The following is a 288,358-nucleotide window of genomic DNA, read 5'->3' as shown; positions in this document are numbered from 1 at the left end:
CTAGGGGTGAATTACATTAACCTATAAGAATATGAAAATGGCATAAAGAGTGAAGAAATGAAAGGTAGGCTTATAAATATATCAACAAAAAGGAGGTTTAATGTAATTTAGTGAAAAGGGGCTAACATTGGTAGCATAGCCAAGATTGGTAAAATCATATTAGAGAACTGAAACTATAGTTTGAAAGAAAATGTAGTACAAATCAGGGAAAGATTTCGATGAAGTGATGAGCATGAGATTCAATTATGAAATCAAAGGATATAATTGTGTATTTGGATAGTTGAGGATTGCATGATTATAAATTTAGCCTAATCAGAACAAGTAATGGATAATTTACCATTATGGAAGTAATAAGTGACTACACAATTAACACTGGCATACCTCAAGAAAACTATTCAACCAAAATAGGATTAAAGTTTTAATGGTTACATGAGATTTCTAGGAAGAACTTTGTTTCAACCAAATGAAGAAAACATGTAATAAACATCACAAAAGATGGTCATACTTGTATGAAATAGTAAAGGGGTAATAGAGAAGAATTATAATACAACCTTCATTCTTACCGTAGCAGTTTACCAACAGAAAAATACTGCCTAGAAAGCATGGAAAAGAAGCCTTGAAATAAAGATGGGACATCTGATACCCTTGTCGTGAAAACCAAGTTCAAGATATAACCTCTCTCAGATTTATTTTCTAGTGATTATGAGAAGAGAGGTTTATCAAGGCTCAACACCTTCCAAACTTGATGAATGGTTGTATTCTCCATAGTGTTGAAGGCCACTTGTATCAACAAGAGGAAAACTTGATAAATTTAGTCCATATTTAACCTATTACGTATGGTGTAAGAGCTTAATTAGGTAACTATTGGTTAAATAGCTAAAGGAACACCCTTCATGTAGGTTGAATTCTTGAGTCCACCATGAGAGTTGAAGAGAAACCAAAGAGAAAAAACCATCGACAGAATGAAACCATTTGTGATTTCAAGGTAGGAGGACTAGTTACGCAACTCCCACTTTCATCCAAGACATTAGATCTTGGGTAAGAGATTGCACGATGCTCATGAGGCCAGTTGTTTCCAGATATGCATCGTTGAGATTCAAGAATGGGATATAATCAATGTTGATAAGACTAAGGTACATGAGAGGAAAAATACAAAACCATGTGTGGATAAAAGAAATCATAATATATCAGGTAATTGCACTTCTCTGTAATCTTTTGTTATAAAAGACCCTGTATAATAGCACTGAATTAAATATAATTTGGATGACGAAGTGTGGGGCTCCTTGGGTGAGGATAAACATACATGGGATCAAATGATAACCTAGCCACAATCATATTTCTGAAAAAGGAATTAAAGGTTGGCAGGTTCAAAATGTGTAATAGTTTTGAAATAATGTCAAACAATATGAATATTAGCCTAGGTAATCTAAACAAGAATTCTATGTTATAATGATAAAGTATTCATTGCAATAAATTAATTAGGTGTGTATATGAAATAATTTTTTTATGGTTAGTAACCATTACATGCTGCTAATCGGTAGGTTACAAAAGCACACCAAGCTTATTTGTGTAAGATTTTTGAAGAAAGTTGAAAGTAGAAGAGTTTCATGGGCTATGTCGAGGAAAGATTATTGAGATGAAAATTAATTTGTGAACTGATTAGAGTTGTGCATCGCAATGAGTGATATCCATAACAAAAAACAACAAGTTCCTTAAGGACAATAGGATTTTTCTTTCATAATAGGAAGTCATTTATTCCATCATAGTGAGTGTATGATGTAAAATTTGGAAGTGGGTGCCTCATATAATTGGGTGCTTGCTCAAGGAGTTGTTTCTTCTTATGGTGCTTGCTCAAGGAGTGAGTGCTTGTTATAAGTTGTTTAGTTGTTTTAAAAAAAGGAGTTGTTGTTGACTTGATGCTTCCTATAATTTGATTAGGTGTCTTCAAAAAGGGAGTTGATGTTTCTTAATAGTGAGTTCTAACAAAACACATAAGGGAATTGGTGCTTCTTTTTTATTGGTGCTAGAAAAGCAATGCAAGTAGTTAGTGCTTCTTGTGATTGGGTATTAACTAAATTTGATGCAACTTGATGCAACTAGAGTAGCTACACTATATGTACATGATCATATAACCAAATTTCTTTTGTTTTTATTGTGGAATGATTTTGTGTACAATGCATGTCCATTTACATTGTTTCTTAGATGACATGTTGTTGGTTGTTTACATAAATGGTTTCCAAGTGAAGTAAAATTATAAATTGACAATAAGTGAAAATTTAATATTAATGATGATGCAAGTTTCAAACATATCCATGGTTAAGAATATTATTACAGGAGTTTTTAAATGTATATCTATTGAGCTAATATAAATATTATTTTTTTATTTAATAATAATAATAATAATAAGTTAATGACTAAATTTTTGAGCTAGTAAGACTAATATTTACTCTAAATCACATTTAAATATCATAAAGTTACATTAAATTTGAATATGTAAATTAATCATTGTATTATGGTCAACATTGTTTCTTCCAAGAACTACAAAACAAAATATTTATAGTAATATTCACAACTCAAGCGTTGAATTATGGTGATTTCATTAGTTTATCTCAAATTAATTATTTGAAGGAAAAGTTATATCACATGTCATATTGGGCATGCATTATTCATAACCCATGGTATTGGCTCATGATATTATAACAAAAACATTTTATAAGTTAAGAATATTCATGGTAATAATGTGAGATATATCATGGGATGAGTATTTTGATGATTATCATCGATACATGCCTATCTACACAATTATTTAATTTATATGGAGACACTAGTTTTTCATGAGTTGGCGATTTTAATATGTTTGGTATACGACATTATAAAAAAAAACATTGAAGTGAGTGGTCAATGATCATATGTCACTTCACTCAAAAATGTTAATATACAATTAATGATCTTTTTCCATTTTAATGTTTGAATATCACATGTATAAAATAATAATATTATTTTTATATTATAATTTACATCAACATTGATGGTTTAGTGGCTCATGGGTTTGCCACTAGATCTTCTATACAGAAAAATATGGTAGAGATGTTATATATGGGGGTAGATATCACATAAAAATGTCTAGATGTAAAGGTAAACATAAATGTAAACTTAATGTAAACAACCTAGTGTGGGGGTAAATCTCACATAAAACCCTAAACATATAAAGGTAATTCTTAAAATTTAACATTTATAATATAATGTTGGCATGTACCTATTTTAAAATCAATCTAATTATTACTATATATAAACATAATATAAATTTAAAGTATAAAGAGGTTTACGAACACCCAAAAAATATGTATGGTAAACAAATAAAAATATAATTAAAGTGGATGTATGGTAAATAAATAAAAATATAAATAAACTAGAAGTAAGTAAAAAAAATATAAATATAAATAAACTAGAGGTACTATAAATAAATAAAATCTCCTTTTATATTTAGTCAAGAAACCTCTTTCTATTTAGGAAGGCTCAAAAAAAAGATTTATTTAGGTGAAGTTGATGGGCCAAATACCATATTTATAAAAGAGGTATAATAAATTAATAAAAATATAAATAAATGAGATAATAAATAGAACATTTGTTTATATTTACTTCATAAGTCACCTTATATTTAACTACACTCAAAAAAGCGGTTTCACTTAGGTGAAACTTATGGCTTAAATTCCATGGGCCAAATTATTATTAATACCATGCAAAGAAAACATTGTTAACTCTAATATTAGTATTAATAAAAATAAATATGGAACATGGTGTTGACCCATGGTATTGAGAAACAACCATATTGACCCATGGTATTCAAGTGGAATGTAACTTTTTTAAAGGGGGCAATGAAATCATAATAGAACCATCTTTACTCTGGATCTACTTAGGGCCAAGAAGGATCAAATATCATGATTTGGAAACTAGCATAGAGTAAAAAAATATGTGATCACTTTTGGAGCTTGGTAGATCAAGAGTAAAGATGGATCTTGTAACTTAATGTCAAGTAAACATTTTAACTCAGTTTAAAAAAAATAAAAAATAAAAATCAATTATCAATTTTATTAATTTTTATAAAATACTAGTATTAGTTTTTAAGCTCCATGATTATGATAACTCATGGTATTGACCCATGGAAATACCATGGTATTCATGTGAGCATACATCATTTAACTACGAATCAACCAAGTGGTGAGAGTGATAAATAGACTTGATCCTTCTACGAGCTTGCTAGATGTGGAGTTAACATGTATATAGGTTGGTGTTTATGATAATGAAGATATTAAGTAGACTTAGGAAATTATATTGTAAAAATGGTTAAAGCTAATTTTAATCACTTCATAAAATTTAGTAAAAATATCAATATCTCCATTAATATTGGTTTTTCTCAGTTAACACAGAAGAAAGGAATCAAAACAATGAAATCCTCTCACTCTTTCCTTGGCACACTCCATAGTGGAGAACCTGGCTCCCTAGATTTCCCATGAGAGTCACTAGATATGAAAACCATTTTTCAAATGTTTCTAAATATGATATGTTCATGAAAAAGTTACAAGGTAATGATGTTGGATTAGTTGTTTGAAAAATATGGTTTGTACCACCTTTCATTTTCTGTGGGAGTTAAAGAATGCAAGATGTATGATGGTAGTGAATTATGCTAATAACCAATTTAGATTGGGAGAGATATACTTAAATTTTATTATTTAATAGAAAATTCCAATTAGAAATTATAATAAATCTACATTTATATATTTATATATTTATTGGAAGGCTTCCCACTACGGACACTTATTTCCATTAGATCCCCTTCATGCCTTTGGGATATCTACAACTTTCTTATATTATATAGTTGGGGCTTTCTAAGTGTTAGCGTGTTGGCTTAAAGTGATGTATTTATTCTTATCTCCCATTTGGAATCTATGGAATAAGAAAGAAATTTGATTTCCATTTATTGTAGGCCAAGAAATTAGATACCTCTCTAGCATATCCTTATTTAAAATGGAATTAAATGTTAGGTTCAAAAAGTGATCTTGCATACAATAATGTCATAAATTTGTATCTCATACACCATAATTCATTATGGCTATTTCTTGAGCATATATGTCAACAATCTGTAGGCATTGAGCAATGTCATGTATTACATTCCCATAATAGTGCAATTGGATGGATTTGCATCGAACTCAAATTCTGTCTTATTTTCCATGGTAATTGGAGCACCTTGAATCCATAAGTTATCATGGAAAATAAAGGAGAATTTGAATTAAAATCCATGCAATTGCTCTATTGTGGGTCTATCATATATCACACTCTTGATGCCTATAGATTGTTGAAAACTTCGTGGCAAAAATAGTGAGAAGGAATTACAATGTGTATTAGATATAAATTTATGGCATCCCAAATTATGCAAGATCACTTTCTGAAATGAACATTTGATTAAGTTATTTGCGAGCATAGATTGATTTTAAATAGAGATTTAGCATGATCCCAGAGATCCAATAGTATTTAAATGTTTTGTATACTTATTTACTTCTTTTTTTTTATATTTTTTAAAATTTTTACTCGGAAATACATGTGAAAAAATTCAACTTGGATAGACACCCTTACACATAGTATTGGACTTTTATGAAACCACATTATTTAGAGGTTTTCTATAGTTATTTAATTTTTTATTTTTTATTTCAAAAATTTTATTTAAACATACATATGGAAAATTACAAATTGGACACACCCTTGCACATCATATTGGCTATAAAATGGACTTTTATGAAACCACATTATTTAGAGGTTTTCTATAGTTATTTAATTTTTTATTTTTTATTTCAAAAATTTTATTTAAACATACATATGGAAAATTACAAATTAGACACACACCCTTGCACATCATACTGGCTATAAAATGAACATCTAGACTAAAAAGAATTAGCCTAAAACCCAACAACTGCAATAAGTGCAAATTGAATTTATTTCTTATTTGACATATGATTGTATATATTTACTGTAAAGGAATTAACTTAGATTATATACTTAGGTTATAATTATATTCCCTTATTCCGAAGGTTATACTCTGAGATTCAATAGTGCCTATCATTGTGGAAGGACTTGAATGGATACGATTTTGATTTGTCCACACCTTATTATGTTATAATTGTTTTTTGGTTCTCTTAAACATAATTTAGAGGTTTCTCACTGCCATTTTATAAAGGTGTTGTGAGCTAGGTAAAGTAGGTTGCATTGGAGTCCTTTCTATGCGCTGAGTTGCTTCCAAATGAACACATCTTTTATTAAGATGGATATTGGGTTTGATTCTTTTGTTGCCTTATATAGTATTATGTTTAATGCAACTAATGTAATGTTAATTTTGTAATTGGTTTACTCTTCAGTAAGTAGATAATAAAGGGATATTTAATGTGTAAGATAGAAAGTTATTAAATTAATTATTAATTTATTTTGTGGTGTAGATTATTGATATAAGTTGATAGACATCATTGTTAACTACGGTTTATCTATTATTTATTTCTCATGTATTTATCCTAATATTTATTTCTCATGTATTTATCCTAATTGAAATTCTTTCCATTACTGTACTTACCTCTCTCAATTACCTTTCATTTCTTGGTTGTAGGCAAAATGGTTGTCCTAGTTTATACCCCAAAAACTAATACCTAAAACATATGCAACTAAGAACTAGAACTTTAAAACAAAAAATAAAATCTAAAACTGAAACTTAAAGCTAAAAGGAAAAGAGAAAACTAAAACCTAAACCTGAAACAAACTTACAACTAATACTAAAAGATATGAGAATAGTAAGAAAATATAAAACTAAAACTAGAAAAGGTATATGAATGAATAGTAAAATATAATTAAAATATTAGTTTATTACAGAATTGCTTTAATATTAAAAAAAAAAAGATCAATTTATATGTCAAAATTATAAAATATAAATTGTTTACATTTAGTAAATTAATGATGCACGAGCATTCATCTCAACATTATCATTGTATTTTAGTAGATATAGAGGGTCTTGTGTTTCAAGGAAGTTGGTTTCCTAAGTATTGAATAAATGTAATTATTTAATGTTTTGAGTGATTTTAATGAGAATATGAATTAATTGAATATTGTGAGGCATAATTGTAAATGTTCTAGAATGTAGGAGAACATGAGAAATTTAGGATAGTTGAATGATGAGAGGATTGAGAATTGATTGTAAATCTTAGATTAGGAGTGAGTTCCTCATTTTCTGGATTAAAGAAAATCCTTAGGAATGAGGAAGAGATTAGGAATTTTGTTGAGGAGTTTATGGATCTAAACGAGAAATTAGTTTTAGAATCTCTTTGTATAAATGTAAGCCTAAAAGGCATAGACAGGTGTTACAGAGGTTAGATAGGGAGAGTTAGATATCTAGTTGTGTTTGTAAGCCTACGTGCAGATGATGATGAGAGGCCATTCATTAGAAGATGAGGCCAAGGAGAGACAGAGAGCCTCATCATGTAATTTTTTGTTGATATTTATATGTACAGAGATTTAATTTCCATTTGTATAAGTGTGTTGTGGAATGGTGGATGAATGAATGAATTAGCATATTCTATGTAACAGATGTGTGCATGTGAAGTTCAATGATTACACAGAGAAAGACATGAAGAGGAGGATCATAATGGATAGTTGAATCCATTAGAAAGATCAAAGCCAAAGCTTAGGAGGGAGTGCATAGTGAAACAACAGAAGGACCAAAACCCTGAAGAAAACCCAGAAGTCTTTGAAACGCTGAAGGAATAGCGTAAAACTTAAGTAAACAAAGTAGGAGAGGAGTAAAGTGTCAATACACAGCAACGATTAGATCTCATAGATCAACGACCAAGATTAATCGCAAGAGTGGAAAAATCAGGATCGCATCGCAATCTTTGAAAGGGAGGAAGCGATTCCGACATGCAATGTATAGCCGGCCTCGAAACCTTATCGAATGTGACCCTAGAACCCATCAGGTCTAAAATACATGTCGGATGAGAGTTTTAAAGTGGAAGAGTCAAGTGAAAGGATCAAGTGATGTGCCGATAGCGATATTGCGATATTGTTGATAAGCGATAAAGCCGATCAGAGATCGGAGATCGAAGGAGGAGTAGTGCAGTGGAAGGTTTAATATGGAGGGATAGACCCAACGATATATGAATGCGGGTGTATAGTTTTTTGAGATCCTCTTATGTGGTTTGAAGCGGAATTTCAATTTATTTTCTTTGTATTCCATTAAAGTGTTGTGCCGAGTCGATTAATGCAAAGGTGTTATTTAAATGCTTTCGATAGTCACATATCAGAGTCGAAGGGGTAATAAGAGTATATATGTGGTATGACCACGGTAACTTGTTATGAGCGATTGCGTTAAAGGTGATTCTCGGGAAATGTGCAAATGAACGAGGGAAAAGGCAAAAAGGTAATGTTACGCATGTTTATGTGATTTCCATTATATAAAGATTATAATAGAAATAGCGTCGGTATGAGGGTTTCATGTGTAAGTCCAACATTAATAAGGTTTAATGTGTAGAATAAATATTTACAAAGGTTTATGAGGGGTGATCGAGTCTCGATGAAAAGTTAATGAGCGTTTAGACTTTGGGTTAGTCTATTAATATGTTTCCGCATGAGTTCTAATGAAGAGGGCCTTAACCATCACCATTAATAAAGATTCGACCTGGTAGGTCATATCAATTCCTAGCGAAAATGGTTTATGCATAGGTCTATATGCATACTGTGGGTAAAGCATGGGTAACCCTGCATCATTTGGTCTTAGATCTGAACAAAGAAATTATGTGCGAAAGTTTATTTGGAAGAATTTAGAACAAAGATATGTGGAAAAATGTGTATGCAAGCAAGGTAGATGAGATTCTAATCTGACAGCGAAGAAACCCGAGTAAAACTGGGAGATTGTTAAGTTCTTAGAGGCAGGTGAGTAAGAATTAAGGAGAGATTATAGGAACATAAAGAATCCACAATGATGTTTTGAAGAATGGAGATTCACTCGAATGTGAAGAGTGAATGGAGACTGCTTATGAAATCATATAGGTATTGTTTTATTTAACTCTTATTTGAGTTTTTCTAGATAAAGAAATAGATTGAAGATTGATAGTTGCAGCCAATGAAGTATCTCGGAAAAAGAAGATCAAGCCTTAAGAAGCAGTAATTAAGGAAATTCTTAAGGATTTTTGACTGGAAAAAAAATCAACAAAGAAGAAATTGTTGCTGATAGCTAAGCTTTACCAAGATAAAGCTGGAAGATTGGAAGAAAGAATCAGACTCTAAATCTAATTGACAGTAGTTGAATATTGAGAATTTGTGTAGTGGAAGAATAAAGATCTACTTGAACAGATTTGCAGAAATGGTGAGATCCTAAAGGTGGGTGAAGGTATGCAAATTTGTCTAATGATTAGCAGATATTGAATGAGTGAATTTTTAGAGCAGAATTACAGTAGTTAAATTGTAAGAGGGACTTTGTAAGTTCTTAAAGTAACAGAGTTTGAAGATACAACTGAAGGTTAGTGAAAAGAACAGTCCATTCAAAAGTGCAGGTGAATGGGAGGACAAGATCAGACAGAGATCTTAAAGGTGAGGAGATATGTTCTTATTTTAATTTGAATTGAAAATTGGGGAGTTTTGGTTTTTTGATGCACAGGTAGCAACAAAGGAAGGTGAGAAGATTGCAGCAACCTAGAGCGAGGAGTGCTCAATTGGTTCCAAAGGAAAGAACCAGAGAAATGCCAATAGACTGAACTTAGCGGAGAGAAGCTTATTAAGCCATATGTAGAAAGTAGGAGACTTGTTACTGCAGAGGTATTGTTGCAAATCACAAAGGTAATTCCAGAGAGGATGTGGTAGAATTTTTAAGGGAGTAAAGGAAGCTTGTAAGATTTTCTAAGTGAAAGCAGAAATGTGGCAAAACCTTGAGGAATTCCAACAGATATTGGATAAAAGAGGACAGTTGTGTTCTTGGAAAGTACAGATGAGTTGAAGCCTAGAAGGAGCAAAGAAAATTTCTTGCCAAAAGACCAAGTATAGGGGAGAGCTTGGTGAGCTACTTGCTGTTGTAGAGGCTTTAGTGCAACTCATAGTGAAGTGAGTGAGGAACTCATAGAGATGGAGAGGATGATGACTAGTGACAGTCATAACAGAGGTTCTGAAAGAGATCACAGCAGAGGAAAAAAGGAGAAGGATGCCAAGGAAAATGGCATGAGAATGAGTGATGCTAAATATGATAGAGAAATGGCTGAGATATCAGTTCAGCTTGAAGTGTTAATGGAGATGTTGCAAGGAAATGAAGCAGACCAGAAATATGGTTATGTCATGAGAAAGAAAGTTAAGTGGCAAAGGCTATAAGAGAGGAGGAATCAACATGTGAATATGCAGATAACAAAGGAGCTAAGAGAACTTGAACAGATTATAGATGTTAAATTGAAGATAGAGAAACTCAAAAGAGTTGAGCTACAACAAAAGGAAGATGCTGAAGAAGATGTCGAACTTTCAATATGTGAACCAGAACTTGGAGCATTAATTTTTGAAAGTGATGAAGAGACAAAGGAGTTGGATCATATGAATGATTCAAAGTAGCCATAAGACTTTATGACTGAAGCATCAAGTAAGACCAGAAGGTCTTGTATTTTTAAAATTAATGATTTTTGTATGATTGCAGGTTTGGAATAAGATAGGCTATCTTTTAAACCTGTCAAAAATGTAGAAGAAAACCTTCCAGAAGGTGAAAGTTTTGAAGCAGAGTATGAAAAGGAGACTAGAAAAGAATCAGTTTGCTACAGTGCACAAGTGTTGGAAGACATCATTGAAATAGATGATGAGAAGGAGAGACTAGCTGACAGTCTCAAGAGTTCTTTGAGTTTGAATCAGCATACTGATATGCTAACAGAAGAAGAGAGATTAGAGAAGAATACTTCATTTTTTTCAAAGGAAGAAGAGGTGGATAGACAAATGAAAGAAGAAGAGGAAGGACATCTACTGAAGGATGTTAAGAAAGATTTAGCAGAGGAAGAAGGACCATGTGATGTTGGGTCAATAGAAAATGAAGAAATGGTAGATTATGTAAAATTTCCAAAGTTCACTCCAAGTAAAATCATTGAGTTATATAGGGAATTATACTTTCAAAGGAGTAAATTGGAAGAGCAAAGGATATATGTTCAGGATAGATTGTTGATGAAGGATGACAAAGAAGTTGTCATAAATGAAAGCCAAGAAGAAGTTGACAGGTACAGGAAAGAGAAGCAGGAAATTATGCTAAAAGACAATATGGCAATAGCTAAAAAAGGTGAAAGATAACAGTAAAGAAGAAGGTAAGGATGAAAAAGAGACGATCGGAATAAGTTAATAACAAGCAAGAATGAGAGTTCAGCAATCAAGAGTTGAAGACAATCAGTAGACAGAGGATATACTGGACAGAGAAATTGAAATGATAATAAGGTTAATGATGAAAGCATCTCAGAAGAAGACAACAGTAAGGAAAGAGAGGAGTAACAACAAGAGGAAGACAATAGCAGACTATGAAAGCAAGGAAAGTGGATCATTGTAGCACAAGGTATTGAGAAATGGAGAACAACAGCAGACAACAACAACAATACAACAATTGACAAGCAAAGACAGGCTACAAAATAAAGTCTAGGATCCACGAGGAATCAATTATCCAGACTTATGACCAAGAGGTCATAAATTTTCTTACATGGGGAGTCTAATGCAGGAGCATTCAGCTCAACATTATCATTGTATTTTAGTAGACATAAGGGGTCTTTTGTTTCAGGGAATTTGGTTTCCTAAGTATTGAATTAATGTAATTATTTAATTTTTTGAGTGATTTTAATGAGAATAGGAATTAATTAAATATTCTAAGGCATAATTGTAAATGTTCTCGAATGTAGGAGAACATGAGAGATTTAGGATAGTTGAGTGATGAGAGGATTGAGAATTGATTGTAAATCTTAGATTAGGAGTCAGTTCATGATTTTGTGGATTAAAGAGAATCCTTAGGAATGAGGAAGAGATTTAGGAATTTTGTTGAGGAGTTTATGGATCTAAACTAGAAATTGGTTTTAGAATCCCTTTGTATAAATATAAGCCTAAAAGGCATAGATAGGGGTTAGAGAGGTGTTGGGTAGTGGAAGCCCCACGCAACAGATAGGGGGCTCGAAGTCAGACATTTTGGGTAAAGTTAGGATAAAGACTCTGCTAAAAGCACGGAGCGCGAATTATAATAATTTGAGTCAAAGGGTAGTATGCCCGAAAATAATGTAAAGAAATGTGAATAGAGTCAGCTCGCACAGGGATTGCAGGCTAAGGAAAGGTATAAATAGAGTGGGGCTCTATGGGTAGAGATAGTGAAGTTTTGATAGTTTTTCTGAAATATGGAATGTAATGGGTTTTTGAAGAAGATAGTCCGAAAGCATCTGTAAGTCCAAGTCGAGGGTTGGGGTAGTAGGTAGAGGCTCTGTAATTGTGTGTGCAAAGGCCTCGAAAGTCTGAAACTGTGTGCGCAGACCCCTGCAGCTAAGTGCATAAGGTGGATCTAGATGTATTGAGCATAAGTGGAAATAAAGATAAGTTTCTTCTGAAATTCTGTGTTCCTTCTGAGCTGTCGCGAATCTGACTTTCATAATATCTGTTTAAATTAATCTGCTTAATGTATTAATGTATGTAAATATGGGTTCATTGTAATGTGTGAATAAGTTGTGTTGGTTAAATGTTTGCTTAAATACCCTGTTGATTTGTAACCACATCCTCCAATAGAATAGCGCACTAATAAGAAAAGATATAGTCAATCTAGATCTGTGCGAATACCGAGTAGCACGGAGCTATAAACCCGTGCACAAAACCTCCAGACCACACCAAGACATCCCTAGGGTGTAGAAACCTAGTTCCAGCACACTCCCTTGCTACCTCAGGTGAGACCTCAATCCGCGCTCTGCGGGATGTTGCTGAAAGGGCCGAAAGCTGCGGGATTTGTTTGGCTAAATAACTCTTCCAAACCTAGGTCAGGCCCATATAACCCAATAAATGGTTCCATTTTCGAGACTGGGATCTGCCTAAGGGGTGTCTAATGTGGGAACACTGGAATCCTACGTAGAAAGAGATTGAAGATTGGTGGGATCTAAAGCTTCATGAGTTCGTGGTTCAGGAAAATAGAAACTCGTAGATATCAGAGGAATAGTGGTTGGATCGTATATATTCATGGATATACATAAGATCTTCTTTGTAACATTTCCGATAGAATTGTACGAGTGGGTCACGAAGTTAGCTGATAGCGTGGGGAGTTGCAGATTAGACGAGCCGATAGTGTGGACTCCAGAACTAGTGTGCAAGCTGGAAGCCACCAAAGATAGACTTGCGCGCGCGGTAGACCACTAGTAGATGGTACAACCGTAAGTTACAGTGAAGCAGAAAGGCAATTTCTCCAAGGACTGTGGGGTAGGTGATAGAGTCGGTCCTTACAGCCCTCCGTCAGAGATCTTTTCGCTTTTTCATATCAATTTTAGGTGTCTCACTCGTTCCACTTCGTTGCATTTCGTTAGGGGCATGCCATTGACTGGCGAGGGGGTCTGGTTGTCTTGTGTTCCCTCATGCTTGTCCCTATAGGGTTAGTCAAAAATTTCTCAAAAAAAAAAAAAAATCACCAAAGTACATGGTCATTTCATTCATCGTCATAAATTATTAGTTTCATTAAAAAAGGGTATTTAATCCTAGAGTCTAGGGTTTTCAGTCCCATGCATACACATAATAAAAGCCCGCAGGCCATGAGGTTGGTTTCAAAGATTTTCATTTAATATGTTTTCTCAGAAAGCATTTAAAAACATTTTTAGTCCAAAACTCTATTTTGGAACTAAAATTGTTATTGTACATAATTGTATTTATTTTATCTCAAAAAGTTTCAGAGCAAGCCTCTGATCTTTTCCAAAGCCAAAATATCGGATCCCTACAAAAATTAACGAGACATTATCAGTTCAAGACTCAGAAAAAGCCAAAGGAAAGCATTGTATTAAAGCTCAAATGTCAAAGTGCCAAACATTATAAAATGGGTTATTAAATAAATTTAAATCAAAAGTGAGATATTTTCTTCACCTATAAAAGGGGCAAACTAGTTCGTTTATTCAAATATCCCAAGGCAAAATTGTGCTTGAACAATTTGGAAGGCCGAAAACTACATTTCATACCGTGGACAGCATTTTGGAGGTGTGCTGCTCATACAAAGTGTGCGCTGCGCATTGGGCCTCACTGGCCAGTGTAAATTAACAAGGGCGTTGGGCATAGAAGGGTGTGTTGTGCGTTGGGTTTGTGCACTGCGCATTGGGTTACAGCAACAAGAGAACTCTGTCCATGTGACCAGAACATACCAAATCCACTCCAAAACTTGCAAGTAGGTATTTCATTGCTGCTCAGTCAATGTTATGATGTTTGAAGTGTGTTTCAAGATGGGAATTTGATGTATTGGGTCTTGGAAAATGAAACCCTATGTTCATGTCAAAATCATTCCTTAAGGGTTTTTTAAAGGACATGTGGGTGGTTTAGTGAAGATTTCCCATCCTCCATTGATGAAAAACAGTCCCATACTCATTTGTAAACTCTAGTCAACATTGCAAAGGTTACACATTATATTTTTTCCATTTGTCAAACAGTGATTGTTTTGTGCCAATTCAATGAAAACAGAGCATTAGCATTATGGCTTAGTTTGTATGATGCTTTGGTAAACATAGTAGAGTTTTGAGTATGCTTTGAAGTTTGACTCCACCACACCTATATCAATATACATATCACATACTTCTTGATACCAAAGCCATGTGAGACACAGATTTAGAGTATGAGCAGCAGTATGACAGTGATTCTATAACAGAGGGTAATGTGCCACGAAGGTCTCGCAGAGGTGGCAAAGGTGGTAAGCTTCTCAGGGAAGAGCCTATTTCTTTGGTTCAATTGCAGGCTTGTCTGCTTGCAATGGATTGTTTTCGTCATCAGTCATGCTATCGCTATTGTGAATTAATTTCACAATTCCAGCATCATCGTGAACTAGCTCGTTTGTTTATTCTACATTTACATGATGGCCATGTAAACCTTGCCGGAGTTGATTTCATTTTGTCACCAGAGACTATTGCAGAGGCCACTGGGATACCAAATATTGGAGAGCAATGGAATAAACTTTAGTAGTTAGAGAAATCCTACTATGAGCCATACATCAAACCTGGGTATATGAGGCACTTGAGCAGAGTTTTTCCTTTCCAATACTTGAATGATCAGTTTGCACCTTTGATGAAACTCATCATTCTGTATTTCAGTTGTGAGGGCAGATTCTCCCGTCTTTATGCGTACCATGTTCGTTTGTTGATGCATTTTACAAGGGTACGTATGATGAACATTCCATACTTCATGTTTCGCAACATAGAGAAGATGGTGCCTCTTGTACAAAGGAAGACACCAGCACAACAGCATAGTAGTATTTATCATTACGCGCTGATCAAGATCATGGTGGTTCATCAGTTGGCATAGCAAGGCATCACTTGGGAGGATTTTATTTCTCGTGACTTTTTCACAGCGCCTTAGCCAGCTCCAGAGATAGTTCATGATGAGGGAGAGCCTTCACAGCAGTTTGACATTCTCGAGGCCGAGCATGTCAATGCTCCAGTGTATGTGACATATCAGCGAGGCCACAGGGCCTTATTTGTAGCTACACGACGAGTACTATCTCCACATGGTGTGGAAGGGGTCTCGCCTTCTTCTTCAACACAGGTACAGGTACAGGTTTAGGATAGGGGCAAGAGGTCAATACATGAGGAGGGCCCTTCAGGAGGCCATGATATTGATGCTACATTTACTGATGTAGATAGGAGCTCTCCTAGCTCGAAACTGAAAGAGATCATCCAAGAGCAGAAAGCTGAGATTAATAACTTGAATGAAAAATTGCTGAAAGCAGAATGGGTGATCAACTATTTGGAGCAGCACAATAAATAGTTAGAGGATCAACACACACTTATAGAGCTACGACAAATCCGTGAAGACCGACAGGTTGCCCGAAGACATATACATGAGATGACAACTATTGAGCAGGAGATAGAAGTTGACCGGGAGACTTGGCTCGAGAGGGTCAACATTCACTTAGAGAAGTTGTCGGAAAAGGATAATAGAGATAAAGATATGCTTCGTCACATGAAACATCATTATTGGGCTCGCATGCATGTCAACAAAGCAAAAATGAAGATTTTGAAAAGGAGGTTGAGCCAAGCACTAAAATGGCGAAAGAGGTCAGATCCACTTTGAGTTTTGGCCGAAGCTTCGCTAGCTGATCATAACACATCATGGAGGGTATTCACTCCAAATTTGAGCGAATTCAGAGAAAATTTTGTCATTTTGAAATTGTTGGTCCCAAAAACAGGTTTTTCTGCTATACGAGCAGCGCGCCCGCGCGCTCGCTTTTGATTGGGACACTTGATGGAGGAAAAATTTGTATTTTTGGGTTTTTCATGGTAAGTTACGCATTCTCAGTTATTGTCGAAGCATTTCATCAAGTTCTGGATGGTCAAAAGGCCCAAAAACACCATGAAAACCACCTTGCTGCCACCTTTTGCAACAGCAGGAAGTACCTCTGGGAGAATGCAGTTTTGAGGGGGAAAATGAGCTCCAAATTGGGAAATTCTACTTGGGTTGGAAAGTAGACATCCAAGGCTTTCCAACGAGCTATCGTGAGCTCAATTTGGATTCCGGGAAGTGCCTCAAAATCAGTCTGAAAAGTGTGCTACGCATAGAGATCAGGGCGCTGCGCATAGAGGATTTTGGTCAATTGTTCACCTTCCAGCTCAGAATTTTGGCCAGTTATGACCAGTTTCACCTCTTGATGTAATTTTTGGTTTGCCTTGATGTAATTTGATGTATATTATGTAATTTTTGCACTATGTTACTTGTTCTGGAAGATTCATTCACCAAAGAGTGAAAATTTAATGAAACCTGGGGGGAAACCTCAAGGTACTCAATTTGTGTCTGGGGGGCAACATCAAGGTCAGTACATACCTACGGGATAGTACATACCTAAAGGTCAACCCCAAACCCAATATGTACCTCAAGGTCAACCCTAGTATCAATATGTACCTCAAGGTCAACCTCAGTATCAGTGTATACCTCAGGTTTATCAACCCCAAGGTTATCAACCACCTTCCGGTCAATCTTTTGTTCAAGGAACCGAAAATGTACCTTTGAATTATCAACCCTACCCTCAACCAGGTTATGGTCCTCAATACGGTCAACCTGCTATGAGTCCATACCCCGGAATGACGTTAGTGTGGAACCAACCTCAACCGATGGTGCAACCGAATGTGCAGTCATCATCTTCAACTGGACAGCCTTTAGTCTCTGGTTCAATCCAGCAACCTGTCCAGTCTACCGTTCAAACCTCTGCACCTTCTGTGGTTTCACAGCTTGGGCCTAGTACACCTCGTACTCCGTCCCAAACAGCTGCTGCAACTGTTGCAACATCTATTCCATCTACCCCACTTACGTCCGGAGTATCTACAGCACCGGTTTCTACTGCTCCTACCTCGATCCCTCAAGCATCTTTGCCTCAGTCTGGACCTACAATTCAGACTACGGTTTAGATACTTGTAGGGAAACCTGGTCCAAGTACGGTTGTAAAAAGTCAACCTTAGTTCACTTATCAACCATACCAGGGGCAGTACCAATACGGTCCTGCTGTGCAACAACCAGTTTATCAGTATCAACCGTACCCTGGGTATACATATCAACAACCTCAGCAACCCCAGTATGGTCCGGTTAATCCTGGTTTCCCAGGAGGATATAATATCCCTAATGCGATTCCCATTCCTAGTTATCCTGGATATCCTCCTCCTGGGGCTGGTATAATGACTCAGAGTTTTAGGGACCCTAACCGTCAGTTACCGTTCATCGCAACTTTGGATTTACCTGACTTGTCGCGCCTAACGAACGATCCAATCAATTATCTTCCGTTCTGGCCGACAATGCCGAATAAGTTGCCTAGTGACATACCCAAGTTCGAAGGTAAGCCAAGAGAGGACCCATCAAATCACGTGATGACTTATCACCTCTGGTGTGCCTCTAATTCCATCTCGGATGATTCGATCCACTTACGTCTTTTCCAGCGCACTCTCATTGGTCTTGCGGCAAAGTGGTATATTGAGTTATCACGAGCCTCTTTTTATAATGTTAGCCAGTTAGCTACCTCATTTTTAACTCATTTTCAGTTGCCGGCCAGATATGATAATGGCACGGAGTTACTAACTTCATTAAAACAATCGACGTCCACTTATATTTCCGATCATATTCATGAATGGAGATGTCGAAGGCGTTTAGTGAAGGTTTTTATCCCGGACCAGATCTTAGCTGAATGGTTTGTTAAATCATTATTACTGAAGATTACTGAAGATGTAGCTAAAGCCGGAGTATAGCAAGTAATTGCTCAAGCGCAGTACCTTGACTTAGTTTATACTCAGTCAGGTACGTTACATGAAAAAATCCTGGATCTTCCCAAAGGAAATCAAATCGCTGCTGCTCCCTCAGGGTCTCATGCTGCTGATGGCATGATTGGTACGGTGAACACTAAGAGCAAGAAGAAATCCTCTAAGAATTCTTCTCCGATTATAACCTTACCAAATTCCCCGACCGTAGATTCTTCCGCTGAACTCTCCGCCAATATTCATGTTGTAGAGTCATCTACAGCAAAATCAAAATCCGGTGGCAAGAAGAAAGGAAAGAAGAAGAATAAAGCAGACAAAACTCCAAAGGAGAAAACTGAAAAAGCGGAAACCAGTGACGAAAAACGCAAACCTCGATATCCTTGTCTTATTTGTGAAGAGGAACACTTTACAAGAGACTGTCCACACCGAGCAGAGGTTGCGAAAATGGTCAAAGGTTCCCAAACTCCTGTTGTCTTGAAGGATCTTTTTCCAGCTCAAGACAGCAAGATGATAGGTTCTTCCTTGAATGCCAATGAGGAACCCATATTGATGATGTCACATGTTAGGATTGCGACTCGATCGCATGATTATGGTAGTAAAAGTCCTGTTGATGGAAAAGAAGCAGAATCTTCTCAATCGAATCCATCAACCTCGGCTCCCGGTTCCGATCCACTACAGATCGAGAAACCTAATCCAGACTTGGTAATCAAACCGCCCACCAAGGGTATACTTCGAAAGTCCGCTTTCAATCCACATGCGAGAGCGGCTCAGAATTATAACATTGTTGAGGACTTAGTTGTTTCTCCCTCAGCAATGTCGGCTTTGGAGGTGCTGCAATCATGTCTAGCACAGCGCAAATTACTCTTGTCGGCTATAGGAGCTGTTGACGTTCAGGACCCGAACCTTATAATCTTTGATCTAGAAAATAGTACACCGCGCTTACCTCATCAACTGGCTTTCCAGATTCCAGTGATAGTCAAAAACAGACCTATTCATCAGACTGTAATTGATGAGGGAGCTTCCACGTGTATTATGTCGATACAGTGTTGGAGATCTCTCGGCTCTCCTTCGCTAAATCAATCCCCGACGATTCTTAAGGCCTTCGATGGCCATGGGTTTCATCCGTTTCGTATTCTACAGGACTTACCTATAGGGGTTGAAGGAAAAACCGTTAATCTAGATGTGGAGGTGGTTGATGCCCCTCTAGATTACAACCTTCTGTTGGGTCGGAGTTGGTCTTATGCTATGATAGCGGTCGTTTCATCGAGTTTTCGAGTAATAAAGTTTCCACATAACGGAAAAATCGTAACAGTAGACCAGCTGGCTTATTTTTCATCTGACCCAGCCTCTTCAGAGAGTATTCAGCATGTTGGTAAGACGGTTATCCCGTATAAGGATGTTGGAGTAGGACTAGTTAAAGATGTTGGTTTACTGGGCACTTTTCCTTTTCCTCCAATCAACGCATCGTCTTCATTTGCATCCATTCATATGATTACATCAGACACCATTGTTTATGATGATCCTTGGATCATTCCTTCTGAATCTAAGATAGACTCATTTGGCGATGCTATGCCTTTGAGTCCATATGAAATTGCCTATCAAGCCGTGCAATCGTTTACCGACACTTTTTCAACCAAAATCGACTTAATGAATGTGGTCCGTGAGGAATCACTTTTCACATCAAACTCGGAATTGCTAGTGTTTCCCGAAGTTGTTTCATCTGATGAGCAGCTTCGTGAAGTCCTGTGTGTAGATGATTTACCATGGGACGATCTCCATCACAGATCTTCGTTCTTACACGAGGATGATCATTTTGAAAATGATTTCTCATCAATTTTTATAGCTGAATATGTCAAGGAAGCTCAGAATCCCATGAACATCCTGATTCAGAGTTGAATTTGGGAAATATTTCTCAAACTATTCCTATCGACATTTCGGTTAAGCCCAGAATTGTTGAAAACATTCATATAGGCGCCTCGTGTACAGATGACGAAATTCAAACATACAAGGCCCTATTTCAAGAATTCCGCGACGTGTTTGCCTGGTCCTATGAGGAAATGCCAGGAATTGATCCCGCAATTGTTGTTCATGAAGTCAAAACTTACCCGAACGCTAAACCCGTCCGGCAACGTTTGCGTCAGATTCACCCAAGAAAGGCTGCTGCAATTAAAGCAGAAGTTGAGAAATTATTAAAAGTAGGGTTCATTTATCCGATCCCGTTAACGGATTGGGTATCGAATATTGTTCCGGTTCATAAAAAATAGGGAACAATAAGAATTTGCATCGATTATAGGGACATCAATCGAGCTTGCCCAAAAGACAACTATCCAACTCCTTATATCGATCAAATAATTGATGATTGTGCCGGTAGCGAGATATTTTCTTTTATGGACGGATTTTCAGGATACAATCAAATCAATATTCTACCTGCCAATCAATCAAAAACGGCTTTCATTTGTCCATGGGGGACATTTTCTTATTGCAAATTACCTTTTGTGCTCAAGAATGTCGGGGCAACTTTTCAACGGGCCATGTCTTACGCATTTCATGACATCAAGCACATTGTGCAACCATATCTCGATGATCTGCCTGCTCATTCCTTACATCGAGCTGATCACCTTGTCCATTTACGAGCAATCTTTATGAGGTGTAGGCATTATCGGATTCGGTTGAATCCACACAAATGTGTTTTCTGTATAGAAACGGGTCGATTGCTAGGATTTGTAGTTTCGAAAGCCGGCATTCACGTCGATCCCTCGAAGGTCGAAGCTATCATCAAATTGCCTCCTCCTTCGAGTCTTCGCCAACTCCAAAGTTTGCAGGGGAAAGCAAACTTTTTACGACGATTCATTCCTAACTACGCCGAGGTTACAAAGGGTTTTACCCGGTTGTTGAAACAGAATGTTTCATTCTATTGGGATGAGATAGCTCAGAAATCTTTCGATGCCCTTAAACACGCGTTGACCCATGCGTCGTTGTTGCATCCTCCCAACTACAACCAGGATTACTTCTTGTACCTCGCCGCCGCTCATTCCACCATTGGGATGGTCTTAGTTCAGGAAGATGAATTCGAAATGAACATGTGATATATTACCTTAGTAGAACTTTAAATCCTACCAAGCTAAAATACTCGCATGTGGAGAAATTGGCATTGGCAGCCATCCAAGCTGTCCAACGTTTTCGTCATTACATTTTACTCCGTAAAACTACAGTCATTTCGGATTGCAACCCTATGACCTATATCTTGACTAAACAATTGCTAGGGGGCAAGTACTCTAAATGGATCGTTATCCTGCAAGAGTTCGACTTGGAGTTTGAAAAATCTAAGTCTAAGAAATCTTTAGTCTTTGCAGAGTTAATGTGTGATTTCCCGCGTACTGATACAGAAACTGTGGCGGAGGAGCCCATCACGGACGAATCCTTGTTTCTTATCAGTACTACAGATCCATGGTATGGAGATATCATCGTCTATCTCCAGACCCAATCCTTTCAGCCAGAGCTTTCAAAGTCAGAACGACGAAAAATACGATTTCAATCCCAACAATTCAAAATCATTGGAGATACTCTTTATCGCCGTGGGGCAGACTCTATTTTTCGCCGTTGTTTAACCCACGAAGAAGCTGAAAGGGTTCTTAATGACTGCCACTCTGGAGCATGTGGTGGTCATATGTCTGGGTTTGCCACAGCCCAAAAGATATTGCGCGCTGGCTATTTATGGTCGTCTTTGTTCAAAGATTGTATCACTGCGGTCTGAAAATGCCACAACTGCCAAATATTTGATCGAAATATGCGTGCTCCACCTGCTCCGCTGCACCCTATAATTTCCGTTGGACCTTTTGCCAAATGGGGTATTAACTTTATTACATGTAACCCTCACTCGGTCGGGGGGCATGCGTATATCATCCTTGTGGTAGATTATTTTACTAAGTGGGCCGAGGAGATGCCTACATTTGACGCAGACGGAAAAACAGCCGCAATTTTTGTATTCAATCATATAATTACTAGGTTTGGTGTCCCACAAGCAATAATCACTGATCATGGACGTCATTTTCGAAACATTATGATGACCGAACTTACAGGCCAACTTGGTTTACGTCACGATAGTTCAACTCCTTATTATCCACAAGTGAATGGTCTGGTTGAATCCATCAACAAAGTCTTAGTCATCATGATTCGATGAACCATTGGGATTCATCGATCGAACTGGCATAACATGCTATTTTCAGCACTTTGGTCGTACCGAACCTCAGTAAAAACATCAACAGGGTTTACTCCTTTCCAACTAGTTTATGGTTTGGAAGCAGTGTTGCCCATTGAATGCGAAATCCCGTCACAGAAAATGGTCGTCGCGTTACTTCCAGCTACTTCCGAAGAGGAGAAGCATTTATTATACTTAGCTCAATTGGATGAGAATCGACATAATGATGCATTCGCAATCAAGACTCACGCAAAACGCATGAACGCTCAGTATGACCAAAATGTGACCCCTCGAAATTTTTCGGAAGGAGATCTAGTCTTGGTTTACGATCAAGCTAATAATAAATTAGGAGTTGGCAATTCGTTCCTATGTGGCATGGTCCCTTTGTCGTCAAACGAAAGTTAGCCAAAGGGGCTTATGAACTGGTAGACTTTGACGGGGTCTCTTTGGGTAAACCCAGAAATGGACTTTACCTAAAGAGGTATTATTCTTACAAGATGGGTATGGAGAAATTTTTAGTTAGTATAGTTTTTTCTTTTTAGCTGGTGTGTTTGTTAGTTTAGGCAGTGTGCTTAGCTTAGAAGAGTGTGTTTTCGTCGTTATCCCTGCTTATCTTGGTTTTGCTCTTGATGTTGCAGATGTCGATGCCTCTTCAAACGTACATTGGTTTCGCTGATGGTGCTTGTCGTAGTACATGGAATATTTCTTCCGCACCATGGGTTATTTATTCGCCCTCTGATGAGTTAGTATCTATGCATGGGGTGAGCCTCGGTCCAACAACAAACAACATTGCCGAATACAGTGCAGTGATTGAGTTATTGTCTGAATCTATTTCGTTTGGGATTCGGAGTTGATAGTGAGGTTAGATTCTGAACTCGTTGTATTACAGTTAAATAGAGTGTATGCCATTAGAAATCCAGTGTTATTTAGGTTATTTTTAAGAGTGCGTCTCTTGGAACGTGAGTTTGATTATATCGAATATCATCATATTCCAAGGTCTTTAAATACATTAGCAGATGCAATTGCTTCTCGAATGTTAAATAGACATTTGCAATAATCATTCATGTAAATTTAAAAACTTTTCATAACATGATTTACAAGATAAGCCAGTGATAATGATTTATATATATATATATAGGCATGTGTCAAAAAATACATCGTCTTCGATCATAGGTTGAGAGACACCTTATGATCGGCAAAAATGATAAGTACAAAAAACCAAAATGTCACATGTGTCTACAAAACGACCATCCAATCACTGGTGATGATCTCTATATGACACCACTGTACGGGCTACCCTACACAAGAACCTCCTAAAAGGTCCTGGGACGCCGAATACATAGCGCTGAAGTCTGATTGGGATATCGTCTATGGTAGTCTCTGGTATATCTGCTGTGAGACGCTCCAGATGGCTTTCCAACTCAGCCGAAGTCTCTGTGGCCTCGTCCTGTGGGGCCGGTGCCGCTGCAGCTGGTACTCTCCTCTCGTAAGGCCGGAGGTTGGCTGGACACCGTGGGCCTACATCTGCATTTTGAAAATTATTACTATCAGTTTTGAGACGATAAAAAACAAACAAAAACATTAGACAATTTAAAAACTTGTGAAAAATGAAGTTACCTGTATCATCCCATTGTTCTCCCGCTGGAAGAACCATGTCCGGATCTCCACGAAAATCAACTCCGGCATATGGAAAATCCTGTATCACAAAGACCTGGTTTTCCAACCAGCGAAAATACTCCGGAGTAAATCGGACAACCTCCATCCCCTCATCAGGATGACGAACCATAACCGCAACCCATCGCATCAACTTGGGCTCTCGAGGAAGCCCAACCTCAACAGTGAGTTGTTGTGGGATCAGCATCGGTACCCTATCTAAGCCAAAACTGACAACTAAAGCCCCATAACCAAAAGTCTTTAGTTCTCCGTTCTTGGCTCTAGTCAGTTGGCCTTTCATATTGGCCATCACAGCATCACACCAGTTGAAAATGGTGCCTCGATAGCAATCAACAACCATCCGCATTTGGGACCCAGTGGCAATGTGCAAAGCGGCAGCCCCGCAGAGTCTGGTAACTGTAAATGCAATCACCATAAGTTCAGGTCGGGATATAGTTTTGATATCTATCCCTTTCTCCTGAGACTGAGTGTTACAGCATTCTAGTTGGAGTCTAGCGATACACTGGCCACCTGGCCTAGTCCCGAATAGAGTCAAGTGTTCGCCTCTCTTGGGCAAACCAATGATAAAGTAGATATCTGTCGGCTCTATCTCAAGCTGGTGTCCTCCAATATAAAAACACTCGTCCTGAACGTTCCATCTGTCTACCAGCCATTCTAGAAATCTCACTTGGGCCCTCATGCCAGGTATGGCCCAATATTTGTAAAGGCCGCATGCTTTCAAAGCATCAATGGATGGTTGGTGATTAATGGCGGCCAAATCAACGTCCTCGTGCTCCCTCTCGCGCCAATCAAGCATGATGATCAATCTACATGCCATAAAACCTCCCAAAAATGAAATTGGGGGCCTAAAAACAATTCTAAACGGATGAAATTGAAGAGGAGGATGTTGTAGATTACCTGGAAGAGACGGCGTTCGATTTCGACGGTCGAATTCTCCGCAAAGTCCATGGAAGTTTCTTGCCAAAAGCCCTTTTTCTCTCCTCCAATAGTAAAATGGTAAAAATGACTTGGTAAAACCCCTTTTTATTGGTTTTTTGGGTAAATAAACGTTGAATTTGTTTATTTTTTACCATGAAAAGGTATTTTTCAACGTATTTTTATCTATCTTCAACAGGTATGAGTAATGTGTTGGTTTTTGTGCAGGATAAAGGATCTTCAGGGAAAATTTCACCATTTTTTACAAATAAAACATCAGAGTCACCTTTAAGCTCTTTTCTGACTCCTAAAATGTGAAAATATTGCCGAGCTTTTCTTTTTAGCTCGTTAAAACGGAACTAAAAAGACGGTCCTCTTACAGCCATTTTCTAACCGTAAAAACACATTGAAAAGATTGTCGAATTTTTGTTGTTTCAAATTCGATATTGGAAATAAAACGACGTGTCGTTGATCGCTTTCTACTTTTCAGATCAGAGACACTAATCATGAAAGTATTCCTTGGTCATAAAGATCAAGCGGTTCTCTCAAGTATTATTTTATACTTTTTTGGGCTTGGGAGACACAAATTTACGAAAGAGGTCTACCCTGGAGTCTCCTTAAGTTTTTCAGACTCTCTAAAATTGAAAAACGCCGAGTTTCTCCTATACTGGACTCGTTAAAATTTCACAGTAAAGGACCTGTTCGATTACAAACAGGAACGGACCACTCCTTCTTAGGGTTCGAATCTAAACTAAGTTGGACTCATCCGAAGGATGAGCTTATAATCAAGAAAATGTTATCCTCCTCAAGCTTGTTAAAAAGTAAAGAGGTACTTGCCAGAAATGGTGGGGGAAAAAGAGAAAAATGAGCCTATTTGTTATATTTTGTCTTAGAAAAACCTTATCACCACTCTTGAACACGACACTTTTCATTCACCTGGGTTGGGAAATCCTTTGCCTAACAGTTGATCAAACCACATTGAAAGTCTTCAGCCGGTTTCTGGGTATTAACTTTGGGTCAATTGTCACCAAACCATCTGCTGTGTTGTTATGTGTTCAAGAGAAGTCTTGCAAATAAGCCATTCATCTGCAAAATACATGTCATCCATTTTGACAATCCCTGAGTCAGTCCTTACAGCTACATTTCTTCAACTTGATCAATGATTTCGTGTTGTAGGCTTGCCTACGACGGATCGCTTTCTATTGACTTCAGCACATTATCTAGAAAGATGATCTAGAAATTGTCAGTACCTTGAGATCTGCATGCCTCAATGGCAGGTTTCTCGCCTTTGACGACAGGTTACATCAACAACCTTCGATCAAAGGATTTCGTGATATGTTTGACATCAACACATTCATTCACATCTCATGGATTGTACTGGGTACTTTGAGAGCCATTGACATCACTGGTGGTTTCTCTCACACTTGTTAACAATTTACATCATTGACTGGTAATCAAGTGGTTTCTACCATGTTCGACATCAACTCATTTATTCACATGGATAGAATCGTACTATTTCAGGAAGTAGAAGTGAAGACCCTGGATCTATTTTCCACCATCCAGGCTGCGAGGAGTTTTGTATTCATTATACAGTAGACTAATTATAAACAGATGGTTGCGTCCATACTGTGTCTACATATATCTATGATTATGATGTATTGCAAAATCATTCCTGTATCAGAGCAGTAGTTAGTTTGTTAGTTAAGTTTTTGGTCTGAGTATGGGAATGCCTACCTCAGCGATGATATGATCTCATATATTTATTTTGTGTTGAATATTTGTGGTTCTGACTGGGCTCTCCACAAGATAATCCTCGAAATGATAAAGTGATTCACCCTTCGTAGATGATCTAAAACCCTAATCTACTACAGGCTTCGCACTTTAGGGGGCAATCTGTTACACTAAAATTTGTCACCATGACTATGTGCAGTCAGTATGGCTCCGTCAATAACCATACTATCCTCCTCGGCAAGTCTTATACCTCTGTTCCTCATGTCAAACTCCAAAAAAGAGAGAAAGCCTTTAAAAAATCAATATAACTCTGGTTCCGCACTTTCTCTTACTCTTACCTGATGGCCCGCACCTGAATTTCATAACACCTGCGTACCTGTACGCTCTGTCTGTAAAGGGGTGGGTGCGTACCCCTGTAAGAGTCAAAAGGCGCAAGTTTTACTCTAAAAAACTCACTTGTGGTCGATTCTAGAGCATTCTAGAAGATGGTTTGACGTGGATTGAGCGCCTCCAGATGGTTCATGCATCCCAATAAAAGAGGAACTTATCCCATGAAGAGGGGAGCTATCCCTTTGAAAGAGGGACTTATCCCATTGATAGTGGACCTGTTTAACTTCCTCCAAAGCATTATAAATACAGGCATTGGGCCAGAGGCAAAGGAGGTTGAAAGCTGAACATTCCTAAGGGTAGATGTTGCTGAAATTAGGACTCCCTTATAGAGCTTGAGAGGAGAGATCACATTCCTTTCTTAGCTTCATTTGGAAGTGGGTGAGCTGATCAAAGTAGAGGAGAATTCTTGCTGGACCCTAGGAGGGACCTGCACAACACCAAGGCATTGGTTGTAAGGTTTCTTTTGTTTCCAATTAATACAATTAAGTTCATTTTTCTCAACAAGTTTTTATACATAATTTGTTTCATAAACTCCTTGGTATTTATCATGAATATGTGTTATTATATGAGTTATTCAGGTGCTATGTAATCGTTTGCTTGTTTGCGTATGCAGGCTTCAAGGAGAAGGAGCTCATCTGGATCGAAGAGGTTTGGCTGCTACAAACAGCATTGGACTAGAGGTAAGCCTTAAACACCTGGTTGCTTGTATGTTAAATGCATATTTAGGGAAGGATAGTGTTTAATTGTCTTGTTTGTCACTAGAAAAGCCTTAATTTCTAGGGAGGTCGGTTTTGTCCGCAAAATTGACTCTTTCCACATGACATGATCGATCAACTACCTATGTATAGGATGTAAATAAAGATGTGCGGGTAGGATTTGGCTGCACCATTCATGTGTGGGGGATTCCCAGTACATGGATGGGGTCGCGATGGAATGGGACCTGGACAGGAACGAGGGAAATTGATCTACTATAATTGTGGAGGGCCAAGGCATTACGCTCAAGATTGTATGAATCCAATCAAAGCCTGTTGTTCGTCATGCTACCAGTTTGATCACAATGCAGTCGACTGCCCTACACTGATTGCTCAATTGCAGGAAAAAGGAGTGCTCCCAGCTAGCCCCACTCAGAACATCCAAATGATGAAGGTTGAACCACGCACCGAAGACCCCAACATAAATGTGATGCTCAAAAGTGGTGCAGCTACAGGGCAAGATAAGGGGAAGAAGCTGGAAGAGGATACGTGGGTTCATAAGGCTCCTGTAAAACAAATGGAATTTGATTTGGTGTGAGTGAAGGAAACCTTTTTGGAGGCTAAGAAAAATTTCGCAGAAGCATCGACTTCGGGTAATAAGGGGCAACCAGAACTGGAACAGGATAGGTCTTTGATAACTACCTTCTTAGAAACCTGTATGAAGCTTCTAAGGGATGTTAATGCAGTGAAAGGGTTACAAGAGTTAATAACTAGATGTGCTGGGCAGACGAACCGCACTTGATCCACAAATTTGGTAAACATGTTTTGCGTACCGGTTGGGAGATGCGACTGACCATCCAGATTGGTGACTATGAGATGGACTGGGTCATTTTAGATCTAGGGTTTGATGCAAATGTCCTACCAAAACAGACTTGGGAATGCATGGGTAGGCCTATGCTGCAATTGTCCCTGATCCAATTACCGATGGCCAACCAGTAAAAGATTATGCCTATGGGAAGGCTATAAGGAGTTATCGTGGACATTGACAGTGCCAGCATGCAAACCGATTTTGAATTCCTTGAAATCATGGAAGATAGTAACCCATATCCAGCATTGCTAGGGATAGATTAGGCAACAAACATGAATGGAATCATCAACCTCAAGAAATGGAAAATGATCTTCGAAAAGAATTCTCTCCAAGTAGTGATTCTGTTGGATCCAGCTAAAGGAGCACGTTATACTGAACCTGTGCGCAATGATGACAGTGATGGGGAACTAGACTGTATCTATAAGCTCACAGCGCGAAATCGGGACAGGGTGAATCCAACAGCGGACGGTCGACTCTCATGGGACCACAATAGCTCTTGCACGTCGGATTCGGATGAAGAGGTTGAACGATGGCAGAACCGACTGCATGAAGTAACCACTTTAAATTGCAACAGGATGGTCACAACAGGAGCCATAGAGCCGCCTGTGGAGGAAGCCAAAGAATTGGGTGCCTTGGTGAAATTGAAACTAGGAGTGCCGATAATATCTACGTTAGCACCCCGAACAACCTTGGCTTCAGAAAAAGGGTAGTCGTCACAAAGCAACAAAAAAAGCGTGGAGGTAATGGATAGGCGCAGGCACAAATGGCTAGAAAAACTAAGGGAAGTAGCCTGAAGCGACTCTAGTTGCTAGTAGCCGACGACAGGGTCTGCGGGGACTCAAGGGGCAGCACACATCATGGCCGTCCAATGCCACAAACCTCTTGGAAGTTGCAAATACCACGGACTAGATGGGTCTAGAGTAAGCGATGGAAGAGAGCTTAGAGGAAGCTGGGTATCTGTAGGCCCCGTGCTGACAGCACACTCTGGGTACAGTCGAGAGACCAAAGAGTGATATGCGGGAATGGATTTAGCAGAATGTGACACCGCAACACACAAAATCATAGCCCCTCTGCACATAAGGTGATTCGGATCGCTTAGGAATACTGCAAAGAATGACCAAGTTATGACCCTGCTACCATGGCTGCGTACACATCCTTGGAACGAAAAAATGGCTACCTGAGCATTCGAGCGGTGCTCGTAGCCAGGCTGGTAGGGACATTACGATGACGCACCAGTGGTACGAACACCTGACTAGTGGTCGATGCTACACTCTCAGTGCCACGAGAAGTTGAAAGAAGGCATGGAACTATAAACAAGTCTACAGGAAGTTGGTCTGGTGAAACACTTCCCTGCCAAATTACTCTGCCCTCCTATTTGCAGCAGTGCCCGATGGACTATGCTATCGCACGGACCAATCAAGAGATGATCGTTAGCACCCCTATTCATGTCAAGGACGTTATGGTATGGTAGGAAGGAGTGGGCAGTGGACCTTTAAGGTGAAAGTTCTGAGTCAGATCCACTAAGATCTGTAGAGGGAACATTAGTACTAAGCCAGAAAAGGAAGGAAGGGAGTCGTTCAAAATTACGGCTTCATTTTATGACCTGGGCACGACACAGGCATATTGGCACTATACATCAGAGCAAAGCAGCAAGCAGTTGGCTCCCAGAAAACCCATGAGTACCATGTCCAGAACCTGAGCACGATTCGCGGAAGAAATGCAACTGAATCTAGAAGAGCCAGAGGGCGGGAATCGGGCACTTGGGGTTATGAAATCTCCATGGACATCGTGAAAGAAGAAGACTAAGTAGAAGATAGGAATAGTTCGAGCCTCACCACGGTTCACCAAGAAATCCGCAACCGATAAGGGCAAAGTTGTTTCCACCAAAACTGACGAGGATAATGATGCTCTCTAGGAGATGCGCACGAGATAGATGCAGAGGCCGAGGAAGAGGTGGATGCATTCCAACTCCCATCGTTACCTCCATATCTCTCTCCATGGTGAGGGTCAAACAAGCTACCCAAGGGCTTAGACATTGCGAAGGCTAAGCTTCAAGCCTCACTTCTTCCAAATGACAGAAGGTTACAAGGCTTGCCATTCGGGCGCGTTTCAAGCCTCAAGTTTGAAGATTGGGATCTAGCCAACTGCGATAAATTCCCTAAGCTAGCCGAAGACATGTTATTGCCACGGGCATGACTACTAGGTGTGGAGAAGGTGGGCATCCTCAACCTCATATGGCTACCGCAATACCACCACATGACTATTACCACATTTGTAATTCGGAAACTACTCTATCTGGTACATGATGAAGTCCTATGGTTGGAAGAGTCGATCCCAATCATAGATGAACTAATCCACCAAACAACACACCTACCACTGAAAGGAAATGACCCCATTGACACTGCAGGAACCAACAGCAAGGTAGGACTCGCCAAAACAACAAAGACACGATTCCAGCTGGAGAAAGGTAAGCGCAGATATGTCATAGCTAGTATCAACGACCTAGCCTTCTGCCTGGCTACCCAGATCCTCGCTTGTAAACTCATGAGGAAGTGTTGCACAGATGAAGTACCTGCTTTTTTCATTGTGCTGGCTAGACAGTGTTCTGAAGGGGTTCAATTCAATTGGGCACAGTTCTTATGCAACGAGTTCCTGACCAACTATCAAGAAGCACAGGACAAAGGTAAGACATTTTACTATGCATGGTTGCTTTTGTCAATCCTCTTGGTTACAGGAAAACTACCACAGGATAGCCAATTCCCCAGCATTACAGATGACCTCCCTGAAGCAGTGCGGTATATGGCGCTATGCGGTACAAGGGATACGACAAGGATTTCTGTAATCCAAGAATTTTGGACCTCTATGGAAGGAATTATATGGACAAGGATTGCTCGACAACTGTGCATGTCTCCCACAATCTACAATAATTTCCAGAGCATGGCCAAGTTTAAAGCTGACATGCATCACTTGTACATCCGGGCACGGAAGGATCCGGAACAATCATGGGTCACACTCATGTTCATGGCAACGGATGAGGCAATCTACATAGTTTTAGCCACCTTTCCACTCGAATGGCGTGCACCAGATAAGGTTTTCCTTAACCAACTCTCCATGTAGCAGCAGAAGAAGGACCGACAGTAGCGGCTCATGCACATGGCAGAAAAGCCACGTCAGGAAGAACAAATGGCTTCGCAGCAAGAGGCGTCCAAGAACCCACCAGTAGAAGAGATCATGGTAGAACAGGTATTGGAGTCAGACGAAGAAACAGAGACGTAGGACCATGTCGACCAGGTTAAGTGGTCGCACACACAAGACTCACCAACTGCCCAAAAAATGTCCAAAATAGCGAAGGTTTTGAAGAAAGAATTTACAGCGAGTCCTACCACTACCAGTGCATTGCCCGCTCTAATTACAGAGCAAACAATTGTGTTTGGGGAGATCAAGATGCAATTGGAGGCAATACAGGCACACTCTCTGGGCATGGTCCACCTCGTCAACAATACAACTGCAGCTGATCAGATGGTGCATGCGCCCACACCAAACACTGTACCATTACTAGCCGATGTTATCCTAGTCAAAGGCACCAGTGGTGAACGTAGTTGGGAGTTAAATCTGGCTGCCCTACCTACTGGGTTACTCTACCAACTGCAGGAAGGTTTCACTAATGAACTTCAAGCTAGGAAAGTCGTTCCCTTCACACTTTAATGGAGCAAAAATCTGAGTTAGAATAGGTAAATCTTCAGCACACTGCCTTGGTCGAACATTATCTGGAAGTCGAACAAGTTGTGACAGAAGCATGTAACACGTTTCTGGCATTAGCTATCACCGTGGACCTTCCAACCATTACCAAGGTTCAACACATGGCCATAGGAGCCCGCACAACCCAAGAGGCGGCCACAAAAGCACAGGGGGAGCTTAATCGACAAATACCAGAGCTAAGACTCCAGGTGCAAGAACCATTGGCGATCATGAACAACATCGTGCAGAAATTCAAGCAGACATGCAAACAATGAGGTGCATTGTCCATGAATATTCGAGGCTCTTAGATCAGTCTATTGGTAAACTTACATCTCTCCAGGAGGACCCCACCATACAGTGCGTAGAAGTCGAGGCATGCGCACTACAACAAGACTATGATACAGCTCACGGAGATGCACGAATGGTAGCTCTCACACAATGGCTGGCCAAAATGAGGGAGGCCCAGGCTCTCAAAGCCTAAATGGACGTTGCACAGCAACAAGAGGCAGAGCTTAAAGAACACATTCAGCCTTGGCTCGATGAAGCATTTTCCATCTCTACAACGATTGAGGGCAAGTTAGCACATATGCAGGAAATATGTGATTCCAAGTAGGAAAATTCAACTGACGCGGATGCATTAGTGACTCGGGTGGAACAGGTACAACAGATTGTCGCAAAATTTGTTGAGGAAACATATGCTGTGCAGAAGTTATTAACTAACCTTTGTGAGAAGATCACCGCACAGCTGAGTGACTCAGGACGAGTCACGATGATTGTGTTGGGAACTGTTGTGTAGCGAAAGCCCAACGTAATGGTTAGGGGGCTCGAAGCCATACATTTTCAGTAAAGTTAAGATAAAGACTCCGTTGAAAGTGTGAAGTGTGAATTATAATAGGTCGAGTCAAAGGGTAGTCCGCCCGAAAATAATGTAAAGAAATGTGAATAGATTTGGCCCGTGCAGGGATCGCGGGCCAAGGAAAGGTATAAATAGAGTGGAGCTCTATGGGTAGAGATAGTGAAGTTTTGATAGTTTTAAAGAAATATGGAATGTCATGGGTTTTTGAAGAAGATAGTCTGAAAGCATCTGTAAGTCCGAGTTGAGGGTTGGGGTAGTAGGTAGAGGTTCTGCAGCTGTGTGCGCAGAGGCCTCGAAAGTCCACAGCTGTGTGGGCAGACCCCTGTAGCTAAGTGCACGAGGCGGATCTGGATGTATTGAGGATAAGTGGAAATAAAGATAAGTTTCATCTAAAATTCTATGTTCCTTCTAAGTTGTCGCAAATCTGACTTTCATAATATCTGTTTAAATTAATTTGCTTAATGTATGAATGTATGTAAATCTGGGTTCATTGTAATGCGCGAATCAGTTGTGTTGGTTAAATGTTTGCTTAAAGACCCTGTTGATTTGTAACTGCATCCTCCAATAGAATAACGCACTAATAAGAAAATATATAATCAATCTAGATCTGTGCGAATACCGAGCAGCGCGAAGCTGTAAACCCATGTGTGAAACCTCCAAACCACACCAAGACATACCTGGGTGTGGAAAGCTGGTTCCAACACCCTCCCCTACTACCTTGGGTGAGACCTCAGTCTGCGCTCTGTATGTTGTTTCTGAAAGGGCCTGTAGTTGCGGGATTTTTTTGGCTAAATAACTCTTCTGAACCTAGGTTGGGCCAATATAAGCCAACAAGAGGTTAGATAGAGAGAGTTAGATATTTAGTTGTGTTTGTAAGCCTACAGGTGGATGATGATCAGAGGCCATTCATTAGAAGATCAGGCGAAGGAGAGACAGAGATTCTCATCATGTAATTGTTTGTTGATATTTATACGTACAGAGATTTAATTTCCATTTGTATAAGTGTGTTATTGAATATCAAATGGTGGATGAATGAATGAATTAGAATATTCTATGTAACAGATGTGTGTAGGTGAAGTTTGGTTATTACACAGAGAAATACATGAAGAGGAGGATCGTAAAGGAACGTTGAATCCATTAGAAAGATCAAAGCCAAAGCTCAGGAGGGAGTGCGCAGTGAAATAGCCGAAGGACCAGAACCCCAAAGAAAACCCAAAAGTCACAGAAACGTTGAAGGAAAAGCGTAAAACTTAAGTAAACAGAGTAGCGGAGGAGAAAAGTGTCAATACAAAACAACCATCAGATCTCATATATCAATGGCCAGGATTAAATTACAAGAGTGGAAAAATCAGGATCGCATCACAATCTTTCAAAGGGAGTAAGCGATTGCGACATGCAATGTATAGCTGAACCCGAAACCTTATCGAATGTGACCTAGAACCCATCGGGTCCAAAATACATGTCAAATCGGAGTTTTAAAGTGGAAGAGTCAAGTGCAAGGATTAAGCGATGTTCCGATAGTGATATTGTGATATCGCCAATAAGCGATAAAGCTGATCAAAGATCAGAAATCGAAGGTTGAGTAGCGTAGCAGAAGGTTTAATATGGAGGGATGGACCTAACAATATATGAATGCGAGTGTATAGTTTTTTGAGATCCGCTTATGTGGTTTAGAGCGGAATTTCAATGTATTTCCTTTGTATTCCATTAAAGTGTTGTGCCGAGTCGATTAATGCAAAGGTGTTATTTAAACGCTTCTGATAGTCGCATATCGGAGTGGGGTAATAAGAGTATATATGTGGTATGACCATAGTAACTTGTGATGAGCAATTGTGTTAAAGGTGATTCTCAGGAAATGTGCAAATGATCAAGGGAAAAGGTGAAAAGGTAAGGTTTCATGTGTAAGTCCAACATTACTAAGGTTAAATGTGAGGAATAAGGATTTACAAAGGTTTGTGAGGGGTGATCGAGTCCCGATGAAAAGTTAATGAGGGTTTAGACTTTGGGTTAGTCTATTAATATGTTTCCGCATGAGTTCTAATGAAAAGGGCCTTAACCATCACCATTAATAAAGATTCAACCTGGTAGGTCATATCAATTCCTAGGGAAAATGGTTTATGCATATGTCTATATGCATACTATGGGTAAAGCAGGGGTAACCCTACGTTAATTAAGAGGTAAAATAAAATGAATATCTTATGTAATATAAGGTTAATTGAAAAATACAATAAAAATAATATGGTTCATGTGATAAATTATTATTTTAATAAAAATCTAAAAGAGCGCCCATAGCCTTAGTAGTTATTTTGCATGACTCCAAGCTTAAAGTGTGGTAGGTGCTCTATCATAGATTTGCATATGTGTATTTTTTGTTGGGATTCAGACTTGATACATCCTTATTTCTTTAGGGGTTTCATATTTTTTAATCTTATGCAATATTTCATATCAAATCATCTTGTACTAAGTTGTGTTACACAATGTGAATACATACTTATAGCTTATTTTAATATGACGCAAGACTTGATTTCAAAACATATTTTCATAATCTTACCAAATTATAATTAAGGCCTGTCAAAATTATGGAATCAAGAACTTTATCAATTGTTAGTGTTTAGAAACATAAATTGTATTTTCTTGGAAATTGATTTTTCCTATATATCCAACACATGAATAAACAACTTTATCCATTGTTATCATTGAGACTATATTCTAAACATAAATTGTATTTTATTGACAATTGATTTTTCCTATATATCCAACATATGAAGAAGAGAGGGAAAATAACAAATAAACTCGGAAATCCATTAAGAGATGGCTTGAGTATTTTGTAAACAAGTGCATTTAATAGGATACAATAATACCAAATTCGTCATTATTGTCTTATAAAATTGCTCTTTTCGAGGTCCTAGTTATTAATTATTTACAATTAGAAACAGATACATATACATAGATATATACATACATATATATATATATATATATATATATATATATATATATATATATATATAACCAACTAATGAATATAAATGTAAAATTTGTTATTTACTGCATCTTGCTAGTTAGAAATAACTGATATTGACATCTGTGTTCCTAGGAATCTTAGATATTTTAAATTAGCAAAGGAAATTGTCATAGAAAATAGGTTCTTGGGACCCCTCTTCTATAAAAGGTGAGTGAAAAAGTTCATGGCATGGAAAGTGTTCATAGCATAGGCTGGATATAGATTTTCTTATTAATCTTGCAAACCATTTTTCAAACATTCTCAATATTATATGTTCATGAAAAAGTTATAAGGTACTGATGTTGGATTAGTTGTTTGAAAAATATGCTGGTTTGTACCACCTTTAATCTTCTCTAGTATTCTTGATTTGTCATAATGATCTCTAGGGGTTGGGCCACTGCACCATATTGTCTTAAATGGCAGAGATTGTGCACTAAAAAGGAAATTAATCAACATGTTACAATGTTGTTAAAGAATGCAAGAAATATGATGGTAGTGAATTATGCTAATAAGAAATTTAGTTTGGGAGAGACGTACTTAAATTTTATTATTAAATTGATGATTTCCAAATAAAAATTATAATAAATATACATTTATATATTTATATACTGATTGGAAGGCTTGATACTATGGTCACCTCTTTCCATTAGATCTCGTTCACACCTTTGGGATACCTACGACTTTCTTATATTATATAGTTGGGGCTTGCTACGTTGTGGCCTGTTGTGGTAAAGTGATGTCTTTTTTCTAATCTCGAAGTTGGAGTCTATGGAATAAGAAATAAATTTGATTTGCATTTATTGTAAGGTGAGAAATTGGATACCTCTCTGGCATATCCTTATTTAAGATGGATCTATGGTGGTAAATATCTTAATTCAATGGTAAATAAATAAAATCTTTTTTTATATATACGTATGATGGTATTGAATTATGCTAATAAGCAATTTAGATTAGGAAAGATGTAATTAATTTTTTATTTAATTCAATATTTCCAATTAAAAATTATAATAAATCTACATTTATATATTGATTGGAAGGCTTCTAACTATGGACACTTCTTTCCATTAGATCCCCTTTAGGCCTTTGGGATACCTACGACTTTCTTATACTATACAATTGGGGCTTGGTAATTTTTAAGGTGTTGGTGTAAAGTGATGCATTTTTTTTTATCTTGCAGTTGGAGTCTATGGAATAAGAAAGAAATTTGATTTTCATTTATTGTAAGCTGAGAAATTAGATACCTCTATGTCATATACTTATTTAAAATGTATCTCTTCTCGTAAATATCTTAATTCAATGTTTGGATCAAAAAGTGATCTTGCATACAATAATACCATAAATTTGTATCTCATACACATGATAATTCATTATAGCTATTTCTTGAGCAAATATGTCAACAATCTATAGGCATTAGAAGTGTCATGTATTACATTCCCATAATAGTGCAATTGGCTAGATTTGCATGGAACTCAACTTCTGTCTTATTTTCCATGAAAATTGGGTAAAGTTCAATGCATAAGTTATCATGAGAAATAAGAGAGAAGTTGAGTTCGATGAATATCTAGCCAATTGCACTATTATGGGCCTCTAATATATGACAGTGCTCATACTTACAAATTGTTGAAAAATATGCTGAAGAAATAGTCAGAATTAATTACAATGTGTATTAGATATAAATTTATGGCATACCAATGTATGTAAGGTCACTTTTTGAAATGAACATTGGATTAAGTTATTTACCAGCATAGATCCATTTTAAATACAAATTTAGCATGATCAAAGAGATCCAATTTCTTCACTTGCAATTTTTTTATGATCCAATATTATTTAAATGTTTTGTATACTTATTTACTTCTTCATTTTTTCGATTTTTTCAAATTTTTATTTGGAGAGACATGAGAAAAATTTCAACTTGGACAAGCACACTTACATATCCGACTGGGCTTTTATGAAACCACATTATTTAAAGGTTTTGTATATTTATTTAATTTTTTTTTTTTTAATATTTATTTAGACATACATAAGTGTTATAGACATATTTGGTCACTACAACCCTAATCACATATGTCGATAAACCAAGGGCTCTTAAACCCCTAAAAGTGTTGTTTCAAACCCTAAAAGATCAAGGACAACTAATTACATCATTTCCCAGAAGTTCTCCCTGAAAAACGACTCAGAACAGGTCAAAATTGGACCATACACACTGCTCCATGCTGAGGGTGTGATGCATCTCACCTGTTACACACAAGGGGTGTGATGCATACTGAAAAGCCCTTCTGTAGGGTGTGATGAGCTAGAGTAGACAAATGACAGAGGCAGTTTTCTAGGTGGAAACTCAGAGAATATTCTAGAAACTGCTCATATGACACTTGCCTCTCTGAATTCAGCCAGGGATTAGTAAGAGATCATGAAATCTCCAAGTGGAACCAAGAACTATCAGTGAAATGACATTAATCAAAAACCCAGAAGCTGACTCACCCCTCTGCAAATATCTATAAATGGATCCCTCATCCTAGAGATCCAGAGGCTGGAATTTTGTAATTTGTAAGGAAGTGTTGTTGGTTTCTCTTTGAGACATTGTATTGTTGGGTGATCTTGCTTTTCATAAGGTGAAGAGGGTTTTCATGTTTGGAGGATAATGCTGGATCAGACAGATGGGTTGTAATCCTCTCTTCTACTTCTACTATGAATAAAGCTATTTGGGTTTTCCTCCATATACTTGTGCATTTATGAATCTTGTATTTGTGAATGCAATTGTATGGTTAATGTACATCTGATTCTACATTGTTTATGGTATTATAGATCTTTATGCTTTGATTGTATTTTGTTGCTTTTCCTCTACAGGTGTTCTTTGAAGCGGGACAAGTGAGAAAGGAGTGGTAAATCTCTGACAAAGGAGAGAGGAAACAAGCAAGGAGCCAAGCGAAAGATTGAGGTTGGTGATCTCTGCTTCTCTCTTATCTATCATCCATAAAGGAAAACACAAATTTCTTTGAATTGTTTGTTTCTAAGATAGCTACCCGTCTTAGTGGGACTAGCAGATAAAATAGTGACACTAGTTTTCTTGGAAACAAAATGGCGAATCCACTAGGGGGAGAATAGTTTGTTTGTTTGTTTCTATTTGTTTGCTTTATAAACTACAAACGGATCCTGAAGTTAAGCTAGCTAGCCTTCGAACTGCATTTTCTATGCAAGTGCAAAGTAGATCAACGTTGCTTCAGTCAATATCTGGGTTTGTTTATGAATTGAACATCTAACTTGAAAACATCCTAGGTGCCCTGGTGGTAGGTCAATAACCTCATAAGATCATACCCTTATACTTTGAGTTTACTGTCTATCATAGCTTGACTGAAATAGCTGAACTTAGCTACAAATTTTGAGCAAAAACCAAGCTCAGTTTCATGCTCTAGACCATTGCACTGTCTCTCATTATCAGTCTGGATGCATCGCACCTCCCGTGTGTTGCAGGTGAGATGCATCCCTGTTTCCCTTAAGGACAGGTGTGATGATTGAACGAGACTGTTTCTCTCTCCAGAAATTGGTTTTTTCTTCATTGTTTTCATCTCTATTCAGTAGTTTTGCAGCATATGATCAGTATATCATTGAGAAAAACTTCTTCCTTTACATTATTCAGCCTCCATTGATAAGAAATTGTGAATGTTTTTTATGTACTTTTCATCATTTACAGTCCTCCTTTGCAAATAGTAGCTTAATCGAACTGTTGTCTTTTGATTCCAAAGTGTCGTAACTATCATTTTGAATCAAGAAAAGAGTGTCATCAAGTCTTCCTCTTTCAGATAGTCAATTTTACTTTTGCCATTGTATTTGATTTGAATTGTCAATATTTGAAGTGTCGAAAGTAGTTTTCCATTCAAAATTGAAAGTGTCATCTTAGTCTTCCTTTCGTTTTGAAAAAGAGATTGCTAAAGTGTCGCTTTGAAGAAAAATAGTTCAGGTCTGTACTTAGTTTTCTTTTTTGCATTCTCACATTAAGGAAACAAGAAAAAAATACATGCATGTGCATTTGCATCTAGACTGCATGCGGAATTGATTTAGGAAAAGTGCATTTAGTGTGTTCTCTCTGCTCTCTATTGAAAGAATCATACTCTTCTTTCATTAGTAGCTAGGATTGTTAATGCTAAAAGAAAACAAACGAATGTTTATCATTTTAGATTTCATATTTAGGAATTATACATCTACATCATGCGGTGAACCTTGAAAGGCAAACTTATTAAGAAAGATCGACTATAAAATAAACCTGAATGAACATAAAAATGCTTTGGAACCTAACGCACAACATCTATAAGTCTAGGCTAGAGACGTATTTTGGCGTTATAAAGCCTGGTAACTATTGTTTTCATTGTAGGTTGGGTGATTCCTCCTCTTTGATATGACAAGTGCCAGTACGGACTTGTGCTCCCACATACCATCGCGTATATATTGGGAGACCATAATAGGCTGATATCATTTATCCTTAGGAAGCTGTGTCTGCCGCACTATCGATCGCAATGCACTAAACACAGCATTCGAGAAGATTGACTGTCGTACGTAAACTCCTTAGTAATTTCTCTTTAATTTACCACCGAGGTGTATATTGCAATTTTGCAATTGGTTTGGTAATTCCTTTGCCTAGATTTCCAGAGTAGTCACTTTTGTTCCTTTTCAACTCCTTAAAAGAAAAGGTCCATCTGAGCACTTGTCACTTCAGGCTCATTAAAAATCGAAGGTGACTAGAGTCACCTTTAGCTTTTCTCGACTCTCAAAAATTGAAAAAGCAAGTTGTGTCAAAGCATCATAAAATTTATTTAATTTGGAATAACATCCCTGTTCCCTTGTTGATCTTAGGTTGAGGTAATGGAGACCACCAATCAAGGATTTTCCCTTGGGGGGAATCCTAGTCCTTTCTCTTCTTGGGGAGATATTGATGCTCCATACATGTCTACATTGTCCCTTTCAAGAATCACAATTGGCCTGCTGGTATGGCTATTCTCGACCTCTATCGTTCAAAACACCATAATTCCTCAGCAATCGAATCAACAACCAAATGATGTTGGAGTTTCTCCCTCACCTTCTACTCATTTTTTTCTCCCACTCCTTCTTCCTCTTTGCTTGGTGAAGCTAGTGATACTAAAGACCAAGTAACTGAGAAGAAGAAGAAAGGGAAGGAGAAGAAGAAGAAGAAGAAGCCGGTCCAACAAGGGGACAACCATGCATCGTCCGGTGAAAATCCACACACCGCACGTTCTAAACCCAAAACTCCATGCATAATTTTCAAAGGAAACCAATTTCATCGAGATTTCCCTTGCATTTCGCGGATCTTGAGAGACTGGTCTCCCCACTTGCACCATTCAGTGTCATCAACCTCTGTCGATCATGTTGAGAATACACCGTCGACTAGTGAAAATGAAGTCAATGGACAAAAAGGAAGATCTAAATTTCCTTGTAGGTTGTGTGAAGGCTACCATGCCCTCCACCATTGTCCTTTTTTGGATGAAGCTAAAAGAGTCTTGGATAATCGTCCTACTTCACCGCAGCGACTTCTACCTGGATACAAGAAACTCTTGCCAAATCCATCGCTAGTTGAAAACCTGACTGACGTACCTCTATTGTCGATCGAAATGTGTATCATTGAAGATAAACCTTCTGATTCCACACTGGACCAAAGTCAATAGGTCCACACAACAGTCGAACCAGTCTTGTCTTCAGAAGGTCCACCTTCAAATGATACAGTTTCCAAAGAGAATGAGAATGAAACCATTCAAATTCTTTTTGTTAACACAGAGTCTGATGAACATGGGGGCAATCTACCTGTTCCTTTACCACATGAATGAAGTTCCCCATTTCAAGAGATTCATCCAATCGTTTATTCGGTCCCTCCTCCAAGCAATCTAGTCATTTCCTTTGATTGGAGTCTACTAGCGGGACTCCGCCTTCCATCTAATGTACCATTCAGAATCATAGTACAAGTGTATAGAATGATCATGGCTGGCACTATCATAGATGAAGGGGCTTCTGTGAGTATCCTTTCCTCAATTGCTTGGAAAGCACTTGGTTTGCCATCGCTTTTGCCTGGGAACCGAAATCTGTCAGGCTTCAATAAAGGAACCAGTCGACTGTTAGGGATCCTTCCAAATGTGCCTATAACATTGAGAAGGAAAAAAATTCACTTGAATTTAATGGTATTCCAAAGGCCACTAGATTACAATCTACTCCTTGGGTGTGACTACATTTATAGCATGGGAGCTATTGTTTCCTCACTCTTCCAGGTGATGTGTTTCCCGTATGAGGGTAGAATGGTACAGCTTGTTGACCAGCTTTCATTTCTCGGTTCAAACACGACTTCGAGTCAAATGCCATCCATAAATGGTCTCTTTATGCAAGGAATGTCCCTTCAACCTATAGTTCATCCACCTAATTACCGCGAGTGATTTGGTGAATGTAACGAAGCTTAGAGGGCATGCACCTTGGTTTGCTTCAGCAGACGAACCCAGATGAAAAAACAGATTTCCTTGTAGGTTATATGATTAGTCTAAAACACCATTCCCTTGTAGGATTTGAGTATCAGTCTGAAATATGATTGATATGAAACACCATTTCCTTATAGTATGTAGGATCAGTCTGAAACAGGATCTCCTTGCAAATTATGTGATTGGAAGCTCACACCATTCACCTTTGTCTATGGACAAAGCCAAGGAAGTGTTTTGTCTGCTCCGCAGATGAAATGATCCCACTTAAATGCAAGAACTTCCACAAGGTAATTGGAAATTTTTGTTTTCTCAACACCTAGGGGCATGCAAACCTTTTTTACGCAAGTGAAAAGCAACCAGCGTAACTCTAACCCTGTAGTATTTTACTAACTTCAACTACTTACGTTAGGTGATTGGTCTGATCCACCATTCACCTTTGTCAGTGGCCCCGGCAAAGCAAAGGAGACGTTTTGTCGGAGACTATCCTACCTAAACTCAGTAGTTCTCTAACTCTTAGTCTTGTAGTTGGTCGTTTCTAGCCTACATACAAAGGGCACTGAGCAAAGTTTCGCATGGGGAAAGCTCACTAAAAAATGAACCTAAAAAATAAGAGACAACTTTAAAAGACAACTGGAACAAGCAATGTTTCCACAAAGTTCAAGCTCGTTAAAAAATAAACCTAGCATTGAGCACATGTTGGCAAAAGAAAACTTTGAATTGTTTGTTTCTAAGGTAGCTACCCGTCTTAATGGGACTAGCAGATCAAATAGTGACACTAGTTTTCCCGTAAACAATAAGGAAAATTACAACTTGGACAGACACCCTTGCACATCATACTGGACTATAAAATGAACATCTAGACTAAAATAAAACTACCCTGAAACCCAACAATGACACAAAGTGAAAATCGAATTTCTTTCTTATTTCATCTATCCTTGTATATGTTTGCTTTAAAAGAATTAACTTAGATTATATACTTAGGTTATAATTCTATTGCCTTATTCCGAAGGTTATACTCTGAGGTTCAATAGTGCCCTATCGGTGTGGACAACGCAAAGGGGAGTTTTAAGACAATATTTAAGGAAACTTTTGAGTAAATTGTCTTAATTTGAGACTCTCTTAAAAATAAATTGTCTTAAAATAATGTCTCTATAAAGACAATATATAACACAAACCTTTTTGTCTCCCGAGAGACAATTTCATCTTTGTTTCTCGAGAGACAATAGTTGGGATTAAAGACGTATTGTCTTTAAGGAGACAATGTCTTTGATCCTAACTATTATCTCTCTAGAGACAATAAAAAAATACATTCAAAGACAATACAACATCACTTTTGTCTCTTTAGAGACAATATAAAATAATGAATCTAGAAAAATATATCACCATTGAAATAAACCAACATTAAAGTATTTAATTAAAAATAAACTACAATATCATTGATTAATTCATATTAGGACACAGTGGAATCGATCCACCAACCTCCTGGTACTCTTCCATTGAGCTAGGATCCTTTACAGATTCACAATAAAAATGGCAATAAAAATAATAGCTATTAAAAAAATTGGTTAAACAAAATAATAATACAATTAAAATTCACTTACTCAAAAATAACCACATAAGAAAAAAATAATAAAATAATGTCATGTAGACAATTTTTTAATATTTCATTTTTATTATTTTACTTTTACCAAAATTACCCAAATAAATGTCACTTTTATAAAAATAACTCTAAATATCTTATATTTAAATTAGTTTATTAACACAAGATTTAATAAAATTTGGTAATTCAAAATTTAATATATTGTTTGAAATTTATTATATAAATTCCTAAATATACGAGACAAATCTATCATATAAATTCCTAAATATAAGGAATGAATTTAGTCAATGATAAAAAATGATTAAAATTAGTACCATTTGTTTTAACAATATTTCTTATTTTAATATAAAAACAAATATGCACAAAAAATAACATCATCAAATAAATTTTTCCAAATATTTGAATTGAAAATAGTTTATTATCAAAAATTTCTTGTCTTTTCACATTTTTTCAACTAATAGCTAATAAAGTTATTTTTTTTTAAGATAGTCATCACAAACCCTCTCCCTGATTTTTGCCATATGTATTGAGGCTAATAGAGATTCCTTTTGTGGTGCAATATGAGGGTCTCTTACATTATATAACCATTTATATTAATATATATTTATATCATGTTATATATATAATTTTCAATTATTATTATTATTGAGAATAAGTTTAAATGATTAAAACAACAATTTAGTTTTATAAATAATAATACTTATCTAAATTAATAATATTTCATTCCTAATTTCCATTGCATGCTAGAGAGTCCCTTTGAAAGTTTCTCATATTTCTCTGATTCTGGTTCAAAATTCCTTGAAAAGTAGTAAATCTTGAAAAAAAAATCATAAAATGAAAAGTGGTAAATCTCTTTAAAAAAATCTCATATTCCTCTGATCTGGTTCAAATTTCTTTGCTTCCTCCTCCAGAATAGTGAAGTGTCATAGAATATAGCAAAGCGTTGTAGAATCACCTATACTTTGAAAATTATAAAGTGAGAGAAGCATCATAAATTTTGAAATCTTAAAAAACAGTGAAACGCTTTAAATCTTGAAAATAAATCTTAAAATGATAAGTGGTAAATCTCTTTAAAAACATTTCTCATATTCCTCAGATTCTAGTTCAAAACTCCTTGCTTCCTCTGTGTAGAATCCATAATAGCAAAGTGAAAGAAGCATCATAAATTTTGAAATCTTAAAAAATAGTGAAAAGTCGTAAATCTTGAAAAAAAAAACTTAAAATGAAAAATAGTAAATCTCTTAAAACAAAAATTTTCATATTCCTCGGTTCAAAATTCCTTACTTCCATATAGAATCCGAAACAACCAATTTCTTTGAAAATTATAATGTGAGAGAAGAATCATAAATTTTAAAATCTTAAAAAACCTTGAAAAAAGGTAAATCTTGAAAAAACAATGGGAATGAAAGCTTTGAAAAAGGATAAATATTTGAAATTTTAAAAATATTACTAATTTTATGAATTATGTTTCTAAATATTTGTGGATAGAAAATATATTATTAATATTATATAAAATATTATATTATTGATAAATTTATAAAACATAAAACAAAAGAAAGAAAGAGTATCAAAATTAAATATAAAATCTCAATAAATGGAAATCGAAAGTGGTAGTTTTCTAAAAAAAGATAATATTTAAAATATTTCTAATTTTACGAATTATGTTTCTATATGTTTGTGCATAAAAAAATATATTATTAATATTAGATCAGTTAGAAATTTTAATTTTTTTTTTCTAATTAATAAACAACCCATGATTTACTCTACCTTAAATATTAATTTTATTTTTAATATTTAATATAGTTTTATGTCATTTAGGCACCATTCATGTTTAAGGTAGGTAAACCATATTATTAAAAAAAATAACCTATACCCAAATTAGATACTCAAAATTTTCCATGCCATATTAGGTACCTGTATCTCTTTTTAATTTTTAAAGATTTTGATTGGATTACATATTATCACATGGAAATTCAATGTTAAGTTTTTAAAATCAAATTTCCTCTAATGAAAATAAAATATCAATGACTCACAATTTTGGTTAATTTTAGTTCATTTATAATTACAATACAAGTTTTAATTAAATAGTTAAAATAAAAATACATCGAAATTAAAATCACAACTAAAATTATATCAAAATCACTCTCAAAACAAATTTTGAAAAAGCACTTTACAAAGCTATCACAAATCTTAGTAAATTGAAAATGATACTTTTGAATGTGATGCAGGAGCATTCGGCCCGAGGAAAATCATTGTAAATAGTAGACATAGGGGGCCATGCATTTTAGGAAATAGTTTTCCTAAGTATCAAGTTAATGCAACATTTAGGCCTTAAGTGTGATTTAATTAGATGCTCTCAAAACAAATAAATGAGAACATGAGTAGTTCCATGATCCTAGGAGCAAGGAAGATATTTTAGGCATAAAAGGGAGAATAGATGTGAACCATTGAGCAAAATAGGGGGCCTTTTGCTTTAGAACAGAGAAAAGATGGAGTGGATAAAAGTATGCCACATATGTATGCACGTAGCTAACTTTAGGGCTTTTATCAAAAGATAGGATTAGGTCCTTCATAGTAATCTAATCGAATGAGTCCATATAAATATATGTAAGCCTACAGGAAGAAAATGTGAGGCCACTAAAAGTAGAATCAGACCTGTGTGTGTGTGTGTGAGAGAGAGAGAGAGAGAGAGAGACGAGGAGTCTCAAATGTAATCTGTCTTTTACATTAATATATATACAAAGTTATTTCTGAATATCTCAATAAAGTGTTAATTGTGTGTTTTAAAGTGTTGATTTGTAGATGAACATGTAGGTTCTGTTACATGACATGTGCAGGTAGAGTTCTACGGAACACGCAGAGGAGACATTGAGGACAGTTCGAGCATAACAGTGAACTGAAGTTGGGTGATATAGAACCTAAGTGGAAAGTAGAGGTGTAGAACAATTCAGAAGAATCAAAAAAAGGATATTGAATCCAATTCAACAAGAAAAGTGAAGCTCTGGAGAGGTAGTAGAGTGAGGGAGTAAAGCTCAAAGAATTAGAGCACCGAACCTTTTAAAGAAGTTAAATCACCGAGAAATTGAAGAATTGACATAATTCTTAATCAAAAGGAAAGAACGGAGAATGAAGAGTGAGGTACAGGTACTGTTAGATCTGAGAAGATCAACGGCTGAGATCAAATCAGAGAGGCGAACTATCGCATCGACGAGTCATTACATAGGTTAAATTCCATGAATGTAAAACCCAAATTACGCTAAGAAATAGTGAAAACCATAGTCGAAGTCAATTTCTGGACTTGAAATATTCTAGGGACTGATTTATTTCCCTATCGGGTCCGAAAAGTTATTGGATCGGCAGTTTGAAGAGTTTAAGGGCCAAGTATAATGGAACACCGATATCGTTGATAGCGATATATCGGTGATCGACGTTTGAGATAATTGGCATTCAGAGAAGGCAGAGGTCACAGCGAAAGCATGGTGGAGCCATAAGTTATAGACCCGACGACATATATAGTGGTGAATGGATAAGTTTGAGATCCGCTATATGAATTTTCCTATTTATTCCATATGTTTTACGTTAAAGTATTGCTGAGCCTTTTAAGGCTTAAACCATGTTTTAATGTCTCTGATAGTTGGATTTCAGAGGCGGAAGGGGTGATGGTATTTATGTAATATGACCTATGGAGTACTGATGGCTGACTGCAATGATGTTCTACCTCGGTTTTTGTGCGATAGTCATACGGAAGGTAGAGGAAGACATGTTTTGGGGCATTCTTCCTTTATAAAAGGATTATAAGGAATAAAGTGCCGATAATGTTTTCATATGTTAATAGACACGTAACCAAGGGTTTCAAAGGGAAGTTTAATATATATGCGACTATGGTTATATGTATATGGATTTTGGGTCTGAAGGGTTTTGATTGTGATAGAAAGGTTTGGCGGGGTGATTGAAGTTTCGTTACAAAGGAACTTATAATAGGGCCACTTGACCTAAAGGTCTAAAGGTTTAACTCCATTGTAGAGTTCAAATCCTAGGACAGTTGTATTTATTCACATTGATGCATACTGTGGGTATGTGTGGGGTAGTTTTCACTGCACCATTAGTGGCATCAGAGCAGATTAGTATCAAAGCAGGTTTGAAATCAGAGCAGATTTGTAATTTGTAAGAGGGAAATTTGAAGTTTTGGGAAGACTGTAGCAGTTCCAGCAGAAGCTTGGAATAAATAGGAATAGAGGATTCCTTGAAGGAAAGAGAAAGAAAGATTGCTTAATGCAAGTTCTAAAGGAAAAAGGACTTGGAGACAAAATAGAGGACAATCCATTCGAGTGCAGAAGAATGGGTGAAACAAGATCATGTTGAGGTCTTGAAGAAGAGGTAATATGTTATGTTTTGTTTTAAATTGAGAATGTGTGTTTTTGTACTAATACATAGGTGACAGCAAGAAAAGCTATGAGAGGAGAACTAGATGAGTTCTTGAAGACAGAGTAAGGAGAATACTCTAAAGAAGAAGTGGCAGTGAACCTAAAGAATCCAACAAGATATTGGACAGAGAGGACAGCTGAAGTGTTCTCAAGTGAGAGTGAGAGATTGCACAAGCCTAGAAGTAGCAAAGGTGTTTCTCAAGAGGATGTTCCATATAGAGGACCGTGCTTACCAAAAGACTGAGTGAGGAGAGCTTAGTGAGCTATGATTGCAACCAGGAGGACTAGCTGTTGCAGAGGCTTGTTGCAAAGGAGCTCATGAAGAAGATGACTACTAATAGTCATAGCAAAGGTTTGTAGAGAAGCCACAACAGAATATATAAGAAAGAGGATACCAAATTAGATGGCAAGAGGATGAGTCAAGAAGAAGTTGACAAAGAGGTTGCTAATTAAAAGAAAAACTCAATGCATTAAGGAGAATGTTTGAGGAAAGCCAGAGACTAGGTTGGGTCTTGAAGAAGAAGCCAGTAAAGTGGCATGAGATGCAGAGAAGGCTACAACAAAAGCAATTAAGGTAGCTGAAGGGAAAACTCAAGGAAATTGAGTTAGAAATGGAAGAGTACATTTTTAAACCAAAATAGGGAGAATTTCTGGGAGAAAGTGAATATGAAGACTTGAAGACTGAAACTTCAAGTGAGGCCAAAGGGTCACATGGATTTAAAATTGACAATTTATGTATGTATGCAGGTAAAACATGTAAAGAAGGATAATTGGTTGATATTGTCATAAAGGAGGAAGAAGACTAGCAGAATCTAAATTCTATTCTGGAAAAAGATGAGATAGATAGATCTCATATGCAGTTGAGGAAAGATGTGAAGCAACCAAGTGAAGGGCTTGAGGAGATTGAAGAAGAGACTATCAAAGAATTTCTGAATCATATGAATGATTTAGAACAACAAGGAGATATGATGGCTGAAGCATCAAGTGAGACCATAGGGTCTTATATTTTTAAAACTAATAGTTTGTGTATGATGACAGATATTGAAGGAGAATGACAGCCATTTGAAGATATCTTCAGAGGAGATGAAGATCTAGAAGCAAAAGGTGACAAGGAAAAATTCTCAAAAAAGGAGAAATTTGGCTACATGCAAAAGAAAAAGTCTATGGATGAGTCTATAGAAGCTTTCATGGAGATGAGGAATCAGAATCTTATTCTAATGAGAAATGAAGAAATATTGTCGCAAAAAGGTAATCGAATAAGTTTGATTAATGTTTTTGATGAAAGGAAAATGCAAGAGAATGTTAATGAAGATGGTGAGACAAGGATAACTCTAGGAGAAGAGTTACATAGGGACAATAAGGAAAAATGTATTGAAGAAGAAGAAACTATGTTAGCTGAAAACATAGTAAAAGATCATCAATTCACCATGATGATAGGTACAATGGAAGTAGCCATGAAAACTGTTGAGACAGTCAGTGAAGAAGAAGAACATCTACTGAAAGATGTTAAGGAAGAGGAAATATATGGGAAAGACTTAGAAAAGGGGAAAATAACACTAACAAAAGAGTGTTATGAAGAGGATGAGAAATCCTTAGAAGCTATCAAAAGTATGGAGAAGTATCTTTTAGAAGATAAAAACTCTGAAATAAAAGAGGATGAAGAATGTTTCTGAAATGGGAGAAACAATGATTTATTGTAGCAGAGGGAGCTTAACAATGCATGGATGTGTGAAGACGTAACAACACAGGAACAAGTTTTATTGGAAGAAGGAGATGAAGTTTAGTTTCAAGAGCTGAGATGTGAAGAAATAGTTGAGACTGTTGAACTTTATGATTTTCAAACTAATAATTTGTGTGTAAATGCAGGAAACATAAGAGATGGTGAAATATTGGCAGTGTCACATAGAAATTGCATTGTTGGAATATTTTCTGGAAAATTCAGAGTACGACAATATGATTACAGAAAGAGAAATTCACTACTATGAACCCAAGCAGGAAGGCATCATTAGGACAAATGGTGTGGAAGAGAGACTAATGGATAGTCTCATGAATTCTGCTAAGAATTTGAATCAGCATACTGATGTGCTGACAGAGGAGAAAGAGAAAATAGAGAAGTAAACTAAATTGTTGCCAGAAGAAGATAATGCATAGCAGCCTTGTGCTTTTAATTTTAACAGTTGTTTTATAAATGCAGGTTTTGTTGCAAATGCTGGAGGAGATTTGGCACAAATGAACAACCAAATAAAGATAGAAGAAAGGAATTCTATGGAAGAACTCAATCCATGGAATAGAGAAGTTAATTTACTGGAGGAAATACTAAACAGTCATGATTCAATAATGAAAGAGGGTAAGGATGATACAGAGGCAGTCAGTGAAGCGAGAAAAGCAAAAGTAGAGGCAAGAAATACAAAGGTAGCAAGTAAACAAAAAGTTGGAGCAAGCAAAGAAAAATTCAGCATAGAACAGAGAACAACCTAAAACTAAAAGAAAGAGGAGGAAGTAAGGAGTAGAATATGGACCAGCCCAAAGATATGCTGGACATAGAAATTGAGGAAATTTGGGAGTTGATGATGAATCAGTCCAAATGGAGGAAAATGGTAGTAGCAGTTGGCAAGATCAATCAGAATTTGAACCTGATTGATAGGAGGAAGAAGAAGATGGATCAAAAGATGATAGAAGTACAACAACAGCAAAGAAACAGAGCATTTGAACAGTTACGGAACAAAGTATGGGATCCAAGAAGGTAGAGATCAGAAGACACATGATCAAGAGATCATGAATATTTTCTACTTTCGGAGTCTGATGCAAGAGAATTCAGCCCAAGGAAAATCATTGTAAAAAGTGGACATATGGGGTCATGCATTTTAGGAAATAGTTTTCCTAAGTATCAAGTTAGTGCAACATTTAGGCCTTAAGTGTGATTTAATTAGATGCTATCAAAATAAATAAATGAGAACATGAGTAATTCCATGATCCTAGGAGCAAGGGAGAGCTTTTAGGCATAAAAGGGAGAATAGATGTGGACCATTGAGAAAAACATGGTTGTTTTGTTTTAAAACAGAGAAAAGATGGAGTGGATAAAAGTATGCCACATATGTATGCATGTAGCTATCTTTAGGGCTTTTGTCAAAAGATGAGATCAGGTCCTTCACAGTAATCCGATCCAATGAGTCCATATAAATATATGTAATCCTATGGGCAGAAAAAGGGAGGCCACTAATAGTAGAATCATGCCTATGTGTGTGCGCGTGTGCGAGACAAGGAGTCTCGAATGTAATCTATCTTTTACATTAATATATATACAGAGTTATTTCTGAATGTCTCAATAAAGTGTTAATTGTGTATTTTAAAGTGTTGATTTGTATATGAACTCGTATGTTCTGTTACATGAGGTGTGAAGGCAGAGTTCTATGGAACACGCAGGGGAGACATTGAGGACTGTTCCAGTAGAAAAATCAAGTGAAATTGGGCGGTATAGAACCCAAGTGGAAAGCAGAGGCGTAGAACAATTCAGAAGAATCAAAAAAAGGATATTGAATCCAACTGAACAAGTGAAGTGAAGCTCTAGAGAGGTAGTAGAGTGAGGGAGTAAAGCTCAGAGAATCAAAGTAGCACAGGGGAATAACAAACCTTTTAAAGAAGCCAAATCACTGAGAAACTGAAGACTTAGCATAATTCTTAGTCAAAAGGAAAGAACGGAAAACAACGAGTGAGGTATAGGTATCGTTAGATCTGAGAAGATCAACGGCTGAGAGCAAATCGTAAAGGTGAACTATCGCATCAGCAGGGTCATTACATATGCTAACTCCCACAAATGTAAAATCCAAATTACGCTAAGAAATAGTGAAAACCATAGTCAGAGTCAAGTGTCAGACTTGAAATATTCTAGGGACTCATCTATTTCCCTATCAGGTCCAAAAAGTTATCGGATCGGTGGTTTGAAGAGTTCAAGGGCCAAGTATAATGGAACTCTCATATCACTGATAGTGATATATCGGTGATTGGCATTTGAGAATAATCGACATTCGAAGAAGGCGGAGGTCATAGCGGAAGCATGGTGGAGCCATAAGTCATGGACCTAATGACATATATAGTGGTGAATGGATAAGTTTGAGATCCGTTGTATGAATTTTCCTGTGTATTCCATATGTTTTACATTAAAGTATTACTGAGCCTTTTAAGGCGTAAACCATGTTTTAATGTCTCCGATAGTTGGATGTCAGAGGCAGAAGCAGTGATGGTATATATGTAATATGACCTGTGGAGTACTGATGGCCGATTGCAATGAGATTTTACCTCGGTTGTTGTCTGATAGTCGTATAGAAGGTAGAGGAAGACATGTTTTGAGGCATTCTTCGTTTATAAAAGGATTATAAGGAGTAAAGCGTCGATATTTTTTTCTTGTGTTAATCCACATGTAACCAAGGGTTTTAAAGGGAAGGTTAATATATATGTGACTATGGTTATATATATCGATTTTGGGTCTGAAGGGTTTTGATTGTGATAGAAAGGTTCGGCGGGGTGATTGAAGTTTCGTTACAAAGGAACTTATAAGAGGGCCACTTGACCATAAAGGTCTGAAGGTTTGACTCCATTGTAGAGTTCAAATCCCGGGACAATTGTATTTATGCACATTGATGCTTATTGTGGGTATGTGCGGGGTAGTTTTCACTGCACCATAATGGTATGGTTTAAAACGCAATAGCTAGATTTACATTAAAGTTGGACCCAAAATAAGAAAAAAATAAAAGCCCTTGCAGCACAAATATGCCAATAACTTTGCAATTTTAAGAGATTTTAAATCTCATAATTTCAATGTATCTTTTTCTCACTTGATCCTACATCTATTTTTTCCTTCGACTTGGTTTCTTCGATTTTGTATAATTACCATAGCTCATTGAATGGATTAGCTTCCTTCTTCCCTTAAATGCTTGATGTGAAGTTGCTCCATTCCTCTAGTAGTTCATTGAGCACTATGATAGTCATTTCCTTGTCAGACATTATTTCTTGCAACTCATGGAGTTGTTCTCTTATTTCTAGCACCCTCATAAAGTATAGGTCATTCCTTCTCCTTTTGATATCTTCACCTTGTAGATTTATTTCCTTAACGAGATCACTTCTCCTACAATGCTTACAAAGAACAATTCTACAAGTTTGTCATATATTTCTTTTAATGTTTCTAGTTTTGATACATATGGATTGAGGGGATCCTTGATGGATTCTATGAGAATACTTTGAGCCCTTACTTCCCTTTCATGTACTTTCTAAGAGATTGAGATTCCTCCTTTAGAGGTTTTGTGATTAAGCCCTTAACATGTTCCACAACTTCATTTTATATGAGGATTAAATATGTCCTCTTCTTCCATGCAAGAAAGTTTGATGACCCAACCAACCTATTTCTCTCGTTGCAAAAATACATTTTGATAGATTCATATGTGGCCATAAAGATAATTTCTTGTGAAGATACTTGACGACAATATCTTCAATTTGCTTCCTTCTTGATTTTGATGAAGATATGATAATAGAATATTTCTTCTTGAAGAAGATGCATTCCTTCAAATAGTGATCCTTGTCTTAGAGGGAGATCACCTTGACTTCTTGATGATGTTAACAACTTCTTTCTTGCTTCTTTTGGATGAGTAAAATGGGGTTAGCAACCAAAGGCTACCTTCCAAATAATTTAAGGAGAGTAGGTCATATTTAGAGGAGGCCAACTCAAGAAACCATAAGCAAGAAAAGGGGGAAAGTATCTAACAGATATGGTTAGAGTACACATCAAAATCCTCATCCTTGAATGAAATGGTGGTTTACATAGGTCTCATGAGAGAATACGGGATGGAGGGTAGATTGGCATGGTCATAAAATGAAAGAAGGGTTTTATCTACTAAAGGAATATGTGATGGAGGTTATGTCTAAGTTCAGGGAGGCTTTTAGCTTGTTTGACAAGGATGTAGGTGGATGTATCACAACAAAGGAGCTCGGGATAGTAATGCATTCTTTGGTTCGTAACCCCAATGTATATTGGAAGCGGTCCAAATGTTTTATATTCAATAATCTAGTACCAAATATAATCAACCACAAAAGAGAAGTTCTAATCTTCCTGTAAATGAAACATGTTAAATAAACCATTCCAAATTTATTTTTCTAAGAAGAATCAAATAAATAGATGAGTTCAGTCATCCATCACCTCCATATAGAGTAAACAACAACCAGGCCCACTTTGTCCTTTACAACACAAATTTTCCCATGCCAAGATGAAGCCAGAAATATACATTTAAATATATTCTTAGGCGGAGCAAAAATATGAATCCAATATATAGAGATGCTCTGAATGACTTCTCGAACTAGAGTCAAATTGCCTCCTAGGGAGAGCCACTTGTGTGCCCATGATAAAAGTTTACAGTGGATTTTATCCTTAAGAAAATTCCAATCCTTAATTCCATCACAATTAGGTTGGAGCATAAACGTAAGATATTTAAAATCCACATCCAATGCAGTGCAGATAACACCAAAAATATGATAAATCTCTAATACCAATGCATCATCTGTGTAAGTAGAAATCATATGAGATTTAATATTATTCATAAGGATTCCAGAGACTGATCAAAAGAGGTCTATCTACCAAAGAGTAACACATCATCGACAAAAATCAAAGGAGTAACTGTGACTTGTCTACTTACACACCTACAGCCAAAATGACATTTAGTCCATATACCTCCACATCTGCAACCAAAATCACTGCCCTTGTGAATTTTGTGACTAATTCTTCCACAATCCAATATTTTATCCTCAATGTCTTCTTCTCGCCAATGTTTTCATAGATATTTTGAAGTAGGCATATTGTCTACTAACGAATATTCTATAATTTGGATCCACCATACTTGTAGAAATTATGGTGTAGATTTGCAACTACTCATGAAGTTTTAATCAAAATCACAAGACACAAACCTATGCTACTGCTCTACAAAAGCTAATTCACAATTTAGAACAAAAATTTCATACATGTAATAAGAAATAACACACATGCACACAAAATTTTTCCTGGAAAAGTAATATCCTAAAATCCCCAATCTCTGCTTGCATTAATATGATGAATAGAAATTTATTACAATTCCTTTGCTCAACTGAGCACAACTTGCAAGTGAATAACTTGTTTCTCTGCTCACTGAGAAGCTCTGACCAAGACCTAGTAAATTTTTATCTCTTCTTGAGCCAATATTTCATTGCGCAATTTCTTAAGAAATTAGGCCCCTATCATTTTGGAATTTTTACAAAATGGATTGCACAATTCCCAAGGTTGATCATCTGACTTCATACAACACCTGTACACTCAATACTAGTTTATAATTGATGTTACACTACCTTGGAATCTCCACCACAGCTGGGGAACTCGAATTCTCCATGCACTAGATATTTTGGGTTGATTGATCAGTTGATTGGATGATCACTGAGTTTGATTGAAGTACCACTGCACAATTGGCCTTCCACTAGTTACTCAAGTAGTTGGAACTAGTTTAACTGAAAACAACTTGAGATAATTGACTTTGATTGCTACAAATTAGTAATAATTCATGCTTAACTGAAATCTAACTCCTCCAACTCGAATTTACTGAGTAAACCTGGTGACACAAGCCATGTCACACAATTCAACTACATCCAAGTTGTTCATTGATGCAGAAATTCATATTTTCTCGATTTAATCAAGGAAAAAATCAAATTGAGAATTTCTTACCGCATTTTTGAAGACTAACTCTCTGCAAAAAAACGACTATCAACCACCCCTATCCTGCACCTATGGAACTTGAACTTCCCTCTTGACAAAGATTTTGTCAAAATGCCAACATCTTGCTCCTCTGTTAGAATGGACTGTAGCAACATTATCTGCCTCTAGACATAGTCCCATAAATGGTCATACTGGATACCTATGTGCTTGGATTGATCATGAACTACATGGTTCTTATAGAGATTGATGCAACTCTAATTATCACAATTGGATCCATCATCTGACCAAATACTCCAACAAGTATCTTTCTCATCCATATCGCCTCACATGTTGCTTGACTTGCAACCATGTATTATGCTTTTGTCTAGCTGAGCACCACATATATTTTCTTCATGTCATGCCAAGAAACAACTTTGGACCGAACACTGAAAATTCCAATTGATGTACTCTTTCAGTCTGATGGACTTCATGCCCAATCTGCATCTAGGAAGCCACACAACTTCACTCCCTCTACTCGTTTGTACCATAGTCCAAATTTGGTAGTGCCTTAATGTACCGTAAAACATGCTTAGTTTCCTTCCATAATAGTTTGGTTTACCTAACCATAGCTTGGCATATCTGGTTGACTGCACAACACATATTTGGTATGTGTTCATAAGATACATGAGTGGAACCACTAGTTTTCGATAAATGGTAGCATCCATTTCACCTAAAGTGGCATCCTCCTTCCTCTAGTTTTTCATTAGAGGTGTCTCCATGGGTTTACAACTCTCCATGTAGAATCTTTGTAGTATCTCATTTGCATACTTTCCTTGATAGACAAATAATTCCCGATCACCCTACCATACTTCCAACCCAAGAAAGTAATGCATCAGACCCATGTCCTTCATTTCAAATTCCCTTGCAAGGTCCCCTTGCAAGATATGATCAAATACTCATCACTAGTTAAAATAAAATTATCAACATATAAGGCAATAATAAGAAATTTACCCTCTATCGAGATGTGATGAGGTTTACATCCGCTTCACTTATGGTGACGCCCAAACCGGTGAGATAACTATCAATCTTGGCATACCAAGCACGAGGTTCTTGTTTGATATCGTACACCGCTCACTTGAATCTACACACATGAGATTCTCGATCAAATGTCTCAAAACCTTTTTGTTACTCTGTGTACACCTCCTCCTTAATAACCCCATTGAGAAATGTTAATTTTACACCCATCTAGTCGATATTCCATCCCATCTACGTAGCCAAACCAAAAATTGATCTAATGGATGAGTACCTTGCTACAAGAGAAAATGTCTCCTCATAGTAAATTCCCTTAACTTGAGAGTACCCCTTGGCCACAAATTTGGCCTTATACTTCTCTATGTTTGTGTCTGTTTCCTACTTCACCTTGAAGATCCATATCAAACCTACATTGATTTATATGCTAGTCTTGGGACATTTTCCAAAACACTAATCTTTGTAATGGATTTGTATTCCTCCACCATTGCATCAACCCATATAGGTTGCTTTATTTCTTCCTAAAAATAGGATGCCTCAATCTCTATGATCTTAGTCATAAGAGTCATGTAGCTAGTGTACCTCTCAGGTTACCTCCTTTTCTTACACAAATTTGAAGGATATCCCACATTCTCCCTCGCATCATGCAGAAGTCAATCAACTTCCTTAGTTCCTCTTCTGCCTTCTCTTGAGGTTTTACTTTAGTGAATGTCTCCACTCTCTAATCCACAATTTGTGGTTTCTCTACAACTTCTTGAGGTGCCTCTTTTGGAGCTAAAATCTCATCTTTTAGTGGGATCTAAACCTCCCTCTCAAGAGACCACCACATAGCTTACTCCTCATCAAAATTTGCATCCCTTCACATAACTATAATTATGAGTGATGGCAAGTACACATGTTTGTTTAGGGGAGTTTTTGTGTAACCCACAAATACCACCAATTCTGTGGTCGACTAAAGATTATTGCTTGATTCTTTGTAGACATGGCAGTAAACAAAGGCTCCAAAAATCTTGAAGTGCAACACATTCGGCTTTCTTCCTGAGAAATCCTCCTTTGGTGTAATCATGGCAATAATCCGATGAGGATTTTGGTTCTGCAAACATACTATTGTATTACATGCCTCAACCCACAAATGCAGAGGTAGGCCTTGGTCATGCAACATCACCCTCATTGCTCCCAAAATGCTATGGTTCTTTCTCTCACCCACCCCATTTTGATGTGGTTTGTGGGGTGTTTTCAACTCTCATTGAATGCCTTCTTTCACACATAAATTTTTAAATTCATTCAACACATACTCACCTCCATTATTTCTCTTGAGATCCTTCACCTTCTTGCTGGTTTCTTTCTCAACTAGTGGCTTGAATTCTACAAATTTGGAGAATGTCTCATCTTTCTTCCGCATGAATAGATCCAACACTTATGTGAGAATTCATCAATAAAAAGGACAAAATATTTTTGTCTGGCAGTGGAGGTTATCGATAAAGTTCCATAGACATGAGACTGGATCCTTTCTTGGACTACATGCACTTTGTTGTCTCGATCATGGAATGTAGTTTTTATGTACTTCCCCAAGGTACATCCTTTGCATACATCCTACTACTCAAGTGCTCCTTTAGGGAGGCCAGTGGTTATTTGTTGTATAATATTCAAGGTTCCACGATGCAAATGGCCAAGTTTTATGTGCTAAATTTCACCTACATCGTTGCCCTACACTTTCTCTTCCTTAGTGCTTAATGCAACACAATCTTCCACATATAACTTATATAGATTCTTCACAAAAACCTCGATATTCTTAACCTGTCATGTGGCTATGTGTCTCAGGAATTTTTTTTCCTTTGTTGAATATTATGTCATAACCATAGTCTTCCAAAACTACAATGGAGATGAGATTTTTCTTTAGGCCTATAACAAACATGACATCCTTGAGCCTGAGAGGTGAGCTTCACTCCCTCTGAAAGGTGATTTTACCAATACCAGTCATGTTGTACCTTTTTTTGGTCCCCGAGCTTGATTTGCATCTAGAAATATTTCTCCTCTAGGTCACTGAGAAAATCTCTACACCCTATCATGTGGAAAAATGCGTCAAAGTCCAAGTACCACATCCTCCCCATAACTGTGTTGGACATGCATGTGATAAGGGTAAAGTCAAGGTTGAACTGTGAAGACAAGGCTCCACCCACTACTCCTCCTAAGGTCTTCTTTCTTTCGTTTTTTGTGGTGACTTCCTGACATAATGCCCGTATTCATGAAAAAAGAAGCATTTAATTTTTCACAAACCTTTTTTCTTTCCCCCTTGGTTGGATTTCATTCTTGTTTAAGATTTCTTCCCTTCCCCTTCTTTCCCTTTCCAACCAATGCAAAGTTTTCTTCATCCATTCCCTTGGATGATGTCCCATCTCTGGTATTTTGCCTTATTTCTTCCCGTACCATAAGTGTTCCCTATTTTGTAGTTTCTCCCTCTCGTTAACTTAATATTTATAGCTATGCCAAATCTTGGGTAGACCCAAAAGGGCTATTCTTACCCAGTTATTATTTTAAATAGTAACACCAGCTCCTGCAAGCTCATTACAAACTTGTGTGAACCTCCTCAGATATTGCCGGATAAAGTCATTCTTCCACATCTTGATATTTCAAAGTTTATCCTTGAGCACCAAATGTCTGTGGTCACTACTATTCTAGAACAGATTTGTCAGTGCCTACCACATTGCATAAGGATTTTATTTCATATGGAGATTGCTGACAATGTGGTCGTGTAATCCCTCCAATATTATTCTCCACACCTTGGCTACAGTTTTCTTCCACAAAGCAAGGCTTTGGGCATTAGATTCTGTTGGTTTTGTATAATCTCTCTTGATGTATTCTAGCAATCCATTGTCATCGAATACCTCCTCCATGCGAGCCTTCCAGTAAATGAAATTAGATCTCCCTTCCAAGGCATACTCTAGACTCAGCCCGTTGAAGGTCATCTCATCTCTTAAGAGTTCTTGCTACACTAAACCGCAAATTCGAACCTCTTGAGAAACAAATTCGAAATTCCTACTCTAATGTGAATCCTGCAATGATACGATGTAGAAATTATGGTTTAGATTTGCAACTTCTCATGAAGTTTTTTCAAAATCATAAGACACAAAAATACTCTACTACTCTATAGAAGTTAATTCACAATTTAGAACAAAAAATTCATACATGGAATTAGAAATAAAACACATGCACACAATATTTTTCCCGGGGAAAGCAATACGCTAAAAAATCCAATGCCTTCTTGCATAAATATCATGAATATAGATGTATTACAATTGAATTACTCAAATGCGCACAACCTGTAAGTGGATAACATATCTCTCTACACACTAAGAAGCTCAAACCCAAATTTTGTCAATTTCTTCCTCTTCTTGAGCCCTTATTTCCATGTGCAATTCCTTCATAAATTAGGCCCCTATTATTTAGGTTTTTTTCCAAAATTGTTTGCGAATTCCTAAGGTTGAACTTGTGACTGCATGCAACACCTATACACTCGAGAATAGTCTACAACTAATGTTACACTGCCTTAGAATCTTCACAATAGCTTGTGAACTTGAATTCTTTGCATTCCCTAGCTAGTTTGGGCTGATTGATCAATTAACTAGATGATCACTACATTTGACTGAATTCCCACTGGACAAATAGCCTTCCACTAGTTCCTCCAACAGTTAGAACTATTTTAATTGAAAACAACCTGAGATAATTGACTTTGATTGCTACGAATTAGCAATCACACATGCTTAACTAAACTCTAACTCCTCCAGCTTGAATTTATTGAGTAAAATGGGTGACACAAGCCATGTCATACAAGCTAATTGCATCCAAGTTGTCTACTGATGTGGAAATTGAAGTTTTCTCAATTTAATCAAGGCTCAATCAAAGTGATAATTTCTTGCTACATTTTTCAACAATCCTTTAGGTGAATCTAATCCACGTTGCCAATCCAGAACAACAATTTTCTAATAACAACAACTAATGGATATAAGTTGTGTTCAAAATAAATAAAATAGTCAAAAAACGCATATCAAAACACAATCGATTGAGACCCTGAAAATTACTTCAACTATGTTACCACTTACCCACATTCATCGAAAGTGTGTCAGTCGCTCCTCTCACAATGTACAGCTCTGTTTTCGGCCTCCACGTCCCTAAATCCCATTAGTTTTTGTTAACCTCCATCACTCTACTTCCCGAAGAACCCATTAATAGTGTAAAGACGAACATCTAATCCTTTACCTTTTCTACTAGCACCTCATATTGAAAATTTTAAGACAAAAGATTTATTTTGTCTCATAAAATTCCCCTCCGTGTAGTAGTATTGAATGTAAATACATATAAGTGTCTCTAATCGTACCAACAGAGATTGAAGGAACAAAAGAGTAATTAATCTATGGGAAATCGTTCCAGGGAAATTTTTCACGTCCTTCAGAGTCAGCTACCCCCACAAAATGAAGAGCCCAACAAGTCATTGTCTTTATATAAGATAAGATGACTGGAAAGTGAAATAACAACGTTGGTATAGGCGCGATACAGTAGTAGCCCGCAAGCTGGTGGACTTAGGGTGCACTGTGAGAGTCAATTTTGTAGTTGTTAGATAATATTTTCTTAAATTGATATGTTTTTGTCTTAATTGTTAATTGTCTTAAATGGGTTTCATCTTAAGTGGCCATTGTCTCAAATATAAAGTTGTCTTAAAATATTTTTGTCTCAATCTTTGTTTGCCTTAAATATAAAGTTTTGTCTTAAAATATATTTGTCTTAAGTTGTTTTTATCTTAAAATAATTTTTTCTCAAATTGTTTTTGTCTTAAATTTTATATTTAAGAAAATTCAATTGATATTAAATTTTAATGTAAAGTAATTAAAATAAAAAGTGACTTTTTAAGACAAAAGATTTCTTTTGTCTTTAAAAAATGTCTTAAAAGTGCCCTTGGTGTAGTAGTGGGAACAACCTGTTTCACAGGGATTTGAATGGACACGATTTTAATTTCTCCACATGTGAGGTGTCATACCACACTTATTATGTTATAAACAAAATTTGGTTCTCCTAAACATAATTCAAGAGTTTCCCACTACCATTTTATAAAGGTGCAGTGAGCTGGGTAAAGTAGGCTACGTCGGAGTCCCTTCCATTTACTGAGCTACGTCCAAATGCCAACGCATCTTCTATTAAGACAGTATTGGGTTTGATTCTTGTGTTTGCTTATAATAAAGATAAAATAGTATTATGTTTAATGCAAAGAAAGTTATTAAATTAATTATTAATTTATCTTGTGGTGCAGATTATTGATATAGGTTGATAGACATCAGTGTCAACTATGGTCTATCTATTATTCCTTTCTCATGTATGTGTCCTAATTGAGATTCTTACCTTGACTCTACTTACCTCTCTCAATTACCTTTCATTTCTTGGTTGTAGGCAAGCTGGTTGTCTTAGTTTATACACCAAAAACTAAAACCTAAAACATGTGCAACTGTTATAAACATATTTGGGCACTGCAACCCCAATCTTATATGTTGATAAACAAGGGCTCTTTAACCCCTAAAAGCATTGTTTCATAACCTAAAGGATCATGATCAACTGATTACATCATTCCCCAAAAGTTCCACCCGAAAAACCATCCAGAATTGGCCAAAACATGACCATACTAACTGCTCCATTGTCAGGGTGCGATGCATACTGACTCCTACACTAGTCAGGTGTGATGCATATTGATGAGGCCTTTTGTAGGGTGAGATGAGTGAGGATGGACAAATTTCTGAGACAGTTTGCTAAGTGGATGCTCATGGAATCTTCTAGAAACTTCTCCTATGACACTTGCCCCTCTGAATTCACCCAGGGATGAGTAAGAGATCCAAGAAGTCTCCAAGTGGAACCAAAAACAACAAGTGGAATGACACTAATCAAAACCCTAGAGATGACTCACACCCTTGCACACATCTATAAATGGATCCCTCATCTGAGAGATCTAGAGGTTGGAATTTGGTAATTTGCAAGGAAGTGTTGATAGATTGTCTTTGAGAAGGAGCATTGTATTGTTGGGTGATCTTGCTTTTCATGAGGTGAAAAGGGCTTTGATGCTGGGAGGATGATGCTCGATCAGACAGCTGGGTTGTAATTCTCCCTTCATATTTAATAAATTTCTTTGAGTTTTCCTCCATACAATTGTGTATTTGTGAATGTTGTTATTTATGAATGCCATTGTATGTTCATTGTACTTTTGATTCTGTAATGTTTATGATATAATATATCAAGATGCTTTGATGGTGTTTTGTTACTTTGTTTCTACAGGTATTCTCTAAGCGGGATAAGTAGGAGAGGAGCTACAAGCTCTATCAAGGGGAGAGAGATCAAGCAAGAAGTCAAGTGAAAGATCTAGGTTGGTTCCTTTGTCTCTCTCTTATCTATCATATATAGAGGAAATCCCAAATTGCTTTGAGTGTTTGTTTCTAGGATAGCTGCCAATCCTAGAGGGCTAACAGATCGAAAAGACACTAGTTTTCCCATAAACAAAATGGCGACTCCACTGGGGAATGAATAGGTTGTTTGTTTACTACTATTTTTTGTTTTATAAACTATAGACTAAGCCTGAAGTTAGCCAGATAGCCTTTGAACTGTTCTTGCTCTGCAATTGCATAGTAGATGAATGCTGCTTCAGTCAATCTCTGGTTTAGTTTATGAACTGAACATATGACTTACAAGCATTCTAGATGCCCTTGTGGTAGATCAGTAACCTCCCAACATCATTCCTTTGTACTTTTCTCTTTACTGCCCATCCTAGCTCAGCTTAACTCACTAAAATCAGTTGCAAATTTGAGCCAAAACCCATCTCAGTTGCGCTCCCTAGCCCATCACACTATCTGTCATTTTAAACCAGTATGCATCGCACTTCTTAAGTGTAGTAGGTGCGATTCATACTTGTTTCTGTGAAGCATAGGTGTGATGACTGACTGAGCCCATTTCCCTTCTTGAAATTTGGGGTTTTTGTCCTTGTTTTCAGCTCTGTTTAGTTGATTTGCTTCTTATGAACAGTGCCTCATTACTGAAGCCTACTTACATTACATAGACCAGCATCCATTGATTAGGATTGGTAAATGTTTTTGTGTATTTGTCCATCATTTACATTCCTTTGTCGAAAAGTTGCCTAAATCAATCTATCGTTTTGGTACAAAAGTGTCATAACTGTCGTTTTGTGTCAAAAAGAGAAGTGTCGTCGAGTCTCCCTTCTCTGAATAGTCGATTGAATTTTTTCTCATGTATTTGATTTGATTTGTTGTTATTCGAAGTGTCGAAAGCATTTTCTATTTGAAATTTAACAGTTTCGTTCAGTCTTCCTTTCTATTTTGAAAAAGAAATTTTCAAAATGTCGCTTTGAGTGAAATGTTTTAGATCTATACTTAGTTTTATTTTTTGGCATTTTCTCACAATAAGGGAACGAAAAACAAATACATTCATTTGCATTTGCATTTAGCTTGTGTGTGAAAAATGATTTAGGAAAGTGCATTTAGTGTGTGCTCTTTGCTCTTTGCTCTTTGCTTGAAAGAATCATAATTTTCTTTCCCTAGTAGCTAGGATTTTCGTTGATCAAAATAAAAAACGATTATTTATCATTGTAGATTGCATATTTAGGAGTTTTATATCTACATCACGCAATGAACCATTGAAAGGCAAACTTCTAAGCAAGATAAACTCTAAAATAAATTTCAATGAACTTAACAACGCTTTGGAACCTAACGCAAAACATCTAGAGGTCTAGGTTAGAGACGTGTTCCGGTGTTGTAAAATCTAGTAACTATCGTTTTCATCAAAAGTTGGGTGATTCCTCCTCTTTGATACGACAAGTGCTAGCACATACTTGTGCTCCTCATACCGTCGAGTATATATTGGGAGACCAAAATAGGCTCACATCCTTTATCCATAGGAAGCCGTGTCTGTTGCCCTATCAATCGCAATGCACTGAACATAGCATTCGGGAAGATTGACTGTCATACATAAGTCCTTGGTAATTTCTCTTTAATTTACCACCAAGGTGTGTATTGCAGTTTTTTGATTGTTTTGGTAATCTCTCTGTCTAAATTTTCAGAGTAGTCACTTTCATTCCTTTTCGACTCCTTAAAAGAAAGGGTCCATCTGAGCACTTGTCACTTTAGGCTTATTAAAAATCGAAGGGGACTACAGTCATCTTTAGCTTTTTCTCGACTCTTAAAAATTGAAAAAGCATAGTTGTGTCAAAGCATCATTAAAATTTATTAAATTTGGAATAACATCCCTATTCCTTCATTGATCTAAGGTTGAGATATATGGAGACAAATCCAGGAACCACCAATCAAGGAATCCCTCTTGAGGGAAATCCAAGTCCATTTTCTTCTTGGGGAAATATTGGTGCTCCATATATGGCTACATTGTCCCTTCCAGGAATCACAATTGGCCTGCCAGTATGGCTATTCTCAACCACTTTCATTCAAAATATCGTGATTCCTCAGCAATTGAATCAGCAACCAGTTGATACTAAAGTTGACCCTTCACCTTCTTCTTCATTTGTTTCCCCCTCCCCTTCTTCCTCTTTCCTTGGTGAAAGTAGTGATGCTAGTAACCAGGTGACTGAGAAGGAGAAGAAAGGGAAGGAGAAGAAGAAGAAGTCAATTAAGCAAGGGGGCAACCATGCAGCATCTGGTGAAAAACCACACTCTGAACTTTCCAAACCCAAACATCCATGCATAATTTGCAAAGGAGAACATTTTCATCAAGAATGTTTGTTCATTCCTCGGACCTTGAGAGAATGGTCCCCCCTTTTGCACCAACCGATGTCATCAACCTCTGGTCATCATGTTGACAGCACACCATCAACTATTAATAGTGAAGTCAATGGGTAGAAAAGAAAGGTCAATATTCCATGTAGATTATGTGAAGGGGACCATACCCTTCCCGGTTGCCCTTTTTTGGATGAAGCCAAATGAGTCTTGCATAACCGTCCTACTTCACTGTAGCGACTTCCACCTGGATACAGGAAACTCTCCCCAACTCCTTTGCTAGTTGAAAATCTAACTGACATAACTCAATCGTCGTTTGAAACATCTATCGTTAAAAGTTAATCTTCTGAGTCCATACTGGACCAAAGTCAACAGGTCGAGATGGCAGTCGACACAATTTTACCTTCAAAAGGTCCACCTTCAGATAATACCATTCCTAAAGAGAGTGAGAATGATACTGTTCAAATTCTTTTTGTTACTTCAGAGTCTGATGAACTTGGGGGAAATCCACCCATTCCTTCACAACGGGAAGAGAATCCCTTAGTTCCCGCTACTTAAGGGGTTCTTTCAACCATTTATTTGGTACCCCCTCCAAGTAGTCTAGTCACCTCCTTTGATTGGAATCGACTAGCAAGATCCTGCCTTCCTTCTAATGTACCATTTCGGATCATAGTACAAGTTTACAAAATGATTGTGTCTGGCACTATCATAGATGAAGGGGCATCAGTGAGTATCCTTTCCTCAACTTCTTGGAAAGTGCTTGGTTCACCATCGCTTATGCCTGTCACACAGAATTTTTCAAGCTTTAACAAAGGAACTAGATGACTGTTAGGGATCCTTGTTGAGTTACCAATTACTTTGAGAAGGAAAACCATTCACTTGAACGTGATGGTAGTCCAAGGACCGTTAGATTACAATCTACTCCTTGGACGTGACTTTGTTTATAACATGGAGGCTATTGTTTCAACACTCTTTCGAGTGATTTGTTTTCCCATGAAGGAAAAATTGTCACTGTTGACCAGCTTTCATTTCCCTATTCAAACATAGCTTCAAGTCAAACATCATTCCTAAATGGTCCTTTTGCATCGAGAATGTCTCTTCAACCTTAATTCCATCCACCCAATTACTGCGAGTAGTCTGGTGAATGTAACGAAACTTAGGGGGCATGAACCCTTGTCTGCTTTGGCGAATGAACCCAGCTGAAAAGATAGGTTTCCTTGTAGGTTATGTGATTGGAGTATCATCCCACACCATTCACCTTTGTCTATTTTGTAGACAAAGCCAAGGAAGTGTTTTTTTCTACTCCAGGAATGAAACAATCATACTTAACCACAATAATTTCCATATGGTTACTAGAGGCTCTCCTTTTCTCGATGCATGGGGGCATGCAAATCTTTTTATGCAAGCTAAAAACAAACAATTTCATTTGTTTTAGCTTTTTAGCTTTTTAGTTTTTTAGATTCTTAGGTTAGGTGATTGGCCTGATCCACCATTCACCTTTGTCTGCTTTGTGGATGAAGCAAAGGAAGTGTTTTGTCCAACTACTGATGAAACCATCCTACCTAACCTCAGTAGTTCCTTAGCTTTTTAATTTTTCTAGCTTTTTAGTTTGGTCGTTTCTAGTTTACATAAAAAGAAAACTAAAAACATGAGCAATGTTATCGCATGGTTTAAGCTCGTTAAAAAATAAACCTACCACTGAGCAATGTTATCGCATGGTTCAAGCTCGTTAAGAAATAAACTTACCACTGAGCATATTTTACCGCAAGGTTCAAGCTTGTTAAAAAATAAAACCTTTGTGATTGCCATGCTATCAGCCTTTTGAGCCTTGGTTGTGTTCTACCATCACCTCCATTGTTTTGGGTGATCAAACGCTTCCTCTTGATTGTTTAACCTTTTGACGAACAGCTGTGATGAGTGGTCCTATTAGCCAACCTCTTCACACCACCATGTTTTGAGAAGTTCCAAGCTTACATGGAACCAGTTTGCTACCCTAAATGCCACTCGTTCCTAAAAAGTGAGTCTCCTTTAAACTCTTTTCAGACTCATTAAATATGAAAATATTGTCAAGCTATTTGCTTTTTTAGCTCGTTAAAGTAATTGAAATGCCATCCCTCCTGAATATTTTAATCTTTTTTGGACTTGAGGGATTATCTCACAAAAAAGTTCGAGCGCTTGTCTTTTCGGCTCGCTAAAGTTATCGAAAAATCATCCCTTTCATATTATTTTATCTTTTTCTGGACTTAAGGGATTATGCTACAGAAAATAACTACTGGAGTTTCCTCTTCACTCCTTTTCAAAACTCTCTAAACATGAAAAGGACCGAGTTGTCTTTGTCGTTAAACTTGTTAAAACAATAGCAATAAACTTGTCCACCTAAACAAGAATGAGTTTCACTGTCGCTAGGCTTGCTAAAACATAGCAACAGGTTTTCCTGAACGACAAATTATAGAAAAAGAATATGTTATCTACCTCAAGCTTGACAAAAACAAAGAGGCACTGGTCAGCAATGATTGGGGAAAAAGGGATGAAAACTTGAAGAATTTTATTGGTAGCAGGTTTCTCTTGAACATGACACTTTCACTCCATCATCATGATTGAGTCGGTTTGGGTTATTCCATTCACTGGTCATTTCACCATTGGTCCTCAACACCATCCATATTTTAGGTTTAACACTACCAATCCATCTCATTGTCGCTGATATGTTCAAGAGAAGTCATGCAGTTGAGAATTCACCATCCAGTTAATGCCTCATCCATTGCAATACCTTCACCCTCCATTTTTTCATGACCGCCATTCCTGAACCTTTTGTCGTTAGATTGTTTTCGCCTCCAGAAAATCATTTGCTTCATTTCGTGTCATAGATGTGGGATACATTAAGTCCCTCCTACAATGGGTCACTTCTTGTCAACATTAGCTCATTATCCAAGAAGTTGACTTAGAAACAACCCTTTCAGTACTTTGAAGCTTGCATGCCTGAATGGCAAGTTTCTCACTTCTGGCGATAGGTTGACATCAATGGCCTTCGACCGAAAGTGTTTGCGTGGTATTCAACATCCGATCATATATTCACACCACGTGAATTGTACTGTAGTACCTTGAGGTTCATCATCATTATCGATGATTCCTCTTGCGTCTATTAACAACTTACATTATTGGCAGGTAATCAGGTGATGTCTTTCCATGTTCCACTTCAGAACATCTTTTCAAATGGATCGACTTGTACATCGGGCGAATATTAAACGAGTTTGAAGACCCCAGATCTAGTTCCATCCATCCGAGCTACAATATATTCAGGGATATAAAGACATCAAATGTACACAGAAGCTACATAGATGGTCATCCAAGCCAAGGATGATGACTCTACATATGAAGAATCACCAGTCTGCAACTACAGATGACTATCTATCCTATGTACATGAAAATGAATTTATAAAGTTGAGCATGGGAATTCCTACCTCAAATAGATCATGAAAAATATTATGATGATGATGTATTGTATTGTATCTTATATAGGTCACCTTCCAGTTCTGAAAACCTTGGATCCTCATGATAAAGCATTTCACCCGACATCAAAAGATTTACGACTTCATGCTTTAGGGGGCAACTATTATAGACATATTTGGGCACTGCAACCCCAATCTTATATGTTGATAAACAAGGGCTCTTTAACCCTTAAAAGTGTTGTTTCATACCCTAAAGGATCATGATCAACTAATTACATCATTCCCCAAAAGTTCCCCCTGAAAAACCATCCAGAATTGGCCAAAACAGGACCATACTGATTGCTCCACTGTCAGGGTGCGATGCATACTGACTCCTACATTAGCCAGGTGCAATGCATACTGATTAGGTCTTCTGTAGGGTGCGATGAGCGAGGATGGAAAAATGTCCGAGACATTTTGCTAAGTGGATGCTCATGGAATCTTCTAGAAACTTATCCTATGACACTTGCCTCTCTGAATTCACCCAGGGATGAGTAAGAGATCCAAGAAGTCTCCAAGTAGAACCAAAAACAACAAGTGGAATGACACTAATCAAAACCCCATAGATGACTCACACCCTTGCACACATCTATAAATGGATCCCTTATCTAAGAGATCTAGAGGCTGGAATTTGGTAATTTGCAAGGAAGTGTTGATAGTTTGTCTTTGAGAAGGAGCATTGTATTGTTGGGTGATCTTGCTTTTCATCAGGTGAAGAGGGCTTTGATGCTGAGAGGATGATGTTGGATTATACAGCTGGGTTGTAATTCTACCTTCATATTTAATAAAGTTCTTTGAGTTTTCCTCCATACAATTATGTATTTGTGAATGTTGTTATTTGTGAATGCCATTGTATGTTCATTGTACTTCTGATTCTATAATGTTTATGATATAATATATCAAGATGCTTTGATGGTGTTTTGTTACTTTGTTTCTACAGGTATTCTCTAAGTGGGATAAGTAGGAGAGGAGTTGCAAGCTCTATCAAGGGGGAGAGAGATCAAGCAAGGAGTCAAGCGGAAGATCCAGGTTGGTTCCTTTGTCTCTCTCTTATCTATCATATATAGAGGAAATCCCAAATTGCTTTGATTGTTTGTTTCTAGGATAGTTACCAATCCTAGATGGTTAGTAGATCAAAAAGACGCTAGCTTTCCCGGAAACAGCAACCAAGAACTATAACCTTAAAACAAAAAATAAATCTAAAACTAAAACTTAAAGCTAAAAGTAAACGAGAAAACTAAAACCTAAACATGAAACTAAACTTACAACTAATACTAAAAGATATGAAAATAGTAAGAAAATATAAAACTAAAACTAGAAAAATTCTATGAATGAATAGTAAAATATAATTAAAATATTAGTTTATTACAGAATTTCTTTAATATAAAAAAATCAATTTATATCTCAAAATTAAAAAATATAATTCTTTTTACATTTAGTAAATTAAGAGTTAAGATAGAATGGAAATCTTATGTAGTATAAAGTTAATTGAAAAATAAATTAAAAACAAGATGGTTCACCTCATAAATTATTATTTTAATAAAAATCTAAAAGAGTGCCCATAGCCTTAGTAGCTATTTTGCATGAGTTCGAGCTTAAAGTGTGGTAGGTGTGCTATCATAGATTTTCATATGTGCATTTTTTGTTGGGATTCATACTTGGTGCATCATTATTTTAGACTTATGCATCCTTATTTCTTTACGGGTTCAATATTTTTTAACCTTATGCAATATTTCATATCAAATCATCTTGTACTAAGTTGTGTTATAGGATTTGAAAACATACTTCTGAATTATTTTAATATGATGGAAGAGTTAATTTCAAAAGATATTTTCCTAAGCTTCCCAAATTATAATTAAGGCATGTCAAAATTATAGATTAAAGAACTTTATCAATTGTTAGAATTGAGACTATCATAGAAAGATAAATTGTATTTTCTTGGCAATTGATTTTTTGCATATATGCAACACATGAATAAAGAACTTTATCCATTGTTATCATTGAGACTATCTTCTAAACATAAATTGTATTTTATTGACAATTTAATTTTCCTATATATCCAACATATGAATAAGAGAGGGATAATAACAAACTTGAAAGCCATTAAGTGATGGATTAAGTATTTTGAAAACATAGATACAATAATACTAATGTTTCATATAGATATATATATATCTATATATATATATATATATATATATATATATATATATATATATACCAACTAATGAATATAAATGGACAATTTGTTAATTATTGCACCCTATTGGTTAGGAATAACTTGATATTGACATTTGTGTTCCTAGGAATCTTAGATATTTTAAATTAACAAAGGAAATTGTCATAGAAAATAGGTTCTTGGGACCCCTCTTCTATACAAGATGATTGAAAAAGTTTAGAGAACGGAATTCTCTTATTGGCCACACATTTTCAAAGTGGCTCAGTGATAGGAAGACAAATGGCATTATCCTACTTAAATGATGTGGTAGCTACCGTGGTCGTGACATCGACATAGTGATGATGTGCAATGTAGGCACATGAAATGTGACATGTTGATTTGGAGTTTTTAGGTAGTCAAGTAGGCCATATCAAGTCTACACATGTCACCACTCAAACATGGACACATGGTAATTGTGACATCACTAGCTGATGTGGCAGTCCTTGAATTTTATGCAAAGGGGTTCACGTTTGGTGGTATTTTATCGTTTTATGATAATCCCCAAACAAGTGGAGAAATGATGAAAAATGGAAAATAAGGTGCAATTGGTGGTTCCACAACTATTCGAGCCAACATGTGGTGACATATGCAATAGTGCTAATTCATCACACCCGAGAAACAAAGTTTGGAGAAAGTGTTTGGCTAGTGTGGTCCCTTTCAACTTGAGACTCACTTCCACCCTCTTATTATAGACATATTTGGGCACATCAACCCCAAACTTACATGTCGATGGATTAGGGTTCATCAACCCCTAAAATAGTTGCTTTATGCCCTAAAGGAACTAAGTCATCTGAGTGCCTCATTCCCCAAAAGTCCCATCTCAAAAATCATCCAGAAAGTGCCTAAAATGAATTGTTGCTGAAAACCCTGTGTTAGGGTGAGATGCATCTCAGGTGCTACACTAGCAAAGTGAGATGCATCACAGTTTGGCCCTCTAGCACGTGCGATGGGCAAGGTAAGACAAAACTCCGGGAGTGTTTGAGAGTTGGTTGAGCATGGAAACTTCTAGAAACTTCTCCTGTGCCACTTGCCCTCCTGAATTCGCCCAAGGATGACTAAGGGAACTAGGAAACCACCTCCTATTCCCCTCTTTCATGGAACTAATTCCTAAAAATAGAATGGCATTCATCACCCCCATTTATGACTCAAAATCCTACAATCATCTATAAAGGGATCTCTCATCCAAGAGATCAGAAGGTTGAATTATTCTGAGTTGTAAGGAAGTGCTACTAGTTTTAGTATTGAGGTGAGAAAATTGTGTCATTGTTGGTGTGTTCTTGCTGATTCATGAGGTGAAGAAGGCTTGACGATGGGAGGATGGCACTAGATCAGACTTCTTATGGGTTGTAATTCTCCTTGATATCAATAAAGTTCTTCAATATTTTTCCTAATTGATTGTGTTAACTGTAAATGCATTCATTTGTTTATCATATCTTTGATTCTATGATGTTTATGCTATCATGGATCATTATGCTTTGACATGTCTTTGTTTCTGTAACTGTGCAGGTACTCTCCAAGCGTGTTATGTATGGGGAGGAGTTACAGGATCAGTCAAAGGAGAGGGAGATCAAGCGAAGATTCAAGAGAAAGTTACAGGTTGTTCTTTCATAATCTCTTTCTTATCTATCACTCATAGGAAAGATATTGAATTGCTTTGACTGTTGTTTCTAGGTTAGCTACTAAACCTAGAGGGTTAGTCATTCGAAAAGACACTAATTTTCTACTTACTCCAGTTACTCCACTTGGGAACGGTGATTGTTTTTTTCTATTTCTTTCTCTATGTTGAATTATATAAACTATAGATAGAGTCTGAAGCTAGCCAGGAAGCTTTCGAACCACTTTTGTTCTACAATTGCGTAGTAGATAAATGCTACTTCAGTCAATCTCTGGTTTAGTTTATATCTTGAGCATTTGATTTGCAAAAGCATCAAAAAGCCCTTGTTGGTAGCTTAGTAACCTCTTAGGACATTCCATCATACTTTGCTTATCATTGTTCATCAAAATCAAGCTTAATCCATTGAAAACTGCTGCAAATTTGAGCCAAAACACTTTCAGAAATCGCTCCTTGGACCATCGCACTGTCTTGAACTGTAAAGTGAGATGCATCTTAGTTCCCGAAAGGGAAAAGTGCTATGCATCACACTGTCTATCACTAGTACCTGTGATGGATGAATGAAACTCAATTTTCCCATCTAGGAGTTGAGGTTTTTGACTAGTTTTCATTCTTGTTTGGTTGCTTGCTGAATTTGAACAATATCTCATCATTGAAGCCAACTTACATCACTTAGATCAGCCTCTATTTAGATTAGGATTGGTGAATGTTTTCGTGTGTTTGTTTTTCATTTACAATCCTTTGTCAAAAGTAGTGTTAATCAATTTGTCGTGTTGATAGAAAAAATGTCGTAAAATCTTCAATTTTCGTCGAAAAAAGTGAAGTGTCGTAAAATCCTCCTTCATAGCCTATCGATTGAACTATTTTGGTGCATTTGATTTGATTTGATTTCGTTCAAAGTGTCGAAAAGATATTTATTCAAACTTCAAAGTGTCATTTTGAGTCTTCCTTTCTCTCTTTGACGAAATTTTTTTGAAATTTGTCATGTTTGGGTGAAACATTTTGAGTCATCACTGAATTTAGTTTTACTTCTTGAATCATTCACATTAAGGAGAGCTGAAAACAAATACATGCATTTGCATTTGAGTATTTTGGTTTGTGTGCAAAAAAGATGATTTAGGGAAATTTCATTAGTGTGTGCTCTTTGGTGTTTGCTTAAAAGTACTTCTATGCTTTATCCCTTGTAGTTAGGATTTTCATTGGTCATGTTAGAGTCAGTCTTTACATCCCTCCGTCAGAGATCATTTCTCTTTCTGCATTTCATTTTTAGGTGTCTCACTCGATTCACTCTATTGAATTCCGCTAGGAGCATGCCATAAATCTGACGGAAGTGTCTTGTCATTCATTACCCCTCATGCCTTATCCATGCTGGCTCAGGTATGTTCATCAAAATCAAGTTTTAAAATCACTTATAGTCCTGTTTTAGTCTATTGATTAGCAAAGGTCATTTCAGTCATTAGTTCTACGGTTAGTCAATTTGGTCTTCAACAATGTCTAATAATGCCAGCAGGCTCATGAGGGAGGTTCTTAATAAGTTGTTATTTCAAAGATTTTCATCATCATATGGATGGATTATGACTTTCCTTCAAAACTTTGTTTTGAAGAAAATTCAACATTTCGTTTTTGTAATAATTTTCAAAAGTTTTTCAGTTGTTGAATTCTTCAGGTGCAGCCCTAGTCTCCTTTGCCAAATTCCATGTCAGTTATCCCTGCAAAAATTTGCCAAGAATTTCGTCATTTCAGTCAAAAAATCAAAAAGGAAATTTAAAAACAGAGTTGTATTAAAAAGGAAAAAGTGTCAATGCCAAAACATTACAAAGATGGGTCTTGGAGAGTCAAAAATCAAATCCATGTCTTTATAAAGATATTTTCATGAAGATCAATGTCATTTGCATGCCAAGACCAAAGAGAAGCCACTCAAAGCAAATTGGTTGAGTTAGTATGCGATTTGGGTGAAGTTGGAGGAAACTTGGCCGGCGAAGCGCATAGAGCAGGCGGCGCGGTGCACTGGGGAGGTGCAGCGCACTGGGAGAAGTTGTCCAGTGTAATTCTGAACGGGCGCAACGCATTGGCATGGCGCGGCACATACACCTAAAAGCCTGAATTTGTTTGAAATTTCTCCAAATTTCCATTTATTTGCGTGGATTTTCTAGGTAGGGTCGACATCTTGATGTTTCATCCATTTTTGTACTGAGTGATGGTGGTTTATGGATGCTAATGTTTGAAACAAAAATCCAAACCCTACTTCAACGTGCCTCAAAATAAATTGATGTGGTTTCCACAATTCACTGTTTTGCTACCAAAGTCACTCCTCCTTCCCATTCCTCCCTTGTTTTTATCATTCCCTAATTTTCTACCCCCCTAAGATCATTAATTCCTTCTCCTAAATGCTCTGTCCCAAATTCTCCAATCTCACACCTCACACCCTACACAACAATTCCTAACCCTATACATCAAATCCCTCAAAACCCTCCTACATTTCCCTAATCCCTATAGTCCCAATAGTCCCTAATCCCTTACTACTTTCCCTCCTCCTAACAGTCCTTTGTTTCATTTGCTTCCCCTTGGTGGCAGAATTTGAACACATCACTAAAAGAGCAGTTCAGCACAGTTTTCCTACACCAGCATCTTTTTGTCCAGGGAAGTTTGAAAAACAGCAGTCATGGCATCTGAGCATTCATCAGATTATGAAATGGAAACCCAAAGTGACTCCCCCATGGAGGAACATGCACCCCGGAGGCCTCATAGAGGAGGTAGACATATCAGAGAAGAACCAGTCACCCTCACTGAATTACAAGCCTGCCCTCTTGCCATGTTTTGTTTCCAGCATCAGTCATGCTATGAGTTTTGTCAAAAGGTGGCTAATGTTCAATTTCATCATGAGTTGGCTCGTCTATTTGTGATGCATTTACATGGAGATTAAGCTACCTTAGCTGGTGTCATCTTCACACTTACACCAGAATCTGTCTCACTAGCAACTGGCATACCAAACATTGGGGAACCATGGACCAAGAGGAAGAAGATTGACCGGCAGCATTATGAGCCATACATTAAAACCGGTTTCTTGAGGCAGCTCAAGAGAGTGTTTCCATTCCGATATCTGAAAGATGAATATACTCCACTAATGAAATTGATCATGAAATATTTCAGCTGTGAGGGATGGTTCTCTCGTCTATATGCTTATCACATCAGGTTGCTCATGCATTTCACCAAGGTATGGATGATGAACATTCCATATTTCGTTTGCCAGAACATAGAGAGGATGACCACCCTTGTGCAACACAAAACCCCTCTGCAGCAACTTAACAGTGTTTATCATTTTGCTCTTATTAATATTTTGGTGGTTCATCAGCTTGGATTACAGGGCATCGCTCGGAATGATTTCATCTCTTGTGACTTCCTCAGAGCTTCACAGGGATTATCAGAGGTTAAGGATGAGACAGGTGGACCTTCTCATCAGTATGAGCACCATGAGACCGCTAGTGTGTCAGTATTCATCACATATCAGAGGGGCACTAGACATTTGTTTGCAGTAGCGAAGCGAGTGTTATCTCCACCCGGGGTGGAAGGGGCCTCGCTTCCTCCATCAGCATCACAGGTATAGGACAAAGGCAAGAGGCCAATGTAGGATGAGGGCCCTTCAGGTGAACAAGAGACCAACTTCATTCTCATTCATGATGATGATATAGATACGGGCCCACAAAGTGCCAAACTTAGGGAGATCATCCAGGAGCAACAAACAGAGATCCAAGCCTTATCCCTTGACCTGGAGAGAGCTAAGTGGACTATGAAATACTTGGATCAGAGGAACAAATAGCTTGAAGATCAGCAAGCAATCATTGAGTTACAAAACATCCACGAGAATCACCAAGCTGCACAAAGGAGAAGAATTGAGCTCACGTCATTGGAGCAAGAGATTAATGAGGATCGGGAGTCTAATCTCGAGAGAATCAACATCCACTTGGAGAGACTACTGGACAAGGCTGATAAGGACCATGCATTGCTGAGACACATGGCTTTACACTAATGGCATGGAACAAGGTCTGCAAGGCACGAATCAGGAATTTAAAGGAAAAACTAAAGAAGGCAATAAGGAAGAAAAAGAGGCAAAGGGAGCTTGATCATCTTCAGATATTGGCCAAAGCCTCTTTAGCCCAGCATGACACTTAATGAAGAAGCTCCAGCCCAAATTTCAAGAAATTTGTGGCATTTTTGGCATTTTAACAAATTTTGGCACAAAAAACAGGGTTTTTCTCCCTATGCGTCGTGCCACGTGGCGCACGCTTTTGCTAGGGAGCTCCAAATTGAAAAAAGTTTAAATCATTGGATCTGGCATGAAAAATAATGACTACTAGTGCATGGCCAAGGAGTTTGGGCAAGTTCTGAGTCCTCAGGAGGTCAAAAACTGTTAGGGTCCCACCCTAACCCCCTTAATTATGTCTGGGGATCACGTCTTAGTCAAAGAGTCAATAAAGCCCATAATATTTGTAAGTGGTTAACCCGAAATTAATGACGGGACCACAGTTAGTTGAAAATGGGCCGTAGTCGTAGTATTAGATAGATGGTATTAATAAAACCCACGGTATTGACCCGTGGTATTGCATGTATGAGTCATATATAAAGGATAGAGACTCCCTGCGAGGAGCATCGTGTCTTATTTTGTAATCAAGCTCTGCTCTATTGGAGGTTGCCCCCTCGAAGAGGCATGTGAACATTGCTCTCTGAATAATAAAATCATTGCTATTCTGTGTTCTGGGTATCTTTTCTTCGCATATTCCATATTTGGGTATTATTTTGCAGGTTAAGAGCATAACAAGTGGTATCAGAGCACTTTCCAGGGCTCGGTGGGATCTCCAATTTTTACCAAATTTTTTTAGGCTAGAGACGTGTTCCGGCGTCTTTAAACCACGGGATCTGTTGTTGAGCGCATAAACCTGCGGATTTGGGGAGGCATGCACGCAGGAAATACAAGAGGTGGTCACATCTGTTGGACTCCCTTGTAGCCCTTGTGGGTACCCCTTCGAGTAGTAGCGCATTAGACAGAACCGCGCACGGACTGTCTTCCACGTACCCTCTGGGTATATAGGAAGCCCCCTAGGCTCCTTTGAAACCTCGCCATAGATAAACCTTCGGCCGTCTTGTGGCTACAGTACACCGAGAACAGAACTCGGAGAGATTACTCGCCCGTACGATAGGGTAGTCGGGTTGTACGGCTAAGGGTACGGTCGATCCCCCTTAGTTAGAGCTCTGAAACATTGGGCTGAGTACTACTGTCAGACCCTTATGTATATTGCGATCTGTAGCACCTGACACTCCTCAAGACCATAGTTCCCTTTCTATAGGGGGATCACCCATCATCTACCCCAGATCTGAGTGCCGCAGCAGCAGACATCAGTCCCGCAGCCATCAGATCAATAGCAGCAGTTGTTCCACCATTCAGATCTGTCAGATCCACCAGATCGAAGTTGTTGTGAAGGGTTCCTGTGCCGAGGTACACTTTTCGCAGGACGTTTGGCAGCATTGACATTTTGAGGATTTGGCGACTGCAGTATTGATCAGGAAGGAGTAAAACTCCGTTAGGAGTTTTCCGAAAAAAAAAAAAAAAGTCTGAGATCTTCCGAGGCGCTTATTGGTGATCTAGCCCATCAGCATCAGGATGACGAGCTGAGCACGGTGGTACCATTCAATTTATTAGGAAAAAAAAAATTGGCGATCCCAATTTTTCATCACGTTGGTGTATGGTAGAAACTAGAGCTCAAGCGATGGCAAATGAAAGGCTAGACAAAATTGAAGCAAATATGGACCACCTCCACCAGATGGTTAAAAAACTAAGTCACCAGGTACAGCAAGTACTCGATAAGGGCAAGGAGCCAGCCCACGAGGAAGAGTATAATGGCCATGAACACCATGAGGGTGAGTCTAGCCGCTCTCCTCACGTCTGGCACACCCATCCACCACCCAGTCAGCGACCTCCCAAGTTGGATATGCATAAATTTGACGGTTCTCACCCGTCCGCCTGGCTAGCACAAATGGAGCAGTATTTCAGATTGAATCATATCATAGATGATTGGACTAAGCTTACGGTGGGGACCATGTACTTGGACAATGACCAATGGCAATGGGCGGAATGGCATCAGCGTTGCAATGCACCTTTTGCGAATTGGGCCCAATTTACCAAAGCTCTTCGAGCTCGCTTTTAACAGGAAGACTCTTTTTTGGGGCGTCTCACTAAGCTCAGACAGACCGGTACAGTGGATGAATATATTACCGCTTTTGAAGCCTTAGCCTTCCGCACTAAAAGTCTCACAGATGAGTTCTACATGGAATGTTTTATTATCGATCTTAAAGAAGCCATCAAAGCTCAAGTTCTACTCCACCACCCTCCCACGTGGACGGAAGCTTGCCAGGTAGCTCGTAAGGTGGAACGTGCATTAGCAGCCCAATACAGCCGCCCCAATTTCCCCACTAAAGGTCGTCCCCCACAAGCTCACAATACGACTCAGACTCTTAAGATCCAAAAGGTGTCACCTGCGGAAATGGCCGAAAGAAGGAAGCAAGGACTATGTTACTACTGTGATGAAAAATATTCCCCTGGTCATAAATGCAAGGAGCCCAAGTTTTTTCAAATAGACGCCACTGACTACAGCTCAATAGAGGAAGATCCACCACTTGAGGAACCTGAGGCGATAGAAGAAGACAACCAAAAGGAGATGGTATCTAACGAACCATTCATTTCGCTAAATGTGTTGGCAGGAATTTCTTCCCCTCAAACTCTCAAAATCTGGGGTTTTATTAAACATCGCCCAGTAGTAGTCTTGATTGATAGTGGAAGTACCCATAATTTCATCCATCAAAAAGTCGTCGATGCAGTGCATTGTTTTGTACACGCAGTTTCCAACTTCCAAGTCCAAATCGTGGATGGGGGCACAATGAAATGTGAAGGCCGCTGTGAAAATGTCAAGCTTCAAATGGGGGATTATCAGTTGAAAACACACATGTTTGCCATCCATATGGGGGGATGCGACATTGTCCTCGGCGCTGAATGGCTCCGCACTCTTGGGCCAATCACAATGGATTTCCAGGAGTTATATATGAGCTTTAAGCAAAACAACTACACACATACCCTCCGTGGCCTCCAGGCGGGACCCCCCTCGATCATCAGCTCGCATAGGATGGAAAAATTGTTAAAAAAGGGCAATCATGGCGTGGTAGCTCAATTCAATGCCATCCAGGTCGTTGAAACCCAGTCCCTGCAAATTCATCCTGAGATGCAACAAATTTTAAATAAACATCAGCAGGTCTTTGACAAGCCTAAGGAGCTTCCACCATCGCAAGGGGAACATGATCATAGCATCACATTGGTTCCAGGGGTCTAGCCCCCAAACGTGCGGCCATACAGATATCCATTCACCCAAAAGAATGAAATAGAAAAGATAATCAAGGAACTTTTGGAAGCAGGTGTCATTCGGCCCAGCATTAGTCCTTATTCATCACCAGTGGTCATGGTGCTCAAGAAAGACGAAGAGTGGCGGATTTGTCCCGACTTCAGGGCCCTCAATAAGTTAACAATCAAAGATAAATTTCCCATCCCGGTGGTTGACGATTTGCTAGACGAACTCAATGGGGCTCAATTCTTCACTAAGTTGGATCTTCGCTCAGGCTACCACCAAATTCGCATGAAGGAAGTCGACATTCCCAAGACTGCGTTCCAAACTCATGAAGGCCATTATGAGTTCCTGGTCATGCCATTTGGTCTTTGTAATGCCCCTTCTACTTTCCAGAGTCTTATGAATCACATTCTTAAGCCATATCTCAGGAAATTTGTCCTGGTCTTCTTTGATGACATCCTCATCTATAGTGGCACTTGGGCTGCACACCTTCACCATGTAGATCTACTCTTGCAACTGCTCCGCCAACATAAATTATTTGTCAAGATGTCCAAGTGTTCGTTTGGCATGGAAGAAGTTGAGTATTTGGGCCACATTGTGGGGCGGGAAGGTGTCAAGGTGGACCCCAAAAAGATCCAGGCAATGCAAGAATGGCCTCAACCTAAGACCTTGAAGAGCTTGAGAGGATTCTTGGGACTCACCGGCTATTATCGTAAATTTGTCCGCAACTATGGCCGCATTGCGAAGCCCCTCACTCAACTCCTAAAGAAAAATTCCTTCTTCTGGAATGAGGAAGCCCAACAAGCATTTACAGCCCTCAAAAATGCCATGTGTTCCACTCCAGTCTTAGCACTACCTGACTTCACCAAATCTTTTATCATTGAATGTGATGCTTCGGGGACAGGTATTGGGGCAGTTTTAATACAGGAAGGGCGACCCTTGGCCTTCACAAGCCAACAACTAAGTGGGAAGAATCTGGGCCAATCTACCTATGAAAAAGAAATGATGGCCATCTTACATGCAGTCGACACCTGGCGACCTTACTTATTGGGACGACGTTTCCAAATTCGTACAGATCATCACAGTCTTAAATATTTTCTGGAGCAACGCCTATCTTCCCCACAACAAAATAAATGGCTCACCAAAATGCTGGGATATGATTATGAGATCATTTACAAGAAAGGGAAAGACAATAAGGTAGCAGATGCATTATCTCTCCAATTTGAGGAAGAAAGTACTCTGCTAGCAATTTCCCTCCCCATTCCAGAATGGATTGAAGAAGCTCGCTGAGAATGGTTTTCCCACCTAGGGCTATCCCAACTCATTTCTCAATTGCAGGACGATCCAAATTCCATCCAGGGCTACTCCTGGCAGGATGATATTCTTCGCTACCGGGACAAAGTTGTAATATCACCAACATCAACCCTCAAAAGTCGCATATTGGCCGAATTGCACTCATCTCCCATTGCAGGACATTCGGGCTTTCAGAAAACTTATGCTCGCACCAGAAGATCATTTTTTTGGACCGGAATGAAAAAGGACATCCTTACTTTTGTAGCAGAATGTGATGTTTGTCAATGCCACAAAGGAGAAACCGTCAACACACCAGGCACATTACAACCATTGCCCATTCCGACATCAATTTGGATGGAGGTTTCTATGGATTTCATTACAGGTCTTCCAAAATCAGGGAACAAGTCAGTCATCATGGTGGTGGTGGACCGCCTGTCGAAGTATGCTCATGTTTTTGCCCTACCCTACCCGATTACACCAACTTTGGTTGCTCAAACTTTCATGGATTAGATATTCAAACTACATGGCTGCCCACTTCTATTGTGTCTGATCGCGACTCGATCTTCACCAGTAATTTTTGGCAAGAACTCTTCAGGATACAGGGCACTCAACTAAAACTCATCACTTCCTATCACCCGCAAACGGATGGTCAAACCGAAGCCGTCAACAAATGTCTAGAAACCTACCTCAGGTGTTTCACTTCAGAAAAGCAACACCTTTGGGTACAGTGGTTACCTCTGGCGGAATGGTGGTATGACACCAACTATCATGCCACTACTAAAATGACTCCTTATGAAGTAGTATATGGTCAACTTCCGCCTTCCCCTATTTCTTATCTCCAGGGATGCTCCAAAGTCCAAGCAGTGGATCAACTCCTACAACACCACGCCACCATGCTCGCCCATCTTAGAGAGAATCTTCATCAAGCTCAGAACCGCATGAAGCAACAGGTCAACCAGCATCGCTCAGAGCGCCAGTTTCAAGAAGGGGACCAAGTCTTTCTAAAGCTGCAACCATATAAGCAAAAATCACTCAAAGACAAGGGTTGTCAGAAGCTATCTCCAAAATTCTACGGACCCTACCAAGTACTTCAGCGCATTGGAGAAGTGGCTTACAAGTTGGCTTTGCCACCTACTACAAAAATCCATCCAGTTTTCCATGTATCATGCCTCAAGAAAGTAATTGGGAACAATTGCCGAGTTCAAACCAGTCTACCTGAACTGGACGAAGAAGGGTCAATCTGGCTTCAACCTGAACAGGTCCTCGCCACAAGAGACAAGCACCTGCGCGGCCGCATGATTAAGGAATTCCTCGTCAAATGGAAAGACACCTCTCCGGAAGATGCAACTTGGGAACCAGCGACTATTCTTCAGTAGTTTCCGCAGCTTCAGCCTTGAGGACAAGGCTAGTCTTAAGGGGGAGGGCATGTTAGGGTCCCACCCTAACCCCCTTAATTATGTCTGGGGATCATGTCTTAGTCAAAGAGTCAATAAAGCCCATAATATTTGTAAGTGGTTAACCCGAAATTAATGACGGGACCACAGTTAGTTGCAAATGGGCCGTAGCCGTAGTATTAGATAGATGGTATTAATAAAACCCAGGGTATTGACCCGTGGTATTGCATGTATGAGTCATATATAAAGGATAGAGACTCCCTGCGAGGAGCATCGTGTCTTATTTTGTAATCAAGCTCTGCTCTATTGGAGGTTGCTCCCTCGAAGAGGCATGTGAACATTGCTCTCTGAATAATAAAATCATTGCTATTCTGTGTTCTGGGTATCTTTTCTTCGCATATTCCGTATTTGGGTATTATTTTGCAGGTTAAGAGCATAACAAAAACACTCACAAAATGACCTCTCTGCCCCTATTTTGACACACAGGAAGTAGTCCTGGGAGATTGCAGATTTGGAGGGGCAAATTACATCCAAACTGAAAAATTCCTCTTGGGTTGGAAAGTAGACAGGTAGGGCTTTCTAATGAGCTATCTTGTGATCAATTTGGACTTCATAAAGTGCCTCAAACTCAGCTTCAAAGTGGAGCGATGCATAGAAGATTTGGTGCGGCGCATAGAGGACTTTTGCTCAATTTTTCACCTTCCAGCTCAGAAATTCGGCCAGTTTGACTAGTTTTTCTTTTTGATGTAATTTTTTTATCTATCTTGATGTAATTGGATAAACATGATGTAATTTTGGCATTTATTTACTTGTTCTAGAGGATTCATTCACTAAAAAGTGAAAATTTAATGAATGAATGAGTTTCCTACCTTATAGAGGCAAGTTGTTTTGATTGCCTAGATTTTAGTGCTTTGTTTAGAACTGGTTGAAATAGCTCCTATAATGATGAGCTCGACCCCTAGAGGCAAGGGAATGGGTTGGGATAGTCTATATCATGTAATTCCTAAGCCATTTTCAGGGTTGGACACTAGGGATTGCTTTGGCATATCATTGTACATTCTATCTCCGCATTTTTGGCTAAGGAAAGACCAGGGTTTTGCAACACTATTTAGGATCCATGTGGCTTTATGTTTTGATGGTGTTCTTCTCTAACTAATTTTAAGTTCATTAGTGTTATGTGTATCATTTTCATATATCTACTTCTGAATTTGAACAAATGAGTGATTAAGGTAGAATCCATTAACTGTTATGCTCTCCCTTTGAATTTGTTTAAATTTCCATGTTTTCATCTGTTTAAGGAGAATTATTGAGACTCTCTTGCTCTCCTTAGCTCCTCACCAATCTGATCTATCTATTCACTCACTTTAAAGCATCAAAGTGATTACCTTCCTTGCCCCAATCAGAACTCTGCAGAAACTGTGCCTCATCCCCGAGCCCAAATTTTCCTTTCCCTGTTTCCAGCACAAAACCCCCAAAAACTCAAATCAAACCCTTGCACTTCATACCTAGCCTAAAATTAGGTTTTATTTCAGTCATCTCGAGCCCCATTGCTTGTCTTTTTCCGAGATCGACCCGGAGAGAGCCCTCTCCTGTCCTCGTAAGGCTAGCTACGAGGCTGAGCGTGGTTTGATGTGGACCTAGAACCTTGCCTTTTCAGCCTGAGGCAAATCTAGGCTCTAACAGGTCAAATAAAAAAAAATATTGCTTATCATTGTAGATTGCATCTTTAGGAATTTCAGATCACATTTCACGATGAACCATTAAAGGAAAACTCTTAAGAAGTATCAACTTTAAAATGAACCTCAATGAACTTAACAATGCTTTGGAATCTAACACAACACATTTAGAGGTCTAGGCTAGAGATGTGTTCCAGCGTCATTAAACCTAGTGGCTATCGTTTTCATTGAAGGTTGGGTGATTCCTCCTCTTTGATATGACAAGTGCTAGCATGGACTTGTGCTCCCCGTACTGTCGCGTATATATTGGAAGACCACAATAGGCTTAAATCCTTTATCCATAAGAAACCAAGTCTGCCACCTTATCGATCGCAATGCACTAAGTGCAACATTCGGGAAGATTAACTGCCATACATAAGTCCTTGGTAATTTCTCTTTAATTTAACACCAAGGTGTATATTGCAGTTTTTCGATTGGTCTAGTAAATCTCTTTGTCTAGATTCTCTAAAGTAGTCACTTTCATTCCTTTTCAACTCTCTAAAAGAAAAGGTCCATCTGAGAACTTGTCCTTTCAGTCTCATTAAAAATTGAAGGAGACTAGAGTCATCTTTAGCTTTTTCTTGACTCCTTAAAATTGAAAAAGCAAAGTTGTGTCCAAGTGTCGTTAAAATAAATTGACCATGAAATAACATGACTTTCCCTTAGTTGATTTTTAAGTTGATCAACTAATCCGCAATCGTGGAATAAAGTTAATCAAAACCTCGTTGTTCGAGGAGATTAGCGAGTCAACCGTCTTTGCTTGCAGAAGCGAAACCAATTCGGACAAAGCGATCTTGTTAACTGAGTCTAGTTCATTTCGGTTATTTGGAACATTCATTTCAACATCTTTAGAGACTCAAGTTACTCCAATTATTTCTGGTACATCCACCTTTAAAGAGGAAGTTCTGTAGTTACCAAAGGACATTAGAATTGATCCTAGTGTAACAGTAAATACTTCTGAACCTAAAACAACTCCATCTAGAATTGGTCTGGAACCCATTCCAGTTCAAACTGAGGTTACATTTCAACTAGGAGTTGTTCAAGAACCTCCCTTTAAGACTGAAGTTCATTTACCTAAACATCTGAAATTTGAATTTCAGTATCCAGAACTTGTTACCCCTCCAGCATCAGTCACTGCAGAAACTACACCTTCTTCGACTCCAGAAATATTTTACGGACCTGACGGTCAACCTCTTCCACCTGGTTTGATTGTTATAGAATAGATAGTAGAGGATCCCCCATCTGACACCCCATTTCATTTTGGAATTGGGATTAATTTGTATCCTGCTACTCCTGAGTTTGCTTCCTTTAATCCCACTTCATCGCGAGTTCTTGTCGAATCGTTAGGAGAGATTTTGGATAAGTTAGCCATGTCTGAACAACCATCAACATCTAGGAATGTATCATTTGATGCAGCTGTAGCAGAATCTTCTGCTGCTACTCCTTCGATGTTTTTGGGTACACCTAAGTCACACTTATATGGTTCATCATCCGTTCCAGTTGGTTACTAATCACTAGCTGGAACTCACTCAGGGGTTGCTTCTGCACCATGGTCAACTCCCATTTACTCGTCTGGAATCCCATCTGGTTTTTCTCACATGGAAACTCAGCAATTTGATCCTGCATATCAGTATCAATTTGGGAAAACCAGTTATCAAAGACCGATATATCCTTTAAACACTGGACTACCGCCATATGGAGAGCAATATGCTTACTCACCGTTTCCTCCTTTTTCTGGAGGATAACCATATGAGAGTTTCCCACAGTATTCAGGTCAAACTCGAATTAGAGCTAGAAGTTGGCTACCAGTACCGCCAGATCAACCAAGAGTTGTATATCCAACACAACCAATACAACCTATACCCAATATTCCCACTACACCTGCTATTACGACTGTGCCGTAGTCACAAGCACAACCTGTTGTATCTCGAATGGTAACAATTGTTCCTTCTTCCTCGCAACCTCAGGTTTCAAGGAAAAAGGCTCAATTTTCTTAGGTTGCTATACAACATCCGCTTGTTTCGGGGGCTAAATTGCAACCTTAAGTTAGTGTTCCTTTATCCAGAATGACTCAAACACACAGGTCCAATTAATCCGCAACTTGGTCAATCTTCCATTACTGGACACTAGAAGTCAACCCAACAGCCTTGGCTATTGCAATATCAACAACCTCAATTCCAGCAATCCCAACCCCAGTTTGGACTTGGTTCACAAGCTCTAACTGGTTTTGGTCAATATCAAGCTTACCCAGAATCTGGGCAACAAGGCTTTGCAGGTTATGGACAACCACATTTCCAAATTGGTTATCAACAACTGCCCTATACTGGTTATGTCCAACAACCTTATGAAGTTTACCAGGCACATATGCCCTATGCTGGTATGCAAAGACTTATTGCTCAAGCGATTCCATCTTATCCTGGGTATGCTCCACACAACCTGAATCAACAATTGCCATTTGTAGCAACTGTAGAACTACCAAATTTGAACTGGCTCACAAATGATCCAATTGCATATGCCCCTTGGTGGCCAGTGATTCCACATAAATTACCATCTAATATTCCAAATTTCAATGGAAATCTAGGAGAAGACCCATCGAATCATGTAATGACTTTTCATTTATGGTGTTCATCCAACACCCTGAACGATGATTCAATTAGACTTCGTCTTTTCCAGACGACACTCACTAGTCCAGCTGCAAAATGGTATATTGAATTACCTAGAGCTTCTTTTGATAACATCACAATTCTTGCCACTACCTTTCTAGCCCACTTTCAGTTACCTATCAAGTACGAAACTGGAACAGAACTTTTTACCAACTTTAAACATACTACTTGCACTCACATATCAGATCATATTCATGAGTGGCGACGTTGTCGTCGAATGGTAAAGTCATATGTTCCTGACAAGCTATTAGCTGAGTGGTTTATAAATTCATTATTGCCATCTATCACTGAGGATGTGGTGAAGGGAGGAATTGTCATAGAAGAGCAAGTCATTGCTCATGCCCAATATGTGGATCTGATTTATACACAATCAGGCACGCTCTATGACAAGATTCTTGACACACCCAGACTAGCTTTTACCATTCCACCACCTCCAAAATCGAGTAGGGACTCTCATGTCGGCGATGGCATGATCAATTCCTTGAGCACACAAATCGCGAGAGGACCATCTGGTCAAGCTCTTGCTATTTCCAGTCAAAATGCAAATCCATCTGAGAAAACTCTTGCCTCTGAGATTAATGTTGTGTCATCTGACAAAGGCAAAAATCCAAAGCAACCGAGAGGCAAGAAGAAGGGGAAGAATAATAAGAAGAAACGGGAGAATTCCACTCCTAAAAAATCATCTGAAACCCCCACTACAGCTAGGAAACCTTGTTATTCGTGTTTAATATGCAATGATGAGCATTTCACAAGAGGTTTTCCACATCGATCTGAGGTTTCAAAACTTCTAAAGGCTTCGAATACCTCAGCGGTACTGACAGATCCATTTCCGAACCCAGAAACACATTTGGTTGCCACTGATAATGCTTCCACATCCCAAGTGCTTATGCTATCCATCACAAATAAGAAAAATGATGTTTTAGTATCGAGAAGGAATAAAGATTGTGAGAATCCATCGTCATCAAACAACCAAGCTACTAATCGACCTAGTACTTTGACCACGACTTCACCATAAGATATTCCACCGATTATTATTGAATTAACAATTAAGCCACCAAAGGGAGTGGTACACAAATTGACATTTAATCCTCATGCTCGAGTAGCCCAAAATTATAATATAGTGGAGGATCTCGCTCAGTCACCTTTCGCTATGTCGACACTAGAGGTATTGCAAAATTGTCCCTCCCAAAAGTAGGCTTTGTTATCAGTGATAGGTGGGATCAATCCTACGGATTCCAATATTGTGGTCTTTAATCATACAGGATATACACCACAGTTACCAGCACAACTAGATTTTCTTATACAGGTAAAAGACCTCAACAAAAATGTTCGTCAAACCATTATTGATGAGGGGGCATCTACTTGTATCATGTCAATGAGTTGCTAGAAGACTCTTGGTTCACCACCCTTGTCACGATCACAAACAACACTAAAAGCTTTCGATGGAAGAACGTACACTCCATACGGGATATTAAGTAGCTTGCAAGTAGAACTAGGGGGGAAAATAGTAGATATTGAAGTCGAGGTCGTTGATGGACTCCTTGATTACAATATTTTACTAGGAAGGACTTGGGTTTATGTTATGGCTGCGGTTGTGTCCACATACTTTCGAATGATTTCATTTCCCTTCAAAGGTGGAATCATAGTCATCGACCAACTAGCCTTTTTTGCTAATAGTTCACAAGCTACTGGAAGCATTCCATTGATACATGGAAATTCACAATCACTTCAAAATGTTGGAGTAGGTCTCTTAAAAGATCCTTACTTGATGGGTACTTTTGCCTTCCCATCTCCATCTGGTTTCGCGGATGTGGCCACAGTGGAAACCTGCAACATGATCTCTTCCACATCATCTGAGTTTAAGAAGAGGTCCAACTTTTTTGAGAGTGATGATCATCGTGAGGCAATGCCACCAAGCCCCTTCGAATCTTTGTAGCAATCAATTTATTGGGCTTGTGTGGAAAACCTGAATCCACACTCAACGATTGTCTGGGTAGATAGGTCTTTAGAATATGGCACCTCTTCTGATCCTTGGTCTCGTATACATTCTACAGGTGAAGGAATCATCCAATCAATGATGATAGGAGAGATGCCATGGGAAGATTATCTTCATCGTTCCCACCTTCGAGATGACAATGAAGATTATTCAAAAGAACTCAATCACCCTTCAATCGTTGATTTCTTATTGAATTCTGTAAATACAGTCCATTCTGAGCGAAATCTGTCTAACATTGAAGAAACAATCTCCATAAATATTTCGACCAAACCCAATGTTGTAGAAAATATTCATGTCAGAAAATATTGTTCTCCATCAGAACTAGAAAATTACCGTGCTCTCTTTCACGAATTCATAGATGTCTTTGTATGGTCATATGAGGAAATGCCAAGCATTGACTCAACCATCGTTGAACATGAGATCAAGATGTATCTTGATGTCAAACTAGTACGACAACGGCTTTGACCTGTTCATCCAAAGAAAGCCACTGCTATTAAAGTAGAGGTTGAAAAACTTTTGTGTGCTGGCTTCATTTACCCTATACCTCTCACTGATTGGGTATCAAATATTGTTCCAGTGATGAAAAAACAAGGAATGATAAGAGTGTGCATCGATTATAGCGATGTAAATCAAGCATGTCCGAAGGACAATTATCCTACACCCTTTATCGACCAGATTATTGATGAATGTGCCAGATGCAAAATATTTTCATTCATGGATGGATTTTCCAACTACAATAAAATCAATATCCGCCCACAGGACCAATCAAAAACTGCATTTATATGTCCATGGGGCACATTCACATATCACAAATTACCTTTCGGTTTGAAGAAAGAAGGGACGACATTTCAGAGGGCAATGAATTATGCCTTCCATGACATCAAACACATAGTTCAACCATATCTTGATGATTTGCTTACTCATTCGCAAAAACAGACTGATCACCCACAACATTTGAGAGCCATATTTTTATGTTGCTGACACTACAAAATAAGACTCAATCCACACAAATGTGTGTTTTTTTTTGGCTCTGGTCGACTTCTTGGCTTTGTAGTTTCTAAGGACAGAATTAGACTCGATCCAATAAAGGTTTAGGAAATTCTTGACACGCCTCCACCTTCAAATTTGTTATAGATCCAGAGACTTCAAGGGAAGGCAAACTTTCTGAGGAGATTCATTCCAAATTATGTTGAGCTAGCTAAAGGTTATACATGTCTTTTGAAGAAAGGGGTACCCTTCCATTGGGATCAAGGTGCACAAGCTTCCTTTGATGCTCTCAAAGATTCCCTGATAAAAGCATCATTAATGTACGCCCCAAACTATCAAAAAGACTTTTACCTGTATCTCGTCGTTGCAGATACAACCATTGGTAGAGTTTTAGTGCAAGAAGATAATGGAATTGAACATCTTATATATTATTTAAGTCGTAATCTTAATGATACAGAAAGTAAATACTCATATGTAATCTTAATGATACAGAAAGTAAATACTCATATGTTGAAAGGTTAGCTTTAGAAGTCGTTCAATCTGTGTAGAGATTTCGACATTATATTCTCCTTCACAAAACTACCATTGTATCAAATTGCAACCCTATGACATACATCTTGTCACGTCAATTGTTGGGGGGCAAATATTCTAAATGGATAGTCATTTTGCAGGAGTTTTATTTGGAATTCATCAAATCCAAATCAAAGAAATCTCTCGTCTTTGCAGAGCTACTTTGCAACCTTCCCTCGTCCTCCAACGATTTAACATTAGAAGCATCAATCTTGGATGAGTCTCTGTTTCTAATATCATCAAGTGATCCGTGGTATGGGGATATAGTGGTCTATCTCCAAACCCAAGCTTTTAGGCCTAACACCTCTCACTCTTAACAACGACGTACTCGATACCAAGCCAAAGATTATTTGTTCGTTGGTGATACAATTTATCGTCGTGGTGTTGATATGATTTTACAAAGGTGCCTTACGCATGAGAAGGCCAAAAACGCTTTGAATGAATGCTATTCAGGTGCTTGTGGGGGACATTTATCTGGTTACACAACTGCATAAAAAATCCTACGAGCTAGTTGCTTCTGGCCAACTATACTCAAAGATTGCATACTTGCTATTAGGAACTGTCATGCTTGTAAGATTTTTTATCGTAAAACTAGAGTACCACCTACACCACTGCATCCAGTCATTGCTATTGGCCCATTCGTGAAATGGGGCATTGATTACATGACATGTAACCCCACCTCGACTGGGGGGAATGGATATATTATAGTCGTTGTAGACTACTTTGCCAAATGGGCTGAGGCGATGCCTACATTGAACAACAGTGGCGAAACAGCTGCTCTCTTTTTTTTCAATCATGTGGTTTCTAGATTTGGTGTGCCACAAGCAATAGTCACAAATCATGGGTCGCATTTTTGCAATCATATGATGATTGAGTTAACTACCAAGTTAGGACTATCTCATGACAGTTATACTCCATATTATTCGCAGGCTAACAGACAACTTGAGGCAATCAACAAAATCCTTAAGTGCATGCTGCAAAGTTTGATTGGAGTCCATAAGCAGAATTGGCATTTAATCCTATACTTAGTTTTGATTGCATATCATACCTCGGTGAGAAATGTGGCCGGATTTACACCTTTTTATTTTGTGTATGGTTTGGAATCAATCTTACCAATTCAATGTGAAATCTCATCCCTCAAGCTCGCAATCGACCTGCTACCCGAAACTTCTAAGGAAGAAGCTCGTTTCTTGGAATTAATCCATCTAGATGAAACTTGTCATGATGCCACATTAGCTAACAAAGCACATAAGAAATGCGTGAAGGCACAATATGACAAAAATGTTAAGCCTCATGTCTTCTCAGAAGGTGACCTGGTCTTGCTTTACAATCAGGATTCTAACAAACTAGGAGCCAGGAAACTTGAACCATTCTGGATGGGCCCTTATATCTGTTATAGACATTTTTGGGCACTGCAACCCCAATCATATATGTCCATAAACCAAGGACTTCTGAGTCCCTAAAAGTGTTGTTTCATGCCATAAAGGAACAAGGTCAGTTGATTACATCATCTCCCAGAAGTTCTCCACAGAAAACTGTTGAGAACTGGTCAAAACTGGACCATACAGGTTGCGTAGTGCTAAGGGTTTGATGCATCTCACCTGCCCAGTGTAAAAGGTGCAATGCATACTGGAAAGCCCTTCTGTAGGGTGCGATGGGCGAGAATGGACAAATGGCAGAGATAGTTTGTGAGGTGGATGATCATGGAATCTTCCAGAAACTTCTCCTGTGACACTTGCCTCTCTGAATTCGCCCAGGGATGAGTAAGAGATCATCAATCTCAAAGTGGAATAAAAAAATATCAGAGATAAGAAACTAATCAAAATCCCAGAAGCTGACTCACCTCCCTGCAATCATCTATATATGGATCCCTCATCCCAGAGATCCGGAGGCTGGAATTTTGTATCTTGTAAGGAAGTGCTATTGGTTTCCTGGTGGAATATCATAGTGTTGGGTGATCTAAGATTTTCATGAGGTGAAGAAGGGCTTTCATGCTGGGAGGATGATATTGGGTCAGATCAATGGGTTGTAATCCTCTCTTCTAATCTTTATATCAATAAAGCTATTCAAGTTTTCCTCTACATTCTTGTATGTCTGATAGTATATGCATTTGTGTGGACAATATATATATCTGGTCCTATATTGCTTATGATTGTAGATCTCTGCACTTTGAAGATATTATGCTACTTTGACTTTATAGGTACTCTTTGAAGCAGAGTGGTCAAGGGAGAAGCGGCAAAGACCTGCGGTGAGGAGAAGGAACAAGAAAAGAACCGAGTGAAAGATCGAGGTTGGTATTCTTTGATCCTCTCCTATCTACTTCTCATAAAGGAAAACGAAAGTAACTTTAATCTGTTTGTTTCTAAGATAGCTACCCGTCTTAGTGGGACTAGCAGCTCTACATAGACACTAGATTTCCTGATAACAAAATGGCGACTCCACTGGGGAGCGAATAGCTTGTTTGCTTGTTTATACTTGTTTGCGTTATAAACTTACAGACAGAGCCTGGAGTTAAGCCAGCTAGCCTTCGAACTACCTTTGCTATGCAAGTGTAAAGTATATCAATGTTGCTTCAGTCTATCTCTAGGTTTTGTTTATAAACTGAACAATCGATTTGCAAACATCCTAATTGCCCTAGTGGTGGCTCTAGTAACCTCATTAGATCAACCCCTGTGATTTCTATTTACTGACTATCATTTGCTCGGCCTAAATCCCTGAACTAAGCTGCAAACTGTGACCAAGAACCAAGTTGAAGTCTCGTCCCTAAACCATCGCACTTTCTCCTCTTGGGAATCTAGATGCATCACACCTCCCGTGTGTAGTAGGTGCGCTGCATCACACTTTCCCTGTGTTGCTGGTGCGCTAATCAGATAAGACCTCTTTTGCTTCCAGATTTTGGTTTCTTTGTTCACTCTCTTCAAATTTATCTGGGAGTTTTATTTTCTGTGATCAGTATACCATTGTTGAAACTCCCTTCCTTTGCATGATTCTACCTCCATGGTACAAAGAATTGTGAATGTTTTTATGTATTGTGCGACATTTACAGTTCTCTTTCACAAAAACGTAGCATAATCAAACTGTCGTATTTTGATTTGGAAGTGTCGCAAGTGTCGTTTTCAGTCAAAGAAAATAATCCTATCATTCTTGATGATTGATTATACAGTTACTCTTGTATTTGATTTGAATTAGTGGTTTTTCAAGTGTCGAAAGAAGTTTTCAACTCAAGATCGCAAAGTGTCGTCATTATCTTCCTTTCGTGTTTTGAAGAAAAATTGTTAGTACTGTCGCTTTGAAAAGATAATTCAGATTTGTACTTAGAATTCTTCTTGTCATTCACACATTAAGAAGGCTGAAAACAAATACATGCATGTGCATTTGCATTTAGACTACCTGTTGATTTAGGACAGTGCATCTAGTGTGTGCTCTCTGCTCTATGTTGAAAGAATCTCATTTCTCTTTCCTTAGTAGCTAGGATTTTCATTGCAAAAAGAAGATTAAATGATTGTTTATCATCTTAGATTGCATTTTAGGAATTATATATCTACATCACGCAGTGAACCTGAAAGGAAAATTTCTTAAGAAAGATCAACTGTAAAATAAATTCAATGAACATAAAAATGCTTTGGAACCTAACACACAACATCTAGAAGTCTAGGCTAGAGACGTATTCTAGCATCGTAAAGCCTAGTAACTATCGCTTTCATCGTAGGTTGGGTGATTCCTCCTCTTTGAGACGACAAGTGCCAGTACGGACTTGTGCTCCCACGTACCATCGAGTATATATTGGGAGACCACAATAAGCTATATCCTTTATCCATAGGAAGCCGTGTCTGCCGCCCTATAAATCACAATGCACTGAACACAGCATTCGGGAAGATTGACTGCCGTACCGTAAAAATTATTCTGCAGTTTTGTGGTTGGTTTGGTAATCCCTCTGTCTAGATTTCTAGAGTAGTCTCTTTCATTCCTTTTCATACTCTTTAAAGGAAAAGGTCCATCTGAGCACTTGTCACTTCAGGCTCATTAAAAATCGAAGGCGACTAGAGTCATCTTTTGTTTTTTCTCGACTCTTAAAAATTGAAAAAGCAAGTTGTGTCGAAGCATCTAAAATTTATTTTAATCAGAATAACAGCACTGTTCCCTCGTTGGTCTTAGGTTGAGAAAATGGAGTCCACCAACCTATGATTTCCCCTTGGAGGAAATCCTGGTCCTTTCTCCTCTTGGGGAGATGTTGGTGCACTTCATATGGCCACATTGTCACTTCCAGGATTGATGATTGGCTTGCTAATATGGCTCTTCTCAACCTCCATCGTTCAGAATACCATGATTCTTGAACAATCAAGTCAGCAACTAGATGATACTAGAGTTACCCCCCAAGCTTCTACTTCATCCGTTTCTCCCTCTCATCCTTCCTCTTCACTTGATGAAGTTGGTAAAGCAAAAAATCAAGTAACTAAGAAGGAGAAGAAGGGGAAGGAGAAGAAGGAGCCAAAGGCAAAAATGGGTAACCATGCATCATCTAGCGAAAATCCACACACGACACCATCCAGACCTAAATCTCCATGTGTCATTTGCAAAGGGGACCACTATCATCGAGATTTTCCTTGTATCCCCCAGATCTTAAGGCACTGGTCTCCTCATTTGCACAATCTGGTGTCATCAACCTCTGACAATCATGTTGAAACCACACCATCAACTAGTGAAAATGAAGTCTCTGGACAAAAAGGAAGATGTAAATTTCCTTGCAAACTCTGCGAAGGCAATCATGCCGTCCACCATTGTCCTTTCCTGGAAGAAGCTAAAAGAGTCTTGGATAACCGTCCCGCTTCACCACTGCAGCTTCCTCCTGGATACAAGAAACTCTTGCCGAGTCCATCGCTAGTTGAAAATCCGACCGACATAACTTTGTGGTCGATCGAAGCATCTATCATTGAAGATAAACCCGCTGAATCCATACCAGATGAAAGTCAAAAGGTTGAGGCGGCAGTCGACCCGGTCTTGTCTTCGGAAGGTCCACCTTAAGATGATACAATCACTAAAGAGAACGAGAATGACACCATTCAAATTCTTTTCATAAACACAGACTCCGATGAACATGGGGGCAATCTACCCGTTCCTTTACCGCAGGAAGGAAGTTTGTCAGAGTCATATCCGGTCATCTATTTGGTCCCACCTCCGAGCAACCTAGTCATTTCCTTCGATTGGAATCTACTAGGCAGACCCCGTTTATCAGCTAATGTACCATTATGAATCATTGTACAAGCTTACAGAATGGTCATGGTCGGTACCATCATAGATGAATGGGCTTCTATGAGTATCCTTTCCTCAACTGCTTGGAAAGCGCTTGGTTCGCCATCGCTTATGCCTGAGATGAGAAATCTGACAGGCTTTGACAAAGGAACCAGTCGACCGTTAGGGATCCTTCCAAATGTGCCTATTACTTTGAGAAGGAAAACTATTTATATGAATGTAATGGTAGTCCAAGGACCTCTAGACTATAATCTACTCATTGGGCATGACTATATTTATTGCATGGGAGCCATTGTCTCCTCACACTTTCGAGTAATGTGTTTTCCGCATGAAGGCAAAGTGGTCCAGCTCATAGACTAGCTTTCATTCCCCGACTCACACATAGCTAATAGTCAAATACCATCCCTAAATGGTCTGTTCATGCAAGGAATGTCTCATCAATCTCCATTCTGACCACCTGAAGAACGTGAGTAATTTTAAGGTCATGACTGAAACCCAGGGGGCATGCGCCCTGACCTACTTTGGCAGGGAAACTCTAGGTATAGAGTAGGTTTCTGCGAAGGATATATGACTGGTCTGACACCCGTCCATATAGGAAAATGGGATTAGACCAGATAAGATACCTTCGTTAGAAGGTAGCCCTTTCCCGATAGAACAAATGTTTTTCTTCAAATTGAAGGGTAACCTGGAAAAGGTAGGCCTTTCTTGATAGAACAAATGTTTTGTCTACAAATTGAAGGGTAACCTCGAAATTCTACTTCACTATACCTGGGGGCATGCAAACCTTTTTGTGTGCAAGTGAAAAGCTACCAACGTAACGCTAACTCTATAGTTCCACTGACTTCAATTGCTTAAGTTGGGTGAGTGGTCAAATCGACCGTTTGCCTTCGTAGGGGCCAAATGGCATCGACACAGTAAAGGAAAAATTTTCCTGCCTGACCTTAGTAGTTAACTAACCCCTAGGACAATATTTGTTCATTCCTAGCTTGCATAACGAAAGGATATTGAGCAAAGCTTCGAAAGGTGCAAGCTCCATAAAAATGGAATCTATCGATGAGATGTCCTTATTATATGACTAGCATGAGCAATTTTTATGTGAAGTTAAAGCTCGTTAAAATTAAACCTAAGAAATGAGCAAACGTTCCCCCTAGAGTTTCAGCTCATTAAAAAATGAACCAACCTCCGATAAATAACCATTGTGAATGCATTATCATCAGCTTATTGAGCCTTGGTCGTTTTCTTACCATCACCTCCACTCTGTTTTAGCCGATCATTCGCCTCCATTTGATTTTTTACCCCTTTTGAGGAATAGCTGTGAAGAGTGATTATGTTAGCCATCCTTGTGACACTGCTGTGATTGGAAAATTACAAACCTTACCTGGAATCAGCTGCTACCTGGAAATATCACTCGTTCCTCAAGAGGCAAGTCTCCTTTAAGCTCTTTCCGTCTGAGTCGTAAAATATGAAAAGATTGTCGAGCAGTTGGCCTCTCCAGCTCGTTAAAGCTACCGAGAGTGTTATCCCTCCTCTAGATTTTAATCTTTTTGGACCTAAGGGATTATTACACAAAAAGATCGAGCACTTGTCTTGTTCGGCTCGTTAAAACTATCGAAAATTCATCCCTTTTGTATTATTTTATACTTTTTTGGACTTAAGGGATTACATGATGAAAAAGGATCACTGGAGTTTCCTTTCTGTCCCTTTTCAGACTCTCTAAAATTGGAAAAGGACCGAGTTGTCCTTGTTGTTAAACTCATTAAAACCAATAGCGACAAACTTGTCCATGCAGACAAGAACGAGTTTCACTGTCGCTAGGCTTGTTAAAACATAGCGACAAGTTTGCCCGAAGGGAAAATTATAGAACAAGCATATGTTATCCTCCTCAAGCTTGATAAAAATAAAGTGGTATTGGTCAGCAATGACTGGGGAAAAATTGGGAAGAAAACTTGAAGAAACTTTATTGGTAGCAAGTCGCTCTTGAACATGACACTTTCACTCCATCACCATGATTGAGTTGGGTTGGGTTATTCCATTCACCGGTCATATTACCATTGGTCCACCGTACCATCCATCTTTGGGGTTAACGCTACCAATCCATTTTAGTGTCACTGATATGTTCAAGAGAAGTCAATCAGAGAATTCACCAACCCATCTTGTGTCTCATCTGTTGCAATACCTTTACGCTTCATTCTTTCATGACCGCCACCCTGAACCCTGTATCATCAGACCGTTTTCACCTCCAAAAGTCATTTTCTCCGTTCCATGTCATAGATGTGGGATTCATTAAGGCCCTCCTACGATGGGTCACTTCTTGTCGACATCAGCTCCTTATCCAAGAAGTCAACCTAGGAACAACCCTTTCAGTACTTTGAAGCTTGCATGCCTCAATGGAAAGTTTCTTACTTTCGGCGACAGGTTTACATCAATGGCCTTCGACCGAGAGATTTTGTGTGGTGTTCAACACCAAGTCCCATTTTCACACCACATGAATTGTACTGTCATACCTTGAGGGTCATCATCATTATCGATGATTCCTCTCGCGCATGTTAACAACTTACATCGACTTGTACTTCGGGCAAAGATTAGACGAGTTTGAAGACCCCGAATCTAGTTTCATCCATCCGGGCTACGATATATTCAGGAAAATAAAGACATCAAATGTACATCATTGCTACACAAATGATCATCTGAATCAAAGGATGATGACTCTATCAGAATCATCAGTCTGCCACACAGACGGTTGTTTGTCCTATGTACATGAAAATGAATTTATAAAGCTGAGCATGGGAATGGCCACCTCAGCTAGATCATGAAAATGTTATGAAGATAATTTATTGTATTATATCTTATTACAGGTCGCCTTCCAGTTCGAAAAACCTCGGATCCTCATGATAAAGCATTTCACCCGACATCAAAAGATTAATGACCTCATGCGTTAGGGGGCAACTGTTATAGACATTTTTGGGCACTGCAACCCCAATCATATATGTCAACAAACCAAGGGATTTTGAGTCCCTAAAAGTGTTGTTTCATGCCCTAAAGGAACAAGGTCAGCTAATTACATCATCTCCCAGAAGTTCTCCACATAAAACTGCTCATAATTGGTCAAAACTGGACCATACATGTTGCTCAGTGCTAAGGGTGCAATGCATCTCACCTACCCAGTGTAAAAGGTGCGATGCATACTGGAAAGCCCTTCTGTAGGGTGTGATGGGCGAGAAAGGACAAATGGAAAAGACAGTTCGCGAGGTGGATGATCATGGAATCTTCCAGAAACTTCTCCTGTGACACTTGCCTCTCTGAATTCACCCAAGGATGAGTAAGAGATCATCAATCTCCAAGTGGAATCAAGAACTATCAGAGATAAGACACTAATCAAAATCCCAGAAGCTGACTCACCTCCCTGCAATCATCTAGATATGGATCCCTCATCCCAGAGATCCAGAGGCTAGAATTTTGTATCTTGTAAGGAAGTACTATTGGTTTCCTGGTGGAATATCATAGTGTTGGGTGATCTAAGCTTTTCATGAGGTGAAGAAGGGCTTTCATGCTGGGAGGATGACACTGGGTCAGATCAATGGGTTGTAATCCTCTCTTCTAATCTTTATGTCAATAAATCTATTCAAGTTTTCCTCTACATTCTTGTATGTCTGATAGTATATGCATTTGTGTGGACAATATATATCTGGTCCTATATTGCTTATTATTGTAGATCTCTGCACTTTGAAGGTATTATGTTGCTTTGACTTTATAGGCACTCTTTGAAGCGGAGTGGTCAAGGGAGAAGCGGTAAAGACCTGTCGGTGAGGAGAAGGAACAAGCATAGAACCGAGCGAAAGATCGAGGTTGGTATTCTTTGTTCCTCTGCTATCTACTTCTCATAAAGGAAAACGAAAGTAACTTTAATTTGTTTGTTTCTAAGGTAGTTACCCGTTTTAGTGGGACTAGCAGCTCTGCATAGACACTAGATTTCCCGATAACAATATCGTTAAATGCGTGTTGACAAAATGAGCCTACGAGTTAGTCTATTATGATGGGATTCCATTGTCACAGCCCCGAAACGGGTTGTATCTCAAACGTTACTATGCTTGATTAAGTATAGTAAAACTCACTATACATATGCTTTCATTGCATTTTTGTGTGTTAGTTTTTCTTTTAGAGTTTTCAATTTGGTTAGGTAATCCACTTCACATTTGTTGCAGATGTCAAACTTTTCGGAACCATTTGTTGGGTATGCTAATAGAGCTAGTCATAGTACCAGAACTTATCTTTTGCAGCCTGGGCCATCTTCGCTCCAAGCGGCGCGTTAGTGAGTTTCAGAGGGATATGTATTGGTCGATCGACAAAAAACATCGCTGAGTATAGTGTGTTGATTGAACTCCTCTCTGATGCCATTTCACATGGCATACGCTGAATCATTGTTAGGCTAGATTCACAACTTGTCATTCTACATCTTATTGGTGTTTATTCCATCAGAAACCCAGTTATTCATCGCATGTTCCTAAGAGTTAGAGTTTTGGAAATACATTTTGATTTCATTAAATATCAACATATTTCCATAAATTTAAACACACTGATTGACTCTTTAACAAACTATGTGTTAAATAGACATTTGTAGCATATGTAAATAAGGCATTTCACATCATCATTTGCACAGTATTTCATCACTTAACCATAATCAAACTCCGAAAGTCAAATAGATAGTTGTTTAAAAGTTTTCACAAATATTTTGTGTCCAAGACAAAATTGGTCATCTGACATAGAAACTCAAAATGAATGCATAAAAACATCCTAGACTAGTGCTGCTGATGATAATAGGTCACCGCCTGTGCTATCATATGCAGGAGCCTCATCCAATGACTCGGCACACCAGTGGTATGGTGTTGTAGCTTAATGGGTAACTCATCAATTTGGACATCCGGGATGCTGAGAGTTAAGCTCTCCACATGATCTTGCAACTGAGCTAAGGTCGCGGCTATCTCCAAATCTTTAAGGACCTCTCGCCCAATAGCTCCCTCCGCTGGAACATCTACTTCCCGTGGGCATGCCACAGGTTGAACTGGACCAATATATGCATACACATATGAGATCGTTTACTCTTGGTAACAATCAGAAAATAAAAATAAAATGGAAAAATCAAAATCAAAGTGTGGTCAAATCAATTTACCGATAGCGCTCCACTACTCCCCGACTGGTAGTGCTAAATCTGGATCGCCTTGGAAATCCGTCCCCACATATGGATATTCCACAAAAGCCATCTCCTGATGGTTGAACCACTCGAAGAAGGTAGATGAAAATGAGATTTGTGATAGGCCAGCATGCCTAGTCATAAGGTCAACCCATCGCTGCAACCGTGGTTCTCTCGGTCCAGGCACTCCCAGAGAAATGTTCTGTGGTTGCATGAGCGGGATTCTTTCCAAAGCAAAGGAAATCAAAATGGACCCATAACAAAAAATTTTGATCCTTCTAGCCTTCACTTTGGATATTTGATCTTTCATAAGTGGAATAACTGCCTCACAGCAGTTGAATACCTTTGGTTCCAAGCATTCCAAGGCATACTACATGTAGGATCTGTTTGCTAAATGCAAAGTTGCACTGCCATCCAATCTAGCAAGGGTAAAGAGAATAGTCCTCAAAAGTCAATCAATAACATCCTAGATATGAATCTTACCATCTCCACTAGGTTGGGATCCTTCCCAACAGAACTAACAAATATAATCTCTCACCGATTTGCCTCCTCGGGCGAGTCCTGCTAATGAAAGTGGGGCACCCCACCTCGATAAACCCGTCAGAAAATAAATATCCTCTATGGTGATAGGAATAGATTTACCCCTGATCTGGAACACCTGGTCAATACGATCCCAAGCATGAACAAGATACTGCAGCAAATCCATCTGTTGTCTCATGCTAGACAAGTGGAAAAGCTTTAGCAAACCACAGTTCCTTAATGCATTTACTATGCCCTGGTCATTTAAGGAAATCATGTCCTGCTCTTCATGCTCTCATTCTCACCATGTAACAACCATTTTAATCCAATGAATTCCTGAAATACAATCAATAGGAAAATTAGGATCCAATTTAGGCAAAAATCAGTTCAAAATTTGGTAAAAAACAGTTGTTCAAACTTGGTGTTCTGCGCCCATTGCACTTAGCCCTTGAGCAAGGAGCTATACATAGCAGGTAAGCTCTTAGCAGTCCAGTATGCATTGCACTTTTCGATAGGAGAAGGGTGTGATGGTTGAAAAACGAGATTTTAAACCCTATAGGCCTAGAAAACCAAGAAAATCTGCATAGAACTGAAAAAGAATGCAATAGAATTGAAGAGCATAAGGTTAGCTCCTACCTGGTCTTGATGGCCCGTGAAATGATCCACAGAATCTCTTGCAATCGACTAGTGAAATTTGGGGGAAAAAACTGCTTCAGAGCTCCAAAATCTAATGTTTGAAATGAAATGGTGAAAATGAAATGATAAAACTTGTTTTTATGTTTACTTTTTCATGCACATCCAGTAAATATTGATTTTATTCATTTTTTCATCCATAAATATGTATGTTTAATCATTTTGATGGAGTTTTGAGCAGGGTTGAACAACTGAGAACAAAATCTAATGTGGTAATGGTGAATTGAGCATCTTTGACCACCAAACAAACTTTTCGTCTTCTTTTCGAGATTTGATTTAAAAAATGAAAAGAAAACTATAGAGTCCTCTTTAAACTCTTTTCGGACTCTTTAAAAAAGAAAAGATAGTCAAGCGCTTGTCTCTTCTAACTCGTTAAAGTATTGGAAACGACATCCCTCTTGTATTATTTTATCCTTTTTCGGACCTGAGGGATTATTTTACGAATGTTGACACCTAATCCTTGTGATTGGGTGAATATATGTAAATAGAAATAAGAAATATGAATAGTCATCAGGAGATGAACTGAACAGTCTCTCCCTCACGTATATAATGAAGACCTACCTGATGGAATAGAACACATGAATCATTTTTTCCTTATGGAGTTACTGCCTAGCCTAACAACGAAAAAGGACTTTTGGAGTTTTCTTTTCATCTCTTTTCAAACTCTCTAGACATGAAAAGGACCGAGTTATCTTTGTCGTTAAACTCGTTAAAATAATAGCGACAAACTTGTCCATCTAGGTGAGACAGAATTTCACCGTTGCTAGACTCGTTAAAACATCAAATAGCGATGGGTTTGCCTGAAGGGTGATTTATAGAACAAGCATATGTTATCCTCCTCAAGCTTGATAAAAAATAAAGAGGTATTGGTCAACAATGACTGGGGAAAAAGGGAAAAATCTTGAAAAAATAATGGTAGCGTGTCGCTCTTGAACATGACACTTTCACTTCATCATCGTGATCGAGTTGGGTTGGGTTATTCTGTTTACTGGTCATCATACCATTGGTTTATCATACCATCCATCTTTTCGGGTTAACGCTACCAATTCATCTCAGTTTCGCTAATATGTTCAAGAGAAGTGATCCAGTTGAGAAGTCATCCAGATAAGAAGTCATCCAGTTAAAGTCTCATCCGTTGCAATACCACAAACCTTCATTTTCATGACTGCCATTCCTAAACCTTGTATTGTTAGTTTGTTTTCATCTCCAAAATCATTTACTTCGTTTCATGTCGTAGATGTGGGATACATCAAGGCCCTCCTATGATGAGTCACTTCTTGTCAACATCAGTTCATTATCCAAGAAGTTGACTTAGAAACACCCTTTCAGTGCTTTGAAGTTTGCATACATCAATGGCAAGTTTCTCTCTTCTGGCGACAGGTTGACATCAATGGCCTTCGACCAAAAGATTTTGCGTGGTGTTCGACATCAAATCATCTATTCATACCACGTGAAATATATTGTAGTACCTTGAGGATCATCATCATTATCAGTGGTCCCTCTTGCATCTGTTAACAGCTTACATCATTGGCTGGTAATTAGACGATGTCTCTCCATGTTCGACCTTAGAACATCTTTTCGCATGATTTGACTTGTACATTGAGTGAAGATTGAACAAGTTTGAAGACCCCGGATCTAATTTCATCCATCCAGGCTATGATATATTCAAAAGTACAAAAGCATCAAATGTACGAAGGCTTTACACAGATGGTCATCCAATCATGGATTACAAGTCTAAATCTACAGACGACTATCAGATCGATGTACATGTAATGAAAGTTTATAAAGCTGAGCATAGGGATGCCTCCCTCAGCTAATTCATGAAAAATCATATTATCATGATGTATTGTATTGTAATTGATGCAAGTCACCTTCCAGTTCGAAACTTCTGATCCTCATGATAAAGCATTTCACTCGACATGATCATTTACAACCTCATGCTTTAGGGGGCAACTGTTATAGACATATTTGGGCACATCAATCCAAAACTTATATGTCGATGTATTAGGGTTCATCAACCTCTAAAATAGTTGTTTTATGCCCTAAAGGAACTAAGTCATCTGAATGCCTCATTCCCCAAAAGTTCCATCTCAAAAATCATCCAAAAAGTGCCTAAAATGAATCATTGCTGAAAACCCTGTGTTAGGGTGAGATGCATGTCAGGTGCTACGCTGTCAAAGTGAGATGCATCACAGTTTGGCCCTCTAGTAGGTGCGATGGGTGAGGTAAGACAAAATTTCGGGAGTGTTCGAGAGTTGGCTTCTCATGGAAACTTCTAGAAACTTCTCCTGTGCCACTTGCCCTCCTGAATTCGCCCAAGGATGACTAAGGGAACTAGGAAACCACCTCCTATTCCCCTCTTTCATGGAACTAATTCCTAAAAATAGAATGGCATTCATAACCCCCATTGATGACTCAAACTCTTGCAATCATCTATAAAAGGTTCTCTCATCCAAGAGATCAGAGGGTTGAATTATTCTGAGTTGTAAGGAAGTGCTGCTAGTTTTAGTATTGAGGTGAGAGCATTGTGTCATTGTTGGTGTGTTCTTGTTTATTCATGAGGTGAAGAAGGCTTGAAGCTGGGAGGATGGCGCTGGATCAGAGTTCTTATGGGTTGTAATTCTCCTTGATATCAATAAAGTTCTTCAAGATTTTTCCCAATTGATTGTGTTAACTGTAATTGCATTCGTTTGTTTATCATATCTCTAATTCTATGATGTTTATGCTATGATGGATCATTATGCTTTGACAGGTCTTTGTTTCTGTAGCTATGAAGTTACTCTCCAAGTGCGTTATGTACGGCAATGAGTTACGGGATCAGCCAAAGGAGAGGGAGATCAAGCGAGGATTCAAGCGAAAGTTACAGGTTGGTATTTCATAATCTCTTTCTTATCTGTCACTCATAGGAAAGATATTGAATTGCTTTGACTGTTGTTTCTAGGTTAGCTACCAAACCTAGAGGGTTAGTCGTTCGAAAAGACACTAATTTTCCCAAAAACACCTCTCCCTTTGTAGTGAAAGAACCTTGACACAAGTAACATTGAGCACTCACGAGGCATGTGAACCTCGCTATTCCAAGACAAGGAAGACCACTCCCATGTGCTGCAAGCAAGAGGTAAGGCAAACCTTGAAGATAATGGAAACCAGGCCATCATACCAGATGGGACTCCTACACCAAATTGTGTGAGGTCTATTTGGAGCTTCATACTAGGGAGATCCCTTAAATGTTGGTGGGTCCAACACCATCAACATTTTTGGTGTGAGAAGGAGGGATTCTAGTTGTTTATGGCTAAATGTCCTCTTACCCCCACTCATCAATCATCTAGTGAAGCCAGTAACTCCCACTCTCTCTCACCTACGCATGACTCGAAAGTTGGTCACTCTTCATCTCCCATACATGAACGTCAAATTTCATATCAGCACCTCCACTCCATCGTTCCCATCACCTGTCAGTTCGCGAAAGAATTCAGAGTGATCCTAGGAATACAAAATCTTCCATACACGTCAAGGAAGCCAAAAACCACTCCCACATGGGTGGTTGTATCATCAAAGGAAGAATCATTTCTTTCCACACTTGAAGGTCTGGAAGAAGCTTTTAAAAATGGAGGGAAGCCTCTTGTCTTCCAACAGGGATAATGAAACACCCTTGTGATACTGGGCTTATATTCCAATACAGGAGGGGGAGAGGAAGGGATCAGAGGAGGTGGAGGCAGAGATGAACCAACAAACTCAAAGCCGGAACCGTCATATTCTAAGGAGGAGGAGGATGAAGAAGAAGAAGAAGACATGGATAACCAAAACTTGGAATGGATGACTCAAGGACTATATCTCTCTCGAGTGCTTTGCACAAGATGCCGAAGGATTTGCAGAGAATTCTCAGAAAGTATGACCCTGACAGAGGAGTGAAGGAAAAAAATCGCTTGGACAACTTCTACCTACAGCTGCAAATGCTCGAGGTAGGGTATGAAGACATTGCATGCAGACTATTCCCATGTACCTTGGATCTCCGCACAACAGTATGGTATCACAACCTTCTGGTCAACTCCATCCAGAATTAGGGTATGTTCAAACGTATGTTCCTGGAGAAATTTATAGATGAGAAGACCCTAGCCATGTTACTCAAAGAGTTGGGTAGCCTGAACATGGAGGCGAAATAAAAGGTAAAGATCTTAAATAAGAGGTTTTTGTACTTATTGACAAATTTTTCAGTAGACACGAAACCTTATGAATCCATCATTGTTGATTACTACACGTCTGAATTGCCAACCAACATCATATAGTTCGCCAAGAAAGCTACGAAACCAACAGTTTTGGAAAATTGTGAAGAGGAAATCATTGTAAAAAAGAACTTGCATGTGATTGGAGTCATCAAGGATGAAGAACCAACGAAGGAATCTGAAGACGTGAGAAGGAAGCCCCACGATGCGACGAGCAAGGTTAAAGACAAAGAAACAAATGATATTAAAACCCTTACTTGTCTTGTCAAGATCTTGAGAACAGAAGTATCTGAGCTTAAACAATGAACAATGAACACATCTATAAGAAGTCGACTACCCAAGCAAAGACAAGGAATTTTTATCTCTTCATGTAGATAAGCACCTAGAAGGGTCTTTTTCGGACTGGAAATGAGTTGCAGGCTCAGTATGCAACCGTATGCCAAATATAGTGAGCAGTTCCCACGGCCACCCAGGAGACACAGATGATGACAAAGATGTTGCACCTAATGAGACATCAAGCACTAAGCAAATGATAAACATGTATCAGTGCTAGCGAGCAGCACAAAAGACAAACACCAAGAAGCAACCCCAAAAGAAAAATGGTCGATATAATCTCATAAGTCAAGGGCTCCCCCTACAGTTGGGGAAATGCAACAAAGGCTTGATCTATTGAGGAAGGTTGATCCACTAGCCACCCGAAAGAAGAAAACACAAAGCAAGTCCGGGAAGACAATAGTGGATAAGAGTACATTCATGAGCAGAAAACTACAGAACACTCCACTAGACAACACAAACACTAGTCTCATCCCGGACATCTCGGTGAGTCTATCCGCTCTGGATTTACAATATCATGGAAGACATGAATAAATATTGCACAAACATGAGTTTGTTCGAGTTGGATAAGATTCAGAGTTAGTGGGATATTCTACTACAACCACTTGGGAAGACATCTATAGACAGTGCAACCTCTACCAGCAAGGGAGTAAGCACATCTCCTGGATCACTGACAACTGTGCTAAACACACTCTATATGGAAAAAGAAAACTTTGTTTTCCCTCCATTTTTTATTTAATTTTAAATATTTAACTATAATGTTCAAAATATTTGGTTGATTCTAGCACATCAACCAATGTCATGTCGCTCTCCATTGCTAAGAAGATCAACGCATAATGGAGCAAGTCATCTGAGTAGATCATCCAGCTCTATTGGACATTAATACCATCCATTGGTGAACTTCGGGATGTGATCATCCCACCATGTCATGACGTTCGAGTTCTTTAGTGCATAAAAATTGTTGTTGTGGAAATACCGGAAGAATATGGCGTACTACTTAGTAAATACTAGTATAGAAAGTTGAACGAATACTTTTCTACCGACTGGTCACACTTGTGGCTTTTATACCAGGATAAAATAAATCAAATCGGGTGTTATCCAAGAGATACATGAGGCATAACATCACTCCCATCGATGGCGAGAACGAACCATTGGCCTTCGTAGAGCTCGTGTTCGGCAACTACCTCTTGGAAGCAATGCTAGGGTGTTATCTCGCATAGTCAGCTCCAACCCCACCAGACATATTGTTGGGTCTCCTTCCTTGCCCAACTGATGGGAATGAAACTTGTACAATGCATTGTAACACTAGTAGCAGTAGCAGTAGCACTAAAACTAGCAGTAGTAATAGTAGTAGTAGTAGTAGCAGTAACAACAGTACAAGCGCGTCAAACATTCCGTGTACAGATGAGTTGTGGACCATGTACTTTGACAAATCTAAGGCACAAGATGGCTCTGTAGCCGGGTGTGACTTGATCGACCCAAAAAATAAGAAACATTTGATTTTGAGCCACTTGGAGTTCGAGTGCACAAAAAACATTATTGAATATGAAGCACTGGTGTTGGGCTTGCTAAAGGCCATTAGCCTCAATGTGGTCGTGCTCAAAGTGGTAGGTGTGTTACAGGGAAAAGTGTCTATATAGAACTGCTCTATCCCACTAAGGTGTGGTAGCTGCCTTAGAAACAACAGAAGAAAGTCTACTTTGGTTTCTTTTATAATAGATAGATGAAAGAAGAATAAGGAGGCCAACCTTTGTCTTTCGCTTGACTCCTTGTTCGGTTCTTCTCCCTTCTTACAGTCTTTCGTTGCTTGCTCTCTTGTACACTCAGCTTCCCAGAGTACCTGCAAGATCACAGCAACACAAAACTATGCAAGAACATGGATCTACTATCATAAATAATCTAGGGTCAGATACAGATTAACCATACAAATGCATAAATCATGTATTACACAAGAATATGGAAGAAAACAAGAATAGCTTTATTGATAATCAAAGAAGAGTCAAGAGAGTTACAACCAGCTGTTCTGACCCAGCATCATCCTCTTGACAAGAAAAGCCCTCTTTTCACCTCATACAAAGCTTAGATCACCCAACATATACTGATATCACCTCAAGAAACTAACAGCAATTCCTTACAAGATGCCAAATTCCAACCTCTGGATCTCTGGGATGAGGGATCCATATATAGATATCTGTAAGGGGGATGAGTCAGCTTTGTGTTTTTTATTAGTGTCCTCCCACTGATAGTCCTTGCTTCCACTTGGAGATTGAGCATCTCTTACTCATCCTTGGTCGAATTCAGAGAGGCAAGTGTCACAGGAGAAAGTTATGGAAGATTCCATCCTTTTCCACCTTGAAAAATGTCACTGCCATTTGTCTCTTCCCGCTCCGCGCACCCCCTAGAAGGGATTTTTGCATTGCAACGCACCCCCACAGTGTATTTAGGTGGGCTGCAGCGCACCTTGACCATGGAGCAAGTGCACTGATCTAAATTTGACCCATTCTGAGTAGTTTTTCATGGAGAAATTCTGGGAGAAGCTGTAATCAGTTGACCTTGTTCCTTTAGGGGTTGGAACAACACTTTTAGGGACTTAGGAGCCTTCAGTTTATGGATATTTATGCTTGGGGTTGTAGGGCCCAAAAATATCTATAACAGTTGCCCCCTAAAGCATGAGGTTGTTAATTTTTTCTTAAAATGTTGGGTGAAATGCTTTATCATGAGGATCCAGAGTTCTTTCGAGCCAAGAGGAGACCTGTAATAAGATACAACACAATAAATTATCTTCATAATATTTTCATGATCTAGCTGAGGCGGGCATTCCCATGCTCAGCTTTATAAATTTATTCTCATGTACATAGGACGGATAATCGTCTGAGTATAGACTGATGATTCTGATAGAGCCATCGTCCTTCTGATTGGATGATTATCTGTGCCATAATGCTGTACATTTGATGTTTTTATTTTCCTGAATATATATCGCAGCCCAGATGGATGAAACTAGATCCGGGGTCTTCAATCTCATCTAATCTTCACTCAAAGTACAAATCGATCCATGTGACAAATGTTTTGGAGTCGAACACGGAAAGACATCGCCTGATTACCAGCCAATGATGTAAGTTGTTAACAGGCGCGAGAGGAATCACCGATAATGATGATGACCCTCAAGGTACTGCAGTACAATCTACGTGGTGTGAATAAATGACTTGGCATCAAACACCACACAAAATCTTTCGGTCGAAGGCCATTGATGTAAACCTTTCACCGGAAGTGAGAAACTTGCCATTAAGGCATGCAAGCTTCAAAGTACTGAAGGGGGTATTCCACGCGAGAGGAATCACCGATAATGATGATGACCCTCAAGGTACTGTAGTACAATCTACGTGGTGTGAATAAAGGACTTGGCATCGAACACGACGCAAAATCTTTCGGTCGAAGGCCATTGATGTAAACCTTTCGCTGGAAGTGAGAAACTTGCCATTAAGGCATGCAAGCTTCAAAGTACTGAAGGGGGTATTCCTAGATCGACTTCTTGGATAATGAGCTGATGTCGACAAGAAGTGATCCGTCATAGGAGGGCCTTAATGAATCCCACATCAATGACACGGAAAGGAGCAAATGATTTTTATGGAGGTGAAAACTGTCTGGTGATATAAGGTTTAGGATGGCGGTTATGGAAGAATGGAGTATAGATGTATTGTGGTGGGTGGAACCCGGGTGAATTCTCTGAATGACTTCTCTTGAACATATCGACAACACTGACATGATGGATTGGTAGCATTAACCCCAAATGTGGATGGTGTGATGTGACCGGTGAATGAAACAACCCAACCCCACATGGATGCGAAGTGAAAGTGTCATGTTCAAGAGCAACTTGCTACCAGCAAAGTTTCTTCAAGTTTTCTTCCCAATTTTTCCCCAGTCATTTCTGACCAGTACCTCTTTATTTTTATCATGCTTGAGGAGGATAACATATGCTTGTTCTATAATTTGCCCTTCGGGCAAACCCATCGCTTCGTTTTACTGAGCTTAGCGATAGTGAAACTCGTTCTTGTCTGCCACAGACAAGTTTGACGCTATTATGCTTTTAACGAGTTTAACGACAAAGATAACTCGGTCCTTTTCAATTTTAGAGAGTCTGAAATGGTATGTAAAGAAAACTCCAATATTCCTTTTTCGTCACCTAATCCCTTAAGTCCGAAAAAGTATAAAACAATACAGAAGGGATGGATTTTCGATCCTTTTAACGAGCCGAACAAAACAAGCGCTCGATCTTTTTGTGTAATGATCCCTCAAGTCTAAAAAGATTAAAATCTAAAGGAGGGATAGCACTTCCGGTCACTTTAACGAGTTGGAGAGGCCAATAGCTCAGCAATCTTTTCATATTTTACGAGTCGATTTTGAAAAGAGCTTAAAGACGACTCGTCTTTTGAGGAATGAGTGATGAAATGGGTAGCAGCTAATTCGAGGTAAGGCTTGGAATTTTCCAATCACGGCAGTGTTACAAGGATGGCTAACATGATCACTCTTCGCAGTTGTTCCTCAAAAAGGGTAAACAATCAAAATGGAGGTGAATGATCAGCCAATGCGAAAGTGAAGGTGATGGTGCAAACACACCCAAGGCTTTAGAAGTCTGAAATCTTACATTCACGATGGTTATTTACCAGAAATTGGTTCATTTTTATTAAGCTTAAACTCTGGGGGAACATGTGCTCATTGCTTATATTTATTTTTTAACGAGCATAAAGTCCACATTAAAACTGCTCGATAAATCCAGTCATATAATAGAAATGTCTCATATAAAAATGGCAATTTTTTTGATCTTTGCCCCACATCCTTTCTTTATGCAAGTTAGGAAACGACCAATCCTACGAGTTTAAAGGGTTAGCCTACGGGTTTAAAGGGAGGACCTAAAAATTTAAAAAATAAATGGTCGCTCCTTGCTTGCACGCCAAAAGGTTTGCATGCCCCCAGGTATAAAATAGAGTTTCAAGGTTACCTCTACTTTTATCCGTTAAAACATTTGTTTTACTCAGAGAGGCCTACCTCTTACAGGTTACCGATGGTTGTTTTATTCGCGGTGCAAATGGAACATTTCTTCGGCGATGTCTACCGAAATAAACAAAGGTGAGTGGTGGTGCTCACGCACTCACATAACTTTGACAAGAGTATCTTGTTCCAGTCCAACCCCCTCTTCCAATCATGGACGAGAGTACGGAGGTCATATATCTCTCGTGGAAACCTACCCTATACCTGAAGTTTCTTCTGCCGAAGCAGACCAGGGTGCATGCCCCCTGGGTTTCAGTCACGCCCCCGAATTACTCGCCCTCATCGAGCTGACGGACTGGGTGTTGAGACATTCCTTGCGTGAAAAGACCATTTAGGAATGGTGTACGACTATTTGCTATGTGTGAGCCGGGGAATGAAAGTTGGTCTACGAGCTTGACCACTCTTCCTTCGTGCGGAAAACACATTACTCTAAAGAGTGAGGAGACAATTGCTCCCATGCAATAAATATAGTCTCACCCAAGGAGTAGATTATAATCTAAGGGACCTTGGACTACCATTACGTTCATTTGAGCGGTCTTCCTTTTCAATGTTATTGGCACATTGGGAAGGATTCCTAAAGGTCGATGGCGAACCAAGCACTTTCCAAGCAGTCGAGGAAAGGATACTCACAAAAGCCCCTTCATCAATGATGGTATCGGCCATAACCATTTTATATATTTGAACAATAATTCGAAATGGTATACTAGCCGGTAAATGGGGTCTGCCTAGTTGATTCCAGTCGAAGGAAACAACCAGGTTGCTTGGAGGTGGGACCGAATAGACGGCCGGATATGACTCTGATGAACTTCCTTCCTGCGGTAAAGGAATGGGTAAGTTGTTCCCTTGATCATCGAAGTCTGTGTTCACGAAAAGAATTTGGACGGTGCTATCCTTGTTCTCTTCGGTGGCGGTATCATCCGAAGATGGAACCTCTGAAGGCAAGACGAGGTCAACAGCCATCTTGACCTTTTGACTTTCATCTGGTGTGGATTCAGACGGTTCATCTTCAATGATAGATGCTTCGGCCGACCACTTAAGAGGGCCAGCCAGATTCTCAACTAGTGGCGGACTTGGCGAGAGCTTTTTATATCCAGTTGGAAGTCATAACGATGAAACCGGATGATCTTCCAGAACTCTTTTTGCCTCGTCTAAGAAGGGACAACGGTGGACGGCATGATCGCCTTCACACAGTTTACAAGGAAATTTGTATTTTCCTTTTTGTCCATGAGCTTCACTTTCACTAGTCGACGGTGTGCTTTCAACATGAGCTTCAGAGGTTGACGACACCGGATTGTGCAAACGAGGGGACCAGTCCCTTAGGATCCGAGGGATGGAGGGACAATCTCTCTGATAATGGTCCCCTTTGCAAATGAAACATGGCGATTTAGGCCTGGTCGGTGCAATGTGTTGATTTTCGCTAGATAACGATTTGTTTCCCCCTCTCATTTTTGGCTCCTTCTTCTTCTCAGTTACTTGATTTTTGGCTTTGTTAGCCTTATCAAGTGAAGAGGAAGGAAGAGAGGAAGAATTGGATGAAGTGGAGGTTTGGGGGGTAACTCTTGGAACGTTTAGTTGATGTCTTGACTGTTCAGGAATTCCGGTGTTCATAACAACAGAGGTTGAGAAGAGCCATACAGGCAAGCCTATTGTCAACCCTGGAAGTGACAATGTGGCCATGTGGGGTGCACCAATATCTCCCCAAGAGGAGAAGGGACTAGGATTCCCTCAAAGGGGAATTCCTTGGTTGGTGGACTCCATTTTCTCAACCTAAGATCAACGTAGGAAAGGTGATGATTATTTCGTTTAAAATAAATTTTAGGACGCTTTGACACAACTTGTTTTTTCAATTTTAAAGAGTCGAGAAAAAACAAAAGATGACTCTAGTCTCCTTCGATTTTTAATGAGCCTGAAGTGACAAGTGCTCAGATGGACCTTTTCTGTTAAAGAGTCTAAAAAGGAACGAAAGGGACTGCTCTGGAGATCTAGGTAGAGGGTTTACCAAACCAATCGCAAAACTGCAGAATACGTTTTACGGTACGGCAGTCAATCTTCCCGAATGTTGTGTTCAGTGCATTGCGATCGGTAGGGCGGCAGACACAGCTTCCTATGGATAAAGGATAAAGCCTATTGTGGTCTCCCAAAATATACTCGACGGTACGTGGGAGCACAAGTCCATATTGGCACTTGTCGTCTCAAAGTGGAGGAATCACCCAACAAACAATGAGAGCAACAGTTACCACGTTTTACGACGCTAGAACACGTCTCTATCCTAGACTTCTAGATGTTGCGTTAGGTTCCAAAGCGTTGTTAGATTCATTCAATTTATTTTAGAGTTGATCTTGTTTATGAAATTTGCCTTTTGGGTTCACCGCGTGATGTATAGATGTAATTCCTAAAATGCAGTCTAAGATGATAAACAAACGTTTTATCTTCTTTTATGCCATGAAAATCCTAGCTACTAAGGAAAGATAAACAGATTTCTTTCAACAAAGAGAAAAGAGCACACACTATATGCACTTTTCCTAAATCAAACCAATCAGACTGTCTAAATGCAAATGCACATGCATGTATTTGTTTTTTCGACTTTCTTAATATGTAGATGATAAAAAGAAAGTTTAATGTGCAAATTTGAATTACTTTTAAAGCGACTGTAATTTAACAACTTTCTTTTCAAAAAGAAGTGAGGGTAAAGAGACACTCAACGATTTTGAAATGAAATATTGTTTTTCCAAACTTTAAAAATTACACCAATTCAAATCATATGCAATAGTAAATCATATAATCGACTACCAAATAGGAGAATTGTTGTCTATGGCTGAAAACGACAGTTACGACACTTTCAAATCAAATGACGACAGCTCGATTATGTTACTTTTTTGCAAAAAGAGAACTGAAAATGACTAAAAATACACTTAAAACATTGACAGTTCTTTGCACATTAGAGGCGGAATATCAGCAAGGAAAATGGTTTCAAACAAAGGTTTACTGATCATAGGCTGCAAAATTCAAGAATAGAACTGAAAGGAGTGAATCCAGAAACCAACATTCAGTGGCAAAGTCCAACCTGATCAGTGCAACTGTAACACAGGGAAACTGGATTGCAGTGCAGGTTCCTCACTCAGGAAGTGCGCTGAAATGCAGTTTCTCAGTACAGAGAGTGTGATGGTCCAGAGACGAGACTTTGAACAGGTTCCGGGTCACAATTTGCAGTTCATTTCAGGGTTTTTGGCCGTGAAAATGATGATCAGTAACTTGATAATCAGGGGTAGATCTAAATGAGATTACTAAGGCTACCACAAAGGACAAGTAGAGAGCTTGTAGATCAAATGTTCAAGTTATAAACAAACCCAGGCAGTTCGAAGGCTAGCTGGCTGAGCTTCAGGCTCCGTCTGTGTGTTTATAAAGCAAACAAATGTAAATGAACAAACAATCTATTCGCTCCCCAGTGGATTCACCATTTTGTTACAGGGAAAAGTGTCTATATAGAACTGCTCTATCCCACTAAGGTGTGGTAACAATAGTAGAAAGTCTATTTTGGTTTCTTTTATAATAGATAGATGAAAGAAGAATAAGGAGGCCAACCTTTGTCTTTCTCTTGACTCCTTGTTTGGTTCTTCTCCCTTCTCAAAGTCTTTCGCTGCTTGCTCTCTCATACACTCAGCTTCCCAGAGTACCTGCAAGATCACAGCAACACAAAACTATGCAAGAACATGGATCTACTATCATAAATAATCTAGGGTCAGATACAGATTAACCATACAAATGCATAAATCATGAATTACACAAGAATATGGAAGAAAACAAGAATAGCTTTATTGATAATCAAAGTAGAGTCAAGAGAGTTACAACCAACTGTTCCGACCCAGCATCATCCTCTTGACAAGAAAAGCCCTCTTTTCACCTCATACAAAGCTTAGATCACCCAACATATACTGATATCACCTCAAAAAACTAACAGCAGTTCCTTACAAGATGCCAAATTCCAACCTCTGGATCTCTAGGATGAGGGATCCATATATAGATATCTGTAAGGGGGATGAGTCAGCTTTGTGTTTTTGATTAGTGTCCTCCCACTGATAGTCCTTGCTTCCACTTGGAGATTGAGCATCTCTTACTCATCCTTGGTCGAATTCAGAGAGGCAAGTGTCACAGGAGAAAGTTATGGAAGATTCCATCCTTTTCCACCTTGCAAAATGTCACTGCCATTTGTCTCTTCCCGCTCAGCGCACCCCCTAGAAGGGATTTTTGCATTGCAATGCACCCCCACAATGTATTTAGGTGGGCTGCAGCGCACCTTGACCATGGAGCAAGTGTACTGATCTTAATTTGACCCATTCTGAGCAGTTTTTCATGGAGAACTTCTGGGAGAAGCTGTAATCAGTTGACCTTGTTCTTTTAGGGGTTGGAACAACACTTTTAGAGACTTAGGAGCCCTCAGTTTATGGATATTTATGCTTGGGGTTGTAGGGCCCAAAAATATCTATAACAAGGTGATTTAGAAATAGTGGTACGGTTGGTACGTAACACCATAAACTATTTTTCACCTCATCTAAAAAGTTACCAGCAAGGGGTGTGGTGGTTGATCTCTAAACTCCAAGAATTTAATATTACTATTGTGCCAAGAATCTGTAATACAACTACCAATGCTTTGGCAAACACAACTTCTAGAATGTCACCTCTTAGGGATAGATTTATTGTTGAACTTTTGTATAAGTTTTCTATCCCTGATAACATAACTAATTTACATTTTTTTGACAATGATCAACAGATACTGCATTTCATGGCCAAAGTTGATGTCTTCAAAGAAATAACGATTGATGAAGATGAGCACGAGTAGTCTCTACAAGCGAGGGTTGATGATAAGAAAGGAAACCTCATCCCCAAGGGTTTGGTATCTTTAGAAAAGATCTATGACATGTAGAACCACTTTCAGGGGCCAAGGAACTGCAAAACCCACAACTCCACCATGATGCATGAACAGATAAACCTTGGAACTAAACAAGATCTAAAGTGCATCAATCTCAGCACGTGTTGTAGACAGCAGGAGAGGCAAGTCTTTTTCTGCTTGTTCAAACAATACTATTATGTGTTTGTGTGGACATATGATGATTTGAAAACTTACGACACACGAATCATCAAACATGTCATTCCAATCAAGGAAGGGGTCAAGATATTTCTGTAGAAGTTTAGGAAAGTCCATCTGTCAATTGAACCCCTTATATAGAAAGAGATTACCAAGTTGTTGGATGCATGGATCATATACAGAGTTCATCATTCCACATGGCTTTCCAACCTTCTTCCTGTACGAAAGAAGGCCAGGGAGATCCACTTGTGTTTCGATTTCTGAAACTCGAACCACCCCTCGAAGAAAGACAATTACCCCATGCTGTCTATGGAGCATATTTTATAGACAGTATCTCGGGCATAATTTTTTTTATTATTTGATAGGTTTTCACGATATAATAAGGTCCTAGTAACAAAACCTGATTGATTCAAAACTACATTTCGTACCAAGTGGGGTACGTTCACATAGAGATGAATGCCATTTGGGCTTGTGAATCGAGGTGCAACCTTTCAGCGTGCCATGGAAATCACCTTCCATGGACTCATCAGATAGAGGGTAATGGTATACCTCGACGATGTGACCATGTTTTCCAGAAAATCGTCAGACCACATATGCGACTTGAAGAAAATATTTAAGTGATGCCAGAAATACAAGGGTTGTCTTAATCCCAAACAAAGCATATTTGTAGTGTCTGAAGGGAACCTCCTTGGGCACAGCGTTCCTAGAAGCAAGATCAACATTGGTCCAAACTGGGTCCAAACCATCACACAAATCCCTCACCAATCCAATAAGAATGAAATGCAATCCTTCTTAGGAAAGATAAATTTACTCCTAAATTTCATCTCAAACTATGTGTAGATAGTAAAACTAATGCAAGATATGATCAAGAGGGATTTAGTTCACAGCTAGGTCAAGAGGGAAAATAATGCATTCACCCATATCAAGCAGGCTATAGTAGAAGTGTATGCACTTTACAACCCAAATTTCAGGCAATATTTCTTGATATACACCTTCACCTCTGACAACTCTCTTTGCGCAATACTCACATAGAAGGATGAGTTGAATGATGAATGTCCCATATCCTTCATGAGTGCAAGAATGTAGGGACAACAACTCAACTACCCCGCTATTGACAAATAAGCGTATGCAGTTGTTGTAGGGGCTACAACCACCCTCCAAAATTTTTTCTTAGCTTCGTTTTGGAGCCTCCATACCAACCTTTCATATCATCATGTCTTGCTTCATCAAGTACACAAGCTTCAATGATTTTCTCGTAGAATGACAGCATGTCCATCAGAGCTTGTTGCATTTCCCTCACAGGGTTTTCCTCCAGACTTGGTCCAGTTGTAGGCTGAGTAGCTCCCTCAAGAAGTTACACAATTTTAGAGGGCAACTAGCCTTCGCTCCAGAAATTACATAATTTTGTCTGGCAGCCTGCTGGGCTCCAGAAATATGAAATTCTGCCAGTGAGGCTTCATCCAGAAAATTGTACAACTCTTGCCAGTATGGTTGGTCAGCCCAGGAATTGCGTAATCATAGGCAACAGTCAGCTGTTCTTCCCAGAAATTGTGCAAATCTCTTAGGAAACTAGCCCAGCCCCTTCCATAAATGCACATTTTCTCCCATCAGTTGAGCAGCCTCTGGAATGTGCAGTTGAGAAGCCTCTTGCATGTGTAGTTGAGTCAATTGGTTCTCTTCAGGATTGAGAAAAACTGATTTTGCATTCATGGGCTGCTTCTCCCAAGGCAACATGCAAATGCATCCCTTGATTTAGGGATCTACTTTTAATAGCTATAGGTTGCATGCAAGGATCATCTCGGAAATATCCCACCAAGTGTCACTCTTCCTACATTTGTGGCATGTGCGTCACATCTTCAATTTTATAAAAATTCATGAACCGTATGCTATAGAGCTCATTCCTAACATCAACCTTACATCTCTGACAACCCACATTGCATCTAGGAGTCGTCGGCATACTCAGCTTAGCTGTTTTGGGGTAAGCCTGCTTTCCATGTCTTGTGTTGCTTTTCTAGCGCTTTTTTTGTTTCACTTCGTATGAATGTTGTTTGCTTGATTTTAGTGAGCACTTGTTGTCATTTTGGTACATACTATCTTGTACTAACATCGTTTCAGTTTTTGTTAACATCTCACTACTGTCGCATGCATGAAACTTTTTTTCATGAATGGTCACCGATTCGGAAACTCGCCTCACCCACATGCATGTTGTTCCATTTTCTGAATCTGTCATTCACCATTTACATGCACGATCATTCACTTATGTGTACACTTAGTATCGCCATGCATTCACATTCACATTCACTTTCGGTTGCTCGTCGACGAGTCTCGACAGTCTTGGCCCAGTCTCTGCCTCACCAAGATAGCATTGCACAATCCTGAAACGGAAGGCTCTATCTTCCTCTCAAGAAATGTGCATTTCTACTAAATGAATGTCCTCCAGTCTTGCATTGCTTAATTCTGAGGGATAGTGACTATTGTTCGAGAAAATTGTGCAATGCAGTCATTGAGCATGCAACCATTTCCAGCTGAGATTGCACATTGTGAAATTCTAGTAGTCAGTAGCCAAACTAGACTCTGAATTTCATAGCTCCAGCAGTTATTCAGCCTCCCAACAGCCCAGAATGTGCCTTGCGAAGTATTGGTAAACAGTCTCCCGACCTCCCAACAGAAATTGTGCAACCTTCATTATCAATCACACAGGTATGTTGCAAGTCACTTCTCAAGTTCATTCTGGTTTTCGACTGACAGATTGCTTGCCATGAGTGTTTCCATGTCTCCAAGTATTGCAGGTGTTTATATCCCTCTCAGCAGCATAGGTACAATGGTTTCCAAGAGAGTAGAGATGAAGACACAATTCAGAGCACACTTGGGGATGCATTCAATCAAGTATCTATGGACTTGCCTACCCACGAAGACATCAAGTTGTTCGTAGAAAAGGACATCAAGGTATGATAGCAGAAACATCACAACAAGAACCAGAAAGAACAACAATTGAAGGTAGCATACCAAATGCAACAATTGCAAGAGAATGGTCGTTGATAACACAGAGGTGGAACAAAGTTGCAAGCTCAAGCAGATCCACTTGTGATGAAAGCAACTTTGAAGACTCGGGTTATGAGGTGACGGTGTGACATGAAGATCGTGTGAAGATAGAGAATGGAACAAAGAAGGAGTTGCATGTGTAGAAGAAGTAACTGAAGGAAGAACATGAGATGCATAGATGAGAGAAAGAGTTGCAGCATGAACAACTACAACAGTGGGTGCAACATGCACTCACAGATGAAACTATAGCCGTATAAGTAAAAGATCCATCCCAACAGCTGGCACGGAGCAGACATAGTGAGCAATGTTGTTAATCGCATGCAAGGGAATTCAGAAGTATGTATGTCATTGTGCACACACATGCGATCAACCCATTCATCACACTCATCGAGGAAAAGACATGAATCAAATCCAACTTGAGCTAAAAATGTAGTTGAAAGATGATGCGCATGAGCACCAACACACACTGGAAGATTAGCATAGACACTATGCATCAATGTGTTGCCAGTTCGGCCACACCCAAGAAGACCATGCACATGTTACCAGATGAGTTGGATGGAGGTGACATACCAATGCACCTAGATGCAATGGAGGCAAGAGTTCGCTTCAACAAGATGTCACCATGGAGCACATGCACACCATCACAGATGACCAAGCTTGGCATCAGATCACCACCTTCACCATCACAATCATGCCAAAGAGTTGGTCTCACCACAAGAGACCGAGTGTTGGTGATGTCTTTCATGGCTTGCTCAAGCCATTTTGTCTCACATGGGCACATGTGTATTGTAATGTAATGTCTTGTCAGGTGGAAGTTCAAGTGTCGATAGTTGGATGTAACAATCATAGAGTAGGTGAAGAGTCATGAGGGTAGTCGAACTGTCATAAAGGGGAATGTCAAGGGTTACCCCACCCTTTGCTATAAATAGTACCTCATAACTCATTGTAAAGGCTTTTGGTCAGCCAAGCTTCTGATAGGACTATCTTTGAGAGATCTTGGACAATATTGTAACAAGCCTTGGCTTCTCCACTGTGCAGAACTAGTATATCTCTTTGGAGGAACAGGCATTTGTGGCTGTAATGTTTTGCTGTCGGAAATAGTGGTTATACATGGATGTATTATATGACTGGAACTTACACTTATTAATGTAATAGAGCCAGCACGTTTCATGCATATGTTGTATTGTATTCTATTCTATCTAATTTAATCTAAATTATATATGTATGTCCTTTCTTACACATGCATGTATGGATTTTTATGTGTATGTATGTATGAATCTTTCTGAAAAATGATGTTGGTTTAACCGTCACTATGGATTGCTATTTAACTTGCCTTCCATGTTGTGATGCATCTCTACTCGTGTGTTCCCTTATTAACTATATGTTATCATACGTTTCCAAGGGGTGCACTCATCTCAACCCCATGTGTTTGAACCTCTCATGCATCTTCCTTTCCTTGTTGCAGCTATCACACGCTTGCTACCACCAAATGATGAGCACCAGTATTGCAACAAGAATATTGCAACTCTTGGGGCTACCAACTTTACTTTATCAACCTGGGGTTCATACAAACTTGGAGGTCACAGTGATGTATACACAAGTGGATGCAATGGGTCCACTCTTTATCACTACTAAGCTAGCGACATACCACTATGGTTTCTCAAACAAACCTTATATTGATTGAGAAGGAGTTTGATTACCAATGAAGAAAAGGGAATTTTGCACCAATTGGGAGAATTGAAATATTGTCTACTGCAGTAAGGAAAGACTGAAATCAATGCTTTAAACACACCACTCATCTAACTAATTTCTAAGAGATCTTACCTCAGAAGAATTGTAACCTAACATGTGTGTAATCCTAACTATCCTAGGCATGCAATGTGAAATAACCAAAACATTCTATTGTAGTGCATACAAATGAACACAATAACTCTTTTTTCCTTTTTGTCCTTTTTTGTGAAAATGTAAATGCTAAATCTTTTTGGTGATGTGGAAGGTGGGTTAGAGATGGTGATGGAAGGTTAGATGGCTTGGGATGCAAGTAGGGTTCTTCTCCTATCCTCTTGGATGCTTTTTTCACAAATCGGCCTCAATACAAGCCACTGCAAGTTGTCCTACAGGATGTCCTAATGCTTCCTATAGGATGACCTAATGCTCCTATAGGATCCCATGTATTCCTACAGGATCCATCTGAGAGAAATAGAGGTGATTTGGAAGGTGGTATAGGGCTTATGGAAGGTGAATCATGTGGGAAACAAGGCAAGGGGGTGGCCAGGACTTCTTGAGAGCTCAAACCAAAGTTTGTAAGATGGATAGATTTGCTCAACAAACCTGGAAAGTTGTTCTTGTGGAATGATGAATTGGTTGAGGGAATTGGTGGCATTCAGTGATCATGGATGGATGAGGTTAGGTTGGGGTTGCTAGCATGAGATCTTCCTGCAATATTGAAACTCCTACAATACATACATTATTGGCATTTATCCACAAATCATATCGAACAAGGAAGATTTCTAATCAACTTAACAAAACATAATTTCATTATTTAGTTGCCTAAGTCATGCATGGAAATACTTGCAAAAGATTTTGAAACACCATGAGATCTAATAAAAAGCTGAAGACATCATAAATGACAATTGAACCCTATCTTTGAAAACTGCAAAGATGTTGGCCTAAGTAGCAAGAAACCCTAAATTTCATAACAAATCGGAATTCTGTCTTTTTGGGGTTGAATAGGAGCTTTTCCTCAAACCATGGTGCCTAAAGGGATGAGTGAGGCCAAATCCACCTATTATTAACCTTTTTGGTATTACTTTATCTCTCTAAAGCCACTGCTAAAGTAATGCACAAAGGGAAGCAAACTAATCAAGTTCACCACTACTTGCAATGAAACAATGCTAAAATCAATTCAACACTTAATCTATGAAATAGCCTAAACATACAAGTACAAGAAGAGGAGCCTTTGCTACTATGGTTTGGCCCTAACCCAAGAACTTCAGCCCTCTGATTCAACTCAGTGCTAGATCAAGGAAATGCTCATTCTCATTATCTTATTAGAAAAATTACATAACAATGTTTTTCCACAAAGCTTGAACTCGAAATTTCTTAGTTCTCTTACATAAAAAATATGAATCCTAATGAGACTCTAGGCCTACTTATTTATACAAATGAAGTCTCCAACAACTTCCTTAAATCTAAGGAGGCTTGGCTTCCAAACTCAAGATGAACTGGCTCTTAACTATCACTGGCTCAATTGCCCATGATCTCCATGACTCGGCTACTTGCAACTCCTGAGATAGTGTGATTTGATTGAGGAATATTCGAATGAGTGAGGATTTTACTGAGGAGGATCTATCTCCTATATTCTCTCCTCCTTGTATCATTTGGTTTTTTGCCCTTATTTTGCCAAAATTGCCATCATTTTCTCTCAAGGACCTACAATCAATGCACATTAGACCACTAGACATACATCTTACTTTTACTCATCTCATTAAGCAAAATATAATTAAAACATGTAAGGAATTATAAGAAGAGTTGATTTTAATAATATTGGAGGTGAATTAAGGTCCATACAGTTACCTAATGATGAGGCTCATCAATGGAGACATCTTACTTTCCTTTGTGCGAAATCGCGATCAAGGAATTACCATATGACCCACTACTAGGACTCATACACCAAACGGTCTAAGGTCTAATTGGGACTTCTTACCAGGGAGATCCCCTTACATGTTGACAGGTCCAGCATCATCAACATTTTGGTGCTAGAAGGAGGGCCAGATGACAAGTTGAGTCCTCCCATCTATTTTGAGTCTCTACACATCTATCATGACTAACTACAGAGTTGCTCTTCCAAAATGTATGTCTTATGAAAACGACTTCATTATCTCAGAAAATATCTTGGATAACTTGTCGCATAAAACATATGATGGTGGAGACCATGTAGCCTTAGTTAGGCATGTAGGTCAGCTTTGTAGGCTCATGCGAAAGACATGGATTCTTTGAAGAATACACGAGTTATGCATTGTTCATGTACATGCTCTGAGGGCACCCAATGCAATGGTGTGCCATGCTGCCTAAAAAATATATTCATTCTCTTACTCATTTGGTCACAGAGATAAACTGTGCTTTCAATCACTTTGATCGTAAAGCACTCAACAAAGAAATTCTAAAATTACAAAAATCGCCCGATGAATTTGTTGATCGATTTTACACACACTTTTGTAATATTGCATACCGATTACATGAAGATGATATTGATTGGGAATTTCTTGATGGAAGATTTGAGTATGTTCTTCACATATCCAAACCCACTAAGCACACTTCGATGATGGAGTTGCGCAATCACAGGAAGGCACAGTTGTTGTCACAAGAAACTATCTGCCTTCACCTCATCAAACAACTCCACCACCGTGGAGTGGTGTGGGGGTTCATGCACACACATCTGTTGAACTCTCACATCCTCCCACCCCACCTACTCTTGATATCTACGCAGATTTGGCTTGAAATCTTGTTGGTTGTCAAGGGGATTTGTTCCTTAAACCTCTGTCACCACGTTCTGTTGATCCTCCAGATTTTACTATCTTGTTCTCTTCCATTCCAAACTCCTCACTCGATGTCAATGAGGATAAAGTTGCAGACAGAGTTGGTGTTGTGTAGCCAAACTATGCCATCATTCACAGTGAGTATGTTTAGGAATCGAAAGAAGAACTCGTGGTGAGGGATGACTCCCTTCCTGTTATAGACATTTTTGTGCCTTACAGCATGAAACATGAAATGTCGATAATCTGAGGGATCCAAAGTCCCTAAACATGTTGTTCCTACCCCTAGAGGAACAAGGTCAGCAAACCATAGCACTGAAAATCAGTTCTCCACCTGAAAACACTCAAAAACAAGCTAATTCTGGATCATGTCAGCTGCTCCACTGAGCATCTGCGCTGAATGTCAACTGCTCCACTATGTACCTGCGCTGAATGTCAAATCTAATGAAGGCTACCCGCGCTGGGCGAGATTGGCCAAGTGGTACAGTCATTCTGCAAGGTGTCAAATGCCCAGGAAGCTTCCAAAATGACACTTGGATCAAGGAATTCGCCTTGTGATGAGTAAGAGGATCTAGATCTCCAAGTGGAAGCAAGAAACTCCAAGTGGACTCAAGAACTGAAGTATAACTGAAGTGGGAGAGGACACTAGTCAGCTTCATGCCAGCCTCAAGCTGACTCATCCTTTCTCCAAAACTCCTATATATAGAGCTCTCTCATGAGGTCTAGGGAGGCTGGAATCTTGTGAATGTAAGGAAGTGTTGTTGGTTTGTGCATAGAACTATTGGGTGATTGCTTTGAAGGGGGTGAAGAGGAGATTTCTTTCTGTTGGGAGGTGTTGCTGGATTGGGCCTCTTATGGTTGTAACACTCTCAGAACTTTACTTCTTCCATTAATAAAGCATTTGAGGTTATTCTATATGCATGTGTCTCTGTGGCATATTGATGCTTGTATATTTGATTTATTCTCATCCTTGAATCGATTATGGATGTATGCTTCTTGTAGTTTCCCTTTCTTGTGCTTTTGCAGGATCTTTGTGTAGCTGGGCCGGTGAAAGAGCAAGGAGCTGGGAGCAAGCAGCAAAGAGAGAAGATTGGATCAAATATTAGCAGAAGACAACGGTTAGTGGATCTCTTTCTCCCCTCTCTTACATCTCATAAAGAAGTAATCTTGAATAGCTTTGCATTCGGTTGTTGCTAAGGTACTATCACCCTTAGAGTGGGATAGGGTCATTCCGTATTGGATACTTTTCCCAACAACAAATTGGCGACTCCGCTAGGGACCGTATCTTGTTGGTTGTTTGTGTTTTTGCTATTCATTTCATAAACAAAGGGAGTACCAAATCGAACTGTATTTGAATCTTTTAAATGCAAAGTAGAGGGCAGCTACTCTAGCTCAGTTTCTGGGCAAGTTTATGATTTGAAGAGCTGATCCACAAGGACTCTAATAAGCTCTTAGTGATAGCTTTTCATCCTCCTTGTCATCCCTTAGTGTGTCCTTGACTGATAGCTTCTGATTTGAGAAAAAACTGTGAATTTTTTAGCAATTTGTGACCCGGAAACTGAGAGAAACGAAAGTTTCGTTCTTCAGTACAGCTGCTGTGAAGGCTGTCTGCATTTCAGGACAGTTCCCGAAGGGGATACCTGCGCTGAAGGTCAAACAGACAATGTCCCACCTGCGCTGGACCAGTCTTGCCTTGTGCTACTGGGGTTTCCTGCTGTTTCTTGCCCTGTTTTCACTCTTGTTTTCGCTGCCTGTTACCAGTCAATGTGCCTATCTGAAACCAACTTTCCTTGCCACTATTCCGCCTCGGTTGTATAAAGAAACTGTGTTTGTTCTTTGTGTATTTCTTGTATCATTTACAGTTTCCCATAACGAAAGTGAACTAGTCTTGCTGTGGCCTCTTAGATCTAGACCGGTGATAAAGTGTCGTTTTGATCTTAAGAGTTAGTTTGATTGTTGTTCATAGCTGATTGAGTTTCGCTCTCGTCATATGGTTTGAATTTATATATTTCTAGTGTCGAAACAAGTAAATCTTAAGGTGTCTTTCGATTTTGGACAAGCTTGTTTGCTTTCGCTTGAAATTGAATTCGAAATTATACAACAACTTTCTTTTTGTGTCGCACAAACATTAAGGAAGAGAAAAGAAATACCTGCATTTTGCATTTTGCATATAAGTTTGTATGTTGATTTAGGGAAAAATTGCATTAGTGAGTGCTCTTTGATCTGTGTGAAAGGATTTTGTCTCTCTTTTCCCTCAGTAGTTAAGATTTTCATAAGTCGAAAAGATTGAAAAAGCTTGCTTCTCATCTTAGACTGCATTTAGGAATTTGTATCAATACATCTCGTGGTGAACCTTGAAAGGCGAACTTTAAAAAGATCAACTTAAAATATATTGAATGAACCTAACAATGCTTTGAAACATAATGCAATCATCTAGAGGTCTAAGCTAGAGACGTGTTCCAGCCTCGTTAAACGTAGTGACTGTCGATCTCGACGAAGGTGGGTGATTCCTCCTGAGAGTCAGTGGCACTAATACGGACTTGTGCTCCCACGTACCGTCGCGTATATATTGGGAGACCCCTATAGGAACAAAGCCTTTATCCAATAGGAAACCGTGTCGGACGCCCTACTGATCGCAATGCAGTGAACACAGCATTCACGAAGATCGACCACTCGTACCGTAAAACGTTATCTATGGTTTTGCGAAAAGTTTGGCACACCCTCTGCCTAGAACTCCAGAGCAGTTTCTTTTGGCCTTTTTCAAACTCTATAACTGAAAAATTCCATCCGAGCATTTGTCACTTCGGGCTCGTTAATACATCGAAGGAGACTAGAGTCATCTTTAGCTTTTTCTCGACTCTTAAAAAGTGAAAAAGCAAGTTGTGTCTAAAAGCGTCTAATAAAATTCATTCAATTCGGAAACACAAATTTCCCCTTTTAATATTTTAGTTGATCGAGTAATCCGCAATCGTGGAAGAAAGTCAATTGAAACCCTGTCGTTCGCGGAGGCTTACGAGTCAACCTTCTTTGTCCCCAGAATCGAGAACAGTACGGGCAAAGTGAACTCGTTTAACTGGTTCGAAATCTCCTTTGAAAGTTAGAACAAGTGTTCCAACTGCATCCGAGGTTCCGGTTACTCCTAACATTTCTGGAAACCCTGCCTCTATAGAAGAAGTTCAACAGCCACAGAAGGACAGTAATACTGATCCTAGTCTGGGGGCAAATACTTGTGTAACTGAACCAGTTCCATTTGTAACCGGTCCAGAAAGTTTTGTTCCTCAAACAACTGTCGCTGTTGAAGCAACCACTTCTTCGGCACCAGAAATATTTTAAGGACCTGACGGTCTTCCTCTTCCACCGGGTTTGATTGCGATAGAGGAAATTTGCAGAGGATCCGCAAGCAAGTACTCCAACTCATTTTGGAGTCGGGGTCACTCTATTTCCTTCATCAGAAGTTAATCCACCACAAGTGGAAGTTCCTGTAGAATCGCTAGGCAATCTATTGGATAGACTTAAAATGTCTGAACAACCGTCATCGTCTAGGACTGTGTCAAATGACACAGCGACAGCAGAAGCCCCTGCCGTCACTCCAACGATGTTTGCCGGCATACCAGCTGTCCCAACTAGCTCTCAACAGCTAGAAGGAGTCCACTAAGGGACTATTTCGACAGTATGGTCTGTTCCAGTTTGTTCATCCGGAGTAATACCCGGTAATTCTTATGTTGAAACTCGACAGATTGATCCTCATGGAGGTCAATTTGGGCCATCTAGTCCTCAAGGACTGACAATCCCTCTGAGTTCCGGATTGCTACCATATGGGGGGCAGTATGCCCTTTCATTACCTCCTTCGGGAGGATATCCATATGGCAGTTCTCAACAGTATTCAGGTTATACTGGAATTGCATCAAGTAGTTGGGTACCTATGCTACCTCAACAACCAAGGATTGTATATTCTATGCAACAGTGTGTACCTGTGACGAACATCCCAACCACACCGGCTATTGTAACCGTGTCGCAAGTTCAAGCGATACATATTACATGTCAACCTCAGATTTCTCAGGTTGTAATGCAACAGTCGCTTGATCATGGGTCACAACCACAATCGCCAACTGGTGGGACGACACAAGTACAAACGGGTAAAATTACCCCACACCTTGGTCCAATGGTTAGCATGGCACAACAGAACATGGCGTCACAACCATGGCTTGTACAATACCAACAACCACAATTCCAGCAAGTGTACCAAGGTTCTGAGCAGCAGATCTTCGCGAACAGTGGACAACCGTATATCCAAAACGGTCAAAACCAACCACTTTACAGTGGTCAAGTCCACCAACCGTATCAGTCATACCAACATCAATTACATTATGCTGGTATGCAAAGACCCACTGCTCAAGCGATTCCATCGTACCCTGGTTACGCTTCGCCTAACCTGAATCAACAGTTACCATTCGTGGCAAATTTAGAGTTACCCGATTTACACTGGTTAACGAACGATCCGATTGCTTATGCCCCTTGGTGGCCAGCGATTCCTCATAAACTTCCATATGACATTCTTAAATTCAATGGAAATCCAGGTGAAGACCCGTCGAATCACGTGATGACTTTTCATCTGTGGTGTTCGTCGAACACCCTTAACGACGATTCGATAAGGCTTCTCCTTTTTCAGAGGACATTGACAGGTCCAATGGCTAAATGGTATATTGAATTGCCAAGAGCCTCTTTCGACAATTTTAGTTCCCTAGCCACGACTTTCTTAACCCACTTTCAATTACCAATAAGGTATGAAACAGGAACAGAAATATTAACCAACTTCAAACAGACAACTGCTACCCATATATTTGATCATATACATGAGTGGCGTCGTCGTCGTAGGATGGTGAAAACATACGTTCCCGATCAGCTATTAGCTGAATGGTTTATAAAGTCGTTACTTCCAGCTATTACGGAAGATGTGGCCAAAGGGGGAGTCGTAACAGAGGAGCAAGTCATTGCTTGTGCGCAATATTTGGACTTAGTTTATACTCAGTCCGGCACGCTATATGACAAAATACCTGACGCCCCTAGACTGGAATTTTCAATTCCTCCCCCTCCTAAATCAAATAGTGACTCTCATGACGGTGATGGCGTGATTGGCACAGCAAACACGAAATCGATAAAGGCTTCGTCAAAGAAAGCCCGTAAGAATTCGGATCAAAATGAAAAAGAAGAAATTCTTGCTTCGGAATTAAATGCCGTATCCGAAGATAAAGGCAAAGAAACCAATCAACCAGGAAGCAAGAAAAAGCAAAACAAAGGGAAGAAGAAGAAACAGGGTGAGTCATCCCCTGGGAAAAATTCTTCAAACCCTCCTGGAAAAGGGAAACCAAATAGTCCATGTATGATATGTGACGAAGATCACTGGACAAGGGATTGTCCTTACAAAGCTGAGCTTAAAAGATTCTTTAAAAGTTCCCAAACCTCAGTTGTGTTGACTGATCCGTTTCCCAACCCAGGTCAAAATCTGGTTGATAGTGGAAATGCTTCCCCGTCGCAAGTACTTATGTTGTCAGTTTCAAAACAGCAGAACGATGCTTTGATTTCGACAAGGAACAAAGATTATGGGAATACTCAGCTGTCGAACGAAAAAGGTAAAGATCAACCAAGTAGTTCGACCACAACTTCGACAGAAGTTGTAACGCCCACCATCCCTGAATTAACAATAAAACCGCCAAAGGGTGTGGTACACAAGTCGACGTTTAATCCTCGTGCCAGAGCGGCGCAACATTATAACATAGTGGAAGATTTGGCCCAATTGCCATCCGCTATGTCGACTCTTGAAGTGCTACAAAATTGTCCAACCCAACGGCAGGCATTGTTATCGGCAATTGGTGGGGTTGATCCTAAGGATTCCAATCTTGTATCCTTTGATCACAAGGGATATGATCCTCAGTTACCAGCTCAGCTAGCTTTCCTTATTCAAGTGAAAGCACTCAACAAAACTGTTCACAGAACAATAATTGATGAGGGAGCCTCGACATGTATTATGTCGATGAGCTGCTGGAAAACTTTAGGATCTCCAACCTTGTCGCGATCTTCGACGACATTAAAAGCTTTCGACGGAAGGACTTATACCCCTTACGGTATCCTTAATAACTTGAAAGTTGAACTAGGAGGAAAGACGGTAGAAATTGATGTAGAAGTCATTGATGGAAATCTTGACTATAACATCCTACTGGGTAGACCATGGATTTATGCCATGGCAGCTGTCGTGTCGACTTATTTTAGGAAGATCGCATTCCCATTTGAAGGAGGGATTACGATCGTCGACCAACAAAATTTCCTCCCTAATGGTTCGCAAGTTACAGGAAGCATTCCCATGATCCATGAGAGCAACCATTCAATTCAAGATATCGGAGTAGGATTATTGAAAGACCCCACATTGATGGGAACTTTCGCGCTACCACCTCCTATTTATACAGGAAATGTACCATTTGTAGCAACCTGCAACATGATATCTTCCACGAAGGTCAACATGGATCATTTAATGGTTTTGCCCCCAAGCCCTTTAGAAATATTGTAGCAATCAATGTTTCAAGCATGGGAGGCGAGCCCAAATCAACGCTCGTCAAGCGTTTGGGTAGATAGGTCTAGAGAATATGGAACCCCATTATATCCTTGGTCGAAAATACATGGGACAGACGAAGGAATCTTACAATCAATGATGATTGAGGGGACACCATGGAATGATCACCACCATCGTTCCCTTCTTCCGCAATATGAAGAAGATACTCAAAGTGACCTTTATCACCCTTCAGTATTTGAATTCCTAACAAATACTGTAAACACGGTGGATTCCGAGCGAAACCTATCCAATATTGAAAAGACTATAGCCATAAATATCTCAACTAAAACAGATGTTGTAGAGAATATTTATGTCGGCAAAGGTTGTTCCCCTTCAGAACTGGAAATATATAACGCTCTTTTTCGCGAATTTAGAGATGTCTTTGCTTGGTCATATTATGAAATGCCAGGCATTGACTCGAGTATCGTTGAACATGAAATTAAAATGTACCCTGATGTCAAACCAGTAAGACAACGGCTTCGGCAGGTGCACCCGAAGAAAGCCGCTGCCATTAAAGCAGAAGTTGAAAAACTTCTCCATGCTGGATTCATCTACCCGGTTCCTCTAACTGATCGGGTATCGAATATTGTCCCTGTTATGAAGAAACAAGGGACGATTAGAGTGTGTGTTGATTATAGGGATGTAAACCAAGCTTGTCCGAAGGACAACTACCCTACACCCTTCATCGACCAGATAATTGATGAATGCGCCGGATGTGAAAACTTTTCATTTATGGATGGATTTTCCGGGTATAATCAAATAAATATCCGCCCACAGGACCAGTCAAAGACTGCATTTATTTGTCCGTGGGGCACCTTCGCTTATCGAAAATTACCCTTTGGTTTAAAGAACGCAGGGGCGACGTTTCAGAGGGCGATGAACTATGCCTTCCATGACATCAAGAACATTGTTCAACCTTATCTTGACGATCTTCCGGCTCATTCGCGAAAGTGGACCGATCATCCACAGCATTTAAGAGCGATATTTCTACATTGCCGACACTACAAGATAAGACTCAATCTGCACAAATGTGTGTTTTGCGTCGGTTCTGGTCATTTACTTGGCTTTGTAGTCTCTAAAGATGGGATTCGTCTCGACCCCTGTAAGGTTCAGGCAATCATTAATTTGCCTCCACCTTCAAATTTGCTTCAGATTCAGAAACTCCAAGGGAAAGCAAACTTTCTGAGGAGGTTCATTCCAAATTACGCAGAACTTGCTAAAGGTTATACTCTTCTTTTGAAAAAGGATATACCTTTTGTCTGGGACCAGGTGGCGCAAGCTTCCTTTGATGCTCTGAAAGATTGTCTAGTAAAAGCATCATTAATGTACGCCCCGGACTATCAAAGAGATTTTAACCTGTATCTAGCTGCAGCGGATACGACCATTGCGATGGTTTTAGTTCAAGAAGTCGATGGAATTGAACATCCTATCTATTATTTAAGTAAAAACTTAAACGATACAGAAAGTAAATATTCTTATGTTGAAAAACTAGCGCTTGCAACTGTTCAAGCGATTCAAAGGTTTCGACATTATGTCCTCTTTCGGAAAACTACCATCTTGTCAGATTGCAACCCCATGACTTATATACTGTGGCGACAGTTGCTGGGGGGCAAATATTCAAAATGGATAGCGATCCTTCATGAGTTTGACCTAGAATTTGTGAAATCCAAATCAAAGAAAGCTCTAGTTTTCACAGAATTATTGTGCGATCTCCCATCGTCGTCCAACGATGAAACATCGAAAGAGTCAATCGTGGACGAAAGTTTGTTTCTGATATCTGTAAGCGATGAGTGGTATGGAGATATCATAGTTTATCTCCAAACCCAAAAGTTCAGGCCTAACACCTCTCGCTCCGAACAACAACGTATACGATACCAAGCAAAAGACTACATGATTGTCGGTGATACACTTTACCATCGTGGTGTCGATACAGTTCTGAGGAGGTGCCTTACCCATGAGGAGGCCGAAAAAGCACTGAATGATTGTCATTCAGGCGCATGTGGAGGGCATCAGTCTGGATATGCAACAGCACAAAGAATCTTACGAGCAGGATACTTCTGGCCAACCATGTTCAAAGATTGCATAACCACAGTCAGAAGCTGCCATGCTTGTCAAATCTTTGATAGCAAAACCAGACGACCACCCGCACCTTTACAGCCGATAGTTGCTATTGGGTCCTTCGCCAAGTGGGGCATCGATTTCATGCAATGTAACCCCACCTCGACCGGGAGGCATGGGTATATTATAGTCGCTGTTGACTATTTTACCAAATGGGCCGAGGTGATGCCTACATTGGATAACACTGGTGAAACAGCTGCCCTTTTCTTTTTCAATCATGTAGTCGCCAGGTTCGGCGTACCACAGGCTATAGTTACAGATCATGGGTCACATTTTCGCAACCACATGATGGTCGAATTAGCTGCCAAGCTAGGGCTATCTCACGACAGCTCTACACCATATTATCCGCAAGCCAACGGACAAGTTGAGGCAATCAACAAGGTCCTGAAGCGTATGTTGCAAAGGATGATTGGGGTTCATAAAAGAAGGTGGCACCTAATCCTGTACTCAGCCTTGTGGGTTTACCGAACGTCGGTAAAGAACGCAACCGGGTTCACACCTTTCCAACTGGTGTATGGCCTGGAAGCAGTCTTACCAATCCAGTGCGAAATTTCGTCGCTTAAACTCGCAATCGATCTTCTCCCCGGAACTTCAGAAGAATAGGCTCATTTCTTGGAATTAATCCAGTTGGATGAAACCCGTCGTGATGCCGCTTTGGCTAACGAAGCTCATAAGAAACGAGTCAAGGCTCAGTTCGACAAAAATGTCAAACCCTGTGTCTTCTCAGAAGGTGATTTGGTCTTGCTTTATGACCAAGAATCCGATAAATTGGGAGCAGGTAAATTCAAGTCCTTATGGATGGGCCCCTATATTGTTAAAAGGGTGTTAGCAAAAGGAGCCTACGAGTTAATGGATTACGATGGAATTCCACTGGCGCAGCCCTGCAACGGGTTGTACCTCAAGCGTTACTATGCTTAAATAGTAACCTGCATGCTTTTGTTGTATTTTGTTTTCGCTAAAGTGTTTATTCCGGTCGAGTGATCTGCCTTTTTCGTTCGTTGCAGATGTCGAACCTTATGGAGACATGTGTTGGATATGCCGAAGGAGCGAGTCGTAGTTCGCGGAACCTGTCCTCCGCAGCCTGGGCCATTTTTGATCCAAGCGGCGAGTTAGTAAGTTTTAGAGGTGTATGTATTGGGCAATCAACGAATAACATCGCTGAGTATAGCGCGTTGATAGAACTACTCTCTGATGCCATCACACGTGGCATACGCCGACTAATTGTCAGGCTAGACTCAGCTCATAATACTACAACTCAATGGTATATATTCTGTTCGCAATCCAGCTATTTATCGCATGTTCCTGAGGGTTAAGATCTTGGAAAGACGATTTGATTCAATTCAATATCAACATATTTCAAGAAACTTAAACACATTAACTGACTCATTAGAAAACTATGTGTTAGATAGACATTTGCAACATTTATAAAAGGGACACATCATCAAAGATTGTACATATGGATCATATAAATCAACCAGAATAAAACCCGAAAATCAAAATACATATAAGCTGTTTATATAAGTTCATACATAATGTTCTGTAACCAAGAAAAAACTGGTCAGATGGCCTAAAATCTCAAAAAGATGCTAGGGGGCACCCTAGCCTAGTGGTGCTCATGATAGTACGTCACGGCCTGTGCAATCATGCGCAAGAGACGAGTCCATCGTCTAGGCACACCAATAGTATGTTGCTGCAGCTGTAAAGGTAACTCGTCAATCTGTACATCCGGAAGACCGCGAGTAAGGCTCTCAACCTGCTCCTGCACAGCTGTAAGGGTCTCAGTATCGTCAAGATCGTGAATAACAACTCTCCTAGCAGACTCCGCTGCCAGGGCACCAACTGGCGATCTTGGACGAACTGCGGGACGAACATGACCAATATCTACATGCACCCGAGAGTACAATTAAAAGTCTTGATAAAATAAAGCACAACAACATTATGAATAAGAACAATAAGCAGTAATATGGTCAAGGAGTTCACCAATGGCGCCCCACTGTTCGCCATCTGGTAACACCAAATCCGGATCACCTCGGAAATCCATACCCACATATGGATACTCAGAAAACACCATCTCCTGGCGCTCGAACCACCTAAAGAAGGCCTCGGTAAAAGTAATCTGAGGTTGACCAGCATGCCTAGACATGTGGTCGACCCACCTCTGCATGCGTGGCTCGATCGGAGAAGGCAAGTCGAGTATGATGTACTGAGGCTGCATCAGTGGGATTTTCTCCAAGGCGAAGGCAGTCAGAATAGAACCAAATCCAAAGTTCTTCAGCTTCCCGTCCTTTACCTTGGTCAATTGACTTTTCATCTGAACAAGTACTGCATCACACCAGTTGAATACTTTCGGTTGGAGACACTCCAAAGCATGCTGCATATAAGACCTGTTGGCAACATGTAGAGCTGCGCTGCCGGCCATCCTACCAATAGTGAACAGAATGGACCTGAGAGTCCGATCAGTAATCTCGCGGATAACAATCTTGCCGTCTCTGCTCGGCTGAGAACCTTCCCTGCAATACTGGTGGACATAATCTCTGGTGGAATCAGTCCCCCGGGCCGTACCTGACAAGGAAATGGGGGCACCTCGTCTTGACAGTCCAGTCAAGAAGTACATGTCCTCTATGGTCAAGGGGATGGACTTTCCCCTAATCTGGAATACTTGGTTAATGGGGTCCCAAGCATCAAGCATATACTGCAGTAAAGAAATCTGTGCTCTCATGCTAGAGATACGGAAGAACTTCAGCAGGCCACAGTTCCGCAGCGCGTTCACCGTGACCGGGTCATGAAGGGCAATCATGTCCTCCTCTTCATGTTCTCGTTCTCGCCATGTAAGGGACATTTTGTTCAGAGTTCCCTACAAAGCAAACAAGAGAAGGAGTAAGTTCCTGATTTTGATGAAAAACTGGCGAAAAAATCATCAAAAAATGACCTTAAAAACTCAGTTTTTGAGCCCAGCACAGGCAGAGAGTCTCCCACTTGCGCTGAGGGTTAGGCTGCCTTAAGGCAGCTTGACCTTCAGCACAGGTTTTGAAAGGGGAACCTGCGTTGATCATAGGGCGCCCTGGCAACACCCCATGGGCTCAAAAATACAGGAAAACAGGCATGAAACAGGAAAAGAAAACCATGAAAAGAAAGAGCTAGGGTTTAGCTCCTACCTGGTCCAGACGGCGCCAAACATCGTCCGCAGAATCTCCCAGAATCAGCTGGTGAAAATCAAAGGGGAAGAGGCACCTCCAGAGCTCCAACAGACCAAATGCAAATGAAATGGTAAATGAGAGGTAAAAACACCTTTTAATGGCTTTTTACACAGTTTAAAGTGAAATATTAGGGTTACAATCTCATTTTCATGCAAATATTATTCATTTCTAACAAAGTTTGTTGCAGCAATTGAAAAGAGCAGTACTATATTTGAAAAGAGAAAAGCTAGTAATGGTAAAAAATCAAAATTTGACCATATAATCGAGCAGTTTTACCGCGGAATTTATGCTCGTTAAAAAATAGAAAAGCGAGATCCGAGCAGTTTTAGCACATAGTTCATGCTCGTTAAAAAATAAACATAAGATTGAGCAGTGTTTTGGCGCATTCAAGCTCTTTAAAAAATGAACCCAGTGCTGGTAAATAACCATTGTGATCGTAAATTTATTAGCCATAAAAGCCTTCGTCGTGTTTGCACCCGCCACCTCCATTCCATTTGGCCAATCGTTCACCTCCATATGATTGTTAACCTATTTTGAGGAATAGCTGCGAAGAGTGATTTCACCTAGCCATCCTTGTGACACTGCCGTGATTGGAAAATTCCAACCTGTACCTGGAATCTGCTGCTATCCCTGTTTATCACTCGTTCCTCAAAAGACGAGTCTTCTTTGAGCTCTTTTCATCTGACTCGTAAAATATGAAAAGTTTGCCGAGTTTTGGCCTTCCAGCTCGTTAAAATGACGGGAAGAGCTATCCCTCCTCTAGATTTTAATCTTTTTTGGACCTGAGGGATTATTGCACAAAAAGGTCGAGCGCTTGTTTTATTCGGCTCGTTAAAGTTATCGAAAACTCATCCCTTCTGTATTGTTTTATACTTTTTCGGACTTAAGGGATTAGATGACGAAAAAGGAATTTTGGAGTTAATTTTTTGTACCTTTCCAGACTCTCTAAAAATGAAAAGGACCGAGTTTTCCTTGTCGTTAGACTCGTTAAAATGATTAAATAGCGACAAACTTGTCTTTAGACGAGAACGAGTTTCCCTATCGCTAGGCTCGCTAAAACATAGCGATGGGCTTGCCCGAAGGGCAGGTTATAGAACAAGCATATGTTATCGTTTTCAAGCTTGACAAAAATAAAGAGGTACTGGTCAGGAATTACTGGGGAAAAATTAGGAGAACCTCAAAGCTTTAATGGTAGCAAGTCGCTCTTGAACATGACACTTTGTCCTCCGTATCACATCGGGTCGGATTGTTTCATTCACCGGTCTCTTCACCATGGTCTTCGCCAAACCATCCACATTTGAGGTATTGCTACCGATCCATCACATCAGTGTCGTTATATGTTCAAGAGATGTTGTTCAGAAAGAGTCAACCGTGTCCCATCCATTGCCATACATTATCCTTCGTCCACCCATGATCGCCACCCTGAATCATATCTCACAGATTGTTTTCACCTCCACTAAAATCATTAGCTCCGTTCCGTGTCATTGATGTGGGATTCATTAAGGCCCTCCTTTGACGGATCGCTTCTTGTCGACTTCAGCTCATTATCCAGGAAGTTGATCTAGGAACAAACCCCCCAATACTTTGAAGCTTGCATGCCTCAATGGCAAGTTTCTCACTTCCGGCGACATGTATACATCAATGACCTTCGACCAGAAGATTTTGCGTGGTGTTCGACGCCAAGTCCCTTATTCACACCCCGTGAATTGTACTGTAGTACCTTGAGGGTCATTTTCATTATTGGTGATTCCTCTCGCGCTTGTTAACGGTTTACATTATTGACCGGTAATCAAGCGATGTCTTTCCATGTTCGACTTCAGCGCAATTCTCACATGGATCGACTTGTACTTAGAGTGAAGATCGAACGAGTTTGAAGACCCCGGATCTAGTTTCATCCATCCGGGCTGTGATATATATTCAAGATATAAAGACATTTGATATGTACATCATTGCAGCAGATGATCATCCTACTCAAAGGATGATAATTTCAGCAGAGAATTATCAGTCTACCATCAGACGATCGCCTGTTCTATGCACCAAAATGAATTTATAAAGCTGAGCATGGGAATGCCCGCCTCATCCAGATCATGAAAGCAGAATGAAAAATAATGTATTGTATTGTATCTTATTACAGGGCACCTCTCGGCGATTGAATGAACTTCGGATCCTCTTGATAAAGCATTTCACCCGATAAACGACCTCATACTTTAGGGGGAAACTGTTATAGACATTTTTGTGCCTTACAGCATGAAACATGAAATGTCGATAATCTGAGGGATCCAAAGTCCCTAAACATGTTGTTCCTACCCCTAGAGGAACAAGGTCAGCAAACCACAGCACTAAAAATCAGTTCTCCACCTGAAAACACTCAAAAACAAGCTAATTCTGGATCATGTCAGCTGCTCCACTGAGCATCTGCGCTGAATGTCAACTGCTCCACTTTGTACCTGCGCTGAATGTCAAATCTAATGAAGGCTACCTGTGCTGGGCGAGATTGGCCAAGTGGCACAGTCATTCTGCAAGGTGTCAAATGCCCAGGAAGCTTCCAAAATGACACTTGGATCAAGGAATTCGCCTTGTGATGAGTAAGAGGATCTAGATCTCCAAGTGGAAGCAAGAAACTCCAAGTGGACTCAAGAACTGAAGTATAACTGAAGTGGGAGAGGACACTAGTCAACTTCATGCCAGCCTCAAGCTGACTCATCCTTTTTCCAAAACTCCTATATATAGAGCTGTCTCATGAGGTCTAGGGAGGCTGGAATCTTGTGAATGTATGGAAGTGCTGTTGGTTTGTGCATAGAACTATTGGGTGATTGCTTTGAAGGGGGTGAAGAGGAGATTTCTTTCTGCTGGGAGGTGTTGCTGGATTGGGCCTCTTATGGTTGTAACACTCTCAGAACTTTACTTCTTCCATTAATAAAGCATTTGAGGTTCTTCTATATGCATGTGCCTCTGTGGCTTATTGATGCTTGTATATTTGATTTATTCTAATCCTTGAATCGATTATGGATGTATGCTTCTTGTAGTTTCCCTTTCTTGTGCTTTTGCAGGATCTTTGTGTAGCTGGGCCGGTGAAAGAGCAAGGAGCTGGGAGCAAGCAGCAAAGAGAGAAGATTGGATCAAATATTAGCGGAAGACAATGATTAGTGGATCTCTTTCTCCCCTCTCTTACATCTCATAAAGAAGTAATCTTGAATAGCTTTGCATCCGGTTGTTGCTGAGGTACTATCACCCTTAGAGTGGGATAGGGTCATTCCGTATTGGATACTTTTCCCAACAACACTTCCAGCTGTGCCTCGTCCACTTTATCGTGACATCCCTTGTGATTCTTTCACTGTTGATTTCCCCTATGAAAACTCATTTCCAGATGTTTCTACTTCCTATCATTCATAGGACATGTCAGGTATCAGTCTGTCATTACAATGCGGAGAGAACACGTCTTCCTCAAAAAATTTGTCCAATATGTCATCTATCTTTCCTAAAAACACAAAGGGTGAACATATTTGCTTCCCATCTACCCCTCTGCCTGATTCATCAAATCATGAGGATGTCGATAAACATCTTGAATTTTCTGATCTTCGTTGTCGTAATCTATCAACTTCCTCATCTGATCATGATTTTGAGTCAATCATTATTAATATGTCCAAGGCACTAGTCTATGATGATCTATATGTCAACAAAGTCGAAACCCCGCAAACTATCAAGGCACTTCAGCCTAAGCTAATGGTTATGTCATGCCCTTGTTGTCCTGAGGTTGGTTTCGCTTCTGGACAAGAAATTGTTGAAACACTCAAGGCTCCTCATCACCCTCTGCTTTGCATTGAAGATCAACCACATACCCAGATTTTTCTTCCTCCACTCAAACAACATGACCCCATTGCTCATGCATTGGACGAATCTTACATAGCAAGCACACATGCCCAATGTAATTGGTCTACCTCTCTCACATTTGCTTGAATGTCACAACCAAGAGAATGCATAAACTCAACATCTACACATGGTATAGAACAGTGCCATGGCAAGCCCACAGAGTTCATGTCATGCACTTTCACTCATTTTTCTCTGTGGAAGCTTTTAAACTCAAGGTGTCTTTGTTTTCATTGTTACATCTTTCTTGTTTGTTGGTTCACACAATTGTCTTTCCCACGAACCATACCTTCACCAACATTGGTCAACCAATGCACCTGTGGATGCATTGGAAGTATCACTTCACGTGAGATGGCTCATACACCATTAGCTTAGGAGTAGGAGTAGTGTTTTCTTTCAGTCTGTTTGCTTGCATGCTTGTTTGCTTACTTGATTTCTTGGTTTGTTTGTCTGCTTGCTTGTTTTCTTACTTGCTTTGCTTTCAATTTTGCTTCTACTTCTGCTTTGCTTTATGGTTTGTTTTCTTGTTTTGTTCGAAGGTTAGTTTCACATGAAACCATGTATGATTCTTGAAACAAGTTGGGTAAAGTACAAGAGGACCTGTACAACTATCAACACTTAGTTATTTGTTGCTTGCTCTGTTATGTAAGAACTTGTTGTCTTCAATCCATGATACATAAATGGAAAATATGTACTATTTGAATTAAACCTTAGCGAAAACAAAACGCTTGCGCACTAACTAGTATCAGCTACTCTAGTCAGTCTTTTTTGGGTTAACCCTTGTCAGCCCATTCAGGTAGAGTAAGGTGAGTGGGAAAACCTTAACAGGCACGTCAGAGGTATAATAAACTACATCTCTAGAGGAACAACCTCTTATGCTCTCAACAAGTCAGGATCCCTCTTTCACCTATAAAATGAATAAGTGCCATGCAGAGTTATGAAAAAATGAAAAATGAAAAAGTGAAAAAAGTTTGAGAAAAATGAAATGAATAAGGTAGAAGAAGAGAAAGGCTTCCTGCGGAGAGAGGTGACGTAAGTAACTCCGTCAGGCTACTGACCGGGTTCATTGAGACTCTGATGACTATACCGCACCAATATACCCCTCAACCCCAATCGAAATAAACAATGTTGACTTGGCTTGGAATGTGTGTCAATCAACCAAGATCTTAGCAGATGGTACATCTCACAATCAATGAAGTGTGGAAACCAAGACGAACTGAGAACTGAGAAATAATTCTGGATGTGTTAGACTTGCCTTTCATGAACATGGTCCATTCAGAGAGTTGGATTTCTACTACTATGTCGCCAAGTGTTGTAGCAGTACAACCACCCTCCAAAATTTTGCCTTCGCTTCATTTTGGAGCCTCTCTACGAACCTTTCACAACAACATGTCTTCATCAAGTATACAAGCTTTAGTGACTTTTTTGCAGAATGATAGCTTGTCCATTAGACCTTGTTGCAAATCCCTCAGAGGTTGTTCCTCTGGACTTGGTCTAGCTGCAAGTTGAGCAGCTCCCTCAATAAATTGCACAATTCTAGAGGGAAAACAACCTTCCCTCCAGAAATTGTACAATTCTGTTTACTAGCCTGCTGGGCTCCAAATTACGTAATTCTGTCAGTCAAGCTCCATCCAAAAAATTGTGCAATTCCTCCCAGCAAGGTTGCTTAGCCTAGGAATTTCACAATTTTGGGTAGCAATCAACTGTTCTAGCTAGAAATTGCACAAATCTCCTAGGTAGCCAGCACAATGCCCTTCCAGAAATATGAATTTTCTCCCAGTATTTGAGCAGCCTCTTGCATGTGCAGTTGAGATGACCAGTTCCCTCTGAGACCGAGAAAAATCGATTTGCATGCATGTGCTACTTCTCCCAAGGAATCCCTTGATTCAGGGATCTACTTTTAATAGCTGGAGGTTGCATGTGTTGGATTGATGGGCCCTGACCTAGGTTCAATGTTAATTAACCAAGAAAATCCCTACACTACTAGCCCTTTCGGCATTAATCCGCGCAGCACTGCCTGAAGTCTCACCCGAAGCAGTATGGGGGGATGCAAGAATCAGGTTTCCACACATAGACATGGTAGTAATGTTGTTTTATACCCTAAACCTTCCTTCACACAGGTCGATAAGCCTTTTAGGGATTATCCATATAGTTATCTTTATCGCCCTATAGACCTTCACGAATATCTATAATTATCCCTCGCATACCCTAAATAGGCAATTCAAAAACTTGCGTGCCTCTGTAGTTATTCTTACTTCAGTGTCTACACAGATTATTTTAAGTATCTGATAACTTCAACATGCATTAAGTTGATCTTTGCATAAACATCTATTCTTACTTGCGTTCATATAATAAACTAAAACATATGGATTTGCGTATAAATACAGTAATAAAGTAAAAAATATGGATTCGCGTATCAATACAACATTAAGACAGAAAACCACTATTCATCATAACATATTCACATGCATTTATAATAGAAATAAAATAGATTATACACAGATAATTCCATAATAACTCTCTTTATTGATGCTTCAGATCTTCTTTACAGACTCTAACTGCCCTATGCACACAACTGCATGGGTCCGCGCACTAAGTTTCAGACCTCTACCATAGGCCTCTGCGCACACAAGTCCAGAGCCTCTTTCCTATGCTAATACCCTTCACTCTTAGCTCTCGCAGACCCATTACATTCATCAATGACTGAAAACATACCAAGAACTGCCCTAGACTCTCCTTTTTAATTAATAATAATAATAATAAGTTAATGACTAAAATTTTGAGTGAGTAGGACTAATATTTACTCCAAATCACATTTAAATATGTTAAAGCTACATTAACTTTGTATAGGTAAATTTTTCATTGTATTATGGTCAACATTGTTGGTTCGAGGATACTGAATATTTATAGTAGTATTCACAACTCAAGGGTTGAATTTTATCTCCAATTTAGTTATGGTGATTTCATTAGTTTATCTCATATTAATTAATTGAAGGAAATGTTATATCACATGCCATATTGGGCATGTGGTATTCGTAAGCCATGGTATTGGCTCGTGATATTAAAAAAAAAAAAAAAAAAACATTTTAGAAGTTAAGAATCTTCACGGTAAGAATGTGAGATATATCATGGGGTGAGTATTTTGATGATCATGGATACATGCCTATCTTCCCAACCATTTAATTTATATGGAGACACTAGTTTTTAATGAGATAAGGAATTTAAGATGTTTGGTATACCACATTATAAAAATAAACTTTGAAGTGAGAGGTCAATGATCATATGTCACTTTATTGGTTTCACAAAATTGAGTCAAAAGTGTTAATATACAATTAATGATCTTTTTTCCATTTTAATGTTTGGATATCACATGTATAAAGATCATAATATTATCTTTATATTATAATTTAGATCAACATTGATGGTTTAGTCGTTGATGGGTTTGTTACTAGATGTGCTATACAGGAAAATATGGTAGAGATGTTGTATATGGGGGTAGATCTCACATTCTTAAAAATTAACATTTCTAATCTAATGTTGCCATGTTGGCCCTATTTAAAAATCAATCTAATTATTAGTATGTATAAACATAATATAAATTTAATATATAGGTTTACAAACACCCAAAAAAATATATATGGTAAATAAATAAAAATATAAATAAAGTGGATGTATGGTAAAAAAATAAAACATGGGTTTGTTATTGTGTGTTATACAGGAAAATATGGTATAGATATTGTATATTGGGGTAGATCTCACATAAAAATGTCTACATGTAACAATAAACATAAAAATAAACAACCTAGTATGGGGGTAGATATCACATTCTTAAAATTTAACATTTCTAATCTAATGTTGGCATGTGGGCCCTATTTAAAAATCAATCTAATTATTAGTATGTATAAACATAAGATAAATTTAATATATAGATTTACGAACACCCAAAAAATATTTATGGTAAATAAATATAAATATAAATAAAGTGGATGTATGGTAAATAAATAAAAACTTTTTTTATATGTATTCGAAAGGTATGGTAAATAAATAAAATCTTTTCTTATATTTAGTCCAGAAACCTCTTTCTATTTAGGAAGGCTTAAAAAAGAGATTTATTTAGGTGAAGTAGATGGTCCAAATACCATATTTATGAAAGAGGTGTGATAAATTAATAAAAATATAAATAAATGAGAGGTATGGTGAAAAATAAAACATTTATTTATATTTGCTCCACAAGTCACCTTATATTTAAGTACACTCAAAAAAGAGGTTTTATTTAGGTGAAGCTTATGGTGAAATACCATGGAACAAATTATTATTAATACCATGCAAAAAACATTATTAATTTTAATATTATTATTAATAAAAATAAAGATGGAACATGGTATTGAGAAACAATGGTATTGACCTATGGTATTCACGTGGAATGTAGCTTACTTAAAGGGGGGAATTAAACCAAAATAGATCCATCTTTACTGGGATCTACTTAGCCTCAAGAGAGATCAAATATTGTGATATGGAAACTAACATAGAGCAAAAAAATATTTGATCCCTTTGGGCGCTTGGTAGATCAAGAGTAAATATTGATCTTGTAATTTAATGTCACGTAAACATTATGATAACTCATGGTATTGACCAATGGTAATACCATGGTATTCATGTGAGCATAGACTATTTAAAGGGGGGAATTCTATTAGCTTAGATCCATCTTAACTCCGGATCTACAAGTGATAAGAGTGATAAATAGACTTGATCCCTCTAAGAGCTTGGTAGATGTGGAGTTAAGATGGATATAGGAAAAAACGCATGGTATTGACCCATGGTAATACCATGGTATTCATGTGAGCATAGACTATTTAAAGGGGGGAATTATATTAGCTTAGATCCATCTTAACTCCAAATCTACAAGTGCTAAGAGTGATATATAGACTTGATCCCTCTAAAAGCTTGGTAGATATGGAGTTAAGATGGATATAGGTTGACTTAGGAAATTATATTGTAAAAACCATCTTGAGGTGAATGGTTAAAGCTGCTTTTACTCACTTCAAAAAATTTAGTAAAAAATACGAATATCTCCATTAATATTGGATTTTTAGATTTAACACACAAAAAAAATTCAAAAAAGTGAAATCTTATCACTCATTCCACGACACACTCGCATAGTGGACACCGTCGGTGCCCAGATTTCCCATCAGATACTCCATTGTTGGATATAGATCTTGCTATTAATCTTGCAAACCATTTCTCAAACGTTTCTAAAAATGATATGTTCATGAAAAAGTTATAAGGTAATGATGTTGGATTAGTTGTTTGAAAAATATGTTGGTTTGTACTACCTTTCATTTTCTCTGGTATTCTTAGTTAAAGAATGCAAGATGTATGATTGTAGTGAATTATGCTAATAAGAAATTTTGATTGGTAGATATGTACTTAAATTTTATTATTTAATTGAAGATTTCCAATTAAAAATTATAATAAATCTACATGTATATATGTCTATATTTATTGGAAGGCTTATCACTACAAACACTTCTTTCCATTAGATCCCCTTCAAGCCTTTGGGATACCTACAACTTTCTTATATTATATAGTTGAACTTGATAAGTGTTAGCATGTTAGGGTAAAGTGATGTACTTTTTCTAATATTGCAATTGGAGTCTATGAAATAAGAGAGAAATTTGATAGTCATTTATTGTAAGCCAAGAAATTAGATACCTCTGTGGCATATCATTATTTAAAATGGATTTGTGCTCATAAATATATTAATTGAATGTTTGGTTCAAAAAGTGATCTTGCAAACAATAATGCCATAAATTTGTATCTCATACACATGATAATTCATTATGGATATTTCTTGAGTAGATATGTCAACAATCTGTGGGCATTCAGCAGTGTCATGTATTACATTCCCATAATAGCGAAATTGGCTGGATTTGCATGGAACTCAACTTCTATCTTATTTTCCATGATAATTGGAGAAAGTTTAATCCATAAGTTATCATGGAAAATAAAAGAGAGGTTTAATTGCATGAAAATCCATCCAATTGCACTATATTGGGCATGTAATATATCACACTCTTGATGCCTACATATTGTTGAAAAATCCGTTGAAGAAATAGTTGGAATGAATTACAATGTGTATTAGATATAAATTTATGGCATCGCAAGTTATGCAAGATCACTTTCTAAAATAACATTGGATTAAGTTAGTTACCAGCATAGATTCATTTTAAATAGAGATTTAGCATGCTCCGAGACATCCAATTTCTACATTTGCAATTTTTTTTATGATACAATATTATTTAAATGTTTTGAATACTTATTTACCTTTTTTGTTTTAGATTTTTTAAAAATTTTATTTGGAGAGACATGAGCAAAATTTCAACTTGGACAGACACCCTTACACATCCACTTGGGCTTTTATGAAACCACATTATTTAAAAGTTTTGTATAGTTTTTTTTTTTCCAAAATTTTTATTTAAACATAAATAAAATTACAACTTGGATAGACACCCTCGCACAAATATTGGAGCCAACATGCGGGGGCATATGCAATAGTGCTAATTCATCAAACCCGAGAAACAATGTTTGGAGAAAGTGTTTGGCTCGTTGGACAGACACCCTTGCACAAATATTGGAGCCAATATGTGGGGGCATATGCAATAGTGCTAATTCATCAAACCTGAGAAATAATGTTTGGAGAAAGTGTTTGGCTAGTGTGGTCTCTTTGTCGATAGGGGCTATGAGGTAAAGAATTTTCATGACACCAAAGATAGACTAGAAGTTTGAACCCCAAGTTGTTGAGAAAGGGTGCAGTGTAGTTGAGGTCCCACGAGATGGAGGTGAGGAATGAGAATTGTTCCAACATTGTATGTTAACAACAAAGTAGCACCTTGAAGTAATTTTATTTGTAAAGGAAGGTGTGATAAATTGAGAAGTGACAAGTCCTTCGTCTTGGCCCCTCAGGCATATGACGCTAATACTTAAGGGAATGAGAGCTTGGCATGGGAAAGAGAACAATTAATTGAATGACTCAAATGAAGTGATGGCTCATCTTCGAGATTTGTGCTAGGGTGCATTAGGTTAAACCTATCAGTATATGAAAATGCTACAAAGAGTGAAGCACATGAAAGGTAGGCTTGTAAAGGTATCAAGGAAAAGGAGGTTTAATGTAATTTTGTGAAAAGCAGCTAACATTGGTAGCATAGCCAAGATTGGTAAAATCATATTAGAGCACTAAAACTATAGTTTGAAAGAAAATGTAGTACAAATCAGCAAAAGATTTCGATGATGTGATGAGCACTAGATTAAATTATGAAATTAAAGGATATAATTGTGTAGTTGGATAGTTGAGGATTGCATGATTATTAATTTATCCTAATCATAACAAGTAATGGATAATTTCCTATGATGGAAGTAATAAGTGACTACACAACTAATAGTGGCATACCTCAAGAAAACTATTCAACCAAAAGAGGATTAAAGTTTGAATCGTTACATGATATTTGTAGGAAGAACTTCAGTTCGAACCAAATGAAGAAAAAACGAAACTGCAAGAAACATAAAAAAAGACAGTCATACTTGTATGAAACAATAATGCAGTAAGAGATCAGAACTATAATACAACCCTCATTCTTACCCTAGCAGTGTACCAACAGAGAAACATTGCCCAGAAATCGTGGACAAGAAGCCTGCCAATAAAGATGGGACATACGATACCCTTGTCACGAAAACCAAGTTCAAGTTATAACCTCTCTCATATTTATCGTCTCATGAGTTTGAGAAGAAAGGTTTATCGAGGATGAACACCTTCCAAACTTGATGAATGGTAATATTCTCCATAGTGTTGGAGGTCACCTGTATCAACAAGAGGCCACCTTGATAAAGTTAGTCCATCTTTAACCTATTATGGTGAATGTAAGAGCTTAATTAGGTAACTATCAGTTAAACACCTAAACGAATGCCCTTCATGTAAGTTGAATTACTGAGTCCACCATGAGAGTTGCAAAGCAACCAAAGAGACAAAACCATCAACAGAATGAAATCCTTTGCAATTTTGAGGTAGGAGAAGTAGTTACACAACTGCCACTTTTAGCCAAGATCGTCAGATCTTGGGGAAGAGACCGCACGGTGCTCATGAAGGCAGTCGTTTCCAGATACGCAACGTTAAAATTCATGAATGGGAAATAATCAATGTTGATAAGACTGAGGTACACAAGAGGACAAATATGAAACCATGGGTGGAGAAAACAAATTGTAATATATTTGACAATTGCACTTCTCTGTAATCTTTGGTTATAAAAGACCGTGTATAATAGCAATGAATTAAATATAATTTGGACGACAAAGAGTCCAGGCACCTAGGGTGAGGCTAACCATACATGGGATTGAATGATAACCTAGCCATAATCATATTTTCATGAAAAGAATTAAATATTGGCGGGCTCAAAGAGTGTAATATTTTGTAATAATGTCAAACAATATGAATATTAGCATGGGTAATCTAAAGAAGAATCTTATGTTATAATGATAAAGTATTCATTGCAATAAATTAATTAGGCGTGTGTATGAAATAATTTTTTTATGGTTAGTAAACGTTACATGCTACTAATCTGTAGGTTATAAGAGCATGGCAAGCTTATTTGTGTAAGATTCAGGAAAAAGGTTGTAATTACAATAGTTGCATGGGCTATGTAGAGGAAAGCTAGTTGAGAGAAAAATTAATTTGTGAGTTGATTCGAGTTGTGCATCGTGATGAATGACATCTATAAAAAAAAACAACAAGTTCCTTATGGACAATAAGTTTGTTCTTGCATAATAGGAAGTCATTGATTCCATGATAGTGAGTGTATAATGTAAAATTTGGAAGTGGGTGCCTCATGTAATTGGGTGCTTGCTCAAGGAGTTGGTGCTTCTCATAAGTTGTTTAGGTGTTTTCAAAAAGGGATTTGATGTTGAGTTGGTGCTTCTTATAAGTTGTTTAGGTGTGTTGAAAAAGGGAGTTGATGTTTCTTACTAGTGAGTTCTAGCAAAACACATAAGGCAGTTGGTGCTTCTTTCTTATTGGTGCTATCAAAACAATATAAGGAGTTAGTGCTTCTTGTGAGTGGGTATTAATGAAACTTGATGTAACGTGATGCAACTAGAGACATTATATGTACATGATCATATAACCAATATTTTTTTTTCTCCTGGAATGATTTCATGTACAATGTGTGTTGATTTACATTATTGCTTAGATGACATGTTGTTGGTTGTTTACATAAATGGTTTCCAAGTAAAAGTAAAATTATAAATTGGCTATAACTACAAATTTAATATTAATGTTGATTCAAGCTTCAAACATATCCATGGTTCAAAATCTTATTACATGGTTTTTTAAATGTGTATATATTGAAATAGTATATTAATTATTTTTTTATTTAATAATAATAAGTTAATGACTAAAAATTTTAGTCTAGGACTAATATTTACTCCAAATCATGTTTAAATATTATAAATCTATTCCAAATCACATTTAAATATGATAAGGTTACATTAACATTGAATAAGTAAATTAATCATTGTATTATGGTCAACATTGTTGGTTCAACGAACTACATAATATTTATAGTACTATTCACAACTCAAGGGTTGAAATTTATCTCCAATTTAGTTATGGTGATTTCATTAGTTTATTTCAAAATATTTATAGTAGTATTCACAACACAAGGGTTGAATTTTATCTCCAATTTAGTTAAGGTGATTTCATTAGTTTATTTCAAATTATAGTAGTATTCACAACTCAAGGGTTCAATTTTATCTCCAATTTAGTTGTGGAGATTTCATTAGTTTATTTCAAACTAATTAATTTAAGGAAAAATTATATCACATGTCATATTGGCCATTTGGTATTCATAAGCCATGGTATTGGCCCGTGATATTATAACAAAAACATTTTAGAAGTTAAGAATCTTCATGGTAAGAATGTGAGATATATCATGGGGTGAGTATTTTGATGATTATCATGGATACATGCCTATCTTCCCAACCATTTAATTTATATGGAGAAACTAGTTTTTTATGAGATTGAAGGAATTTAATATGTTTGGTATACCACATTATTAAAAAAAACTTTGAAGTGAGTGGTCAATGATGATCATATGTCACTTTAATGGCTTCACAAAATTGAGTCAAAAATGTCAATATACAATTAACAATCTTTTTCCATAATGTCTGGATATCACATGTATATAATAATATTATTATTTTTATATTATAATTTCACTACTACACCAAGGGAAATTTTAAGACATTTTTTAAGACAAAAGAAATATTTTATCTTAAAAAGACACTTTTATTTTAATTATTTTACATTAAAATTTAATATCAATTGAATTGTCTTAAATATAAAATTTAAGACAAAAATAGTTTCAGAAAAAAATATTTTAAGACAAAACTTTATATTTAAGAGAAACATATTTTAAGAAAAAATTTTAAATTTAAGATAAAAATAGTTTAAGACAATTATTTTATGACAAAAACAATTTAAGACAAATATTTTAAGACAAAAATAGTTTAAGACAAAATTATTTTAAGACAGAACTTTATATTTAACACAAAAACAACGTGAGACAAAAATATTCTAAGACAACTTTATATTTAAGACAATGGCCAATTAAGACAAAACTCATTAAAGACAAGTAACAATTAAGACAAAAACATATCAATTTAAGAAAATACTATCTAACAACTACAAAATTGACTCTGACAGTGCACCCTAGGTCCCCCATCTTACGAGCTACTACTATATCGTGCCTATACCAACACTACTATTTCACTTTCCATTCACGTTATCTTATATAAAGACGACGACTTGTTGGGCTCTTCGTTTTGTGGGGGTAGCTGACTCTGAAGAACGTGAAAACTTTCCCTGGCAAGATTTCCTAGACGTTAATTACTCCTTTTTCCCTTCGATCATTATTGATGTGAATAGAGACAACTTGTATGTCGTTACATTCGACAATACTACACAAAGGAGAATTTAAGACAATTTTTTAAGATAAAATAGATCTTTTGTCTTAAAATTTTCAATATGAGGCGCTAGCAAAAAGGTAAAGGATTAGGGGTTCGTCTTTATGCTATTGATGGTTTCTTCAGGAAGTAGAGTGATGGAGGGTGAAAACAACTAATGGGATTTAGGGCGTTGGAGGCCGACAATAGAGTTGTGTGCTATGAGAGGAGAATTGGAGGCACTTTCGATGAACGTGGATAGGTGGTAACATAGTTGGAGTACTTTTCAGGGTCTCCATCAATTGTGATTTAATATGTGTGTTTTGATTGTTTTATTTATTTTGAATGCTACTTATGTCTGTTGGTTGTTTTTATTAGCACATTGTTGTGTTGGATTGGCAACATGGATTAGATTCACCTGAAGGATTGTTCAAAAATGCAGCAAGAAATTCACAATTTGATTTTGCCTTGATTAAATTGAGAAAATTTGAATTTCCACATCAGCAGAAAACTTGGATTCCATTAACTTGTATGACAACGATTGTGTCACCCATTTTGTTGGAAATAATACAGAGAGGGGGGTGAATCAATATTATCAAATCAATATAACCATTTCATTTCCATATTAAGATTCATATACACTACTTCAGTTAAGGCAAACCGCGTGTATACACAACTGTGTGTAATGCAACAAGTGTATATCCAGTAAACTTATGATTCAGTTAGTTGATCCTTAATGAGTGTATATGAACAGTAAATAGGAGCAGTAAAATAGAACAGATCATCACACACAACAAGCACACATGAACACCATGATGTAAGGTGGAAACCCAATGTGGGTGAAAACCACCTGCTGCAAGTCATCTTAATCTTCTTTTTAATAAGAAACTCCTTTTTACAATAGTTCTGTACTAGTGCAGTCTTCTACCAGTACACAGGCTTCTACCTGCAGAAGGCTACAACCTTCTCTTATTCTCCAGACTCTCCTCGAAGGGAGCTACAACCCCCTTAGCTCTTGTACTAGCCGATCCATTTCATAGTACGTAGGTGCCGGCCTATTGAATGCTCCAACCTTCACTCGTTTTCCAGTTGCTATTGGAAGGGAGCTACCACCCCCTTAGCTCTTGTACTAGCTAATGTACTAGTACATAGGTGCCAACCTACAGAAGACTACAACCTTCTCTTTATTCCTCCAGGTACCATGTTTCATAAATTTTCAGACTGGATACTCCTGTAGCACAACACCATAGTCTGAAGGCCATGTTTCATCCAATTTTCATACTGGACCCATCAACAACATTGAAGCACAAAATCAATCACCACTACAAAACACCCATCAACTACACCTGCATCATCAATATCTAAATCACCCAATACTGAAACACTGAAACCCTGTCTACAACACAATCACCAGAACACAGAACAGAAAACAAAACTCTGCAACAATAAGCAGATCCAACTGCAACTTCAAATATCATGTCTCATAATGTATACACTACTATGATGAATCAAACCAGCGTACATACACGCTTTCACCAAAGCCAACCTGTGTACAGATCTGCAAATATTTACTCATAACTTTGCAGCTATTCTAGACATCAGTCATACCCAGATCATAACATTCATACAATAAATCATGCGTCAATAATTCAGATCTAGTCTATCCATAATCAAACCATATAATGATAAAACATTCCAAGCCTTAAGATCTCGATCCATCATTCATCATCATTCACATGGGTGCATCCTTGGTTCAGATCAATCACAGCATGACAAACCCATAACCAGCATACTAGATGATCCGGATTTATACAGGAACGCAATAGATTACAGAGATAACCATAAATACATAGATGCGATAACCATAAAAACAGAGATGCAGCGGAAATAATACTTCTACATAGGTGCGATAACCATAAAAATAGAGATGCAGCGGAAATAATACTTCATTTCATTAATGGAGAATACTGAAATATGCTTACAAATAGAAATAACCCAGCTAGGGCGATGGTACCTTATCTCTGAGAAGAGATGTGTCGGCTAAATGCCTCTGAACTGTTCCGAACTGTGTTACAATGAGGCTCAAAGGCCTATTTATTATTGAGAAACAATGGAAAACCCTTCACATCCCAAAACCTAACCCTAGAAGATGAAACGCCAAATTGTGGGCCCCGTTTTGGGGTGAGTTGGACAGCCAACTTCCTAGGGTCGCGAATTGGTCGTATTATCTCCGTTTGATGCGCATGATAGCCCGTTGGAAAGATCTCTCCGAGGACTACAATGCAAAAGACAATTTTGATCAAAAAAATAGCTGGCGGTAGATTTCCCAAAAAACGTCGTTTAGGGCCTCAAAACGGCTCCGGAAGTTTAGGACCCGAAAAACTGCTAAAAATAGTAAATTGCGCTATAATTAAGGAAACTGAAATGTTGAGGGGAACAATGGTGGGGGTCCAGGTGGACTTGGCAGGTGGCCACAAATATCCACCTGGATCATTCCTCCCCCCATAGGAAGCAATGGTCCCCATTGCGTTGAGTTCCTCCATGAGATGGGGAAACTTTTGCTGAACTTGGTCCATGGTGAGGCACTTGCCATTGTGAAGGAGTTGGCCTGCTTTGACAACTCGATACAGTTGAATATTCTATTGGCGAGTATTCTTGATCTGTGTGTCCATGATTCGATCAGTTGCATCTTATTCCATGCAATCTGGATTTAACTCTGTGGGTGTGAGCTGTTCTGCAATGTCGGATGTGTCTAGCAAGGGTGGAAAGTATGGTCGAAGGCGGTCCACATTGAACACTGGGTGCAGGCCAAGGAATGGGGGAATGTTGAGTTCAAATGCATTGTCTCCCACAGCCTTAGTAATGGTGTAGGGACCATATCGGAGTGGTCTCAGTTTCCGATAGGCTCTAGTAAGGCGTTCCTTTTGCAAATGAAACCAGACTTTGTCACCCACCTGGAACTTGTGTGGCACTCGATGTTGATCATGTCGCTACTTGAACTTGGCATTTGATTTCTCCAGAATGTCGTGGACCTGTTGGCGAATATGTTGGATGTGTTCAATGAAGCTGGTCGCCTTGTTTGTTTCAGACTGGGCATGAGCCGAATCTGTGTGAGTAGCTGCAAATGGCATGGCCACATCAATGGGGCATAATGGCTGGAATCCCAAGCCCACCTGAAAAGGGTTGTGGCCAGTGGAGCTGTGAAGAGCTCGGTTGTAGCTATGCTAAACATAGGGGAGGCTCTTGTCCCATGTGCGTGGATGCTTTGAGTTGTACATGCGCAGAATGTGTACAATCATCCTATTGACAACCTCTGTCTGGCCATCAGTTTGAGGATGGAAGGTTGTGGACTTAGTGAGTTTCGTGTCTAGCATTGACCAGAGACTGGACCAAAATGTACTGAGGAACCGACTGTCCCGATCTGAGATGATAGACTGTGGGATCCCAAAGTGCACCCACACTCGTTCAAAGAAGAGTTTAGCAGTGGCTTCTGCTGTGATGTTCTTCTTGCATGCCGCCATGATGGCCATCTTCGAGAACCTGTCGACGACCACAAAAACACAATCATTTCCATGCTTAGTGGAAGGAAGGCCGGCCATGTAATCCATGGAGATGGATTCCCAAGGTTGGCTAGGGGTAGGCAGTGGTGTATAGAGGCCTTGCTTCTTGATGGTCGGTTTGGCAATGGCACAGGCAGTACATGATCTGATGTACTTCCCAACATCCTGTCAAAGATTCGGCCAATAGAAATACCTTTGCAGCACTGCCACCGTTTTCTCGACCCCGAAATGACCAGCAGCTTGACTATAGTGTGCTTCCCAAATCATCTTGGCACGCTCGCTTGAAGGAACACAAAGGTGACCCAGATGGCATAACAAGGCATCCTGGAGGTGAAAATCTAGAACATGCTGACCCTCCAAGAGTGTCTGGTATGTGTGGCCGAATTCTGGGTCACTTTTGTAGAGATGTGGCCAATCAGAAGTCTCGTGCCCACAAGAGTGGAGCATAGTGGTTAATGCCATGATTGGTGGTCGACTGAGGCAATCTGCAACATTATTGGTGCTACCCTTCTTATACTTGATATTCAAATGGAACTGTTGCAGGTATGTAGACCACTTCTGATGGCGATCATTCTGCAATTTCCCTTGGGTCTGTATGAACTGCAGGGGCCGGTGGTCTGTGTGGATGACCGTTTCCTTCCCCAAAATGTAATGCTTACATTGTCGACAAGCCTGCACAATGGAGTACATCTCTTTATCATAAGTGGGATACTTCCGGACTGTGTCTGAAAGTGTTTCACTGTGATATGCCACTGGATGCCCGTGTTGAGTAAGGACTGCCCCAATAGCATAGTCAGAGGCATCTGTCTCGACCTCAAATGGTTGTTGTAAATCTGGTAACACGAGCACGGGTGCTGTGCAGAGTCGATCTTTCAACTCTATGAATGCCTTCTGTTGAGATTCGGACCAAAAAAATTTCGCTTTCGCTCCTCCCTTGGTGACTTGACTCAAGGGCCAAGTGATATGAGAAAACCCCAACACGAATCTGCGGTAAAAGTTGGCAAGACCTAGAAAGTTGCGGAGCTCTGTCAGGGTGGTTGGAGGTGGCCAATCCCGAATGACTTGGATCTTGGCTGGATCCACATTCACCCCGCATTCATCAATAATGTATCCCAGATATTGAACCTAGGTCATGCCAAAAGTGCATTTCTCCAAATTGGCACATAGTTTGTGTTGCCGCAGTGTTTGGAGTACCTGTCGAATGTGGTGGAGGTGCTCTTCCCAACTCTGGCTAAAGATCAGAATGTCATCCAAGTATACCATTACAAATGAGTTGGTGAATGGATGCAAGATGTCATCCATTAGCCTCATGAAGGTTGCAGGAGCATTCGTCAATCCGAAAGGCATCACCAACCATTCGAAAAGGCCCTCCTTGGCTTTGAAGGTAGTCTTCCACACATCAGAGGGTTCGATTGGTACTTGGTGATATCCGGACTTCAGATCGATCTTGCTGAAATATTTTTCCCCCTTTAGTTGGTCCAAGAGGTCATCAATCCGCGGGATCGGGTACCTATTACGGACAGTGATCTTTTTCAGCGCCCGATAGTCAATACAGAGTCTCCAAGTCCCATCCTTCTTCTGTACCAACACGATTGGGCTCCCACAAGGCGATGAACTTGGACGGATGTGACCTTTCTGCAGTAGCTCCTGAATCTGCGTCTTGATTTCATCATTCTCCAGAACAGAGCGTCGATAAATTGGTCCATTGGGTAGCGGCGCACCTGGGGTCATTTCGATGGAGTGCTTGACCTGACAGTGCAGAGGAACCCCTGCAGGGGAGGTGAAGATGTCCTCATACTCTGCCACGACCTTGTTCATCTGTAGTTGTCGTGTAGAGGGGCCCTGTCTGGAGGTCGTGGTCACCGTCTACTTCTTTCCTTGAGGGCGTATCATCAGGAAAACAAATTTCCCGGTTTTGGAAATGAGCTTACTGCATTGTTTTGCAGTGATCAAAGAGGTGGCGGTAGGCGGTGCTACCTCTGGCATCCTGTACAACTTATTCCCCAATGTATGATAATAGCATGGGGCCTTGATTCATACACAGCATGTCGCTTCCACAAGTATGGTTGTCCTAATAATACATCACAAACTTCAAGGGGAGCAATGTCACAAAATACCTCATCTGTGAAGGGCTTGATGTTGTATGGAAGCCGACACTGCTGGCTCACGCGAAGATCCCGTCCTTGGTGAAGCCACCCGATGGTGTATGGTTGTGGATATGTTGTGGTCGCGTAAGCCCAACCGCTTCACGACCTCTGCCGAAATGAGGTTCTTTTGGCTTCCACTATCGACAATGAACTATAGCGGGGAGCCTTTTACCCACATCTGGGAGTGGAAGGGACGCTCCTCCTCCTCTGGATCTTCAAATTCATTTTTCTGGATCTTGGCAGTAGCAATAGTCGCATTAGGATCCGCATCAATGATCTGCTTCCCTTTTTCATTCCCTTTGTCAGGTTCTGACTCAGAGTCGGAACATGCATCTGATTCTGAAACCTTTAGCTCAGCCACGAGTGACTGCTTGGCCCGACACTCACTTGTGTTGTGAGTGGAGCTCTTATGGAACTCACACCATTTTCCCGTGTCCTTTTTTGGCTTTGCGGTGCTGTTCTTTGCTTGCAGCTTTGGTGAGTTGTCTTGGGCTGTCCCGCCTTGGCTTTGTCCTTTGTTCTGTGGTTTAGGGGCACCTTTCCCTTGCTTCAGATTCGCAGATCCAAAGTCGCGCTTCTTTTGTTTAAACTTCTGCTCGACCTTGACAGCATATCAGTATGTTGTGCCAAGCAAGGAGATGTTTAAGAATTCTATTTCTTCTTGGATGTACTTGTGCAAGTAGCCGCGGTATTTGAGTATCAAATGCTGCTCAGTATCCTTGATACCCAACTTTGTGCGAAGGGTATGGAAAAGATTGGTGAACTCCGACACATCTTGGTCCCTTCCCTGCCACAGCGTGGTCCACTTTATGTATTCATCCTCATAGGTTCCGACAAGGTAGTACTGCTCCTTGATGGCATCTCAGAATGAATTCCAAGTGGGTGCAGCTGAAAATAGTGAGTTGGTATTTTCATCCTTCTGCTTGCAGTAGGTTTGCCACCAGTCCTTGACGTGGGGGGCTGATTTGAGAAGATCGAAAACAATCTTTTCTCGAATCGAAAATTCATGAAGAGAAAAATAACCCTCTAGCAGATTTAACCATTTATCTACGGCACCGGCGTCTATCTGACCCTCGAATATGGGGATTTCAAAATTAACTTGTACCTTAAAGGGCGTGGCATTTCCAGAGTAGCTGCTGGAAGCCGATGCGTCACTTCTGGGTAGCCGTTGAAGGATCTGGGCAAAGTTGTCCATCATCGCATTCCGTTGTCGCTCAAGGGCTTCTTCGAGCAAGATTTTGATAGGATCTCCTGCCCCCTCGTCTTTCTTCTCATCCGCCATGGGAGGCCGTCGGGATTTGCGAGGCTGGTCTTGCAAAGGTTTGACCAGTTCAAGCCCTAACTCCTTATATTCCGACCTCATTGGGGACATGCAAAGAAAAACAGAGAAAAAAGCAGACCGCTCTGATACCACTGATCAGGATTTATACAGGAACGCAATAGATTACAGAGATAACCATAAATACATAGATGCGATAACCATAAGAACAGAGATGCAGTGGAAATAATACTTCTACATAGGTGCGATAACCATAAAAACAGAGATGCAACGGAAATAATACTTCATTTCATTAATGGAGAATAATGAAATATGCTTACAAATAGAAATAACCCAGCTAGGGCGATGGTAGCTTATCTCTCAGAAGAGATGTGTTGGCTACATGCCTCTGAACTGTTCCGAACTATGTTACAATGAGGCTTGAAGGCCTATTTATTATTGAGAAACAATGGAAAACCCTTCACATCCCAAAACCTAACCCTAGAAGATGAAACACCAAATTGTGGGCCCCGTTTTGGGGTGAGTTGGACAACCAACTTCCAGGGGTCGCGAATTGGTTGTATTATCTCCGTTTGACACACATGATAGCCCGTTAGAAATATCTCTCCGAGGACTACGACGGAAAAGACGATTTTTATCAGAAAAATCACTGGCGGTAGATTTCCCAAAAAACGTCGTTTAGGGCCTCAAAACGGCTCCAGAAGTTTAGGACCCGAAAAACTGCTAAAAATAGTAAACTGCACTATAATTAAGGAAACTGAAAATGCTAAGAGGAACAATGGTGGGGGTCCAGGTGGACTTGGCAGGTGGCCACCAATATCCACCTGGATCACTAGATCTCACACTTTATCAGATATTCATCACTTCTCAAAATTGCCTTTGCCTAAAGATCTTCTTCTCCTTTTATAGTCTTAGGACTTACTCAATAACATCGTCCAAAACCATTTAGAACCAATACTAGGGACCCAATACCTGGTTCAACACTTCGGACACAATACCAAGGACCAAAACCATAGGTCTAAATACCACGAACCCAAAAATAAGCTTTCCCACATGTACGCGCTTTTCTGTGCATGAAAGTGCGTGCATACGCATACATGACTTTTGATCAGCAATCCCGCGTGTATGCGTGCCTTTGTATATAGTGAACCTGCGTGTATACCCTCCTTGGTATATAGTGAACCTACGTATATACGCAACTTGGTACATAGTGAACCTACATATAACCTGCATATGTACGCGACTTGGTATATAGTGAACCTGCGTATATAATTTGTAGTCTGATCATCAACTCTTTGCTACTGACCTGCTACACTATGATATGTCATCTATGTGAGTTTCCATCAAGGACAACACTTGTATCATAATGCCAACAATCTCCCCCTTTGGACTTGATGTCAAAGCTAACTTGTCGTACTGAGAACTGTCATCTGATTCCTTTGAGTTGTCCTGCATCCCATGTATTCTGTCACATCTGATATCTCTTCTATAGATTCATCTAGTTATATATAAGTGAGTATTTCTTCTATGAGTGGGTTGCCATCAAGTACAACACATGCATCATAATGCCAACAATCTCCCCCTTTGGACTTGATGGCAACAACCCAAATCACTCTTCCCCTTTGACATCAAGGGCAAAGGGCGGACCAAGATATTCTCTTTCCTTGATAAACATTCTACTATCCATACTCCCCATAAGTACCTACTAAAATTTATGAATGAGCTCCCCCTTTATATATGCCACGGTGTACCAATCTGTCCATGCTTCCTTTGAGTACATGCTGAAATCTCTGCTCTGCTGAAGAGTGTTGTTCATGCTCCCCCTGACTGTCAGCAGGATTTTCAAAAAATATGTTCTACAAGAAGAACTTGACTCTATCATAAATGACCTTCCTATAACCAAGGACTCATACATACATCCATCTCCCAACCCAGTGGGGATATACCAATATTGACTCATCCAGCCAACCAAGTGGGGATACGCCAGATACCAATTTTTTGTACATGACTGAAGTATTACATCATCCTTCCCATGCATAGCGGGGGTACAAATTACATCATATGACCAAAAGGGATTCATCAAATGACTACAATAGGTAGAGACAAACTATTACATCATGAGTCTTGATATGACCTTTACATGACATTTAGACCAAACATCTAAATAAGATCATGATAGTCAACAACAACTATCATACACAATGTATGATCTACTCCATAATCATCTGACAATGGCATCTAGACCAACAACCTGTATATGTTATGTCTGCATCAACTCATCCTTTTGAACAGAATTCTGCATATGACATACAGAATCATTCACATTATATCATATGTGAAAAACACCATAGCCATCTCATCAACATCAAGATCTGCATGATCCAAGTATCATCACTTGGGAACATCTGCATCAATCAACATATGTAAGTATCAACCTATCATCATATAGGTAAGAACTTATCATCATCATGTCTCCAACAATGCAACTTTGAGTAATCATTCATGTATCTAGCACTATGTATCTTGAGCTCAAGATCATTTCTCAAGACTTCTTGATATCATCAACAACAACAATCCTTATCCACATGAGTGCCAAGAACTATAGGAATCCCTTATGAAGATCACCATGTAAGCACCATATATGCATCATCAAAGAATCAACCACAAATCTGATCTGAACATCAACTATGTAACCCCAAGAAGATTTTGTCATGGACAACTCATAACCATATCATAGCAAGATATATCATTTAGCCATATAAGCATCATCACCAAGGACTACTAACCATAATGCTAACAATGCATTATTAAAGGCATATGCTCCCCCTGAACCTGTGCCATCTTGCATATATTAGCAAGAAGTATTAAGGCATCATCATTGTTAATTTAGGATCAAAAAACTTTTAAACATTTTACAAGTATCAAAACATTTCCACACATCATCAGCAAATTGTAACCATTATCAAACAGAGAAAATAATGGACTAAATCGTATCAGACCCTTTTTCCTGAGTCTGTCCCACTGCTTTTCTTCAAACTAACATATACGTGACGATGCAGTGTCTAACTCGCATATATACGCAACGTTTCTTCATGAAACTTGCGTATGAGATTTAGAACATTGAAGTTTCACACTTTCAGATCCCTCTGAGTCTATTATGTTTGTACATTGTGTTGTGCCACGTTTTCCTGACTGTACTTCCTTCTTCTTCCATATCTTCAAGTGTGACGATGTTTTCTCCTTTCGCTATGATGTCCATACTTTGTTCCTACATTCCTTAGATATATGTCCAAGCTTGTTACATGCATAACATCTCATATGTTTCATATTCCTTCTGTAGCAATCAACAATGTTGTGACCAAAAATATTGCAAGAAAAAAAATATCCTTTAAAGTACCTGGAACGTGATCATCTCTCTGTGTGATGGTATTGAACCATTCTACTTCTGCATCTGGCTGCAACATGTCCAAGATTATGACATACATAACATTCAACATTATTCATCAGAGGAGTAAAAGATTTTCTTTGAAAAATTTCTTTCCTTGGTTGTTGATGGGATTGACCTCTCATCTCCTTGTTAAGTATTTCAGATTGTGCATTAGAGTTCCTTGTCTTATTTTGTGAACTAGATTCACTTTCAACAAATTCATGAAAACCAAGACCAGTTTTGATAACAGGAGACCTTTGACTACTAAGAATATCATCCAAGATCTTAGTACTATCTTGAAACTATAAGAGCTTATCCTTTTCTTCTAATTTATCATTTAGAATATTTATATCAACCTGATGTTGCTCTTCCTTTTCAAGATACTACTTCTTCATGATTCCTTCAACTTTTTTTCCTTCTTCCACCTGATGTCTTAATTGAAGAACTTCGTTTTCTTTTTTTTCAAGAGTTTGGAGTAGTTCTTTATTCTGCTTATTTCATTCTTCAAGATCTTCTTTTAGCGAGAGGATCTTAGCTTGAAGACTTTCATAGTAATTGAATCTATCTATGAATTTCTTGATTGTTGTGCTCCTTTGATTCACTTTGTTTCTTAATGTTGTCACTTCATCCTGCAACTTTTTACATTGATCTTCCTTTTCCTTGAATAGCTTCCTTACCTTGTTTTCTTCCTCTAGTTGAGTTTTTAGTTTGGTAGCTTCTTCTTTGAAGGCACATTCCATTTTGTTCAATAGATCTTGTTGATCTCTAATTTTCTCTATAAGCCTTTTAAATTTTGCCTCTATTTGATATCTTTCTTGCTCACCCATCAGAGAAAATTCAGTTGTTTCACTATCACTTTCATCATCTTCAAATGGATAGATAAATGTATCACCAGAGGATAACAAATTCATACCTGATAGTTATTTTGTTTGTTTATCTTCATTCTGAAGTGATTCTGAATCTAAAGTCCTTCTTCCACATATTCCCCAATCGATTCTCCCACTGTCATAGCTCTTCTGAGATGTCTTCTTCTTCTTAGGTGCTTTCTTCTTAAGCTTCTTTCCCATTGATCTACGGATCTCTTTCAAGCAATCAAGCTTCTACCAAAGGACCTGCTCTGATCCCAATTGTTGGAAATAATACTGAGAGGGGGTGGGTGAATCAGTGTTATAGATATTTTTGGGCCCTGCAGCACCAGGCATAAAATATCCATAAACTAAGCGATCCTAAGTCCCTAAAAGTGTTGTTCCAACCCCTAAAGGAACAAGGTCAACTGATTACAGCTTCTCCCAGAAGTTCTGCATGAAAAACTACTCAGAACTAGTCAAAACAGGATCATTTCACTTGCTCCATAGCCAGGGTGCGTTGCATCTCACCTAAGTACACTGAGTGGGTGTGTTGCATTTCAAAAATCCCTCCTATGGGGTGTGATGAGCGAGAAGAGACAAATGGCAGTGTCAATCTGCAAGGTGGAAAAGCATGGAATCTTCCAGAAGTTTCTCATATGACACTTGCCTCTCTGAATTATACCAAGGATGAGTAAGAGATCATCAATCTCCAAGTGGAAGCAAGAACTATCAGAGGGAAAACACTAATCAAATCACAAGCTGACTCATCTCCATTACAAATATCTATATATGGATCCCTCATCCCAGAGATCCAAAGCCTGGAATTTTGCATCTTGTAAGGAATTGATGTTAGTTTCTTGAGGAAACATCATAGTGTTGGGTGATCTAAGCTTTGTATGAGGTGAAGAAGGGCTCACTTGCTGAGAGGATGATGTTGGGTCAGAACAGCTGGTTGTAACTCTCTTGGATTTTTCTTCATTATCAATAAAGCTATTCTAGTTTTCTTCCATACTCTTGTGTAATCTATGTTTTGTGCATTTGTATGGTCAATTTACATCTGACCCTAAATTGTTTATGATAATAGATCCATGTTCTTGTATAGTTTTATGTTGTTGTGATCCTACAGGTACTCTGTGAAGCTGGGTATACGAGAAGGCGAGTAGCAAAATACTATCAGAAGAGAGAGGAACCGAACAAGGAGCCAAGCGCAAGACAGAGGTTGTTCTCTTGTTCTTCTCTCATCTATCTTTCATAAAAGAAAATGAAAGTAGACTTTACTTTGTTTGTTTCTAAGGTAGCTGCCACACCTTAGTGGGATAGAGCAGTTCTATATAGACACTTTTCCCTATAACAAAATGGCGACTCCACTGGGGAGCGAATAGATTGTTTGTTTATCTACATTTGTTTACTTTATAAACTTACAGACAGAGCCCGAAGCTAAGCCAGCTAGCCTTCGAACTACATTTGTTTTACGAATCCAAAGTAGATCAATGCTGCTTCAGTCAATCTCCGAGTTTTGTTTATGAATTAAACACTTGATCTACAAGCTCTCTAATTGCCCTTTGTGGTGGCCTTAGTAACCTCATTAGATCCACCCCTGTTGTTGAGTTACTGATTACCATTTGCACAGCCAAAACCCTTAAACTGAACTGCAAACCGTGACCCGGAACCCGTCCAAAGTCTCGTCTCTGGTCCATCGCACCCTCTGGTCTGTGAATCTGACATTCAACGCACTTCCCGAGTGTAGTAGGTGCGCTGCATTTCAAATTCACTGTGTTACAGGTGTGCTGATCAGACTAGGCCTTGTTCCTTGTATTTTGGTTTTTGTGTTCACTCCTTTTAGTTCTATTCTTGAATTTTGCTGCCTGTAATCAGTACACCTCTGTCTGAAACCCTTTTCCTTGCTGTTATTCTGCCTCCAATGTGCAAAGAACTGTTAATGTTTTAGTGTATTTTATCGTCATTTTCAGTTCTCTTTTGCAAAAAAGTAACATAATCGAGCTGTCGTTCTTTGATCTGAAAGTGTCGTAGCTGTCATTTTCAGCCATAGAAGACAATCCCCTTATTTGGTAGTCGATTATACGATTTACTATTGCATATGATTTGAATTGGTGAGTTTTAAAGTGTCGAAAAGCAATATTTCATTTCAAAATCGCTAAGTGTCTCTCTCGCCCTCACTTCATTTTGGAAAGAAATTTGTTAACTACTGTCGCTTTAAAAGTAATTCAGATTTGCACATAAGCTTTCTTTTTATCATCTACATATTAAGAAAGTAGAAAACAATACATGCATGTGCATTTGCATTTATACTGTTTGATTGGTTTGATTTAGGACAGTGCATATAGTGTGTGCTCTTTTCTCTTTGTTGAAAGAAAATTGTCTATCTTTCCTTAGTAGCTAATATTTTCATGGCATAAAGAAGATAAAATGATTGTTTATCATCTTAGATTGCATTTTAGGAATTGAATCTATACATCACGCGGTGAACCTGAAAGGAAAATTTCATAAACAAGATCAACTATAAAATAAATTGAATGAATCTAACAATGCTTTGGAACCTAATGCACAACATCTAGAAGTCTAGGATAGAGACGTGTTCAGGCGTCGTAAAACGTGGTAACTATTGCTCTCATTGTTGGTTGGGTGATTCCTCCACTTTGAGACGACAAGTTCCAATATGGACTTGTGCTCCCACGTACCGTCGAGTATATTTTGGGAGACCACAATAGGCTTTATCCTTTATCCATAGGAAGCCGTGTCTGCCGCCCTACCGATCGCAATGCACTGAACACAGCATTCGGGAAGATTGACTACCGTACTGTAAAAAGTATTATGCAATTTTGCGATTGGTTTGGTAATCCCTCTACCTAGATTTCCAGAGCAGTCCCTTTCGTTCCTTTTTAGACTCTTTAACAGAAAAGGTCCATCTGAGCACTTGTCACTTCGGGCTCATTAAAAATCGAAGGCGACTAGAGTCATATTTTATTTTTTCTCGACTCTTTAAAATTGAAAAAATAAGTTGTGTCAAAGCGTCTAAAAATTTATTTTAAATGGAATAATCATCACCTTTGCTATGTTGGTCTTAGGTTGAGAAAATGGAGTCCACCAACCAAGGAATTCCCCTTGGAGGAAATCCTAGTCCCTTCTCCTCTTAGGAGATGTTGGTGCACCCCATATGGCCACATTGTCACTTCCAGGATTGATAATAGGTTTGCCTGTATGGCTCTTCTCAACCTCTATCATTCAGAACACCACAATTCCAAAACAGTCAAGTCAGTAACTAGACGATTCCAGAGTTACCCCCCAACCCTACACTTCATCCAATTCTTCCTCTCCTCCTTCCTCTTCGCTTAATGGGGCTGGTAAAGCCAAAAATCAAGTACCTGAGAAGAAGAAGGAAAAGAAGAAGAAAGAGAATAAGAAGGAGCCAAAGGTGAAAGGGGGCAACCAAGCGTCGTCTAGCGAAAATCCACACACTGCACCGACCAGGCCTAAATCGCCATGTGTCATTTGCAAAGGAGACCACTATCACATAGAGTGTCCCTGCATCCCTCGGATCCTAAGGGACTGGTCTCCTCGTTTGCACAACCCGGTGTTGTCAACCTCTGATAATCATGTTGAAAGCACACCGTCGACTAGTGAAAGTGAAGCCCCTGGACAAAAAGGAAAGTATAGATTTCCTTGTAAACTGTGTGAAGGAAATCACGCCGTCCACCATTGTCCCTTCTTAGACGAGGCTAAAAGAGTTTTGGACGATCATCTGGTTTCACCGTTACGACTTCCTCCTGGATATAAAAAACTCTTGCTGAGTCCGTCACTAGTTGAGAATCCGGCTGACCCGCCCAGGTGGTCGGCCGAAGCATCTATCATTGAAGATGAACCATTTGAATCCACAGCAGACGAAAGTCAAAAGGTCGAGGCGGAAGTTGACCCGGTCTTGCCTTCAGAGGTTCCATCTTCAGATGATACAGTCACTGAAGAGAACCAGGATGACACCGTCCAAATTATTTTCATAAACACAGACTCCGATGAACATGGGGGCAATCTACCCATTCCTTTACCACAGGAAGGAAGTTTGTCAGATTCGTACCCGGCCGTCTATTCGGTCCCACCTCCAAGCAACCTAGTTGTTTCCTTCGATTGGAATCAACTAGCCAGACCCTGTTTACCGGCTAGTGTACCATTTCGAATCATTGCTCAAATATACAAAATGGTTATGGCTGGTACCATCATAGATGAAGGGGCTTCTGTGAGTATCCTTTCCTCAACTGCTTTGAAAGCGCTTGGTTTACCATCGCTTTTTCCTGAAATGAGAAATCTAATAGGCTTTGACAAAGGAACCAGTCGACCTTTAGGGATCCTTCCCAATGTGCCCATAACATTGAGAAGAAAAACCGTTCAAATGAACGTAATGGTAGTCCAAGGGCCCCTAGATTATAATCTACTCCTTGGGCGAGACTATATTTATTGCATGGGAGCAATTGTCTCCTCACTCTTTAGAGTAATGTGTTTTCCGCACGAAGGAACAGTAGTCAAGCTCATAGACCAGCTTTCATTTCTCAGTTCACACATAGCAAATAGTCGTACACCATCCCTAAATGGTCTTTTCACATGAGGAATGTCTCATCAATCTCCATTCCATCCTCCTGATGAGCACGAGTGATTCCGAGGATATGACTGAAACCCAGGGGGCATGCACCCTGGTCTGCTTCGGCAGAGAAACTACGGGTATAGGATAGGTTTTTGTGAGAGGTATATGACCTCCATACTCCCATCCATGATTGGAAGAGGGGGTTGGACTGGAATAAGATTCTCTTGTCAAAGTTATCTGGGTAAGCAAGCATCGCCACTCACCTTTGTTTATTTCCATAGACATCGCCAAAGAAGTGTTTTGTTTGCGCTGTGAATAGAACAATCTTTGATAACCTATAAGAGGTAGGCCTTTCCTGATAAAACAAGCATGTTTTGTCTGTAAATTGAGGGGTAACCTCGAAACTCTATTTTATACCTGGGGGCATGCAAACCTTTTGGCATGCAAGCAAAGAGCGATCATTTATCTTCTTTTTGGATTGGTCGTTTCCTAACTTGCATTAAGAAAGGTTGTGGGGCAAAGAGTTGAAAAATTGTCGTTTTATATGAGACATTCTTATTATACGACTGGATTAATCGAGCAGTTTTAACGTAGACTTCATGCTCGTTAAAAAATAAACATAAGCAATGAGCACATGTTCCTCCAGAGTTTAAGCTCAACAAAAAATGAACCAATTCCCGGTAAATAACCATCGTGAATGTAATACTTCAGCCTTTAAAGCCTTGGTCGTGTTCTGATCCGTCACCTCCATTTTCGCGTTGGCTGATCATTCACCTCCATTTGATTGTTTACCCCTTTTGAGGAACAACTGCGAAGAGTGATCCTATTAGCCATCCTTGTAACACTGCCGTGATTGGAAAATTCCAAACCTTACCTGGAATCAGTTGCTACCCAATTTTATCACTCGTTCCTCAAAAATCGAGTCTCCTTTAATCTCTTTTCAATTGACTCGTAAAATATGAAAATATTGCCGAGCCATTAGCCTCTCCAGCTCGTTAAAGTGACCGAAAGTGCTATCCGTCCTTTAGATTTTAATCTTTTTGGACCTGAGGAATCATTACACAAAAAGATTGACCGCTTGTTTTGTTTGGCTCGTTAAAAGTATCGAAAATTCATCCCTTCTGTATTGTTTTATACTTTTTCGGACTTAAGGGATTAGATGACGAAAAAGGAATTTTGGAGTTTCCTTTACGTCCCTTTTCAGACTCTCTAAAATTGAAAAGGACTGAGTTATCTTTGTCGTTAAACTCATTAAAAAAAACCTAATAGCGACAAACTTGTCCATGGCAGATGAGAACGAGTTTCACTATTGCTAGGCTCGTTAAAACATAGCGATGGGTTTGCCCGAAGGGAAAATTATAGAACAAGCATATGTTATCCTCCTCAAGCTTGAAAAAAATAAAGAGGTACTGGTCAGCAATGACTGGGGAAAAATTGGGAAGAAAACTTGAAGAAACTTTATTGGTAGCAAGTCGCTCTTGAACATGACACTTTCACTCCGCATCCAAGTCGGGTTGGGTTGTTTCATTCACCGGCCACATCACCATGGTCACATCACACCATCCACATTTGGGGTTAATGCTACCAATCCGTCATGTCAGTGTCGTCGATATGTTCAAGAGAAGTCACTCAGAGAATTCATCTGTGTCTCACCCGTTGCAATACATTTATGATCCATCCTTTCCTGACTGCCATCCTGAACCTTATATCACCAGACCGTTTTCACCTCCAATTAAATTCATTTTCTCCGTTCCGTGTCATTGATGTGGGATTCATTAAGGCCCTCCTATGACAGATCACTTCTTGTCGACATCAGCTCATTATCCAAGAAGTCGATCTAGGAACACCCCTTTAGTACTTTGAAGATTGCATGCCTTAATGGCAAGTTTCTCACTTCCGGCGAAAGGTTTACATCAATGGCCTTCGACCAAAAGATTTTACGTGGTGTTCGATGCCAAGTCCTTTATTCACACCACGTGAATTGTACTGCAGTACCTTGAGGGTCATTATCATTATCGGTGATTCCTCTCGCGCTTGTTAACAACTTGCATCATTGGCTGGTAATCAGGCGATGTCTTTCCATATTCAACTCCAGAACATCTCTCACATGGATCGACTTGTACTTTGAGTGAAGATCGAACGAGATTGAAGACCCCGGATCTAGTTTCATCCATCCGGGCTGTGATATATATTCAAGAAAATAAAGACATAAATGTACATCATTGCTGCATAGATAATCATCCAACCAAAGGGATGATGGCTCTACCAGAATCATCAGTCTACACTCAGACGATTGTCTGTCCTATGTACATGAAAATGAATTTATAAAGCTGAGCATGGGAATGCCCGCCTCAGCTAGATCATGAAAATATTTTGAAGATAATGTATTGTGTTGTATCTTATTACAGGTCTCCTCTCAGCTTGAAAGAACTTCAGATCCTCATGATAAAGCATTTCACCCGACATCAAAAAAGATTAAGGACCTCATGCTTTAGGGGGCAATTGTTATAGATATTTTTGGGCCCTGTATCACCAGGCATAAAATATCCATAAACTAAGGGCTCCTAAGTCCCTAAAAGTGTTGTTCCAACCCCTAAAGCAACAAGGTAAACTGATTACAGCTTCTCCCAGAAGTTCTCCATGAAAAACTACCCAGAACTGGTCAAAACAGGATCATTTCACTTGCTCCATAGCGAGGGTGCGCTGCATCTCACCTAAGTAGACTGAGTGGGTGCATTGCATTTCAAAAAGCCCTTCTATGGGGTGTGATGAGTGAGAAGAGACAAATGGCAGTGTCAATCTGCAAAGTGGAAAAGCATGGAATCTTCCAGAAGTTTCTCCTATGACACTTGCCTCTCTGAATTCGACCAAGGATGAGTAAGAGATCATCAATCTCCAAGTGGAAGCAAGAACTATCAGAGGGAAGACACTAATCAAATCACAAGCTGACTCATCTCCATTACAGATATCTATATATGGATCCCTCATCCTAGAGATCCAGAGGCTGGAATTTTGCATCTTGTAAGGAATTGTTGTTAGTTTCTTGAGGCAACATCACAGTGTTGGGTGATCTAAGCTTTGTATGAGGTGAAGAAGGGCTCACTTGCTGAGAGGATGATGCTGGGTCAGAACAGTTGGTTGTAACTCTCTTGGTTTTTTCTTGATTATCAATAAAGCTATTCTAGTTTTATTCCATACTCTTGTGTAATCTATGTTTTATGCATTTGTATGGTCAATTTACATCTGAACCTAAATTGTTTATGATAATAGATCCATGTTCTTGTATAGTTTTATGTTGTTGTGTATCCTACAGGTACTCTGTGAAGCTGGGTATACGAGAAGGCGAGTAGCAAAAGACTATCAGAAGAGAGAGGAACCGAACAAGGAGCCAAGCACAAGACAGAGGTTGGTCTCTTGTTCTTCTCTCATCTATCTTTCATAAAAGAAAACGAAAGTAGACTTTACTTTGTTTGTTTCTAAGGTAGCTACCACACCTTAGTGGGATAGAGCAGTTCTATATAGACACTTTTCCCTGTAACAATCAATATTATCAAATCAATATAACCTTTTCATTTCCATATTAAGATTCATATATGCTACTTCAGTTAAGGAAAATCGTGTGTATACGCAACTGTGTGTAATGCAACAAGCGTATATACAGTAAACTTATGATTCAGTTAGTTGATCCTTAATGAGTGTATATGAACAGTAAATAGGAGCAGTAAAATAGAACAGTTCATCGCACACAAGAAGCACACATGGACACCATGATGTAAGGTGGAAACCCAATGTGGGTGAAAACCACCTGCTGCAAGTCGTCTTGATCTTCTTTTTAATAAGAAACTTATGTTTACAATAGTTCTATACTGGTTCAGTCTTATACTAGTACACAGGCTTCTACCTGCAGAAGGTTACAACCTTCTCTCCTTCTCCAGACTCTCCTAGAAGAGAGCTACAACCCCCTTAGCTCTTGTACTAGCCGATCCATTTACTAGTACGTAGGTGCCTGTCACACGGAATCAGTCAAGGGTGCAAACACAGCTGACCTTCCTAGAAGTCTAAGACATTCTAATGACAAACAAAACAAACTGGAGCTATCCTTCTCTAAACATACATTATGATATGAGAAATCAAGTGTTTCGTTCTTACCTCTGTCCAAACGCTGTTGTAGAAGTCCAAGCTTTGTTGATCCGGATGAGCTCCTCCCGTTCTCCAAAACCTGCAATCACCAACAGTCAAACAATTAAATAGCACCTGATTATAACATAAAACAAAGCATATTCAACATATAGACCAAGGAGTACATGAAATAACCCATTAACAACAAGCTATTGAGAAGAATGGACCAATTTGCATTAAAGGTAATCAAAAGGAACCATTACAACCTGAGCCTTGGTGTTTTGCAAGCTCCTTCCAGGGTCCACAAGAGTCTTCCTCTACTTTGACAAAGCTCACCCACTTCCAAATAGAACAAGTAAGGGTGACAATCTCTCCTCACAAGCTTCTAAATGGGAGTCCTAATTCCTGCAGCATTTACCCTTAGAAATCTATAGCTTTCAACCTTCTTCCTTCTGGCTCAATGCCTCTTTTTATAGTGCTCAAGAGGAAGTTAATCAGGTCCACCATCAATGGGATAGTCCCCTCTTTGGATGGGATCACTCCCTTATTGATGGGATAAGTTCCTCTTTGATAGGAGTGCATGAACCATCTGGAGGCGCTCAATATTCATCCAAGAACCTTCTAGAAAGCTCTAGAAGTGACCACAAGTAAGTTTTTGAAGATGAAACTCGCGCATTTTAACCTTTTCAGAGGGACGCACCTGCCCCTTTAGATACAGAGCGTCCTTGGACGCAGACCTTGTGAACAAAAGGTGCGTACCCGCAGGCAAGGCTTGAGAGAACCTGCGTACCCAGAGATAAACATATTTTATAAGGACTTTCTCTCTTTCTTGGATTTTGACATGAATAGCAGAGGCATAAGACTTGCTCAAAAGGGTAGTATGACTGTTGATTGAGCCATACCGACTGTAAATAGCCATGGTGACATTTTTTAGTGTAACAGATTGCCCCCTAAAGTGCTAAGCCTGGAATAGATTAGGGTTTTGTATTATCTAGGAAGGGTGAAGCGCTTTATCATTTTGAGGATTATCTCGTGGAGAACCTGGTTGGAACCTGCAATTTTCAACACAAAATACATGGATAATATTATATCATCACTGAGGTAGGCATTCCCATACTCAGATAAAAACTTTAACTAACAGACTAAACTACTCTGATACAGAAATGATCTTGTAGTACATCATAATCATAGACTTTTGTAGACACAGTATGGGCGCAGCCATCTGTTTATGATTAGTCTACTTAGATAATGAATACAAAACTCCTCGCAGCCTGGACGGTAAAGATTTGATCCAGGGTCTTCATTCCTACTTCTCGAATTGGTACGATTCTAGCCATGCGAATAAATGAGTTGATGTCGAACATGGTAGAAACCACTTGATTACCAGTCGATGATGTGAACTGTTAACAAGTGTGAGAGAGACCACCAGTAATGTCAATGGTTCTCAAAGTACCCAGTACAATCCATGAGATGTGAATGAATGAGTTGATGCCGAACATTTCACGGAATCCTTCGATCGAAAGTCAATGATGTAAACTGACGTCAAAGGCGAGAAATCTGCCATTGATGCATGCAGACCTCAAGGTACTGATGATTTCTAAGTCATCTCTCTAGATAATGTGCTGATGTCGATAGAAAGAGACTCGTTGCAGGAAAGCCCACAACACGAAATCATTGTTCAAGTTGAAGAAATATTGCTGTAAGGACTGACTCAGGGATGGTCAAATGGATGACAAGTATTTTGCAGATGAAAGTTTTGTTTGCAGACCTCTTGAACACATAACGACACGACAGATGGTTTGGTGCTAAATAACTCAAAGTTAATCCCCGGAACCCGGTTAAAGACTTTCAAAAGTGGTTTGATTGACTGTGAGATAAAAGATTTCCCAACCCAGGTGAATGAAAAGTGTCGTGTCCAAGAGTGGTAATAAAGTTTCTTTTGAGACAAAAGGTAACAAATAGGCTCATTCTTCTCTCTTTTCCCCCGCCATTTCTGGCAAGTACCTCTTTATTTTTAACAAGCTTGAGGAGGATAACATATGCTTGATTATAAGCTCATCCTTCGGATGAGTCCAACCCAGTTTTGATTCGAACCCTAGGAAGGAGTGGTTCGTTCCTGTTTGTAATTGAACAGGTCCTTTACTGTGAAATGTTTAACGAGCCCAGTATAGGAGAAACTCGGCGTTTTTCAATTTTAGATAGTCTGAAAAACTTAAGGAAACTCCAAGTTGAACTTTTTCGTAAATTTGTGTCCCTCAAGCCCGAAAAAGTATAAAATAATACCTGGGGGAACCGCTTGATCTTGCGACCAAGGAGTACTTTCATAGTTAGTGTCATTGACCTGAAAAGTAAAAAGCGATCAAGGACACGTCGTTTTATTTCCGTATCGAGTTTGAAACGACAAAAACACGGCAATCTTTTCCTGATTTTACGGTCAGAAAAGAGCTATAAGGGGACCGTCTTTTAATTCCGTTTTAACGAGTGTAAAAGAAACGCTCGGCAATCTTTTCATGTTTTAGGAGTCAGAAAAGGGCTTAAAAGATGACTCTGATATTTTGTTTGTGAAAAATTACAATTTTCCCTCTAAGTCCCTTTGTCCTGCACAAAAGCGACACATTACTCATACCTGTTTAAGATAGGCAAAAATTCATTGAAAAACATCTTTCCATGGTGAAAAATGAACAAATTCATCCAAAAAACCTATAAAAAGACTTTTTACCATGTCATTTTTACCGTTTGACTGTTGAGGTTGAAAAAGGAGCTTTTGACAAGAAACTTCCCGTGGTTGCTGCGGAAAATCTGACCGTTAGAATCGAACGCCGTCTCTTCCAGGTATTTCACAACATCCTCCTTGTCAATTTCATCCGTTTAGAATTTAGTTTTAAGTTTCATTTTTGATTTTTAGGGGGTTTTGGGTTTTGGAAACCGCCTTGCGGGGGACGCAGCTTTCCTAAAGGCTGGCCTGCGTCCCCCGACTTTTTCCTACACAGGGAAAAGGTCGGGGGACGCAGGTTGCCTTCAGGCCACCTGCGTCCTGGCGCACTGTGTGCCAAACGCGGGGTGCGTCCTCCGCAAAACGCGGGTTTTGAAACCCCAAACTCCCAAACCAACCATTGAAATTCCTCAAAACTAATTTTAATGCCTGTTTATTCATGTGTAGGGCACTTATCATTCTGGATTGGAGAGAAAGAGAGAATGAGGAGGTTGATGAAGCTGCAATCAATCATCAACCCTCCCTCGATGCCCTAAGAGGATGTGGTTTATACAAATACTGGTCCATTCCCGGTATGAGAGCTCAGGTAAGGTTCTTGGAGTGGCTGGTCGAGAGATGGAACGTTCAAGAACAATGCTTTTATATCGGCGGGCAAAAACTCGAGATAGAGCCTGCTGACATTTACTTTCTTACTGGCCTGCCGAACAGAGGTGAGCAACTCAATCTGGCTGGGACTAGGCCGGGTGGCCAATCCCTTGATAGTCTCCGAGCAGATTGGTGCCTACCTGATCGAGAGCACAAGAAAGGCATAGAGATCAAATATGTCTCTCAACGTGAACTCATGGTCTTGGCTTTCACTGTGACCAGAATTTGTGGCTCAGCCACTTTACATATTGCTACTGGGTCTCAATTTCGGATGGCAATTGATTGTCTCCAAGGCACCATTTTCAACTGGTGTGATGCACTGTTGGCTAACTTGAAAGTCCAACTGACCAAGGCAAAGACCGGTAGACTAAAGACCTTTGGATATGGGCCTATAGTCGTGAGCTTTGCCTTAGAGAGGATACCAATGCTAATCCCTCAGCATCTCACTGTTGATATTTCGGGTCCTCAGGAGCCAAAGCTGGTACGATGGGTTGTTGTGATGGCCCGGCATCCGGACGAGGGCGTGGCAGTTGTTCGATTTACTGACAGTTATTTTCACTGGTTAGAGGACCAGGTGTTCGCGATCCAGGATTTTCCGTATGCCGGAATAGATTTTCGAGGTGATCCGGACATGGTTCTTCCACAGGGAGAACAATGGGATGACAGAGGTACTTTATTTTTCACGAGTTTTCAAATTATGTATTTTTTTATTTTTTATATATATCGTCTCAAACTGACAGTAAAATTTTCAAAATGCAGATGTTGGTCCACAGCGTCCAGCCAACCTCCGGCTTTTCGAGAGGCGACATCCAGTTGCACCGCTACCGGCCCCACAGGACGTGGCGGCTGCGGAGGTACTGACTGAGTTGGAGCATGATCTACAGCGTCTGATGGCGGATATACCGGAGACATCTATGGATGATATTCCTATCAGACTGCAGCGCTACGTAGTCGCGGTCCCTGGACCGTTGAGGAGATTTTTGCGCAAGGTAGCTCGTGCAGTGGTGTCGTACAGGGAGCACCACCAATGATTAGCTAGTCACTTGTGGACACATGTGACATTTTGACTTTTTGTACTTATCATTTTGCCGATCATAAGGTGTTTTTCAACCTATGATCGAAGACGATGTATATTTTTTGACACACTTCTACCTATATATATATCACTATTACCGGCTTATCTTGTTTAACATGTATGGTGAAATGTTTTTTAAATTTACTTGCATGATTATCGTAAATGTCTGTCCAACACTCGAGAAGCAATTGCATCTGCTAATGTATTGAAGGACCTTGGAATATGCTGATATTCAATGTAATCAAATTCACGTTCCAAGAGACGCACTCTCAAAAACAACCTTAATAACACAGGATTTCTAATGGCATAAATTCTATTAAGCTGTAATACAACAAGTTCAGAATCTAACCTCACTATCAAACGCCGAATTCCAAATGAAATAGATTCGGATAATAATTCAACCACTGCACTGTATTCTGCAATGTTATTCGTTGTTTAACCGAGGCTTACCCCATGCATAGAAACTAACTCGTCAGAGGGTGAATAGATAACCCAAGCTGCGGAAGAGATATTCCGTGTACTACGACAAGCACCATCAGCAAATCCAATGTATGTTTGGAGGGGCGTCGACATCTACAATATCAAGAGCAAAACCAAGATAAGCCATAATAACGACGAAACACACTCACTAAACTAAGCACACTGACTAACTAACAAACATACTAGCTAGAAAGAAAACCTAACCTAACTAGAAATTCTCCATACCCACCATTTAAGCGTAATACCTCTTTAGGTAAAGTCCATTTCTGGGTTTATCCAAAGAGTCCCCATCAAAATATACTAGCTCATAAGCCCCTTTTGCTAGCTTTCACTTTACAATATAGGGTCCATGCCACATAGGAACGAATTTTCCAGCACCTAGCTTATCGTTAGCTTGATCATATAAGAGCACTAGGTCTCCCTCCGAAAAACTTCGAGGGGTCACATTTCTATCATACTGAGCTTTCATTCGCTTCGCGTGAGTCTCGATTGCCAATGTAGCGTCACGTCGAGTCTCATCTAATTTAGCTAAGTACAATAAACGTTTCTCCTCTTCGGAAGTAGCTGGAAGTAATTCGACAGCCATTTGAAGTGATGAGATTTCACATTCAATGGGTAACACCGCTTCTAAGCCGTAAACTAGCTGGAAAGGAGTGAACCCTGTTGAGGTTTTCACTGAGGTTCGGTATGCCCATAGCGCCGAAAATAACATGTTATGCCAATTCGACCGATGAATACCAATGGTTCGTCGGATCGTGATAACCAGAACTTTGTTGATAGACTCAACTAAACCGTTGGCTTGCGGATAATAAGGAGTAGAGCTGTCATGGCGCAAACCAAGCTGGCTTGTAAGTTCAGTCATCATGGTGTTTCGAAAATGGCTTCCACGGTCAGTAATAATTGCTTGTGGGACACCAAACCTAGTTATTATATGATTGAATATGAAAACTGCAGCTGTTTTGCCGCTTGCGTCGAATGTAGGCATCGCCTCGGCCCATTTAGTGAAATAATCAACCGCGAGGATGATATACGCATGCCCCCCGGCCGAGTGAGGGTTACAAGTAATAAAGTCGATACCCCATTTGGCGAATGGACCAACGGCAATTATAGGGTGGAGAGGAGCAGGTGGTGCGCGCATCTTGCGATCAAACACTTGGCAGTTGTGGCACTTCTGGACTGCAATGATACAATCTTTAAACATAGATGGCCAGAAGTAACCAGCGCGCAACACCTTCTGAGTTGTGGCATACCTAGACATATGACCGCCACATGCTCCAGAGTGACAATCATTCAAAACTCTCTCAGCCTCTTCGTGAGTTAGACAACGTCGAAAAACTAAGTCTGCCCCCCGGCGATAAAGTGTATCTCCAATAATTTTGTATTGCTGGGATTGAAACCTAATTTTTCGTCGTTCCTCTTTGGAAGCTTCAGGCCAAAAGGTTTGGTTTTGGAGATAGATGATTATATCCCCGAACCACGGATCTAAAGTACTGATAAGAAACAAAGATTCGTCCGCAATGGACTCTTCTGCCACAGTCTCTGTGTTAGTACGCGGGAAATCACACATCAATTCCGCAAAAACTAAAGATTTCTTAGACTTGGACTTCTCGGACTCCAAGTCGAACTCTTGCAGGATAACGATCCATTTAGAGTACTTGCCCCCTAGCAATTGTTTTGTCAAAATGTAAATCATAGGGTTGCAATCCGAAATGACTGTAGTTTTACGGAGAAGAATGTAGTGACGAAAACGCTGGACAGTTTGAACGGCTGCCAGGGCCAATTTCTCCACATGTGAATATTTTAACTCAGTGGGATTTAAGGTTTGACTAAGATAATATATCACATGTTTAGCTCCGAATTCATCTTCTTGAACTAACACCATCCCAATGGTGGAATGTGAAGCTGCGAGGTATAAGAAGTAGTCCTGGTTGTAGTTGGGAGGATGCAATAACGGTGCATGGGTCAACGCGTGTTTAAGTGCATCAAAAGATTGTTGGGCAATCTCGTCCCAAAAGAATTGAACGTTCTGTTTCCACAACCGTGTAAAACCTTTAGTGACCTCGGCGTAGTTTGGGATGAATCGACGTAAAAAGTTCGCTTTCCCTTGCAAACTTTGGAGTTGGCGCAAACTCGAAGGAGGAGGCAATTTGATGATCGCTTTGACTTTTGAGGGATCGACGCGAATGCCGGCTTTTGAAACAACAAATCCCAGCAATCGACCTGTTTCTATACAGAAAACACACTTGTGGGGATTCAACCGAATTCGATAATGCCTACACCTCATAAAGATTGCTCATAGGTGGTCAAGGTGATCAGCTCGTCGTAAAGAATGAGCAGGCAAATCATCGAGATACGGTTGCACAATGTGCTTGATGTCGTGAAATGCGTAAGACATCGCCCGTTGAAAACTGGCCCCGGCATTCTTGAGCCCAAAAGGTAATTTGCAATAAGCAAATGTCCCCCATGGACAAATGAATGTCGTTTTTGGTTGGTCGGCAGGTAGAATATTGATTTGATTATAGCCCGAAAAACCATCCATGAAGGAAAACATTTCACTTCCGGCACAATCATCAATAATTTGATCGATATAAGGCGTAGGATAGTTGTCTTTTGGACAAGCTCGATTGATATCCCTATAGTCGATACAGATTCTTATTGTTCCTTGTTTCTTATTGACGGGAACAATATTCGATGCCCAATCCGTTAACGGGATCGGATAAATGAAACCTGCTTTCAACAGCTTTTCGACTTCTACTTTAATTGCAGCCGCTTTTTGAGGGTGAATCTGACGCAACCGTTGCCGAATGGTTTTAGCATCCGGGTAGGTTTTGATTTCATGAACAACAATGGCAGGATCGATTCCTGACATTTCCTCGTAAACACATCGCGGAATTCTTGGAATAGGGCCTTGTAAGTTTGGATTTCTTCTTCTGTACATGAGGCACCTATATGAATGTTCTCCTCAATTCCGGGTTTCACTGAAATATCAATGGGAATAGTATGAGAAATATTCCCTAAATTCAACTCTAAATCGGAATGTTTCGTTGGATCCTGAGCGTCTTTGACATATTCAGCGGTAAAGATAGATGAAAAATCATTTTCAAATGCATCATCCTTAGGTAAAAATGAAGATCTGTGATGGAGATCCTCCCATGGTAGATTGTCTACACTGAGGATTTCGCGAAGTTGTTCGTCAGATGACACGACTTCGGGAAACGCTATCCGTTCTAAGGTTGGGGTGAAAAGGGATTCTTCACTGACCACATTCATTTGGTCGACTTCGGTTGAATGAAAGTCGGTAAAAGACATAAGAGCTTCATAAGCAATTTCATACGGACTCAACGGCATAACATCACCGAATGAGTCTAACTCAGAGTCGGATGGATCATCATAAATAATGTTTTCTGACGTGATCATATGAATTGTTGCAAACGAAGGTTCTACGCTGAGTGGAGGGAGAGGAAAAGTTCCCAGTAAACCGGAATCCTTAACTAAACCTACACCAACGTCCTTATAAGGGATTGTCATCTTACCGACATGCTGGATACTCTCTGAAGAGGCTGGGTCGGATGAAAAGTATGTCAACTGATCAATAGTCACGATCTTACCGTTGTGTGGAAACTTAATTACTCTGAAGACCGATGAAACGACCGCTGTCATAGCATATGACCAACTTCGACCCAAAAGAAGGTTGTAATCTAGAGGGGCATCAACCACTTCCACATCCAGACTAACGGTTTTACCTTCTACCCCTATAGGCAATTCCTGTAGAATACCAAACGGACGGAACCCACGGCCATCAAAGGCCTTAAGGATGGTGGGGGATTGGTTCAACGAAGGAGAACCAAGGGATCTCCAACATTGAATTGACATAATACACGTAGAATCTCCCTCATCAATCACAGTTCGATGAATAGGCCTGTTTTTGACTATCACTGGAATTTGGAAAGCCATTTGATGGGGGAGTCGTGGTGTACTATTTTCTAGATCGAAGATCATTAGATTCGGATCCTGAACGTCAACAGCTCCTATAGCCGACAAAAGCAATTTTCGTTGTGCTGGACATGATTGCAGCACTTCTAACGCCGACATTGCTGAGGGTGAAACAGCTAAGTCCTCAACAATGTTGTAATTCTGGGCCGCTCTCGCATGTGGATTGAAAGCAGACCTTCGAAGTACACCCTTGGCGGGCGGTTTAATTACTAAGTCTGGGTTAGGTTTCTCGATCTGTAGTGGATCGGAACCAGGAGCTGAGGTTGATGGGTTAGAGTGAGAAGATTCTGCTTCCTTACCATCAACAGGATTCTTACTACCATAATCTTGCGATCGAGTCGCAATCCTTACATGAGACATCATCAAAATGGGTTCTTCACTGGCATTCGAGGAAGAACCTATCATCTTATTCTCCTGCTCCGGAAATGGATTTTTTAACACAGCAGGAGTGGGAGAACCTTTGACTATTTTCACTACCTCGGCCCGATGAGGGCAATCTCTCGTAAAATGATCCTCTTCACAAATAAGACAAGGATATCAAGGTTTGCGCTTTTCGTCATTGGTTTCCAACTTTTCAGTTTTCTCCTTTGGAGCCTTGTCTTCTTTAACCTTCTTCTTTCCTTTCTTCTTTCCACTGTTTTTTGATTTGGCCGTAGATGAATCTACAGCGTGAATATCGGCGGTAAGTTCAGGAGAAGACTCTCCTGTCGGGGAATCGGGCAAAGTGATAATAGGAGTAGTTGAAGCCTTGGAAGACTTCTTCTTGCTCTTTGTATTCACGATACCAATCATACCATCAGCGGCATGAGATCCCGAAGGAGCAGCAGCGATTTGGTTCGACTTTGGAAGATCCAGAATCTTCTCGTGTAATGTACCCGACTGCGTGTAAACTAAGTCAAGGTATTGTGCTTGAGCAATGACTTGCTCCTCAGTAACTACTCCGGCCTTAGCTACATCTTCAGTAATTCTTGGTAATAATGATTTAACAAACCATTCAGCTAAGATTTGGTCCGGGATAAAAACTTTCACTAGCCTTCTTCGACGTCTCCACTCATGAATGTGATCTGAAATATACGTGGAGGTTGATTGTTTTAGTGAAGTTAATAATTCCGTACTGTTATCGTATCTGACCGGTAACTGAAAATGAGTTAAGAACGAGGTAGCTAACTGGCTAAAATTGTAAAAAGAGGCTCGTGGTAACTCAATGTACCACTTGGCCGCGAGACCAATGAGTGTACGCTGAAAAAGACGTAAACGGATCGAATCATCCGAGATGGAATTTGAAGCACACCAGAGGTGGTAAGTCATCACGTGATTGGACGGATCCTCCCCAGACTTACCTTCGAACTTGGGTATATCGCTGGGCAACTTATTTGGCATTGACGGCCAGAACGGAAGATATTGAATTGGATCATTCGTTAGGCGCGTCAAGTCTGGTAAATCCAAAGTTGCGATAAACGGTAACTGCCGGTTAGGATCTCTAAAACTCTGGGTCACAATACCGGCCCCAGGAGGAGGATATCCAGGATAACTAGGAACAGGAGTCGCATTTGGGATATTATATCCTCCTAGAAAACCAGGATTAACCGGACCGTACTGGGGTTGCTGAGGTTGTTGATAAGTGTACCCAGGATACGGTTGATACTGGTAAACCGGTTGTTGGACAGCTTGCCCAGGTTGATACTGTCCCTGGTACGGAGGTTGAACAAATTGAGGTTGAGTAGTAACAACCGTACTTATACCAGGTTGGCCTACAGGCATCTAGACTGTGGTTTGAATCGTAGATCTAGACAACGGTACAGATGTCTGAGGAGTGGTTACAGAGACAGTAGAAACCGGAGCCGTCGATACTCCAGAAGTAAGTATGGTAGATGTGGCGGTAGTAGCTGCAGCCGTTTGAGATGGAGTACTAGGTGCAATTGGCGGCTGAGTAACTACCGAAGTTACAGGGGTCTGAGCACTTGACTGGACAGGTTGCGGTTGCTGGGGTGGACCAGGAACTACAGGTTGTCCTGCTTGAGGTACCGACTGTATACTTGGCTGCAACATCTGTTGACCCTATGACGGATCCCACACTAACATTCCAGGGTATTGACCCATAACAGGTTGAGGGTACTGAGATCCATAGCCGGATTGAGGATAGGGTTGATAATTGTAAGGTGCAGTCCCATATGATTGCCCTTGAGGTGGTTGATAACTTTGACCTGAGTATTGACCTTGAGGTTGATAACCTTGAGGTAAATATGGGTACTGGGGTTGACCTTGACCTTGAGGTTGGTATCCTTGAGGTTGATACCCTTGGGGTTGATACCCTTGGGGTTGCCATCCTTGAGGTTGCCATCCTTGAGGTTGATATTGATACTGAGGTTGACCTTGGGGTACATATTGAGGCTGGGGTTGACCTTGAGGTATGTATTGCCCCATAGGAGCGTACTGACCTTGAGGTTGCCCCCCAGACACGAATGAAGTACCTTGAGGTTGCCCCCCAGGCATTAACGAAGGCTGCCCCCCAGGCGGTAATTGGCCACCTTGAGGTTGGGTAACGGGAACTGATCCTGACATCATGTAAATGTCTCCTACACTCAATGGTACATTACCACTGTTTCCAACTAATAACCCGTGATCAATGGGTTGAGGAGATGCTCCCGCAAAGGTACCAGAAAGAGATTGATACCCAGTAGGAACAGAAGGACCGCCATGTAAAAAAGATTCAGGACTTTGTGTAAACACAGATGACTGACCAGACATATTTACAGGAGTATGAATTCCTCCAGGTGGAAAAGGAGTTCAAGGTGTGGAAAAACCAAAGTTGTCTAAATAATTGGTTAACGAAAAGTACCAAGTAGTACTTCTAGGAGGACTGTAAAAGATGGATTCACGCTCCCTTAGATCAAGGGTAATTTGATATTCAGGATCAGAGACGCCTATTTCTTCCTCTGGAACAAGTTCTTCTATAGCAATCAAACCAACAAGAAGATTTTCGGTAATAATTCTTTCTATTCTCGGTGAATCAGGAACACTAGGAGTTGGAGTAACAGGTTCGGTTATTTCTGGTTCTTCGCCTGTATCGCTAGCAGACGAAAAACTACCAACAAGTTCAGAAACTGTAACAGCTTCGAGATTATAACCTGTCTCTAAACTTTGGTAATCTGGATGGACTACCAAGGAAGATTCTCCTTCTTCAGGTGAACCTACTCTATTGCCACTAGGAGGAGTTACAAGTACCTTTAAACCTTCTAAATTACTGGGGTCGTCTCGAGGAGGTTCACCTCTAAGTCTACGGGATCTTCTCAACAATTCGGCCACAGAAACAACTTCAGGAGACTGGCCCCGAATTCTACGGGACTGTCTCGGTAATTCCGCCACAGCTAAAAACTTTTAACTACTACACACGAAAACAAAATAAAATTTCAAATCAAACCACCTAAAGCCTCTAAAGAACCAAACAAAGTTGAATCATACGCCTAAAGAATCTAGGGCGTCAAACCAAACACAAACAGTATCTTCCGGACCAAAAGCGCTAGTTGGTGATTAGGTCCAACCTCGCAGGATTCAGTACAGAAATGGCGGGTGGAACAGTTACGCCGACAACCTGCTTAATGAATAGACTGGACCAAGTTCCTCCACTTTAACCGTCTCGAGTGAAGTGAACCCCCCAGAAAATCCAAGTGAGTATAGCCGACGTCTGCTCCAGGTACAGTGGGACCTTCCCTCCACCGTCACCTTGGGTAGAATCCTAGAGATTATGGTCACTAAGGTTACCAACGGCCACAAGTACACCTGGGGGAACAGTCTAAACTCCGACAGCACGCAAGGGCAGAGTAGCAAGCTTAATCCCCTTACCGGCTCGTTGACAGTAATCCAAGGTTTACCGATAAGTGACCCCTGCCTCCTCGACAATGGTTAATCCGAGGTTTACCGTTTGTAATATGTACTGCCTGGCGTCGTTCCCAACGAGGGGGGAATGATCCCCTCACTGGTTCGGACACGAGCTCGTGCTTCTCCTTTAAGAGGAGCTTTCCCAGAGTGTAAATGTAACAATTGGATTTGATTCTATCACAAGATCGACTACTTGTTTGTTTTACTGCCTTGGAGAGTTAAGTACTCACCTACTCCAAGACACTAGCCTAAGCTAAGTTGGTGCTTCAGAGCCCTAGAAAATAAAAGTTACTAGTTCAATTTTACTTTAAGTGTTACTTTTAAGGTTGTTCTTTAAAGTCACAAGGTGATGGAAGTGAAACCAATGGTGTGCAGACTCGACTCCAACCACTACAAAAATGCACCTAAGATGATCTATATTACTTTTGCTTTTTCAATGAAAATCTTTAACTAAGAGAGTTGAGAGAATGCAATTTTTAAAGAAAACAACTTCCTTAGAAAAGACAATCAAAGAAACAATTCTCTTTTTCTTTTTGAGCACACAAACATAACCACTCTTTACTTGCACGAAAAGCTCTTTTTCTTTCAAAAACTTTTAAAGCTACTTGAAACAAAACTATTCAAAGGAGATATTTTTGTATTTTCTATTTTCAATAAAGCATGTAAACCTACCTTTAACAAAAAACAATCCCAAAAGCTATAAAACTATGAAATTTTGACTCACAAGCAAACCAAAAGAGAGATTACTCTAAGTAAACCTAACAAGGCAAAAGCTCATAAAGGCGATTCTAGGATGTTTTACTTGATCAAAAACAAATCAAGGGCTAGCTAATGCAGAATCAAAAGACTAGCCAAAACAAAACTCAAATCTTTTTGTTCTTTTCGTAAAATGGAATTCAAGACTTAAATAACAAGCACTTCGAAAATGGCCCAAAAGACAACTTGATGGTAAGTTACTTCTATAGGTAGACTTTTAGAATAGGTCTGACTTCTTAGAAAGCTGACAAAACCAGAGATATCTAAGGCTTGACAATTCCTACCGCTAAAGTCACTACAAGACCTACTCAAAATCAAACCCTAGGGCTTACACTTCGACGAAATCCACTAAAACACTTAATACTAATGAAACCAGTTCAGGTGAAGATTCTGGACAAGGGACTGATGAATCTGGGCAGAAAAAACTAAGAAAAAACAAAAACTAAGAGAAAAAAAGGCAAAAAATGGAATTTTCTTAAATTTTGGCAGGGGACGCAGGCAACCCGTTAGCACAGGTGCGGGCCCGCTCTGTGCACACAGCAAAAGTGCGTCCAGGGACGCACTGTGCAGCACTCAGAGGGTGCGTCCTACTGAAAAACTCAAGAAAACCAAAAATAAAACTAATCCTAAGCTAACCCACCCAGAGACAAGATCACAGAGCCAAAACCAGAAAAATAAACCAATTTTCTCAAAGCAAAGTTCAAACAAAAGAAAGGACTCTTTTCATTAATGGAAACTATCCCCAGTGGAGTCGCCAATTTGTCACACGGAATCAGTCAAGGGTGCGGACACAGCTGACCTTCCTAAAAGTCTAAGACATTCTAATGACAAACAAAACAAACTGGAGCTATCCTTCTCTAAACATACATTATGATATGAGAAATCAAGTGTTTCGTTCTTACCTCTGTCCAAACGCTGTTGTAGAAGTCCAAGCTTTGTTGATCCGGATGAGCTCCTCCCGTTCTCCAAAACCTGCAATCACCAACAGTCAAACAATTAAATAGCACCTGATTATAACATAAAACAAAGCATATTCAACATATAGACCAAGGAGTACATGAAATAACCCATTAACAACAAGCTATTGAGAAGAATGGACCAATTTGCATTAAAGGTAATCAAAAGGAACCATTACAACCTGAGCCTTGGTGTTGTGCAAGCTCCTTCCAGGGTCCACAAGAGTCTTCCTCTACTTTGACAAAGCTCACCCACTTCCAAATAGAACAAGTAAGGGTGACAATCTCTCCTCACAAGCTTCTAAATGGGAGTCCTAATTCCTGCAGCATTTACCCTTAGAAATCTATAGCTTTCAACCTTCTTCCTTCTGGCTCAATGCCTCTTTTTATAGTGCTCAAGAGGAAGTTAATCAGGTCCACCATCAATGGGATAGTCCCCTCTTTGGATGGGATCACTCCCTTATTGATGGGATAAGTTCCTCTTTGATAGGAGTGCATGAACCATCTGGAGGCGCTCAATATTCATCCAAGAACCTTCTAGAAAGCTCTAGAAGTGACCACAAGTAAGTTTTTGAAGATGAAACTCGCGCATTTTAACCTTTTCAGAGGGACGCACCTGCCCCTTTAGATACAGAGCGTCCTTGGACGCAGACCTTGTGAACAAAAGGTGCGTACCCGCAGGCAAGGCTTGAGAGAACCTGCGTACCCAGAGATAAACATATTTTATAAGGACTTTCTCTCTTTCTTGGATTTTGACATGAATAGCAGAGGCATAAGACTTGCTCAAAAGGGTAGTATGACTGTTGATTGAGCCATACCGACTGTAAATAGCCATGGTGACATTTTTTAGTGTAACAGTGCCAGCCTACTGAATGCTCCAACCTTCACTTGTTTTCCTGTTGCTATTGGAAGGGAGCTACCACCCCCTTAGCTCTTGTACTAGCTGATGTACCAGTACGTAGGTGCCAACCTAAAGAAGGCTACAACCTTCTCTTTTTTCCTCCAGGTACCACGTTTCATAAATTTTCAGACTAGATACTCCTGTAGCACAACATCATAATCTGAAGGCCACGTTTCATCCAATTTTCATACTAGACCCATCAACAACATTGAAGCACAAAATCAATCACCACTGCAAAACACCCATCAACTACACCTGCATCATCAATCTCTAAATCACCCAATACTGAAACACTAAAACCCTGTCAACAACCCAATCATCAGAACACAAAATAGACAACAGAACTCTGCAAGAATAACCAGATCCAACTGCAACTTCAAATATCATGTCTCATATGTATACGCTACTATGATGAATCAAACCAGCGTACATACGCGCTTTCACCAAAGCCAACCCGTGTACAGATCTGCAAATATTTACTCATAACTTTGCAGCTGTTCTAGACATCAGTCATACCCAGATCATAACATTCATACAATAAAACATGCGTCAATAATTCAGATCTAGTCTATCCATAATCAAACCATATAATGATAAAGCATTCCAAGCCTTAAGATATCGATCCATCGTTCATCATCATTCACATGGGTGCATCCTTGGTTCAGATCAATCACAACATCACAAACCCATAACCAGCATACTAGATCTCACACTTCATCAGATATTCATCACTTCTCAAAATTGCCTTTGCCTAATGATCTTCTTCTCCTTTTATAGTCTTAGGCCTTACTCAATACCATGGTCCAAAACCATTTAGAACCAATACTAGGGACCCAATACCTGGGTTCAACACTTCGGGTCCACAATACCAAGGACCAAAACCATAGGTCTAAATACCACGGGCCCAAAAATAAGCTTTCCCACATGTACACGCTTTTCCGTGCATGAAAGTGCATGCATACGCATGCACGACTTTTGATCAGCAATCCCACATGTATATGTGCCTTTGTATATAGTGAACTTGCGTGTATACCCTACTTGGTATATAGTGAACCTGCGTATATATGCGACTTGGTACATAGTTAACCTGCATATAACTTGCGTATGTACACGACTTGGTATATAGTGAACCTGTGTATATACTCTGTAGTCTGATCATCAACTCTTTGCTACTAACCTATTGCACTATGATCTGTCATCTGTGTGAGTTGCCATCAAGGACAACACTTGTATCATAATGCCAACAATATCCCCCTTTGGACTTGATGGCAAAGCTAACTTGTCATACTGAAAACTGTCATCTGATTCCTTTGAGTTGTCCTACATCCCATGTATTCTGTCACATCTGATATCTCTTCTGTAGATTCATCTAGTTATATATAAGTGACTTGTTCTTCTACGAGTGGGTTGCCATCAAGTACAACACATGCATCATAATGCCAACACATTTTACTCAATAAATTCGAGGTGGAGGAGTTAAAGTTCAGTTAAGCATGTGTGATTGCTAATTTATAGTAATAAAAGTCAATTATCTGAAATTGTTTTGAGTTAAACTAGTTCTAATTGTTGGAGGAACTAGTGGAAGGCTAGTAGTGCAATGGGACTTCAGTCAAATGCAGTGATCATCTAGTTAACTAATCAATCAACCTAAAATAGCTGGTGCATGCAAAGAATTCAAGTTCCCCGACTATGGTGGAGATTCCAAGGCAATGTAACATTAGTTGTAGACTAGTCTTGAGCATATAGGTATTGCATGATGACCTTAGGAATTTTGCAATCCATTTTGGAAAAAATCCTAAATAATAGGGGCCTTATTTCTTAAGGAATTGTACAAGGAAATAAGGGCTCAAGTAGAGGAAAAAATTGACGAATTTTGGGTTTGGGCTTCTTAGTGACCAAAGAGATAGGTTATTCACTTATAGGTTGTGCACGGTTGAGTAAAGAAATTTTAATACATCTATATTCATCAAGGAATTGGAGTTTTTAGTAGATTTCTTTCCCCAAGAAAAATATTGTGTGCATATGTTTTCTTTCTTATTACATGCCTAAATTTTTTGTTCTAAATTTTGAATTAACTTTCATAGAGTAGTAGAGTTGGTTTGTTTTGAAAAAACTTCATGAGAAGTTGCAAATCTATGCCATAATTTCTACATCATATCATAGCAGGATACACATTAGAGAAGGAATTTCAAATTTGTTTCTCAGGAGGTTTTAACTTGCAATTCAGTGTAGCAAGACTCTTAAGAGCTGAGAATATGACCTTCAATGGGTTGAGGCTATAGTATGCCTTGGAAGGAAACTCTAATTTCATTGATTGGAAGGATCACATGGAGGAGGTATTTGATGACAATGTATTGCTATAATACATCAAGAGAGATGTTACAAAACCAGCAAAATCTGATGCCAAAAACCTTGCTTAGTGGAAGAAAGTTGTAGCCAAGGTGTGGATAATAATTTCGGAGGGAGTACGGGACCACATTGTCAACAATATCCATGGGAAAGAAAATCCTTATGAAATGTGGTAGGCACTGACAAATTTGTTTTAGACTAGTAGTGACCATAAAAATTTGGTGCTCAAGGATAAATTTTGAAACATCAAGATGTAGAAGAGTGACTGTATCCTGCAATATCTGAGGAGGTTCACACAAGTTCGTGATGAGCTTGCAAGAGTTGGTGTTACTATTTCAAAGGATCACTTGATAAGCATACCCCTTATGAGCCTTCCAAGAGTTGGCATAGCTATCAAGATTAAGTGAATGGGAGGGAGAAACTACCGAATTGGGAACACTTATGGTACGATTTAGTACAGGAGGAAATAAGGAAAAATACCATAGATGGGACCTCATCCAAGGGCAAGGATGAAGAAAAATTTGCATTGGTTGGAAAGGGAAAGAAGGGAAAAGGAAATAAATCTCAAACTAAACCTAAATCCAACCAAGGGGGAAGAAGAAATATTTGTCAAAAATTAAATGCTTCCATTGTCATGAATAAGGGAACTATGCCATGAAGTGACCACAAAAAAAGGAAAGCAAGAATACCTTAGGAGGAGCAGTGGATGAAGCCTTGACTTCATAGTTTGACCTTAACTTTACCCTTATCACATGCATTTCCAACACAATGATGTGGAGTGTGTGGTATTTCGACTTAGGTGCATTGTTCCATGCGATACAGTGTAGAGATTTTTTCAGTGACCTAGAGGAGAAAGATCTCCAGATGCACATTGAGCTAGGGGATGATGGAAGGTACAACATGACCAGTATTGGTACAGTCACCTTTCAGAGGGAGTCAGGCTCCCCTCTCAGGCTCATGGATGTTTTCTTTGTTCTAGGCCTAAAGAAAAATCTCATCTCTGTTGCAGTTTTGGAAGAACGTTGTTATGACATGATCTTCAACAAAGGAAAAAAATTCCTAAGACACATAGCCACGGGATATGTGAAGAATATTGCGTTTTGTTTGAAGAATCTATATAAGTTAGATTTGGAAGATTGCTTTGCATTAAGCATTAAGGAAGAGAAAGTGGAGGGCCGCGATGTAGGTGAACTTTAGCACATAATAATTGGCCATTTGCATCATGGCACCTTGAACATTATACAACAAATAGCGACTAGCCTCCCTAAAGGAGCACTTGAGCAACATGATGTATGTAAAGGATGTACCTTGGGGAATTACATAAAATCCGCATTCCATGATCAAGACAACAAAGCACGTACAGTCCAACAAAGGCTCCTCTCTTATGCCTGTGGAGCTTTCTCGATAGCCTCCACTGTCAGACAAAAATATTTTGTTCTTTTTATTGATGACTTCTCACATAAGTGTTGGATCTCTTCATGCAGAAGAAAGATGAGACATTCTCCAAGTTTCTAGAATTCAAGGCACTGGTTGAGAAAGAAACTAGTAAGAAGGTGAAGGCTCTCACGAGCAATTATGGAGGTGAGTATGTGTTGAATGAATTTAAAAATTTATGTGTGAAATAAGGCATTCAACGGGAGTTGATAACACCCCACAACCCACATGAGAATGGGGTGGTTGAGAGAAAGAACCATAGCATTTTTGGAGCAACGAGGGTGATATTGCACAACTAGGGCCTACCTCTACATTTAAGGGTTGAGGAATGTAATACAACAATATGTTTCAGAACTGAAGTCCTCATTGGATTCTTGGCATCATTACACCCAAAGAGTCTTTGTTGGGAAGAAATTTGGATGTGTCGCACTTTAAGATTTTTGGAGCCTCTGTTTACTGCCATATCTCCAAAGAATTAGTGATTAGTCAACCGCAGAATTGGGGGCATTTGTGGGTTACACAGAAGCTTCCCACAACCAACTTTCCATCACTCATAATGATAATTGTGCGAAGGGATGTAATTTTTTTTGAGGAGAAAGCTATGTGGTGCTCTCTTGATAGGGAGCTTTAGATCCCACCAAAAGATGAGATTTTAGCTCCAAAAGAGGAACCTCGAGAAGTTGTGGAGCAACCACAAATTGTGGAGCAGAGAGTGGAGACATTCACTAAAACAAAACCTCCAAAGAAGGTAGAAAATGAACTAAGGAAATTGTCATATAAAATAGGTTCCTGCGACCCATCTTCTATAGAAGGTGATTGAAAAAGTTCATAGCACAGAATTCTCTTATTGGCCACACATTCACAACGTGAACCAATGATAGGAAGACAAATGGCATTATCCTAGTGAAATGATGTTGTAGCTATCATGGTAGTGACATCGACATAGTGTTGATGTGGCATGTAGGAAACTGACATGTGACATGTTGATTTGGAGTTTTTAGCTGGTCAAGTGGGCCACATTAAGTTCACACATGCCACCACTCAGAAATGGACATATGGTAATTGTGACATCACTAGATGATGTGGAAGTCTTTGAATTTTATGCAAAGGGGTTCATGTTTGCTGATCTTTTCTCGTTTTATTATAATTCCCAAACAGGTGGAGAAACCACGAAAAATGGAAAAGATCAAAAGAGAAGGTGAGGTTGGTGGTTCCACCACTATTGGAGCCAACATGTGGGGGTACATGCAATAGTGCTAATTCATCACACTCGAGAAACAAAGTTTGGAGAAAGTTTTTGGCTATTGTGGTCCCTTTGTCGATGGGGGCTAGGAGGTAAAGAATTTTCACGACACCAACAATATAATAGAAGTTTTAACCCCAAGTTGTTGCGAAATGGTGCAGTGTATTTGAGGTCTCACAAGATGGAGCTGGGGAACGAGAATTGTTTCAACATTGTCCGTTAACAGCAAAGTAGCACCTTCAGGTAATTTTATTTGTTTAGGAAGGTATGATCAATTGGGATGTGATAATTCCTTAATATTTGGTCCTCAAGCATATGATGCTAAGACTTAAGGGAATAGGATATTGTCATGGGAAAGAGAACAATTCATTGAATCACTCAAATGAAGCGATGGGTCATCCTCCAAATTTTTTCTAAGGGTGCATTAGGTTAACCTATCAGCATATGAAAATTCTATAAAGAGTGAAGCACATGAAAGATAGGCTTATGAAGATCTTAATGAAAAGGATGTTTAATGTAATTTGGTGAAAAGGGGCTAGCATTGATAGCATAGCCAAGATTGGTAAAATCATATTATAGCACTGAAACTATAGTTTGAAAGAAAATCTAGTACAAATCAGCAAAATATTTCAATGAAGTGGTGAGCACTAGATTGAATTATGAAATCAAAGGATGTAATTGTATAACTCTATAGTTGAGGATTGCGTGATTATTAATTTAGCCTAATCATAACAGGTAATGGGTAATTTCCCATGATGGAATTAATAAGTGACTACAAAAATAATAGTGGCATACCTCGAGAAAATTATTCAACCAAAAGAGGATTAAAGTTTGAATGGTTACCCGAGATTTGTATGAAGAACTTCGGTTTGAACCAAATGAAGAAAACCTGTAAGAAACATCACAAAATACAATCATACTTGTATGAAACTATAATGTGGTAAAAGAGCATAATTATAATACAACCCTCATTCTTACCCTAGCAATATAACAACATAAAAATGTTGCCCATAAAGCATGGAAAAGAAGTCTACAAATAAAGATTGGAAATATGATACCCTTGTTGCGAAAACCAAGTTCAAGATATAACCTCTCTCATATTTATTGTCTCGCTATGTTATGTACCCCTTTTGACCTACCCCAAAAAATAGCTAATAAGCTCCATTAATTTAAAATTTCTTTTATTTATAGTTAAATTACAATAAATGGACTCGCACATGGAGTTAACCTATCATTTCATGCACAATAATGATCTAGGAAACTATACTCAAAATCTTAGCTACTAAATACCAGCAAGATAATGAACCATATTTCGCACTCTTTAGATCTACCCTTAAGCTTAATCTCAATTTGGAGAAAGGGAGACGAATCATGACATGAAACCATCAAAACTCTTAAATAACTCTTGCAAGAATTATGGATATAATTTAAGTTTATGGTAGCTATCATGGTTGTACATCATGATCATAGTCATGTACACCTAGTCAATATGTTATTGCCCAACATTTCATGCAAATGCATAACTAGCTAGAATTAGCCTAAGTGGAGACATTCTTATTGACATGAAGACACAAATATTTGAGCCATTGGTCATATAATAAGAAACATTATTTCCGCAATTGTTCTGCTTTCATAAGAAATTATAAATTAAGGAAATTATAAGCATATTATATTTTATTAAATGCAAGATGATCAAGTATATAATTTATATTCTCTCCTCATAAACAAAGTTAGATAAAAACATTAACAAAGGTAATCTATTTATAAATAATTTGTCACATGAAAACTCTACCATGAATAGGTACCTGAATTTTTGCCCATTGAATGTGCTTCTAAATTCAACTTCACACTGAAATGCAACATGCATAAGAAAATCCGCCATTCCCGTGATAGAGATAAATTCAACCATCAGCATATCTGAGCTAAATTATTTAATCCCATAACAAGTAAGGATTAACATAAAACCCATACCATGCAGGTCAATCTCATAAGAATAGAGGGAAATGCCATTAAATCTATTAATACATAAGCATATGTATTTCACTCAACATGCTCATGGTGAAGAAACTTGAGAAATCTTCTCATAAACAAACTGGAACTATAAGAGAGAGAGAGAGAGTAAGAAACAACATACAAAACATTTCAATTCTGTGACTTCATCTAAAACAATCACTTGGATGGAGGAGCACCACCACGCAACTATATATCACCTTTTATTCCACCCAACCCAAAGTTCTTGCCAAGGATCAAGTGTCCTCAATTGTTCGATGCACTGGGTATTTAATACCCTCTTTCATGATTTAGTTTCCATTAGCGACGTCCCACTTTTATGGATTTTTCTATTTTCCTAGGTCTTTTTTAGAAAAGCTCATCTTTATCTCCCATGAGGCTTTTCCTCGTAAAGCTTGCCTTTATCTCCCACAAAGATTTTATGTGTGACGGATCTTTATCTTCAATCCATCTCATGGATCACCAATATATCCAAGCTTATCTAGAATCACATCTAGAAGCTTTATCATGAAAGATTCATCTCTATCCCATTCCTTAATGGGATTTGGCACAAATCTCCTCTCGCTTGGTGCTCCACCCTCCAAGTGATTTATTTTATTAATTTATTTAATAACACATTTTATTTTCATGTTACATACCACATAGCTTTCCTCAGCTTAGGTTTAGAATATTTTAACCCACAAAGGAGGGTATCACACCTAGCCTTCCTCAGCTTAGGTTTACAATCATTTCACACACAACGGAGGATATCACACATAACTTTAACTCAACTTAGGTTTACAATAATTTAGCACACAGGGGAGGGGTATTACATACTCCCCCCCTTAAATTTTACACCATGCTCAGTGTATAATTCCATGATGTCCTCGTTCACAGGTAGCTAATTTATGAATCAACAGCTCTCATGGCTCTACCATCTAATGCAATTATTTCCTGATGTACATCGGTCTGAAGGAGTGCTCCTAGCACATTTCCTTCCATAGATACTGTTATCTCAAAATCAAGCCCTGGAAGGCTGCAAACTAGGAAGACTTCAAGTAACTATTTCAAACCAATATTTAGACTAAGGCTTAGCCTCCCTAGCCTGAGAGGGCTCTCTCAAACGGTTATTAATTTTGACTAATAATAAGATGGCTAACTCTTGTGGAATAACATTGACAAAAATGAAGGTTGGACAAATATTAAACTAATTTCCATTGGGCCTGTGGAGTCAATCATACTTCAGTAAATAATGATACTGCCTTTACATAGAAGTCAGGGCATTTAGCATTTAGATGTTCAGAACACAACTCATATAAAACCACAGTTCATACATGCATACAGGAAGTCAGAGCACAATCAGTGAATTCTGAGTGATTATACATATATGCAACTGTAAAAGACATTAAGGAAAGAATAAAATCACACATTCTAAACATGGAAATACCTCATGAATCCTGAGAAGAAAAACAGCCAACTTATATTACTGAATTCTGTCTTTACATAAGCCAAAACAGTCCTCTCTTATAAAATTTTCCAACCCTCATTACATCGCTGACTCAGCTATATATAGAATCCTTATTCTAACTATTTTGAACTTCCTCCTCCAGCATGAGGGGAATTCGATAACTACCTCTAAGGACACCTATCAACTATTTAACTAACTATTAAATACAATAAAGTGCTGACTGGAGTTTTAAAGAGTTCTAAAGTAACTATGACTCTAACTCTATCTTCCATGCATAATGACTTCTCCTTGTTCTTTGACACCTGGTCCCCTTTTTGATGTGGCTGCGCTGGATGTTTAATACTCCATATCGACCTTGAACGCTAAATCCTTTAACTGCTCAGTAGCGTTGTGAGATGTCCCTTGCTTCTCGGTTCCCGTTTCCTCAAATTTCTCAAATGTACAGCAGCATGTCTTTAGCTTTTAATAACCCAAAATATGTAACACTGCCACGTTCCTGATGTGTTGGAGGCTGCATCGCTGGATATGGGTGCAAGCAAAAGTTCTTTGTATGCAACTCATTTAATACCCTTTGAACGGTGATAAAGTGGCTTTATAACAGAAATTTAACTTGGGTTAAAATATTCCACCCTTTTTAAGGTACACCTGTCTTGATCTGAACGGCTATTGTAGTTCCATCTGATATCTTGTATATCCTTTAGGTGTCTCCCTTTCAAAATTCCCACTCATAATACCAAATTGCCTGTCTGCGTTAAAATCATCACCTACAGCAGTTTCGTAGCGCGCTACAAAACTGCTGAATTATTTGAAACAGTTTGTCTTGGACCCGAGACCTTTATCACCAAAACATTTGATTGCCAAAAACTTCCTCCGAGTTTTCATATGTATAGCAGGGATTTACATGTCTTCAAAAACAATAAGACTAAGCAGATTTGACAAAAATTTGGAACAAAACCTCTCTTGAAGAGAAAATTCATTTAGTAGATAATTGGTACAGTTGTACCTTCAGGTCTTCAATCTTCTTCTTCAGAGCTTTATTCTCAGCTCTTAATTGCATATTTATTTTTCTAATGAACTGGGCCTCTTTGATGGCTGGTACTGTCCATGTGTGAAATTGTGCATGGCCATCAACTACTGAATTCAACTGATTTTGAAAGGTTTCAGTCCCTTTCCACAGAGCTTTACGATAATTTGTATACACATCTGCATGTTTTCTAACTGCTTGCTTCAATTTGGCAATCTCATATTCAACTGCTTCTAATTGGCTCTTTATGACTGCTATATTATCTCCTTGAGATGTGATGACTGTTCTGCTTGTACCCTTTTTCCTAACCTTCTCGGTCTCCTCCGTTCTGGGCAGCGCTTCCTTTACTTGCTTCCTTGTAATAGGTCTTCTGGGTTTAAAAATAAATTCTTCACCTGGCTCATCGAATTTAAGCCATTTTGAGGCTTTAGACTTCTTGGCACCTTCTGGTGATGACTGTGTTAAATCAATATGGACTGGTTCAGATTGCTCAAATTCAATGGCCTGTAATAGATCTTTCAAGCTTGCCTTAGACACTAGACTCTCTTCAACAGCTATGGCCTTACCTTTTTCCTTATTTATTTGGCTTCTTGTCCTTACCCTTGAGACTGTTTCAGATCTGCTTGTTTTAGGTGCAGTCTTCTTATCTTGAGTTTTTTCCTTTGTTGATTGTTGAGGTTGTTCTTGAATGATCAGTGGCTTCACTGGTTTCCTTTGCTGTGACTTGATTTGCCTTTTAGCTCTTGCTTCTTTCTGGAGCTCAGCTATTGTGAATTCTTTGGCTGGTTGTGGAGTAAGGCCAGTCTTGCTTTGGAATCTAGCCATGAAAATAAACGAATTCCAATCTCTGCCTATCTTTTGGAAGCCATCTAAAACTAGCAACTTAATCAAACCATGATGAAATAAAGAGGTTTCACAGTCCTCTTTCCTTAACTGCACCTTGTCACACATCTTACTCAAATTGTGAAATAGGTAAAAAGGAATGTCTATGGAAACTTTCCCAGTGAAATGTAAAAGCAATTTGAAATGGTAAGAATAGACCTTATTGTACCTTCCTTCACAGGTCAACTATTTCTGAATGCAGGTGAGAAGAAGAGCATAATGTTCCTTGACATAATTTCTGGGCACTTCTTTTGTTAAGTCTTCATTTACATATGCCTCCTTTAAAAATTCTTTACAAGGGTTCATATCAAACTTAAAATTTTTAAACCATTCTTCCCGTCCTCTTGGGATCTCTGTCACAGCAGCTATGGCTTCTGGAGAAACTTGGACTTCTAACATATCTATCTTTGAATTTAAACCAGTGAAGTTTAGCGCAAGTTCTTTGGTTACCTGCGCATGTCCTCCTTGTAGCTTCTTGCAAAAGTTCCAGCAGCCGACATCTTTGAACGCTTTCTTCACGCCTTCATCCCTCAATGCTATATCCAAGCCCTCAGGTTCAGTCCTCTGGAATTTACGAGATCTGTGCTCTTTTCTCTCCATTTTCCTTTCAAAATCTTCACACACACAGAGTCTAACAGCTTCAGTTGCAATGGTGGTTCAATTCTTTTTATTTCAGCCTCGCTTGTAATCAGGCTCGCTTGAAATCAGCCTTCCTTGAAATTCAAAATTTTGCATTGAAACACTTCCATACATAATCAAACAGACAGGTCACTCATGCAGCACTTACGACTATCATAAAGGTCTATGCACGGTAGAATCTATTGGGAATGATATTTCTGTGCATATCAACAGATCTATTGGTGAAATAGTGGCAAATGAGCGCTCAAACGTGATACGAGAGGTACATAAACTGACATGAGTGGACACAACTGATGACTCACCTACGAACTTGACATTTCGGGAAGGGTTCGCTGCGAAATGCAGGAATCCACGATTTCGCAGCGCTGTTAGTTTTAAATTCTAATGATGCGCTGCGAAACGGCCTAATCATAACGCGCTGCGAAATTGCTAAACCATGATTGCGCTGCGAAACTGGCCAATAGGATTACGCTGCGAAATCCCTAAAAGACTCGGTGACTCGGATGAGACAAGACATGACTATGGAACAATGATGGTAGAGGAGAGCCAATAGGATTCGAGTATAGTTTAAATCAAAAACTTTAAAACTCCAAATCCTAAGTAAGACATATAAAACGAAATCAACTTGACACAGACCTTTGTAATTGGACTAGGACAAACAACTATATGCATAAAAAAAAATTATTTAGTTCTAAGTGATAACAGTGGCTCCACTTGGGATAGTGTGCTCCTGTAGTACACTAAGAACTCGTAGATCCAGTGCTTTGTCCAATTTCTGAAAACATAAACGGAGTTGACAAGCATTCCTTTCTAGCTTTGTGGGCCTTCACCTCGGGCTTAAGCTTTATGTTCAGCTTGTCATTTATTTTTAACAAGAAAGACTAATAAAACAGTTATATACAATGTTTGTGAGACACTTGGCCGAGATTCAATCAATTGTAATGCTTTAAGAACCTGCCGTTAACAGGTCCTCCAGCATATGGTGTTCCATCAATCTCCTGCAGAATGTAGGTGTTATTCCCATGGAAAGCAGAAATTTGATATGGCCCTTTCCACAAATTTTCGAATTTACCATGTTTACCTTTCTCTTCAATTCTAGCTTCCCATTTCAGGACTTTATCATGAATCTGGAATGTAACCTCTTTGATCTTTTTGTCAAATTCTCTCTTGATCCTGTTCTGGCTTTGTTGATGACTGTCAAACACCTCATTTCTTTTCTCCTGCAAAGCTATTAGCTGATTAATTCTGCGTTGTACAGCATTTGGTTCCTCTTCTAATCCTTGAATCAGCTTCATTACTGGTACCCCGAGAGATGTTGGGAATATAGCCTCTGCTCCATATACAAGCTCATATGGTGATGTTCCAATGGACCTCTTTGTGCAAATTCGATCAGCCCACAAGGCATATTTCAGTTTCAAATGCCAAGCCTTTTTATTCTCTTGCAGCAGCTTCTTTATGATTCTCACAAGACTCTTGTTTCAACTTTCAGCTAAAACATTTCCCTGTGGATAATAAGCAGTGGAATGTCCAAGGGAAATGTGATACTGATGACAAACATTAATCATTCTTTTTGACTTGAAAGCCTGAGCATTATCTGTAATGATCTTGATTGGGCAACCAAACCTTGATAATATGTTATTTTCTAAGAAATAAATAATCACAGAATCATTTGCTTGCCTTGTGGGTATTCTTCTTGAACTGTGCTTTGTTTGCTGTAATAGGAACATCTATATTCCTAAGATTATACTGCTTTTGCATCTCAAAAATAGCATGCTGATAGCCCTTTAAAAAATCCAAAGGCTCTTATTCTGATTTTATCATGCTGGACTCATCATGTTCTTCCTTGGTCAAGAAAATTCCTGACCCTTCTTCATCAAAACAATGAATTGATTCCTCAGGGACTTCAGGTTCATCCTCTTCATCTACAAAATTTTGCTGGAAAGGAGGTCTCACTGGAGGTTCTGCCTGCTGATTTCGGTTGTCTCTTGGCCTTTGCTGATTTTGAGGTCTTCTAAACTGAGGGTTCCTAAATTGAGGTTCTTGTTGTGCTGGAGGAGCAGAAGCATTCCCAAGAGCTAATCTGTCCATCAATTTCTCCATGGTTTTCATCATTGTTTCAAACCTGTCTTCTTGAGCAGATGTGGAAGGCTTCTCTTCATCCTTCAACTTAGACTTTGCCATCTTTGATTTCTTAGCAGCAAGCATATTCACTTCTACCTTAATTGCATCATTTTTCATGTCAGCAAGAGAAGCAGACTCCCTTTCTCTGAGTAAAAGAGAAAAATCTGAATCAAATGATTCAGCATATCTCAACTGTGCCAAAGCTCCAGGAGGTTTCAAATGAGCTGGAATAGAATTATATACTTTGTTAAACCTCTTAGAAAAATTTTGAACAGTTTCCTCCGGGGCTCTCCTAAGATTGTTATATTCAGTAAGGGCTTGAACGGGGTTGGTTCTGTTTCCCCATTTCCTTAGAAAGTTGTCTTCAAACTCTACCCAACTATGAATACTTCCAGCTCTAAGGGCTTTAAACCATTTTCTGACTTCCCCAATGAAAGTTTGAGCAAACAACCTTAGTTTTACATCTTCATCATCCACTTCTTCCCTATCAACAAAATCATTGAACCTATCCACATGTTCCTCTGCTGTAATGTCTTCATCACCTCCCCATGTTGGAATCCTATCAGCATATTTTTTAGGAAGATCATGTAAAACAGCAGGAAGAGCCAGGGGAGCATACCTAGCAGGTATAGCCATAATGAAAGGAGGAGCAGTGACAACAGGTATTGTATGACCAGTGGAAGCAGAACTGGTGTGAGATAGTGTCTGAGGACTATTTGGACTAGCAGAGGCAGAAGATAAAGTGTTGGTACGAAAAGGGTTGTTTGGACTTTGTAAACCACTGACAAAAGAACTCCAATTTGGGAGAGGTAAACCAGTTTTAGATTTGAGCAAAACTTCAAAAGGATCAAGTTCCTTGAGCTGATTTAAGTCCTCTTCCTCTAATAGCAATTCCGAAGTAACAACCTCCCAAAACTCTTCCTTGTCTTTTTGTGACACTAAAGATGAAGTATCAATGCCTCTTTTTTGTAAATCTAAAATAATTCCAATAAGCTCTTCTTCATTTTCACACCTCAACAATACCTCTTGAATTTTTTCATCAACAATTTTATCTTCAGGACTTCTAGAGAATTCAGGAAACAAAGATTTTGAAATGGTTGAAGTACCTGGTATATCAGAAAATCTTTGCTTGCTCCTTGAGATAATGTTGGGATTATCCACAGGACTAGGTGGGTTTGGGTCAGGATTACTCCTTGTATATCTTCCTTTCGAAGCCACCTTTTAAACTTTAAGATTGAATGGAGTCACCAAGGTAGAATGCAGCCTCGAAAACCTTTCTGAGCTCCTGCTACCTTCAGAAGTTCAACTTCATAATTTCGGGAATGAGTAATCTTCAGACTCCCGGCAGACGCACCAAAATGTTATCTCAAAATCAGGCCCTGGAAGGCTGCAAACCAGGAAGACTTCAAGTAACTATTTCAAACCAATCTTTAGACTAAGGCTTAGCCTCCATAGCCTGAGAGGGCTCTCTCAAAGGGTTATTGATTTTGACTAATAATAAGATGGCTAACTCTTGTGGAATAACATTGACAAATATGAAGGTTGGACAAATATTAAACTAATTTCCATTGGGCCTATGGATTCAATCATACTTCAGTAAATAATGATACTGCCTTTACATAGAAGTCAGGGCATTTAGCATTTAGATGTTCAGAACACAACTCATATAAAACCACAGTTCATACATGCATACAGGAAGTCAGAGCACAATCAGTGAATTCTGAGTGATTATACATATATGCAACTTTAAAAGACATTAAGGAAAGAATAAAATCACACATTCTAAACATGGAAATCCCTCATGAATCCTGAGAAGAAAAACAACCAACTTATATTACTGAATTCTGTCTTTACATAAGCCAAAACAGTCCTCTCTTATAAAATTTTCCAACCCTCATTACATCGTTGTCTCAGCTATATATAGAATCCTTATTCTAACTATTTCGAACTTCCTCCTCCAGCATGAGGGCAATTCGATAACTGCCTCTAAGGACACCTATCAGCTATTTAACTAACTATTAAATACAATAAAGTGTTGACTGGAGTTTTAAAGAGTTCTAAAGTAACTATGACTCTAACTCTATCTTCCATGCATAATGACTTCTCCTTGTTCTTTGACACCTGGTCCCCTTTTTGATGTGGCTGAGCTGGATGTTTAATACTCCATATCGACCTTGAACGCTAAATCCTTTAACTGCTCAGTAGTGTTGGGAGATGTCCCTTGCTTCTCGGTTCCAGTTTCCTCAAATTTCTCAAATGTACAGCAGCATGTCTTTAGCTTTTAATAACCCAAAATATGGAACACTGCCACGTTCCTGATGTGTTGGAGGCTGCATCGATGGATATGGGTGCAAGCAAAAGTTCTTTGTATGCAACTCATTTAATACCCTTTGAACGGTGATAAAGTGGCTTTATAACATAAATTTAACTTGGGTTAAAATATTCCACCCTTTTTAAGGTACACCTGTCTTGATCTGAACGGCTATTGTAGTTCCATCTGATATCTTGTATATCCTTTAGGTGTCTCCCTTTCAAAATTCCCGCTCATAATACCAAACTGCCTGTCTGCGTTAAAATCATGACCTACAGCAGTTTCGTAGCAGTTTCGTAGCGTGCTACGAAACTGCTGAATTATTTGAAACAGTTTGTCTTGGACCCGAGACCTTTATCACCAAAACATTTGATTGCCAAAACTTCCTCCGAGTTTTCATATGTATATCAGGGATTTACATGTCTTCAAAAACAATAAGACTAAGCAGATTTGACAAAAATTTGGAACAAAACCTCTCTTGAAGAGAAAATTCATTTAGTAGATAATTGGTACAGTTGTACCTTCAGGTCTTCAATCTTCTTCTTCAGAGCTTTATTCTCAGCTCTTAATTGCATATTTATTTTTCTAATGAACTGGGCCTCTTTGATGGCTGGTACTGTCCATGTGTGAAATTGTGCATGGCCATCAACTACTGAATTCAACTGATTTTGAAAGGTTTCAGTCCCTTTCCACAGAGCTTTACGATAATTTGTATACACATCTGCATGTTTTCTAACTGCTTGCTTCAATTTGGCAATCTCATATTTAGCTGCTTCTAATTGGCTCTTTATGACTGCTATATTATCTCCTTGAGATGTGATGACTGTTCTGCTTGTACCCTTTTGCCTAACCTTCTCGGTCTCCTCTGTTCTGGGCAGCGCTTCCTTTACTTGCTTCCTTGTAATAGGTCTTCTGGGTTTAAAAATAAATTCTTCACCTGGCTCATCGAATTTAAGCCTTTTTGAGGCTTTAGACTTCTTGGCACCTTCTGGTGATGACTGTGTTAAATCAATATGGACTGGTTCAGATTGCTCGAATTCAATGGCCTGTAATAGATCTTTCAAGCTTGCCTTAGACACTGGGCTCTCTTCAACAGCTATGGCCTTACCTTTTTCCTTATTTATTTGGCTTCTTGTCCTTACCCTTGAGACTATTTCAGATCTGCTTGTTTTAGGTGCAGTCTTCTTATCTTGAGTTTTTTCCTTTGTTGATTGCTGAGGTTGTTCTTGAATGATCAGTGGCTTCACTGGTTTCCTTTGCTGTGACTTGATTTGCTTTTTAGCTCTTGCTTCTTTCTGGAGCTCAGCTATTGTGAATTCTTTGGCTGGTTGTGGAGTAAGGCCAGTCTTGCTTTGGAATCTAGCCATGAAAATAAACGAATTCCAGTCTCTGCCTATCTTTTGGAGGCCATCTAAAACTAGCAACTTAATCAAACCATGATGAAATAAAGAGGTTTCACAATCCTCTTTCCTTAACTGCACCTTGTCACACATCTTACTCAAACTGCGAAATAGGTAAAAAGGAATGTCTATGGAAACTTTCCCAGTGAAATGTAAAAGCAATTTGAAATGGTAAGAATAGACCTTATTGTACCTTCCTTCACAGGTCAAGTATTTCTGAATGCAGGTGAGAAGAAGAGCATAATGTTCCTTGACATAATTTATGGGCACTGCTTTTGTTAAGTCTTCATTTACATATGCCTCCTTTAAAAATTCTTTACAAGGGTTCATATCAAACTTAAAATTTTTAAACCATTCTTCCCGTCCTCTTGGGATCTCTGTCACAACAGCTATGGCTTTTGGAGAAACTTGGACTTCTAACATAGCTATCTTTGAATTTAAACCAGTGAAGTTTAGCACAAATTCTTTGGTTACCTGCGCATGTCCTCCTTGTAGCTTCTTGCAAAAATTCCAGCAACCGGCATCTTTGAACGCTTTCTTCACGCCTTCATCCCTCAACGCTATATCCAAGCCCTCAGGTTCAGTCCTCTGGCATTTACCGGATCTGTGCTCTTTTCTCTCCATTTTCCTTTCAAAATCTTCACACACACAGAGTCTAACAGCTTCAGTTGCAATTGTGGTTCAATTCTTTTTAATTCAGCCTCGCTTGTAATCAGGCTTGCTTGAAATCAGCCTCGCTTGAAATTCAAAATTTTTCATTGAAACACTTCCATACATAATCAAACAGACAGGTCACTCATGCAGCACTTACGACTATCATAAAGGTCTATGCACGGTAGAATCTATTGGGAATGATATTTCTGTGCATATCAACAGATCTATTGGTGAAATAATGGCAAATGAGCGCTCAAACGTGATACGAGAGGTACATAAACTGACATGAGTGAACACAACTGATGACTCACCTACGGACTTGACATTTCGAGAAGGGTTCGCTGCGAAATTCACGAATCCACGATTTCGCAGCGCTGTTAGTTTTAAATTCTAATGATGCGCTGCGAAACGGCCTAATCATAACGCGCTGCGAAATTGCTAAACCATGATTGCGCTGGAAACTGGCCAATAGGATTACGCTGCGAAATCCCTAAAAGACTCGGTGACTCGGATGAGATAAGACATGACTATGGAACAATGATGGTAGAGGAGAGCCAATAGGATTCGAGTATAGTTTAAATCAAAAACTTTAAAACTCCAAATCCTAAGTAAGACATATAAAACGAAATCAACTTGACATAGACCTTTGTAATTGGAATAGGACAAACAACTATATGCATAAAAAAATTTTATTTAGTTCTAAGTGATAACAGATACATCGGTCTGAAGGAGTGCTCCCAGCACATCTCCCTCCATAGCTACCTGAAACATTGTTTTCAAACCATTTGTGAGAATTTATAGATGAAAAATTTTAACTATGATAAATATCATAATCTGTTACTTAATATTACTAAAGTAGCTATTACTCATCATTTATTTTATCTGAAGAATGCATGTTCTCTATTTTCATTCTTCCAAGCCTTTGTGTTCTTGTCGAACACCTGCTTCTTGTAGTCTCTCTACATACAATACATCAATTAGCATATTTTCCACATTAATATGCCTGCAAGGTCACAACATATTCGTTCACATAACAATATATATTCATCATAATCGTATGTATGCCAAAATGCAATTAACCCTAGTTACTTATACCAATCTTACTTTCCTTTTCCTGGGTAACCTCTAGGTCAGTTTCCCTGCCAGACATCTACCCAATGTCTTTATGCATACCTTTACAATGGTCATATTATACAAAAGGTATATATATATCATATTTCAATCATGTAACACATGTAATCATACGGGTACCATATGTACTGCTCTACATAGTACTATTTGTGCAACAACCCATCATACCATCCTCATGGTATCACATGCATGACAAAAACTTTATCCACATATTTTCTACCATGTTAGTATCATGCCAAACATTCCTTTATATTTTTCTGGAAAATAAAACAACAGTGCTCAGTTGACAAGGAATTTATATGAGCATGGTTCATTTCCGTAATCCAATAAATTTTTATGTCAAGTGCATATCAATATCAGTAGGATAGTATGGTATTCATGGATCTTTTCATCTTATTCATAGATTTTTCTTTATGTTCTAAATAAGACTATTAAATCATATCTTTTGAAGTTTAATATTCATCATATCATACTTCATTCTTAATTCATTCATCTTATATGATTTACTATGGACATTTTTATGCCTCAACAACTTGTTTGCCATGCATAATTTAGTGTAGTTATATATGAAATTTTTTTTACAACTTTCAATCCTACACCCCTTTTTAATTGTAAGTGTTTATGATCTCAAGGTACTTACATGTTAGCTCCTCTTTAACATTAAATCACCCTTAACCAAAAGATGGGTTATCTATTTTATGAATTCCTGTTTGAATTACACAACATTTATTATGTTGTCCGGACACATTATTAATGCAATCCAATAAGAGAACCTCTCAAAATTGCTTGGTAAAAATTATGCATTTCAATTTATATGATATCAATATATTTAAATGGATTGTTAGATAGCATTTAATTGACTGAGTGGTCCATACAATTTGTGCTACTTCATCAATTACTATGGTTTGTACTCAAGGATACTTATAGGTTCCATTATCCATATCCATCAAAAGATGCATATGTCATAGATATATGTTCAAGTTAATGTTCCCCTTAATCATAATTTCTTCCAACCAAAAAAAAAATCACATTGAATGTAGATGAATTAATCGAAGGATTGATTTGAACAACAATTTGTATAGTTATATAGTTTTGTACTATAACCTTCAGTTTCCTTGTTCAACCTGACACTTAAGCATAATCATATGTTATGCCTGCATACTTTTCCTATTTATTGTTGGCACATAACAACCCATGCATGTACAGTTCGATTTATACTCAAGACTCTTTCTTATATGTATGCACAACACCAAGACCATCCTATCATTAACCAATTGATAAATACATTATTCTTACAAGTCTATAATGTTGCGCACACATGTTCTTGCATGGTAAAGTCATATAACTCATTAATATGCATGGATATTAAGTATGCTCCTTTCAACATGTTTATCTTAGTGACTACTTAACCATACTATGGTAACAACATGAAAAACTATTCATGACAATGCATAGGTATATTACACAACAACTAAGCCCGGATACGACCATGCCTCGATTATATAATCCTCCTTTCAGGTATTAGGTGAGATTTTCTTTTATTCACCAATCCCTATTTAAATCTCTTACCTATTGGAACAATCAATTCCAATACAGTTTTTCGCATGGTTCATCAACCGGTACATGTCATGGTTTCAGATGTTGATCCAATGGTAGAAATTGTGTTAGAGGTTTTAACCAAAAAATTTATAATTTCTCTTTGTCATTCATAATACCAATTTTCCCAAGTTTCCTTATGTACATCCACTTGCTATCATGCATATATATGTATTTTACCTTCTTCCGAAACCAAAATCTCCACATGCTCTAGCATGACTAATTTGGATATTTACATGAAAAATCAACCCACTAAAATATTGCAGGTATAAAATTGCCTTTGCTCATATACGAAAATCATTATACATAAGGATTTAACTCTTCTATGCAATTCGAAACAAGCAGTTATTTTCTTATGCATAAATGCTTATATAGTTATCAATTAGAAGCATACTATGTTATATACTAAACGTAGTGAAGATCATGTTCCGATTTAGAAGAGGTCTCATCCATCCATATATGTTCATCTCATAGAAAAGAAAATATAAATATAAGTATTTCTGCTAATGCATCATAGTCCATGCATATTCTATCATGAGTAGGATAGCTCTATGGCCCAAACAATAACAACTACCTACTATGTCACTTACCACTAACTCTACTCTTTGATGCAATATAGATACATGCTCTTTATATTCTTAACATTGTTCATGGAAACCTTTTTCCTTACATAACAACTTACTAGGGTTTAACATTTCCACTTTTATACAATCATCCTTTTATTTTGTCAATTCTTTTCATAACGCTTGTATGAGTGTCAATTTTCTTGTGTTGTGATAACATGATGACTATATCATTAACTTCATCAGTTTCTACCTACATATTGGATTAATTTATTCCAATATAATTTTCTGGGGGTTCTCTTTTCCCCTTGAAACTTAGTTACTCAAAACTTAATTATTTCAACTTTCCTTAGACCTATATGGTTACTCACTTAACCTTTCTCTATATTAAATCTTTACTTAATGTTCGGGAAATATCCCTATTTCGAAAAAAAATCTTGGTCTACACATATTAATAATCAATATTAACAACTTGGCACTTAGCAAGAAATCTCTTGAAATTCAAGTACCTAGATTAATACACAACAATCATGTGAAAACAAGTTATGTCTTCACACTGATTTGAATCTTACTGTAAGTTGGGCATTCTAGGATTCGGTTTTCTTGGGTTTCCAACATATTCTTTCTGATATAATTTTATACTGAATGAAGTACAGTATTCCATTTATAGAGTGGTTAAATCGAGCACATCATTCCATCTAAAAAATTGTTAAAATAAATCTCAAGTAGATCTGTTATATTGGTCAAGGTGAAATTTATGAAATTTATAAATATTTGGTAAGCATTTCCTATTACATACTATCATTTAATTTACACATCAGAAGAACATATACCCTTCTTTTGGAATTTATGTAACTGCCAATGGATGGCCAAGCCTCTCATATGGCTTTAGACCATCCTGACCTTTTTATTTTACAACTATTCAACCCAGTAACAAAAAATTTCATCTATATTTCATACGTTTCATATATGTACATAGATCATCCATAACTGTACATTGAATTTTCAATACAGAAGTAAACAAATGAATTCATTCATCATGCGTATGCGGATATTTACCATGTCATTCCACCACTTACTGTCAGCAACAAAAGTAGATACAAATTAGTGAAAGCGTTGTATCAGCCCAAGAGGTTTTGAATCGTCAGAGAAACCATTCTTCATATTCGGAAATGAAGCCTCATTAAAAGTTACAATCCATACATACTCTCCTGTTGTTTTCACAAGAATGGTTGTAGCTCATTTTTTTTATACATACTAAAAAATTCAAAGTTACAGTGAATTCTTAAATATATAGTCATGTTTTATAACTGTGATATTTTAAAGGCGAAATATGTGAATTTACCTTAAAATTTTGAAGCACCACAGTCAACACACTTTCAAATTCTAACCATGAACGACTATACTAAATAATGTTCTTTTATTATTTACATCGACAACATGGCAATTTCATAATATTCATGGGGATATCCACATTGTTGAGGAGCCACTACAACTTTCTGTTTCTAATTCACAATTGGGTGGATGAATGAAACAACTTCAAGTTTTCTATCAAGAAATTTTATCACCGTTCAGTTTATCGGGTACAAGAAACCACTGAAGAATTTTTCCAATTGTAAAAAGAACCCACGACCTATAAGAAAGGAGGTAAGACATTGGGTTCTTTTCATTAGCCACCTATGGTAGAGGTATAAAATCATAACCCCATGTCTGAAACTAGAAACCCAAAATGACAAGAAAAATGAACACTTACTTTTAATGTTTCACAAGGACTGGAGTCTTCAATTCTTTAAACTAATAGTCAATAAAAAGAACATAAAAAAACAAAAAATAATGTGAGCCAGAGTTTCTCTCTCTCCGTGTGCTAGTAATCTGATGGTACAGAAGTTAAAATCTCTGACTCAAAAACCTATAAAACCACTTAGGGAAATAAATACATACAATGAAATCACAAATATAAGGCTTTTCTTTAAGTGAGAACTATGAGATCAAAAAATTTAGACATTGTTGAATGTTCCTCTCTTGAAGAAAAAAATTGTGGAAAACTACCAGTGCATAATTGAGTCCATAGAACTCCATTTTTCTTGAGGTTTTGCAGAAGCAACACATTCTTGGCAATTTCTAAATGAAAAGAGAGTAGACAACACTCAATTGGTGTTGCAAGAGATGCATTCACGTAACTGTTGCCATTATATATATATATATATATATATAGCCAACAAACCCTCTTTCCTTATTCATTATCTTTCAACCTGGTTGTCCTCATACTTTATCTTTACAAGGTAGGACCGAATTGGGTTGCAGAGCGAGAGGTGCTTATAGATGTAGGATTGATAATTTTCCTAAGGATTTAAGCAATGTGTATCCTCTATACATTGGAGGATAAGATGATGAGGATAAGCATTATCCTAACTTTTGAGCTTCTATCTAATTGTGAGGATGTTTCTCAACTCGACTCAGGATAATGATCACTCCAACTTGGCATCTACGCTGCTAGTGAATAGCTGAATAAGAAAACAACAAATACAGCTTTTCCCTGCGACAGTATGTTGGTTCTGCAACCAACTCACATAATTCTAAACTAGGATAAGGCAAGAAAAAGTAGTAAAACAAAAGAAACATCAGTCAAGATCGGTTTCCATCCTTTTCAACATGTTGCATGATAATCTCTATCCAAACTCACGATAATAGTGCTCCGCTATGATTATCCACTCTTCAGCTTTGATTTTGATACTTTCCATTCTTGTGGTAATTTTCTATACTGTAATAGAAAATACAACAGCAGAGGTTTTGTTTTGGGGATTTACACCTTATCCTTATCAGCATTGATGATTTTTCCATTAATAATTCATTTTCCATTGATTTTTCCATTAACCATGATTTTTTTCCCGATTAACAATTCCTTTTCCATTGATTTTTTTTCCGTTAAAAATTAATTCTACATTTATTTTTCCAATACTATTCATTTTACATTGATTTTTTTCGTCGGGCAAGAAATGGGACTCTCACATCTAGAGTGGAAATAGAGAGCTAACAACCCTAAACTGAGAGGAATAAGTTCCCAGTCAATTTGAAAATGAATTTTCGCGATGACCTCAGCATAATCCTTACATGCCTTCCTTTAATTCCACAGAAATGAAGATTGTTTTGACCAGTAGAATTGAATACCTCTTTCCACTCCCTGATGTTCCTTATGAGCTCAGTAAATAGCACAGTGGATAGAATTGTTCAGAGGATTTGGGTAAAACGTCAATATTACTAATTGGATGACTCTCTGGTCTTTGCATAGGCACATGGAAACTTATCATACCTCATCCTTGTGATAAAGTAGCTGAAAGAAGTATATTTAGAAAGAAGAACAATAGTAGTCAAATTTAGAATTGTTGCTTAAATGTTCTCCCTAAAATATGGGCCTACATCTGACCCCCTTGGTGTGCATCCTTTCGGAAGAAGAAAAAAAACGCTACTTTCCTCAGCAGCACATGAGGATTAGAAGCAACATGCTTCAGGGATCTATTTTTTATGATTAGTCAAATAGCATAGATGAGAGCACAGAGCATGCTATGAGAGTGACACAAAACTTGAGTTAAGGATTTCCTGGATAAGTTAGCACTCGCAACGCGCCCCTCATGCTCGACTCTCGCTAGAGAAAGTGTTGAAGTAGAACATAATAACTTCTTATATGTTTTCAATTGAAGATTAAAACACTCATCCTATTGGATGTTAGCTTTAACCCCTCAAAATATTTGAATCACTTAGTCGCTCTTCTAGCAATTGGAACAAGAAGAACTAAGCCTCAACAATAATGTTGACAAAAAAAGGAAAACTTACCTTTCCAGCCCTGCTGATTTTGTCCACACATTTTGTAGAGATTTCTATCATTTGTCTGTAGTCTCTTATTCAGATCACTAAATTCTGGTGGTTCGAATCCAGTATCTACTGAATTCTTAAAAATTGTTTTACATTATGTCAATACAGATCACTACGTTAAACCTCTTCCAACCACTATTGAAGATATAACGATTTTCATGCTCATAATGTTTCAATACAAATCACTTTCTTTAGTTAGACTAGTTGTCACCCCATGCGACCATTCACCATATACTATTTATCTTACCATTAATTTTAGGTAGAGTTGGTTGAATTTCTTCACCACTTTTAAAAATTGACACATTGAACCCCTACTCAGCATGTATATTGCACAACCGGATTTTATCTCGTTGTTCGCCATGATATTTTAAGTTGATATAATAATATATACTTCGTACCTAAAGGTATACTTCATACCTTCCTATCATTTAAGGTATAGCATATATTCGCACTTAATTTTTTTATATGAGTCATATATCCATAAAGTATGAACCTCTATTGTAAGCATTCAGAGTTAAAGTAGTGCATTGCGTTCTTGCATGCTTCCTAAAAAAATCACTCTACACGCTCACATAAATGACTATCTCCGAAAGTGAAGTCTTTGTAGGTAGGTATTTATAGAGACAGAACCTTATTCTGTTACTAATTTGAGGTAGGGTTGGTTGGTCTTTATTTCTAGAGTTTACCCAATATTGTTGTCAATGGAAACCTTTTATCAGTTTTTTATCTAGTTCTCATGCACTGTCATGTTCAGCAAAGACGGATCGCCCATAGGTTGAAAGGTTTGAACTTGAAGCTCTGATACCATTTTTAACATACTCCTTTGGGCCTACCCTCGAAAAACAACTAATAAGCTCCATTAATTTAAAATTTCTTTTATTTATAGTTAAATTACAATAAAATTGGCTCGCAAGTGGAGTTAACCTATCATTTCATGCACAATAATGATCTAGGAAACTATACTCAAAATGTTAGCTACTGAATACTAGCAAGATAATGAACCATATTTCACACTCTTTAGATTTACCCTTAAGCTTAATCTCAATTTGGAGAAAGGGAGATGAATCATGACATGAAACCATCAAAACTCTGAAATAACTCTTGCAAGCATTATGGATATTAATTTAAGTTTATGGTAGCTATCATGGTTGTACATCATGATCATAGTCATGTACACCTAGTCAACATGCTATTGGTTGACCTTTCATGCACATGCATAACTAGCTAGAATTAGCCTAAGTGGAGACAGTCTTATGTGACTTTATCTAAAATAATCACTTGGAGGGAGGAGCACCACCACCAACCATGAATCACCTTTGATTCCCCTCAAGCCGAAGTTCTTGCCAAGGATCAACTGTCCTCAATTGGTCGATGCACTAGGTATTTAATACCCTCTTTCATGATTTAGTTTTCATTAGCAGCGTCCCTCTTTTATGGATTTTTCCATTTGCCAAGGTCTTTTTCATAAAAGCTCGTCTTTATCTCCAGTGAGGCTTTTCCTCATAAAATCTTGCCTTTATCTCCCACAAAGCTTTTATGTCAGATGGATCTTTACCTCACATCCATCTGATGGATCACCAATCCATCCAAGCTTATCTTGAATCACATTTAAAAGCTTTATCATGAAAGATGCATCTCTATCCCATTCCTCAAGGGGATTTGGCAAGAATCTCCTCTCTCTTGGTGCTCCAACCTCCAAGTGATTTATTTTATTAATTTATTTAATAACACATTTTCTTTTCATATTACATATCACCTAGCTTTTCTCAGCTTAGGTTTATAATAGTTTAAACTAAAAAGGAGGGTATCACACCTAGCTTTCCTCAGCTTAGGTTTATAATAGTTTAAACTAAAAAGGAAGGTATCACACCTAGCTTTCCTCACCTTAGGTTTACAATCATTTAACATGCAAGGGAGGATATAACACCTATCTTTAACTCGACTTAGGTTTACAATAATTTAGCACAAAAGGGAGGTGTTTTACACGTGAGTATGAGAAGATAGGTTTATCGAGGCTCAACACCTTCCAAACTTGATGAAAGGCCTTATTCTCCACAGTGTTGGAGGTCACCTATATCATTAAGAGGTAGATGTGATAAAGTTAGTCCATCTTTAACCTATTACAGTGAATGTAAGAGATTAAGATCAAGCATATAATCTCCACTCCCTATCACCCATGAGCTAGTGGGCAAGTGGAGGTGACCAATAGAGCGTTGGAGGGCATCCTGACCAAATTTGTTAGCAGTAGTAGGAAAGATAAGGCAGATAGACTAGTTGAGGCCACCTAGTCCTATAATACCACCTGGAACACCACCACTTGATTCACACCTTATGAGTAAGTCTATGGGGAAAAGGCCATGTTTTCCATTGAATTTGAGTATGATACATTGAGGATGATAGCCTAACTAGATCTAGATCTCAGCATTGCATAAAAAGAGAGATTCCTCCGATTGAAGGTTTAGATGAGTTCGGAATGCAGGCCCTCCTACACATAGAGGTAACTCAAATTCAAAGGAAGATGTGGCATGATAAGAACATCAAATATAAGAAATTTCAAGAAGGTGATTGGGCCTTGTTATATGATTCCAGATATAAAGAATTTAAGGGAAAGTTAAGGACAAGATGGTTAGGGCCTTATGTTATACAGAGATGTCATTATAAGGGTTGAGTGTAGATCAGAACCATAAATGAAGAGGTCATTCCTCTACTTGTTAATGGGCATAGATTGAAAGTTTACAAAATGCCATTGTCAAAGCAAGAGTTCATTGATGTATCAATAAAATAGTGATTTTGGTGGAACAAGTCTCGACTCCTGCCTCATCAAGTCATTGAGAAAAGAAAAGAAAAAAAAATAAGGAGACTTAGGTGAAAACCTCCATGAGGTGCCTGAGTCCCACTATTGGGCTGGAAACCTCTTAGGGAGGCCTAATGGTGTCAAAATAAAAAATAAAAAATAAAATTAAAGAGTATCTCTGGGTTAAAACCTCTCTTGAGGCGCCCAAGGCAAGCAGCTAGAATGAAAACCTCTTGGAGGCAGACTAGTTGTTTTCAAAAAGAAAATAAATAAATAAATAATCATGAAAAATTATTTACAGGTCAGTAGGAGGATGATCAAGGAGCAAAGGAGAATCAAAAGGGATCTATTTTTATTTCTCCATTCATTATCCTTCATCATTCCACCATTCCTTTCATCTTTTTTGCTCATTTGCCTCAGTTTGCAAGGGTATTGTCTTTTCTACAGGATTCCCTGTAAACCTACAGGATCCCCTAAAAACCAACAGGATGATCCTATATGAATTACAGTGGCTTCGGAATCCTAAGGTAAGAAACCCTAGGGCAAGGAAATGACCTACCCATGTCATAAAAATAAAAAACCCTACATCACAATTTCATTACCATACCTCTCTCCACCTTGATCGCCTCTGCATCCATCATTAAAAAAAATCAGTTTTCAAAAAATTCACAGTCTTTAAGAGAAAACACAGAGAAAAGATGAAAAATAGAGAATAGGGGAATAACACTTGAATGTATTTATCTTTATTTACACTCCTAGACCTCCTCTCTATCCATTTAATCATCCTCAAGTCCCAGTAATAGATATGATTAAAATTCTGAGGGAGAAGCAGCTACAGGATATCCTGTAGAAAACCCTGTAGTAGTCTATCCCACAAAATAGAAATCATGAGCTACAATGAGCTTCCAAAATGGAGATCCAAGGGTAGAAGAAGCTCTAGAGTAGTAGCTGTTATAGACATATTTTGGCACTGCAACCCTAATCACATATGTCCATAAACCAAGGGCTTTTAAACCCCTAGAAGTGTTGTTTCATACCCTAAAGTAACAAGGTCAACTGATTACATCATTTCCCAGAAGTTCTCCCTGAAAAACTTCTCAGAACTGGTCAAAACTGGACCATACAGACTGCTCCATGCTGTTATAGACATTTTTGTGCCTCGCATCATGGAGCATGGAATGTCAATAATTACAGGGATCCTCAGTCCCTAAACATGTTGTTCTTACCCCTAAAAGAACAAGGTCATCAAGCAACAGCACTTCCAATCAGTTCTCCACCTGAAAACACTTCAAAACAGGCTTATTTTGGATCATGTCAGCTGCTTAACTGAGCTTCTGCGCTGGAATGCAACTGTCCCACTCTGTACCTGCGCTGGAAGTCAAAAGTAATGAAGGCTACCTGCGCTGGGCGAGATTGGCCAAGTGGCACAGTCATCCTGCAAAGTGTCAACTGCCCAGGAAGCTTCCAAACTGACACTTGGTTCATCAGATTCACCTTGTGATGAGTAAGAGGTACTTGATCACCATGTGTAAGCAAGGATCTCCAAGTGGACTCAAGAACTGAAGATTAACTGAAGAGGGAGAGGACACTAGTCAGCTCTATGCCAGCCTCAAGCTGACTCATCCTCTCTTCTTCTCTCCTATATATAGAGCTCTTCTATGAGGTCTAAGGAGGCTGGAATTTTGTGTAAAGCAAGGAGGTGCTATTGGATTACAGTTAGAGCTATTGGGTGATTGTTTTACTAGAGGTGAAGAGGAGAGTTCTTGCTGCTGGGGAGGTGCTGCTGGATTGGAGCCATCATTGGTTGTAACCTTCTCAGAACCCTGTTACTTCTATCAATAAAGTTTTGCATGTTCTCCTATATACTTGTATTGCATTGATGTATTGTATTTACATGTATATTTGATTCACTCTAATCCATGCATCAGTTATGAGTACTTGTATCTTGTAGTTTCCTCTCTCGTTTTGTGCAGGGCTTGTGTGTAGCTGGACCGGCAAAGAGAGCAAGGAGCTGAGAACAAGAGACAAAGAGAGAGGATCAAGATCGACTAAGCGAAGGATACCAGGTTGGTTGATCATTTCTTCCCCCTCTCTGTACTTTCATAAAGGAAAACATCAAAGCTTTACTTTCAGTTGTTGCTAAAGACTGTCACCTTTAGAGTAGGGATAGGGTCATCCGCATCGGATACTTTTCCCCACAACAAACTGGCGACTCCGCTGGGGAGCCTAGCATCTTGTTGGTGTTTGTAGTATTTTGCTATTCATTTCTTGAAGAAAAGAGTACCAAATCGAAAAGCTTTTGACTATATCAAAAGCGAAGTAGAGGGACTTCTACTCTTGCTCATTTGCTGAGCAAATTCAAGATTTGAAGAGCTTATCTACAAAAGACTCTTTACTCTTTGTGATAGGTCTTCATCCTCTTGATCATCCCTTAGCCTGTACTTGACCTATAGCTTTTTATTTCATCAAAAACAGTGCATTTTTGAGCTTTTTATGACCCGGAAAACTTTGTAGACGAAACTCTCGTGAGTCAGTGCAGGCTGTACACAGGCAGCCTGCATTACAGCGCAGGTACTCCCTTCGGGAACTGCGCTGAGAGTCAAACTGGCAGACTAGAACCTGCGCTGGTCCAGTTAGCCTTTGTCTTGCTCAGTCTTCCTATTGTGTCTTGGCCCTGTTTGCACTTGTTTTTGGCTGATTGCTTGCTGGTTATTGTACTTGCTGTAAGCCACTTCTCCTTGACATTATTCCGCCTCAGTTGTGTGATGAAACTGTGAATGTTCTTTCAGTATTTCTTGTTTCAGTTACAGTTTCCCATTGTGAAAAGCGAACCAGTATAGCTGTGGCCTCTTAGATCCTGAACTGTAAAAGTGTCTTTGTGATCTTTTGAGTTAGTTTTATTACTATTCATGGCTGTTTGAGTTTGTTTGCTCTTCACTTTTATGGTTTGGATCTATACATTTCCTGTGTTCAAACAAGTCTATCATAAGGTGTCTTTTTGATTGTGGACAAGCTTGTTTATTTCTACTTGAAATTAGATTCAAAATCATACAACAGTTTCCTTTTTGTCTAGCATCAACATTAAGGATAACGAAAAGAAATACATGCATTGTGCATTTTGCATTTGACTGTATGCTTGACAATTTAGGAAGATGTGCATTTTAGTGTGTGTTCTTTGATCTGTGGAAAAAGTTGTGTCCTTCTTTTCCCTCAAGTAGATTAAGGTTTTCAAAGTTGAAAGATTGAAAAGATTTGCTTCTCATTCTTAGATTGCATATAGGAAGTTGTATATATACATCTCGTGGCGAACCTGAAAGGCAAACTGTTAAGAAAGATCAACATTAAAATAAAATCAATTTACATAACAACGCTTTGCAATTTAACGCAAACATCTAGAGGTCTAGGTAGAGACGTGTTCCGGCGTCGTTAAACATAGTGACTGTCGATCTCTACGAAGGTGGGTGATTCCTCCTGAGAGTCGGTGGCACTAACACGGACTTGAGCTCCCGCGTACCGTCGCGTATATTGGGAGACCCCTATAGGTTTTTATCCTTTATCCTTAGGAAACCGTGTCGGCCGCCCTACTGATCGCGATGCAGTGAACACAGCATTCACGAAGATCGACCACTCGTACCGTAAAACGTATTCTGTGGTTTCGCGAAAGGTTTGGCACACCCTCTGCCTAGATCTCCAGAGCAGTTTCTTTTGGCCTTTTTCAAACTCTATAACTGAAAAAGTCCAGCCGAGCATTTGTCACTTCGGGCTCGTTAATACATCGAAGGCGACTAGAGTCATCTTTAGCTTTTTCTCGACTCTTAAAACATGAAAAAGCAAGTTTGTGTCTAAAAGCTTCGTTAATAAAATTTATTTTAAAGCGGAACATAATCACCTGTTATTCCCACGTTGATCTTTCAGTTGAAAAGTATGGAGCCCACCAACCAAGGAAGTAACCTTGGCGGAAGTCCAAATCCCTTCTCCTCTTGGGGAGATGTTGGTGCGCCTCATATGGCTACATTGTTGCTTCCAGGATTGACAATCGGCCTCCCTGTATGGCTCTTTTCAACTAATGTAGTCCAGATCGCCACTAATCCTGAGCATTCGAATCAACAGTCAGAACAATCTAGAACTACCCACCAGCCTTCCACTTCTTATGATACTTCCTCTGATCCTTCATCTTCGCAAGGTAGAGCCGGCAAAAGTCAGCCTCCCAAGGAGAAGAAGGAAAAGAAGAAGAAAGAAAAGAAGCAGAAGGAGCCTCTGGCGAAGGCGACTGGGGGCAAGCAGAAGAAAGCTGACAAAAACCCACACACTGCACCGACCGGGCCTAAATCGCCATGTGTCATTTGCAAAGGGATCCATTTCCATCGTGATTGTCCTTGTATTCCCTGGATACTAAGGGACTGGTCCCCAAGGTTGCACAATCCGGTAGCATCAACCTCTGGTTGTCATGTTGATTGCATTCCGTCAACTAGCGAGAGTGAAGGACGAAGAAGGGGACCAAGATCACCCTGTCTATTGTGTGAAGGTCATCATGCCATCCACAAATGTCCATTCTTATATGAGGCCAAGAGAGTTTTGGAAGATCGCCCGGTGTCACCAGTGCGACTTCCACCTGGATATCAAAAACTCGCGCCTAATCCCTCGATAGTTGAAAATCCAGTTGAACCACTCAAGTGGTCAGCTGAAGTGTCAGTCATTGAGAATGAACCTACTGAATCTAGACTAGACGAAAGTCTAAAGGTCGATACGGCAGTTGGCCCGGTTCTTCCTTCAGAGGTTCTATCGTCCAATGACTCCGTCATTGAAGACCCGTCTTCAAATGGCACCGTCGCCGAAGAGTCATCTTCATGCGACACCCTCACTGATGAGAACAAGGATGACACCATCCAGGTTCTTTTCATCAGCACCGACTCCGATGAGCATCAGGGCAATGCGCCCATTCCTTTATCGCAGGAAGGAACATCATCAGAGTCGTATCCGGCCGTGTATTCGGTCCCACCGCCAAGCAACCTGGTTGTATCCTTTGATTGGAATCAACTAGGCAGACCCCGGTTACCAGCCAGTGTACCATTCAGAATCATTGTCCAGATCTATAGAATGATTATGGCTGGTACTATCATTGATGAAGGGGCGTCTGTGAGTATCCTTTCCTCTGTTGCTTGGAAAGCACTGGGTTCCCCGGCGCTTTTACCTGAGTTGAGAAATCTCTCAGGTTTTGATAAAGGAACCAGTCGACCATTAGGGATCCTCCCCGATGTACCTGTTACATTGAAGGGGAAGACCGTTAGGATGAACGTGTTGGTAGTTCAAGGACCCTTGGATTATAACCTACTCCTTGGACGCGACTATATTTATTGCATGGGAGCGATAGTCTCCTCACTCTTTAGAGTAATGTGTTTTCCACATGAAGGAAGGGTGGTCAAGCTCGTAGACCAACTTTCATTTCCAGGATCTCGCATCGCAAATAGTCAAATACCAATCCTAAATGGTCTGTTCACTCAAGATTCGCCTCCGCCCCCGATCCTCCTTCCCGATGAGCGCGAGTGATTCGAAAAGAAAGACTAGGACCCAGGGGGCATGCACCCTGGTCTGCTTCGGGCAGAAGAAACTCCGGGTATAAGACAGAATTTCCGCAGGAGAACATGACTAGTCCGTACCCCGTCCGTAGGAAGTGGGGTTGTTCTGGAAAAATGATCTTTTGTTAAAGTTATGTGTTTGGGAATCATTCACCTTTGTCTAAAAAAGTGGGCAATGCCCGAGTAGGAATTCCCTTATTACAACAAGTAGTCACCATCTTTAAATTCAAGCCTCGCCCATCGAAACATGTGTTTTGAAGGATAAGCAGGGGCAGTCTATTAAGAAGGAGACCGTATTGTTGTGACAGAGGGTAACCATCTTAGGACAACCCAATGATAGGCACCGCCGAAGAAAGAGATTGATCTGCGGCAGCAAATCGAACCGTCTTTGGAATAATAAGAAAGAGGCAAGCCTCCCTCAATAATACCAATGTTTTATCTTTGAGTAGTGTTCTCCTATTGTCATAAATAGCTGTTTGTCAAAAGTGGGCCGACGGGAAGCCTGAGTACTGCGTAAGACCCCTTAAAATAACGAGAAGACAAGTATCGTTAGCATTAGATTAGCAAGATGACAAATAAATGTGAACACCCAAAGAAAAGCAGAAGTAGGGGAGAGGAGGGGCAGCCTCGAAATTCTATCCTATACCTGGGGGCATGCAAACTTTCTGGAGTGCAAGCTAGGGGCGGTTATTTATCTGGTTTTAAGATTAGCCGTTTCCAAACTTGCATGAAAGAAAGCCTGTGGGGCAAAAGTAAAATTTGCCAAAAGTGAGCACAGCTGTGGTAAGGCATAAGCTCTATAAAAATTGGTCCTTACGAGAGGCGTTCTTCATATGACTGGTATATCGAGCAGTTTTAGCATATAGTTCATGCTCGTTAAAAAATAAACGCAAATCCGAGCAGTTTTAGGACTGAATTTATGCTCGTTAAAAAATAGAAAAGTGTGAGCAGAAGTTTCCCTCAGAGTTCAAGCTCATGGAAAAAATGAACCGGTAAATAACCTTTTGAGATCGTAAATTCATCAGCCGTAAGAACCTTGATCGTGTTTTCATCCATCACCTCCACTGTTCATTTGGCCGATCATTCACTTCCATTTGTGTGTTTACCTCTTTTGAGAAACAGCTGCGAAGAGTGATTTCACCTAGCCATCCTTGTGACACTGCCGTGTTAGGAAAATTCCAACCTGTACCTGGAATCTGTAGCTATCCCTGTTTATCACTCGTTCCTCAAAAGACGAGTCTTCTTTCAGCTCTTTTCACTGACTCGTAAAATATGAAAAGTTTGCCGAGTTTTGGCCTTCCAGCTCGTTAAATGACCGGAACGCTATCCCTCCTCTAAATTTTAATCTTTTTGGACCTGAGGGATTATTGCACAAAAGGATCGAGCGCTTGTCTTGTTCGGCTCGTTAAAAGTACCGAACAGCCATCCCTTCTGTATTGTTTTATACTTTTTCGGACTTAAGGGATTTGCTGACGAAAAAGGAATCATGGAGTCGACTTTCTGTACCTTTTCAGACTCTCTAAAAATGAAAAGGACCGAGTTTTCTTTGTCGTTAGACTCGTTAAAATGATTAAATAGCGACAAACTTGTCTTTAGACGAGAACGAGTTTCCCTATCGCTAGGCTCGTTAAATCATAGCGATAGGCTTGCCCGAAGGGCAGGTTATAGAACAAGCATATGTTATCCTCCTCAAGCTTGACAAAAATAAAGAGGTACTGGTCAGAAATGACTGGGGAAAAATTGGGAGAACATTCAAAGTTTAATGGTAGCGAGTCACTCTTGAACATGACACTTTTCCTCCGTATCACATCGGGTTGGGTTGTTTCATTCACCGGTCTCATCACCATGGTCCTCGCCACACCATCCACATTTGGGGTAATGCTACCGATCCATCGCATCAGTGTCGTTATATGTTCAAGAGGGGTCATTCTGAAAGTGTCAACCGTGTCCCATCCACTTCCATGCATTATCCTTCATCCATTCATGATCGCCACCCTGAATCATATGTCACAGTTTGTTTTCACCTCCACTAAAGTCATTAGCTCCGTTCCGTGTCATTGATGTGGGATTCATTAAGGCCCTCCTTTGACGGATCGCTTCTTGTCGACTTCAGCTCATTATCCAAGAAGTTGATCTAGGAACACCCCCATCAGTACTTTGAAGCTTGCATGCCTCAATGGCAAGTTTCTCACTTCCGGCGACAGGTATACATCAATGACCTTCGACCAGAAGATTTTGCGTGGCGTTCGACGCCAAGTCCTTTATTCACGCCATGTGAATTGTACTGCAGTACCTTGAGGGTCATCGTCATTATTGGTGATTCCTCTCGCGCTTGTTAACGGTTTTCATTATTGACCGGTAATCAAGCGATGTCTCTCCATGTTCGACTTCAGCGCAATTCTCACATGGATCGACTTGTACTTAGAGTGAAGATCGAACGAGTTTGAAGACCCCGGATCTAGTTTCATCCATCCGGGCTGCGATATATATTCAGGAAATATAAAAGCATTTGCCATGTACATCATTGCAGCAGATGATCATCCTACTCAAAGGATGATAATTTCAGCAGAAAATTATCAGTCTATCTTCAGACGATCGTCTGTCATATGTACCAAAATGTATTTATAAAAAGCTGAGCATGGGAATGCCCGCCTCAGCTAGATCATGAGAATAATGATGAATGAAAAATAATGTATTGTATTGTATTGTATTACAGGGCACTCTCCTCAGCACTGGAACGAACTTCGGATCCTCTAGATAAAGCATTTCACCCGATAAACGGCCTCATACTTTAGGGGGCAACTGTTATAGATATTTTTGTGCCTCGCATCATGGAGCATGGAATGTCAATAATTACAGGGATCCTCAGTCCCTAAACATGTTGTTCTTACCCCTAAAAGAACAAGGTCATCAAGCAACAGCACTTCCAATCAGTTCTCCACCTGAAAACACTTCAAAACAGGCTTATTTTGGATCATGTCAGCTGCTTAACTGAGCTTCTGCGCTGGAATGCAACTGTCCCACTCTGTACCTGCGCTGGAAGTCAAAAGTAATGAAGGCTACCTGCGCTGGGCGAGATTGGCCAAGTGGCACAGTCATCCTGCAAAGTGTCAACTGCCCAGGAAGCTTCCAAACTGACACTTGGTTCATCAGATTCGCCTTGTGATGAGTAAGAGGTACTTGATCACCATGTGTAAGCAAGGATCTCCAAGTGGACTCAAGAACTGAAGATTAACTGAAGAGGGAGAGGACACTAGTCAGCTCTATGCCAGCCTCAAGCTGACTCATCCTCTCTTCTTCTCTCCTATATATAGAGCTCTTCTATGAGGTCTAAGGAGGCTGGAATTTTGTGTAAAGCAAGGAGGTGCTGTTGGATTACAGTTAGAGCTATTGGGTGATTGTTTTACTAGAGGTGAAGAGGAGAGTTCTTGCTGCTGGGGAGGTGCTGCTGAATTGGAGCCATCATTGGTTGTAACCTTCTCAGAACCCTGTTACTTCTATCAATAAAGTTTTGCATGTTCTCCTATATACTTGTATTGCATTGATGTATTGTATTTACATGTATATTTGATTCACTCTAATCCATGCATCAGTTATGAGTACTTGTATCTTGTAGTTTCCTCTCTCGTTTTGTGCAGGGCTTGTGTGTAGCTGGACCGGCAAAGAGAGCAAGGAGCTGAGAACAAGAGACAAAGAGAGAGGATCAAGATCGACTAAGCGAAGGATACCAGGTTGGTTGATCATTTCTTCCCCCTCTCTGTACTTTCATAAAGGAAAACATCAAAGCTTTACTTTCAGTTGTTGCTAAAGACTGTCACCTTTAGAGTAGGGATAGGGTCATCCGCATCGGATACTTTTCCCCACAACACATGCTGAGGGTGTGATGCATCTCACCTGTCACATGCAAAGGGTGTGATGCATACTGAAAAGCCCTTCGTAGGGTGCAATGAGCGAGAGCAGACAAATGCCAGAGGCAGTTTTCTAGGTTGAAGCCCAGAGTATCTTCTAGAAATTGCTCATTTGACACTTGCCTCTCTGACTTTGCCCAGGGATGAGTAAGAGATCATGAAATATCCAAGTGGAACCAAGAACTATCAGTGAAATGACACTAATCAAAATCCCAAAAGCTGACTCACCCACCTACAAATATCTATATATGGATCCTTCATCCTAGAGATCCGAAGGTTGGAATTTTGTATTTTGTAAGGAAGTGCTATTGGTTTTTCTGTGAAACATTATAGCGTTGGGTGATCTAGATTTTCATGAGGTGAAGAGTGCTTTCATGTTGGGAGGATGGCACTAGATCAGACCACTGGGTTGTAATCCTCTCTTCTACTACTTCTATCAATAAAACTATTTGAGCTTTGCTCCATATACTTGTATATCTCTGAATTTTGTATTTGTGTATGCATCTGTATGGTTAATGTACATCTGATTCTACATTGTTTATGGTTATAGATCTTTATGCTTTGATGGGATTTTGCTGCTTTGACTCTACAGGTGTTCTTTGAAGCAAGACAAGTGAGAAAGGAGTGGCGAAAGCTCTATCAAGGGAGAGAGGAAACAAGCAAGGAGCTAAGCGAAAGACTGAGGTTGGTGCTCTCTGCTTCTCTCTCATCTATCTCTCATAAAGGAAAACACAAGTTACTTTAAATTGTTTGTTTCTAAGATAGCTACCCATCTTAGTGGGACTAGTAGCTCTAAATGCACACTAGTTTTCCCGATAACAAAATGGCGACTCCACTAGGGAGCGAATAGTTTTTTTGTTTGTTTCTATTTGTTTGCTTTATAAACTACAAACGGAGCCTGAAGTTAAGCCAGCTAGCCTTCGAACTGCATTTTCTATGCAAGTGCAAAGTAGATCAACATTGCTTCAGTCAATCTCCAGGTTTGTTTATGAACTGAACAACTGACTTACAAACATCCTACGTGTCCTAGTGGTAGCTCAAATAACCTCATTAGATCAGCCCCTATGTTTATTGTCTATCATTAGCTCACCCTAAATCCCTAAACATGGCTGCAAACTATGAGCGAAAACCAAGCTTAGTCTCATCCCTGGATCATCGCACTGTCTCTCATTGCCAACCTAGATGCATCACACCTCCCATGTGTTGCTGCATCCCTGTTTCCCTGTGTTATAGGTGCGATGATTGAATGAGATTGTTTCTACTTCTAGATTTTGGTTTTTCCTTCATTGTTTTCAGCTCTATTCAGTCATTTTACTATTTATGATTAGTATATCACTGTTGAAACTCTCTTCCTTTGCATTATTCAGCCTCCATTGATAAAGAATTGTGAATGTTTTCTATGTATTTTTCATCATTTACAGTTCTCCTTCGCAAACGGTAGCTTAATTGAACTGTCGCCTTTTGATTTGAAAGTGTTGCAAGTGTCATTTTCAGTGAAAGAAAAGAGTGCCATAAAGTCTTCCTCTTTTAGACAGTTGATTACACTTTTTCCATTGTATTTGATTTGAATGATCAATTCTTTGAAGTGTCGAAAGCATTTTTCAAGTCGAAATTGAAAGTGTTGTCTAAATCTTCCTTTTGTTTTTGAAAAGAAATTGCTAAAGTGTTGCTTTGAGGAAAGATAGTTTAGATCTGTACTTAGTTTTCTTTTTGTCATTTTCACATTAAGGAAACTGAAAAACAAATACATGCATGTGAATTTGGATTTAGAGTGCATGTGGAAATTGATTTAGGACAGTTCATCTTAGTGTGTGCTCTCTGCTCTATGTTGAAAGAATTTTACTTCTCTTTCGTTAGTAGCTAGGATTTTCATTGCTAAAAGAAAGTAAACGATTGTTTATCATCTTAGATTGCATATTTAGGAGTTGTATATCTACATCATGTGGTGAACCTTAAATGAAAACTTCTTAAGAAAGATCAACTGTAAAATAAACCTCAATGAACATAAAAATGCTTTGGAACCTAATGCACAACATATAGAAGTCTAGGCTAGAGACATATTCCGACGTCGTAAAGCCTGGAAACTATCGTTTTCATTGTAGGTTGGGTGATTCCTCCTCTTTGATATGACAAGTGTCAGTATGGACTTGTTCTCCCACATACCGTCGAGTATATATTGGGAGACAACAATAGGCTATATCCTTTATCCTTAAGAAGCCATGTCTGCCGCCCTATCGATCGCAATGCACTGAACACAACATTCAGGAATATTGACTGCCGTACGTAAAAAATATTTTGTAGTTTTGCGATTGGTTTGGTAATCCCTCTGTCTAGATTTCTAGAGTAGTCACTTTCATTCCTTTTCAGACTCCTTAAAGGAAAAGGTCCATCCGAGCACTTGTCACTTCAAGCTCATTAAAAATCGAAGACAACTAGAGTCATCTTTAGCTTTTTCTCGACTCTTAAAAATTGAAAAAGAAAGTTGTGTCAAAGCGTGAAAAAATTTATTTTAATCGGAATAAAATCATTGTTCCCGTGTTAGTCTTAGGTTGAGAAAATGGAGTCCACCGATCAAGGATTTCCCCTTGGGTGGAATCCTAGTCCTTTCTCTTCTTGGGGAGATCTTGGTGCTCCACCCATGGCTACATTGTCCCTTCCAGGACTCATAATTGGCTTGCCAGTCTGGCTTTTCTAGACCTTTGTTGTTCAAAACACCATAATTCCTTAGCAATCAAATCAGCAACCAGATGATACTGAAGTCGCTCCCCCACCTTCTACTTTGTTTTTTTCTTCCTCTTCGCTTGGTGAAGCTAGTAACACTAAAAACCAAGTAACTGAGAAGAAGAAGAAAGGGAAGGAGAAGAAGAAGAAGAAGCCAACGGTGAAAGGGGGCAACCATGCATCATCTAGCGAAAACCCACACACTACACCATCCAAACATAAATATCCATGGGTCATTTGCAGAGGAGACCACTATCATCAAGATTGTCCTTGCATCCGGTGGATCTTAAGAGACTGGTCTTTCCACTTGCACAATCTGGTGTCTTCAACCTCTGACGATCATGTTGAGAGCACACCATAAACTAGTGAAAAAAAAGTCAATGGATAGAAAGGAAGATCTAAATTTCCTTGTAGACTGTGTGAAGGCGATCATGCCCTCCGCCATTGTCCTTTCCTGGATGAAGCTAAAAGAGTCTTGGATAATTGTCCTGCTTCACCACAGCGACTTCCTCCTAGATACAAGAAACTCTTACCGAGTCCATCGCTACTTGAAAATCCAACTGACACACCTTTGTTGTCAGTTGAAGCACCTATCATTGAAGATAAACCCTCTCAGTCCACATAGGACCAAAGTCAACAGGTCGAGATGGCAGTCGACCCAATCTTGTCTTCAGAAGGTCCACCTTCAGATGATATAGTCATCAAAGAGAATGAGAATAACACCGTTCAAATTCTTATTGTTAACACAGAATCTAATGAACATGGGGGAAATCTACCCGTTCCTTTACCGCAGGAAGGAAGTTCGTCAGAGATTCATCCAGTTGTTTATTCGGTCCCTCCTCCAAGCAATCTAGTCATTTCCTTCGATTGGAATCTACTAGGGAGACCCCGCTGACCATATAATGTACCATTCCGAATCATTGTGCAATCTTACAGAATGATCATGGCTGGTACTATCATAGATGAAGGGGCTTCCATGAGTATCCTTTCCTCAACTGCTTGGAAAGCACTTGGTTCGCCATTGCTTCTGCCTGAGATTCTAAATCTATCGAGATTCAACAAAGGAACCAGTCGACCTTTAGGGATCCTTCCAAATTTGCCTATAACTTTGAGAATGAAAACCATTTATATAAATGTAATGGTAGGCCAAGGGCCTCTAGATTATAATCTACCCCTTGGGTGTGATTACATTTACAGCATGGGAGCTATTGTTTCCTCACTCTTTTGAGTGATGTGTTTCCCGTATGAAGGAAGAATGGTCCAGCTCATTGAACAGCTTTCATTACCTGGTTCAAACATAGCTACTAGTCAAATGCCATCCCTAACTGGTCTTTTTGCACAAGGAATGTCTCATCAACCTCCAATCCGTCCACCTGATGAGTGCGAGTGATTCAATGAATGTGACTAAACCTAGGGGGCATGCACCCTGGTCTGCCTCGGTAGGAAAACCCCAGGTATAAGGTAGGTTTCCTCCTAGGATATACAACTAGTCTGACACACCCGTCCATTTAGGAAAATGGGATTAGACTAGAAAAGGATTCCCTCTTCAAAGGTTATGTGAGTGGAAGCTCCCACCATTCACCATTGTTTATTTCGATGGATAGAGCTAAGGAAGTGTTTTGTCTTCAAATGCGAAGGAAACAACCTTGATTTAATGCAAGAACTTCCATATGGTAACCTGGAAACTCTAATTCTCTTTATACCTCGGGGCATGCAAACCTTTTGTATGAAAGTTAAAAGCAACCAGCGTAACTCTAACCCTGTAGTTTTTTACTAACTTCAACTGCTTAAGTTAGGTGATTGGTCTAATCAACCATTTATCTTTGCAAGGGCCAAATGGCACCAGCGAAGCAAAGGAAAGGTTTCCCATCGAGAAGCTATCCTACCTAACCTCAGTAGTTCTTTAACTCCTAGGACAGTAGTTGGTCATTCCTAGCTTGCATACAAAAGGCTTTGGAGCAAAGTTGCACATGGGGCAAGCTCCCTAAAAATTGAACCTACTAATGAGAGACATCCTTATTATACGACTGGCACAAGAAATGTTTTTGCAAAGTTCAAGCTCATTAAAAAATAAACCTAGCTATGAGCATATGTTTCCCCAGAGTTCAAGCTCATTAAAAAATGAACCCACTTTCGGTAAATAACCTTTGTGATTGCATTACTATCAGCTTTTAAGCCTTGGTCATGTTCTTACCATCACCTCCACTTGATTGTTTACCCTTTTGAGGAACAGCTACAACAAGTGATTTTGTTAGCCACCTTATTTACACTGCCTTGATTAAAAAGTTCCAAACCTTACCTGGAACCAACTGCTACCCAAAAATATCACTCGTTCCTCAAAGACGAGTCTCTTTTAACCTCTTTTTAGACTCATAAAATATAAAAATATTATTGAGCAATTGACCTCTCCAGCTCATTAAAGTGATTGGAAAAGCCATCCCTCCTCTATATTTTAATCTTTTTGGACCTGAGGGATCATTACACAGAAAGATCAAGGGCTTGTCTCTTTCGGCTCGTTAAAGTGATTAGAAAAGTCATCCCTTTCATATTATTCTATACTTTTTCAAAATTAAGGGATTATAGTACGAAAAAGGATTACTAGAGTTTCCTTTCCGTCTCTTTTCAGACTCTCTAAAACTGAAAAGAACCGAGTTATGTTTGTCATTAAACTCGTTAAAACAATGTCGAAAAACTTGTTCATTACAGACAAGAGGGAGTTTCACTATCGCTAGGCTCGCTAAAACATAGCGACAGGTTTGCCCAAAGGGAAAATTATAGAACAAGCATATGTTATCCTCCTCAAGTTTGACAAAAATAAAGAGGTAACCAGTCAGCAATGACTGGGGAAAAATTGGGAAGAAAACTTGAAGAACTTCATTGGTAGCAGGTCGCTCTTGAACATGACACTTTCGCTCCATCACCATGATTGAGTTGGGTTGGGTTATTCCATTCACCGGTCATATTATCATTCGTCCTTAGTACCATCCATTTTTGGGGTTAACTCTACCGATCCATATTCAGTGTCACCGATATGTTCAAGAGAAGTCACTCAGAGAATTCACCAACCCAGCTTACGCCTCATCCATTGCAATACCTTAACTCTCCATTTTTCATGACCGCCACCCTGAACCTTGTATCATCAGATCGTTTTCACCTCCACAAAATCATTTTCTCCATTCCGTGTCGTAGATGTGGGATTCATTAAGACCCTCCTATGATGGGTCACTTCTTGTCAACATCAGCTCATTATCCAAGAAGTCTACTTAGGAACAACCATTTCAGTACTTTCAAGCTTGCATGCCTCAATGGCAAGTTTCTCACTTCCGGTGATAGGTTTACATCAATGGCCTTCGACCGAAAGATTTTGCGTGGTGTTCGACATTGACTCATATATTTACACCATGTAAATTGTACTGTAGTACCTTGAGGGTCATTATCATTATCGGTGATTCCTATCGCGCTTGTTAACAACTTAAACCATTGGCTGGTAATCAGGTGATGTCTTTCCATGTTCAACACTAGAACATCTTTTCACATGGATCGACTTGTACTCTGGGCAAAGATTGAACGAGTTTGAAGACCCTGCATCTAGTTTCATCCATCCGGGCTACAATATATTCAAGAAAATAAAGACATCAAATGTACATCATAGCTGCACAGATAATCATCTAAGCCAAGGGATGATGGCTCTATCAGAATCATCAGTCCGCCACACAAACGGTTGTCTGTCCTATGTACATGAAAATGAATTTATAAAGTTGAGCATGGGAATGCACGCCTTAGGTAGATCATGAAAATATTATGAAGATAATGTATTTTATTGTATCTTATTACAGGTCACCTTCTAGTTTGAAAAGCCTTGGATCCTCATGATAAAGCATTTCACCTGACATCAGAAGATTTACGACCTCATGCTTTAGGGGGTAGCTGTTATAGACATATTTGGGCACTGCAACCCCAATTACATATGTCCATAAACCAAGGGCTTCTAAACCCCTAAAGGAACAAGGTCAACTGATTACATCATTTCCCAGAAGTTCTCCCTGAAAAACTGCTCAGAACTGGTCAAAACTAGACCATACAGACTGCTCCATGCTAAGGGTGTGATGCATCTCACTTGTCACATGCAAAGGGTGCAATGCATACTGAAAATCCCTTCTATAGGGTGCGATGAGTGAGAGCAGACAAATGGCAGAGGCAGTTTGCTAGGTGGAAACCCAGAGAATCTTCTAGAAACTGCTCATTTGACACTTGCCTCTCTGAGTTCGCCCAGGGATGTGTAAGAGATCATGAAATCTCCAAGTGGAACCAAGAACTATCAGTGAAATGACACTAATCAAAATCCCAGAAGCTGACTCACCCACTTGCAAATATCTATATATGGATCCCTCATCCTACAGATCCAGAGGTTGGAATTTTGTATTTTGTAAGGAAGTGTTGTTGGTTTCTCTGGGAAACATTATAGTGTTTTGTGATCTAGCTTTTCATGAGGTGAAGAGCGCTTTCATGCTGGGAGGATGGCACTGGATTAGACCACTGGGTTGTAATCCTCTCTTCTACTACTTCTATCAATAAAGCTATTTGAGTTTTCCTCCATATACTTGTATATCTCTGAATTTTGTATTTGTTTATACATATGTATGGTTAATGTACATCTAATTATACATTGTTTATGGTTATAGATCTCTATGCTTTGATGGTATTTTGCTGCTTTGACTCTACAGGTGTTCTTTGAAGCGGGACAAGTGAGAAATGAGTGGCGAAAGCTCTATCAAAGCAAAGAGGAAACAAGCAAGGAGCCAAGTGAAAGACTGAGGTTGGTGCTCTCTGCTTCTCTCTCATCTATCTTTCATAAAGGAAAACACAAGTTACTTTAAACTATTTGTTTCTAAGATAGCTACCCATCTTAGTGGGACTAGTAGCTCTGAATGGACACTAGTTTTCTCGATAACAGTAGCATCACAATCATCTTCAACACCAGTTACCTGCACATCAATGAAATCATCAAAAGGGAAAGATATATATAGAAAAAGGAGGGAGAAATAACAAGTAGCCAACTCACAACAAGCACCTCATGTCCTCAACAAACCACAACAAGGTATTATCACCATAGGTAAGTATCTCCCTTCACTCTCTCATTTGCACAATGTAATCAAAAGATGTAAATATTGTGGAAGAGTTGGTTTATAAGTGAAAGGTGGCCATTTAACTTGCCCACCTTCGTTTAGTCAGTGAGGAACAAACAGTTAGTCCCCACACACATGGCAGAAGTAAAGTCAAAGAAAACAAGAATGAGGTTAGAAGCGTTTGAGACTAGGGATACCCAAAGTGGGAGATGATTACGAGGAGAGGGGAATGATGATGTGGTAGTGGGGTCCAACAGTCCAAAAATATAAACTCATACCTCAACTACTAGCACACCATCTCACTCAACTTGACCATAAGAGGAAACAAACATTGATACCCATGCACTCATGCATTCCTTTTATCAAGGCTCACTCTAGCAAAGTCACTCTCATACCTAAGGAACCTTCAGAAGAGAAAAATTTCATCTTTCTCCTACACAGGAATTCCTATAGGATCACACAGGAAATCATACAAGATCACACAGGAATCATACATGATACAGTCAGGCAGTCTACAGGATTGGCAGAGAGTAGTTTTAGAGAAGGAAACATAGGGGTTGGCTACAAAAAGCACCATGAGGAGGTAGGCTCTACATTTCCTTCCATTTTTCCAAGTGAAAAGGACAAAAAAATCTCCTAGATTGATTGAATTTGATAGTTGTGTAAAGGAATAGTTCCACAAGTGTTCCATTCCTATCTCCTCCTTAAACAAAATTCATATCATACATCTCTGCTCCTCAAAATTCACCAGACAAAATGACAGGGGGGTTTAATAGAAGGGAGCCCATCAATAGTGTGAGGATTCACCAACACCCTCTTGTGCTAGAAATCCTCACAAGGTATAATTGGATGAGGTATTTTGAGAAATTAAGGGGGTATGATGATGAGGTACCCCAATATTTCACTCTCTCCCTCATTCCACTCACAAGAACCCATGCCATTGTGGTGGTGAGAGGCCTATCCATAGAGCTCACCCATGAACTCATAAGCAGAATTACCACACATCCCCTGGGAGTGCCTTGGAGAAAGGAATACAAGGGGGATAGCCAAAATTCCAAAAAGAAATTATTTTTGGAGGAGAGGAGCCCATTGAAGACAAGAATGGAGTAAGGAGAACAAGCCTACCATACACCTGGAATTAGGTGAGCTACCACCTTATAAAATACATATCATGTGAAGGTAGGTATTGTGTGGTTTATGGATATCACTTTAGGCTTCTTGAAGAATTGAGGTTTGGAGCAGAAAAACCTCCTCATCATAGGCTCAGCATACCATACTTCCTTCTGCAATCACTAATAGATACAAGCATAAAGGTGCAGGAAGGAAACTACCAACATTTAGCCCACCATGGGTTAATTAGAATTATCATAGAATATGCCCTTCAAAACCTCAGAATTCCTATCCAATGGGCAGAGACATGCAGACAGATGAGGATATCAAAGCCCTCACATATGGTATTATCCCTATTGTCAGTGAAAAGGATGAAGAAGAGACCAAAATGGATGGAGAAGAAGCAGAGAGGGATGAAGAGGAGATAGATGAGGATGAAGAGGAAGATAAATAGGAATAAGTTGACGAAGAAACAAAGGAATATGTCAAGGAGGACACTGATAAACAAGATGAGGATTTAGAGGGAGAAGAAGAGGGTGAAGACAAAGGTGAAAAGAGCAACGGAAAAGAAGAGGTATAGGAGAAGGAGGAGTCACCCAGGGTGTCTCTAGTACCCACTGAGAAAGAGGCAGAATCTCCCCTCACTTGGCTTAACATCCCTATCAAACAAAAAGGTAAAAGACAAAGGAAAACCCCCTTATACTTCAGAACAAGAAAAAGTACAAGGACAAGGCAGGGAAAACCCCAAACTCCAACCAAGGTTCCCATTGTTATTGAGGACTCACCTAAACAGCAGGAGAAGATGGCTCCTCTTATAAAAACTAAAGAAGAAGGATCCTCAGCACAAACCTCCCCTAATTCTCCTATGACCTATGTGAGAATTTCTGTAACTAGATCTATCTCATCCAAAAGAAAATACATCCTACAGGATACACAACAAGACCTACAGGAAGCAGAGGCAGTCCTACAAGAAACTCTACTAAACCTACAGGAAACTCAAAAATTGGAAAAGGAAGGAAGTATGCAGCTAGAAACAAAGAGAGAGGACCCAGAGCTAAGGGAACCTAGTCCTCAACCTAACCTTGACTCCTACTACAGATTTATTGGGGGGGAAAGGTCATTCCAAAAAAAATTTCCATTCCATTATTCCTTGAACTTGAGAAAGAAAGAGCCAAAACACATAGATGGATGTAGATTGCCAAGTGCAAGGGAGTGGAGGACATTGGTCACATGGAGGAAAATCTCAAAGAGATGGGGAGAGAGCTAAGTAGCCTGAGGGACAGAGAGGAAGGCTAAGTTGGAGACAGAAAATGCATGGTTGAAAGGACATCTGCAAGAAAGAGAGAATCAATTGGAATCCATGGTTAGTCTATCTTTGGAAGCAATCCATTGGAAGATGCCAGCTAAGTCCTATGCATTATACCTTAAGGAATAGTGGCTACAGTTCCAAATCAAGACCCTAGCATAGAAAGGCACTATGTCATTCCAAGATTATAGACAGATCATTGATCTTTGTGATCAAAGTACATTAGAGGATAAGGCAAAGATGTATGAGTTCTACTTGCATAACATGTCTTTGACAGATATGAATTTATGGGACCCTAATGCAAAGCTGGGGGATTTACATTTGATGGATTTGGCATCATTGATGAACCATGAGGAAGCAAGGGTTGCAACAATGAATAAGATATTGGCAAAGGAACAAACTGGGCCTCTCATGATAAGAGATCAGCAGTCCAATCCAATAGCTGTCATTAGCACACATAATTTAATTGCAAATGATCCTCAACTTGCACCTAGGTATCTTGCTACCCAAGAGCAAGCAATTACAAATTTTGAGGATATGTTCAGACTATTAGGGGATGACAGCATTCAAGATTAACAAAGGAGATGGAATACTTTGACATATAGTTTGAAATCAGAGAGTAAAATTCTCCTCAAAAGATGAGAGAAGCACTGAATAGGACACCCATGTACAAACAAACCATCCAAAGTCTCAAATTTAATTGGATTGGTTTGAGACTCAGTCCACCATTACTCTTAGGGATGTTAGAAGGAAGGAAGGAAGAGAAATAAAGAAAGCAGTGGGAAGAGGTTGAAAGGAAGGCAGGATTCTATGCACAGGAAGAGGAAACCACAACAGAAGCATGGGATGTCAAGGAGGCCACTAGAGCTATGAAAGACAGGGATATTGATTGAATTGCTCAGAGCAGGGGGTGATGATGAGACTCATCATTGGGTAACTATATGGATCTTAAGTCACCTCCTAGCTTAGTCAAATCAACTTTTCTCACAATTTATTAAATGTTTTGATTATATTTTGTTTAATGAGATGAGTTAAAGTGAGATATTATTCCTAGTGGACTAATATGCATTGAATGCGGGTTTGAGAGAGAAAATCGAGGAATTTTGGCAAGATTAAGGTTTGAAACTCAAATGGGGCAAGGGAGAGAGATTGTAGGAGGTAAATCCTCCTCATTTACTCCTTCCTCATTCGAATATTACTCCATTAATCACATCAGCTCGAAGTACAAGCAGCCAAGTCATGAACATCAAAAGGCAGTCGAGCAAGTGATAGCCAAAAAGTTAGTTCATGTTGATTTTGGGAGCCGAGCCTCCCTAGATTTAAGGAAGTAGTTGGGGACTTCAATTGTATAAATAAAGACGCCTAGAACCTCCTTAGGATTCTAATTTTGGTTGTAAAAACACTAGTTATTTTTTAGCTCCGAACTTGTGGAAGACATTGCTATGTAATTTTCTGTTTTGATAATGAGAATGAGTTTTTTCATGATCGAATACTGAGTTAACTCAAAGGGCTGAAGCTCTTGGGTTATGGCCCAACCCTAGCAAGAAAGGCTCCTCTTCTTGTATCTTTATGCTTAGATTAGTTTCATAGATTCATGATTAAATTTTCCTTAGAAGCATTTCATTGCAGGCAGTGTAGATTTGATTAGTTTGTTTATTAGTTTGCTTCCATTTGTGCTTTACTTCAGTAGTAGGTCAGAAGGAAAAAGCGTCACAAAGCTATTAGTCGTTGTCTTGGCCTTACTTCTTCCTTCAGGGATCATGACTTGAAGAAAGGACCCCTATGCAGCCCCCAAAAGAAATATTTCTATTTTCTTATAGAATTTGGATTTTACTATACTTGAATCATCATTTGATCAGTTTGAAAGTGTGGGATTTAATTACCATCTCCTCCATCTCCATTCTTACAGTGGATCTTATCAATGATTCCATTTCATTCTACAATTTTCTTCATGCATGAAGTAGACAACTAGCTCATTAAACTATGTTTTTCTAGCTTATTAGAATTCTTCTTGTTTACATGTTTTTTGGAAAATATCAATGTTTGATGTAGAGCAGGTGTTTCAGAAGTAGAGAGAGATCCCATAGTAGGCAACCACCTTCCAACTTCATCCATCCATAATCATTCTATGCTTTCACCAATACCTTCACCTATTTCATCATTTTACATAGAAACTCCTCCAAACATGTTGAGCAAATCCAACCACCTCCTAACCTTGGTTTTGAGTTCTGAGTGACCCTAGCCATTTTCTCACTCCATTCCACCTACCAACCACCTTCCATAAGCCTTCTATTGCCTCCAACACCCATCATTTTTCTCTTTGTTGTATCCTGTAGAAATACAGGGAATCCTGTAGGTTTTTAGGGCATTGTGTAGGTTTTCCTGTAGTGGCCTGTTTTGAGGCCGAATTGAGGGAAAACCTCTAGGAAGCCACACAAACGTACCTAAGGGTCTCCCAAGCATCCAACCATCCACCAGAATCCCTAAGCTACCTGCCACATCACAAAAGGAGATTAGGGTTTACACTTGATTTTGCATAAAAAGAATAAAAAGAAAAAACAGATTTATTGCATTTGTTTACATGCACAGTAGTGATGTTGATGTTTTGAACTTCCATGCTTAGGATAGTAGCATTTCATACATCTTAGCTTGGAATTCTTGTAAAGCATAGTCTCTCAGCAGTTAGTTAGAGAATGATGTGCTTTTAGCATAAGATTTTAATCATTTTCCTTATTGCAGTAGACAAGCTTTCTCCAAGAGTAGATTTCTCTTTCTCTTGTTAGCAATCAAGCTTATTTTGAATCCATAGAAGTTTGGCTTGAAAGCCCTAGTGGTCTCTCGCCAGCTGAACAGTGCAAAAATTCATAACCATCACTTTTACTTGTGTATACAACACTGTCACCTCCAAGTTTGTATGAACCCCAGGTTGATATATTAAAGCTTGTAGCTCTAGGAGTTGTAGCATTCTTGCTACAATATTGGTGCTCATCAGTTTCCAGGGGGGCGTGGTGGGGATGTTGAGATCTCGTCTAGAGTTTTTGAAATGGGATATTTCTTATATGCTGTGATTTGGATTTGGACTCATGCCTCATTTCTTTTTCACTTGTTGTTTTTTAATAGATGTTTTCAAGTAGATGTATGATTTTCGAGATCTAGTCAGGGTGATTTGAAGTAGGATCTTGTCTAGGTGTTGTGGTTTGGATTTGAATTTTTTTCTCATTTATTTTTGACTCACACTTTTCTAGTGGATTTTTTTTTGTTAAGATCTTGTCAGGGTGTTTGAGATGTGGAATCTTGATTAGCTGTTATGGTTTTGGTTCTACCAATGAGTTTTGTGGTTGTTTTAAAGCAGTTAGGATCTCATCATCAAACTGTTATACCAATTTATAGTATAATATGATAAATTTCATACCTCTATTTATCACTTTTGACAGTATTATATTATATCTCTTTAGAGCATTAGGAAGTATCTTAATCTTAATGTTAATCTTAATCATGCAATACCAGCTTCCTGATGATGGATCTGATATGTCCTTGGAGGAATTTTGGTCTCATTCATGATGTTATGAGTTGCACTGCTCTAGATAGTTGCCTTGATTCATCAGTGTCATTGAGATCACATCATGATGCTTTTGGTATAGTTAGCTTACATTCCATTACATTTTAGGATTCACTAGTTTCCACTACATTTAAAAAAAAAAAAAAAAAACAGTTTTCAGGGTGTTGAATCAATGTGAGTTCATGGTGGGTGTAGAAGGATATTCATATTTAAAATCATGGACCTTTACATATAGTCAATTATCTGGTTATTATGTGTTAATATTAGCTAAGGTTTTGAAGGTTGATTGTACTTGTATTGAAGTTTTGAATTATTGTGAATTATAGTTCCAAGGCCAAATTTCTCAGATCTTTTCTTTCTTCAAAATTTTTCTATTTGAGATGCAGTTTGTGTTGATTGTGATTCTCCTTCTTTTTTTGCAGTTTGAAACCTTGTATGGATGTAGGCACTCTCTCCTAGATGGTCTTATGAGAGCCACAAATGTCATCATTGCTGGTAAGGTTGTTGTTGTTTGTGGGTTTGTGATGTTGGCAAGGGTTGTGTTGCAATCTTGAAAGTACCTGGAGCTAGGTTCATTGTTAGAGATTGATCCTATGTGTGCCTTGCAAACGCTTATGGAAGGCCTTCATATTCTCACCCTTGAGGATGTAGTTAGCACTATTGATCTCTTTGTGACAACCACTAGAAACAATGACATCATCATAGTAGATCACATGAAGAAAATGAAGAACAATTCCATTGTTTGTAACATCGACCACTTTGACAACAAGATTGATATGCAAGACTTTGAAACTTTCCCTGGTGTTAAGAAGATTACCATCAATCCTCAGACTGATAGGTGGGTGTTCCCTAACACCAACAATGGCATCATTGTTCTTGTAGAGGGACGTCTGGTGAACTTGGGTTGTGCAATTGGCCACCCAATTTTTGTCATGTCTTGCTCCTTTACAAACCAGGTAAATATTTCTAATGCCTTACAACCATTTCTTGTACATACTAGATTACTCAAGCATACCAATCCCTTGATTATATTGTTGCATATGATCCATTGCTACATAGGTGGATGCTCCATAGATGGCACATAATCTCTACGTTTTGGTACAGATCATTTATCAATTAGAGCTCTGGAATGAGAAGAAATCAGGGAAGTATGAGAAGAAGGTGTATGTGCTTCCTAAGCATCTAGATGAGAAGGTGGTTACTTTGCACTTGTCCAAGTTGGATGCCAATCTAACAAATATTTTTCCTAATCAAGCAAAGTATATCAATGTGCCTGTTGAGGGACCTTACAAACCTGCTCACTACTGATATTGAAAAGATCTGACGTTTGGGATGGCTTGTTGGACGAGTAGCAAATGTCCTCGTTGTTTCCAAATAAAAGAAACTGCAGCATTTATTTTTGCCAGTTCCATTGTTTTAAGGGACTTTACAAGCCTCCTGACTACATACTGAAGAGATGACATTTTGGGTGAGACCTGCTCGGTGAGTATCAAATAGTAATTCTCCTCAACTTATAGATATTTGACCTCTCTTTGTCGGCATCTCCATTGTTTGGGTAGAATTATAATAAAAATTTTCCATAACTCTTCACATAATTCTTTAAAGTTTTCTAGCTCAATGGAACAGTGCCTCCCTTACAAGCAGGAGGTTGGAGGTTTGATTCCACTATGCGCTAACATGGATTAATCAACAATTTTGTAGTTTATTTTCAAATAAATGTGTTTTATATTGATTTATTTCAATGGTGAGATATTTCTGGATTCATTGTTTTATATTGTCTCTAGAGAGACAAAAGTGATCTTTAAATAAAAAATTTATTGTCTCTAGAGAGATAATAGCTAGTTTTAAATACATATTGTCTCTAATCCAAGTGTTGTCTCTAGAAAGACAAAAATGAAATTTTCTCAAGAGAGAAAAAAAAGAAATTGCCTCCTAAGAGACAATAATGCTTGTGTTATATATTGTCTTTATAGATGTTAGAGTCGGTCTGTTCAGCCCTCCGTCAGAGATCAAAACCTCTTTTGTTACATTTCATTTTTGGTGTCTCATTCAGCTCAATCATCTGCATTCCATTAGGAGCATCAATCTTCTGACGAAAGGGTCTTGTCTCCATACTTCCCTCATGTCATGTACCTGCTGGTTCGTGTCTGATCATCAAAGTTCATCAAAGTCAATTTTACAGTCATTATGGATGGTCTTTTGGTCAGCCAAGAGTCATTTCAGTTATTAGGTCTAGGGTTTCACAAATTTTGTCTTCAAAGTGTCCAATAATGCCAGCAGGCACATGAGGATGTTCCTAATAAGTTTCCATTCCAAAATTTTCATTATCAATAATGCTTGAAAATGATTCTTCTTCAAAACTCTATTTTGAAGAAGAAATCGTCAAATTTATTGTTTGTAATAAATATGTAATTTTTAAAGTTTTTCAGTCATGGAGTATTTTAGGCGTAGCCCTAGTCATCCTTTGCCGAAATCCAATGCCAACCATCCCTGCAAAAATTGACAAAAGTTTCATCATTCAAGTCAAAAAAGTCAAAATGGAAACAAAAAACAGAGTTTGTATTAAAAGTGAAAACTGCCAAATTCAAAACATAAGAAAGTGGGTTGTTGCAAAACAAAAATCAAATTCATGACTATACAAGATATTTTCACCATTCAAGTGTCATTTGCACACAAGAAGTTGTCAAAGACCCTAAGCAAAATTGTGCAGGAGCGAAAATTTATGTTTGAGGCTGGGACTGTGTATTGGAGTGTTGCGCGGTGCACATACAGGTCACGGCGCACTGGGTTATGCGCGCGGTGCACAGAGCCAACAACCAGTTTTGTCATTGCCTTCACTCCCATTTGCCCCGAGTAAGTTCGATTGACCTTGCAATTGCTATTGAATAGTGTTTGGTGTGGTCTTGAAGTTTGACTTGGGGAATTTAAATGTTGAAATTCAAACCCTGTCCTCTTATGAAAACTGCTCTTAGGGTTTGAATTTGAGTTTTGAAATTTTACTTTGGTGCTAAAATAATATATCCCTTGTTTCCTTTTCCTATCACTGTAATCATATTATCATTTCCAATCCCCTATTCCCTTATGATCCCAAGTCACTCATTCCCCACTTGTCCCTATCCCTAAACCCTACAATTTCACTTTTCCATATCAAACCCCAGATTCCTAAATACAGTCAAGTGACTGTTATTACTTTGACTGTAATTACATACACCCGTTGTCCATATTTCCCACAGTCCTTTCCTATTTGGCACACATTTGGCAATTGGAAACAAAGCACCAAATTCTCATTTTCAACAAGTCAAACATTCACTTGGCATAGACTTGTAACACCATGACAGACACTGAGTCATCATATGAACAAGACAGTGATTCTCACACAGAACTTCATGCACCGAGGAAGCCTCGTAAGGGTGGCAGACATGTCAGAGAAGAGCCCACCTCATTGACTGAATTGCAGGCCTACCCACTTGCCATGGCTTGTTTCCAACAGCAGTCATGCTTTCAGTATTGTGAAATGATTGCTCAGATTCAGCATCATCACGAGTTGGCTCGGTTGTTTGTTTTGCATTTTGCATAATGGTCAGCTAACTCTTGCTGGTGTAAATTTCACCTTAACACCAGAGACCATTTCTCAAGCAACGGGAATATCGAATGTAGGTGAGGAGTGGAACAAAAGACAACAAGTAGAAAGAGTACATTATGAACCATACAACAGGCCCATCTACGTGAAATAGCTCAGCTTCCCATTCAGGTTTTTGAAACAATCCTATGCATCGTTGATGAGACTCATTATCAGATACTTCAGTTGTGAGGGCTACTTCTCACGCCTCTATGCATACCATATCAGATTATTGATGCATTTCACGAGAGTGAAGATGATGAACATTCCATATTTCATGTGTTGAAATATCGAGAGGATGACTACTCTTGTGTAGAAGAAGACTCCTAAACAACAGTACAACAGTATTTACCATTATGCGCTCATCAAGATCATTGTTGTACATCAGCTTGGCTTGCAGGGTATCACATGGGAAGACTTCATTTCCCGTGAGTTCTTCACAGCTTCAGCAGCTCATCAGGAGGTTGTCCATGATGTGGGTGAACCTTCACATTAGTATGGAGGTCAGGAGGTAGAGACTACTAGTGTGCCGACATATGTCACCTATCAGAGAGGCATGAGAGGATTGTTTGCAGCAGCCCGACGAGTACTATCTCCACCTGGGGTGGAAGGGGTCTCGTTGCCATCATCAGCAGCATAGGTACAGGTAGAGGACAAAGGCAAGAAGCCTATCTAGGATGAGGGCCCTTTAGGAGGCCAAGACACTAATTTCATACTTATTGATGATGATGTGAGCTCTCCTAGCTCAAAGCTGAGGGAGATTATTCAGCAGCAGAAGGTCGAGATAGATGCATTGACCAACAAGTTGCAGAGAGCTCAATGGGTCATCAACTATTTGGAGCAGTGAAACAAACAACTGGAGGATCAGCATACAGTCATGGAGTTACAAAGCATTCGACAAAACCGCCAAGCTGCCCAAAGGAGGAGGATAAAGTTCACTTTATTGGAGCAAGAGATAGAGGCTGATCGAGAGATTTGGCTTGAGAGGGTCAATATTCAGCTTGAGAAGCTATTGGCGAAGGAAAACAAAGACAAGGACATTCTCAGGCACATGAAAAATCATTATTAGGCATGAACTCATGTTTGCAAAACAAGGATCAAAATCCTGAAGGCAAGACTAGGAGGGCACTAAAACGATGCAAAAGGCATGATAGGCTCAAAATCTTGGCCAAAGCTTCTTTGGCTGAGCATGATACTTGATGATGGACTTTCAGTCCAAATTTCAGCAAATTTGGAGAAAATTTGGTCAATTTTGAATTTTTTGGTTTCAAAACAGATTTTTCTGCCCAACGCGTAGCGCCACTTGGCGCGCTCTTATAATTGGGAGATCCTCTGGATGAAAACTTTGTATTTCTAGATTTGTTATGAAAATTATGCATTTTCATTAATTACCTAAGTATTTCATCAAGTTATGGGTTGCCTAAAGGGTCAAAACACACAAAAAATGACCTCTTTGCCACCTTTTGCACCCACAGGAAGCAGTGTTGGGAGATTGGATTTTTGAAGGGGCAAATGGACACCAAATCCAGAAATTCCACTTGGGTTGGAAGTTAGACAGGTAGGGCTTTCCAACGAGCTATCATGAGCTCAATTTGGACTTTAGAAAGACCCTAAAAATCTGCCTCAAAGTTTTGTTACGCATATAGGTTTCAGGCACGGCGCATATGGAAATTTGGCCTATTTTTCACTCAGCAGCTCAGAATTTCACCCAGTTTTGACTAGTTTCACTTTTTCATGTAACTTTTGACTTAGCTTGATGTAAATTCAAGACTTTGATGTATTTTTGGCACATTAATACTCATCCATGTAGATTCATTCACTAAAATGTCAAAAGATGGTGAATGAATCAGTTTCCTTTTATATAGAGGCAAGTTGTTTCATTGCCTATTTTCCAGTTCCTTGTTTAGATATGGTTGAAACAGCTCCTATAATGATGAGCTCGACCCCTAGAGGCATGGGAAGGAGTTAGGCTTGTCTATATCATGTAATTTCTCAGTCATTTTCAGGGTTAGACACTTGGGATTGCTTGACACTCCATTGTACATCTAATTTCTGCATTTTTGCCAAAGGAAAGACCTAGGTTTGCAGCACTTTTTGGGATCCCTGTGGCTCTATGTTTTGATGATGTTCTTCTCTATGTAATTTGTAAGTTCACTGATATTTGTGTGTACCATTTCCTTTCTATTTTGATTCTGAAATTAAACAAATGAGTGAACAAAGGTAGAATTCATTAGAATATTGTGCTCTGCCTTTCAGTTTGGTTTAATTTTCAATGTTTTCTTCAGTTTGAAGAGGATTATTGATGCCCTCTTTCCCTCTTCAGCTTCTCACCGGTCTGAACTCTCCACCTTTCCAAATCAAAGCATCAGAACGATTGCCTTTCTTGCCCCAATCAGAACTCTGCAAAATTGGCCTTCATCCCTGGACCCAAATTTTCCTTTCCCTTGATTCCAACAAAATCCCTAGAAAATCAAATCAAATCCATGCACTCCATACCTAGCCTAAAATCAGAAGATATTTCAGTCATCTCAAGCTCCATAGATCACAATTTGCTGAGATTGACCCGGAGAGAGCCCTCTCCTGTCCTCATAGGGCTAGCTACGAGGCTGAGCATGGTTTGATGTTGGTCCTAGATCCTACCTTTTCAGCCTGAGGTAAATCTAGGCTCTAACAATAGAGACAATTTTTTAAGACAATAATCTTTAAGAAAATATTTTTTAAGACATCTTTAAGACAATAATTTTTAAGACAAACAATACCTTTTGGGGCACTGCTTAAAGACAATATTTAAGACAATACACAAGTTTTGTTTTGTCTCAAGTTAAGACAATTTACCTAAAAATTGTCTCAAATATTGTCTTAAAACCCCCCTTTATGTAGGAGTGTTATCAGCATTCATGGTTTAGTGGCTCATGGGTTTGCCACTAGATGTGCTATACATAAAATTATGGTAGAGATGTTGTATATGGGGGTAGATCTCACATAGAAACTTAAACATGTAAACATAATGCTTAAAATTTAACATTTCTAATCTAATGTTGGCATGTCGGCCCTAATTAAAAATCAATCTAATTATCAGTATATATAAACGTAATATAAATTTAAAATATAAAGAGGTTTACGAACACCCCAAAAAATATGTATGCTAAATAAATAAAAATATAAATAAAGCGGATGTATGGTAAAATATAAATAAAGTAGAGGTATTGTAATATATATATATATATATATATATATATATATATATATATATATATATATATAAACTAGAGGTATGGTAAATAAACAAAATCTCTTTTTATATTTAGTCAGAAATTTATTTCTATTTAAGAAGGCTCAAAAAAGAGATTTATTTAGGTGAAGTCTATGGGCCAAATACCATATTTATAAAAGAGGTATGATAAATTAATAAAAATATAAATAAATGAGAGATATAGTAAATAAATAAAACATTTATTTATATCTACTCTATAAGTCACCTTATATTTAATATTTAAGTACACTCAACAAAGAGGTTTTATTTAGGTGAAGCATATGGCCTGAATACCATGGGCCATATTATTATTAATACCATGGAAAAAAACATTATTAACTCTAATATTAGTATTAATAAAAATAAAGATGGAACATGGTACTGAGAAACAATGGTATTGACCCATGGTATTCACTTGGAATGTAGCCTATTTAAAGGGGGGAATTAAACCAGAATAGATCCATGTTTACTCTGGATCTACTTAGCCCCCAGAGGGATCAAATCTTGTGATATGGAAACTAGCACAGAGTAAAAAAGATTTGATCCCTTTGGGTGTTTGGTAGATCAAGAGTAAAGATGGATCTTGTAATTTAATGTCACATAAACATTTTAACTATGTTAAAAAATAAATAAAATATCAATTATTTATTTTATTTATTTTTATAAATTATTACTAGTAGTTTTTAAGCTCTAGGATTATGATAACTCATGGTATTGACCCATGGTAATACCATGGTATTCGTGTGAGCATAAACTATTTATAGGGGGAATTCTATTAGCTTAGATCCATCTTGCCTCCATATTTACCAATTGCTGAGAGTGATAAATAGACTTGATCCCTCTAAGAGCTTGGTAGATGTGGAGTTAAGATGGATATAGGTTGGTGCTTACCATAATGAAGATATTAAATAGACTTAGTAAATTATATTGTAAAAAACATCTTGAGGTGAATGGTTAAAGATATATTTACTCACTTCACAAAATTTAGGTGAAAATACCAATATCTCAATTAATATTGGTTTTTCTGATTTAACACAAAATTTCATAGTGAAATATTATCACTTTTTCCACAGCACACTTGCATAGTGGAGATCGTCCTTGCCCAGATTTCACATGAGATACTGCACTGCTGGATATAGATTTTCCTATTAATCTTGCAAACCATTTTTAAAACGTTTCTAAATATGATATGTTCATGAAAAAGTTATAAAGTATTGATGTTAGATTAGTTTTTTGAAAAATATGGTGGTTTGTACCACCTTTCATCTTCTCTGGTATTCTTAGTTAAAGAATGCAAGTCGTATGATGGTAGTGAATTATGCTAATAAGAAATTTAGATTGGGAGAGATGTACTTAAATTTTATTATTTAATTGAAGATTTCCAATTAAAAATTATAATAAATCTCCATTTATATATTTATACATTGATTGGAAGGCTTCTGACTATGGATACTTCTATCCATTAGATCCCCTTCAAGCCTTTGGGATACATGTGGCTTTCTTATATTATATAGTTGGGGCTTGCTAAGTGTTAGAATGTTGGTGTAAAGTAATGTATTTTTTCTGATCTCGGAGTTGGAGTCTATGGAATAAGAAATAAATTTGATTTGCATTTATTGTAAGCCGAGAAATTAGATACCTCTCTGGCATATCCTTATTTAAAATGGATATGTGCTCGTAAATATCTTAATTCAATGTTTGGTTCAAAAGTGATCTTGCATACAGTAATACCATAAATTTGTATCTCATACACAAGATAATTCATTATGGCTATTTCTTGAGCAGATATGTCAACAATATGTAGGATTTGAGCAGTGTCATGTATTACATTCCCATAATAGTGCAATTGGGTGGATTTGCATGGAACTCAACTTCTGTCTTATTTTACATGGTAATTGGAGCAAGTTGAATCCATAAGTTATCATGGAAAATAAAGGAGAAGTTGAATTCCATGAAAATCCATCCAATTGCACTATTGTGGGCCTGTAATATATCACCATGCTAATACCTACAGATTGTTGAAAAATCCACTGAAGAAATAGTCGAAATGAATTACAATGTGTATTAGATATAAATTTATGGCATCCCATCCCCAAGGGCTACCTCAATTGGTCAAAATCACTGCCTCGCCATCGAGAGTTCACATGGTCCATTCTCCCCAAAGCCCTTGGAGTCAAGTCTTGCAGTATGCCGAGGGACATCATCCCATATTTTTCTTGTGGACGTAGCGCCACCTGTTGACCAGGGTGTCTGTTGTTGAGCCATGGAAAAGGTATGAATTTTCCATTTATTTCTTTTTCATTTTCTTTAAGCATAAACTCCTTTATAGTCTAAGATGGTAATATATCAACTAATCATGGTATAATTAAGGAGATTGGTGATTATTACAAATTAAAGAATTATTGTCTTTTCCTCTATACAAAAAATAGGAGAAATGGGAAGCCACCATTCGGGAGGAAAAGACAAAGAAAAAGTAACTGTTGTCCCTTCACTAGGAAGCCATATCCAGACAAGAAGATTGAGATCGGAGCACACAGTCAAGGAAAAGAAAGGGAAAACGTGGCATCAGCGCAAGAAGACAAAAAGATAACTGAAGATAAAAGATAGAGTGAATCCCTCAGGATCCCTTGATCCTGAGGGATTTCTACCTCAAAACTCATCTTTATTCTTGTATTGTCCACCAAGCTGTTATAAAAGGACAACGCTTGTATAAATTAGGGGGATGAATTATCATTTTGCAGAATTTACTATTGTATTGCTACTTTGATCATCGACTCTCATTAATCAAAATAGAGTACGATTTTTTGTAAACATCTTCACATAATCAATATATAAGTCGGTTGTTGTTCCATTCCTTCCTACTGAATTAGCCCGGCAGTGCTTCACTAGCGGCTAAGGGCCCATCCCTAGTGGATCCACTTGCTATTTGTACCATTACTTTACAATTCTAGCCGTGTGATGGTTTGATTTACTTTTCGTTTCCTTGAATCGCATTGCTTTACAGTTTTCTGTCTTTACAAGTTCTAATACTTTATGGAATCATTTTTTTCCATAAGTTGTGATTGAATCACATTATTGTTCCCTTTATGTCATAACGAGATTATTATCCTTTACCACTTATATTGTTATTCATTCAGTTATAAAGCCTAGAAATTCATTACATATTGTTGTTCATTTCCATTAACATATCTTTGTTGTTCATTTGGATTAAGATAGCTTTGCTATTCATTTCGACTGAGATAGCTTTTCTATCCATTTCTATTCAAATAGCTTTGTTGTTCATTTCTTTCCTGCAGTTATTTGGTTATTATTTTTAGTGTTATTGAAGTGAGTGTATTCATTTTATTTTCATTAGCAGCATTATTGAGTTAATTCAGTTCTCATTTCTAATCAGTTACCTTAGTGTGGAGTGTACGATCAACAACTGTAAAGGACATTGGCAATTATTGCTTAAGCTCTCAGATTGAGGATCTTGTTTATGGTTTATTTCATTTCCATCAATTTACAGAGGAAAGAGTTACTATTACTGCATCCATCACTGATGATTGTTGTAGTTTTCTGAGTGAATAATTTAAGTTTTAGATCATTTAGTTTCTTGTAATTGCAATTAGATTTATTTCAAGCATCTATTTACTCTTGTATTTGAAAAATTGTACTAAAAAACACTACTCAGAATAAATTTCCTGCCTTAGACTGAGTACACTCTTGAAATAAAAAATCGTAACTGGATTGATAATTAATGTAGGATAAATAGGAGTTAAAAAGATAGCTCTTTATTGCTCAACATTTTGGCGTCGTTGTCAGGGAGAGTGTAGCAATTTATTTTCTTTCAAAGAGTAGTGTGAGGAGTTTCTGCTAGGAGAGAATTGGGTATTAAAAATGGAAGGTAAGAACCTGTGTACAAGGCATGTATCAGCCCTACTCTCCCACCCATTTTCTGGCAGAATTGTTAATTTTTTTGGGTAGAAATAAACATTTGCGTTGTGTGCATGACTAAGAAAAAAAAACCTGAAAAGAATCCAAAACCATTACCCAAGCCTGACAAAGCTAAGGGGCCGGTGACCCTTGGTCGATCTACCTTTATAGATGATATCATTAAGAAAGCTGAATCTCAGCCATTAGTAGGTCCTAGTAAAATCCCTTCTAGACAACCTACTAGCTCCCTTCGGGCCATAGATTGTAGCCTTTGCTGAGGCCCATAGCCAAACAGAAGAGACTGAGCAAGATCTTCAAGAAATTGAGAATTCTCGCCCAATTTCTTTACAAGAAGGGAACTCTAGTAACCTCTACGAAGGAGGAGGAGAAACAAGGGAAATAGAAGAACCAATATCCCCTCTTGGAGTAGTTCAAACACTAAGCAGCCCAGATAAGGGAAGTGTTATCAAGATCATCCAAAACAAACCCAAAGAACCAAAATCCCCCCAGATAATAGTTTAGCAAGGAACATTCATCATCCCAGACCAAGGAAGTGTTGTCAAGCGCATCCCTACTCTTTCTATCCAGCCTAGGAATAACTCTCTAGAAATCCCAGAAGGATATTGGCACATATTTGATCAAATGGCCCAGAACTAGCAAACCCCTCAAACTTCCACACTGCAATATCCCATTGTGGACACTGTAGTTAATGCACCTATGAAGGCCATTCCTCTCCAACATATTCCTACATTCCATGGCTTAACATCGGAAGACTCAGATGCATTTCTGTTTGAATTCGATGTATTATGTCGAGGGTATGACTATACCACTGATCCCCGAAAGCTAAAATTATTTGCCTCCGCATTAAAAGGAGCAGCTTTACGATGGTTTATGGGGTTAGGTGGAGGTGTTATAAATGACTGGGATCAGATGAAAGGTGCTTTTCTAAAGAAATATCAGGATTATTGTAGGTCTAGAGAATTAAAGGATGAAATATTTCAAATGACAGCCAGACCTAATGAAACATTGGAGGAATATGTAGAACGCTTTCAATACAATCTTCAGAGATCACCTTATGCATCTTTACCCTTACCTGATAATGTGTTAAAAACTACATTAATTAAAGGAATGAAGGAACAATGGGTTGAAACATTAAACATTATGGGCAAAGGTGACATATATCAAGAAAATTTTGCTGACATTATTGATTTATGTATCAGGAGTTCAAGAGGCAGCACAAGACTAAAACCAGCAGAGCATGACATAATCACAAGGGATAGCAAGATCTTTGGTGTAGGGATAACCCACGCAGAAATTGACAATCTATTACAATATTTCAAAACCGATATTCTAGGGACTCTAACAACATAGCTCGACATTATGCAAGCTAAACAAAAGCAAGCAGAAGCAGAGCAAAATTTGATAATATTCTGCCCAAGATGCAGAAAGAAGCACAACCATAAAGAGTGCGCGCTGGACACAGTCCAAGTCTATGCCATCTGCATGAAAGATCACTCCACAGAAAGCTACCCCTCACTCCTGGGATTGAAAGCAGTCTACAAGGAAGCGGAAGAAGAAAAAAAACCAGTGTACCTACTCAATCAGCGCCGTCAATGGCAGCCACAACAAATAGGTATGCCTGTTGATCCATCCTCTTCTTTTCAGTGTCCTCAGTATAATGCTCAACAATATAATGGAATGTGGAAAAATCAACCACCTTTCCCCAGTTGGTCACAACAGCCATTTTCCACATCACCATGGCCAAACCAAAAAAATCAAACCAATTAGCCGAACTTTCCTTACTGTCCACCATTTTGGCAAAACAATGCATATCCAACACAATGGTCACCCTCCACCTCGCAGAGTCAAACTTGGCAGTCAAACTGGCAAAGACCGATAAATCAACTAGATGGAATGATTCCTGTCCCTCAACCTACACTTCCAGCACCATATACATTGCAAAAAAAATCCCCAGACCGACTTAAGACCGCAACTCCTATCCCAACACAACCCAAACCCTAATAATAAACCGGTTCAATCTGTTCAAATAATCGAAGTACCAGAACTAGAAACCAAGTTAAGGGAATGCAACGACCTTCAATTATGGTCTGGGTGCATATTAGAATCAAGGGAAGACAAAAATGTTCTAATCGAAAATTTGTTACCTTTAGAACAAACACCACAAGAAGAGAATTTGGTTAGACAACAAACTCATGAAAAAGGAACCACCTCTTCTCCACCATTCCCAGAATGACTAATCATACCTCTCCCAATAGAACATCCTGATTTTGATCTTCTAGGAGAACTAAAATATTTGTGTATAAAAATTCCACTCCTCCAAGCTATCCAAGATATCCCAATTTACGAAAAAACCATCAAAGAGTTATGTATAAAAAATCCAAGGAGGAGAATAACAATTAACCCAACTGTCCAAGTAGTCAGCACTCTATTTGACTTACTATCAAGAAGAGAAGCACCTATCAAATATGAGGACCCAGGGAACCCTATAGTTACAGTGCAAATTAATGGATTCTCCTTACCAAATTCTTTAGTTGACTTAGGAGCTATAATTAATATTTTAACAACCACCATTTGTCAAAAACTTGGCATTACATCATTAGATCCAACCACAACCTTATTGGAGTTGGCTAACTAATCGGTAGTCAAACCAGAAGAAACACTACATGTTGTAATGGTATCTATAGACTTTTGGGAATATCGTGCAGACTTTCTGATTATAAATCCCAAAAACTAACTAGATGGACACCCTTTAATCTTAGGTAGACCGTTGCTGGCAACAGCTGAGGCTTACATTGGCTGTTGACAAGGCAACATGACTATAGAAAGAGGGAGTAATGTCAATAATTTAGCCTTATACCCCCCAACCCAGCCAAGCCTCACAATAATTAAAAAAAACAAACAACTTGTATCATACCTGACAGAAAATATTAGATCACCATTAACCATAGAAGATGCCCTTGAATTTAAAGACAAAATAGAGGATGGCATCATTAACAGCTTCATTAACCAACCAGAAACTAGATCCCATTTGCAATGTCACATGTTTGAGGCAGCATTTGATAATGAAGAAGAAGTTCCCCTGAAAGACACTCATGATCAATCAATACCTACCACCCCTATTTACAATAGCAAAACTATAGAAATTGAACCAGGAAAAACTTTGAACATTAACAAAAATCTGACTGTTGAACAAGAAGAAAAGTTGGTCCAACTACTGAGAAAATATAAGAAATCTTTTGCATGGGATTACCCGGACATGAAAGGAATTGATCCCCAGCTATGTACACACCACATTTATACAAAAAATTATTCTAGACCTATTCGCCAACCCCAAAGGAGACTAAACCCTCATCTTAAGGATATTGTGAAAGATGAATTACACAAACTTTTAGATGTAAACTTTATTTATCCAATATCTGATAGTAAGTGGGTCTCTCCACTAGTAGTGGTGCCAAAGAAGAACGGAAAGTGGAGGATATGTGTAGATTACAGGGAATGGAACAAAGCAACCCAGAAATACCACTTTCCCCTTCCATTTATTGACCAGGTATTAGACACATTAGCAGGAAAGAAATTCTTTTCTTTACTAGATGGCTTCAGTGGATACAATAAAATTCGGGTTGCCTCTGAAGATCAGGATAAAACTACTTTTACCTGTCCTTGGGGAACATTTGTTTACAGAGTCTTACCCTTTGGCCTATGCAATGCCCCTACCACATTTCAGAGGGCCATCCTTAGTATCTTTTTAGATTTAATAAATGAAGGGCTCGAAGTATATATGGATGATTTCACACCGTATGGAGATGATTTCGAGCCAGCATTAGAAACACTGGAAAAGGTGTTGCAAAGATGTATTGCCACCATGCTCTTCTTGAGCCATGAAAAGTGTCATATGATGATGATCGAGGGACTCATCCTAGGTCATTATATCTTAGCTGCTAGAATACAGGTAGATCTGGCTAAGATTCAAATAATTTTGTTAATACCTACTCCTACCACACAAACAGAGGTGCACAATTTTCTGGGTTTTTCTGGTTATTATAGGAGATTCACAGAGCTTTTTTCTCAAATAGCTGCATCTCTATACACACTAACTGGGAATATTGATTTTATTTGGATAGATAAGTGTGATCGTGCTTTTGAGGATCTAAAAAAGCTTGTATTGACAGCCCCCATGCTAAGGGGCCCAATTTGGGATTTTCCATTCCAAATTTCATCATATGCTTCAAACACAACTATTGGAGTAGTCCTTGGGCAGGAAGAAGATAAAAATCCATATGAAATTTATTATATTAGTAAGAATCTATTTCCTGATTAAACTATACTGTGACTGAAAAAAAGAATTTTTAGCTGTAATACATGCTATAAATAAGTTTAGACATTATATAACTGGGTATCCTGTAGTTTTATATACAGGTCACTCTGCCCTAAAATACTTAGCAAATAAACCTATTACAAATGGTAGAGTAACAAGATGGTTGATTTTATTGCAGGAATTTGACATCACAATAAAGGATCGACCTAGAAAATAGAATCGTGTAGCTAATTTTCTCTCACGAATGCCAAAACCAGTGGACACAGTAGCAATCGAAGATCAATTCCCAGATGAACATTTGTTTGTTGTTATTGTCAAGATACCATGGTATGCTAATGTTGCAAATTATTTAGCGGTAGGTAAATTACCCAAACATTTAACACCCAATGAACAGAAACAGATAGTACAACACAGTACCTGATTCTCTTGGATTGGGGGCTACCTATTTCATACAGGGGCAGATTTGCACATCAGATGATGCATCTAAGAAGACGAAATATTTGACATTTTGAAAGCATGCCATGATGGGCCATGTGGCGAACATTTTGTAGACCGCAGGACTGGTCACAAAGTGTTACAAGCAGTCTATTATTGGCCTACAATTTTTAAAGATGCTAAAAATTTCATTCAAGCCTGTGATAGTTGCCAAATGGCGGGACGCCCTGGATGGTCCGATGAAATGCCTTTGAATCCACAGCTAGTAATCGAGCCATTTGAGCATTGGGTGCTTGATTTTATTAGCCCTATTAACCCATCATCAAATCAGAAAACATACATACTAGTTGCAACAGAGTATGTTACCAAATGGGTTGAAGCAGAGGCACTTCCAAGAGCTACAGAGGACTCTGTAATACATTTCCTTTTCCAAATATTTGTGTGATATGGCCTCCCGAGGGACATAATTACAGATGGAGGGCCACAATTTGTAGGTAATAAAATCGCTGCAACATTAAAAAATTACCACATTCGGCACAAAATTACAACCCCATACCACCCACAGGCAAATGGCCAAGTAGAGAGCACGAATAAGGTGATAGAGGCAATACTTACAAAAACAGTTGCATCACGCAGATGCGACTAGGCTTCAAGATTGTCGAAAGCCTTGTGGGTATACTAAACAATGTGGAGAAATACCATCGGATATTCACCAAATCAATTAGTATTTGGACAAGAACCCATCTTTCCAATAGAATTTGAAATTCAAACATTAAGAACAACGCAGGAGGTGGGTTTGAATTTAAATGAGGCCCAGATTAATAGATTACAGCAAATCAATGAGTTAGATGAAATTAGGCTCTCAACTCTTCAACATACTGCATTAATTCAACAACAGAGAGCAAAATGGCATAACGCCCTTATTAAAAAGAAAATCTTCCACGAAGGAGATTGGGTACTCCTATACGATTCCAGGTTTCAGGATTTCCCTGGAAAACTCTAGACACGATGGCTTGGACCTTATGAGATACAAAAAGTACATGACAATGGCACCAATACACTGACTACCATTGATGGATCTGGACATTCCTTTAAAGCAAATGGTAATCGAGTGTGACTTTACCATAAACTGCTTACTCGGGAATCCTTTTACCAGCAATTACAGGAAGATTCCACTATGCAGATTCTTGCTGAGGAAGATCACCCCTCCTCAGCATTAATTCACTAAACAATTCCTTCATTTCTGAGTTTTGTACATAAGTTTTTTTTTTTAATTTCACTTGTATAAACCGATTTTTTTGTACAGGTTTTCACTATTGTTCCATTTAAGGAACAGCTGTTGTTCCTCTCAAAGGAACAATAGCCGTTCCACATAAGAAACAACAGAAGGTTTTTATTTTTTGTACTATTCCTCTTAAAGGAATAACAATTATGTGTGATTTTATTTTCTGTGTTGTTCCTCTTAAGGCACAGTTGTTTTTCCTCTTAAGGACCAGCAACCGTCCCTCTTAAGGAACAGAAATTTTGTGTGCCTTTATTTTTCATGTTTTTCCTCTTAAGGAATAGTTGTTGTTCCTCTTAAGGAATAGTTGTTGTTCCTCTTAAGGAACAGCTGTTGTTCCTCTTAAGGAACAAAATTTTCACATGTTTATCTTTTTGTTGTCCCTCTTAAGGAATAGATGTTGTTCCTCTTAAAGAACAGAAGTCGTTCCTCTTAAGGAACATATGTTCCTTAAGAGGAACAACAAAAAGATCAACATGTAGAAGATGCAGTTGTGCCTCTTAAGGAACAACATTTTTGCATGTTTACCATTTTGTTGTTCCTCTTAAGGAACAGCATCTTCTGCGTATTGATCTTTTTGTTGTTCCTCTTAAGGAACATTTGTTGTTCCTCCTAAGAGATAGCAGTCGTTCCTCTTAAGGAACAACGCTTTTGCGTGATTACCTTTTTGTTGTTCCTCTTAAGGAATAGATGTTGTTCCTCTTAAGGAAAAACTGTTGTTCCTCTTAAGGAACAATAGCCGTCCCTATTCCTCTTAAGGAACAGTTGTCATTCCTCTTAAGGAACAACAATCATCCTCCTTAAAGGAATAGCACTTCCGTTGATTATTTTTGTTGTTCCTCTTAAGGAACCGCTGATGTTCCTCTTAAGGAACAACAGCCATCCCTCTTAAAGGAACAACAGTCCCACCAATTTTTTTTGTTGTTCCTCTTAAGGAACAGTTGTTATGCCGCTTAAGGAACAATTGCTGTCCCGCTTAAGGAAAAACAGCCATTCCTCTTAAGGAATAACACTTCTGCCCAATTGCTTTTTACTGTTCCTTTCAAAAGGAATAGCCTTTCCACCATTTTTTTTTACTTTCTGCCGTTCCTTCTAAGGAACAACAGTTTCAATTTGGATTGTTTTTAGGTTGTTCTGCCGAAAGATTAGCATTTTATTTTTCCCTTGCTTTATTTGTTGTTCCTTTTAAGGAACAACAGTTTCATGTGTATCTTTTTCTTTAGTTTGTTGTTCCTCTTAAAGGAACTGTAGCTTTGCATGTAGATGTTTTTTTTTGTTCCTCTTGAGGAACAACATTTGTTCCATCTAAGGAAAAACACTTCTTTTAGTACATTTTTTGTTGTTTCTTTTAAAGAATATCACTTTTTTAAAGATTTTCTTGTGAATAATGTTTCACTTTTCATGATCTTTTCAAGGCAGAGATATAGATTTATGCAAGGATACAAAAATTAGAGGTTACTAAAATCAACAAATCAAAGAAAAATTGTAATCTTTAAAGAAAATTGCTTTGTACTTGTTACAAAAAAGGAAAGGACACAACTATCTATATTACTTTGTTGTCTTTATTTTCACTAAGAATAATTTGATTGATTATTTTTATCATGTTGGTTCTTCCCCAAATCTTCATTATTCTCTTTGATTATTATTATTGAATAAGAATAAGGGCATATTTTCCTCTATTGAGATGTTCAAATTTCTTCCACCATCCCCACTCTTAAGGACGGTTGAGCCATCCTCTATATATAAATAGGAAGTGCTATAGAAAATAAAAAGAAAAGAAAAAATATATCTATATGATTACTAACAATTCTATGATCTGTCAGATGAAGGATAGGGGGTCTCATCAAGAGCCAGCCTACCATGATCATAAGGAAGCAATGAAGTGGCATTCCCACTATGGCCACCACACCAGGGAGATGATCCAAGAAGCGCATCAGAAAAATAAAAAAGTCCTTGGAACAGGAGGTCTCATCACAAGCCGGCCTGCCCACTATTCACTCCTTCCTAGTGAATGGCATTATGATTCATCTGGTTACCGAGCCATCACAATGACCTCCATCCTGACAGCACAAAGCACTTTCCTAGGCATACGTAAAGGATTATGGTTCCAAGGGTAAAAAATAACTTTGTCAAGGTTATAAACACCTGTGAGCAACAAAGCTCTATTGATGGTATTGGAGTCATATTTTTCACACATCAAGAGAAACTATAAACCCTTTTCTTATATCATTATCTTGAGTTCAGATGAGGTTATGCTTCTAAACCTTTTTCGAACCTCTTACACATGAAATATTGTTTAAAAATCAATCATAATTGTTAAAGTGAATAATGACCGCATAAGAATTTTTACTTACCTCAACTGTTCTCCTCCCTATTTTTCGCATAATTTCATAGCTTTTCCATATCTATTCACGATTTTCATCATAAGCTTTAATTTCAGCAATTCTCTACTTTTTGCAATCATGCCATGGATACGTACGCCTTTCTTTTTATATATTGTACAATTGACGTCTAGTATGTTGCTCCTCCATTTGCAAGTCGAGGATGACCTATCATATTTTAGGGGGGAACGGGTGACTTCCAAAATACACTGGCAGACATGTCAATTCCTTATTTGGAGGTACTACGACTTCATCAGCTCTTGGAAATAGCAAGTTTAACGATATTGATATTTTCTGATATGCACAGTTTGTTGTTCCATTGTCATTTCTGTGTATTGTTGTGTAGAATTAATAGTGTGCAGAGCTTAAACGAAATGGGAGGTCGATCAGTACGCAATGAACCACAAGTACTAACAGTTTCCAATGCTGCACGAGAAATTTTGGTGAGAGCAGGATGGATTGCCTACCTTACACGATTACAGCAGCCCCATGAAACTGTGGCCATCGAATTTTTGCAGAATTTGCAGGAGGACCATTCCATAGTAAGAGGAAAGTGAATAATAGTAATGGATGCAATAATTACATAAGTATCTAGACTACCAGCAGTTGGACCCACATGGACACATAAGAAACTCAGACTTCAAGAAGCCATGGCCATCTTTCGGGATGAGGGACAGCACTTAACTGTTAAAGAGAAAGGAGTCCAGCTCGCAACTCTAGGAGAACCATGGACAGAACTAGCTAGGGTAGTGCAAAGCTACATCACTTGCGATGGGAGAAAGGATGTGGTAAGACCAGGCCACCTCAAATTGTTAGCAGTACTAAAGCAGCAATGTGCTGTAAATTTACCTGCATATTTAAATTTTTTTACTGTATGATGTTGATCGAAGCATAAGGAAATCTCATCATATAGGAACAGTAGTAAGCCACCATTGTTTAATATGATTAATAGTTAGTTATAGTCTTGCTCTGCAACAGACTAGATGGGAAGAATTGGTATTTTCAATAGATGGGGGAATGGTCTTACCTGCCCCGAAATGAAAAAGAACCACCCGCACAACATCGAGACTGCAAAATTGCAGACAGTCCTCCAGAATAAGAAGAGGCAGGGGAATGTTTGAGAGCCGCCAGGGTAGTAGTAGCCAACCCTTAGAATTACATAGTTCTGGAGATGAGCGACCCTCGTAACTGGAAGGAGGAGAAAACTAGGAAGAGGAAGAAACTGAGCACACTAGTGAAGAAGAAGGGGAGGAAGCGGAACTTCCCGTAACCTCCAGCACAAGTCCACCATAGAATCCATTGAAGGAGGATGAATTGGCCCAAATTATGGCCAATATGGGAGAGTATATTCAACCTCAGAGCTTGCTCAACCTCAATATTGAGGCAGAGCAATCACAGGAACACTCTACCTACAACAAGGATACATCTGAGGAAATGCATGAGGAGAAAGAAGAAGAAGCAGAAGCCTCCCAGGAAGTGGTAGAGAAAACTAGGGTTACCTCCCCTGAGGAACCTAGTCAAGATAACATGAACACTAAAGATGTGTTCCAAACTGAAAATATGGAGGCAAGCCAAGGCAAGGGCACAGTCCTGGAAGAACAAAACCTAGCTGAACAGCCAAGTCTAGAAAAGGAAACAATTGTTCCTCCCAGGAACAAGAAGAAGAAGACGAATAAAATTGAGAGGTTGTGGAAGGAATAGCAAAGGTTGTTGAATGTAATAAAACAACTCAGAAAGAAGTTAAGGGTCTTGAAAAGGGGGAAAATCTCTAAAAGAACCCTGAAAACAAGGGATGCAGCCATCACAACTAAACCCCATAACACAAGGGCCACAGAGACTCAAACCAAGCCCATAGTCATTCAAGACAGCAAGGAATATCATGTAGTTGTTATGGATGCAGCTGCCCAAATAGAGAATGCACAAGTTTTCAATAAAGATGTTCAGACTGAGACACTATCCTCCAGCGATACAGCCAACTAGACATTTCATGATAAGGAGACACAGACTGTAGGGACTAAATATCATAATAAGAAAACCCAGGTAGATCTTCAACCCAAAAGTGTGTTATTTGATAAGGACCCTAGTGTAATAAAACTCCAAGAGGAGCTAGCACAGGCTCAGTGGACTATAAAAAAGCTCGAAGAAGAAACTGTTCCTAAGAAGAAATACCAAGAGCTACAGCAAAAATTAAGGGACATTAATGCAGTAGAGGGAGAAGCCTTCGATAAATGTCGGAAGGTAGAAGAAAAAGTTGAAGAGGTAAGGAATAGAATTAAAACAGTAAGGAGTCAAATGAATATTCTATGTTCTCTATATATAGATGTCCTAGCATGTAGGGCCCCTGCCAAAAATTATGCTTTGTTTCTATTAGAAAGATATTTGTAGTTAAAAATTAAAGCTGTTAAGGCAGGGAAACATATAGAATTGAAAATTGTTGACGATTTTATAATTGTTGTAAACACTATGGAGTAAAAGTTCAGCATTTACTTTGTGAATTTTATTTGCATAATTTTATCTTAGAAGAGGAAATGGAGAAGAACCCCAGTCCTTTTGTGGGAGATATCCAGTTTCAAGCATTCATTTCGTTTGCAGCCAACCAATTAAAGTTGCTCAAGGCCCATAACACTTTTCAGAGACAAGAAAATGGGTTAGACCTTTGGGTCAAGGGTGAACCGAGAAACCCATTACAACTGTGGACTAAGCATAAAAGCCTAATGAAAAAGGAGGGTGTGATCCAGACATTGGGGCCCATCCACAAAGACAATGTCCAGTAAGGGGTAGAATATTTCTTGACTATCAAAGACCATGCCGTAGCAGCAGCTAAACTCCGAGGGAAGATCTCCAATTGGAATATTCAGGACAGAGAGCCATTCAATTACAAAAATTTTAAGTTAGCTGCCGACCGCCTGGTCACATATAGCAACCTCATCTTGAGGGAAGGACCGTATTGGCAAGGTTGTAGATTTCAAAGCCCTATTTTCTAGTATCCTGCAGTAGAATATAAGGCCATCAATGAATTACATGAGGGGCAGACAGGACGTATTTTTGAATTTTTAGTTGCAAATCATGGTTTTAGACCACTACAGGAAAACCCCTCTTAGGCCTATTCTCTAACTGCTTTGCATGTAGATTACATGGTTTTCATGAGGGCATGAAAAAGGGTAAGCAGGGGGGTGTGTTGAGCCATGGAAAAGGTATGAATTTGCCATTTATTTCTTCATCTTTTTCTTTAATCATAAACTCCTTTACAGTATAAGATGGTAATATATCAACGAATCATGGTAGAATTAAGGATATTTGTGATTATTACAAATTAACAAATTATTGTCTTTTCCTCTATACAAAAAATAGGAGAAATGGGAAGCCACCATTCGAGAGGAAAAGACAAAGAAAAAGTAATTGTTGCCCCTTTTCCGGGAAGCCATATCCAGACAAGAAGATTGAGATCAGAGAGGGACGTTTGGCGAACTTGGGTTGTGCAACTGGCCATCCAATTTTTGTCATGTCTTGCTCCTTTACAAACCAGGTAAATATTTCTAATGCCTTGCAACCATTTCTTGTACATACTATATTACTCAGGTATACCAATCCCTTGATTATATTGTTGCATATGATCCATTGCTACATAGGTGGATGTTCCATAGATGGCGCATAATCTCTACGTTTTGCTACAGATCATTGCTCAATTAGAGCTCTGGAATGAGAAGAAATCAGGGAAGTATGAGAAGAAGGTGTATGTGCTTCCTAAGAATCTAGATGAGAAGGTGGCTACTTTGCACTTGTCCAAGTTGGATGCCAAGCTAACAAATATTTCTCCTAATCAAGCAAAGTATATCAATGTGCCTGTTGAGGGACCTTACAAGCCTGCTCACTACTGATATTGAAAATATCTGATGTTTGGGATGGCTTGTTGGATGAGTAGCAAATGTCCTCGTTGTTTCCAAATAAAAGAAACTACAGCATTTATTTTTGCCAGTTCCATTGTTTTAAGGGACTTTACAAGCCTCCTAACTACATACTGAAGACATGAAATTTTGGGTGAGACCTGCTCAGTGAGTATCAAATAGAAATTCTCCTCAACTTATAAATATTTGGCCTCTCTTTGTTGGCATCTCCATTGTTTGGGTAGAATTATAATAAAATTTTTCCATAACTCTTCACGTAATCCTTTAAAGTTTGCTAACTCAATGGAAGAGCACCTGCCTTACAAGCAGGAGGTTGGAGGTTTGATTCCACTATGCGCTAACATGGATTAATCAACAATTTTGTAGTGTATTTTTAATTAAATGTGTTTTATATTGATTTATTTCAATGGTGAGATATTTCTAGATTCATCGTTTTATATTGTCTCTAGAGAGACAAAAGTGATCTTTAAATAAAAAAATTATTGTCTCTAGAGAGATAATAGCTAGTTTTAAATCCATATTGTCTCTAATCCAAGTGTTGTCTCTAGAGAGACAAAAATGAAATTGTCTCAAGAGAGACAAAAATGAAATTGCCTCCTAAGAGACAATAATGCTTGTGTTATATATTGTCTTTATAGATGTTAGAGTCAGTCTATTCAGCCCTCCATCAAAGATCAAAACCTCTTTTGTTGCATTTCATTTTTGGTGTCTCATTCAGCTCGATCATCTACATTCCATTAGGAGCATCAATCTTCTGACGGAAGGGTCTTGTCTCCATACTTCCCTCATGTCATGTACCTGTTGGTTCATGTCTGATCATCAAAGTTCATCAAAGTCAATTTTACAGTGATTATGGATGGTCTTTTGGTCAGCCAAGAGTCATTTCAGTTATTAGGTCTAGGGTTTCGCAAATTTTGTCTTCAAAGTGTCCAATAATGCCAGCAGACACATGAGGATGTTCCTCATAAGTTTCCATTCCAAAATTTTCATTATCAATAATGCTTGAAAATGATTCTTCTTCAAAACTCTGTTTTGAAGAAGAAATCGTCGAATTTATTGTTTGTAATAAATATGTAAAATTAAATTTTTTCAGTCATGGAGTATTTCAGGCGCAGCCTTGGTCATACTTTGCTGAAATCCAATGCCAACCATCCCTGCAAAAATTGACAAAAGTTTCATCATTCAAGTCAAAAAAATTCAAAATGGAAACAAAAAACAGAGTTTGTATTAAAAGTGAAAACTGCCAATTTCAAAACATAAGAAAGTGGGTTGTTGCAAAACAAAAATCAGATTCATGACTATACAAGATATTTTCACCATTCAAGTGTCATTTGCACACAAGAAGTTGGCAAAGACCCAAAGGAAAATTGTGGAGGAGCGAAAATTTATGTTTGAGGCTGGGACTGTGTATTGGAGTGTTGCGCGGCACATTGGGAGGTAGTCGCGACGCACTGGAAGGTTGCGGCACATAGAGATGCACATCATCATGTTAATTATAATGTGTACGGCACACTAGGTTATGCGTGCGGCACACAGAGCCAACAACCAGTTTTGTCATTGCCTTCGCTCCCATTTTCCCCAAGTAAGTTCGATTGAGCTTGCAATTGCTATTGAATAGTGTTTGGTGTGGTCTTGAAGTTTGAATTGGAGAATTTAAATGTTGAAATTCAAACCCTATCCTCTTATGAAAACTGCTCTTAGGGTTTGAATTTGAGTTTTGAAATTTGACTTTGGTGCCAAAATAATCTATCCCCTGTTTCCTTTTCCTATCACTGTAATCATATTATCATTTCCAATCCCCTATTCCCTTATGATCCCAAGTCACTCATTCTCCACTTGTCCCTATCCCTAAACCATACAATTTCACTTTTCCATATCAAACCCTAGATTCCTAAATACAATCAAGTGACTGTAATTACATACACCTGTTGTCCATATTTCCCACAGTCCTTTCCTATTTGGCACACATTTGGCAATTGGAAACAAAGCACCAAATTCTCATTTTCAACAAGTCAAACATTCACTTGGCATAGACTTGTAACACCATGACAGACACTGAGTCATCATATGAACAAGATAGTGATTCTACCACAGAACTTCATGCACTGAGGAGGCCTCATAAGGGTGGTAGACATGTCAGAGAAGAGCCCACCTCATTGACTGAATTGCAGGCCTGCCCACTTTCCATTGCTTGTTTCCAACAGCAGTCATGCTTTCAGTATTGTGAAATGATTGCTCAGATTCAGCATCATCACGAGTTGGCTTGGTTGTTTGTTTTACATTTGCATAATGGTCAGGTAACTCTTGCTGGTGTAAATTTCACCTTGACACCAGAGACCATTTCTCAAGCAGCAGGAATACTGAATGGAGGTGAGCAGTGGAACAAAAGACAGTAGGTAGAAAGAGTACATTATGAACCATACATCAGGCCCAGCTATGTGAAACAGCTTAGCAAGGTGTTCCCATTCCGGTTTTTGAAAGAATCCTATGCATCGTTGATGAGACTCATTATGAGATACTTCAGTTGTGAGGGCCGCTTCTCACGCCTCTATGCATACCATATCAGATTATTGATGCATTTCATGAGAGTTAAGATGATGAACATTCCATATTTCATGTGCCGAAATATCGAGAGGATGACTACTCTTGTGCAGAAGAAGACTCTTGAACAGCAGTACAACAGTATTCACCATTATGCGCTCATCAAGATCATTGTTGTACATCAGCTTGTCTTGCAGTGTATCCCATGGGAAGACTTCATTTCCTGTGAGTTCTTCACAGCTTCAACAGCTCATCAAGAGGTTGTCCACGATGCAGGTGAACCTTCACATCAATATGGAGGTCAGGAGGAAGAGACTACTAGTGTGCTGACATATGTCACCTGTCAGAGAGGCATGAGAGGATTGTTTGCAGCAGCCCGACGAGTACTATCTCTACATGGGGTGGAAGGGGTCTCGTTGCCATCATAAGCAGCACGGGTATATGTAGAGGACAAAGGCAAGAAGCCTATGCAGGATGAGGGCCCTTCAGGAGGCCAAGACACTAATTTCATACTTATTGGTTATGATGTAAGCTCTACTAGCTCAAGGCTAAGGGAGATTATTCAGGAGCAGAAGGTCGAGATAGATGCATTGACCAACAAGTTGCAGAGAGCTCAATGGGTCATAAACTATTTTGAGTAGCGAAACAAACAACTGGAGGATCAACATACAGTCATGGAACTACAAAACATTCGGCAAAACCGCCAAGCTGCCCAAAGGAGGAGGATAGAGTTCATTTCATAGGAGCAGGAGATAGAGGCTGATCGAGAGATTTGGCTTGAGAGGGTCAATATTCATCTTGAGAAGTTGTTGGCGAAGGCAAACAAAGACAAGGACATGCTTAGGCACATGAAAAATCATTATTGGGCATGAACTCATGTTTGCAAAACAAGGATCAAAATCCTGAAGGCAAGACTAAGGAGGGCACTAAAACGACGCAAAAGGCATGATAGGCTCCAAACCTTAGCCAAAGCTTCTTTCACTGAGCATGATATTTGATGATGGACTTTCAGTCCAAATTTCAACAAATTTGGAGAAAATTTTGTCAATTTTGAATTTTTTGGCTTCAAAACAGAATTTCCTGCCCAACGCATAGCGCCACTTGGCGCGCGCTTATAATTGGGAGATCCTCTGGAGGAAAAATTTGTATTTCTAGATTTTTTATGAAAATTTATGCATTTTCATGAATTACCTAAGGATTTCATCAAGTTTTGGGTTGCCTAAAGGGTCAAAAACACATAAGAAATGACCTCTCTGCCACCTTTTGCACCCACAGGAAGCAGTGTTGGGATATTGGATTTTTGAAGGGGCAAATGGACACTAAATAAAGAAATTCCACTTGGATTGGAAAGTAGACAGGCAGGGATTTCCAACGAGCTATCATGAGCTCAATTTGGACTTCAGGAAGACCCTCAAAATCAGCCTCAAAGTTGTGCTACGCATATAGGTTTCAGGCACAACGCATACAGAAATTTGGCCTATTTTTCACTTAGCAGCTTAGAATTTCGCCCAGTTTTGACTAGTTTCACTTTTTCATGTAACTTTTGACTTATCTTGATGTAAATTCATGACTTTGATGTAATTTTGGCACATTGATACTCATCCATGTAGATTCATTCACTAAAAGGTGAAAAGATAGTGAATGAATCAATTTCCTTTTATATAGAGGCAAGTTGTTTCATTGCCTATTTTTCAGTTCCTTGTTTAGATATGGTTGAAACAGCTCCTAGAATGATGAGCTCGACCCCTAGAGGCATGGGAAGGAGTTAGGCTTGTCTATATCATGTAATTTCTCAGTCATTTTCAGGGTTGGACACTTGGGATTGCTTGGCACTCCATTGTACATCTGATTTCTACATTTTTGGCAAAGGAAAGACCTGGGTTTGCAGCACTTTTTGGGATCCCTGTGGCTCTGTGTTTTGATGGTGTTCTTCTCTATGTAATTTGTAAGTTCACTGATATTTGTGTGTACCATTTCCTTTCTATTTTGCTTCTGAAATTAAACAAATGAGTGAACAAAGGTAGAATTCATTAGATTATTGTGCTCTGCCTTTCAGTTTTGTTTAATTTTCAATGTTTTCTTCAGTTTGAAGAGGATTCTTGATGCCCTCTTGCCCTCTTCAGCTTCTCACCGGTATGCACTCTCTACCTTTTCAAATCAAAGCATCAAAACGATTTCCTTTCTTGCCCCAATCAGAACTTTGCAAAACAGGCCTTCATCCCCGGACCCAAATTTGCCTTTCCCTTGATTCCAACAAAATCCCCAGAAAATCAAATCAAATCCTTGCACTCCATACCTAGCCTAAAATCAGAAGATATTTCAGTCATCTCAAGCTCCATAGATCATAATTTGCTGAGATTGACTTGGAGAGAAGCCTCTCCTGTCCTCATAGGGCTAGCTACGAGGCCGAGTGTGGTTTGATGTTGGTCCTGGATCCTACCTTTTTAGCCTGAGGTAAATCTAGGCTCTAACAATAGAGACAATTTTTTAATACAATAATCTTTAAGAAAATATTTTTTTAAGACAACTTTAAGACAATAATTTTTAAGAAAAACAATACTTTTTGGGACACTGCTTAAAGACAATATTTAAGACAATACACAAGTTTTGTTTTGTCTCAGGTTAAGACAATTTACCCAAAAATTGTGTCAAATATTGTCTTAAAACCCACCTTTATGTAGTAGTGTTATCAACATTCATGGTTTAGTGGCTCATGGGTTTGCCACTAGATGTGCTATATAGAAAATTATGGTAGAGATATTGTATATGGGGGTAGATCTCATATAAAAACTTAAACATGTAAACATAATGCTTAAAATTTAACATTTCTAATCTAATTTAAAAATCAATCTAATTATTAGTATATATAAACGTAATATAAATTTAAAATATAAAGAGGTTTACGAACACCCAAAAAATATGTATGCTAAATAAATAAAAATATAAATAAAGTAAAGGTATTGTAATATATATATATAGATATAGATATAGATATAGATATAGATATAGATATAGATATAGATATATATATATATATATATATATATATATATATATATATATATATATATATATATATATATATATATATATATCTATATATATATATCTATATCTATATCTATATCTATATCTATATCTATATCTATATATATATATATATATATATATATATATATAAACTAGAGGTATGGTAAATAAACAAAATCTCTTTTTATATTTAGTCCAGAAATTTTTTTCTATTTAGGAAGGCTCAAAAAAGAGATTTATTTAGGTGAAGTCTATGGGCCAAATACCATATTTATAAAAGAGGTATGATAAATTAATAAAAATATAAATAAATGAGAGATATAGTAAATAAATAAAACATTTATTTATATTTACTCTATAAGTCACCTTATATTTAAGTACACTCAACAAAGAGGTTTTATTTAGGTGAAGCATATGGCCCGAATACCATGGGCCAAATTATTATTAATACCATGCAAAAAAACATTATTAACTCTAATATTAGTATTAATAAAAATAAAGATGGAACATGGTACTCAGAAACAATGGTATTGACCCATGGTATTCACTTGGAATGTAGCCTATTTAAAGGGGGGAATTAAACCAGAATAGATCCATGTTTACTTTGGATCTACTTAGCCCCCAGAGCGATCAAATATTGTGATATGGAAACTAGCACAGAGTAAAAAAGATTTGATCCCTTTTGGCGTTTGGTAAATCAAGAGTAAAGATGGATCTTGTAATTTAATGTCACATAAACATTTTAATTATGTTGAAAAATAAATAAAATATCAATTATTAATTTTATTTATTTTTATAAATTACTACTAGTAGTTTTTAAGCTCTAGGATTATGATAACTCATGGTATTGACCCATGGTAATACCATGGTATTCATGTGAGCATAAACTATTTAAAGGGGGAAATTCTATTAGCTTAGATCCATCTTGCCTCCATATTTACCAATTGCTGAGAGTGATAAATAGACGTGATCGTGATCCCTAGATGTGGAGTTAAGATGGATATAGGTTGGTGTTTACCATAATGAAGATATTAAACAGACTTACGAAATTATATTGTAAAAAACATCTTGAGGTGAATGGTTAAAGCTATATTTACTCACTTCACAAAATTTAGTAAAAAATACCAATATCTCAATTAATATTGGTTTTTCTGATTTAACACAAAAATTCAAAATAGTGAAATCTTATCACTTTTTCCACAGCACACTTGCATAGTGGAGATCGTCCTTGCCCAGATTTCACATGAGATACTGCATTGCTGGATATAGATTTTCCTATTAATCTTGCAAACCATTTTTAAAATGTTTCTAAATATGATATGTTCATGAAAAAGTTATAAAGTATTGATGTTAGATTAGTTTTTTCAAAAATATGGTGGTTTGAACCACCTTTCATCTTCTCTGGTATTCTTAGTTAAAGAATGCAAGCCTTATGATGGTAGTGAATTATGCTAATAAGAAATTTAGATTGGGAGAGATGTACTTAAATTTTATTATTTAATTGAATATTTCCAATTAAAAATTATAATAAATCTACATTTATATATTTATACATTGATTGGAAGGTTTTTGAATACGGATACTTATATCCATTAGATCCCCTTCAAGCCTTTGGGATACCGGCGACGTTCTTATATTATATAGTTGGGGCTTGCTAAGTGTTAGAATGTTGGTGTAAAGTGATGTATTTTTTTTAATCTCGGAGTTGGAGTCTATGGAATAAGAAATAAATTTGATTTGCATTTATTGTAAGCCGGGAAATTAGATACCTCTCTGGCATATCCTTATTTAAAATGGATATGTGCTCGTAAATATCTTAATTCAATGTTTGGTTCAAAAGTGATCTTGCATACGATAATACCATGAATTTGTATCTCATACAGATGATAATTCATTATGGCTATTTCTCGAGCAGATATGTCAACAATATGTAGGCATTGAGCAGTGTCATGTATTACATTCCCATAATAGTGCAATTGGGTGGATTTGCATGGAACTCAACTTCTGTCTTATTTTCCATGGTAATTGGAGCAAGTTGAATCCATAAGTTATCATGGAAAATAAAGGAGAAGTTGAATTCCATGAAAATCCATCCAATTGCACTATTGTGGGCCTGTAATATATCACCATGCTGATGCCTACAGATTGTTGAAAAATCCACTGAAGAAATAGTTGAAATGAATTACAATGTGTATTAGATATAAATTTATGGCATCCCAGCCCCAAGGGCAACCTCAATTGGTCAAAATCAATGCCTTAAAAAAAAAATCAATTTATATGTCAAAATTATAACATATAAATTGTTTTACATTTAGTAAATAAAGAGGCAAAATAGAATGAAAATTTTAGGTAATATAAAGTTAACTGAAAAATAAAATAAAAAGAAGATGGCTCAAGTGATAAATTATTATTTTAATAAAAATCTAAAAGAGTGTCCATTGCCTTAGTAGCTATTTTGCATGAGTCCAAGCTTAAAGTGTGGTACGATCTCTATCATAGATTTCCATATGTGCAACTTTTTGTTGGAATTGAGACTTGGTGCATCCTTATTTTAGACTTGTGCATTCTTATTTTTTTAGGGGTTTCATATTTTTTAATCTTATCCAATATTTCATATCCAATCATCTTGTACTAAGTTGTGTTATAGGATTTGAATACATACTTCTACCTTATTTTAATATGAAGCAAGAGTTAATTTCAAAAGATATTTTCCAAAGCTTCCCAAATTATAATTAATTGTATTTTCTTGGCAATTGATTTTTCCTATATATTCAACACATGAATAAAGAACTTTATTCATTGTTATCATTGAGACTATCTTCTAAACATAAATTGTATTTTATTGACAATTGATTTTTCCTATATATCCAAAATATGAATAAGAGAGGGAAAATAACAAATAAACTTGGAAAGCCATTAAGAGATGGATTAAGTATTTTGCAAATGCCCGCATTTAATGGGATACAATAATACCAAATTCGCCATTATTATCTTATAAAATTGCTCTTTTTGAGGGCCCTAGTTATTAATCATTTGCAATTAGCAACATATATATATATATATATATAACCAATAATGAATATAAATATACAAGGTTGGATATAGATTTTCTTATTAATCTTGCAAACCATTTTTCAAACATTCTCAATATTATATGTTCATGAAAAAGTTATAAGGTACTGATGTTGGATTAGTTGTCTGAAAAATATGCACGTTTGTACCACCTTTCATCTTCTCTCTTATTCTTGGTTGGTTTGTGGTAATGATCTGTAGGGGTTGGGCCACTGCACCACATTGTCTTAAAAGGTAGAGATTGTGCACCAAAAAGGAAACTAATCCACATGTTACAACATTGTTAAAGAATGCAAGACTTATGATGGTAGTGAATTATGCTAATAAGCAATTTAGATTGGGAGAGATGTACTTAAATTTTATTATTTAATTTAAGATTTCCAATTAAAATTTATAATAAATATACATTTATATATTTATATATTCATTGGAAGGCTCCATACTACCATCACTTATTTCCATGAGATACCCTTTAGGCCTTTGGGATACCTACTACTTTCTTATATTATATAGTTCGTGCTTGCTAATTTGTAGCGCGATGTGGTAAATTAATGTCTTTTTTCTGATCTCGGAGTTGGATTCTATGGAATAAGAAATAATTTTTTTTTGCATTTATTGTAAGCTAAAAAGTTGGATCCCTCTCTGGCATATCCTTATTTAAAATGGATCTATGCTGGTTAATATCTTAATTCAATCTTCATTTCTAAAAGTGATCTTGTATACAATAATGCCATAAATTTGTATCTCATGCACATGATAATTCATTATGGCTATTTCATGAGCAAATATGCCAACAATCTCTAGGCATTAGAAGTGTCATGTATTACATTCCCATAATAGTGCAATTGGTTGGATTTGCATGGAACTCAGCTTCTGTCTTATTTTCCATGATAATTGGAGCAAGTTCAATCCATAAGATATCATGAGAAATAAGAGAGAAGTTGAGTTCGATGAAAATCTAGACAATTACACTATTGTGGCCCTCTAATATATGACAGTGCTCATACCTACAGATTGTTGAAAAATCTGCAAAATAAATAGTCAGAATTAATTACAATGTGTATTAGATATAAATTTATGGCATACCAATGTATGCAAGATCACTTTCTGAAATGAACATTGGATTAAGTTATTTATCACCATAGATCCATTTTAAATACAAATTTAGCATGATCAGAGAGATCCAATTTCTTCACTTGCAATTTTTTTTATGATCCAATATTATTTAAATGTTTTGTATACTTATTTACTTCTTCTTTTTTTCGAGTTTTTCAAATTTTTATTTGGAGAGACATGAGCAAAATTTCATCTTGGATTTTTTTTTTTCAAAATTTTTGTCTAGACATACATAAGGAAAATTACAAGTTGGACAGACACCCTTGCACATCATACTGGGCTATAAATTGAACATCTTAACTAAAAAAAATTAGCTTGAAACCCAACAACAACAATAAGTGCAAATTGAATTTCTTTCTTATTTTACATATGGTTGTACATATTTACTATAAAAGAATTAACTTAGATTATATAACTAGATTATAATTCTATTCCCTTATTTTGAAGCTTATACTCTGAGGTTCACTGGTGCCCTCTAAAATTCACTAATGCCTATGGCCGTGGAACGACCAGTGAAATAGTAAGTGCAAATCGAGTTTCTTTATTATTTTACATATGGTTGTATATATTTACTATAAAAGAATTAACTTAGATTATATAATTAGGTTATAATTCTATTCCCTTATTCTGAAGGTTATACTCTGAGGTTCACTAGTGCCTCTAAAGTTCACTAATGCCTATGGATGTGGAATGACCTGTGAAACAGGTTTCAAATAATACCACACTTATTCAGAAGTTACCATTTTATAAATGTGAAACTAAACTTACAACTAATACTAAAAGATATGAGAATAGTAAGAAAATATAAGACTAAAACTAGAAAAAATCTATGAATGAATAGTAAAGTATAATTAAAATATTAGTTTATTATATAATTGTTTTAATAATAAAAAAATCAATTTATATGTCAAAATTATAAAATATAAATTGTTTTACATTTAGTCAATTAAGAGGTAAAATAGAATGAAAATCTTATGTAATATAAAGTTAATTTAAAAATAAATTAAAAAGAAGATGGTTCGCCTGATAAATTATTATTTTAATAAAAATCTAGAAGAGTGCCCATAGCCTTACTAGTTATTTTGCATGAGTCCAAGCTTAAAGTGTGGTAGGAACTCTATCATAGATTTGCATGTGCAGTTTTTGTTGGGATTCACACTTGGTGCATCCTTATTTCTTTAGGGGTTTCATATTTTTTAATCTTATGTAATATTTCATATCCAATCATCTTCTACTAAGTTGTGTTACAAGATTTCAATACATACTTCTAGCTTATTTTACTATGAGGCAAGAGTTAATTTCAAAATATATTTTCCTAATCTTCCCAAATTATAATTAAGGCATGTCAAAATTATAGAATCGAGAACTTTATCAATTTTTATCATTGAGACTATCTTAGAAACATAAATTATATTTTCTTGGCAATTGATTTTTCCTACATATCCAACACATGAATAAAGAACATTATCCATTGTTATCATTGAGACTATCTTCTAAACATAAATTGTATTTTATTGACAATTGATTTTTCCTATATATCCAACATATGAATAAGGGAGGGAAAATAACAAATAAACTTGGAAATCCATTAAGAGATGGATTAAGTATTTTGCAAATAGGTGCATTTAATAGGATACAATAATACCAATGTTATTAATCATTTGCAATTAGGAACATAGAGATTGTATATAATTAACTAACTGATGAATATAAATGTACAATATGTTACTTACTGCATCCCGTTAGTTAGAAATAACTTGATATTGACATCTATGTTCCTAGGAATCTTAGATATTTTAAATTAACAAATGAAATTGTCATAGAAAACAAGTTCTTGGGACCCATCTTCTATACAAGGTGATTGAGAAAGCTCATAGCATGGAATTCTCTTATTGGCCACACATTCAGAACATGGAGCAATGAGAGGAAGACAAATGGCATTATCATAGTGAAATGATGTGGTACCTACCATGGTCGTGACATCGACATAGTGATTATGTGGCATGTAGGCAAGTGACATGTGACATGTTGATTTGGACTTTTTATCTGGTCAAGTGGGCGACATTAAGTTTACCCATGCCACCACTCAGAAATGGACACGTGGTAATGGTGACATCACTAGCTGATGTGGAAGTCCTTGAATTTTATGCAAAGGGGTTCATGTTTGGTGGTATTTTCTCATTTTATGAGAATTCCCAAACAAGTGGAGAAACCATGAAAAATGGAAAAGCTCAAAAGAGAAGGTGAAGTTGGTGGTTCCACCACTATTGGAGCCAACATGCAGGGGCATATTCAATAATGAAAAATCATCACACCCGAGAAACAAAGTTTGGAGAAATTTTTTAGCTAGTGTGGTCCCTTTGTCAATAGGAGCTAGGAGGTAAAGAATTTTCATGACACCAACAATATAATATAAGTTTGAACCCCAAGTTGTTGTGAAAGGGTGCAGTGTATTTGAGGTCTCATGAGATAGAGATGGGGAACAAGAACTATTCCAACATTGTCCATTAACAACAAAGTATCACCTTCAATTAATTTTATTTGTAAAGGAAGGTATGATCAATTGGGATGTAATTCCTTCATATTGGCTCCTCAGGCATATGATGCTAAGACTTAAGGGAATATTATCTTGGCATGGGAAAGAGAGCAATTGATTGAATCACTCAAATGAAGATATGGTTCATCGTCCAAATTTGTGTTAGGGGTGCATTAGGTTAGCCTATCAGCATATGAAAATGCTACAAAGAGTGAAGCACATGAAAGGTAGGTTTATGAAGCTCTCAATGAAAAGGAAGATTGATGTAATTTGGTGAAAAGGGGCTAGCATTGATAGCATAGCCAAGATTGGAAAAATCATATTAGAGCACTGAAACTATAGTTTGAAATAAAATCTAGTACAAATCAGTAAAATATTTCGATGAAGTGATGAGCACCAGATTGAATTATGAAATCAAAGGATATAATTGTGTAGCTCGATAGTTGAGGATTGCATGATTATTAATTTAGAAAAATCATAACAAGTAATGGATTATTGCCCATGATGGAACTAATAAGTGACTACAAAAATAATAGTGGCATACCTTGAGAAAACTATTCAACCAAAAGAGGATTAAAGATTGAATGGTTACCCGAGATTTGTTCGAAGAACTTAGGTTTGAACCAAATGAAGAAAACCTATAAGAAACATCACAAAATATGGTCATACTTGTATGAAACTATAATGTGTTAAAAGAGGAGAATTATAATACAACCCTCATTCTTACCCTAGTAGTGTACCAGCAAAAAAACGCTGCCCAGAAATCATGGAAACGAAGTCTACAAATAAAGATGTGACATCTGATTCCATTGTCGCGAAAACCAAGTTCAAGGTACAACCTCCCTCAGATTTACCATCTCGCGATGTAACATACCCCTTTGGGCCTACCCTGAAAAATAGTTAATAAGCTCCATTAATTTAAAATTTCTTTTATTTATAGTTAAATTACAATAAATGGACTCGTGGGTGGAGTTAACCTATCATTTCATGCACAATAATCATCTAGGCAACTATACTCAGAATCTTAGCTACTGAATACTAGCAATATAATGAACCATATTTCACACTCTTTAGATTTACCCTTAAGCTTAATCTCAAATTGGATAAAGGGAGATGGATCATGACATGAAACCATCAAAAATCTGAAATAACTCTTGCAAGAATTATGGATATTAATTTAAATTTATGGTAGCTATCATGGTCATAGTCATGTACACCTAGTCAACATGTTATTGGCCGACCTTTCATGCACATGCATAACTATCTAGAATTATCCTAAGTGGAGATAGTCTTATTGACATGCAAACACAGATATTTGAACCATTAGTCATACAATGAGAAACATTATTTCCACAGCTATTGTTCTTGCATAAAAAATTAATAATTTAGGAAATTATAAGCATACTATATTCTATTAAATGCAAGATGATTGGATATGCTCTCCTCATAAACGAAGTTAGATAAAAACATTAACACAAGTAATCTACTTATGAATAATTTGTCACATGAAAACTCTACCATAAATGGGTGCTAGAATTGTTTCCCATTGAATGTTCTTCTACAGTTAACTTCACACTGAAATGCAACATGCATTAGAAAATCCATCATCCCCATGATAGAGATAAATTCAACCGTCAGTATATATGAGCTAAATGATTTAACCCCATAACAAGCAAGGATTAACATAAAACCCATACCATGCAAGTGAATCTCATAAGAATAGAGGGAAACACCATCAAATCTATTAATACATAAGAATATGTAATTCACTCAACATTCTCATGATGAAGAAACTTAAGAAATCTTCTCATAAACAAATTGGAACTATAAGAGAGAGAGAGTAAGAAACAACATACAAAACATTCCAATTATGTGACTCCATCTAAAAAAATCACTTGGAGGGAGGAGCACCACCACCCAACTATATATCACCTTTTATTCCACTCGAGCCAAAGTTCTTGCCAAGGATCAAGTGTCCTCAATTGATTGATGCATTGGGTATTTAATTCCATCTTTCATGATTTAGTTTCCATTAGCATCGTCCCGCTTTTATGGATTTTTCCATTTTCCTAGGTCTTTTTCGGAAAAGCTCCGCTTTATCTCCCACGAGGCTTTTCCTCATAAAATCTTGCCATTATCTCCTGCAAATCTTTTATGTGCAATTGATCTTTATCTCCAATCCATCTCATGGATTTCCAATCCATCCAAGCTTATCTAGAATCACATCTGGAAGCTTTATCATGAAAGATTCATCTCTATCAAAAATCTCCTCTCGCTTGGTGCTCCACCCTCGAAGTGATTTATTTTATTAATATATTTAATAACACAATTTATTTTCATATTACATATCACCTAGCTTTCCTCAACTTAGTTTTAGAATAGTTTAACCCACAAAGGAGGGTATCACACCTAGATTTCCTCATCTTAGGTTTACAATCATTTAACACACAACGGAGGAATCACACCTAGCTTTAACTCAGCTTAGGTTTACAATAATGCAGCACACAAGGGAGGGGTGTTACATACTCCCCCCCTTAAATTTTACACCGTCCTCGACATATCACTGCATGATGTCCTCATTCACAGGTGGTTGATTTCTAAATCAACAGCTCTCGTGGCTCTGCCATCTGATGCAATTTTTTTCTGATGTAGATCGATCAAAAGGAGTGCTCCCATCACATCTCCTTCCATAGATACATCGGTCTCAAGGAGTGCTCCCAACACATCTCCCACCATAGCTACTTGAAACATTGTTTTCAAACCATTTGTGAGAATTTATAGATAAAATTTTTTAACTATGATAAATATCATAATCTGTTACTTAATATTACTAAAGCAGCTATTGCTCATCATTTATTTTATCTGAAGAATGCATGTTCTTTGTTTTCATTCTTCCAAGCCTTTGTGTTCTTTTTGAACACCTGCTTCTTGTAGTCTCTATGCATACAATACATCAGTTAGCATATTTTCCACATTAATATGCCTGCAAGTTCATAACAGATTAGTTCACATAACAATATATATTCATCGTAATTGTATGTATGCCAAAATGCAATTAACCCTGGTTACTTATACCAATCTTACTTTCCTTTTTCTAGGTAACCTCCAGGTCAGTTGCCCTGCCAGACATCTACCCAATGCCTTTATGCATACATTTACACAAGGTATATACATATCACATTTCAATCATGTATGGGTACCGTATGTACTATTGTACATAGTACTATCTGTGCAACAACCCATCATACCATCCTGATGGTATTACGTGCATGACAAAAACTTTGACCACATATTTTCCACCATGTTAGTATCATGCCAAACATTCCTTTATCTTTTTCTAGAAATTAAAACAATTGTGCTCAGTTGACAAGGAATTTATATGAGCATGGTTCATTTCTATAATCCAAGAAATTTTTATGTCAAGTGCATATCAATATCATTAGCATACTATGGTATTCATGGATATTTTCATCTTATTCATAGCTTCTACTTAATGTTCTAAAGTAGACTATTAAATCATATATTTTGAAGTATAATATTCAGCATATCATACTTAATTCTTAATTAATTCATCTTGTATGATTTACTATTGACATTTTTATGCCTCAACAACTTGTTGGCCATGCATAATTTAGTGTAGTTATACATGAATTTTTTTTACTAATTTCAATCCTACACCCCTTATTAATCGTAAGTGTATATGATCTCAGGGTACTTACATGTTAGCTCCTCTTTAACATTAAATCGCCCTTAACCAAAAGATGGGTTATCTATTTTATGAATTCCTGTTTGAATTACGCAACATCTCTTATGTTTTCCCGACACATTATCAATGCAATACAATAAGAGAACCTCTCAAAATTTCTTGGTACAAATTATGCATTTCAATTTATATGATATCGATATATTTAAATGGATTTTTAGATATCATTTAATTGACCGAGTGGTGCATACAATTTGTGCTACTTCATCAATCACTATGGTTTGTACTCAAGGATACTTATAGGTTCCATTATCCATATCCATCGGAAGATGCATATGTCCTGGAAATATGTTAAAGTTAAGGTTCCCCTTAATCATACTTTCTTCCCACTGAAGAACAAATCACATTGTATGTAGATGCATTAATCAAAGGATTGATTTGAATGACAATTTGTACAATTATATAGTCTTGTACTATAACCTCCAGTTTCCTTGTTCAGCCTAACTCTTAAACATAATCATAAGTTATGCATGCATAATTTTCCTATTTATTGTTGGCACATAATAGCCCATGCATGTATAGCTCGATTTAGACTCAAGGCTCTTTCTTATATGGATGAAAAACACCAAGACCATCCTATCATTAACCAATTGATAAATACATTATTCTTTGAAGTCTAGAATGTTGCACACACATGTTCTTGCATGGTAAAGTCATATAACTCATTAATATGCATGGACGTTAAGTATGCTTCTTTCAACATGTTTATCTTAGTGACTACTTAACCATACTATGGTAACAACATGCAAAACTATCCATGACAATGCATATGTATATTACACAACAAGTAAGCTCAGATACGACCATGCCTCCATTATATAATCCTCCTTTCAGGTATTAGGTGAGATTTTATTTTATTCAGCAATCCTTATTTAAATATCTTGCCTATTGGAACAATCAATTCCAATATACTTTCCCACATGGTTCATCAACTGGTACATGTCATGGTTTCAAATGTTGATCCAATGGTAGAAATTGTAATAAAGGTTTTAACCAAAAACTTTCTAATTTCTCTTCGTCGTTCATAATACCAATTTTTCCCAAGTTTTCCTTATGTACATCCACTTTCTATCATACATATATATGTATTTTACCTTTACTTCTGAAACCAAAATCTCCTCATGCTCAAGCATGACTAATTTGGAGATATACATGAAAAATCAACCCACTAAAATATTGCAGGTAGAAAATTACCTTTGCTCATATACAAAAATCATTATACATAAGGATTTAAATCTTCTATGCAATTCCAAATAAGTAGTTATTTTCTTATGCATAAATGCTTATATAGTTATCCATTAGAAGCATACTATATTCTACATTAAACATAGTGATGATCAAGTTCCAATTTAGAAGAGGTCTCACCCATCCATATACATTCATCTCATAGAAAAAAATATAAATATAAGTATTTCTGCTTATACATCATAGTCCGTTTAGATGTTATCATGAGTAGGATAGCTCTATGGCCCAGGCAATAATAGCTACCTACTATGCCACTTACCAGTAACTCTACTTTTTTATGCAATAGAGATACATGCTCTTTATATTCTTAACATTGTTGATGGAAACCTTTTTCATTGCATAACACCTTACTAGGGTTTAGCATTTCCCCTTTTATACAATCATCCTTTTATTTAGTCAATTCCTTTCATAACACTTGTATGATTGTCAATTTTCTTGTGTTGTGATAACATGATAACTATATCATTAACTTCATCAATTGCTACCTACTTATTGGATTAATTTATTCCAATGTAATTTTCTAGGGGTTCTCTTTTCCCCTTGCAACTTAGTTATTCAAAACTTAATTAATTCAGCCTTCCTTAGACCTATATGGTTACTCACTTAACCTTTTTCTGGATTAAATCTTTACTTAATGTTTGGGCAATATCCCTATTTCAAAAACAAAAAAAAACTTGGTCTGCGCATATTGATAATCAATATTAACAACTTGGCACTTAGCAAGCAATCTCTTGAAATTCAAGTACGTAGATTAAGACATGACAATCATGTGAAAATAAGTTATGTCTTCACACTGATGTGAATCTTTCTGTAAGTTGGGTATTCTAAGATTCGGTTTTGTTGGGTTTCAACCATATTCTTTCTGATCTAATTTTATACTGAATGAAGTATAGTATTCCATTTATAGAGTGGTTAAATCGAGCACATCATTCCATCTACAGAATCATTAAAATAAATCTCAATTAGATATGTTATCCTGGTCAAGGTGAAATTTATGAAATTTATAAATATTTGGTAAGCATTTCCTATTACATACTATCATTTAATTTACGCATCAGAAGAACATATACCCTTCTTTCGGAATTTATGTAACTTCCAATCCATAGTTCATATGTTTTATATTTTCACATAGATCATCCATAACTATACATCAAATTATCAATATACAAGTCAACTAATGAATTCATTCATCACGCTTATGCAAATATCTCTCATGTCAATCCACCACTTACCGTCAGCCACCAAAGGAGATACAAATTAGTGAAAACATTGTATCAGCCCAAGAGATTTTGAATCACTAGAGAAACCATTGTTCATATTCAAAAATGAAGCCTCAATAAAAGTTACAATCCATACATACTCTCCTTTTGTTTTCACAAGCATGGTTGTAGCTCATTTTTTTTATACGTACTAACAAATTCAAAATTACAGTGAATTCTTAACTATATAGTCATGTTTTACAACTGTGATATTTTAAAGGCAGAATATGCGAATTTACCTTGAAATTTCCAAGCACCACAGTCAACACACTTTTTAGGTATAGCCATGAACGACTATACTAAATAATGTTATATTATTATTTACATCAGCAACATGGGTGATTTCATAATATTCATGGGGATATCCACGTTGTTGAGGAGCCACTGCAACATTCTGTTTCCAATTCACAATTGTGTGGATGAATGAAATAGCTTCAGGTTTTCTGTCATGAAATTTTATCGCCGGTCAGTTTATCGGGTACAAGAAAACAATGAAGAATTTTTACATCTGTAACAAGAACCCGCGACCTGCAAGCAAGGAGGTAAGACATTGGGTTCTTTTCATTAGCCATCTCTGGTAAAGGTATAAAATCATAACCCCATGTCTGATACTGGAAACCCAAAATGCCAAGAAAAATGGACACTTACTTTTAATGGTTCACAAGGACTGGAATCTTCAGTTCTTTAAACTAATAGTCAATAAAAGGAACATATATATATATATATATATATATAATGTGAACCAAAGTTTCTCTCTCCCTACGCTGGTAATCTGATGGTACATAGGTTATGAGCTCTGACTCAAAAACCTATAAAACCACTTAGGGAAATAAATGCATACAATGAAATCACAAACATAAGGCTTTTCTCTAAGTGAGAACTATGAGATCAAAAAATTAGACATTGTTGAACATCCCTCTCTTGAAGAAAAATTTTGTGGAAAACTGCCGGTGCATAATTGAGTCCATAGAACGAGTAACTTCCAGCTCCATTTTTCCTTAGGCTCTGTAGAAGCAACGCATTCTCAACAATTTCTAAATGAAAAGCAACTAGACCACACTCAATCGGTGTTGCAAGAGATGCATTTCGGTAAGCATTGCCATTATATATATATATATATTTCCAACAAACCCTCTTTCCTTATTCATTATCTTACAACCCGATTATCCTCATACTTTCTCTTTACAAGGTAGCACCGAATCGGGTTGTAGAGTGAGAGGCACTTATAGCTATAGGATTGATAATTTTCCTAAGGATTTAAGCAATGTGTATCCTCTATATATTGGAGGATAAGATGACGGGGATAAGCATTATCCTAACTTTCAAGCTTCTATCTAATTTTGAGGATGTTTCTTAACTCGACTCAGGATAATGATCACTCCAACTTGGCATCTGTGCTGCCAGTGGATATCTGAATAAGGAAACAACGACTACATCTTTTCCCTGCGACAGTGTGTTGGTTATACAACCAACTCACATAATTCTAAACTAGGATAAGGCATGTGAAAGCAGTAAAACAAACTAAATAGCAGTCGGGATCGGTTTCCCTCCTTTTCAACATGTTTCATGATAATCTCTATCCAAACTCATGATAATAGTTCTCCATTGTGATTATCCACTCTTCCGCATTGATTTTTATCCTTTCCATTCTTGTGGTAATTTTCTATAGTGTAATAGAAAATGCAACAGCAGAGGTTTCGTGTTGGGGATTTACACCTTATCCTTATCAGCGTTGATGATTTTTCCATTAACAATTCATTTTCCATTGATTTTTCCATTAACCATGATTTTTTCCCCATTAACAATTCATTTTCCATTGATTTTTTTCAGTTAACAATTCGTTCTACATTGTTTTTTCCATTACTATTCATATTACATTTATTTTTTTCGTCGAGCGAGGAATGGGACTCTCACATCTAGAGTAGAAATAGAGAGCCAACAACCCTTAACTCAGAGGAATGAGTTCCAAGTCGATTTGAAAATGAATTTTCCCCACGGCTTCGGCATAATCCTTACATGCCTTCGTTTAATTACACAAAACTGAAGATTGTTTTGACCAGTAAATAGCACAGTGGATATAACTATTCATAGGAGTTGGGTAAAACACCAATATTACTAATTGGATGACTCTCTAGTGTTTGCATAGACACATGGAAACATTATCATACTTCTTCCTTGTGATAAAGCAGCCAAAAGCAGTGTCTTTAGAAAGAAGAACAACAATATTCAAATTTAGCATTGTTGCTTAATCGTTCTCCCTAAAATATGGGTCTACAACTAACCCCCTTGGTGTGCGTCCTTCCAGAAGAAGAAAAACAATGCTACTTTCCTCAGCAGCACATCAGGATTAGAAGAAACATGCTTCAGGGATCTATTTTTTATGATTAGTCCAATAACATAGATGAGAGCGCAGAGCATGGCTACACGAGTGACACAAAACCCGAGTTAAGGATGCCCTGGATAAGTTAGCACTCACAACGTGCCCCTTGTGCTCGACTCTCGCTTGAGAATGTGTTGAAGTAGAACCCAATAACTTCTTATCAGTTTTCGATTGAAGATTAAAATGCTCATCCTATTGGATTTTAACTTTAACCCCTAAGAATATTTGAATCACTTAGTCGCTGCTTTGGAAATTGTAGTAGGAACAATCAAGCCTCAACAATAATGTCAACAAAAAAAAGGAAAACCTAGCTTTCCAACCCTACTGATTTTGTCCACCGATTTTGTAGAGCTTTCTATCATTTTTCTGTAGTCCCTTATTCAGATCGCTAACTTTTGGTGGTTCAAATCTAGTATCTACTGAATTCTTAAAAATCGTTTTACATTCTGTCAATACAGATCACCGCGCTAAACCTCCTCCAACCACTATTGATGATATAATGATTTTCATTCTCACAATGTGTCAATACAGAGCACTTTCTTTACTAGTTTTCACCCCATGCAACCATTCACACTATACTATTTATCTTGCGATTAATTTTAGGTAGAGTTGGTCGAATTTCTTCGCTAGTCTTAAAAATTGACCCGTTGAACCCCTACTCAGCATGTATATTGTACAACCGGATTTTATCTCAGTATTTCACCATGATACTTTAAGTTGATATAATAATATATAGTTCATACCTAAAGGTATACTTCGTACCTTCCTATCATTTAAGGTATAGTGCATATTTTCATTTAAGTTTTTTATATGAGTCATATATCCATAAAGTATGATTCTCTATCATAAGCATTCAAAGTTAAAATAATGCATGGAGTTCTTGCACGCTTCCTAAAAAAATCACTTTGCACGCTCACATAAATGATTATCTCTAAAAGTGAAGTCTTTGTAGGTAGTTCTTTATAGTGACAGAACCCTATTTTGTTAGTAATTTGAGGTAGGGTTGGTTGGTCTTTATTTTTATAGTTTACCCAATATTACTATCAATGAAACCTTTTTATCAGTTTCTTATTTATTTCTCATACTTTTTCATGTTCTGTAGAGATCGATCGCCCATAGGCTGAAAGGTTTGAACTTGAAGCTCTGATACCATTTGTAACATACCCCTTTGGGCCTACCCTCGAAAAATAGATAATAAGGTCCATTAATTTAAAATTTCTTTTATTTATAGTTAAATTACAATAAAATGGACTCACGGGTGGAGTTAACCTATCATTTTATGCACAATAATCATCCAGGAAACTATACTCAAAATCTTAGCTACTGAATACCAGCGAGACAATGCACCATAATTCACACTCTTTAGATTTACCCTTAAGCTTAATCTCAATTTGGAGAAAGGGAGATGAATCATGACATGCAACCATCAAAACTCTGAAATAACTCTTGCAAGAATTACAAATATTAATTTAAGTTTATGGTAGTTATCATGGCCATACATCATGATCATAGTCATGTACACCTAGTCAACATGTTACTGGCCGACCTTTCATGCACATGCATAACTAGCTAGAATTTCCTAAGTGGAGACAATCTTATTGACATGCAAACATAGATATTTGAACCATTGGTCATACAATGAGAAACATTATTTCCGCAATTGTTCTTGCATAAGAAATTACCAATTGAGGAAATTATAAGCATACTATATTTTATTAAATTCAAGATGATCAGCTATATTATATATATGCTCTCCTCATAAACAAAGTTAGAGAAAAACATTAACACAGGTAATCTATTTATGAATAATTTTCCACATGCAAACTCTACCATGAATGGGTACCAAAACTATTACTCACTGAATGTGCTTATATAGTTAACTTCACACTGAAATGAAAAATGCATAATAAAATCAGTTATTCCCATAATAGAGATAAATTCAACCATCAGCGTATCTGAGCTAAATTATTAAACCACATAACAAGTAAGGATTAACATAAAACCCATACCATGCAAGTGAATCTCATCAGAATAGAGGGAAACACCATTAAATCTATTAATACATAAGCATATGTAATTCACTCAACATTCTCATGGTGAAGAAACTTATGAAATATTCTCATAAACAAACTGGAACTATAAAAGAGAGAGAGAGAGTAAGAAGCAACATACAAAACATTCTACGCATGTGACTCCATCTAAAACAATCACTTGGAGGGAGAATAACCACCACCCAACCATGAATCACCTTTGATTCCCCCGAGCCGAAGTTCTTGCCAAGGATCAATTGTCCTCAATTGGTTGATGCATTGGGTATTTAATACCCTCTTTAATGATTTAATTTTCATTAGCGACATCCCTCTTTTATGGATTTTTCCATTTGCCTAGGTATTTTTTAGAAAAGCTCGTCTTTATCTCCCACGAGGCTTTACCTCATAAAATATTTCCTTTATCTCTCACAAAGCTTTTATGTCTGATGGATCTTTATCTCACATCCATCTTATGCATCGCCAATCCATCCAAGCTTATCCAGAATCACATCTAGAAGCTTTATCATAAAAGATGAATCTCTATCACATTCCTTAATGGGATTTGGAAAGAATCTCCTCTCTCTTGGTGCTCCACCCTCGAAGTGATTTATTTTATTAACTTATTTAATAAAACATTTTCTTTTCATATTACATATCACCAGCTTTCCTCAGCTTAGGTTTATAATAGTTTAACCTACAAAGGAGGGTATCACACCTAGCTTTCCTCTTCTTAGATTTACAATGATTTAACACACAAGGGAGGATATCACACCTATCTTTAACTCAGCTTAGGTTTACAATAATTTAGCACAAAAGGGAGGGGTGTTACACACGAGTATGAGAAGACAGGTTTATCGAGGCTCAACAGCTTCCAAACTTGATGAAGGTCCTTATTCTCCACAGTGTTGGAGGTCACCTATATCAACAAGAGGCAACTGTGACAAATTTAGTCCATCTTTAACCTATTACAGTGAATGTAAGAGATTAATTAGGTAGGTATCGGTTAAATACCTAAAGGGATGCACTTCATGTAAGTTGAATTCTTGAGTCCACCATGAGAGTTTCAAAGCAACCAGAGAGAGAAAAACATCGACATAATGAAACCCTTTGCGAGTTCGAGGTAGGAGGAGTAGTTACACAACTGCCACTTTCAGCCAAGACCGTCAGATCTAGGGTAAGAGATCACATGGTGCTCATGAATCCAATTATTTCTAGATACGTAGCCTTGAGATTCAAGGATGGGAAATAATCAATGTTGATAAGACTAAGGTACAGGAGAGGATAGATATGAAACCATGGGTGCAGAAAATGAATCCTAATATCCGATAATTTCACTTCTTTGTAATCTTCGGTTATAAAATACCTTGTATAATAGCAATGAATTAAATATCATTTGGATGACCTAGGGTGAGGCTAACCATACGTGAGGTTGAACTATAACCTAGCCATAATCACATTTCTGAGAAAGGAATTAAAGATTGGCATGTTCAAAAAGTGTAATAGTCTTGAAATAATTTCAAACAATATGCATATTAGCATAGGTAATCTAAAGAAGAATTCTATGTTATAATGAAAAAATATTCATTGAAATAAATTAATTAGGCGTGTGTATGAAGTGAATTATTTAATTTTAGTAAATGTTACATGATGCTAATCTGTAGGTTATAAGAGCACCAAGCTTATTTGTGTAAGATTCGTGAAGAAGGTTAAAAGTAGAAGAGTTGCATGGGCTATGTAGAGGAAAGGTTGTTGAGAAGAAAATTAATTTGTGAGCTGATTCGAGTTGTGCATCACGATGGGTGACATCCATAACCAAAAACAACAAGTTCCTTATGGACAATAGGTTCGTTCTTGCACAATAGGAAGTCATTGATTCCATCACAGTGAGTGTATGATGTAAAATTTGGAAGTGGGTGCCTTATGTAATTGGATGCTTGCTCAGGGAGTTCGAGATTCTTATAAGTTGTTTAGGTGTCTTCAAAAAGGGAGTTGAAGTTGAGTTGGTGCTTCTTATAAGTTGTTTAGGTGTCTTTAAAAAGGGAGTTGGTGTTTCTTACAAGTGAGTTATGGCAAAACATGTAAGGAAGTTGGTTCTTCTTTCTTATTGGTGCTAGCAAAACAATGTAAGGAGTTGGTGCTTCTTGTGAGTGGGTGTTTAGATGTCTTCAAAAAGGGAGTCAGTGTTTCTTACAAGTGAGTTTTGGAAAGACATGTAAGGTAGTTGGTGCTTCTTTCTTATTGATGCTAGCAAAACAATGTAAGGAGTTGGTGCTTCTTGTAAGTGGGTATTAACGAAACTTGATGTAACTTAACGCAACTAGAGTAGCGACATTTGATGTACATGATCATATAACCAAACATTTTTGGTACAGTGGGTGTTGATTTAGATTGTTTCTTAGATGACATGTTGTTGGTTGTTTACATTAATGATTTCCAAGTAAAAGAAAATTATAAATTGGCTATAACTGTAAATTTAATATTAATGTCGATTCAAGTTTCAAACATATCCATGCTTAAGAATCTTAATACATGTTTTTTTAAATGTATATCTATTGAACTAATTTAATGACTAATTTTTTGAGAAAGTAGGACTAATATTTACTCAAAATCAAATTTAAGTATTATAATGTTACTGCAAATTATCACATTTAAATATGATAAAGTTACATTAACTTTGAATAGGTATATTAGTCATTGTATTGTGGTTAACATTGTTGGTTCCGAGGACTACAAAATATTTATAGTAGTATTCACAACTCAAGGGTTGAATTTTATCTCCAATTTAGTTATGGTCATTCATTAGTTTATCTCAAATTAATTAATTGAAGGAAATGTTATATCAACACATGTCATATTAGGAATGTGCTATTCATATGCCATGGTGTTGGCCCATTATATTGTAACAAAAACATTTTAGAAGTTAAGAATTTTCATGCTAAGAATGTGAGATATATCATAGGGTGAGTATTTTGATGATTATCATGGATACATGCCTATCTTCCCAACCATTTAATTTATATGAAGACACTAGTTTTTGATTAGATGAAGGAATTTAATATTTTTGGTATACCACTTATAAAAAAAACTTTGAAATGAGTGGTCAATGATCATATGTCACTTTATTGGCTTCAAAAAATTTAGTAAAAAATGTTAATATACAACTAACAGTGTTTTTTCCATTTTAATGTTTGGATATCACATGTATAAAATAATAATATTACTTTTAGATTATAATTTAGATGAACATTGATGGTTCAGTGGCTCATGGGTTTGCCATTAGAGGTGCTATACAGAAAAATATGGTAGAGATGTTCTATATGGGGTAGATCTCACATAAAAATGTATATATGTCAATGTAAACATAAATGTAAATGTAAGCATAAATGTATACAACCCAGTATGGGGGAGATCTCACATACATGTAAATGTAAATGTAAAGGTAATGCTTAACATTTAACATTTCTAATATAATGTCAGCATGTAGGCCCTATTTAAAAATCAATCTAATTATTAGTATGTATAAACATTGTTAAAAACACACATGGAAACAATAGAATATTAAAGATAGGAAGGAGAGTACTAC

The 288,358-nt window shown here is 38.3% G+C and overlaps 1 pseudogene; it reads left to right on the top strand.

The window, feature by feature from the left end:
- Positions 1 to 73,181: 73,181 nt before the first annotated feature.
- LOC149183292 (adenosylhomocysteinase-like) lies at positions 73,182 to 239,985 on the top strand (annotated as a pseudogene).
- The last annotated feature ends 48,373 nt before the right edge of the window (positions 239,986 to 288,358 follow it).

Source organism: Pinus tabuliformis, chromosome 3_2, assembly GCF_031772625.1.
Source record: "Pinus tabuliformis cultivar Carrire ecotype Pingquan chromosome 3_2, CPIR1, whole genome shotgun sequence".
Lineage (NCBI taxonomy): Eukaryota > Viridiplantae > Streptophyta > Pinopsida > Pinales > Pinaceae > Pinus > Pinus tabuliformis.
This window is presented reverse-complemented; position numbering and strand designations above follow the sequence as displayed.